The sequence below is a fragment of the Loxodonta africana genome, chromosome 22 (assembly GCF_030014295.1).
Source record: "Loxodonta africana isolate mLoxAfr1 chromosome 22, mLoxAfr1.hap2, whole genome shotgun sequence".
NCBI classification, from domain to species: domain Eukaryota; kingdom Metazoa; phylum Chordata; class Mammalia; order Proboscidea; family Elephantidae; genus Loxodonta; species Loxodonta africana.
Genome location: NC_087363.1, coordinates 29,135,522 through 29,377,354, shown reverse-complemented (window position 1 = coordinate 29,377,354; position 241,833 = coordinate 29,135,522). Strand labels below are relative to the sequence as shown.

The 241,833-nt window shown below is 40.9% G+C and overlaps 1 protein-coding gene across 8 annotated transcripts; it reads right to left on the bottom strand.

Moving 5' to 3' along the window:
- Positions 1–6,000: 6,000 nt before the first annotated feature.
- On the bottom strand, positions 6,001–235,651 carry ANO10 (anoctamin 10). 8 transcript variants are annotated; one of them, XR_002785704.2, is made up of 14 exons: positions 235,553–235,651; positions 214,437–214,589; positions 207,961–208,158; positions 206,272–206,406; positions 189,266–189,385; positions 186,448–187,017; positions 184,930–184,985; positions 174,487–174,561; positions 173,759–173,941; positions 165,668–165,859; positions 159,381–159,509; positions 137,540–137,634; positions 133,352–133,447; positions 124,000–132,403 (listed from the first exon to the last, which is right to left on the bottom strand). XR_002785704.2 is itself a non-coding variant. In XM_003409925.4 (13 exons), the coding sequence occupies exons 2-13, from the start codon at positions 214,573–214,575 to the stop codon at positions 6,909–6,911; spliced, it is 1,983 nt and encodes a 660-aa protein (XP_003409973.3). In that variant the 5' UTR covers positions 214,576–214,589; positions 235,553–235,651; the 3' UTR covers positions 6,001–6,908. The 8 variants fall into 8 exon arrangements, 6 of the variants coding, with proteins under 6 accessions (XP_003409973.3, XP_010588197.1, XP_064130786.1 ...); XM_003409925.4 differs by lacking the exons at positions 124,000–132,403; positions 133,352–133,447; positions 137,540–137,634 and adding exons at positions 6,001–6,977; positions 69,228–69,344; XM_010589895.3 differs by lacking the exons at positions 124,000–132,403; positions 133,352–133,447; positions 137,540–137,634 and adding exons at positions 6,001–6,977; positions 69,228–69,344 and having other exon boundaries at positions 186,448–186,843.
- Positions 235,652–241,833: the final 6,182 nt, after the last annotated feature.

Sequence of the window (241,833 nt, the reverse complement as noted above, 5' to 3'; positions counted from 1 at the left end):
TATGACTTTGCCCAGTCCACTGGTATTGAAAGGTGAAAAGCAAAGTCAAGATAGCATCACACACTGTCTTTTCTCCCCTCCAGGTGGGCACCCAAGGAGTGGGCTCTGGGATCAGATCAGGCGGTGTTCTTGAACAGACCCTTTACCCTCTGAGCCTCAGTTCCCCCTTGCCCTGCCCATCCCTTTCTGTATGGTTCTACCAAGATACCATCCATTTGCTTTGGGCTTTTTGATAATGTGAATTCTGCCTTCAAGAAGAGGTTTACTACACTCAGTGCCTCTTCTGCCCAGGGACTGTTCTGGTGGAAAGCAGGTCAATGGGGAGGTTGTGGGAATTTTGGTGATGTGCCTGTAAAGGCACTGAGGGCAGAATGGAGCATCCCTCAGAAAGGGGCAAATTTGCCCTGAAGGGTATGGTAAGGCAGCAGAGCTGGGAGGTGCCCTCAAAACCAGGGAGGGGGCAGGGCAACTTAGAGGAAGAGAATCATGTTTTCCAGGCCCCGTATTCCCTTCTCGAGCCTCGACTTGTGTTACCACATTTATTTCTCCTGACACTTCTCAGAGACGCCTGCACAGGACCTGCTTCTAAAGTTTACTCTCATCCCCTTTGATCTCAGGGCAGCATCTGGTGCCGTTGACCGCAGAGCCTTGGTAATGTCTCAGGCTCATCTGATGTTCTCCCATCATGGAGTTTACATTCTAATGCAGGGAAACTGATCAGCAATGACTGTGTGTGTCAGGCACCCATAGGGCTTCTCTCTGGGGTCACAGTCCTGTTTGTCTGTTGCTCTGTGTCTGAAACCTATAGTTTTATAGCAGGGCTTTGAACCGGTTCATCCTGGTTCAAACCCCTGCTGAGAATTTGCATTTCCACCCCAGATACACTGAATCAGAATCTACAGTTTAACAAGTTTGCCAGGTGATTCTTATGTATAATGAATTTTGAGAACCACTGTGCTACTGGTGGTTCTCACAACTGGCCCCTAAGCAGCAGCGTTAGCATTGCCTGGGAACTTGTTAGAAATGCAAATTCTCAGCAGGGGTTCAAACCAGAATGAACTGGTTTGGAGCCCTGTTTTCTATATTTTGTTTGGGTTCTTAGTCGTTTAAGGCTGGAGAGCCAATCCGGTTTCCATTACCCACCTGTGGCCAGAAGTCAAAATCATGTGTTACTCCTCAAAATCCTCCTACGGCTTCCTGGCATGGATTAAAAAGCAGGTGGGGTGGCTTATTACATCTCATTATGAGAGATCATCTTTACTCAGGGGCTAAGACTTGGTCTCACAACAATTCCCAAAGAATCCCTGTTTGCTTCCTTCCCTGGCCCTGGACTAGAAGTGTGCCTCCATCCCCCAGATGCCTGCGGTCTGTTAGGAAGGGACGTCTTCAACCTGTTTGTGTAGAATAACAGCAACAACTTGGGCCAGTGGACATGTTTTAGGAGGAAGCCTGCCACATCGTTGGGTTGATTCAGGGCATTAATGCAAATTCCGACCCGCATCCTTCCTTCAGCTGTGGCCCAAATGCCAGGTCTGCAGAGCCATTTATAGCTGGAGAGCAGCTGCTGCAGCCAACCGCTCATCAGGGCCACACAGATGGGCAGCCTGGGATGGTGGGCAGGATGGCAGGTGGAGCTCTTGGAGAGCTCGTTTGTGCTGATGCTGGTCAGTCTCCCTGCCTTTGCTGACTCCACCTTCGAGAGACCTCCCCTCTGGTGCCACTTTTGGGCCTTGTGTTCTGGGGCTGGGGTGGCTCATCAGTCTTCATTAGGGTGGAGAGTATTTGGTTTCTGCGTTTCCAGCCAGCCAGCTGTGTAAACGGAGGTATCTACCCATGTCTACACTATTGAGTTGCCCTCTGCTTAATTATTCAGCAATTGACAACGATTGTCCTGGTATTGGGTAGCACTTTCATCCTGGCACTGTGGTGACACAGCTGGGAAGGAGGGTCTGGAGGAGCTGTTAGCATCAGCCGCTTCTGGGCAGAAACCAGCAAGGCCCTTTGTCCCCTCCGCGGTCCTCAAACTTCAGTGTGCACAGCATCCATTGGCGATGTTGTCAAGGATGTAGACTCCTGGCCAAACCACCAAAATACAGTTCAGCAGGCCTGGGTGGCGAGACCAGGGCACCTGCACTTAACAAGATCCCAGGTGATCCTCTCCCAGAGCTCTGTGGCCCTCCTGGTTGGGCTGCACCTCCCTGACTTTGGCTGTGAGATAGCTGGGATGAGCAGCTCCCCACACCCTCTCTATGAGCCTACATCTGCACCGACGAGAAGACCAAGGAAGGCCCTGCAGAGGCCCAGGAAAAACATCTTCCTTCCACTGAAGAAGGCAGCCCCGGTGGTGCGACTAAATGAAAGGTTGGTAGTTTGAACCTAACCCAAGGTGCTTTGGAAGACAGGCCTGGTGATGTTTCTGAAAGGTCTCAGCCTTGAAAACCCTGTGGAGCAGTTCTACTCTGCAAATATTGGTGGGGGAGGGGGGGTCACCACGAGTGGGGATGGACTTGACAGCAACTGGTTTTTTTTTTTTTTTCTTCTGAAGATGCTGTGGCCCCTGGTGGCTGGGACCAAAGGTGAAGGCCCTCAGGACACAGCTTTCCCGGCAGACGGGCCAAGACTGTCCTCCAGGTTCTGTTGGGTCCTTGAAGATGATGTGACCCAGCTTCTGTCAGGCCCCCTTCTCTTCAAGCCACTCTAGGAAGGGAAGCCTAGACAACGGTGGCCTTTCCAGACCTGGCTGGCAGTGAGGGTTGCCCAGGGCCCCCGTGACTGTGAAGTTTGCAGAGATCCCACTCCAGGCACTGCGCCTGCAGGGATATGGGGCTCATTAAACGACTTAGTGATGAAGAGTCTGGACTCTTGGGCCTTTGCCCTGTAGACTATGGCCCTTCCTCCTCCTCTTTGTTGGTAGTTTCCTGCTGGAAGATGGCAGTTGCTGCATGGCTTAGGACTGAGAAGGCTCGTGGCAGAGGGGCTTGAAGGTGTGTGGGTGGCAAGCCCCATCCAGGCAGGGACAGCCAAGGACAGAGGTGGGTTTATGTGGGCTGTGGAGAACAGGTGGCTGGGGCCACGTAGCATGATGCTGGCTCTGAACCCACATTGCTGCCCCCTGCGTGCCGCAGTTTTCTCATCTACAAAATGGGGATAATGTAAGGAAACCAAGCCCCAGATGGTGTATCAAGGCCCTGAGAAGAAGACTGGGCTCCTGGCCCTCCAGCTTTGCCACAGGGCTGGGCGTCCTAACCATTTGCTTCTTGTTTCCTCCTGAAAGGTACTAGAACAATGATCTGCTATCAAGTCTAAGCTGCTGGTGGGAGTGTGACAGTGTGGCCATGGGAGGGAGAGTAGGGTGTGCTACCTGATCCCCTCACCCCACCCCTAGGCTCTGCCAGCGGAGGCCAGGCCAGGCCAGGCCCCGGGGCGCCCGTAGGGATTCTCTGGGGCCTCTGGGTGGGGACCTTGTGCTCCTAGAGAGGAGCCACCTGTGTGGGGTGTGACAGCCCTGCCCGAGGAGGTGCCCCACAAATGTTAGTGGACAGAACTAAATGTGGTAAGAGCTGGTTATGTGTGAGAGAGGAACGAAGTCAGGCTGTGAATGAATCGGGCCTGGGGTCAAACCCCAGCTGACTGGGCCACAGTTTGTAACTCATGGCTTGAAGGAGGCAGGTTAGGGGCCAGTGCAACAGTCAGAGGAGAAATGGGGGCCACCTTCCAAGTTGAGGCAGAGCAGGAGCTCGTGGGCCTCACAGTAGCTGACGAGGTGGGGGTGGTGGGCTCTACCTCTGCTGTTGACCTCACGAGCCCAGGAGCCTGAGTAGGGCCGGGCCCCCCGGCCCATGGATCTCCCCTGTCCTCAAGGTACACAGAGCCATCCCAGGCAATGTTGAGAAGCAGCCTTCCCCAAGCGAGTTTTCCCTCCCAGCTAGGGTTGCTTCTGCAGCCCGGCACGTCTCTCGCTGGGAACCTTCCCAACAGGGCTGCCAGGACGCGGCTGTCTGAGAGCCAGGCCCGGCACATACTTCCTTGGGCCTTTGGGGCCATCGCTTGGTGGCCAAGGTTCTTTTCCCATAACCTGCCTGAGGTAGGGTCTCTCTGTCTTCCTGGAAAGCTGCGTGACGATGGAGAGAGCACTGGGCTTAGAGTTCAAAGCCCAGGGCTTAAGCAGGCCACCGTTTACCACAGCATGGGCAAGCCTTCCTCTTTTCACACCCTCAGTGGAAACCCTGGTGGCGTAGTGGTTAAGTGCTACGGCTGCTAACCATAAGACCATAAGGGTCGGCAGTTCGAGTCTGCCAGGTGCTCCTTGGAAATTCTATGGGGCAGTTCTACTCTGTCCTACAGGGTCGCTGAGTTGGAATCGACTCGACGGCACTGGGTTTGGTTTTTTTTTTTTTTGAGACTTGGCTTTGCAGCCCTTCCCAGCTTCTGTCCCTGCCTGGTTATCAGGAGATTCTGCTCTTAGTCTCCTGCCTCTTTGTGCTATTTCCATACATACCAGCTGCCTGTTCTGGTTAAGAAAAGGTATTTCTGATGTCCATATCTGGTCATGGCAGGTGGATGCCTCCCAGCTCTTATCTGTTGGGGAAGGTGGGCTGGAGCAAGCTGAGGTGTGTTTATACCCAGTCGGAGTCCTCAGGGGGTGTTGGGAGAATTGGATGAGCAGAATGAGGAACGGCCTCTTGGGTGTGGCTCCCCTGGGCACCTAAGGCACCAGAGCCAGGGTGGATCTTTACAAGAGGATCGTCCACCACAGCTAGGAGGGCAGTGGTGTTGGATCTGAGGGCTGCAATGAGGCCAGAATGGGCTGAGTCAGTGGCCAGAGGAGTTGGGGGACAATGAAGTCTAAAGGGCATACTGGGGTGAGGGGTTCCAGAAGAAGATGAAGAACAAAGGGAATGGGCTGAGGGGACACCCTTTCATGTGTGTGAGGCTAGTGTTTGGGTGGGTAGGATGGGGCAGCGTCATCCTAAATGTCTCCCTTAATCCAATTCCTCAGTAGTAAGTGACTACAAAACTTGGAGCTGATGAAATGTGGTATATACATACAATGGAGTACTACTCGGCCATAAAGAAAAATGAAGTCCTGGTACATGCCATGACATGGATGAACCTTGAAAACATTATACTGAGTGGAGTCAGTCAGTCACAGAAGGACAAATACTATATGATCCCACTTATATGAAGTAGACAAATGTATAGAGACCAAAGTTTACTGGAGGTTCCAAGGGTGGGAGGGAGGGGGGAAGGTGGAGTCTTAGCCTGGGGGCAGTGAGTTTCCGTTAATGGTGGTAGAATATTTGGAAAAGCACACTAGTGATGACTGTATATGATGAACGTAACTGTACATGTAAATATTGTTCTTTGCCATCTTCTTCACAGGGTGGGGTGGCTGTAACTCTCCCAGCAGAGGGACCCATCAGCTGTAGTGCCCAGTTGTGAGGGACACTGGGCCAGGGGACGGGCCTTCTGAGCCTCCTGTTTTATGGGACTGAATGTGGAGCACACAGAGTTTCAGTGGTTGGCAGGATGGGGCTCCAGAGTCACAGCCTATGTGCCTGAAGGGCTGCACCCTACTGGGCCAGGTCACTCATGGCACAGCTACGAGGTGGATGGCACCCCTCAGGGGCGAGCCTCAGGCCAGGTGCCAGGAGTGGCAGCTGGCCTCTGCGTGCACACCCTGCACAGGGAACCTGCCTGGTGCCCTCACCGCAGCTCCTCTGGGGCAGGTTCTGGCAGCAGCAGAACCTCCTGGGAGCTGCCTGGGCTTGGGCTGCAAGCTTTGCAAGTGGTCCCTGTGTGTCCCACCTCAAGCCAAGCCCCCCACCCAAACTCCCCATCTCGCCACTCCACCTTTAGTTACCTGCAGTGGCGTCACTAGGGTTGGTGTCACCCAGTGAGGTAGCTCATGGTTACCCCCCCATGCTAATTACCACAGTATTGTAGCTAGGACACCAGAAAATTTGAGAAAATTAGCAACTATAAAAACACCGGCAGCAATGAAAACAACAGCGTGTACTTGTCATGTGCGCAGACAAAACCATGTGATTCGAAGTGTCATTGTAATTGGGTAATAATGGCAGCTCTGACTGGAGTGTGTTAGAAGGTTCAAAAAGTAAATTAGCATGGAGTTTTACCCTTGTAGGTACAGGTGAGCTTGCGAAAAATGTTTTTGTTGTTATAACTATAGGGATATTTTTATAATAAATTTCTGCTGAAACACTACAACATTTATAAACAGTTGTCTTGGTGTCACCCCCGCTGATAATGTCACCTGGTGCGGTCTGCACCCTCTGCACCCCTAATGATGCCACTGGTTACCTGACCCAGGGCTGGCTTCCTGTCGGAGGGAGGTGGAGTCAGAGAGGTACACCTTGCCTTTAATAGCTCGGTTACTTCTGTTTCAGCTGATAAAGGAGCTGTGAACATATTGCAAGATAAGACCAGGAAAGAGGTCTATACCACGGTCCCGGTGTGCCAGACACTGCCTGGCTGCACCATTTACTCAACTGGGGCTTGGCAGGCAGCCCCTTCAGAGTGGTTCCTGAGGGGCACAGTGGGCACCCCCAATCCGCCAGCCTGCCCATGTGTCCCAGGCCATGGTGGGGACCGGGAGTGGCCATCACTTGAGGGCTGACGTGGAGAGAGGTTCAAGGGGCAGCGGTGGCTCTAAGCAGTCGGGACAGAGTGAAGAGCAGCTGGGGTGGGAGCATGGAGGGGCGGGCAGGTGTGGGTGGGGGATGGAGCCAACACTTCAGTGGGGTGCCTGCTGTGTGGATGCTGCTTCATTTGGTGGAGCACTGGGTCTGGGTCACGGTGCCACAATGCTATCCCGGCCCCTCTCCACCAGAGCAGATGTGACACAGTCACAGGCCTTGCGGACAGGGCAGCCAGGACAGCCAGGGCGCTCAGGCCGCCTTCTCCTTCCCACAGACCCCGGCTTCCTCCTTCAGGTTCTCGACCGCGAGCTTCAGCTGCTGTTGAGAGAGCACAGGACACAGGTGAGCCACACAGGCCTATGAGCTGCCGCCGCTGTGAAGGGCACCATGCTCTGCATAAGACCATCTTAGTTCCACTTCAAGTTAGTGGTGACCCCACAGAAGCCCTCCCCTTGTTCCTGGACATCTGGACTTCATATTTCTGTAGATATGGGTGGAAACACCACGTCATGATTTATAAGCCCAGCTCAGGGGTATTTTAGAGATTGTTGTTATTGCAGTTGAGTCGATTCTGACTCATGATGGCTCCATGTGCGCAGAGTAGAACTGCTCCATAGGGGTTTCAAGGCCATGACCTTTCAGAAGCAGATTGCCAGGCCTTTCTTCTGAGGTGCCTCTGGGTGGGTTTGAACCACCAACCTTTTGGCTAGTAGTCAAGTGCTTAACTATTTGCACCATCTGGAATTTTCTCTTCCCAGAACCCTCTGGGACGAGGGGGAGAGGGCCTGGGAGATGACACAGCAGGGGGTCTGGAGCACTGACTTGGGGCCATAGCTTTGCTCTACCCCATGAGCTGTGTGACTCTGGCAATTTGACCTCTCTGAGCCTCAGTTTCCACATCTGCACAATGGGGTAATGGTGTACATCTTGCAGGGTAGCTGTGAGGATTACTGCCCACAAATTACTGGCCCAAAGGAGACACTCCAAAAAGCCCAGAGGTTTTTCTTTTTCTTTCTTCCTTTTCTTTTTTTTTACCAGCCCCTTATCCTTACAGCTACAGGACATTTCCCAACACCAATCCAACAAAAATTAAGCATATCCATGCCATGGGATTGGTTATCCCACAGAGTCTCCCTGAGGGCCCCGCAATCCAAGGTTTCCCAGCAGAAGATCTGAGGCCAGGATGGAGGCTGAGACTGCCAGGTTGGAGGTCAGGAGGGATGCACCCAAGGCTCAAGGCAGCAATGGAGCAGGAAGTCCTGTTGCTTCCAGCCCAGGAGGCCTGTATGGATTGAACTGTGTCTCCCCCAAAATATGTGGTGGGATTCTAACCTCTACAGCATTCAGTATGGATTACACCTCAACATAAAACAAAAATCCTCACCAAAAAAAAGCCCAGTGCTGTTGAGTCGATTCCGACTCATAGCGACCCTATAGGACAGAGTAGAACTGCCCCATTGAGTTTCCAAGGAGCGCCTGGGGGATTCGAACTGCCGACGCTTTGGTTAGCAGCCATAGCACTTAACCAGTATGCCACCAGGGTTTCCAAATATCCTCACAACTGGACCAATAAGCAACATCATCACAAAAGGAGAAAAGACTGAAGTTGTCGAGGATTTCATTTTACTTGGATCCACAATCAACACCCATGAAAGCAGCAGTCAAGAAATTAAACAATGCATTGCACTGGGCAAATCTGCTGCAAAAGGCCTCTTTAAAGTGTTGAAATGCAAAGATGTCACCTTGAAGACTAAGGTGTGCCTGAGCCAAGCCATGGTGTTTTCAACTGCCTCATATGCATGCTAAGCTGGACAATGAATAAGGAAGACCGAAGAAGAATCGACACCTTTGAATTGTGGTGTTGGCGAAGAATAATGAATATACCACAGACTGCCAAAAGAATGAACAAAATCTGTCTTGGAAGAAGTACAACCAGAAATGTTCCTTAGAAGCAAAACTATATCTCACTTACTTTGGACATGGTATCAGGAGGAATCAATCCCTGCAGAAGGACATTGTGCTTGGTAAAGTAGAGGGTCAGCAAAAAAGAGGAAGACCCTCAAGGAGATGGATTGACACAGTGGTTGCAAAAATGGGCTCAAGCATAACAAGGGTGTGAAGATGGTGCAGGACCGGGCAGTGTTTCGTTCTGTTGTGCATAGGATCGCTATGAGTCGGAACTGACTTGACGGCACCTAACAACAACAACACGCCTGTGCATCTAAGCTAATTTAAAGTAATTATGTTACATGTAATGTAATGACTTTCCATAATGCAGTCTAACGTAGTCAATCAGTTGAGGTGATGCCAATGAGAGTGGATCCTGAACCTCATCACTTCTGAATTATAAAAAGCAGAATGAACACAGACACACACACAGGGCAGACAGACACCGCGTGAGGATCATCTGCACGCCAAGGAACCAAGGAGTGCCTGGGACCACCAACAAGGAAGGAATTGACATGGCTAAGGCTTGGATTTGGACTTTTAGCCTCCGTAATTGTGAGAAAATAAATTTCTGTTCTTTAAAGCCACTCATTTGTGGTATTTCTGCTAGAGCAGCACTCAGAAACTGAGATAGGGCTGGACACTCCCAGTTCTGAGGCTCCACCCACAGGCCCCTGCACCCGTCCTGTGGGTGCTGGGAAACATGAATACAGCTCTGCTCCACTTGCTGAATGAGTAACTACTCAGGAATTTGACTTGAAACTTACACACAGACTTTAGATAACAGCTATTGGCTTATGGATAAACAAAACTCCTCAACACAAAAACTGCTGGTGCCCTGGGTACCTGGCCATCCCTCTTGGGAGCCTGAGTGCCACGTGAGCCTGGGGGCAATGCTATACTCCTCTGTTTTTCAGGGAGAAGACCCCCTTTCCCAGCCATGAATCAAAAGCCTCTAACCTCCTGCTTCAACTGATTTTTTGCTGTAAGGTTCCCTTGTGTCTACGGTATCTCAGAGACCTTACTTCGACAGTCTCATCTTTCCTGAGTTTGTACTTCACAGGGCGGCTCAGAGATGGGAGCCGAGGCTGGCTCCTCTCCACTGGGTCTGGGGAGGGGACTGCCTGGCCCGTGCTTCCCTGTGTCTAAGCAGGCTCAGGGATGGCTGTTGATGGAGGGTGGTGGGGAGGGCTGGGTGGAGTCATGGCGGCCAGTTTGCTGGTGGAGCGGGGGGATTACCTCTGCCGGGCTCAGCTCAGTTGCACCATGGAGCAATAGGCAGGCCCAGAGCAGGAAGACACAGGGTCAGCGCTGGTCCAGGGAGGTACCCTATGCACATGACCATGGCTGCAATGTTCCATGTAACCCTAAGCCTGACAGAGTGGGTGATGGAGATGGCTTTAGTCTACAAACCTGGAAAAGCAGAACTGCCATGCCATGTGAGTCTCCCCAGAAGTTATTTTTGCATCTGCCACCTCTTCCATTTGGTCACTTCCATTACTAACACTATCAGGAGCCCACTTGGCCTGGGAACTGCTGAAGTAAAATATCTCCGCAAAGGAAAACTATACTATTTCAGCTCAGATTCACTGCAGACTCTCCTAGCTGGTGTCATTTAATGCTTGTAAGACCTTTTCAATGCCTTTTTATGAAAGAATGAATCTATTTCCTGACAAGTAACCATAAGAAATTAAAGGCTAAATAAATTCAACTCAACTAGAGCCATACTCCATCACTCGTCTGTCGTCCTGTGGTAGCTTGCCTATTGCTGTGATGCTGGAAGCTATCCCAACAGAATGCGGAAATTATCAAGAATATCATTAATATCATATGCAAGTAAATTTTTACTGAAGATAACTCAAAAATGATTGCAGCAGTACATCGACAGGGGACAGTCAGAAATTCAAGCCAGATTCAGAAGAGGACGTGGAATGAGGGATATCATTGCTGATGTCAGATCAGCATGGATCCTGGCTCAAAGCAGAGAACACTGGAAAGATGTTTACCTGTGTTTTACTGACTATGCAAAGGCATTTGACTGTGTGGATCATAACAAGTTATAGATAACACTGCAAAGAATGGGAATTCCAGAACACTTAATTATGCTCATGAGGAACCTGTATATACACCAAGAGGTGGTAGTTCGAACAGAACAAGAGGATACTGCATGCTTTAAAATAAAAAAAAGACGTGCTCCAGGACTGTATCCTTTCACATTTATTCAATCTGTATGCTGAGCAAATAATCTGAGAAGCTGGACTGTATGAAGAAGAATGTGGCATCAGGATTACAGGAAGACTCATTAACAACCTGTCATACGCAGATGATACGCTCTTTGCTGAAAGCAGAGGACTTACTGATGAACATCAAAGACTACAGCTTTTAGTATGGATTACACCTCAACATAAAGAAAATAAAAATCCTCCCATCTGGACCAATAAGCAACATCATGTTAAATGGAGAAAAGATTGAAGTTGTCAGGGATTTCATTTTACTTGGATCCACAATCGATGCCAAGAGGGTTCCCCCAACTCATAACTTATTAAAATAAACATGCTCCGAATTACTCTTTATAAAGCACCAAAGACTGATTTTTTGCATTATTAGTAATGATTATAATAGGAACCCCATCACTAAGTGTGTTGGCCAAATGCACAGCTTAACCTAAGACATTTTTCCTGAGACTGCAATGCTTCCCACAGACCTTGACATCCATGGGGGCCCACAGACCTTGGACAACCCCTTCCCCTTGCCTCCCAGGCTTGTGGCAGAGACTGTCCCTGGCTGAGCCCACAATCAGCTTCAGGATCCTTCTAATCACCAAACCCCATTGCCATCGAGTCGGTCCCAACTCACAGTGACCCTGTAGGACAGAGTAGAACTGCCCCATAGGGTTTCCAAAGAGCGCCTGGTGGATTTGAACTGCTGACCTTTTGGTTACCAACCGTAGCTCTTAACCACTATGCCACCTGGGTTTCCCTTCTAATCACAGAGCTCAGGAAATCATCACCAACTGACTGCACATCCAACCCAAGCGGAACTCTGTTAGCGCCTGCTCCATTACTCCTCCACCCCCAAGCCAGTAATAATAACCTACAGAAGGAATCGATCTGGGTAGCTCATAGCTGAAGGACTGAGAGACTCCCATGCATTCACTCCTTCCTCTAAACCGGTGGCCTCTTTCTGCTTCACAGAAAACAGGAGCCAGGTTCTCAGGTCAGTTCAGTTTGGCAATGGCACCTGGCTCCATGGAGTCCTCCTAGCCTCGGGTGCACAAGCCTGGCAACAATGCACTGCAATCACTCAGGAGGACACCTAGCCCCCACCCCAGGGATGCTGAGTGAATTGGTCTGGGGTGCAGTCTGGGAGGCAGGCCTTTGAAGTCCCCAGGTGGTTCTAACATGCAGAGTAAGCTGGGAAACACTGCCTGAAAGGAAGGCACTAAGCACTCTGTCAGGAGCAGTGGAAGGGTGACAGGAAGGGAATAACCTCCACACAAGGCTGTGCACCCGTTCCTCATCCACTCTCTGCAACGACAAATAAAGTCTTCTCGGCCCGGATGGCTTCTCTGGAGAGTTCTACCAAACTTTCAGAGAAGAATTAACACCACTACTACTAAAGGTATTTCAGAGCACAGAAAAAGATGGAATACTTCCAAACTCATTCTATGAAGCCAGCATATCCCTGATACCAAAACCAGGTAATGACACCACAAAAAAAGAAAATTACAGACCTATATCCCTCACGAGCTTAGATGCAAAAATCCTCAACAAAATTCTAGCCAATAGACTTCAACGACATATCAAAAAAGTAACTGACCATGACCAAGTGGGATTCATACCAGGTATGCAGGGATGGTTCAACTTTAGAAAAACAATCAACATAATCCATTACGTAAATAAAAAGACAAGAACCACATGATCTTATCAACTGATGCAGAAAAGGCATTTGACAAAGTTCAACACCCATTCATGATAAAAACTCTCAGCAAAATAAGAATAGGAGGAAAATTCCTCAACATAATAAAGGGTATTTCTACAAAGCCAACAGCCAACATCATCCTAAATGGAGAGAGTCTGAAAGCATTCCCCTTGAGACCGGAACCAGACAAGGATGCCCTTTATCACCACTCTTATTCAACATTGTGCTGCAGGTCCTAGCTAGAGCAATTAGGCTAGATAAAGAAATAAAGGGTGTCCAGATTGGCAAGGAAGAAGTAAAAGTATCTCTATTTGCAGATACCATGATCTTATACAGAAAACCTGAAGGAATCCTCAAGAAAACTGCTGAAACTAATAGAAGAGTTCAGCAGAGTATCAGGATACAAGATAAACACACAAAAATCAGTTGGATTCCTCTACACCAACAAAAGGAACATTGAAGAGGAAATCACCAAATCAATGCCATTCACAAGAAGATAAAATACTTAGGAATAAATCTCACCAGAGACGTAAAAGACCTATACAAAGAAAACTACAAGACAGCACTGCAAGAAGCCAAAAGAGACATAAGTGGAAAAACATACCTTGCTCATGGATAGGAAGACTTAACATTGTAAAAATATCTATTTTATGAAAAGCGATCTATAGATACAATGCAATTCCGATCCAAATTCCAAGGACATTTTTTTAATGAGCTGGAGAAACAAATCACCAGCTTCATATGGAAGGGAAAGAGGCCCTGGATAAGCAAAGCATTATGAAAAAGAAGAACAAAGTGGGAGGCCTCACGCTACCTGATTTTAGAGCCTATTTATACTGCCACAGTAGTCAAAACAGCCTGGTACTGGGTACAACAACAGAAACATAGACCAATGGAATAGAATTGAGACTCCAGACGTAAATTCATCCACCTGTAAGCAGCTGATATTTGACAAAGGCCCAAAGTCAGTTAATTGGGGAAAAGACAATCTCTTTAACAAATGGTGCCGGCATAACTGGATATCCATCTGCAAAAAAATGAAACAAGACCCATACCTCGCCATGCACAAAAAGTAACTCAAAATGGATCAAAGACCTAAATATAAAATCTAAAACGATAAAGGTCATGAAAGAAAAAATAGGGACAATGCTAGGAGCCCTAATACAAAACATTACTAACAATGCACAAACACCAGAACAGAAACTAGATAACTGGAAGCTCCTAAAAATCAAACACCTATGCTCATCCAAAGATTTCACCAAAAGAGTAAAAAGATTACCTACAGACTGGGAAAAAGTTTTTAGCCATGACATTTCCGATCAGTGTCTAGTCTCTAAAGTCTACATGATACTGTAAAAACTCAACAAGAAAAAGACAAATAACCCAATTAAAAAATGGGCAAAGGATATGAACAAGCATTTCACTAAAGAAGACATTCAGGTAGCCAACAGATACATGAGGAAATGCTCACGATCATTAGCCATTAGAGAAATGCAAATCAAAACTACAATGAGATTCCATTTCACTCTAACAAGGCTGGCATTAATGCAAAAAAAAAAAAACACAAAATAATAAATGTTGGAGAGGTTGTGGAGAGACTGGAACACTTCTACACTGCTGGTGGGAATGTAAAATGGTACAACTACTTTGGAATTTGATTTGGCGCTTCCTTAAAAAGTTAGAAATAGAACTACCATATGATCCAGCAATCCCACTCCTTGGAATACATCCTAGAGAGATAAGAGCCTTTACATGAACAGATATATGTACACCCATGTTCACTGCAGCACTGTTTACAATAGCAAAAAGATAGAAGCAACCAAGGTGCCCATCAACAGATGAATGGATAAATAAATTATGGTATATTCACACAATGGAATACTACGCATTGATAAAGAACAATGATGAATCTGTGAAACATTTCATAACATGAAAGAATCTGGAAGGCATTATGCCGAGTGAAGTTAGTCAGTTGCAAAAGGACAAATACTGTAGGAGACCACTATTATAAGAACTCAAGAAATAGTTTAAACAAAGAAGAGAATATTCTTTGATGGTTATGAGGGGGGAGGGAGGGAGGGAGAGGGGTATTCACTAATTAGATAGTAGATAAGCACTACTTTAGGTGAAGGGAAAGAAAACACATAATACAGGAGAGGTCAGCACAACTGAACTAAACCAAAAGCAAAGAAGTTTCCTGAATAAACTGAATGCTTCAAAGGCCAGCGTAGCAGGGGCGGGGGTTTGGGGACCATGGTTTCAGGGGACATCTAGGTCATTTGGCATAATAAAATCTATTAAGAAAACATTCTGCATCCCACTTCGGACAGTGGCATCTGGGGGGTCTTAAACGCTAGCCAGTAGCCATCTAAGATGCATGAATTGGTCTCAACCCACCTAGAGCAAAGGAGAATGAAAAACACCAAAAATGCAAGGTAATTATGAGCCCAAGAGACAGAAAGGGCCACATAAACCAGAGACTACATCAATCCGAGACCAGAAGAACTAGATGGTGACTGGCTACAACCGATGACTGCCCTGACAGGGAACATGACAGAGAACCCCTGAGGGAGCAGGAGAGCAGCGGGATGCAGACGTCAAATTCTCGTAAAAAGACCAGACTTAACGGTCTGACTGAGACTGGAAGGACCCTGGAGGTCATGGTCCCCAGACCTTCTGTTGGCCCAAGACTGGAACCATTCCCAAAGCCAACTCTTCAGACAGGGATTGGACTGGACTATAGGATAGAAAAAGACGGTGGTGAGGAGTAAGCTTTTTAGATCAAGTAGACAGGAGACTATGAGGGCAGCTCCTGCCTGGAGGGGAGATGAGAAGGCAGAGAGTGTCAGAAGCTGGCTGAATGGACACAAAAATAGGGGGTGGAAAGAAGGATTGTGCTGTCTCATTAGGGGGAGAGCAACTAGGAGTATATATAGCAAGGTATATATAAATTTTTATATGAGAGACTGACCTGATCGGTAAACTTTCACTTAAAACACAATAAAAATTAAAAAAAAAAAAAAGTCTTCTCTATCAGCCTCATTGATGAGGCCATGAGACCCAGCAAGGCTAAGTACCTTGTTTGGGTCACGGAGCTAGAGTCAGGGCAAAATGAAGCAAAGGTCTGGGCAGTTCAGGTGAAAAAGAAAGGGCTGGGCCTTCTGAAGTACAATATTTTCATAAAGATTTTTATTTGTTATGTCTAAAGGGAAGTTTACCCCCAACAAGCAATATTCTGAACATATTCTAATATGATTACAGCATTCAAATCTGCCCCGGCCATGTCATCAGGCCTCTGACAACCGTGATGGAAGGTCCAGGAGGAGGAATGGTAGCAGTCAGTCAGGCGGTCCTGAGGGAACTGCGTCCATCTCTTCCTTGGCAAAGGAGTCTGGGTGGTGCAAGTGGTTTGCAATTGGCTTCTGAACCTAAAGGCTGCCTGTTACACCCACCCTGTGACTCCATGGAAGAAAGGCCTGGTGATCCGCTTCCGTAAAAATTACGGCCTAGAAAACCCAGTGGAGCATTTCTACTTCGGAACACGTGGGGTCACCATGAGTCAGAGCCCACTCTACAGGCACTGGGTTTCATCTCCCTCTGGAAAGGTTGATGACAATCAGGTATGCAGGGCTCTTGCGTGTCCTCCCCACGCCGCCGCCCCCACCAGCTTCCTCACAGTCCTCCAGCTCAGGAGCGTCCTGTCAGCAGGCTCCATCCACTCCACCTGCCAAGCACACCCTGCCCCACTTCTCCCGTCTCTTGCCTTAGGGCTCCCGTCCCTGCCTGCGCTGAAACTTCCTCCCAGACTCTTCCTTTCTTGCCACCTTGCCCAAAAGCAGCCAGGGGACCAGAACATACTGCCCCAAGGGTTTCCCATCACATTTTGGAATGAATTTCACCCTCCTCCTTTCCTCTCATACCCTCTACCCTCCCAGCCCCTGACACTCCAGCCTTGGGTCTCTCTTCCAACACAGCCGTCATTCAACCTTAAGGGTCTTTCACTATCTGCCTTGGCTGCCCCTGAGCTCTGCATGGGGGACTCCTTCCAGCCACTCAGTCCTCAGGGTAAATGTCATTCCCCACAGAGCCTTCCCTGATCACCGCCAGAGAAGCCATCCAGTCACCTCACCACTACATGGAAGCCTCGTCCTGCGGGTGAGGAGCGTATATGAGCCATACTCAAGGTTCCTGAAGTCAGTGCTCCTCTCCTGAGCATGAATTTGTGGCCCTGTGCCTAGATCGTAAGAACACACAGTGGTAGCAGGAGCTTATGTCAGAAGTCTCAGTATTTCAGGGTTCCCAATGGTACCTGGCCTGGCCACAATGCAGATTTGGGCCCAGCCCCTAAGACTCTGACTCAGTGGGAGCAAGAATCTTATTTCCACAAGCCCCTCAGGTGTGGCACAGGTGCAGGTGTCTGCAGTTATAGCTCGGTGGGAGGAGGAAGGGGGAAATTTGAGGGCCATCTGGAAGGTCACCAAATTTTCGGCTTGGTCTCAGACTGAAACCAAGGCTCCTCCAAGAAGACCAAAACCCAGCTCCAGGAAGGCTACAAAACCTGGTGGCCAGGCCCGGCTCACCCAAAAGGTGAGACCCAGGTGTCCATGCTAAGAGCTGACCACCCCAGGGAGGGTAAACATCAGTTCAACTAAGAAAAAAAAAAATGTTGTTGGATGTCTACTTCTTAAATTATCTTTTAAGCCCTGTTTTCTCGCATATTTTGGATTTCTGAGCAAAATTTGCAAAAGTGGAACTTAAAAGCACTTTGAAAGGAAACTTCCCAGATATTTTCAGACCACAAATTACTTCCAATGGAGAGTGAGGAGCCCATGGAAGTGGCAGGCCTGCTTTACAATCACCCCTCAGGCATCTGGTCATCCCGGGGCTTCTGCAACAGGGAACCGACTGTGTCTAACTAGAGCCAACCCTGAGAGCTGGGCCCTCAGAATCCCTGTGTGTCTGCCAATGTTATGGGCACTAAGTTACTCAGGTGGCTAAAAGGGGCTGGATGCTAACACAACATGACCAAGCTAAAGTGAGGAGCGAGTGGCCCACCTTCTGGGTTTGGGGAACATTATTAGGTGCGACAGGCCCTCATCAGAGGTGCTCACTGTCTCTGTCCCTCACATCCCATCAATGGGTGCTAATATTTCCTCCAAGTTATGGGCACCCTAAATGCGGTCCTCACATTTCTGCAAAATGCACATGAAATCACTACTGTAACAGACCCCTCCCCAGGAACCCCGGGCCTCAGCAGGACGTGGACGCACTGCATCTAGGTTGTTTCCCACAGGCTGTGGGGCTCAGGCAGGCCTGGCCCAGGCCCCAGCCTCAGCCTCGTAGCTATTGTTCTGTAGCCAGCTTCCTGCCAATCTTGGCTGGCTACCTCCGTGCCTCCCCCACTTCCTGCATTTCTAATTGCGCCCATATAGCCAAACCTCTTTTTACCTCCTATTTTGTTGGCATAACTTTTAATGTCTGTAATATTCTGTTACCTGGGTGCAACTTAAATTAATAATGGTGGCCACCACTTACATCACATTAAAAAACAAAACAAAACAAAACCCACTGCTGCCAAGTTGATTCCGACTCGTAGTGGCCCAATAGGACAGAGTAGAGCTGCCCTATAGGGGTTCAAAGGACACCTGGTGGATTCGAACTGCCGACCATTTGGTTAGCAGCCGTAATACTTAACCACTGCACCACCACAGTTTCCATTACATGCTCTAAACTCTCTCTGTATATTAACTCATTTATTCCTCTTAACTACCCAGTGAGAGATATACCATTATTCCCATTTTAAAGATGACACTGAGGCACCAAGAGGTTGAGAAAAGTGCCCAAGGTCACACAGCTCACAGGTGGTTGGAACCCAGGCAGTCTGGCTCCAGAGCCTGGGTTTGACCTGAACACTGCCCAGCCCTTCCCTGGTATTGGATCCCAACATGATTCCATTTTTGTACTCCTTAGATGTCACCCAGTTATCTTCTGGGGTCACCTGTCTTATGAGACTCAGATCCAACTAGATCACACTTCTATGAGGTTCTGCCCAGTACTTTCTGGGTTCTTGATGAAACTTAAATTTTGTCTTGTCACACCTGGCTTAGATTTTCTCCTTCTGCTTCATCTCTAAACCCAAGGCAGTCTGGCTGTAGAGTCCACCATGTTACCCTATCCTGATCTGTAAGGGCACATTTAAGCAAGGTTTAAAAAGCTGCTTAAAACTCTAGAAAGGAAACTTAAAAGTCAATTTAAAAAATCTGGAAATCCTTGTTGTTGTTGTTGTTGTTGTTTTTAAGACTCCTGAAGGGCATGTGGAAAGTATGGTGGGAAAGTTAGTTGGCAAAATCACAATGCTCGAGCAGCTGAAACATGGCAAAGAAGTAATGACGAGCGGACTGCTGAAGAGAACATCTCCAAGGAGGAAAAATAAAAAGAACAAGGAAACCTAAATCTGGCAACGAAGGGCAGTGTACTAAAAGGGGAACAGAAACATTCATAAATTATTGAGGAACAAGAAAGGTTAAAAGAGGCAATGTGTCCTTCATTAGATGAGGAGAGAAAGCTCGTAACAGATGTTCCTGAGAATTGAATGGATTCTTTTTTGAAAACCAAAAACTTCTGTGAAGTGTAAACAGGCACCGGTCATCCCCAGATGTCAGTGTGGAGAGCAGTGGGCTCTGGAGGGCCTCAGGGACCCACCTAAGGGGACACTGAGCCCGGGGCCTGGAGTGGAATGGCCACCGCCATGTAGGATCAGATCAGAATTCAGAAGGAAGTTGTAGAGGTGCAACTGGAAATAAAAGAATCAAAGTCTTTAGGTTCAAAAGTAAGACATGACTAATGGTAAGGGAATAATATACATAAAAATTATGATTAATTACTTCTAGAATGGCCACCAGCGATGTGTGTAAGGACCACATAAGTAAGAGGGTGGCAAAGACGATGGTAATGAAGACATGGAAGTAATGTCCTCAGATAGGAGGACAGAAAAGATCGATGAGGGGCCACCAATTCTGTGTGAGAAAAGGAAAAAAAAATTTCATACTTTGGCAAATGACAATGTTAGAATAGTATGGTGATCAGCTTGCCTCCAAATCAGAGGATAAGCAACCAAGTATCTTTTTATAACAGAACAACCATTAATGGCATCTTTCACTGCAGTAACCAGGTCCACAGGTATGAGGCTATTTTGCAAACTGAAATGTGGGGAGGGAACACCGCATCCAGGTTCTGCTACCATATGGTACTGGCTGTCTAGCAGAGAGCAAGCTCCACAGGGTTACCAGTTAGCATTAGCCCCATGATACCAGCACCTTCAGTAATGTTACTAAAGGACATTAACCCAGATGCTCAGATCACCCAGATGACCAATAGCAGCTGGTCTGGAGGAGGCATTTCCTGGACAAGATACACAGCGTCACTTTATTTATTCAGGAACCAACCCACTTCTGAGTTGAACATACCCAAAACAAAACTCACTGCTGACCCTGGTGGCACAGTGGTTAAGCACCTGGCTGCTAACTGAAAGGCCAGAGGTTTGAACCCACCAACCACTCTGTAGAAAAAGATGTGGTAGTCTGTTTCTGTAAAGATTACAGCTTTGGAAACCCTAAGGGGCAGTTCTACTCTGTCCTACAGAGTCACTGTGAGTTGGATCTGAACACAGGCAATTCAAAATTTTTTACGTGCTGTTCCTTCCTCCTGGATCCGGCTCCAGGGTGATGACTGGGAGGAAGGGTATACCTGGGGGGCCTTGAGAATGTAACCTCCTTCCTGTCTGGAAGCTCTGGGAGCCAAGGATTGAGGCAGCACATTTCTTGAGTTTGCCAAGGTCAGGAGGCCTTGCCTGTAGTCACACAGGTCACTGGATCCCATAAAAGACAAGACCCAGAGAGGTGTATGGCTGCCAAAAGCTGAGATGACCATCTGGTCAACCCTCTGTTTTAATCTGCAGATCCCAATCTGATAAACTAGTGACAGCCCAGGGTTCTAGCTGGGAAGGGAGGCATGGACAGGCCAGTGGATATGGAGGGGGTAATGGAGACCGAGCACGAGTGGCCTGCTCCAGAGAAAGCCCTCACAGGCGCCTTCACTGAAAGCTGTGGTGTATGGGTGGCATTTTCGGAGATGAGGACTGAAACAAACAAACTGTTTGGGTCAGAATAGAAATAAATACCACTAATAAACAATATGAATCAAAAAGTCTCTAAATAGACCCTGAGTTGGGGGTGGCTGCCTGCAGGAGGTATCTGTGGTGATCAGAGGCACCGTATTTTTACGTAAATAACACACGCGTTGTATGTTTTTGCCAACTGTGCAACCATGCTATTTTCATAAGCACGCTATGCTGCGTGTGTTATATGGGTGGGCGCGCTATTTGCATGGGTGTGTTATTTTTGAAAAAAAAAATGTAATCCAGTGCTGGCCCTCTATCACAGTCTTGAGTCCCTGAGTACGAGCGGACACAATTTCACTGAGGCATGAAAAAGAAACCCAGAGATTTTAGAAAATAAGCTGATGAAGTAAACAGCCTAGTAACTGAAATAGAGGAAAACAGTCCTGCCATCATGCCAAGGTTTTAACAAAAAAAAAAAAAAAAATTTTTTTTTAATTCAAAATAAAAGTATTTTTCTTAAAAAGTAAGGTGAAATCCCTTTATTCTGAGAAAACCCTAACAGTAGCCACGAAGTGGGACAGGATACCAAGCTGGTGAGCTGCGTTTGTACACGGATGAGCTCTGCATGCCTTCAGTGTTCCCAGGAGGGGAAGGGGCGCAGGATGCTGAGGGCCCCGCACATCACAGAAGGAGCTCCACCTAGCAGAACCATCAAGGCCATCACCAGAGTGAAAACAGAGCCTTATAAAATGCAGGTGCAACTTCAGGCCTCAGAAAAAGCATAACTGTTTCTCACCATCTTTAGAGTCTTCCCCAGGCCAGTGTTTCAGGACGTTTTCTCCCTTCGGAACACTGTTGGGACTTCGATAAACATAAAAAAAGTATATCTTCCATTAACGTCTAGTTTCCCAAAATCAGTATTCTAACAAAAACCATGTCAATTAATTGTGATACGGACTACGCTCTTTAAGACTATCACCTCCATTGCCCAAGAGATTGCTACGTACCCTTCACCTCCGGGAGCAGGATTTTGCCCCCAGCCAGGTAAGAATGGCTGCCAGTCTCTATGGCTGCCGGTCTCTATGGCTGCCAGTCATCAGAATTGCAACACTGGGCAACGCTTCTTCAAGCTTGAGCAAAGCCAGAGCCAGGAGTAGTTGGCTGGGTTGTGCTAGCTTTTTTCTCCAAGAAAGACACAGTAGGTGCTCTGGTGACCCAGTCCTGCAGGTGAAGAGGGTCCCTGGGAGATCCAAGGAGGTAGTTCACCCACACTCTGGGGACACATCTGTGGGTTTCCAACTCCCCTCTCCCTTTTTAAAGAATTTTTTTACTTACAGTCCTTAACAGGAGGCTAACCTTTCTTAGAGGAACAGGGCCTACACCCCCTGCTCCCCTACATACACACACCCAGAAAGGCCTGGATGAGGGGAGACAGTAGATTTGTCTGTGAGGAGGGAATGGCTTTTTCACAAACATGTGTACTCTAGGTCTTTGGAAGCAAAGAAATCCAAGACACTGGTGTGATCAGACACAGAGCCTGGATGAAGAAATTGGATCATTCGTGATGGACACTCCACTTACAGGCCAGCCTAACCACACGAAGTCTCTCCTGGGTATGTGTGTACTGCACGGGGGATGTTGCCTTTGGTATGTCAGTGCAGGCTGAGAGGGGCTTTTGGTTTTGCAATGACAACAGGTTTCACTGTAATTAACAGTGGGTCCAGCCATGGGTTAACCATCTAGTGCCAGACGTGCATGCCCCTCTTGGCCTTGAAGAGGAGAGGTCCCAGGATGCTGAGTTGGGAAGGGAGTTGAGCCAGAGTGAGGCTGGGAGAGTTGGCACATGCAAATACACAGGCTTATCCCTGCTTCAGAAACCCTGGTGGCGTAGTGGTTAAGTGCTACGGCTGCTAACCAAGAGGTCGGCAGTTCAAATGTGCCAGGCGCTCCTTGGAAACTCTATGGGGCAGTTCTACTGTGTCCTATAGGGTCGCTATGAGTCGGAATCGACTCGATGGTAGCAAGTTTGGGTTTTGGTTATCCCTGCTTCTGACCATATTCCAAAGGCCTTAAAAAGTGGCTCTTTTGGGTTCTTTCCAAAATAATGGAAATATGATAATTTATTATAGTGGTTAAGAGCTCAGCTGCTAACCAAAAGGTCGGCAGTTGGAATCCACCAGCCACTCCTTGGAAACTCTGTGGAGGCAGTTCTACTCTGCCCTGTAGGGTCACTATGAGTTGAAGTTGACTCAATAGTAATGGGTTTGTTGTTTTGGTTTTTATAGATATGACAGGGCCACCCTTTGTCCACTTAATAGAAATAGAAAAATTCTGATTTTTCTTCTCCTCAGTAGGAAGTCACACCAGTAAGTCTCTCCCCCTTTCTCTTCTTAGGCACCAGATGCATGGGTGAACTTAGAAGATGTTCTTGGCTCCTTATGTGAGCCCAGTATTGCCAAATTTGTGTGTTATTGGGCGGGGGGGGGAACATTACTGTTTGTGAACTCAGAAAGAGGAAGAAAGAAAGCTAGAGCTAAAATGTTGTGGTACTACCCACACACCCTGTTTGGAAGAGGATGCAAAATAGGAGGAGTAGTAAAATGCACTTCTAGAAGCTCCTAAAATCACCGCAGAAACAAGCTAGAGCTAAAATGTTGTGGTACTACCCACACGCCCGGTTTGGAAGAGGATGCAAAATAGGAGGAGTAGTAAAATGCACTTCTAGAAGCTCCTAAAATCACCGCAGAAACAAGCTAGTTCATTTGCTTCCATCACTGCATCTAAGTCTAAAAATGTCACTGTATTTTGTGCTGTGAGAGAAGCTCTGCCCTCATCACACACTTATCAGAGACTGGATAGTTCTAGAAAGATGGTGTCTATCCACGTGATCAGTGCTCTCTTTAGTCCAACTTTTGGAAAGAAGGTCACAGTCACAGTTCAAGGTGAGCTGTCAGCCAGTGCAATCCTGCTTAAGCTACAGGACTGCAGACACAAGCTTCTAACTGAAAGTCACGACGATATCTACAGCGTGTGTCACAGCACCACTACCTCCTTGCTTTGCTTTTAGAAACACGAGCTGATCCATCTAATAGGTGTTGAATTAAATATGCCTTCAAATATTCAGGTCTTCCTCTAATGTTACTGCTGTCTTCCAGTGTGAAGCCAAGAACAGCAGAAAGCAGAAGAGATAAGCTGTTTGCTAACAGGGAATCCCCTGGTCAAAGTCATAAAATATGGATTTTTTTTGCCTGTTACTCAGAACGACCCACAAGTCATTTTGTTAAGAGGACATGGAATAAATGTCGCAGGAGCACAGGACCAGACTTTGGTGGAGTGGCTCTATGTCACCTAAGAAAGCCCTAGCTGATTCATGGAGCATTCATGTGGCTCCAGAGAGGAAAGAAAACCAGTATTTCCATTAATTGTGTTGGGCAAGTCAACTAAACAAGCTTGTGCAGAATAAAAAAATATGCAACTGTACCAGGTTGTGGGTATCCTTCTTTTTCTTGCCCTTTGAAACAAGCATGCCAGATAAGTATTTGGCAAGGCACATGGATAAATGCTCTTATTTCTGTAGGCTTGATTAAAATGACATGGAAGAGTAAAATGTCCATACAGTTAATAAAATAAACTCAGGGACAAAATGCCAGCATTTTTACTTTCAAAGTGGAACTGGCATCAACGCCAAGACTTTCTCAGTGTCCTCAGAAAAGCTTGCCACTCCCCTGCAGGCACAGCTCAGTGGCCGAGTATCCTGGGCTGGGAGGAAGTGACAGCTGACCAGACAGGAAAACACGTATGAGATGGAGATAGAACAAAACAATGCAGTGAGTCGGAGCTGAAAGGTCTCAACCCAATGAGAGGACAACTATTTCCAAACAAAGCCTTCATCAGCTACAATGCTCACCACTAATGATGACAGGTATCAAGAAAGGAATTCTGTCAACAGTTCTCAGGTTCTTGCCCTCTAGGGATTGTTTTCCATCCTTAGGGAATGGTTTTTTTTCACTGGGTAGGGAAACCTCATTGCCCCCACATACTGTATTTAACTCCGGGCTAACCATGCTAAGTGCTGTGAAGAACTTGCAGTCCCTGGGAGAGTGTGGGAGATACCTGGACTTCTGGCCACCAGGTGGACACGCCTGGGCTGGACCTTGAGCCCACCTCTCTGGTCCCTCCCAGTCCTCTATGGCCCTCCGCTATCCCCTATGGCCCTTTTGCCTGGGCCCCTTAGTGCAGAGGCCCCTGTGCAGGCTGTGCAGAGCACTCTGGGGCACTCCCAGCATGTCACTCTTGGCTCTTGCTATCACCCTTCATGCCCACACACTGAACTAGTAGCAGGTCTCTGGTTTGAGGGTCCCATGGCTTTACATGCACTTGTAAATTCCTACTGCTCTTTGAAGACATAGTGTGTGTGTCACATCTTGCATGAAGCCTCCTCAGACCACCACTGGCAGGGCTGGCATGCTCCCCTGTGTGTATTCTTTTGCTCCCTAAACTACTCCACACTGGCTCCTGGCCCTATTAATTCACTGAAATAGTTCCATCTAAGGTCACCAAGCTGGATGATGAATAAGGAAGACTGGAGAAGAACTGATACCTTTGACTTATGGTGCTGGTGAAGAATACTGAAGAACGAACAAGTCTGTCTTGGAAGAAGTACAACCAGAATGTTCCTTGGAAGCAAAGATGGTGAGACTTTGTCTCACATACTTTGGACATGTTAACAGGTGGGACCAGTCCCCAGAGAAGAATATCATGCTTGGTAAAGTAAAGGGTCAGTGAAAAAGAGGAAGACCCTCAAGGAGATGAATTGATACAGTGGCAACAACGGGCTCAAGCATAATAATGATTTTGAGGGTGGTGCAGGATCAGGTAGTGTTTCATTCTGTGATCCTTCAGAAGCAGGATGCTCCATAGTGCTGCTGATCCCAGTAGTAGTAAGAGGCTGCATGCCTTCAGACCTCCTGGAAGAGATTTCCCTTGAGATACCAACTGACACAACCCTCAAATCACCTTCAGAGAGAAAACATTTAGAAATATTCATCAGGCCCCTATAATATGTTAGGCTCCCTGCAGCGTGAAGAGTTGAGATAGCGTGTAAAGCAAAAGGGAAGGTAGGGACCATAGAATCAGATGATGGATGGATAAGCTTTAACTAGAAGACAGGAGAGAGCACTCCCGGCAAAGGAAGCAGCATGTGCAAAGGCCTTGGCATGGAAGGATGAATGGTAACTGCAGGAGACAGGAAGAAGACCAGCGTGGCTGGAGGGAAAGAGGGAAGGGACGTGGAGAGTTAGCCAGGGGTTGGCAGGATTCAGCCTTGTACACCAGGCTATTGCCTCTACCCAGAAGCACAGGAGGCCATTGTCAGGGATTAAGTATGGGGTGGGACATCTGTAGATTTACAATTAGGCTACATCATGGAGGACAGATTGGGGGGTGTGGCCAGAGAGGATACAAGCTGATCAGTAAGGAAGTCATTCCAGCAGTTTTCATGAGGAATTAATGAGAGTAAACCCACTGCTGTCGAATGGATTCCAACTCATAGTGACCCTATAAGACAGAGTAGAACTGCCCCATAGGGTTTTCAAGGCTGTAAATCTTTACAGAAGCAGACTGCCACATCTTTCTCAGGCAGAGCGGCTGGTGGGTTCAAACTGCTGACCTTAGCAGCCAAGCACTTTAACCACTGCCCCAACAGGGCTCCTTGAATGTATAAGAAGGTAGTCAAAATGTAGAGAAGTAGACAAATTTGAGAAATGATTAGGAGATGAAGTCAACAAAACTTGGTTTTCTGATGCTCCCGAGCTGTGCATTTGGGTGGATGGCTGTGCAGTTCACTGGTCTCCTCTCTACATTGTTCAACAGGGCAGAAAACAAGATGGTAGGGATAGTGGGACAGGGAGAGGTTGGTGTTCTTTATTCCATACTCAAGGCTTACTCTGATCTATGAGTACTTTCATGGGAGGATTTTATCATTTCATTTTGATCCTTTCTCCAGTTTTCAGTATCACCTTCTGTAACCCTAACAAGCAGGCAAACAAAACCCCTCCTGTTAGCCACACTATGCAGATAACTAGAGAGCTGGCTACCAAGTGACAGATGCCATGGAAGAAATGCCCAGCTCATTTGCGCCTTCCCTTAAGGGAGGGACATACACCCATGTCCCTTCCATAAAAAAGCATCAGAAGGGACTGTGATCATCTGTCCTTCATCAGTTCTCTTGCCAGCTAGGCAGCAAAATCTGTTTAAACATTTCCAGTCAGAGGGAGGACACTCCTCACAAGGAATTCCTCCCTCCCCCCCGCCGCCCCCGCCATTTTGGTCAGCTTGAATGATCAGAAAGGTCTTCTTTTATTTTGCCAAATCTAACACACTCTTTCTTCCAGCCAGTTGTCCTAAGTCTGCTCTCTGGAGTCATAGCAAAAACAACAACTGTGAGAGCAGCTAACATTTACTTCGTGTTTATCACTCTGCCACGCACCAAGTGAACTAGTCCCATGGCAACCCCAGAGGTAGATACTCTTACTATCTCTATTTTGTAAGGCAAGAGCCTGGGCCTTGGAGGGGGAAAACGATCTGCCCTCAGCCACTAGGAGATGCCCAGTAGAGGTGGAAAAAGATGCCTGGGCCTCCGCATTTGAAGGAAAGTTATAATCCACCCTCCCCCATTCTCAAATCATCTTGTCTTTTCTGGGTGAAAAACTGTCACTTTCTCCAACTTTTCTTCACGATATGGTTTTCAGAGCATTCTGACCACTCCTGAATTCTTCAGTGACTTTACAGAAATGCAGGACCGTTTATCAGGATTACTTGGGAGCCTGTCATAATTATCAGGATTACTAGGGAGCCCGTCATAAACGCAGTCTCAGGCCCCACCCGAGACCCGCTGCATCAGAATCAGCATTTTAATGAGATCCCCAGGGGATTTGTGGTAAGAAACACTACTCTCCCAGTCTAACACTGAATACAGCTGGAACTTTCACTTATTAATTCATTAAACCAATGAGCAGTCATTAAAGACCTACTATTTGTACGAGGCACTCTGTACACACCAGGAATCCCCCAAAACCCTTCTAAGTAGAGCTTAGAGTCCAGCAGAGAGAGATGCATAGGACAGTGGAGCCTTCAAGTGCTAGGGGGGAGTTCAGGGAACAGCAGCTGACTCTACTTGGGGCTGAAGGGACCCAGGGTCAGGGGGTCAGGGAAGGCTGGTGAAGAAAGCACTTGAGTCAAGTGCTAATGGAGTGCCCTTTGAGCAGTCAGTGAGAGACGGTTTCTGAGCAGGAGAGTGTGATGCCAAAGAAAGGAAGGTGGCTGAGAAATTCAGAGAAAGACCTTGAGCAGGAGAGGTGGCCAGGGCCCAGGAGGCCATGGGTTGTACCCCTTTGTCCTGGACACTACTCTGTTACTGCAGGCTCTTCTTACATAAGCTTTTTTGGCAGCCTCCCTCTTCCCTCATGTGAACTTGCAGCCAAGCAGAAAGGCCTGCTTTTTTTCACATGAACTTGGTTTTTGGTCAGACTTTTCTGATCCTATACTTTTGTCATTTTTTTATTTGAATTTTTAAAAATTAATATTTTATTCTTGATGAAAATATACACAGCAAAACCTGCTCCCATTCATCATGGTTCCTAGACACAATGATCAATGACATTGGTTACATTCTTCACATTGTGTTAACATTCTTGTTATTTCTGTTCTACTTGTTTCACTCCCCTTTACTTAAACTTCCTACCCCAAACCTCCTCATCTATGTTTTAAAACAGCTGTCGACCATTTGGTCTTATATAATTTTTTTAAAAAAAGAATGCAATACTCAAGAGTGACAATATTTTTTTGAGCTAAACTGTTACTTAGTTTCAAGGTGACTTCAGGGGGTAGTTTCAATTCAGGGTTTGAAGATTAACTCAGGGCCATAGTCTCAGGGATTCCTCTAGCCTCAATAGGTCCAGTAAATCTAGATTCTTTAGAATTTGAAGTTCTATTCCACATTTTCCCCCTTTCTAGCAGGATCCATCTATCGTGTCCCTGATCAGAACGTTCAGTAGTGGCAGCCAGGCACCATCTAGTTCTTTGGGTCTCAAGGTACAGGAGGCAGTGGTTCATGGAGATAATTAGTTCTGTAGTCAGGTTCCATCTCTGATTTTTGGTTTTCCTTCTTTTCTTTTGCTCCAGGCACTTAGAGACCAATAGTTCTCTAAGTGCCTGGAGCAAAAGAAATAACTCTCTCAGATGGCTGCTCATAAGCTGTTAAGACCCCAGACACTACTTACCATACTGAGAGGTAGAACACAAACTTTAAGTATTGTGTTATGTTAGTTGACTGGATTGTCACATGAGACCATGGCACTAAGCCCTCAAACCGAGAGAACTAATCCCGTGAGGTGACTAAACCAAAAACCAACCTGTTGCCGCTGAGTTGATTTAACTCATAGCAACCCTATAGGACAGTAGGACAGGGTAGAACTGTGAGGTAACTGCTTATGTCTAATTAGCATCAGCACCTGCAGCACCCTCCCCCCCTTTTCAGTTGTCATTGTTGCAAAACCATATGTAACCTAGCATTTGCCAAGGGAGCCCAGATAGCACGATGGTTAAGCACTTGGCTGCTAACCTAAAGATTGGTGGTTTGAACCTACCGGCTGCTCCGTGGGAGGAAAGACCTGGTGATCTACTCTTGTAAAGATCAAAAACCTGTTGCTGTTGAGTCGATTCCGACTCATAGCAACCCTACAGGACAGAGTAGAACTGTCCCATAGGGTTTACAGGGCTGTCAATCTTTTTTTTTTTTTTAATAATCTTTATTGTGCTTTAAGTGAAAGTTTACAAATCATCAGTCTCTCACACAAAAACCCATACACACCTTGCTACGCACTCCCAATTACTCTCCCCCTAATGGCTGTAAATCTTTTACAGAAGCAGACTGCCACGTCTTTCTCCCGAGGAGCAGCTGGTGGGGCTTGAACCACCGGCCTTTCGATTAGCAGCCAAACAAATAACCACCACACCACCAGGGCTCCTCTCCTGTAAAGATTAGCACCTGGGAAACCCTGTGGGGGTGGTTCTACTGTGTCCTATAGGGTTGCTATGAGTTGGAATTGCCTCGAAGTCACACAACAATGACAGCAGTTGCCAATTCAGCCTTTTTTCTTGTGTATAGCCTATTGACATTATTTACATCAGTCAAGCTGTGCAAACTTCACCCACATTTGGTGAAATGTGATTGATTTAAAAAAAAAATGCAAGACCTTCAGTTTATCCTAGTTAAATTTTAACTTGTTCTCTTTGACCTTCATCACTAAAGCCTGTCAAGGCCTTTTTAGTTCCTTCATCTGGTTCATTAATTACTCTTCTGAGTGGGGCAGAGCCCAGAAGTGGGTCCTGGGCTTCTTGGATCTTTAGGTTGGCCCAAAGCTTTGCAGTATTACGGCCCTCGTGTTCACCTTTCACACAAATTCTTTTTGAGTTTGAAGTCACTGGAAAGGACTCTCTGTTAACTCCAGCAGTTCCTTGATTCACTTCCAACTTTGAAGCTTGCCCACCTGCCTGCTGCCTTTCTTCTGTTCCTCCATTCACTCTGGTTGCCGTGTGGAAGAAAGTAGAAGTGGAAAGTGGAAGCTGGGACAGCAGATGGGAGGCTGCCACTGTGGCTGGCAGTAGTCCATGTGTACGTAGGGGTGAGTGCTGGCCACAGGGAAAGTGGACAGTTCTGGAGACAGAGCCATTGTACTGGCTAAGGGACTAGAAGAGGGAGTGGTAAAGGGTTGGGGTAGAGCCGGTTACATGCTGGGAAGCTAGGGGAAGAGAAGCTTCAAGGCGTGGAAGTGAAGAATTAGGGCTTCCGTTCTTGTTTTTGAAAGCTCTCTTCACTGACAGTCTCTTGAACTCTCCTCCCTAAGGTTCTGGCTGGGGCTGCCTCTGTAGCACTTGTTATTTGCTTCTGCTGCTGGGGCAGCGGTGGGGCTGAAGTTTGGGGAGGACGCAACTGGGGCAATGGGCAAGCTCAGTCTTTCTATGTCAGGTGAATCAGGGTTTAGTGTTGCAGAATCAACCCAGGAGGGAGGAGTGCCTGTTCATGGTAGAATACTCTGCCAAGTGGACATCCTCCTGAATCTCCGTTATGTCTCTCATGTTATCTCCCTAAGGCATCACTTCTGTTTTCTGTTTTTCTCTCCTTTTAGTGTCATGCAAATGTTTTCCACCCCCACCATGTTCCCATCTTCAGGTTCCTATTGGGTATGCATTTTCCTGACACAGAGCTTCTTGCAAATTCTCATCTATCAGAACAAGGTACATTACCTGCTATTGCTGGCCAAGTGCATTCCCTCCCTCCCCCGCCCCGTGTCTACTTCTTCCTTGCTATACAAGCCCATCTTTCGCTACAGAAGTATGAAAGTGCCAGGTGTTTTCTTTGTCTCCCCAGAAGTTAGGGCATGGACTAGTCATCAACTCCTGGCCAGTGAGGCTTGAGGAGAACTCAGCTGGGAGACTTCTGGGCAAGGTTTTCCTCCCTCACATAAAGAGACTCTGAGGAGAAGCTGCTCCTTTTTCCCCCTTGCATTTGGACATGCGTGTGAGGATATGGTCCCTGGAGCTGTGACAACCATCTCTGACCAAGATGAAAGCCAAATGCTGACGATAACTGGGTGGGAAAATAGAAAAGGCATAGGTTCTGGCTGTTCTCCCAATCCTCGGGCAGGCCCACCTGTGAACTTACTGTTATATCACATTTCAAGTTCATTGGATGACCTTCACTCTTTATATGTGAACAACCCAGAGATATCTCAGGCTATGAAAGTTCCTAAATTTCAACATTCTATGTTCTTCTGTAACTTATGGATACCTCCTCAACTAAATATGTCACATTTGCTGCTTATAATTCTACCTAGTCTAAAGGTTTTGTATGGTTTTTTTTGTTTTCTCCCTTAAGTCCTAATTTAAATTTTTCTTTATTATATCGGCCAATTTCCTGTCAAGGCCATTCTTGTTAGTATTTGAGATAGGTTCTATTGGTTGGTATATTTTGATATTTTCAGCCTCAGTTTAGAAACCAAAATTGTGTTTTTTGACTCCATGCAGCCATTTCTTTTCCCTTCCTTTCTTGTTACAAAGTCTTGACCTCCAACATGAATCACCAGGTCTTCTCTCTCTTACCCAGCGCTTCAACATCACTGGAGAAGCAACTCAAGTTATCTCCTATAAGCTGAGCTGTGATATCATCCGTCCACCTCTCTAAACTCTCCCTCAATTGGGCCCTCCCAGGTTCTGGGCTTTCCTGTCCTTCCTCCTCCATTTCCAGATCTCTTCCTTTTTATCTTCGTTTCCCAGTGTAAGGCAATCAAACCTGCTGTAGCTTCTCTCAGTTCCTCTCCACCCTCAACTCACCCCTAATTATTCTGTTCTAACAAGCCTAGAAACCGGGCTGGTCTAGGAAGAATACTCCAGGGAGAGGGGGAAGGCTGTGAACACTCACAGGGTATTGTAACTATTTTTTTCTGTCACACCTCATTTTCACAAGAATCAGGAGAAGTCCAGGGTGGCTGACTGGCCTGATGAACGTTGGCAGATTTGCTTTCGCATCTTGGAAATACATGCCAAAGCGACAACATCCTTCCTGCTTGGCGGTACATCCTCTGGTTCCCACCCCCACACATCACAGCTCGTTGTGGTCAATAGCAGGTTTCCATTGACTTGTCTATGATTTTTCTTCTTGTTCTAAAGCCTAGTACGCAGTTCCCCCTGCTCTCACCCCCAAAAGTCCGGATTTCCTCTCTACGGAAAAATCTTTCTGTCATAAACACCAGTAGCTCTGCATTCTTCCTTTTCCCCATGTCAAATTCTTCCACCCTCACCTCTTGACTCTAAGCCTCTTCAGGATATTTGTTTTCCTGGCTTCCTTCTTGAAATTTTTCCATTCTGCACAGGAATTTTTAATCCCCTGTAAAAAGTTACATTCTAGACCTTCTCTTCTAGTAAAATCAGACAGAAAAGAAAAAAGAAAAAAAAAAAAACACCATACACATCCATTTAGTCTTCACATTCGCAGAATCTTTTCTTATACTGGTGAGGGTCTCAGGAAAATCAAGTGACATAACAACAGCTCAGCATAACTGAATAAAAGCAACACAGTTAACTGAAGGCCACTCTGTGCTGGCACATGTTGGGTGCTTTGCATTCATTATGTCTAATTCTCATAGTGCTTTCCATTTTACAGGTGCAGTAACTGACATGCACAAAGGTTGGGTCACATGATCAAGGCCCTACAACTAATAAGTCTTAGGATATAAGCCCAGGGCTCCTTGGATCCAAAGTCACTGTTCTTTCCAATTCCTTCAATTTCCATATTTCCTGGCATTCAAGGGACTTATAACTCTCTGTAGCTTTTCCTAAAAAACAGTGTTTTTGATTTCAGGATACTATGATTTTTCTGGACTTGTTTGCTCCTGCTCAGTGGAAAAAAGGGGTATGAGTTGGGGGTAAGGTGGGGGAAGCTAAATTCTGATGTGCGATCTCTCTATCCCAGAGGTCCCTGGGGCAGTTTTCTAGCAGAGTCTCCTGATTTTCTTTAGTTTTCTCATTATATGTTGTTGCTCTCGTTAGGTGCCACCGAGTCGGTTCTGACTCATAACGACCCCATGCACAACAGAACAAAACACTGCCCAGTCCTGCACCATCCTTACAATTGTTGTTACGCTTGAGCTCACTGTTGTAGCCACTGTGTCAATCCACCTCGTTGAGGGTTTTACTCTTTTCCGCTGACCCTGTACTTTGCCGAGCATGGTGTCCTTCTCCAGGGACTGATCCCTCCTGACAACATGTCCAAAGTATGTAAGATGCAGTCTTGCCATCCTTGCTTCTAAGGGGCATTCTGGTTGTACTTCTTCCAAGACAGATTTGATCATTCTTTTGGCAGTCCATGGTATATTCGATATTCTTCACCAACACCACAATTCAAAGGCGTCGATTCTTCTTCGGTCTTCCTTATTCATTGTCCAGCTTTCACATGTACATGATGTGACAGAAAATACCATGGCTTGGGTCAGGTGCACCTTAGTCTTCAGGGTGACATCTTTGCTTTTCAACACTTTAAAGCGATCCTTTGCAGTATATTTACCCAATGCAATGCATCGTTTGATTTCTCGATTGCTGCTTCCATGGCTGTTGATTGCAGATCCAAATAAAATGAAATCCTTGAAAACTTCAATCTTTTCCATTTATCATGATGTTGCTTATTGGTCCAGTTGTGAGGATTTTTGTTTTCTTTATGTTGAGGTACAATTCACACTGAAGGCTGTGTCTCTGATCTTCATTAGTAAGTGCTTCAAGTGCTCTTCACTTTCAGCAAGCAAGGTTCTGTCATCCGTATAATGCAGGTGGTTAATGAGTCTTCCTCCAATCCTGATGCCCCATTCTTCTTTATATAGTCCAGCTTCTTGGATTATTTGCTCAGCATATAGATTTAATAGGTATGATGAAAAGATACAACCCTGACGCACACCTTTCCTGACTTTAAACTAATCAGTATCCCCTTGTTCTGTTCGAACAACTGCCTCTTGATCTATGTAAAGGTTCCTCATGAGCACAATTAAGTGTTCTGGAATTCCCATTCTTCGCCGTGTTATCCATAATTTGTTACGATCCACATAGTTGAATGCCTTTGCATAGTCAATAAAACACGGGTAAACATTCTTCTGGTATTCTCTGCTTTCAACCAGGATCCATCTGACACCAGCAATGATATCCCTGGCTCCACATCCTCTTCTGAAATCACCCTGAATTTCTGGCAATTCCCTGTTGATATACGGCTGTAGCCGTTTTTGAATGATCTTCAGCAAAATTTTGCTTGCGTGTGATATTAATAATATTGCGTCTGTCAGTCTGTCATACTGTGGGGGCTTGCGTGTTGCTGTGATGCTGGAAGCTATGGCACCTGTATTCAGATATCAGTAGGGTCACCCATGGAGGACAGATTTCAGCTGAGCTTCCAGACTAAGAGACTAAGGAAAAAGACCCAGTAGTCTGCTTCTGAAAAGCATTAGCCAGTGAAACCCTTATGAATAGAGTGGAACATCGTCTGATATAGTTTTGGAAGATGTGCCCCCAGGTTGGAAGGCACTCAAAAGATGACTGGGGAAGAGCTGCCTCCTCAAAGTAGAGTCGATCTTAATGACATGGATGGAGTAAAGCTTTTGGGACCTTCATCTGCTGATGTGGCACATCTCAAAATGAGAAGGAACAGCTGCAAACATTCATTAATAATTGGAACCCGGAATGTATGAAGTATGAATCTAGGAAAATTGGAAATCATCAAAAATGAAATGGAACACATAAACATCGATATCCTGGGCATTAGTGAGCTGCAATGGACTGGTATTGGCCATTCTGAATCAGACAATCATATAGTCTACTATGCTGGGAATGACAACTTGAAGAGGAATGGTGTTGCATTCATCATCAAAAAGAACATTTCAAGGTCTATCCTAAAGTACAACGCTGTCAGTGATAGGATAATATCCATACGCCTACAAGGAAGACCAGTTAATACCACTATTATTCAAATTTATGCACCAACCCCTAAGGCCAAAGATGAAGAAATAGAAGATTTTTATCAGCTGCTACAGTCTGAAATTGATCGAACATGCAATCAAGATGCATTAATAACTACTGGCAATTGGAATGTGAAAGTTGGAAACAAAGAAGAAGGATTAGTAGTTGGAAAATATGGCCTTGGTGACAGAAACAATACTGGAGATCGAATGATAGAGTTTTGCAAGACCAACGACTTCTTCATTGCAAATACCTTCTTTCACCAACGTAAACGGTGACTATACACATGGGCCTTGCCAGATGGAACACACAGGAATCAAATTGACTACATCTGTGGAAAGAGATGATGGAAAAGCTCGATATCATCAGTCAGAACAAGGCCAGGGGCCAACGGTGGAACAGACCATCAATTGCTCATATGCAAGTTCAAGCTGAATGCGAAGAAAATCAAAGCAAGTCTACAAGAGCCAAAATATGACCTTGCGTATATCCCACCTGAATTCAGAGACCATCTCAAGAATAGATTTGACACATTAAACACTAGTAACCGAAGACCAGACAAAATGACATCAAGGACATCATCCATGAAGAAAGCAAGAGGTCACTGAAAAGACAGGAAAGAAAGAAAAGGCCAAGATGGATGTCAGAGGAGACTTTGAAACTTGCTCATGAACGTTGAGCAGTTAAAGAAAAAGGAAGGAATGATGAAGTAAAAGATCTGAACAGAAGATTTCACAGGGGAGCTTGAAAAGACAAAGTATTATAATGACATGTGCAAAGAGCTAGAGATAGAAAACCAAAAGGGAAGAACACGCTCAGAGTTTCTCATTATACAGATGACAAGATTTTAAAGAGCAAAAATTTTAAGTTCTGAAGTCCTACTTACCAATTTGTTCTTTTATGGTTCATGTTTTAGAAGTCGTGTCTAAGAAATCTTTGCCTAACCCAAGGTCACAAGGAATTTATCCTTTTTTTTTTTCCTAGAAGATTTATAGTTTCAGGTTTTATATTTAGGCCCATGATCCATTTAGAATCAATTTTTTTTTGTATATAGTGTGGGGTCTGGGTCTGTGTTCATTTTTTCAATATGAATATTCAATTGTTCCACACCATTTGTTGAAAGACTATCCTTTCTCTACTGTATTGTCTTTGCACCTTTGTCAAAAATCAGTGGTAAAACCAACTAGAACTAAGAGACATATATAGAACACTCCATCCAACAACAGCAGAAGAAGCATTTTTCTGAGTGCACAGGAATCATTCTCCAGGATAGATCATATGCTAGGTCACAAAACAAGTCTCAATAAATTTTAAAGGATTAAAAAAAAAATCATACTAAGTATCTTCTCTAACCACAGTGGAATGAAACCAGAAATCAATAAGAAAAGGAAAACTGGAAAATTCACAAATACGTTAAAATTAAACAGCACATTCTTAAACAACCAGTGGGTCCAAGAAGAAATCACAAGGGGAATTAGAAAATATTTAGAGATGAATGAAAATGAAGCACAACATATTAAAAGTTCTAGGATGCAAAAAAAGGGCAGTGCTCAGAAGGAAATTTATAACTGTAAACACCTACATTAAAAAGGAAAAATGATCTCAAATCAATAACCTAAGTTTAAGGAACTAGGGGGAAAAAAAAGCAAATTAATCCAAGGAAGGAAATAATGAAGATTAGAGCACAGATCAATGAAATAGAGAACAGAAAAACAATAATCAATGAAACCAAAAGTTGGTTCTTTGATAAGATCAATAAAATTGACAAACCTTTAGCTAGAATGACAAAAAAAAAAAAAGAGAGAAGACCCAAATGACTAAAATCAGAAATGAATGTGGAGACATTACTATCTGTCAGGGAAAAAAAAAAAAAAGATTATAAGAAAATACTATGAATAGTTGTATGGGCCAACAAATTTGAAAATTTAGGTGAAATGGACAAATTCCTAAAAACACACAAATTACTTAAATCGACTCAAGAAGAAACAGAAAATATCAACCGACTTATAACAAGTAAAAAGACTGAAGCAGTAATCAAAAATTTCTCAACAAAGAAAATTCTAGGACCAGATGACTTCACTGGTGAATTCTACCAAACAGATGAAGAAGAATTAACACTAATCTTTCTCAAACCTTCCAAAAAACATAAGTATTTTGTTTTTATTTATCAGCATTACCCTGATACTTAAGCCAGAAAAAGACACCACAAGAGGAAAAAAAAAAGACCAATATCCCTTGTGAATACAGGTGCAAAAATTCTCAAAAAAAGCTCACAAACCAAATTCAACAGCATACTAAAAGGACTACACACCATAACCAAGTGGGATTTATCCCAGGAATGCAAGGGTAGTTCAACATAAGAAAATCAATCACATAATACACCATAGTAGTAGAACGGAGTGAAAAAAAAATCACATACCCATTTCAACTGATATGGAAAAGGCATTAAAAAAAAATCTATTTGACACATCTTCATGATAAAAACACTCAACAAACTAAGGATAGGAGAACAATTTCACAACACGATAAAGTGCATTTACGAAAAACTCACAGCTAACATCATATTCAATGGTGAAAGACTGAAAGCTTTCTTCCTAAGATCAGGAACAGGACAAAGACGCCTGATTTCACCACTGCTATTTAACATTTTGGGTTTTTTTATTCAACATTGTACTGGAAATCCCAGCCAGAGTAATTAGGCATGAAAAACAAATAAAAGGCATCTAAATTATAAAAGGAGATGTAAACAAGTTGATCCCATATAGACAGTTCTTAAAAAAGCATAATGGTCAAAGCAGACATTTTTTACTAGTTAAGCTGAACTATTGTTTGGTTTTAAGATGACTTCAGGGGATATTTTTGGTTTAACATTTAAAGATTATCTAAGGGCAATAATTTCAGGGGTTCATCCAAACTTCATGGCTCCAGGAAATCTGAAATCCATGAGAATCTGAAATTCTGTTCTACATTTTCTCCCTTTAGGTCAGGATTCTTCTATAGAATCTTTGATTAAAATGTTCAGTAATGGTAGCCAGGCACCATCTAGCTCTTCTAGTCTCATGACAGAGGGAGTTGTTCATGGTGACAAATAGCCACACATTGCATATCCTCCTATTCCTGACTCTCCTTGTCCTCTGTTGCTCTAGGTGAATAGAGACCAATTGTGCCATGGATGTCTGCTTGCAAGTTTTTAAGAGCCAAGATACCACACAACAAACTAGTAGGTAGAACAGAAGCAGTAAACATGTTATTAGGCCAATTAACTGGGATGTCCCATGAAAACATGACTCTAAACCTCCAAAGCAAGGAACCAAACCCCATGAGGTTTTTGATTGTACAAAACAGCCTCAGCAGCTATTCTTTTTTAATGTTGTTGTAAACGCAGCTACCACTCAACTTTTGTCAATTGAGATTTTCCAGGTGTACAGCTTATTGGCAACAATTATAATACTTATTATTCCCTATTACCGGGGAAGACCTTCCTGAGACTTCTTCCCAAAGTCCTGTGAATTACGAGTTTTTCCAGTCTAGCTTGGCATCTGCACTGTTCCCAGCTCTATGTCATAATCAGGGGCTGTGTTTCCTCTAATCCTTTTAGATGGTTCTTTCCCTGACCTCAGGAAGCTTCTTCACATGCATGAATTGATCAGTATTCTGTTGATTACTAGAGGTGGCCCTCTGCAGCTCTTTGGGGTTTTCTCTCTGTTCAGCTCTCTCTTCTGCGAACTGTTAGTTGCCTTGGTCTCCCTGGGCTCCCAGTCTGAAGGTGGTAAGCTGGGGTGTTTGTAGAACTCAAATTGTTTGCTTCCCATCTCTCAGGGATCACTGTCCTTTGTTATCTGATGTCCTGTATTTAGAAAAACATTGTTTCATATATTGTGCTTTTGGTTTTTTGTGATGTTTCTGCCATGAGATATTTTTATCCAGATTTTACAAATTGAGAAACTGGGTGTTAATGGACGTCAATTACCTTGGTCAAGGTCAAATGGCGAAAAGGACAGGATCTTCTGACCACAAAGCTGTCTCCCATATATCATGGTGTAGAGGGGGTTGTTCAGAACAAATAAAAACAGATTCTATTAAATAAGGATATGATGACTTGGTATCAACGATTCTTAAGATTTGTTCAGTGGTTTTAACTTTTGAAAATTGCTTTCATGTCCATTTTACCTATTGTGGAATTCTATACCTGATAAATATATAAATACTGTAGACTAACACTGAACTTTTGATAAATTAATGGATAAGAGAAAAAGTTTGTCATTGAAATTTTCCCCTTGAAATTGCTAAAGTAATATATCTCTTTGTAGTAATTAAAAAAAAATAGGCATATAGAGATTAAAAAGTGAATTTCCCTTTCACACTCTAATCTTGGTCTCCTTCTCAGAGGTAACTTCTGTGAACAGTATGGTATTTATCCTTTATAGTCTTATTTTATTCATTCATTCAGCAAATATTGACTCAGCACATATGGGCCAGTAATGTGTTGCAGAACCTGATAAAAACGAGAGGGTTTTTTCCTAGAGAAGTTGTGTTCTAAATGGATTTTATTATTTATTTATTACAATACAATTTTGGTCTTCAACACACTGGAGTATGGACTTTGGAGCCAAACAATCTAGGTTAAATACCAGTTTTGCTATCTTGAAACTGTGTGTCCTTGAGAATTTCCCAAACTCTGTGCCTCAGTTTCCTTGTCTGTAAATGGTGATAACAGTACCTATCTCATAGGGTTCTTAACAGGATTAAACAAATTTATATGTAAAACAGTTAAAATAGTGTCTGAAAAGTTGAAAATGTTAGCAGTTACTATTACTATCCACCTTTCCCTATTGTATGATTCATCATTTTTAATTAAAATATTTTTATTATTTTAACAATCATTTTAATTGCTAATAACTCCTTTTTGTACTCTAATCATTTCTTTTTCCTATTAACGTTTCTTGTGTATGGCTGCAAAACCTTCTGAAATCTCTCTAAAGATTTTAATTAGAATGTTCTTCTGTTATCTTGTATTATCTGTTTATGGGTCAGTTTTTTATCTTGGCTTCTTTCTATTATACTATTGGTTTTCTTCAAATATCTGATGATCCTTGATGGTTTCTTCACATTTAGAAAGAAGGGCTAGGTAATCCTTGGTGGTCTACTCACATTTGGGAAAGAAGGACTAGGAGATAAGAATGGGTAGCAGCCAGGGGTTTCCTCTGCCCCTCTCCCATCTGTCTGTGCCTTGTCCTCGCTTCTGAATGGTGGGACTATATATGAGGACCGCATATACCAACAAACACATTTTCCTTTAGGGTGTGTGTGCTGGCAGCAGGCAGGCAATCTGCAGGCCCATGAGGGCCCACATCAGAAGAGCTCCAGATGGGCAGACTCAGCACCTTCTACCCCCAGGTACCATGGCCTTCCCTTGTATCCCCTTCCTGTGGGCTATGCAAGTTCAGAATTACTTGGAGATCCCTCACAGTTACAGACCTCTTTCTAAAAGCCCCCATCCCAACTACCCTCACATGAAAACCTGGCTGACTGAGAAACGTGGGAAAGCCCTCAGCCTCTCGGTGTCTTATTCCCCATCTGTAAGCACTATGTGTAAAAAGACCTCTTCTAACTATGGAATATGATGGCCTGTGTCAAGGAGATGACTGGATCTTGAACACGGCTAAAGGAAGATCAGAGATGCTGTAAACCACAAGTGTAAAGATTATTGACAGATTTTGTTTTGTCCTTAAGACCATCAATAATCTTGATCCCACAAGATCTATTTTTATAGCTCCCATAGTATTTTTTCCTGAGTAAGACAGGCTGGTCACAGCATTTATAAAGGACCCACTAGGGTCACGTGCCAGGAACCCAGGATCATCAAACATGCACTTTCCATCAAATAAACACTCATGAACCAAAGGAGAATACAGTTTCATTTAAAAAAAAATTTAAAAAACTAAAAAATCCCAGGTTCCCTTTTAGGCTGAAATTCTGTTATTCAATCACTTTGTGTATCTATCAATTATAGAGACACATTTAAAAAAAGGGAGAGAAAAAAGGAAAACACCAAAATATGCCATAAATAAAATTAAACACCATTTCTTTTGTTAATGGGCTTCTACTTGGACTCTTACGTTATTTTTAATCCGGTTGTTTACACACATTTTCAATTCGTTTAATCATTTCACAGGCCAGTAGTTTCATGGTTCAATTTGTTTCAGGCATAATGCAGCGTTACCAAATATCTCAGATGATTTTGGGGTTGGAAAAATTAAAGAATTAAAATTGAAACAATTCTACTTATTGCTTTTTTTTGTTCTAATTACAGAATGAAGCCATTTCCATAAATATAAATATGTTCTGTAATAGGATAAAAGAGCCCTGGTGGCATGGTGGTTAAAGTGTTTGACTGCTAACCAAAAGGTCGGCAGTTTGAAACTACCAGCGGCTCTGTGGCAGTCTGCTTCCATAAAGATTTACAGCGTTGGAAACCCTACAGGGTTACTATGAGTTGGAATTGACTCAACAGCAGTGTGGCTTTTTAACAGGATAATAGATATAATAAATAAGATTAATATCTTCCTATATTTCCTAACTTTCCCCTTGCATTCTTTGAAGTGCCCAAAAGCCATCACATTTTTAGAACCAGGCTGAACTGATGTTTACTCTGTGGTCAGTAAGTGCCAGGCTTGGGCACATGCTATCTTCTTTAATCTGTGCAGTTTTTCAGGGAAGCTGGCACCACCATCCCCCATTTTACTGATGAAGAAACATGGCTCTCAGAGGTCACTGCGCCTGGGGGAAGGCAGACACCACGGTACAGCCTGGTTTGGGCACAGAGTCTCCACCACCTGCCCAGTGGGCTTTCTTTTAGCTCAGCTGCCACCAAAACTCTGTAACGATAGACAGCCCTATAGCATATACCTGCTCACTTGCTAGTTTTCCTTAAAACAAACCAACAAGCACAAACATAAAACTTTATTTCTCATAAATTCATTAAATAATACTCTTCCCATCAAAAACTTAAAAATATTGAGGACACAAAGCTAGAAAGAACAACGTAATCAGCCACCTCATATCCACTACCCAGCTTCTTTAAGAAATAAACATTGCTAATATAATTGACTATTTTTTTTTTGTTGGGTTTTTAATATAATTGACTATAGCTTAGCTATAATAAACCAAAAAAAAAAAAAAAAGTTGGTTTTTAGTTTATTATAGCTTGGCACCCTCCACACTATCTTATCTGACTCTCCAGAGGACCACTCTGGATAGTATATTTATCATTCCTATGTTTAGTGGGTATGCACTGCTCTTCCCTCACGCGTACTATACTTAAATGGTGCATAATATTGTTTTAAAATTTTGTCTATGGCAGAGCTGCCCACACAGGACTCCAGGGCGAACTGGTTACCAATGTGTTGGGAGACTGAATCATCCTGTGCTCTCGGGTGAGTCACGTCCCCGAACAGCCCTCACCCTAGAGTGCTATAGAAACATCATCACCCTGGCTGGAAGCCGAGGCAGCCTCGGTCCTTTCCAAGGCCATTCCTTCCACCTAAGCTCTTGATCTCTCTACTGCACTGCACCCCGGCTCTGTTCAACATGGCGCCATGCCCTGCCAGCACCACGGGGGACTCTTAGACAGCTCAAGGGTAAGTGCTGAACTGGGATAATCTCTGACTACAATTACATGTCTTCTCTTCAAGCTCACTTTAAAAACACACCTTAGTGTGTCTAATGAAGATAATTAAACAACTAACCACTAAAGTAGGAAGCATATGCTCTACAATAAATCAACAGATTACCAAGGCCTCACTGATGGTCTATTAAGGATTTCAGCTCTGCTTCAAGCAAATTATAAGGACATTTTATCAGGAAGCATCATGCCATGGCTGATATTTGTTTTGTCTTAAGGCAAAATGCCACCTTCCCCATCAACCGGGGAATAAGCACGCCTTCCTCTGTCTTCCCACAGCATGTCTGCTTGGTGTTCAAGCCAGTTGTTGGCGTATTTCTTCCTCCACTTGCCTCCTTAGCCCTGAACACTGGACCTTACAAAGTGAATGCTCAATGCAGGTAAAACCCTGCACAGGGCAGAGCTACAGTTCCCAAACTCTGCAAAGAGACACCCTACAGGGTGAACTCACAGGGGTGCCACAAGATATTTTAGATTTTCAAGAGAAACACAGCAACACTCAACATCTCTCTGATATCAGAAAACAGCAAGAGCCCGTGAAAGTTAGTCTCCACACCTGATGCTTTCAGTCTAATTATCTAGTGAGTCCAGCCTTAGCTAGTGGGATAGTTTTGACGGGGGATGCACAGGAAAAAGGTTATCTGACACCCAGGGAGGTTGGAAACAAGGCTGAGCCTGTGTGGATGTGTCAGCAAGACGTCTAGGGCAGTGTGAGAGGGCTGGGCCCCTCTAGGTCTGTGGGAGTTAGAGATGTGGCCTATCACCAAAGGGCTGGGGGTGATGTGGGGCTGATGGATGAGAAAACCCTGTTCCAATGAGACGGGAAGAATCATTTTTCCTCAACTATTCACCCTCTGATCCCATTCTAAACCCAAGGAAAACTGCACAATAATGGCATTCTAGATACGTAACACTTTGTTTTAAATAGGCTTGAGCAGCTCACCTATAAACTTAACCCATTCACCGAGTGCCTGTGATGACACAGGGGGTGTCCTAGGATGGCACCCCCTACCCATGATTCCCATCTCCTGGTCTCCATGCCTTGCATAATCTCCTCCCTTCCCCCTCCACCCTGCCCAAGTGTGGGCAGGACCTGGGACTTGCTTCTAACCACAAGAATATGACAAAGGTGATGGATGTCATTCCCATGATTAGATTAGATTATACGGCAAATGTATAATCTCTACCAGTTGACTTCATCAATTAAAAGAAAGGTTAGTTGGGAGCCCTTTAAAAGAGGGCTTAGACTCTCCCTGAGGCCAGAGATTCCATACAGAAAGACTCCCTGTTGTGGCCTTGAAGAGTAAGCTGCCTGTTGTGAGAGGGTCTGTGGAGAGGGCTATGTGGCAAGGAATTGTGGGTGGCTTCTAGGTGCTGAAAGCAGCCCCAGGCCAACAGCCAGCAAGAAAACAGAAACACATAGTCTTATGGCTACAAGGAGATGAATCCTGCCCATAACCTGAGAGAGCTTGGAAGCAGATCTTTCCCCAGTTGAGCCTCTGATGAGACTGCAGCCCTGACAGACACCCCGACTACAGCCTAGTGAGACCTAGTGAGCAGAGGACCTAGCTAAGTTGTGCCCGAACTCCTGATCCACAGAAACTATGAGAAAAATTGTGTGTTGTTTTAAGATCCTAAGTTTGTGGCAATTTATTATACTGCAGTAGAAAACTAATATAGTGCCTAAGGTAGAAATTCTTTCTGCTATATTCTTGAAGTATTGCATATGTGAAGCAGTCAAGCAGAAATTGTCTCTAAAACTTTTTACAGTTTTAAGTAACTGAAGATTTGAAAAATGTTTCAGATCTGAGACATAATTTTCACCTCAAATTGATTTAACACAAAGCATTTGGCTGCTAACCAAAAGACTGTCAGTTTGAATCCACCAGCCACTTCTTGGAAACCCTATGGGGCAGTTTTACTCTGTCCTATAGGGTCGCTATAAGTTGGAATTAACTCAGTGGCAAGGGGTTTGGTTTTTTGGTTTTGTATCTTAAATAAATGAAAAATCCTGTGTATTACTTGGTTCTTCTAGAAAACTGCTCCTGGTCTTGCAGGATTACGATGGCTCTGACTTTTAAGAGCCTCTACCCTTTGCCTGCCCCCACGTGTCTGTCAGTTTGTCGTACTGTGGGGGCTTGTGTGTTGCCGTGATGCTGGAAGCTATGCCACTGGTATTCAGATACCAGCAGGGTCACCTATGGAGGACAGGTTTCAGCTGAGCTTCCAGACTAAGACAGACTAGGAAGAAGGACCCGGCAGTCTACTTCTGAAAAGCATTAGCCAGTGAAAACCTTATGAATAGCAGCGGAACACTGTCTGATACAGTGCTGGACCGGGCAGTGTTTCGTTCTGTTGTGCATAGGGTTGCTATGAGTCGGAACCGACTCGCTGGCACCTAACAACAACAACACCACCCTTTGCCCAAAGAGCCCTGGTGGCACAATGGTTAACTGCTTGGCTGCTAACCAAAAGGTTGGCAATTCGAATCTACCCAGAAGCTCCAGACGAGAAAGACCTGGTGATCTGCATCCCTAAAAATTACAGCCAAGTAAACACTACTACTCTGTCACATGGGGTCACTATGAGTCAGAATTGACTCAACGGCACCCAACAATAACAACACTTTGACAAACTCTAGACAGAGTCACAGCAATAACAGATCCCCAAGAAATCCCACCTGGGTGTGATTTCACCGGGTTGTTATTGTCGTTAGGTGCCATAGAGTTGGTTACTACTCATGGGGACCCTATGTACAACAGAGTGAAACACTACCCAGTCCTGCACCATCCTCACAATCGTTGCTATGTTTGAGCCCATCGTTGCAACCAGTGTGTCAAGCTACCTTGTTGAGGATCTTTCTCTTTTTCACTGACCCTCTACTTTACCAAGCATGATGTCCTTCTCCAAAGACTGGTCCTTCCTGATAACATGTCCAAAGCATGTGAGACAAAGTCTTGCCTTCCTCTCTTCTAAGGAGCATTCTGGCTGTACTTCTTCCAAGATCTGTTCGTTCTTCTGGCAGTCCATGGTATATTCAATATTCTTTGCAAACACGATAATTCAAAGGCATCAATTCTTCTTCGGTCTTCCTTATTCATTGTCCAGCTTTCACATGTATATGATGTGACAGAAAATACCATGGCTTGGGTCAGGTGCAGCTTAGTTCTCAAACTGACTTCTTTGCTTTTCAACACTTTAAAGAGGTCTTTTGCAACAGATTTGCCCAATGCAATATTTGATTTCTTGACTGCTGCTTCCATGGGCTTTGATTGTGGATTCAAGTAAAATGAAATCCTTGACAACGTCAATATTTTCTCCGATTATCATGATGTTGCTTATTGGTAAGGATTTTTGTTTTATGTTGAAGTGTAATCCAACCTGAAAGCTGTAGTCTTTGATCTTCATCATTAAGTGCTTCAAGTCCTCTTCACTTTCAGCAAGCAAGATTGTGTCATCTGCATATTGCAGGTTGTTAATGAGTCTTCCTCCAATACTGATGCTGCATTCTTCATATACTCTGGCTTCCTGGATTATTTGCTTACCATACAAAGTGAGTAAGTATGGTGAAAGGATACAACCTTGACACATACCCTTCCTGACTTTAAACCACACAGTATCTCCTTGTTCTGCTTGAATGACTGCCTCTTGGTATATATACAGGTTCCACATAAGCACAATTAAGTGTTCTGAAATGCACAGTCTTCCAATGTTATCCATAACTTGCTATAATCCACACAGTTGAATGTCTTTGTATAGTCAATAAAACACAGGTAAACATCTTTCTGGTAGTGTCTGCTTTCAGCCAAGATCCATCTGATTTCAGCAATGATATTCCTCATTTCACGTCTTCTTCTGAATCTGGCTTGAATTTCTGGCAGTTCCCTGTGGGCAACAGTTTTTCAGTCATCTTCAGCAAAGTTTTACTTGTGTGTGATATTAATGATATTGTTTCATAATTTCTGTTGGATTAATTTTCTTTGGAATGGGCACAAATACGGATCTCTTCCAGTTAGTTGGCCAGGCAGATGTCTTCCAAATTTCTTGGCTTAGAACTGGGAGTGCTTCCAGTGTTTCATGTGTTTGTTGAAACATCTCAATTGGTATTTCATCAACTTCTGGAAGCTTGTTTTTCACCAATGCCTTCAGTGCACCTTGGACTTCTTCCTTCAGTACCATTGGTTCTTGATCATATGCTACCTCCTGAAATGGTTGAATATCAACCAATTCTTTTTGGTATAGTGACTCTGTATTCCTTGTATCTTCTTTTGATGCTTCTGCATTGTTCAACATTTTGCCCACAGAATCCTTCAATATTTCAACTCAAAGCTTGAATTTTTTCTTCAGCTCTTTCAGCTAGAGAAATGCTGAGCATGTTCTTCCCTTTTGGTTTTCTAACTCCAGGTCTCTGCACATCTCATTATAATACTTTACTTTGTCTTCTCGAGCCGCCCTTTGAAAAATTTTCTTCAGCTCTTTTACCTCATCATTTCTTCCATTTGCTTTAGCTACTCCACATTCAAGAGCAGATTTCAGAGTCTCTTCTGATATCCATTTTGGTTTTTTCTTTCTGTTTTGTCTTTTTAATGACCTTTTGCTTTATATATGATGTCCTTGATGTCATCCTACAACTCGTCTGATCTTCAGTCATTAGTGTTCAATGCATCAAGTCTATTCTTGAGATGGTCTCTAAATTTAGGTGGGATATACTCAGTGTTGTACTTTGGCTCTCATGGACTTGTTTTAGTTATCTTCAGCTTCAACAGGGTGCTATATATTAATTAGATTGAAGGACCTAGGAATTCCTGAAACAGTCCACACAAGGAATTGGCCAGATGCAATGTGAGGATGGCCACCTCAACCCATGCAGTCCCCTTGACCTTCCAGAACCCTTTGTGTTGTGATGTTATAAAGATTTTAAAGCTTTCCAGTAATTTATGAGAAACTTCAAAATTATTCCTTAATGCTTTTTAACTAGTAGAGTTCTGCCAAAGAGCTGGAATCTCAACTTCAAATATATACTTGTGATTTCCTAATTATCGATCAACTTATCTGGTATTGCTAGATTTTCATCAGCTGCTTTGCCAAGGATAATTATCCGCTTCCTTGGGCCTGAAGAGAAAAACAATTTTCCTCTATTTACTTCAAGTGGCACACAGTATTTAAGGTGAAATAATTATTTTTACCATTCTTGAAAGTGCAACATGGTAAAGGAGGAAAAAACAGAAGGAATCATCACGCAGGAGCAGAACCCCATCAGTATAAAAGCAGGCTAACCACAGGCTGTCACTGTGATAAACACGAACATGTTCACAGTTTACAGAAACACAGCTCTCAGGTGAGCAGGAAGAATCTCATCTGCCATGGCAACCACTCAGTGCCATCTTCTGGCACCTCCTGAACGGGCCTCTAGAAAGAGATTGAGTCCACGCACAGGATGACGTTAGGGCTCCTGAGATCTGCGGCACCTCCTGTGGATGCTGCTCCTGTGCGCTGGATGGATGTCTTGAGCAGGCTGCACATTTTCCAAGTTGAATCACAGCCTTCGCAGCACAGTCACGGCAAACATCAAAAGCACGTGATGTGCAACTGTTTTCACTCACCACATGCAACTCATTTATAAAAACATCAGGCTGTTTTGTTAAAGCTGATCATGACCACATTTTTAGAGGCAAATCTTTAAATGTTGTGAGCCAATACTGAAATCTCGGAGGCAAAGAAGTAGCCATCATCATCCGTACAGTGATTATAATTTTGAAACAACAGTAACATTGGTATTCTGATAAATCATTAGCACAAAGGGGATGATCGCTTGTACATACGTGATGGCTGATAATGACACTGAGGGGCTAACATGATGAATTACCCACCACCCAATTCCTGACAGTCAAAGGATCCAGAATGTACTCTAAAGACAGGTGTGTTGGGAGGAGTCTCTCCCCCAAACCAACAACTTCTTCATATCCTTAGTTAGCCACAAAGCTGTGTCTTATCCTTTTAAAAAGGTAACAAAATTAGCTCACAACTCTACAGCAAAAAGATCAAGTGAACACTAAATTCCATTTACAACATTCCAAACTCCCTTCCCATCTTTGGGCACGTGGATATTTTTACACAACAGTGCCAGCTGATCACATGACTGTCATCTGAATACCACAGGGCACCCTGCCCCACAGTGTGTATACTGAGTCTCCGGGAGACGAGCTGCCCTGTAGCACTGGATGGACCTTAGAAGTGGCCTTTGTCTAGCTCCTCAGCTTAGAGATGGTAAGACTGCAGGTAATTTGTTTTCTTTATACTTTTTTTGTATTTTCCACCAGTATATATTACTTTTATAACCAGAAAATAATAATGTTAGAAATATCTGTTCTAGGATATTTAATTTATACAACATAGATAGAAAAAAATGAATTCCTGTCAAACGATTTTTTAATACTTAGAACTCTCTGAGTCATAGATTATTCAACCCTGGAGTGAGTTAACAAAAAAAGTTTTGAGTTTTTTTTTTTTTTTTTCTTTAGTACTTAGTCTTTAGAGGCTAGGAGTATCTACAGCTAGGATGGTTTAGAATCCAACTGTCATTTCTTCCAGTCCAAAATATTTTTATAGCCTGGTTTAGACTAAGTATAAAGCAGTGGTGTAACAAATCTACATGAAATGTATTAAAATGGTCACTAACAAGGTCATAGTGAAGCTTCATGTTGTAAGCATACATCATCCATTGGGCTACCCTGTTAGATTGGGCCCCCTACAAAAGCGTGATTATGTCCTTTGAGCAACCAAACCCCATTACGTGTGGCTCAAGATGAACACGTGGTCTGCCAAATTCCAAATGGGTCCTGTAAATGATGGGGTTCTGTGTGTTCTACCTGCTTCTTCGGAGTCTGTGATGGAATGCCTGGGTGTTAATTGGCTCTGTGCCTTAATACATTCTTTTTTTTTTTTTTTAATTAATTTTTATTAAGCTTCAAGTGAACATTTACCATTCCAATCAGTCTGTCACATGTAAGTTTACATACATCTTACTCCCTTCTCCCACTTGCTCTCCCCCATTGAGTCAGCCCTTTCAGTCTCTCGTTTTGTGCCAATTTTGCCATCTTCCCTCTCTCTCTATCTTCCCATCCCCCCTCCAGTCAAGAGTTGCCAACACACTCTACAGTGTCCACCTGCCTTAATACATTCTTAATTAACAAGAAAGTTTCACTCAGAAAATACTGGCAAAGTCCACATACCATTTAAAAGCACAAGTTAGGTACTTGAATTCTTAACCCTGGCAAAAGAAACCTAAAACCACAGCTTGTTACCACAATGAGCAGTTCTTCTTGGTTTCAGAGTTCTCAAAGGATATAAAGGGAGAATTTCAGTTCTCCTAAAAACCATTTTTTGAAGTAGTTTCTTTATTAACGATATCTTAGCGATTTTAGTTATATTATTATAATCCTTAGAAAGATAATTTCTGTACATTTTCAAAGTACCGAACAAAAACAGAGACAAAAGAGAAACCAGCAGTATTATATTGTGATTTTGGAAATGGGTTTGATTTTCAACTTAGTGCTCGCTCCTTTGAGGAATTCAAAGGTGTAACTTAAGAGTCTGGCTACCCAAGACTGGAACCATTCCCGAAGCCAATTCTTCAGACAGGGATTGGACTGGACTGTAAGACAGAAAATGATACTGGTGAAGAGTGAGCTTCTTGGCTCAAGTAGACACATGAGACTGTGGGCAGCTCCTGTCTGGAGGCAAGATGAGAAGGCAGAGGGGGACAGGAGTTGGTTGAATGGTCACGGGAATACAGGGTGGAGAGGAGGAGTGTGCTGTCTCATTACAGGGAGAGTAGCTAGGAGTACATAGCAAGGTGTGTTTAAGTTTTTCTATGAGAGACTGACTTGATTTGTAAACTTTCACTTAAAGCACAATTAAAAAAAAAAGTGAACTCTGAAGTGGAAACTTCCCTGTAGGAAGGTTATTAGAGTGTGCTCTCAGGATTGACAGCTACGTGGGGAATGAAGGATGCAGGATTGGACACAGAGAACATGGCTATGAAGCAGTTTGAACAAAGGCCTCAGGTAATTATACAAGGGGCTCTGGAGCTGGGATGGCCCTATAGCATTCTCCCAAATTGGGGCAAGGTGGTCAGGTCTTCCTAACATTTAAAAAAATTAGAAACATATTGCATGGACAAGAAATTTTGGAAAAAACAGAAAAGCACAACATTACCATTTTAGTATGTCTTTCTATTGTTTTCTAAGCATATTGACTTTCTCTGCATGAGATAATAATGAAAAAAAATTTTTTTAAAGTCTGGCTACTAAAGAATTATAATCAGCACTTACAATTTCATCACAAATATCTCACTTTAGGTCTGCTCCTTGCATCCTGCCCCATATTTTACTTATTGCCCAGTTTAAGACACACAAAAGGTGCATAAAGAATATCTGCTGAATGAATGCACCAAACCTGCAGCCCGAGGTGTCTGTGTTCTGGGCGCTCACTGAAGAGCCTCTAGTGAACTGCCAACCCTGAGCTCACGACTGGGTCACTCTCCTGCCAGCATTTTACATTTACTTTCTGGCTGATGATTCTAAATACAAGACCACAGTGTAAAGTTTTTGTAGCTTTGGATATTTTCTGACTAGTCACAATATCTGTCCACCATCAATCTTTTCTTGCTTTCAAGTTGCCTTAATCACGAACTATTCAGTAGGACCTGGTGAAGCTGATTTAAACACACACATCACCACCATCACCACCACTGCCAATCAAATATCCAGCACTCATAGAAGAGCGACATTAATGGAGGAGTGTGTAAAACCACGGCCGTTAGGAAAAGCCGGAAAGTTCTATCCTTAGAACTATTCCTATTCCTCTGTAGCCAAGGGTCTATATCTTTCAGAATCTTGTTTCTCCAGGTATAAGATGCAGTTCACATTCCTTACAATTAATTACTACAGGGAACTGGAATAAATTGTACTAGTTAATTCTCACATACGACAAAAGGACAGTTATAACCAATGATGAAATAAAATGATAATAAATATTCAAAACCATATGCATATTACATATATACTAAAACTGTGAGTCACTAAGATAAAAACCCACCAATCCATCTAATGGATATTACACTCTTGGGGTTAACCTTGTGTTAACAAAATGCTGGATTAATAAAAGCAGTATCAAAGATAAGTGTCTACTCCAGTGTTTTAGGGGTATTTGAAGAGATAGCAACTTTTTACGTTACATTTGAATAGTTCTTTCTATTTGCAATGTTAGTATTTCTGAAAATCTGTCCTTTAAGAGGAAAATTAGAAGCAGGAAAGAGCGACTTGGGAGTCCTTCAACTGCATTACATGAGAAGTCAGGACTGTTTCTTCCTACTGAAAAGGGCCACCATGCTAACTGCTTTGGAAAGTAAACAATAAAATGCATTACATTTTGTGAGATTATCTACTTTTTTCCTGCCTCACAAAATCTACCATATTTAACATAAAACACGGTGAGCAAGGATGTTGCACAGGTTTCATTTTTACTGAGAAGTTACTGAAAAAAGGTTTTTCCCCTAAGTAATTTTAGATATGTTTTATTATTACCATTTAATAATTTTAAAATATTAAGATTTTCTTGCTGGTACTCTATCTGATTCTTCAGAATAATACTTAGATTATAATGGAAACTTTTACGAATGTAATACCGTGGGTCCTTCTGCATTTATATTTTCTTTAAAAAAAAAAATATATATTCCAAGCCTGCAGCTTTAGTACCCTATTTTGATGTGCTCTTGGAAATTATAGGAAAACATGGAAGTGCCTTTTCAACCAGGATGTCATTTACATAATTACCAAGATGGTAACGTTATCAACGCCATTCCAATTTGCTCGACCTCAAACTTTCTAACTGAACACTCAGAAAATCTAGGCAAGTTCACTGCAGTTAGTTGCACAGGGTAAGCACGGGCTTACTTACTAATCTGTAGTGAAACTGTTCAACACACATGTGGTGAAACCCATGTGGAATTTTTCACTACGGATTAGTAAGTAAGCACAAGTAAGCCTGTGCTTAATTTGCTTACTGGGTCATCTGCCACTGTCAGGGATTGTAAATTTGAAAAGAGGCTTTGATTCTGTAGCAAGGTGCTGTGCGGTTGGGAGAGAGACAGACTTCAGTCATCCTAGAAGCAGAGTCTTTGATGCGGTGAAAAAAATGTGAAATTGTTCAGTACAGATGATCTGGTGAGCAAGGTAAGCACCATGCTCACCTTGCCTATTGGGTGATTTGCCCCTGGGTACAACAGACCTATATTTGTGAAATGATGTTTTCTGTGAATCTTTCCAGGTGGAGAATTGATTCCAAGAGTTCTGAGTTATAACTTTTCTCTGATAACTCTTGAATAAATGACAGAAGTTCTGATAACCTGGCAAACAGCAGCCAGCATTTTCCTCACTGGCTTCCCTGCAAGAACATTTCTGAAACAGCAGCATGGTGACATCTCTGAAGAAACTGTGGCATGTGTGCACATTGTTCGTATTCTTGAACTGAAAACCAAATGACCTCAACGATTACATCTATAGACTTTGGCAATAGATGTTCTGAACCACTAGTATACTCAAATGTAGCAATGCTGTGAGGAGTTGGTTATAGAAAATCAGACATGCACTAAATACAATATGGCTCAGGTGGTAATCCAGAATTTACTAGAAGCTACATTAAGAATCAAAGTGAAGCACAGCCCATTCTGGTGCCATAGTTAATGTCACTTTTATGTCCACCAATTTTCCTGTAAGAGAAATCTGCCTCCCTATTTTATTTATATCTCTTCAAAAGCAGATCATACTGATTTGAATAACTGTTTGCAGCTAAGGACTAATTTCTTTGAGTCGGAATGCAAACAGGTACTTGATGAAGGCAGGTTAAGTGAGATTTAATCCTCTGGAAGACCAAGAGAGTATTAGGGGAGGAGTGGAGCTCAATTCTGAATAGACACTGTATTTTTCTTTGGTTCTTTGTTCCCTAATCAAGTCAATGGACATGAACTTGAAGTGCCTTGTGGAGCACGCTGGCAGGGGCGCTGCTGCAGGACTCCCGTTTGTGTTGCTTCTCTCCCTGGAGTGGTGCCATCGTCACGGTGCTTAGAGCGGTGGAAATTTTATACGTTGGCTGCAAACAAGCAGATGGTTTCAAGCCTAATGGAGGGCCATTTAAAAATGCCTCACTCTGTATTTTAGGGCTCAGGAGCAACTGCATTGTGGAGTTACTGCTTCCCAGAAAAATTAGTTTCAAGGAGGTCAGCTATGTGCCAACCAACCATTTCTTCCTGAGATTGCCACTGTGCTAAGATGTAATTAACTCACAAGAACTTAATTTTTTTTTTCTTCTCTCTCTCTCTCTCTACAGCTAAATTGTTTGATTTGAGCACACTGGGTCTGTATATACAAAAAAAAAACAAACCCAGTGCCGTCGAGTCAATTCCGACTCATAGTGACCCTACAGCTGTAGACAGGACAGGGCTAAATACCAGCGAGAGGGGAGTCAGTCTGAACACCACAGAGTGCTTTTCTTAACTAACACATCCAAATAATAGGCAACTCCAAACTCTCACAAAATGATATTCGATGGCTTAAATAAGATCCCTGAAGCTAGGGGTGAAAAAATAACCAAGTCCTACAACCAAACATGAATGAAAATCACACCCACTCTGCCCTCCTATAAAGATACTGGCTCTTTACCATGTAACTATCCTCTAACCAAGTATACCTGGCTTGAAAGGGGATCTCGGGGTGATGGTGAGACAAAGCTTTAAAACTGGCAGCAGATCAGAAATGCTGACGCAGTTAGTTTTAAAAGAATGTGGAAAAGGATGCAGCTAGAGAGCACTGCCAAGAGTCGTGGTGGTTTTCCACTGTCCCAGGTAATGAGTGCTGCTGATGGCTTAGCACGGAGTCAACATGCCAGATGGTGGACTGGCTGTTTTTCTTTCTTTCTTTATTGTACTTTAGATGAAGGTTTACAGAACAAACTAGTTTCTCATTAAACAGTACATGTATTATTTTATGACATTGGTTAACAACCCCACGACATGTTCACATTCCCCCTTCTAGGCCTTGGGTTCCCTATTACCAGCTTTCCTGTCCCCTCCTGTCTTCTAGTCCTTGCCCCTGGGCTGGTGTGCCCCTTTAGTCTTGTTTTGTTTTATGGACCTGTCTAATCTTTGGCAGGAAGTTAGACTTGACTTCATTACTGAGCTAAATGGGTGTCTGGGGGCCATACTCTTGGGGTTTCTCCAGTCTCTGTCAAGCCTGGACTGGCTGTTTTTTGAGCATTAACCCACTTCTCTCCTCATCCTACCAAGCTGTTACTGTCCCCATTCTACAGTCAAGGAGACTGAGCCTTAGAGAAGGTGACTCACCCAGGGTCCCCAAGGGCCCACTGTTAATGGCTGCGCTCCAGCACTTCTGAAATGCCTGCTCATCTCTATCGCTGTATCTCTAAACCTCTTGGCATCACTTTTCATTCACAGTTAACAGTATGCTTTTTTGATCAAATGAGAGAAGCCATATTATTGGCACAGTCTTAGCTCTCTGTCTTGTTTAAACAATGAAAAAATATGTGTGCTGTGATCTCAAACAACTACTTTAGTTGAGCAAGAAGATATCTGTACTTGGGAATAAAGCAATCCAGATATGGCAGGAAGCCATTTCTGCCACTCAGAGCTCTCATACTCAACTGTTTCTGGTTTCTTCTAACCTACTTTTCTCTGCCACAGGAAAGAATGGAGAGAAAGCTCTCTCTCCCAGACTGTATTTATTTATTTTTGTTTCCAGTTCAACTTAATATCAGCTTCTTGTTTGCCATCTAGTATGGCAACATCTAAACAGCAGAGGCAGTCCATTTTCTCTGCCACAGAGAACACTGAATTAAATTGGCTGGAGGGCTGAATCCCTAATGGCAGGAACTGAGTTAGATCCATTTTCACCTCACCTACCGCTACCAGGAAAGTAGCCTGCCTATATCCCAGGTCCCCACTGGGATCCGCTGTACTGGGAAGATTCCACTAAGGACAGTGGCTGCAGTATGGGTTACTACACACAGCTGATGAGGACTCGGAGGCCTCCTGACCATGAGAGAGGGCGGCCTTCACGAGTCAAGTCCTCCCCAGCACGGAGCTCTCCAGGCAGGAAGTCTGGCTGAGAGCACAGACCACAGGCCTGTAGCCATTCCAGGGCAGGGTTTGAAACCAAGTGCTTTGAAAACTGGAAAATAGATTCAGCAGAAGAAAAAGGGATGTGCGAAGCTCTGCAAAGGTAAACAGAAGAAAAGCAGACTGATTTGTTAAAAGGAAACGAAGCCAAAAAAAAAAAAAAAGGGGGCTGCAAATAGGAATACAAGCATAGAGAAGGAAGGTTAAAAGGGAGAGGGGCCTTGAGTTAGGATAACATCAAGTTCAAAGAATGGCTACTCTGTGTACTTAGCCCTGATCCTCTTCTTTAAAAGGAGAAAGAAAAAATGGGAATGAGAGATGAAGATGTGGGGGGTGGGGGAGAGGAAAGGAAAACAGCAATTAACACACACACACACAAAGATTATATAGAATACCATACTTGAATCTCAATTCTACCATGTTAAACTAGCAATATTATTCTTATTAAAAGCTCTATGCTCTAATTCATTTCAAAACAACTACTCAGTGATTCTGCCCCCAAAAGAGCAAATACTTACCCTTTCAAGTATGAGCCCAAGAGGAGCTTCCAACAAGAACCCCACCGCATTTTTTGAAGGAAGAACACCACACAGTGATCTGACACCACTGTTCATTTCCAGAAATTCACTTGAAATCCAAATTAGTTTTGGTTGATTAACATTTCAAGACGACCTGCATTTCAAGTCTTTGCTGGATGGCAAATATTCTTAAGGAGTCATTGGGCTGGGAGGGATCTGAGAAGACTGTTCTTTGCCAGAAAGCAGGTAAATCTCTAAGGTAGGTAGTCTCTTCTCTGGAAGATCTCCAAGTATTAAAACATCCATCTCCAAAGATGGAACATTAAAAAGGAGTATTTTAACCTCGAATGGTCAAAAAGTTCTAAGTTATACTCAATTGACAGCTCTGTTATTTACACCCATTTGCTCTATTCAATCTGCATGCAGATGGTGATACGGTGGACAGGCCACAGGCCTAGAGTTGTCAACCTGCATTTGAGTCCACTTGCCTACCCTTTGCGGTTGTTCCTGTCATTAGACTCATTTTACAGAGGATGAAACTGAGGACCAGAGAGGTTTGGTAACTTGCCCAAGGTTACTCAGTTATAATAGTGGAGCGGAGATTCCAGAGAATGTTCTCCCAACTCCAAAAGCCTTCTCTTAACAACCAAGGCATACAAAGCACCCAGCCTGCTCCTGGCACATTTGGGGTGGTCAAAAAGGCCCTCTACTTGATTATGTCCTCAGAAGACCAAAACACTTCATTTAAAGCCAAAACTTTGGTACAAACTGTGAGTAAAAATGCTAATTTCTTAGTCAGTTTCTCTGATTATAATTGTTTAATCACACATAATTTTCATGGAAATGATTTATGGACAGCTAAGCTGGATAAGTTTAAATAACCCAGATCGATACTTTTGAAAATGGTTTTCCACAACATATATTTTAAAAAAAAAGGTAAACTTATTCATCTAATAAGTAAAAAAAAAAAAGCCTGGATTTATTGAGTCTGTATCCAAAGCAATATTTCTCACGTGGAAAAGTAGAACGGGTTGGCGTTGTGTTTTCCAGACATTCGGCAGTTCATTTTCTCTCATGCTTATGACTAAAACCAGACTTGCGAATTAAAAATATGCCTGTCATTTTCTTTTTTCAAGACAATTCAAACAAAAGAGTCTGTGAATCTACCCACACAAACACTGCTTTTAAGCAACTTGAACGAAGAGTTGGAGAGAATCGTGAGATCCATTTATTTTCCAAATAACAAATGGTAAAAAGATTCTTCCCACATTGCTTTGGGAAGAGACCAAGAATTTAAAGTTATAGCCCTGGTAAGACAGTTACCAGGCAGGTAACAATTGCCTGTTGATGCTCTAAAAGAACCACCACAAAAAAAAAAAAAAATTTATGAGGAAAAAGTCATTTGCTTCCCCATCACATTTTTGGAATAGGAAAATACACATTAAATAGATTTCTGAAGAACAGAAAGAAAGAAAAGACGGTGCACTTTTGAATTTCATAATCAATGACATTTTAGCAGGTCTTATGTTCTACTTTTTTCTCACTCACCACTTGTGAGGAGTTCTTAACATAATTTTATCTCATTTACAAATGACATCACCAAGGACATCTGGTTAAATGTACAGAAAACACAAGATAGTCAAAATCCAAAACAAAATCTTATTTCATGGTTACCCTGAGGAACCACTGGATTGAATAATCCAGACCCATCCTCTTAATCCAACCCAGGGTGAGAGATTTAAACAGAGTGATTCATCAACCACTCCAGTAAGGCAAGTACATATAGTTAATAAAACGGATCAAAAGACAAGTTATTTCAAATATCCATCTGGTGTATGTACAAATTAACACATTATTTCTAACAGCAATTAAAAACTCTTCCAGGGTCATTTCCAATTTGCAAAGTATATACCTCAAAAGGAAGGTAAACTCAGTTTTAGAATCTACTGTGTGCCAAGTGGAGCCCTCGTGGCGCAGTGGTTAAGAGTTTGGCTGCTAACCAAACGGTCAGCAGTTCGAATCTACCAGATGCTCCTTGAAAACTCTATGGGGGCAGTTCTACTCTGTCCCATAGGGTCACTATGAGTCAGAATGGACTCAATGGCAACGGGTTTGGTTTTCGGTTTGATGTGCCAAGTGCTATGCTAGGTACTTTTCACACAGTGGTTTTATTTAAAAAAAAAAAAAAAAAATTTATTTTATTTAAAGTAAATTCTACATTTCTCCTTAAGCATGAGGGAAGTAATACAGCAAGGAAGAAAGAACACTGGACTAGCACCCAGATCCTCGACTCAGCTGCACTTTATTTGTCTGACCATGTAAGCTTTCCAAGCCTCAGTTTCCTCATCTATCAAATGCTTTAGTGAGATCTCCCAGGCCTACGCTCATAGGACTGTGCAAGGATTAATTAAAACAACAAATTTGCTAGTGCTCTGCCAACAGTAAAGTTCAATAAAAAGGTAAATTGTAAGCATTTCCTATTTTAGCAAATTACTAGCAATTAAAAATACAAGTTAAAAAAAAACAAGCCTGTGGTTTCCTACACATGGTAAGTACTCAGTGATGGCTTCCTGGAGCCCATTTGCAAATATAACACACAGGATAATTTCAACATCAATGGACTTGAATTTAGTGGTAGAAAAAGGCACAAAAGCTTTGGCCCTAATCACGTTCGTTCGATTATTGATTCACTCATTCAACAGATATTTATTTCTTATTTCTATGTGTCTGAAGTTATCTTGCCTAGGATTCTAGTCTGGAGATCAAAGACAAATGTCTTTGACTTTGATGAAGGCAACAGTACACTTTTTAAAAAAATGTCCTAGCATATTTAGCTTAAAAAAATGCATACATAGAGCGTGGGTATTTGCCCATAAAAGGAAGGTCTATTCTCACACATGTTGGCTGCAAGGTAATTATTAATCTAGTTGAGAATCTAATTTATGGGGCATTTTTTTTTTACTTTATAAATACAGATACATTTTAATAACATATGTGAACATGTTCAAAAGCACATGACCAGCACTTCTACAGCAGAGTACATCTGTGGACTTTCTCCATGGAATAAACCTGTGTGTGCTTCTAGGCCCTTCTATACTGTTTCTGATCTACTGCTACTGTGACTTGGAAAATGCTAAATTGTATTCTCTTTCATGGCCTACTCAGTAGTTTCCACAAACAAAAATAAATCTGGTTCTGAATTGGCCACCATTCTTACATTTAGGGGAAACAATTAAGATATACAAATTTTAAATTTTTGCTTAGGAAACCAGGAGACTGAGGTAAGCTGCAATTCACATAGATCATTTACTAGGACAACAAAAATGATCAGAAGGTTCTCCAGAGCTTCAGTGGAGCATCTTATTTTAATGTCTGGATCCCTTCATGTACCCTAAGGCATTTTTTTTCCTAAGTCTCTTCTCCCAGCGAGAACAGGAAATACAAAGGTGGGGGAGGTGGGAGGAAGAGGCCTTGATCTGCTCCACACATCAGTAATAAGGAGATTACTCCAGAGTCGCAATTTGCTAGCTGTTTTCCTAGTTAGTAATTGCAAAATAGGAACTATTTCAGAATTCCAACTGCTTATTTTATGGTCTTTGGAAGCCAACCTTGTTATTAATGTCAACTACAGTCAGTCTTTCTAGAAAAAAAAAAACAAAGGATTTGAGCTTTATCAAGGCTAGGTATGCGGTCCTTGTTAAGTGCTTGCACATACCCCCTCAAAACGTGTTCTCTTCCCTAGTGATCCCAGAAAGCCATATGACCTGTTTCCATTTTTGCCAAAGTATCTATTTTAAGATTCCTCTTTTTTTGTCCAAGGACATCATTTGTCATTTACTAAATATATTAGGTTCTGAACTCTGTGCGAGTCAACAAACTCAGTTGATTAAGAGGATATTTATTCAGAGTCTACTGGGTGCCAGGCCCTTGCTGGGCGAGGGAACAGAGGAGCAAGTAAGGCATTGCCTGGCCCTCAGGGACCCCACAGCTCATAGGGCAGACCTAAACAGAACTAAGTCCAGCAGGGCAAATGCACAGAAATGGGCACCAGGAAAGGCTTTTTTGAAAAACTATAAACTTTGGCCTACCTGGAGGTAATCAGGCCTATGTGACATGTCATATGTACCACATTGATACCTCACATACCTTCCTCATTAGAGACCTAAATTTGTTCCCTTTTCTGAAACCTTCTCATCTTTTTTGGTGTACAACAAATTCAATTTCAAATACAAAACAGAATTAACTCCTTGTCTGGTGGGTTTTCTACTTTCACAGTCAGTTGTTTTGCCCTGGGCCACTCATCTGGGGGACCCTGGATTATGTAGGAAACCCTAGTGGTATAGTGGTTAAGTGCTATGGCTGCTAAGCAAAAGGGTGGCAGTTCAAAACCACCAGGCACTCTTTGGAAACCCTATGGGGCAGTTCTACTCTGTCCCATATGGTCGCTATGAGTCGGAATGGACTCAACAACAATGGGTTTTTTTGGATTAGGTAGGATTGGGGTTGGTCTCATGAATCAATGTCTGCATTGATGAAGGCTGCAGTAAGCAGTAAGCAGCAAATTATGGAGCAGACGATAAAGAGTTTATACTTCCACAGCTCCTGCCTTCGAGGTCCTTTTAAACTTAGTCAGACAGTCAGAGAGAAGAGAAGGGCTTGCACTCATTGATGGCGGATCCAAGGGCCCTGAGCATTTTAGAATTTTGCTTTACACAATTCTGGAAATAACAACGCTAACCTTACTTCCCTCTGAAAATTAAAACATATTGAGGGGTAAAAGAGAAATGAAAACATCTGTGTCACTCTCCACCATCATACTTGTATGACTCCTAAATAGAAGAAACCCAAATTTGTGACATCTTTAAAAAAAAAAAAAAGTTAAAATTAGTTTTATTGATTCACCTGCAAACTAAACTCATGAAAATGATGATTAAATGTGTGAGTTTGTTCTAACACTGCATATCCATCATGTCTCCTGACAGGAGCTAAAAAGCCCAAAGAGGGCCTGGAGGCACCCTAGGCTGTGCCTCCTCTGCCTTCCTTATTTCATCGCAGCAGATTTATACCCATCCTAGATGGAACTGGCAACTTAAACAATCAAAGAAGGTCTGAGAGGTGCTATGCTGGTTAAGGCGTGGCAGCTCAATGCTCATTTCATTTTCCAGGGGAAGTGTAATGCATGTGCGCAATGCAGTGAATTACTTAATACGGCCCTTCTTGCCAGTCTTTGTGACTCCCACACAATGACTGGGTAGGACTATGCACATAAGGTATGTGGAACTTGTGATGGTTAAGGTTATGTGTCAATTTCTCTAAGCCATGATTTTCAGTGGTTTGGCAATCATGTAATGATATAGTCATCCTCCATTTTGTGGTCTCATGTAATTGTCCTTCATTTTGTAATCTGATGTAATTATCTTCCATTTTGTGAAATGTTGTAAATCCTAGCTCCTATGCCTGTGGTTATGGTCCTATTTGAGAGCGTGCTGTTTGTTATGTTAACGAGGCAGGATTAGGGCAGGATGAATCTTGAGTCAACTCCTTACTAGAGAGTATGAATCAAGTCACCCTTACCCCAGTCACCACCCTTATTCAAGTCATGCATTTACTTGAGTCACACCTTTTAGCTTATAAGAGATGAAAGGGAAGCAAGTGGGGCAGGCGGGGGGGTACCCACTACCACCAAAAAGAAGAGTTAGGAGTGGAGGGCATCCTTTGGATCTGGGATCCATGTGCTGAGAATTTCCTAGACCCAGGAGACAGAGAGCTGTAACACCAGAGACAGCACAAGGTGGAGAGAAGAGGCAGCAGGTGTGACAGAGAACTACAGCAGCAGAACCAGGAGACCAGCACGAGACAGCACAGTGGGCTTCCCAGCCCATGGAGTGAAATGGCTACAAAGGGTGTGCCAACCCATGGAGCAAGAGAGCTGAGCACCTTTGGACAGGAGGCTTACTAGTGGAGCGAGGTGCCCCTGGGTACTTACTGGCAGAGCTAAAGAGATTTGTAATACTTGCCTGAGCAGGTCAGAGGCTGGGCCGAGGGCCAGAGAGGCCTGCCTGCAAGCACAGCTGAGAAGGGGCTATCCTGATTGAAGAACTGTATTCTGAGTAATTTCTGATCCTGAATTGTAACTGGTGGTGCAGTGGTTAAGAGCTATGGCTGCAAACCAAAAGGTCAGCAGTTCAAATCCACCAGCCGCTTGCTGGAAACCCTATGCGGCAATTCTACCCTGTCCTATAGGGTTGCTATGAGTTGGAACTGACTTGACAGCAATGCAGCTTTTTGTTGTTATTCACTTAAAGGAATCACTGTGTCCACAGAGGTCTGGCTGGGACTGTATAGAAAGCCACTGCAGCAGCTGCAGTCCAGGCCATCTCCTACCTGGCCATTCCCAATTCTCTGGTCCCCGATGCCCTTGATGTGCTGTCTTTGCTGAGCTCCCTTGCTGCGATACCTATGCTCTGCTCTGATTCAAACATGTCTCCAGGTCATGACCCCAGTCATTTGTCCTCTAGCTCCCACACTGAACTCCAGGAAAAAGGCAGGCCATCCCTGGACCCCATTTGGGGCCCAGGCAAATGGACCATCCCCTCTCCCATGGACTGTGGCTCTGCCACTAGCCACCATTGGCTTTCTTAGAGGCCAATTCTTTCTTTAGATTCAACATTTCATTATGAACTAGATGTTGGCGGATCAATACATGATCAAGTATTCAATAGTCAAATACTTTAGCATCCTCATTTTATGCTGTGAAACCTTTAACTTTCCATTAAAAATGCTTATATATCTACCATAACTTGAGAGCACAGATGTAGAGAAAGAAAATTTCGGAACCTCTCTGAAAATGGCTTAAAATATACATGTTGTTAGATGGTGTCCAGTAGGACCCTGACTCATGGTGACCCCATGCATAATGGGATGAAATGCTACCAAGTTCTGTGCCGTCCCCATGATCGAATATATACTTACCCCTAGAAAACAAAGAGGTCCCTAGGTGGTGCAAACGGTTTGTGCTCGACTGCTACCTAAAGGTTGGAGGTTCAAACCCACCAAGTGGCATTGTGGAAGGTAGGCCTGGTGGTCTAGGCCTGTTAAGATCACAGTTAAGAAAACCCTATGGCGCATAGTTCTACTCTGTAACACATGGGGTCGCCATGAGTCAGAATCGACCGGACAGCAGCTAACAACAACAACAGCAAAAAAACAAGTGTGGGACCCTGGCCACGGGTCCCACAGCTGATTTGAGGCCCTTTAGGGCTAGCGTTTGCCTTGTGGTATCTTCTTAAAGTCCTGGTTTTGTTCTTTCAACAGATTTCTGAAGCTGTTATCTTTCCCAAAGGCTCTAGGAATTCAGCCTTGGAGATCTTTGGACTCTGTGGGTGAGTGCTCCCTCTCTCTGTGTGCACTGGCTAACGATGTGGTGCCCTTGTGTTCCAGGCCATGCAGTGGTACGACTCCTTTCTGTTTTTAATTGGATCTTTACAATTACTGAGAGTTAAATGAATTAATTTGAAAAGAAACAAAAGGGCACCACCAGGATGATATTTGCTGTCTAGAATTCTTTCTAAAGGTCTCAACCAAATGAAGCCTATAGTAATCATTTGAAAATGCCCTTTGCAAAGCAAACAATTTTATTTTCTCCCGTTTGCCTCTGGCCTGTATATTTAGAAACACCATACTGTTTCCTCAATACTGAAAAAAGAATTGCTTCCAGTACACTCCCTTTCCATGTTCATTCTAGCATACAGTCTCACCCCCCACTTCACAAGCTCAGAGGAATAGCTGGGACCCACAGAGCGCTTCTCCAAATGGGCTTAGGGCTCCTCCATTAGAATCACCTGAAGTGCTAGAAGAAATGTAGATTTCTGGGCCTTGACAGGGGCAGGAATCCAGCCCTTTATTTTACAAAACAAAAAACTAAGGTGCGAAGAAGCTACTTGGCTCCTCCAGGTAACTCAGCTAGTTAGGTAATTCAGCTAGCTAGGTAACTCAGCTAGTTATTCGTGGAACTTGGCCCAGAACAGCTCTTATTGGCCCTCAGCTGACCAGGTTTGGGATCCATCATTGCTGAGGGCTGGGGAGGCAGACCGGTAGGAGAGCAGGAGTGGAGCAACAGCAGACGGCTTTTTAAAATGTAGGTATACAGGCCGTGCCTGAGATTTAAGGGATCTGAATCTTTAGGGAGTGAGGCCCAGGCACATGTATTTTTCAAAAGCTCTACACTTGATTCCGATGCATAGCTCTATTTAAGAACTGTCTGAAGACTTCAGTTTCTCAATCAGGTTTTCTTCATAAAATGGGAATTGCATTGAAAAAGTAACAATTATAAATTAATCATAACAATTATTAATAAGTAATCATTTGTATTGACGAGCCTACTGTCAACTTCTGATCACTTAACAGTTAGAGTCTGGGGATGAGTCAGGCATCAAGGAGATTTATTATTAAATATGTTTTCAATAACTCCATTATGATCTGGGCCCAGGAACTGACCAGGGGATACAGCAGAAGTTCCCTCTGCTTAGGTACAAAGGAATAGCTCAGTGAGTTGAGGCTGTACTTATTTACAAAGCAGATAGTTAAATGTCAGATTAAAGAAAAAAAAAAAATCTGTATCCTAGAAATGACACTAGTTCAGCAAGTAAACCAAGACATGGCCAGTTAATCTGAGTTTTGGAAAAGCACAAAGCCTGCAACCTTTCATGCCTAGGACCATCTGGACTTTCTAGGACTTTCTAGACAGTACGGCTAAACAGGAAGTGTGATGAACAGGCTTGTCTCTGACTGATGGCAACATAAGCTTGGGTAGCCACGGAGCACCATCAGCCACACAGCAAAGCCTTGGGCCACCGAGAGCAAGACAGCAAGAAAGGGGGAGCTGCTATAGGATCTTCTTCCCAACCCTTACCCAGGATCTTCTATTATCAGATTGAGAATTAAAATAATAATGATAATAGAAATAGGTAGAGGAAGGACTGTTTTCTTTGGGTTTGCAGCTAAGGCCCCAAGAAACTCTGGTCACAACACTCATCATTGCCTCCTGCTGTCTGGAGGGGCTACGCTCTTTCCTTTCTACTTCCCTGTTCTCACCCACAAGGCCTTAGCCTCTCCTTTAAATGAAGACAGATACTTTAGAATAGTGTTACAATACTGAATGGGCTGTCAGTTGTCAGCCTGTGGGGTTGTCCTCTAGCCTTGGTGTCACTCTGACATGACTTGAGCCTTACTGAGGGGTTTGCCAGCAAATCCCACTTTGCCTCATATTGCAACTTGATTCCACATTTGACTCTCGGCCTCAGATTTCACATATAAAACACATATTGTGCAAAAATAAATTTTCCTCTAAAAATTTCACCTGACGAATACATTTTTTATTCTTAAAAAAAAAAAAATGTAGAAAGAAGAATGAAGGAGGAAAGAGTGTGTGAAGGATGTGTCTATATGTGTCTGAAAAAGGCACCGGGGAATTTAAGGAAGTATTCAAACCACCTACTTAGACTATGAAGGAAGATGTCAGTCCTCCTTTACTGACATTAATATTAAATACAGAAGAGCATACAGGTGACAAATAGGGAATGGCCTTCCTGACAGAGAACTCCCGTTGGCCTTAAAACAGTAATGTATGTGCATGGTCAGAAAATTCAAACCGCATGTGAAACGGGAAACTGTAGTCCTTCTCAAAGGTAACTCCTGCTCAGGTTTCCTGTGTGCTCTTCCAGGAGAAAAAATGTACATATCAGCATCTATCCATCTCTTTCCCCTTCCTTCCTTCTTTTCTTTAAAATTTGACTCAAAAGGGATCATACTGTTCTATATCTTGCTTTTTCCACTTCATAAGATAGCCAGGGGACATACACACATACACAACACAGACAGATCTTTAAACGCCCCCAAAACAGATTCATAGTATTTTATCATCTAAACATACCATAATTTATTTAACTAGTCCCCTGCTGAGGAATTTAGTTGTCTCCAGATGTTTGCTAAAAAAATGTTTCAAAGAATAGGCTTGGTATACTTTTTTAGATAAAACCATTACCTAGCAACAGTTGCTTTGGGTTACAGGGTAATACAAACTTTGACTCATCTGCATTCTGGAAGCCTGAACCAATTACACTCAGCCAATGGAACACATATAAGAGGGTCCATTTCTCCACAACCAATGAGCACAGGTTATCACAACCAACAGTAGCCAAAGGAATAGGTGAAATGTGGTACTTCCCTGGTGCTTGAATTTACTTTTCTTAATTTTGAGTGAGGTCGAGTATCACTTCATATGTTTTCCCTTGATTAGTGGGCTGTCTTATTTTATGGATTTTTGCAAATATTTCCCCAGCTTGTTCAATTTATCTTTTGAGTTGCCTTTTTTTTTTGTCATATGGAAGTTTTAAGGTTTCACAAATTTTACTTTATATTTTCCTTCATGATTTTTGGGTTTTGTGTCCGACTAGGAAGGCATTTTCCACTGGGAGATCTAAAAAGGCCTTTTTATAGGTCTTTTACAGTATAATTTTTTATATTTAAATCTCTCAGTCTCTTTTGGGAGCAGGAGGTATAAGGAATGAGGTAGGATATACTGCAATAATTTTTCCAAACAGCTGGTTGTCATCAAACTATATAATAAACAACCCTTTTGTTCACTAACATAAAGTGTCACTTTGACCATAAACTAAATTCCCATTTTGATTTGTGTCCATTTATGGACCTGCTGCTTTGTTCCACTGATTTACCCATTTTGTTTCTAGTTCAAAATGTATTTAACTATTATATTATTTAGAACATATTTTAATATGTCAGGGCTAGAATGCCTTCATTTTTCTTCTTTTTCAAGTTTCCTCGCTATTCTCAACTGCTTATTTCTACCTATTCGAATTGGCATTGCATTTTCACAAACCTGAATCTGTTGATCCCAGCAGGGGTTTAAAAATATCGTTCATATAGATTATCCATATTGCTTTCATAAGCTGATAGCTGGGGGTTTTATATTTTTAGTTTCTCTGTAAATGGGAACATCTCTTCAATAATATTTCACAACTAGTGATTATTTTTTGTGAAAGGAAACAAATGATTTTAGATAAAATTTACAACCTGCCTCCTGACTGAATTTTCCTATTTTCTAATAACTTTGATCTTGTGTGTTTTTAGGTACATAATCTTATAATCTTCAAGTAATGATAAATTTGCCTCTCCCGGGTTATTTGCACTTCTTACTGTTTCTCTCGTGTAGTTGCACCGGTTAGTGTCTCCAGAGCAATGCTAAATATCAGTGGTGATAACAGGTTTCCTGACATTGCTCTGGATGCTTTGGGTGTTTCACTGTTAAGCATGATGCTGGGTTTTGGTTTAAGATATGAACACGTTGGCTAGGTCACATGCCAAAAGTGAACTTGCCCTACATCTAGGAACACAGGTGGATTTGGTCTTTTGACCAAGCGTATGACACACACGAGCACAGTTCTCAGACCTGCATTCTCCCTCTTTTCTATAATCTTATCATAAGTACTGTTTGGGGGTAACCCACCTACTCAGGAGCATGTACAGCTCCAATGTGGGGTCTTCCAGTTTGGTGCTGTACCCCTGGGGTCCTCACTTCTATCACAGGGTCGTCTTGGGTGGGTCCCCCTTGCAATTTTTTCTCTCAACTCCCCAAACATAAGAGGAACTATTCCTGTCAACGGTGGTCTGCAGGCCTAAGAGGCTGCATGGGACAGGGTGGTCCCAGACCCAGAGCTTGTCCCCTCAGATGATATCACCTTACTGATTTTCTCTTTGGTTAAGTTCTTATGTATCACTGGAGGGAACTAGCTCTGGGCATCCAGGAATCTACTGTCTTCCTACTCTCACTCTCCTTTAAGCAGAAAATCATCAAACTAGTGAAATTCAAACAAATAAATATAAAAAATCTAAACCAGTTGCTGCTGAGTCAATTCTGATTCATGGCGACCCCATGTGTTACAGAGTAGAGCTGCTCCATAGGGTTTTCAAGGCTGTGACCTTCTAGAAGCAGATCGCCAGACTTTTCTTTCAAGGTGCTTCTGGGTGGGATCAAACCACCAACCTTTTAGCTAGTAGCTGAGCACGTACCCATTTAAACCACCCAGGGACTCTTGGTGAAATCCAGCAGGGCTTTTTAAAATTTTCTCTCTCTCTTTGGTCTCTGGTAAAATGGGGAAGTCACAGGGAAAGGAGTTTCTGTTTTAATGGCCATTTCCACCACTCCTGCCCACACTTGCTTCTTCACTCTCCTCGAGATATTATTCAGAATTCTGTTTCTTCACTTCTGCTCTCATAATGTTTCTATGGAGGGCAGGATTAGGGACTGCGGGGAGCTTCCTCAGGGTGAACGGAGGGGATTCTTAGCGATCTCTGTCTTGTTCTTTTGCAGGATGCTAGCTGCATTCTTTATTTAACATTGCTTTTACATCTTTGTTTAGCTCTTTAAATCTATTTGTTGCTCACATTGGTAGTATTTGGGTTGTGTTCTGCCATCTTAAAAATTATACTTCTCTGTATTTATTGACACTGATAATCTCAAGGCTGAAAGAAATGCCGAGAGTGATTCCTCTGAATTATGATGTTTCCTATCATTTGCTAAGGAAATATATTTATTATTCAGGACAATTTCTCTTACCTGCTGCTTGAGTGCTTCCAAGGACTCAAATTCCAACCTGGCCAGTTTCATCTGGATATGCCGCGGTTTATCAGGTATGGCAAAGGCAAGTATAAACTTTAAAGCCAGAAGTGCATGCTGAAAACAAGAGCGAGTACATGTTGATGTGAGACATCAGACCATGTGTGCAAGGAAACAAATTAGCACCTAAGCAATCTGCAATCCTTCTCGTTAATCTTAGGTCATTTCCAATTATTGGCCTGTGAAGTACCAAAGAACAAACAGGTCCACTGGTTCTATTTAATCCGCCCTGCTGTGGTCCATTCAGTAATTACTGAATTACTTTGCTTTATTCTTTTAAAAAAAAAAAAAATTTTTTTTTTTTTATTCTTTAAAAATCAGTCATTGCCATAAACTGATACCATATACTACTCTTAAATGTTCTACAGAAAAATAAGGCTTATTTCCAAATGGCTGCCAGAAAATCTCTTTTTTAGGCTGCATCTTAATTCCCAGTGTATCTGAGTGCATAATATTTGCAGAGCCACTCCCTTCTCTGCCAGCATCCTCCTCCCTGAGTTGTACCAAATGTACATGTGTCTTAGACAGCAGGAGCATTTTGAATCCTCCGCGTCCCCAGCGGTACCTGGTGCCGTTTCTTTCAGGAAATGATAATCGATCAATACTGATTGGTTGATTGAGGTGCATCATCTTATGCTGCTGACTCTATACGATAGGGTGGGTACACAGAAATGTAGAGCATATCCTTTTCATTAGAGCATGAAAAACTTAAAACCTGGCTATTACATTTTCCTTCTACACCAGCATCATAAAGAAGTTCCGTCAATATGAGATTTCTAATTATGCTTCTTTCTCTTCAGAACTGAAATAAAACCCAAACCCAAACCCGTTGCCATCCTGAAATAAGGCAATGGTGTCGCTTCCGTTGGTCACCCTGCTCTTCAGATGCACAGCCCCAACCTACTGATGCATCATCTTGTGATTCAGGATCACACACACACACAGAAATCTTAACAATTAAAAGAATGAAGTTGCCTCTTTGATGGTGGCATGAATTACTAAGTATTAAAAGCTGTGAAATAATTTTTAAAAGGAACATATAATTGAAAGGCATTAAGAAAGTCAATGGAGGAGATGCAACACCCTCTAAAAAATGTTGCATGGAATTGCTGGCCAAAAAAGAAAACAGCTGAAAACATTTAAATGGAATCCTTACTGTAATATTTTCAAAAGGAGGATGAAGGATAAATAACAAATGAATTTCTCCCAGGAGAAGTATGAAATAGTGAAGGAAATCAGCATCATGGCAGGATAAGTACTAATTAAATCAGAGGACTTGAAAATAGGCAGAACCCCAGGGCAGGGCAGGCACTGTCTATTATTAACAAGAGATCTGGAGTGGACCAGGGACAGGCTGCCTTCACTTAAATGTGGCTGCTGTGACCAAAGAAGACACTTGAAAATACTGATTAGGGGCCTATAGTAAGAAAATGTGTAGATAACACAGCATGGATCAGATGACATCATATGCAAGCAATTCTGGCCTAACTGAGCTGAATTAACAAGGAACCTGGATAAAATCCAAATAATTCAGAAAAAGCTTATACTCTGCCATTATTTCACTCCATTAAAGTCCTGAAATATACATTTATCTAACACTTAACCTCTTCAGTGGAAATATTACGACAATAAATAAATAAGTAGAGAAAAAGAAATCTATCTTTTTCAGCATACGTGAGGCCTCAAGTTGCTGGAGCCCCGCCATGACCAAGTCACTGTTCCCTTCCCATCTCGCCTAACAAATCTGTACTATTTCATCTTTCGCAGAGCCTGGATGGGATTAGTGAGAAAAAAGACTCTGGTGAGGAAGGACATGCCTCCCTGGATGTAGTGCGCTTGGAAAATGTGTGAATTCCCCAGTCAGAACCGGATGTTGTGTGACTGAGTAAGGCTGCCACAGACCTTGGTGCTCGTGGTTTCCATATGGTGTGCATGTTCATAAAACCTTAAATAAACTGAAAAAATTGGTATTGACTAGGCAATATTAATCAAAATAGGAGGCCACTGACATCACCTCAGTATCCACTGAAGTGATATACACAAAACGAGGAGCAGCTGGTGGAAGAATTCATCTGTGTGGGGCTGTAGGCTTTCAGGTGTCTGCACAGCATCTATGCAGAGTCTCTCAGTAGGCAGTTAGAGAGGTCGTAAGCTCATGAGAGAGACGGGCTGGAGACAGAGATTTTTGAGTCACTGTTGTATGTATAAAAGTGGCAAATAAAGCCATGGGAATGGATGAGATGCCAGTAAGAGAAAAGAGGAGGTGAGGCAAGAAGAGGCCATAGGCTCGAAGGAGAGGAATAGAAACACACGCATGATGGCAGAAGGAGAGGGGCCTGCAAAGAAGCTTGAGAAGAAGCAGGGAGGGGTGGGCAGACTCCAGGAGAGTCTGGAGTTACAGAAGCGAAGGGAAAAGTGAGGAGTGTGTCATGGTGGGTGTTGCAAGGTCAAGTACATGAAGCCTGAAGAGAGCCATTTGGATTTAACCACCAGGAGGCTTCTGGTGACCTTAGTGGGAGTGGTTTCAGCTGAGTGGTGGTCACAGAAACTAGCCCACAGTGGGCTGAGAAGTGACTGAGAAGCAAGGCTGGAGAAAGCAGCTGCAGAGAGCAAGTCCAGAAAGTTGGCTGGTAGGAAAGGTCAGAGATGAAGTTGCAGCTGGAGGGACACTGGGTTAGCCTGGTGTTTGATTATTTTAAAGATGTAAGACTTGAATAGGCTGAAGTGCTTTGGGGAAAGAACCAGGAAAATGGGAAAAGGTGAAGAAGGTCTAAGGTACAGAGCCAGGCCACTGTGCAAGACAGGGGCTTGGTCATCAACCAGTGATATTGTCACTGTAAAGGGGGAGACAGCTGACCACAGGAAACAAAAGCATTTGGGGGCACCAATTTGAGGCTGAGGAGAAGAATTTTAAAAGAAAAGATATTTACTTTTCAGAATACGTGTGATGGCTTAATTACTTTTGTGTGGCCTTTCTGGCCAGGGTCTTGTAACTCCTACCCAGGTGATTGTGTAATAGGGTAACTGTGGCCTACCAAGAGGACTTGTCAGTTTTGCCTTAAAAGAGAGCCAATTCAGAGCAAAGGGGAGAGCCTACCACCACCAAAGAAGTAGAAACCCACAGGAGACGGTGCAGTGGGCTTTCAGGCTCATAAAGCGAGAAAGCTCAGTACTTTTGGGCAGAGACTGAGGGCCAGGGAGAAGTCTACACTTGACCCACAAATTTGGGACTTGCCAGCCTCTACAACCGCATGAACCATTTCCCCTATATGGCTCCTGAGTTCTGTGAGATGTCGCAGGGAATTAGGGAACCCAAAGTCAGGAGGGAGAGTACTGAGGCAAGAAGGAGTAGTTGATGTTAGAGATGATGGAGTGGTACAGCAGCTTGGAAGTTAGACATTTGGGGCATCTTTAATTTCCGCCTCATAGGAACCAGCTTTGTGCTGATCCTTATAAAAGAAATTATTCATTTAACATGCAATTTGATACTTAAAATAAGCAAGGACACAAGAGAACTACATATAAAGTTCTCATTTCTCTTTAGAGATTTACTCTCAACCATCATTAAGTACCTTTTCCTCAAAACTGATATTTAATAATCCTCAACAGGAAAAAACAAAACAAAACAAAAAGGCCAACTTTATTAATGGGAAGAAAATATAAAACACATCTTCACAGTGGTTTTCTTTGGATGGGGACATTCTAGGCAATTTCTTTATTTTTAATCTTTAATGGACATGTGTTACTTTTATATGGAAAAAAACTTACGTAAAACAGAAGAATACAGGGATCCTCACTTGACAAATGAATCGCACGCGCCTGGCTAGGCTAACCCTGCCTGGTCACTCCTGCCCATTTGCTCAGTAAACAGACCCAAACCAAACAACATGTAGCTCAGAGAATCTGGAGCCAGGAATGAAAGAAGCTGGGGAAAACAGCCACTCAGTACTCATTCATTCTACATATACCTAGAGAGTACCAATGCATGGTCCGACTGCTTAGATGGCAGTCTTCTCCCATCACTTCCTTATCTCTCAAAATCTTCTATCACACTGATCTGTGTTTCCCATTTTACTCTGCTACACTCCCAGAGGAAACGATGGTGGTGGAGTGGTTAGGAGCTATGGCTGCTAACCAAAAGGTTCAAATCCACCAGGCGCTCCTTGGAAACTGTATGGGGGCAGTACTACTCTGTCTTATAGGGTCGCTATAAGTCAGAATCAACTCAAAGGCAAAAGGGTTTTTTTTTTTACACTCCCAGAAGTTCCTCCATATAACTGGTTTGCTTGGTTTAACACACAGCATCTTTAGAAAGTGACAATACCCCTGACAGGGCTAAGCAGCAACGACCATTTACAGATACCTGCTAAAGAATGAAACCTGCCTGCTCTTTCCCTCCACAACCTGAATACTTGGGAGTGGGGTGGGGAAGACACCACCAAACAAAACAAACCCCACCGTCACTGAGTGGATTCCAACTCACAGCAACCCTATAGGACAGAGTAGAATTGCCCCATAGGGTTTCCAAGGCTGTAAATCTTTACTGGAGCAGACTGCCACATCTTTCTCCCGGGGACGGATAGTGGATTTGAACCACCGACCTTTCAGTTAGCAGCCAAGTGCTTTAACCACCATCGCACCAGGGCTCCTTGAGGATACCACAGGGAGAAATATAAGCAGCTTCAGTAGCAGGGCGCCTGCCAGGCTTTGAGAAAAGAGGGCTAACTAGAAGCAGAAGGGAACCAGCGTTGTACCACTGATGAGGAAAGGATAAATTAGACCCCACCCCCCCTTCCTACTTGTTTCTTTTACACAGGATCCAGAAGTCAAGTTGAATGCCTGGATGGATGAAATCAGATTTTGTGGTCTAGCCTGGAAACCTAAGAACATTATAGCACCAAGTCCAAAAGATCAGCTTTGTGAATCTTATTTATATTTTCCATACAGCCAATCTGTTACAAGGCTGAGAACTGTTTTTATACTAACTGATCTGAGGAGGGGGAGGGGGGACTGTAAAAAGCATTTTAGCTACTTTGACTTGTTTACATCAATAAAAGACAACCTAAGATAAAACAAGAATTTGCTCAAATTTGAAGAAAAGCACACTCAAAATGAATAGTTTGGTGGAAATAGCCTGTCTATAAACAAAGGAGACATTTTATGGGCCATGATTATGATTCTTCACCAACAATCTTTCTTTAAATAAAATTCACAAAATTCTATCCAAAAAAAAAAAAAAAAAGAAAGGAAAGGAGGAAACAAGCACTGGAGGACAGGTGGGGAGATGGGCAGAAGTTTAAAACTATTAAATACAAAGAAGTTGCCTCCCTACAGCAACATGCTTCAAGTAATGATTATAGGGTGTCTTGGCTGGGAAAGGAAAAAAGAACAGGACCCAAGAAAATGATCACTTGGAAGCTAACGTTTTCCAGAGCCAGAGGTAAAGTACTGCCTGCCCTGCCATCAGCGCGTTGCTCACCTTTGGTCACTGCGGGGCTGCCAAACCCTTGGGGGGGGGTCTCGTGCCAGGCGCACAAAGGGCACCAAACCATTTTATTTTGCAAAAACTAGAAAATGCATGATATGATCAGCAGTAGCAGCTGTGTTTTGTAGCAGTGTGTCCCTAACCTTGTCTCTTCTGAAATAGAAGATGAAAATTACAATTGAGTTCTTGGAATTCTGAAAAGCTAATTCGATTTCTACCATGGTGTGTCTGCTGTGTTACCTCTTTTCCTTCAGAGCCCAGGCACTACTGAACAAAAGAAGCTCCTTTAAAAAGCTTCCTCTGCTGATTACCAGACAACTTACATACCAAATGCCAGTTAATAAGAAATGATTAATGGAGCCGAGATTTAAAAAAAAAAAAAAAAAAAAATCATGGAAAACCTCAGGGGGTTTCTAGTTTAAGATGACAGACCAAGCATGTATATCTACTTCTTCCACTTCCCAAGGGTCCCCTGAAATGACAGAAATATATATCCTAAATGGAACGTGACTAGAGAATAAGAGAAGTTGCCACAAGCTCTACAGGTAGAACCGGCAGAGAGCAGCTCAAGTCCCCAGAGTGGAAGGCAGGTCCTCCCAGAGAGGCACCTCAAAGATGTGCCAGTCTCAGACTGATCCCCACAAAAGGGCAAGATTGGGCCAGGGAGTCATTACCAGAGTGAAGGCATTAAAGAACAGCCTTCGGAACACTCTTCCACATCACCTGGTAACAGAGTGGCTGCAGGTGATATTCTTGCACTAAAGCCAAAGATCTGCCCTTTAAAGGAAGTGTGTGATCTGCTGAGAGAACTGCTCATGTGGGGCTGCTAGGCTCTGGAGAGAAGCCAAGCCAAGACCAAGGTCATGCCAGACTCCCAACTAAAAAGTTGGAGGCCATCCCAACAAACCATCCACAAAAAGCCAAACAAGGAAGGGCACTGCTGCCTAGGGTGGCCGGCACTCAAGTTCTTCAGACTCAGAGTTAGGCTAGTCAAGTCTCTGGTGACCAGTCTGTTCCCTGCCCCTGAACCTTCAGGGACTCTCCAAACATAGAATCTCCCACCCAAGGATGAGACCTTCTGCGGAACAAACATGAACAGTGGCAAAGGAAAGTCAGGCAGTGCCTGTTTTCATCAACCCAGCTCTTCATCCACAAATAAGAACCAGTTATCAGAGTGCCACACAGTTGTGGACAACCAACACAGTGGCCAAGATGAACAGAGTAACTAGAGACAGCAAAAAACCAGATATTTTGGGAGCACGTAACAGCTCAAACTTTACTGCCTATATATGATATATGAAAAAGAAAATTACTTAAGGAGGTACTCCAGGAAAGTGAAAAAGGAATCTAAGAGGATATACGGGGAAAAAAAGAAACAGTAGCATCTGACCATGACCCAGGGGAAGCTAGAAAGAAAAAAAAAAAGATAACCCTTTGGACTTGAATGTTTAGAAGATTTTCTTTTAAAAGACAAAGTGCAAATCCCAAGATTGTTTTCGTCTCCTCAGGTTCAATAGCACTGTGTGGTTAAACAGTATATAATATTTATAATGTTATATATGTTCATTCTTATTTTTATAATCAACTGAGAGACAAATCATAGATAATTATAATATAATTTCCAATGTAGAAATAATAAAAGACCCAACAAAAATGGAAAGATGGAAAAGGAGTGGAAGGCAAAGGAAGATTAAGCACGTTAACAGTCTCACCCTGAAAGAGAGGATGCAATACTACACAAAGCTGACAAATCGAGAAACAGATGTTTTAAGTGAACTCTTAAAAGTCATAAAGGCAACCTCTAAAATAATTTATAAAATAATATTACAATAAAAATTGGGGAAGGTAAGGTGGGAGATAACGTAAGTGTGCTAAATAATTTCTTTCATAGCACTAAGACAACATATTGTCTAAGTTGATAAGTCAAAAAAAGGAAGTATATGACTTACGAAGATGACTACTGGGGGAACCCAAACCAGAAACTTTTAGCAGTGATTGCTTCTGGGGAATGGAAAGAGGGTTGCAGAGGGAGACTTCCACTGCTTACTTTACAAACCATTTTGATTTTGTAATACTTTCCCCATATGCATGCATTACTTCTCTAAAGAACACAAGACAAAAAGGTAGATTCTCTTAGTCTAAAGCAGAGGTCGGCAAACTTCTTCTTAAATGGCCAGACAGTAAATATTTTCGGCTTTGCAGTCTCTATCACAACTACTCAGGTCTGCCATTCACTGTAGCATGAAAGCAGCCAGATGACACCGACACAAACGAGTGAAGCTGCGTGCCAATACGACTTTATTAATCAAAATAGGTGACAGAAGGATTTGGTCCTTTGACCTTAGTTTGTCGTTCTTTGGTATAGAGTATGTTGTTGTTTTAGTTGCCGTCGATTCGATCCTGACTCCTGACCCGACGTGTGCATAGTAGAACTGCTCCATAGTGATCTGCTTCCAAAAGGTTACAGCCTTGAGTTTGTGACCTTTCGGAAGCAGATCGCTAGGCCTGTCTTCTGAGGTGCCTCTGGGTGGGTTTGAGCTGCCAAGCTTTCGGTTAGCAGTGGAGCACTTAACCGTTTATACCACCCAAGGACATAGAGAGTATACAGAAAGCCTGAAAACTCTCACTAATCATTTAATCAAGTAATTAATTCCCATGCATATTTGTTTGAAGATGGAAAAAGCATCACAAAATTTGTCTTTGTAACAGCAACGCAATGAATGGGATTTTTTCTGAAGCTGCAAAGGAGGCTTGTCACACAGTGTGGATACCACCCTGCCCCGAGAAGATGCAGGGAGGGCAGGGCAGCACCTGTGATACAAGCCCATCAGGCTCCCCACCAAGTCCCCTCCTGTGCACGGAGGGTGCACACGGAGAAAGAGAGGGCATCATCACCATCCCAAGGAGCCTGCCCTCTGACCCATCCACGTGGGCTATTTCCCAAGATCAGTCAAGTGAAGGAGTTGTCAGGTGTAAAGAATTAATGGAAAACTGAAATCTAAAAGAAGTGTACAAGGGAAAAAAGCAATGGGAAAATGATAGGAAAGTCAATTAAAACAATGAAAGAGGTAAAAGTTAACTCCTCGTTATTATTTAAAAATATGGAAAGCTTTTACCTCCCGGAGGCTCTGGTGGCGTAGTGCTCAAGTGCTACGGCTGCTAACCAAAAGGTTGGCAGTTTGAATCCACCAAGTGCTCCTTGGAAACTCTATGGGGCAGTTCTACTCTGTCCTATAGGGTCGCTGTGAGTCAGAATCGACTTGACGGCAGTGGGTTTGGTTTTTTTGGTCCCACCACTTAACACAACAGTGGTTTGGGAAAAATAAATGCCATTTAGACCAAATGAATAGAAGGAAAGAATTTAAAGGGGTACAAATAAGTTAAACTGAATGCCTCATGAGCTCTTCCCTTTTTAAATATAATCCCCATTGTGGTGACTTGCTAACAGAAGAGGCTCATTATTGGTGAAGGTCACCAAGTGAGGGGACTGCCATTTGTCACTGGGGTGAGAAAGATGCCTTTCAAAGCTTTGGCAGCCCCTGCTTCCTTGAAGAAACACACCTTACATGACTTTAAATAGCTTTACACATGTAAAGCTTGTGTTCTTCCATTCACAGCCACATTTCATGCACAAAGCTGTCTCTGGGCCTGATTTGATGGTAGTAAGAGAAAGTAAAATCTGTAGGAGGGCTGTGTTTTATTTCGAGCTTGTTTTGTGTTTTCCACAATTATTTTGATCACTTGACAAGTAAAAAACCAAGCAACGCTTAATAACTGTCTGCTCAGAAATGTTCTCTTACTTAGGCCTGGAAGCAAACCCTGATTCTGGTTTCATTTTACTATATACTTATTTTATTTACTTTAATTGGACCATCAAGTGAGAACTTAAATCATGCTGGAGAAACACACATTTGTAACCCCTAAATCATTAGTTACAGAGGCTGGACGTGGGGCATTTCAGAGGCACCTCAGAGTGCTAGGCTCTACAACCTTGTGAGGAGGACAGAGAATCAGCCGCGGGATGTCTGGTCTGTTAGTGACAGAGCAGATCCGAGACCCCTGACTCTGCCTGACACAACTGTGGAGAAGAGGGAGGGGTTCAGGAGACTCCAGATGGTACAGCATTGTAGGAAGTATAATCGCTGTTCCTTTGAGGTGCAATCCAGGGTGAACTGAACTGCCCCTTACCTCTTGGCCTCCCAAAACACTGTTTATATACATGGGCAGAGTTGAACATTGGAAGAATCTTTGAAGTTAAAAAAAAAAAAAAAGTTTTGAAAGTGCAATGGCAAAAGTAAATCCTAAGCCACGGATGCAGGAGGGGAAGAAGACAAAAAACAAACAAACAAACCAAACCCACTGCCATCAAGTCGGTTCCAACTCACGGCGACCCTACAGAACAGAGTAGAACTGCCCCACAGAGTTCCCAAGGAGAGCCTGGAGGATTTAAACTGCCGACCTCTTGGTTAGCAGCACAGCACTTAACCACTGTGTCACCAGGGTTTCCGAGCTCTTCCCATATTGCTATGGTAATGGCAGGATTCATTTACAGGCTTGTGGCACGTATGTGACCTGAGGCTATCTCCCCAGGATGGCTCTCTGCTCAGTGACTTTGCCTCCTTCCCTTTAAGTTTTTTGTTTTATCTCTAGTTTTTTGTTTTTGTTTTAATTTAGATACTGTGAACATGGGAATAATTTGTTTCACATAGAACTAAATGAGTTGATAACATTAGTAGTATTTAGTAACACTTCATAGAGTCCTAACTGTGAGGTAGAGATGCCTGGCATTTCTTTGATACTACTGGGCAAAAGCTTTGCTCTGTCTCCTTGGCTCTAAGAACCTACTTTGGGTGTGCCTGAATTTTTGAAGGCCCCATCTGAACTTGACCCCCTGAAATATGCTCCCATTCAGAGACTGCTGCCTCTGTCCCAGCTCTGCCAGGCTTCCCTGAGGTTCGTATTTCTGTTCCCTCCCCCAGGGAATCATCTTCCTTTATCCTACCATGCTGCACCATTACCATGTAGCTCAATCAACCATACAGAGAAGGAAGCAGAGGCTAGGATTTTCCATGTAAAGGCAACCTGATGAATAGGGATGTTCTGTTGCCATGTGAGAAAAGAAGATTTTAGAGCTGACAGATTCTTGGTGGACCTCTAAACCACACCAGTGGCATCAGCTGATTAACTGAGTGACAAGACAGAAAGATCCTAAATCTAATCTGCAGAGAAAAAAACGTCCGAGAGACAGGGGCAACAGACTTCTGCCTACTCCACTTTTCATTGGCACTATTGTTGACCATATAACTGATGTATGTTTAGTTACTGAAACATTCTGCTTCATATACTTCCTTCAAGTATGATTTAGCATATTTACAACTGAGCACATGCTTCAATTTACTATTTCTGTAACTGACAACAAATTTATTCAAAAGCAAACAAAATCTCCTCAAAAAAGACTTACAAGCACTTCCAGTTTCAGCTCTGACATGTGAAGAGATTAGAAGTTGTCACTCCTGTCAATACAACTAGAAAATCTACAACTTTTCTTGGACCTATCAGAGAGCTAAGAGCAAACTACCACCCCAAAATCTAAAGAAACAGGTACATCCAGAGGAATACAGCAACCAAGATCTGCTTAGCTGGAAGAGAAGCCACTGGAGCCATAAACTAGTAAGAAAACTTAAAATGATAATTCTGATGAACTGCTGCTAGCTGAGTACGGACTAGTGTGAGTGAGAAATTCCTAAAGGCTGCAGTTTTAGCAGAGAAGGTCATACACTTTCATAGGCTTTCCCTCCAGGAATTCCAGTAGGCAGTCATGATGAGAATCTAAGCAAGATCTCCTCATGGCTCTTGCAGATGAAGGGGAGGAGTGACCATTGAGAAATGCATCCAGAGTCTTCTCCACAACAAAGGCTTAGTCTCTAGGGGGAAGAACTTTGTCAGAGTACAATTCTGAAACTTGATTCTAGCTGAAGGAAGAAAATTTCTCACCACTTCAGCCCTCTCTAGCCTTCATGTTTCACCTAAACAAAAGAAAACATAATCAACAGAGGTCAGGGCTTCAAGGAAATAGACTGGGAACACTGCAGCCAGGAAAGGGAGTAGGGGATGAGGGGAAAGGCCATACCACTGCAAAAACACTTGTAGGGGTCATAGTCCTCAGTCACAAGCCCAATAAAAGACCAAGATTTAATCAGAAGATTATAGAATTCTTCCCTCCCTGACACCTTATCATCACACCAACAGGGATCCAATATAACAGTGACTTACACCTGAAAGAGCTGCAAAACATAGACTTTCTCTGAGAAGGAGAAAATAGGGAATCCCAAAGTAAAGAGGGAGACAAAAACAAGGGCACTAGAGAAATTTGAAGCATCCGGTATCTGCAGCTATAATAAATGTTAAACACAGCCCAACTCCTAGCCAGATTAACATAAATCCTCGCACTAAAGGCCTATTTAACTCACTTCCTATTACCTGATACAGCACGTCTGGCTTTCAACAAGAAATTACAAAAGCAAGGCAAAAAAACAAAACAAAAAAACACTCTGAAGAGATGAAGCAATCACCAGAACCAGGTACAGATATGACACAGGTTTCGAAGTTATCAAACAGAGAATTCATATGTTAAGGGCACTGAAGGTAAAAGTGGACAAAATACAAAAACAGGTAATGTATGCAACAGAGATGGAAACTTTAAAAGCAATCAAAAGAATGTGCTAGAAAAAACAAACAAAAAAACACTATAACAGAAGTGAAGAATGCCTTTGATAGATTCATCAGTAGACTAGACACAACAACCAAGGAAAGAATCTGTGATCTTAAAGATAGATTAAAAGAAACTTCCTAAACTGAAATGAAAAGAAAAAAAGAATAAAACTTCCCCCCTCAAAAAAACAAAAACAAAAGAGATAATCCAAGAATTGCAGAACAATATTAAAAGGTATAGTATATGTATAATTAGAATACCAGAAGGAGAATAAAGAGAGACAAGAAAAAATATTTGAGGTAATAATGGCTGACAACGTCCCAAAATTAATGACAAATACCAAACCACAGATCCAGGAAGTTCAGAGAGCATGCAGGATAAATACCAAAAAAACTACACCTAGGCATATCACATTTAAACTACAGAAAACCAAAGACAAAGAGAATATCTTCAAAGATGCTACAGTGGAAAACAAACAAAGAAATTACCTATAGAAGTAAAAGGATAAAAATTACAACTGACTTCTGGTCAGAGTCACACAAGCAAGAAGAGGATGAAATAAAATATTTAAAATGTTGAAAGAAAAAACACCAACCTAGAATTTATATCAAGTGACATTATTCATCAAAAGTAAAGGAAAATAAAGACTTTTTAGACTAAAAAAACAATAACAAAACAAAAACAAAATTTATTGCTACCAGGCTAGTGCTGCAAGAAATGTTAAATAACATTTTTTCAGGCAGAAGAAAAACGATGTAGGTTGGAAACTTGGATCTAAAGAGAGAAAAGAAGAGCACTGGAGAAGGAACAAATGAAGGTAAAATAACACAGTGCTGTGAGTTGCTTTTTATATGGCCTTTCCTAGCCATGACCTCTTAATTTCCACAAAATGATTGGCTGGGACTATGCAAATAAGGTGTGTAAAACTCTTGCAGGGACTGGACAGCAACTACGCAAATAAGGTCCCTATGGCCTACCAGGGGGATTAGTCAGTTCTGCCATCCTCCTAGGTTTAAAAAAGCCAATCCCACGGAAATTGTGGGAGACCTCACTACCATCAAGAAGAACAGTCAGGGGTGAAGCACGTCCTTTGGACTCGGGGTCCCTGCATGAGAACCTCCTAGACCCAGAAGAGTGACATGGAGAAAGAGAGAGAAGGAGCTATAACACTGAAGACAGAGAGAAGCAGCAGTAAGAAGCAGCAAAGCTGGGAAGAGGCCGGTTGCAGGGGCATTAGTGAAAGGCCTGCCTGTGGGCACAGCCAAGGAGAGATGAGAGCCAGCTTGGTAAGAGGCTGTCCTGATCGAAGAACTGCCTCTTGACTTGATCCAGTTAACTCCAAGTTGATTCTAATCTGTAACCAGTTACTTCCGTAATAAACCCCATAATTGTGAGTATGGTCTGTGAGTTCTGTGTGGCCACTGCAAAGAATTATTGAACCCAGCAGAGACGTAGAGTGCCGTGGGGAGGATGGACAGTGTCAGAAAGGGTGAAAAAAGTTGGAGCCATGTCTGACCTCAACCTCAGAGGAATCAGCTTTGGACTTTGGTCTGATCCTGGTTCTTATCCCTAAGGAATCTAGACAAGGTCTCACATACCACATTACAAACAGGATTATTTTACTTTGTTTATTCTTAATTTATCTAAAAGATAACTGTTAAAAGCAATATAGTAACAATGCATTAGGGGATCACAGCATATAAATAAGTGAAATGAATGACAGCAGTAAAAATCCTAAAAATGACTTACATCCTTCAAACCTCTGATCGTGCTTCTTTACATCAGAAACACAATTGCCTAGACAGAGGCAATGCATCACTTATGTGTTGTCAGTTTTCCAGGAGCTGTCTAAACACTGACAAACATAAAGACAATAAGCTGGCAGAGGAAGAAATACAGAGCTAACACTGGTGGGCAGGGTTCTTTGAATGAGTGGTGATCAACAAGGCCAGGACTTCCACTGTCGTTTGCTTCTGGGGTCCAGGGTTCATGTACACAAGTCACGTACATTTTATCACCCATTAGGGCTCAAAAAGCATATGTGGCTTTGCCAGGGAATGGTTCCTGCCTTCCATCTCCCAGGTCTCATCAGGTTATAACATTCATGTCCACTGGCTGTAGAAGTCACCAGCAACATGGTTTGTCAGGTTTTGCCTTAACAGAGTATTTTACATCTTTGCCAGAGCAATGGGAATGGGAAAAAGAATTGCATAGACACAGTGGGTCTAGAAAAGAGGTGTAAAAAGTAAACCATATTGACAAGTCTGCTCTAAAAGAGAGTAACTTCATATAATTAAATACATATCAAAGAAGATGGATAAAACTTTTTGTAAGTATACTTTTTTAAAAAAAAATCAAAGATAAAATTTTCTGTTCTCCACTGGCATATTTTCTTAAAGAAAATGCTAGTTTATTACTTTTTCTCTTCTTAAACAAATCGACTTAGATATGCTTAATGCATACTATGTCAGAAAAGTAAAGAGAATCTGAGCTATTTCTTTGGCAAAAGTCAGGTTTTCACTAGAGACAATAAACGACCTCAGGGTTACAAAATAACAACTACGATCATTTTTAACAACTCAGAACTCACCATACTGGAAACCAGGGCTTCGAACAGGTTCTTCCTGGTTCAATCATGGCTGACAAAGCAAAACTGGAACAGATCCAAATTTTTACAATTTGGGTGATCCAGAAAGATAACCAGGTCAGGAAAAATTATGGGTCAAAGCCCTGGAATGGGAGACTCAGAAGAGGCACAGTAAGCCCTTTCAGGAGCCTAATGCATGAGACTGGATTGGTGGTAGAACTGTGGAGAATGACACACATCCAAAGGGGCGTGGTTGGCCGCCATCTTTGAGCAGGGCACTGTAGTTTCTGACTCTGCTCAAAATCCGAGGGGCAAGAGATTTGGTTGCTACGCGATGTGTACACTGCCCTTGTTTTCTAAGAGGGAGATTAGGTTTCTAGCAGGGCTTTGATGTGTAATTTTTCAGGTTCCAGTTATCATTCCAGTTCACACAAATTTTGAAAATTCGGGTCCATTCCAGTTTCGCTTCCTTGGCCATGACTAAACTGGGAAGAACCGGTTTGAAGCCCTGCTGGAAACACCCAAGGGAGGGCGGATTTTCAAAGGCGATAAAAATAATTTCTAAGGTCTGACAACAACAAAAAGCGATTCTTCCTAGCTATTCTGAATTTATTAAAAATTTACATACTTATATCTCAGTTTTTAAAAATACATGTTTGAAGGTAATATAGTCACATAGTTAGGGGGAAAAAAGATACATAGCGGAAAATTTCCCTCTTGCCCCTGCCCTGTCCATTCAGTGCCTGCTGTGGCCCTTACACACATATGTAAGTAAACAGAAACATATTATTATTTTTCTCCATTTTTAGATAAAAGGAACATATAGTACATACTCTTTTGCAGTTTACTTTTTGTACTTACTAATCTTAGAGCATTGATGCCTTTGAATTATGATGCTGGAGAAGAATACTGACTATACCATGGACTGCCAGATGAACAAACAAATCTGCGTTGGAAGAAGTACAACCAGAACACTCCTTAGAAGCAAGGATGGCAAGGCTTTGTCTCATGTACTTTGGACATGTTATCAGGAGGGACCAGTCCCTGGAGAAGGACATCATGTTTGGTAAAGTAGAGGGTCAGTGAAAAAGAGGAAAACCCTCAATGAGATGGACTGACACAGTGGCTACAACAATGGCCTCAAACATAGCAACAATTGTGAGGATGGTTCAGGACAGGGCCGTGTTTCGTTCAGTCATACACAGGGTTACTATGAGTCAGAGCTGACTTGATGGGACCTAACAACAACAACACAATCTTAGAGTGCTTACTATACTGGTACATAGAAAGCATCCATAATTTATTTAACCAGTGGTGGATACTTACACCATTTCCAATCTTTTGCTATTGTTAAGGATGTGGTAATGAATACCCCTATCCGTTTAACGTTTTGTACATATTCAAGTATACCTGTGGAATCAATTCTCAGAAGTAGAACTGTTGGGTCAAAAGATATATGCAGTTATAATTTTGGTCAATTTTGTCAAACTGCTCCATGTATGCTCCCAGTAGCTTAGTATGAAGGTGCCTACCTCTCTGTAGCCTTATTGACCCAGGGTAATTCTCACCTTGTGGATTTCTGCTAATCTGATACGTAACAACTGGTATTTTGGTTTAGTTTCAATGTGCATTTCATACTATGAATGCTGTATTTACAGAGCCGTGAATAAAAGTTTGAGATTCCAAAGCATCTAAGTGGTACTTAAACGTGAGATGAGATTACCAGAGGGATGAGTGCAGATTAAAATGAGAAAGGTCCAATGACAGAGCCTGAGATGCTGACAGTCAAAGAAGGAGGGGGAGAGTGAAAGACAGAGAGGAGAAGAGGGTAAGAGGGGATCAGAAACACAGAACAACAAAACGAGAAGAGAGGGAGGGAGGATGGGAGAAAGGTGGGAGGAAGCGAGAAAGGGAAGGAGGGAGGAAGAAACACTAAGAAAAAGTAACCAGAAAGACAGGTGAATAAGCAAGTGATATGGGGTCCTGGAAGTCAAATGAAAAAAGTGTTTCCAGGAGAAGGGGTTAATCAATAGTGTCACATGATCCTGATGTAAGATGAGGCCTAAGAAATGACCATAGCATTGACAACATATTGGTCATTGATGATCTAGAAAAGTGGAGTTTTGGTGGAGTGATGGTTCAAAGGAAAATGGAAAAGAGTAATCAAACACAGCAGACAGCTTTGTAAAACAAGTTTTGTTTAAAGAGAAATGGGGCAATAGTCAGAGAGAAACACGGGGTCCAGGTGGAAGAAACTGCAACATGTTTGTGTGCTGATGGGAATGATCCCAGAGAGACGGGGAAATGACGGTGTGGGGAAGAGTGGGAGGACTGCTGGAGCATGTGCTTGAGACATGGGAGGGATGGGACCTAGCCCATAAGTGGAAAGTTGTCCTTAGCAGGGCACAGACATGGTTCACCCACAGTGACAAGAGAGAAGGTCAATTACATGGGCACAGATGCAGCTAGTACAGCTGACGGGCATTCTGGCCTGATGCTTTTGTTTTCTCAGTGAAGTAGGAAGCAGGTCATCAGCTGAGAGAGAGCGTGGGGAAGAAGATACTGGAGGACTGAGAAAGGAGAACAAAAAACCAAACCTTTGCAATCAAGTCAATTAGACTCAGAGCGACCCTACAGATCAGAGTAGAACTGCCCCATAGCGTTTCCAAGGAGCGCCTGGTGGATTCGAACTGCCCACCTTTTGGTAGCTATTAACCACTGCACCATCAGGGCTCCTGAAGGAGGAGACAGCATGCAATAGTCACTAGTAGACCAGGAAAGAGAATGGACCAGGGAAATATGCATGACTGCCAGGCCACTGAGATCAACGATTTGGAATTTAAACTGAGGTCAGTTACATGGCTATATGGCAGTGACAAGGTCAAGGGTGTGACTGTGGGGGTGAGGGGCTGAGGTCAGGGGAAGACAGGTTAGTAGCGGAGAGAAGATAATAAAGTAGGCGGCCATGGCAGTGAAAGGATCCTTGACAAGAGATGCGTGTTAGAGTGTGTTCTGCAGAGTGGGTGGTAAGCCAGGCTCTTAAGTCCTCAAGAAATGAGGATGAGTGATCCGGGGGTGTGGTCCTGACATGAGATTCAAAGATGGGTGGTTTTACAGAGGTGAGAGGGAGAAAACTTTGAGGGGCCTAACACCCATTTCAGTATATAACCTCCAGTGTGTTTGCTATAAAAAAAAAAAACAACTCACGCTCAGACTTTAAACATTAAGAGAATGTTTAATGCTCAACCAGACGACACTTAATTTGGAGAAACGGTGAGAAGAAAAGACCAGAGTGGTTAAAACCCTCCATGGAAAAGCTGGGATATTAGCTTGACTTAAGGGTGAAGTGACAGGGAGGGCCAGGATGAGAGGATGAGTGATGGCTGGCAGTGGACATCTTTGTGAAAAATACGGGGAGGTGCCACCTGGAGACAAAGTGTTGGCTGTGAGGAAGGAACTCAGGTGGGATGGCAGTGGGTTTGACATAAGATGCTATGTGGAGGTGAAGTGCTGAAGGGGCTCTAGAGTCCACGGGCCAGGTTCAAATCTGGATTGTGCTGTTTCCTGGCAAGTTACTTGGCCTTGCTATTCCTTGGTGTCCTCTAAAATTGAGATGCTAATTATAGCTACCTCAAAGTATTGTTGCAAGAATTAAATGAGCTAATATCTGTAAAGCACTTAGCACAGTGGCTGGCACCCGTATACCTCACATGTTTATCATTACACCAACCAACACCATTAGGAAAGACCTCAAAAGCCAGGCACAGAGGTCTGCATCTGGCAGACTCCTGACCTGGGGGTGGCATGGCAAAGCAGTAACAGGTAGGAGGGGCAGGAGTATCAGTGGCCAGCAGGAGGCTGACCTGCCAGGGTGACGAGGTCTGGAGTATGGAGGTGGCTGTGCCTACGCAGTGGGAAGTGGAGGGGACAAAGCCTAAGCGGTGTTTCAGTGGAGAGTGACAGGACCTTGAGACACACGCATACCAGAAATCAGCTAGCCAGCCGGATATGAGGGTGATCTCCCTGGGGCATCTTTCCCCGCACTGGTCTGACTGGCTAGTTCCTCCCTTCCCCCTTTACCACTTTGATGGCCTCTCCCTGAACTGCATGGGGGTGCTGCAATTGATCTTTCCCTCGGATTTCTGGAGTAAGCTGTACATACAAAATTTCCCAATATACACAAACACTGGTTCCAAATCTTTTTTTTGGTACCCGACTCTGACCCCCTAGGTCCTAGAGCTCAAAGATGTATAGAAGAACCAAGGATAATACTTTGTGGCAGGTGAGGCAGCATTTATCGCAGACTCTAGGGTAATGTACTACCGGCGCCGCTATTCTAGAACAAGTTCAAAGGGCAACAGAAACAGAGTGGACCTAACTTTAATTTCTTACCCATGGAGATAAAGGAAATCTTGAACCTTAACAACAACAATAACAAAAAACACCTCAAGTACCTGCTACATGATGAAATAATTAATTTCTTTATATAGGAATTGGTGTGCCAAGTTTGGCCACTCCTTAGATAACTAGGGCTGGCCCCCGCCGTGGGAACCTGGCACTCAGCAAGATGCGGCAAAGTCACCAACACCTGCAGAGTCATTAGTGGAAAAGGAAAAGGATGCTGCAAAAATAGAATCTTCAAGCAGTAACTTTTGTAATTAACGGCAATCTCAACTAAACACCTGAGTGTCATCTCTTATACAACGTGTATGTATTTTTAAACTCTAAAAGCTCTATATTACACTGGTGGCACTGATTTTTACCTTCATGATGCTAAAAATCTGCTAAACGTGGGCATTTTCTTCACTTTTGCTTCAATGTAAACTCCTGTACACATCCACAAGGAAGTAAAAAGAAGGCTGTTCATCCTTCTGTAGCACTGGCTGTAGGAGCAAAGAGTTGAAGGCAAAACAGGGGCCTATTACTCGTAGAACAAATGAGCAAATTTTGGTGTGTTCAAAAGATGGAAAACTATGTAGCAGTCAAAAGCAATGAATCAGATTTATATACAGCAACACTGACAGATATCGCAAACATGACGATGAATGAAAAAAATCGAAATTAGAATGAGATTTAGAGCCCCAAACCATGAATATAAGTTAAAACAACACAATTAAAAGAAATGAGTGGAGGGTAGAAGGGAAAGACATGCAGTAAATATACCAGATTGGGTGCCTATGCAAGAGGGACACAGAAGAAGGAAAAAATAAAAGATAAGCAAAGATGCCTGTGCCATGAATCAAGGAGTAGATTAGCTTGACTGTGAACTCGAGGTAGTGGTGGTTGTCACGAGGGGGAAGGGGATGGCAATGTTCTTACGAATGAAACACAGTTACTGGGTATGCATTTTTCATATTTGAAGCTTCCTGGTATTTGTTACTTATAAATCTTGCTCCAGAGCCATCTACAATGCACTGTGACAATGCACCCAACAGTATATTATCATTCAATAAACTTGGCATGTTTTGGCACAATCATTATCTCAATTTATGGATAGTATTTAATATGAACTAGGATAACAGATGCCAAAAGCTAAATTAGCTAATGCTGAATCTAATGAAGAGGAAAGCTTTGATCAGCTTTGAAATAAATTCAGAGAGAAAAGTAGATAACCAGGCTCCTACGGAATTGAACTTGACACTGTGATTAATAACTTGGCACAGGAAGTACCTCTTAGCAGATTGCTAACCTCACATATCAGAGCTTACCCTGACAAGGCATCCCAGACCCAGAACTTACTGCAAAATCGTGCTCATGTTTCACTTCAGAATAAATATGTTACCTATTGGGTCCTGGAGGAGCCCTGGTAGTGCAGTGGTTAAAGTGCTTGGTTGTGAACCGAAAGGTTGGCGGTTTGAACTCACTGGCCGCTCTGCAGGAAAAAGATGTAGTGGTCTGCTTCTGTAAAGATTTATAGCCTTGGAAATCCTATGGGGCAGTTCTTGTCTGTCCTATAGAGTAGCTATTGAGTTGGAATCAACTCAATGGCAGTGGGTTTGTTTTTTTGTTTTTATAGGCTCCAGGAGCCCTGGTGGCACAGAGGTTAAGTGTTCAGCTGCCAAATGAAAGGTTGGTGGTTCAAACCCACCAGCTGCTCCAAGGGAAAAAGCTGTGGCAGTCTGCTTCGGTAAAGATTTACAGCCTTGGAAACCCCAGGGGGCAGTTCTATTTTGTCCCATAGGGTCAGTATAACTGGGAATCAACTAGACAGCAATGGGTTAGGTTTGCTTATAAGCTCCGAGTTCATAACATGCATTTTGGTTTCCATCTCTAAACTACCATGTTTATTTTACATTCTAAAATAAAATCAACTACAAGGAGGTGATCAGCACTAGGTGCAAATCAACTAATAATACGCTCTGAGAAGCTGCCACCTGCAATGCTCAGTGCCAAGGGGAAGGCTACATAGTGCTACACCTGGGGCCTAAGGGGCTCATGATCTGATCAACCAATACTTAAGGTCCCTCATTCCTACTTGTATGGAAATTTTCATGGGATCTTGGGATAATCACATAAGTTTCTTTACCTCCCTTTCACTGAGTGACATTCTGAGTCCCTGACAACAAAGATAATGGATGGGTGAACACTGGAAGGGCCAGGAACCCTCATTGTATTTCCAGGTTGTAACCTACAAAAGAGGAGATTATCACTATATCCCCATTATGCTTCATATGATCTTTGTTACTTGTGAAATACAAACAGTAAAACCCTGGAGATCTGTTATAAATATTGACCCTGGAGTCCTTGTCAAGAGGCCCCTTTAAAATGGAGACCATTGTTCAACAAGATCCTTTTAGCACTCAGAAAACAACTCTCCTTAAAGGTCTAAGACAGGCCACTTTATAAAAACCTGTTCTAAGGAAAAGTTTAACCTTTTTCTCCTTCTTGGAAGGATATTCTTAGCACAAAACAATGCAAACCTTCCAAGTTTTTGAACTCGGGCTGAAATAATTTAATTTGTTCCACAAAAGTCCTCCATATCCTCCTTTTACTCACTATAACAATAAACTATTCCAAAAATATTTCTACGTAGAAAATATTTCTACATAAGTTCTCTCATGAATCACAAAGTCCCATTAACACCAAATGAAGACGTAGTCACCAGGAAACACAGAGAGTTTTAAATCTTCCGTTAGGCTTAAACTAATTTCTTGTATGCTATGAGCTTCTGAACCACTGTTTCCACAAGAGTGAGACAAAGTCTCTGAGCCCCTTGAATGCACAGAATTAGGCAGAAAATAAATACATGTGAGTACAGAAGCAGCACTGTTTAATGCAAGGTGGATAAACCCTGGCCCAAAGGCCACTGGGTAGCTCCAGGAGCAAGGGTTGGCTGTATCATGTCATGCCACACCTAGTGTGGCGCTTCTCTTTTTTTTTCCCCCTTGAGCTGCTTTCTGTCCAACACCACCACCAACCTACCTCCTGCCACCATGGTTTTCTTATCTTGCTTTTGTTCTACTCTCTTGGTAGGCCTAACCCTCTCCTCTCTGGAAGCCAATGTTGTTGACTGAAAAGGGACTGGGCATGAGCTCAGATCCCGGTTCTACCCAGTGCATTTCCCTAGCAAATAAAAAAAAAATGGAGGGTAAAAAATTGAGCCTCTTCCAATTCAGTGGGTAACAAGAGAGAAGGTATTTTTAGAGAGGCGGTTAAGGTTTCTACAGGGAGAGTGTCTTGTGTGGAGAGGCTGAGGGTGAGGGAGGGCTTTTTGGAAACAGAAAATGGTTCTAGAAGGCCCATGGAAATGTCTGCTTGTGGGCCACAGTGGAAGAATGACTTGTGGGGAGGAAACTCAGAGCAGGGAATGAAGTGGGTATGGCCAAGGAGGTGACATGGCTGAGCGGTATGGTGGAACTGTCAGGGGACCCTTCTGACGAAGGTGCTTCTGAGCTGGCACCAGAGTACTTCCTGCTGGTACCTGGTCAGAATCTTCTGGTTAGGTGAAAAATTGCTTTTTGTGTCTGTGGAAAGCTCAGCCTTGGATGGTGGGCATTCGCGAGGGGCCAGTCATGACAGGAAGGATTGAGCTCCAGGTCAGTAGATTAATTCTAACTTTTACCACCATAGTTGGCCTGGATAGCCAAGCTGCTCTTCAAGAACCCATCTTGCCACTGTCTGCCCCACTTCATGATCACACTCCCTGTGGATAAGGTGAGCCCTTGCTCCACACCTCAAGGTTTTAGGAATTCTAAATACAAATTGAATTGAACTGAATTTGCTTCACTTATGTAATTATTACTACAGCTCTGTCACTGAGGGCTTAAGTGCATTATCCACCTTCATTTTGCCCATCAGCTTGGAAAAAGATCAAAAACACTGATAATTCTTACTTCCACTGTTGGTGGGAGGATACAAATAATAAGAAGGTAATTTGGTATCTTTATGAAAATCGAGAACATGTGTGCTTTCCCCCAGCAATGCCTTCCTTTTATGGAGACTCTCACAACATGCCCAGAATGTGAGCACCAAGCTGGGATGCCCATCAAAGCACTGTTGTAACACATGAACACATAACTCAAAACCAACTGGTGGGGGCATGCACAAACATGAAGGCCACAACCTAACCATAATAATAATAGCAGAAAACATTTACGTAGGGCTTACTTATGCCATAAGTTATTCTAATTGCTTTATATATATTAATTCATTTACTTCTCACAATGATCCTATGAAGTAGATACTGCTATTATCCCTACTTAAAAAAAAAGCAACAAAAAACTGAGGTACAGAGAGGCTAAACAACTCCCACAAAGCCACACAGCCAATAAGTGGCAACAAAGGATTAAAAATTAAGCCTATTATAGACTACTACAGTCTGTCGGTTTGTGGTACTGTGATGACTTGTGTGTTGCTATGCCACTGGTATTTCAAATACTGGCAGGGTCACCCATAGTGAACAGGTTTCAGTAGAGCTTCCAGACTAAGACAGACTAGGAAGAAAGAGATGGAGATCTACTTCCAAAAATAGCCAATGAAAACCCTATGGATCACAACAGAATACTGTCTGACATAGTACCGGGAGATGAGCCCCCTAGGTGGGAAAGCATGCAAAATACACAACAATGGACTCAAACATACCAAAGATCACGGAGACGGTGCAGGACAAAGTAGCATCTCGTTCTCTTACACATAAGGTCACCACGGGTTGGAGCTGAACCAACGGTAACCAACAACGACACAGACTACTGTGTAAAGCAACTAAAAGCAACAAAGTGCATTTCAGGTTTAAAATGGGAGGCTAAGGATTCCTATTTATCTCTCATATGCATATAGAAAAACAATCAAAAAGGCAGTAAAGAAATTAAAAAAAGGTACATTTTCATAACAATGAAGGAAATGGGAAAGAAGCCATCGGCACATGAGAAATTTCAGGAAATCAGAAAATAGATGAAAGAGTATAGGATGATGAAGCTGAGTACAGAAAACTACAGCCTAGAATCCAGGAGGGGGCAGTTTCAGTTAAAAAAAAAAAAAGCCAATCAATTCAGTAGAACCCTGGAAAGGTTCCACACCTGGACACTGCCCTCACAACGATGGGCTCATTTGCTCTGTACAGCCCTGTATGCAAAATAGCTTAGCTCAGATGCACATACGCATGTGCCACATATACACAGACGTGGAAAGGGTATTTACAAAAGAAATTAAGGATGTTTCTTTGGGGAGGGCGGTGGCTAAGGAAATTCAGCAACACCTTCCACATCCTGGCACTGGGGGTGAGGGTGGAGGTGGTATTTCTGGTTCACACCAAGTCATCCATTATAAAACAAAGCCTCTGTCTCTGGGAAAACCTCCCCCCACCCCCGCCCCCATATCATGAATTCCTGAGCCATCCATGCTATTGGCTAATTCTTAAATATAACAGATAGCCAGGAAACACTAGATATTTGAGAAACGCCTTCGGAAAAGCGGTAGACAGACACACAGCTATACGTACATATCCCACGATGAAACAGGAGAAAATGAATCTCAGAGGACACAGATAATTCAGGGAACACAAGTGAAGGTTAGAGGGAGAAAAGAAAGAAGGAGGGAAGGAAGGAAGGTAGAAAAGGAGTAAGGAAAGAAAGAAGAACAAAAAATGGATGATAGTCTCATGGAGAACTAAGAAATCTTATAGTCATACCATGAGAACAGACACTTAGGAAAAAGGAACAATAAGAAAACTACAGAGTTCTTGGAAATTACCAACATGATTACAAAAATGAAAACTTCAGTAAAAGAGCTGGGGAGCCTAGTCAAACAAATCTTTCAGAAAATAGAACTGTGAGAAGCTAGAAAAAGAATAAACCAAAATAAACAGAATGAAGGAAATGATAAAAACAAGAGCAGTGATCAATAAAGCAGAAAGGCAACAATACAGAAAATCAATGAAACCAAAAGCTGATTCTCTGAAAAGATCAATAAAATCGATACACCCCTACCTACACTGATTAAAAATAAAAGAAACACAAATTAACAATATCGGAAATGAGAAAGGGGACATCACTAAGTTCCTACACAAATTAAAATGATAATGGCAAAATAATAGGAACAATTTTATGCCAATAAATTTAACAACTTAGATGAAATGAACAAATTCCTTGAAAGAACCAAATTACCAAGATTGACCAAGAACAATTCCATTTACAATAGCATCTAAGAGAATAAAATACCTAGGAATAAATTTACCCAGGGATGTGAAAGACTTTTGCAATGAAAATTATAAAACACTGCTGAAAGAGACTAAAGAAGAACTAAATAGATGGAAAGATGTTCCGTGCTCATGAATTGGAAGATTTAATATCGTCAAGACATCAATACTGCGGAAAGGATCTATAAATAACAATGCAATTCTGTCAAAAATTGCAATAGAATTCTTTACAGAAATGGAAAAACTGATCCTCAATTTCATATGGAAAGACAAGAGACCCTGAAGAGCCAAAGCAATTTTGAAGAACAAAGTAGGAGGTCTCACATTTTCCGACTTCAAAACATATTATTGTGTTTTTTGGAAATAATGTGTGTGTTATACAATTTTTTTTTTTTCTTGCCAACCAGGTTTACAGGTTGCTGTAAAAAAAATCAGCACAGCACCCTTACAAAAATACCTGGGGGGAGGGAAGGCATGGTTGGCAAGAAACATGAAAACACTCATGTTATTTGCATAAAAACATGTTATGCAGCTACAGTAATCAAAACAGCCTGGTATTGATTTAACGACAGCACACAGAGCAATGGAATAAAACTGAAAAACTAGAAATAAATCCAAACATCTACGGTCAGTTTATTTTCGACAAGCGAGCCAAATCCATTCAATGGCAAAGGAACAGTATCCTCAGTAAATGGTGTTGGCAAAGCTGGATGCAGAAAAGTGAAACAAGATTCATACCTCATGCCATACACAAAAACTAATCCAAAATGGATCAAGGACTTAAATATGAAATTTAAAACCAGAAAGTTCTTGGAAGAAAATATGGGAGCAAAGCTTTGGGATTTAATTTTCTTCAAACACAATAACAAATGCATGAGCAGCAGAAAACAAAACAGGTAACCGGGACCTCATAAAAGTTAAATACTTATGTTCATCAAAAGACTTTACCAAAAGAGTAAAGGACAACCTACAGACTGGGAAAAGATCTTCAGGAATAATATAACCGATAAGAGTCTAATAGAAAACTTCTAAAACTTAACAACACAGACAAACAATCAAAAACTACACAAAGGACATGAACTGACACTTGACCAAAGAGGATATTCAGATGGCCAACAAACATGAAAAGATGCTCAACATCATTAACCATCAGATAAATCAAAACCACAATGAGATACCACTTCACTCCCATTAGGACGGCTGAGAAAATAACAAGTGTTGGGGAGGATGTGGGGAAATTAGAACCCTTATTCATTGTTGGTAGGAATGCAAAGTGGTACAGCCATTGAGGAAAACAGTCTGGCAGCTCCTGAAAAAAACTAGAGGTAGTTGCTGCCACATGACCCAGCAATTCCACTCCTAGGTATATACCCTAAGGATCTAACAGAAGTGAGAACAGACATATGCACATGTATGTTCATTGCAACACTATTCACAATAGCAAAAAGACAGAAAAAACCTTCGTGCCCATCAGTGGATGAATGGGTAAACAAAACGCGGCACATACATACAATGGAATACTAATCAGTGATAAAGAAAAATGAGTTCCCAAAACATCTTACAGTGTGGATGAATCTGGAGGGCACGATGTTGAGTGAAATAAATCTATCGTGAAGACAAATATTCTATGTTCTCACTTTTATAAAATGACATGAATAGGTAAATATACAGAAATTAACTTTTATTTTTTTAATGTTCATTAGTGGTTACCAGGGGTGGGGGGAGAGGGGAAAGAAGGAGAAGTACTCCCCAGGTAGCAGTCGCTTTCTGTTTAAAGTAATGGCAGAGGTGGCACCGAATGTGGTGAAGTTTGCACAGCGTGACTGACGTAATTGATAGCAATTAGCTGTACACAGGGAAAAGAAATGAATGGACAAATACTAGTTTTTGTATGGTTTTGCAGCAGTAACAACAACCAAAAGAGGGGGCACAAATGCTGATACTAATTAGATATAACCAGTCACCTCACAGGATTAGTCCTCTTGGTTTGAGGGCATAGGGCAGTGGTCTCATGGAATAATCTAGTCGACTAGCATAATATAGTAATGAAAGTTTATGTTCTACCTCCCAATATGGTGAGTATTGTCTGGGGTCTTAACTTATGAGCAGCCATCTAAGATAAAACTATTGGTCTGTATTCATCTGAAACAAAGAGAAAGAAGGAAACCCAAGAATCATACAAGGAACTGGACTACAGGACTGTCTGCATGTGCCCCTGCTTCCTCCACCTTGAGACCTGAAGAACTAGATGGAACCTGGCTACCACTACTAAATGTTTTGATCAAGAACACAATAGACGAATCCTGTTAAAAAGGGAGAAAAATGTGGAACAGAACTTCAAATTCTTAAAGAATCCAGACTTAGTGAACCTACTGAGGCTGGAGAAGTCCCTGAGACTATGGCCCTGATTTGCTCTTCAAACCCTGAATTGAAACTACCCACTGAAGTCATCTTTAAACTACATAACATTTTATCTCAAGGAGTAAAGGTTGTCACCCTTGAGTATAGCATTTTCTTTGTTTTTTAAAATTATCTCTATAAGACCAAAGGATCAACAGGTATTTTAAAGCATAGATGACAAAGGGGGGTGGGGGCAGGAAATGTAAGTAAATGGAAAGAAAAAATTAGAACAGGAATAATGAGAATGCTGACACAATGTCAAAAATGTAACCAATCTCACTGATCATTATTTCTAGAAACTGTGGAACGGGAGAAAGTTTTGTTATCTACGTTTTCACCAAAAATAAAATTTAAAAAAGAGATCGATAGAGGAAGAAACAGAAAATCTGAATAGCTCCCTTTATTTATTAAAGAAATTAAATTAGTAATTAAAAGTCTTCCCACAGAGAAAACTCCAGGCCTAGATGGTTTTACTGGGAAATTAAATCAAACATTTAAGGAATAAATAATACTAATACTACACAATCTCTCTTAGAAAAAAAGAGGAGGGGGGAACACTATGAGGACAGTATTGCCCTGATACCAAAACGTGAAAAGACATTTCCAGAAAAGAAAATTACAGGTTAGTATACCTCATTAGCATAGATGTGAAAGTCTTCAACGAAATATTAGGATATCAAATCCAGCAATCTATAATAAAACATGACCAAGTGGGGTATATCTCAGGAATGTAAGGTTGGTCAAATAATGTAACCGATCATGTTAATAGACGAAAGGAGAAAAATGACCTAACCACCTCAAAATATGCAGAACTTTTTTTTTCCAAAATTCAATACCCATTTATGATAAAAGCTCTCAGTAAAATAGGAATAGAGGAAAATTTCCTTAATCTGACACAGGACATCTAGAAAAAGCTACAGCTAATGTCATATTAAATGGTGAAAACCTGACTTGTCTCTTAAAATCAGGAATGAAGCAAGGATATACACTTTTACTACTTCTATTTAACATCCTACGGGAGGTCCCAGGCAGTTTAATCAGGCAAGGAAAGTAATTAAAGACAGAAATTGAAAAGGACGAACGAAATTTGTTTTCATTTGCAGATGACACAGAAAATTCTAAAGGAATATACAGTCATGTGTCACTTGAACACCCATGATACATTCTGTGAAACAGGATGTTAGGTGATTTGGATGCTGTGTGAGCACATCACATACAGGTAGTCCCCAGGTTATGCGCCTAGCTCCACCTGCTACTCCGCCTGCCTGAGGAACAGGAACAGCCCGGCCGGCAGCCCCCGCCACCTCCTGTTGCCAGACAAAGCCCAAAGCTGTAGTCACTGGATGTAGGCCAGCCTTGCCAGGTGTGTGGCTGCAGGCTGGGCAGAAGCTGTGCCAGTAGCCGGATTGGGACTTTGGGCATGTCCAGGCACAGTGGGGTGGTGGGGGGGGGGGACGTGGAGGCTTAGAAAGGTGAGCACAGGGACTGGGCGGGGAGCAGGTGTGCGGGTGCTGGAAGCCTGGCTGGCAGTGGCAGCCCTGGCCATCACAGCCCTGTTGGTGCAGGCTGCTTCCTGATCATGTGCAGTCGCTGCCATCGCCCAGTGCTCAGCCGGTGCCCGCGGCAGGCTGATGAGCCACCGCACGTACTGCCCTGCCCTGGGAGTAAACTGCTGCCTGGCTGCTGGGCAGGTGAACGAAGCCAGGAGGAGGGGAAGGAAGAGAGGCAGGCAGAGGAGGCGGCCTTACGGTGACCGGGATGTGCCCTGGAGCCCCGCTGCTCCACTAGTTTAGGTCTTTAAAACCAGTAGGGAATAATAAACACGAGAGCTGCTTTCCCTTTAAAAACAAAAAACTTCAGGGACCATGAATGTGTACGTGATTGGACACTGCCAGAACGGATGCTATGTGGCGCATGACTGTAGATTTTATGTATATGTGTGTGTGTGTGTGTGTGTGTATGCAATGGCAATCATGTACTGCATAACGTCCATTCGGGCAGCGTCCGACCACATGTATGTCCGTGGTCACATAAGGTCATAACAGAGCTCATAAATCCCCATCAGAGAATGGGACCAAGGGGATTTAGGCATGCTGCACTTGACAATCACTACGATCCTCAAAAAAAGGAAAAACTTCTCTCTGTTAAAAGATCAGCTCCAATGAAAGCTTACAAGGCAAATGAAAATTTGAGAGGGATTTATATCAGATATGGAGAAACTGCTAATGACGTGTACTGAGGACCAAACAAAAAAGTGAATTCTTCTCAGCAAGTCGAAGATCACTGCTAAGGCGTGGAGCTTGTTTGAGATGTTCAGAGAAAAAGCAGGACCAGGCTGTGATACCGAGTTTAGTGCTACCTCTGGGTGGTCCAAGTGCTTCAGCACATGTTCTTTGCTGCATAATGTGAAGGTGAGTGGTGAGTGTGAGTGCTGACATGAAGGCAGCAGCAGAATTTGCTGAAACCTCCGATGATAGAGATCATCTGCCCCAACAAATTTTTAATTGGACGAAACATCTTATTCTGGAAGCAAATGCCTGAAAAGACCTCCATCTACAATACGGTGTTTGTACACGTCCAAATCACGTAATGTCCTATTTCACAGAACATACTGCGGACGCTAAGCGACACAGCTATATATGTGTGTGCCCGCTTATCTCTCTATCTACGTAGGATTTGAAGGCATGTGGCCAGACCTTTCCTACTCTCTGTTATAATATCCCAGGTCCTGTTAAGATCATTGCTTTATTACTTGTGTTGTTAGGACAGAAAACTCTATCTTTGAAAGTGAAACTAAATAAGATACACCCGAGGGTCACAGAGCAGATATCACAGCCAAAGGCTCCTTCTCCTGGACGGCTCCTAAGCAACCCCACGGCCTTTGGTCTCTGACTGCTCCTTAAGCAAACTTCTGTGTCAGTGTTTAATCTTCTCCTAATGACCTGACAGGGGTGGATTATCCAATAAACCAAGGTAAGCACAAGCTTATTTGTGTTTACTTACTAACCTGTACAGAATAATTTGTTTCAACTTTTTTGTATGTTTGAAAATCTCAAAATAAAAAGTTGGGGAAAATCATTCACAAATCTGATCCTGGCAAACCACTGTGTTTCCAGATCCTATTGACAGGATTTTTGTCCCCCAAAATGTCTTTTTCCCTCTAAACAGCATCCGGTCAAAATTCATGGGCTGCATTTGGCTGTTATGTCTCTTTGGTTTCTTTTACACTGGAATGGTACCGGGTGTCAGACCTTCATGACTGGACCCTGCCTGCCGAAACCGCATGGCCAGCCCTGTCTATGCTCTCCTGGAAGTGATACGCCAAGTCCTTTCTCATTCCTGTGCTATTGCTCATGGCAATCTATCCACTCGCCTGTGCCAGCCAGGATAAAGCTCGGTTTTGGAGGGCTCTGAGCCCCACAGGCAGTCAGGTGTCAGCACCTCTGTGCTCTCGTGGTGCCACACGTACCTCTACTATACTTTTCATGCTGCCACAGTTGTTTGTCAGCCTTCTGGATGTGCCAAATCCCCAGAATGACAGGAGAGAAATTCCATTCCTTTTCCTATCCCTTAGTGCCCAATATAATGCATGGCAGGTATTGAAGAAAATAGTTAATTTAACTCAGGGTTTCTTGACCTCAGCACTACCGATGTTTTGCATTGGAAAATTCTTTGTTGTAGGGGCTGCCCTGGGCATTGAAGGATGTTTAAGCAGCACTTAAATACTGGGTAAATAAATACATGACCCTGAGGTATTCCTATTCAAAAGGCAACCATTTCTACACCAAAAAAACAGCCACCTCTGATCACTGAGAGTCCCGACAAGGACTGTGAGAGCGAAACCCAAGTGACATGGATACTGACATAACACAAATAGGCCGAGGAAAGAAACCAAAACAGACAGATGAAAATCCTTCTTCCAGCCAGCTTGCTAATACAGTTTTGGAATGGCTGAAAGAGTGTATTTTTTTCTACTGTGTGAGACCAAAGGTGTATAAAGCAGATCTTTTGTGGTTTAAACAAAAAGCTATTTCAAACAAGGGTAAAATAATGATTATTGATTACCACTTAAAATATAAAAGACCATATGGGACTGACTGATAAGTGGTAGAACCTCTTGTTAAAATTTTGAGTTCTCTTTTTTCTAATTTTCTTCCTTTCTCATATTAGAAGATTGTTGAATGGCTCATAAGAGAAAAAGCTGAAGGAATCTATCAGATTAATTGTCAAAAACCAATATGTTATTTTTCCATGTCAATAAACCACTGGAAACAGGAGGGGCAACATCTCTCCAGAAAATGAAAGTTTTTCTCATTACCAGCTGAGAGCTTCTTGGTGGAGACTAAGCAAAAACAATCTCTCCTTAATTATATTTTATGACTTATAAACATTTTTAATTGGTCAAAAGAAAGATTACATTAAGATGCATATTCATTAACTCTGATTCTTCATAATAAATATATATTTTAAAAGAGCCTTTCGATGCTTAATTCAGAGAAACTAAACAAAACAAACACTAGATAAAAAAAGAGTAGACGTATAAAGTAAACGTCAACTACAGTAAATCCCCAGGTTAAGAACATCTGACTCATAGACAAATCGTACTTAAGAATGGACGGCCATAAAGCCTATTATATTAAAAATTTGAGTTACATACAAGGCTGGTAACAATGCACACACGCACTACTTTGTGACGCTCATGAAATTATTGTGTGGCTTCAGTGGATTGTTGGACCGAGGAAGCAGGGCACCATCCGTCATTTTAAGTCGGATCTGTTGCTGTCAACACTGTGTTGAATGTGTAACTTTGTATTTGGCTTCAATTTTTTCTTATCATAATCCCAAAAATTCCTCCTAAGAAATCTAAATAATCCAGTCAAGAGGACAGTTTAAAGCTCAGTGTTCTTTCCAGTTTTATTGTCACCAATCATTTTGTGTAATTGTTTTTGGCCTTTGAGTTTTAACTAAAAACTAAAAAAAAAAAAAAAACTAGACATGATTAATTAAATATACGATTACTATAAGAAACCCTGGTGGCGTAGTGGTTAAGTGCTACGGCTGCTAACCAAAAGGTCGGCAGTTCAAATCCGCCAGGCACTCTTTGGAAACTCTATGGGGCAGTTCTACTCTATCCCATAGGGTCACTACGAGTTGGAATCAACTCGATGGCAGTGGGTTTGGTTTTGGTGGGTTTATAGGAAAAACATACACACACACACAGAGAGAGAGAGAGAGAAACCAAAAAGAAAGGAACTACCCAACTCTGAATAGCCAGAGAAAACTACTGCTAACTACTAATGCTTGGAGCACATTCATCCAGGCCTTTTCCTACAGAAATATATACACGTAAATATATACATTTGTAAGTTTTTCATTTAACATTATGTCATGACCATCTTCCCAACAATAGAGATTTATATGTATATTTTTGGTTTTTGTTTTTTTTTATACTGGCAAGGTATACCATTACAAGCATATCCTGACATTTAATTAATTACCTCATGTGGACACATAGCTCCTTTTCAGTCTTGACCCTTACACACAACATTAGAATGAAGGAACTTTTACACTTATTCTAAGTCCACTTTCTTGACACAAATTGCTAAAAATAGAACCCAAAGGCATATACTTTATGGTTTTTTATTTAAATTCTCAAATTAACCTCCAGAAAGATTATATCAATTTACATGACAGATATATCAATAGCCTTTGTGCACCCCAAAAATGTTCTAACAGAAATGTTCCAACAGAACATTTTTCTGTTTCTATCAATCAGAACGGCCCAAAACACTATTCACTGTTTCAAATTTTATTTCCCTCATTACTTATAAGTATAAAATGTTTTCATAAATTTGAGATCACTCAAATTTTTTTCTGTTGTAAACTGCTTATCCCTTTTTATTGATGGGGATTGTTTTAATTTCATATTAGTTTTTTAGAGCTCTCTATGTTGTCGTTAGGTGCTGTTAAGTCAGTTCTGACTCATAGTGACCCTGTGTACCACAGAATGAAACATTGTCTGGTCGTGTGCTACGCCTACAATTGTTGTTATGCTTGAGTACATTGTTGCAGCCGCTGTGGCAATCCATCTCGTTGCGGGTCTTCCTCTTTTCCGCTGACCCTGTGCTTTACCAAGCATGATGTCCTTCTCCAACAACTGATCCCTCCTAACAACATGTCAAAAGTATGTAAGACCCAGTCTCGCCGTCCTTGCTTCTAAGGAGCATTCTGGTTGTACTTCTTCCAAGACAGATTTGTTCGTTCTTTTGGCAGTCCATGATACATTTAATATTCTTCACTAACACCACAATTCAAAGGTGTCAATTCTTCTTTGGCCTTCCATATTCATTGTCCAGCTTTTGCATGCATATGATGCGATTGAAAATACTATAGTTTGGGTCAGGCTCACCTTAGTCCTGACTTTAAACCACGCAGTATCCTCTTGTTCCGTCCAAACAACTGTCTCTGGGTCTACATACAGGCTCAGAATGAGCAGAATTAAGTGTTCTGGAATTCCCATTCTTTGCAATGGTATTCATAATTTGTTATGATACACACAATCGAATGCCTCTGCATAGTCAATAAAACACAGGTAAACATCTTTCTGGTAGTCTCTGCTTTCAGCCAAGATCCATCTGACATCAGCAATGATATCCCTTGTTCCACATCCTCTTCTGAATCTGACTTGAATTTCTGGCAATTCCCTGTCAATGTACTGCTACAACTGCTTTTGAACAATCTTCAGCAAAATTTACTTGCATGTGATATTAATGATATTGTTTGATAATTTCCACATCCTGTTGGATTACCTTTCTTTGGAATGGGCACAAATATGGATCTCTTCCAGTCAGTTGGCCAGGTAGCAGTCTTTCAAATTTCTTAGCACAGACAAGTGAGCAACTCTGGCACTGCATCCATTTATTGAAACATCACAATTGGTATTCTGCCAATTCCTGGAGTCTTGTTTTTTGCCAATGCCTTCAGTGCAGTTTGGACTTCCCTTCAATACTATCAACTTTTGATCATATGCTACCTCTTAAAATGGCTGAACGTCAACCAATTCTTTTGGTACACTGACTCTGTGTATTCCTTCCATATTCTTTTGATGCTTCCTGTGTTGTTCAATGTTTTGCCCCTAGAATCCTTCAATGTTGCAACTTGAGGCTTGAATTTTTTTCTTCAGTTCTTTCAGTTTGAGAAATCCCAACCATGTTATTCCCTTTTGGTTTTCTAACTCCAGGTCTTTGCACATTTTATTATAATACTTCACTTGGTCTTCTCGAGCCGCCCTTTGAGATCTTCTGTTCGGCTCTTTTACTTCATCATTTCTTCCATTCACTTTAACTACTCTGTGTTCAAGAGCAAGTTTCAGAGTCTCTTCTAACATCCATTTTGGCCTTTTCTTTCTTTCCTGGCCTTTTAATGACTTTTTGCTTTCTTCACATATAATATCCTTGATGTCATTCCACGACTCGTCTGGTCTTCGGTCCTTAGTTTTCAATGTGTCAAATCTATTTTTGAGATGGTCTCTAAATTCATGTAGGATATACTCAAGGTCATATTTTGGCTCTTGTGGACTTGCTCTAATTTTCTTTAGCTTCAACTTGAACTTGCATATGAACAACTGATGGTCTGTTCCACAATTGGCCCCTGGCCTTGTTCTGACTGATGATATTGAGCTTCTTCATTGTCCCTTCCCATAGACATAGTCGATTAGATTCCTGTGTATTTCATCTGGCAAGGTCCACGTGCATAGTCACCGTTTATGTTGTTGAAAAAAGGTATTCGCAGTGAAGACGTTGTTGGTCTTGCAAAATTCTATCATGCGATCTTTGGTGTCATTTCCATCACCAAGGCCATATTCTCCAACTACTGATCCTTCTTTGTTTCCACTTTTGAATTCCAATCACCAGTAATTATCGATGCATCTTGATTGGGTGTTTGGTCAATTTCAGACTGCAGAGTGTGTTGTGCCAAACAGCTGGTAAAAAATCTTCAACTTATTCATCTTTGTAATTCGTGGTTGGTGCTTAAATTTGGATAATAGTCGTATTAACGGGTCTTCCTTGTAACTATATGGACATTATCCTATCACTGACATAGAGTTATACTTCAGGACAGATCTCAAAGTGTTCTTTTTGATGATGAATGTGAATCCCATTCTTCTTTAGTCTGTCATTCCCGGCATAGGAGACCATATGATTATCTGATTCAACGTGGCCAGTAACCAGTCCATTTCAGCTCACTAATGCCTAGGATATCAATCTCTATGTGGTCCATTTCATTCTTGACGACTTCCACTTTTCCTAGATTCATACTTCCATGTTCCTATTATTACTGGATGTTTATAGCTGTTTCTTCTCATTTTGAGTCTTGCTACCTCAGCTAATGAAGGTCCCGAAAGCTTTACTTCATCCATGTCATTAGGGTTGACTCTACTTTGAGGAGGCAGCTCTTCCCCAGACATATTTTGAGTACCTTTCAACTTGAGGGGCTCATATTCTGGCACTATGTCAGACAGTGTTTCACTGCTATTCATACGGTCTTCACTGGTCAATTTTTTCAGAAGTAGACTATTAGATCCTTCTTCCTAGTCTGTCTTAGTCTGAAAGCTCCGCTGAAACCTGTCTACCAGGGCTGACCCTGCTAATATTTGAAATACTCATGGCATAGCTTTCAGCATCACAGCAACAGGAAAGCCACCACAGTATGACAAACTGACAAAAGCAGGGGGTCGTTTTGCATATATGCCCTTAATTATGTTGAGGAATTTTCCTTCTATTCTTATTTTGCTGAGCATTTTTATCAGGAAAGGGTGTTGGATTTTATCAAATGGCTTTTCTGCCTCAATTGAGATGATCACGTGACTCTTTTCCTTTGTTTTATTTATGTGGTGAATTCCATTGATTTTTTAATGTCAAACCATCCTTGCATCCCTGGTATGAATCCCATTTAATCATGATTTATTATTTTTTGATATGCTGTTGAATTCTGCTGGCTAGAATTTTGTTGAAAATTTTTCCATCTATATTCATGAGGGATTGTTGTTGTTGTTAGGTGCCATTGAGTCAGTTCTGACTCATAGCACCCCTATGCACAACAGAATGAAACGCTGCCCCGTCCTGCGCCATCCTCACAATTGCTGTCATGCTTAAGCCCACTGTTGCAGTCACTGTGTCAATCCATCTCATTGAGGGTCTTCCTCTTTTTCACTGACCCTCTGCTTTACCAAGCATGATGTTCTTCTTCACAGGGACTGATCCCTCCTGACAACACACCCAAAGTATATGAGACATTGTCTTGCCATTCTCACTTCTAAGAAGTACTCTGGCTGTAGGTCTTCCAAGACAGATTTGTTCATTCTTTTGGCAGTCCATGGTATATTTGATATTCTTTGCCAACATCACAATTCAAAGGTGTCAATTCTTCTTCGGTCTTCCTTATTCATTCTCCAGCTTTCATATGCATAGGAAGCAGCTGAAAACACCACGGCTTGGGTCAGACACACCTTAGCCTTCAAGGTAACATCTTTGCTTTTCAACACTTTAAAGAGGTCTTTTGCAGCAGATTGCAATGCATCTTTTGAATTCTTGACTGCTGCTTCTATGGATTTTGATTGTGGATCTGGGTAAAATAAAATCCTTGACAACTTCAATCTTTTTCCCATTTATCATGATGTTGCTTATTGGTCCAGTTGTGAGGATTTTTGTTTTCTTTATGTTGAGGTGTAATCCATTCTGAAGTCTATGGTCTTTGATCTTCACCAGTAAGTACTTCAAGTCCTGTTCACTTTCAGCAAGCAAGGTTGTGTCATCTGCATCACACAAGTTGTTAATGAGTCTTCTTCCAATTCTGCTGCCATATAGTCCAGCTTCTTGGATTATTTGCTCAGCATACAGACTGAATAGGTATGATGAAAGGATACAACCCTGACGCACACCTTTCCTGACTTTAAACCATGCGTTATCCCCTTATTCTGTTCAAATGACTCCCTCTTGATCTAATCACAGGTTCCTCATGAGCATAATTAAGTGTTCTGGAATTCCCGTTCTTCACAATGTTACGCATAATTTGTTATGATCCAAACAGTCGAATGCCTTACCATAGTCAATAAAACACAGGTAAACATCCTTCTGGTATTCTCTGCTTTTAGCCAGGATCCATCTGACATCAGCAATGATATCCCTGGCTCTGAGTCCTCTTCTGAATCTGGCTTGAATTTCTGGCAGTTCCCTGTCGGTAGTAGTGTCTTTTCCTGGCTATGATATCAGGGTTATGCTGACTTCACAGAACGCATCAGAGAGTATTCCTTCCTTTTCAATGTTCTAGAATAGTTTGAGTAGAATTGGTATCACCTTTTCTCTGAATGTTTGGTAGAATTCTCCAGTGAAACCGCCTGTGCTGGGGCTTGTTTTGTGGGGAGTTTTATTATGACAGCTTTAATTTCTTCTTTTGCTATGGGTCTGTTCAAATTTTCTATTTGTTTTAGTTTCCATAGGTAGTGCGTTTCTAGAAATTTTTCCATTTCTTCTAGGTTTTCAAATTTGTTGGAGTACAATTTTTCATAATATTCTATTATGATCATTTTTATTTCAGCTGGTTTTGTGTAATGTCACTCATCTTATTTTGGTTATTTGCATTTTCTTATTTTTTTCCTTCGACAATTTTATTGATCCTCTCAAAGAACCAACTTCTAGTCTTGTTGATTCTTTTGTTTTTCTGTTTTATTTCATTTATTTCTGCTCTGATCTTTATTATTTTCTTTCTCATGGTGACCATGGACGACTTCTGCTGCTCCTTTTCTGTTTGTTCGAGTTGTAGGGTTAAGCTATTAATTTTGGCCCTTTTTTCTTTTTTGATGTGTGTATTTATTGCTATAAGCTCTCCTCTGAGTGCTGCTTTTGCTGTGTCCCAAAGGTTTTGGCATGTTCTGTTTTCATTTTCATCTGATTCTAAGAATTTTTAAATTTCATTTTTAATTTCTTCTATTACCCAATAGTTTTTAAATAAGGTGTTATTCAGTTTCCATATATTTTTTCCTTGTTCTTTCTGTTGATTTCTAGTTTTATAGTGCTATGATCAGAGAAGATGCTCTGTATTATTTCGATGTTTTTGAATTTATTGAGGCTTGCTTTGTGGCCTAAAACATAGTCTATCCTGGGGAATGATTTTACTTTGTAATATTCAATTGACTGAACAATCTACAAAGTCTCCTTAAAAAGATTTCCTGCCACTAGAGCTATTGGATATGCCCTGGAAGGTTCATATAACTGTTGACCAGCTATTTACCTAATTAGTACCATGAATTTATTCCCCTCAGGATGGACACAAATAATAGTTACTTTTTTTTTTTCTTTTAGCATGGTGAGTTTTTTTTTTTTTTTTTCATTTGAAAGTAATGTGTGCACATGGTAAAATAAAAAATTACAAAGAGTATGCTATAAAGTATGTCTCCTATTCATTGCTGGTCTGCCCTCATCCTATAGTGTTCTCCCTAGAGAGAAGCTCTGTTACTTATCCACTAGTCTGCAAAGAGAGAGATCCTTCACTATCCCCAAAGTCAAAACTCATCAGCATGTTACGTGATATTGAGAAGATACAGTATTACAAACCATTAAGAAAGCTAGCATGATATCAAAAGTATTGCAATGGATAAGATTTTATTCAGTTTTCAAGATGATTATTCACTCAACAAACATTCATTGAGCATCCATCATATGCTAGGCACTGCTATGGGTTACAAAATGAAACAAGACATGACCCACACACTATCACCGTCCGTTTCATCTTATTAAGAAAATAGTTAAGAAGAGCGACAGTTATTATTTAAGTGTTAAATCAACATGGCATTATATAAAAGCTATTTATAAACCAAATGGAATAACCCCAACACAGATCCCAGACTCTAAATATATCCTTGGATCCTGGACCATAATACTGTACTTATAGTAAGTTCAGATGGGGAAAGAATGGTCTGATGACAAATTATCCCACCCCTTAAATATCCTCACATCTCCTTGTACTGTTAGACAACTTGGGATGTGATCATGCAGAATAGCACCAGGAAGATGCAGGGTTGACATCACCTTCCTGTTTGGGCAAAACATAATTGTAAAACGAAGGTGGTGCTTGTTGCTGGTTATGAACAAAAAAAGGAGCATGTATCAATTATTAGTGGACAAAACCCTTTAACTTTGGCCAGTTACAGCCATCCTTCTATGATCTGCACACCAAAGGCATGCGTGGCAGGTAGGGGTAGAAATGTACTGAAGCATTTCACTATGGCCGGCCTCTGGGGAAGCAGTGCCTGCTTTTTAAGTTAATGCTTGAATACAGCACTTATGTGCTAGGCCCTCCTCTAAGTGCTCGTCATATATTTACCCATTTAATCCTCACAACAACCCTATGAATAGGAACTATATTTATTCCCACTTGACAGGTAAGGAAACCGAGGACTAGAGAAGTTATATACCCTGTCCAAGAACACAGAGCTAGTGAGCTGTCTGCAGGAGCCACACTGAGGTTCTAGAGATAGGAGTGGGGGTTGACTGAGAACAGAGGCCTTGAAACGTGTCCTCATTAAGCTGCCTCTTCTGTACAATATGATAATACTGAAATCAACAACCTAAATTACAGCAGCAGACCCTATTGAGCTTTCACCATTGTACTACAAGTGAAAATCCCAATACTCACAATATCCCTTAAATTAGGTGCTTTATCCTCTATTTTATAGGTTAGGAAACTAAGTTCCAAAAAGGTAACTTTCCCCAGCTAGTCATTTCTGAGGCCAGGATCTTGCCTGTCTGATTCCAGACCCCTTGTTCTTTTCAACCCACCACAGTGCCTTTCTATATAGGAGTGAGTGAGAAATTCCAAGGCCTTCACTATAAGGAAAATAGTGGCTCCCTCTACTCTGATGTTGTATACATGTGCTAACAGACTGGCCTTCTATTTGGATAGAAGTTTTCAGACACAATTAATTTAATAAATGCTTAACTTTCACCCCTATGCAGTGTTCATATCTGATATAATTTTTCTTATTTTAAACACTATAGAATACTTGCACCACACATATGTAGCAGATAATTCAGTAATAAATTGACTGCAATTTAACATTTGGCAAATGCTTGAAAAATTCAATACTTAAAAGAAAGTCTACTAGATCAGTAGACTTTCAAATTCTATCTCAAAGCCAAAGCGCCTGGGTGTTAATTTCATAGCCCCTTGCAGAAATGCTTCTATTAAGTTAAGGTACTTTAGAACTGTATTGAACTATCCATCTGAATGGCATATTGTATACATTTTTTAAAACTGTCCTTGAGGTCACTGGCCATTATATAAACCAAGGTTCCCTATTCAAGGAATAATTCATCTTTGAGTTTACTTCAAAAAAATTGTCTCTAAAGAAGAATTTTTATACTTTCTTTAGTTTGAGAACAAAAAGAGATGTACTATCTTTCTCTTTTTACTTGAGCTGACACGAAAAGTTAAGACAAGATTTAAGGCCTAAATATATTAAATATCTCATTTCGTGTGGATGAGTACATACCATCCACTACCCCAAATGTTCTCTAAAAGTTTCTGTACCTCATTTCCCTATCTATATTTCCAATTTTATTGTTACTTCCTTCTTCAAGTAGGTAGAACCAGAAATCAAAAATAAATATTAAACTTTCATATATTAATTCAGATATTGGCAAACCTAAAATTTTGGCAAAAATCAGCATATTCTAAAGACTCAGGGATAAAAATGAACCAGAGAAATAATGAACTTTAGTGAAATGTGCTTAATAGCTTTGCCCTAAGGAAAGCTTTTTTTTTTTCAAAAAAAAAAAAAAGGGAAAATTTAGGGCTACAGACATTTCTTAGTAGTAAGTACTGGATAGGCTAAGTAGTGAAAAAGTTAATTACCACAAATGATTAAAATTAAAATGTAATGCTAGGATTTGAGAGATGTCTGGAATAAACAGATGAACTTATTTCTACTCTCCCCTCCCTCCAAATCTTGCTAAAATGACAGACCACAGTGCCCTGACCCAAGCAAAGCTCAGGAGAAAAGGCTCCAAAACCTCTGAAGGGTTGATTGAAGGTCTGCAGGAGGCTCAAGAGACTCTCCCCACCCTTTCAGAGCCAGGGTCCACCTCCCCCAGTCCAGTGAAAGACTAAAGACTTCCTCTCCATTGAGACTGAACCACAGGGAGCAGAAGGACAGCAATAAAAATGCTGTTATCTAAAAAAAAAAAAAAAAAAATGCTATTATACTAAAACAGATATTAAGAGGAAGCAGAGACATGGCAGGGAACAGAAGAAAACTTCAGAAAGATGACAATGCATCCATGAAACAAAGGACAGATGGTAATTTTAAAAGGTGGGTGAGCACTCAGAGAACAAAAAAGAACTCTTAAATACTAAACATAGCAGAAATAAATTCAATACAAGAATTGGAAAATACAGGTGAGGAAATCTTTCTAAAATACAACAAAAAGACAGAAAATAGGGAGGGAAAAAAAAGCCACAACAAATGATAAGTGCAGATAATACAAGAGAGATCCAGAAACAGGGAAGACAGAAGATGGAGAAAAGATACTTCTCAAAGAAATAGTTAAAGACTTTCACAGAACTGAAGAACTGCCAAGCCCAACTGATGAAGAAAAACAAAAGCATATCATCATGAAACATCAGAACATCAAGGATAAACAGAAGACTGTGAAAGCTTCTGAGAGAATGAACAGGTCACATGAGAAAGACTGGGGATCAGACTGACATCATCTTCTCAATAGCAACACTGGAGGCAACTGAGCAATGACTTCCAAATACGGAAGGAAATGGCATAAAAATGTTTTCAGGCACACAAGATTCCAAAATTTATTTCTCATGCACCTGCCAAAGCAAGACAGGTGATTACTAAAAAAAAAAAAAAAAAAGCTGTAGGAGAGTAAAGCAAAGTAAATTCTCAAAAAGTTGGAAAGAAAGACGAGAATCGTGGAGTTTGGGACAGATTAACAAGGATTCCAGAAAGGACCTCTCCAAGGAAAACAAAATAAAACACTGACACGTTACCTGATGTTAACTGTTAAGTACACTAAATTTAGGAATGAACCAGTGAATGAATCAAAAGCACGTAGAAAACCAAGCAAGTTAAAAAATGAGGCAATTATCAACTTAAGGTGGGAGGAATTATACAAAAAAGAAAACATAATCACGTCACACTACATGCTTAACTGTGAATAATATTTGCGTAGTATGTTTGCATAATAATATAATCACTAAATACTGATTTAACTAAAAGTTGTGACATAACTACATTGGAAGGATAGTGGGACAGAAGTATGTGGGGGTTGGTGGAAAAACAGTCACATTATATAGGAGTGGTCAATAAAACTGAAAAACACATTATTAAGAAATGTAGAGGTAAATGACAGAAGAAATGGCTAAAAACTGAGTCAACTCTAGGAAATTGGAAAAGGTCAGAGAATGGTTCTTTTATTATTACTCTTACAAGAATGTTTGACCTTTAAAGTTATGTGTTACTTTCATAAAAATAAAATATGATTATGAAAGAAAATTAAATAAGCTTGGTCAAATATAAGCAAAAAATTTATGAAATCTAGTTTTTAAATTATGGTAAGTACTAATACTCAGTTTGTGACTTTAGAGAATGATGGGAATCTCAGGGCGGGAAACATCTTTTTTAAAAAAATTTTTTATTTATTTCATTGTTGATAGTAGACACAGCAAAATATACACAAATTCAGTAGTTTCTACATGTGCCATTTAGTGACACTGGTCATATTCTTTGAGTTGTATAACCATTCTCATCCTCCTTTTCTGAGTTGTTCCTCCCCCATTAACATAAATTCACTGCCCCTAAGGTTCCTATATAATCTTTCAAATTGCTATTGACACGTTGATCCCATATAGATAGTTCTTAAAAGAGCATAATGCTCAGATATTTTTACTAGTTAAGCTAAACTTTTGTTTGATTTTAAGAAAACTTTAGGTAGTAATTTTGTTTTAAGGTTTAAAGATTATCTCAGGGCAAAAGTTTTAGACTTCAGAAGTATAGAGTCCATGAGAATTTGAAATTCTGTTGTACTTTTTCCCCCTTTTGATCAGGATTCTCTTATAGAATCTGATCGAAATGTTCGATAATGGTAGCCAGGTATCACCCAGTTTTCCGGTCTCATGTTAAAGTAAGCAGTTGTTCATGGAGGCAGTTAGCCACACATTTCATATCTTCCTTTTACTCCTGACTCTCCTTCTTCCTCTGTTGCTCTAGGCGAATAGAGACCAACTGTTGTACCTTGGATATCCGCTTGCAAGCTTTTAAGACACCAGGCACTATGCAATGAACTGGGAGCCTGAACAGAAGCACTAAACATGTTACTACGCCAATTAACTGGAATGTCCCATGAAACCATGACCCCAAATCTCCAAACCAAGAAACCAAATTCCACGAGGTTTTTGACTGTACACAAGTGGTCTCAGCAGCTACTCTTTTTATTTATTTATTTTTTTCCTGTCATTGGCAGCTACTTTTTTTTTTTTTTTCAGTCTTTTTAAAAATATACCTAGGAGCCCTGGTGGTGCAGTAATCAAGTGGTCAGCTGCTAACCAAAAGCTTGGCAGTTTGAGCCCACCATTTGCTCTGTGAAAGAAAGATGTGGCAGTCTGTTTCCATCGGAATTTACAGCCTTTACTCCAACAAATTTGAAAACCTAGAGGAAATGGACAAATTTCTAGAGACACTACCTACCCAACCTAACACACACAAAAAAACACAAGATGCTGAAAATCTGAACAGACCCATAACAAGAGAAGAGATTGAAAAAGTAATTGAAAAAAAAAACTCCCAACCAAAAAAAGCCCTGGCCTAGATGGCTTCACTGGAGAATTCTACCTAACATTCAGAGAAGAGCATACACCAGTACTACTCAAACTATTTCAGAACATAGAAAAGGAAGTGATACTTCCGAATTCATTCTATGAAGCCAGCATAACCCTGATACCAAAACCAGGTGAAGACACCACAAAAAAAAAAAGAAAATTACAGACCAATATCTCTCACGAATATAGATCCAAAAATTCTCAACAAAATTCTAGCCAACAGAATTCAGCATCATATCAAAAAAATAAAACACCATGACCCAGTAGGATTCATACCAGATATGCAAGGGTGGTTCAACATTAGCATATCAATGAACATAATCTACCACATAAATAAAAGGAAAGAAAAGAATCACATGATCATCTCAACTGACATAGAAAAAGCATTCAACAAAGTCCAACACCCATTCCTGATAAAAACTCTCAATAAAATAAGTACAGAAGGGAAATTTCTCAGCATAATGAAGGGCATTCTTAATGGAGAGAGGCTGAAAATGCTTCTCTTGAGAACAGGAACAAGACAAAAAAAAAAAAAAATTTTTTTTTTTTTTTTAAGACAAGGATACCCTTAATTACAACTCCTATTTAACATTGTGTTGGAAGTCCTAGCTAAAGCAATAAGGGAAGAAACAGAAATAAAGGGCATCCAAATTGGTAATGAAGAAGTTAGACTGTCCCTATTTGTGGATGATATGATACTATACATAGAAAACACAAAAGACTCCACGAGAAAACTACTGGAACTTGTAGAAAGATTCAGCAGAGTAGCTAGATACAAGATAAATATATAAAAATCAGTTAGATTTCTACACACCAATAAAGAGAACAATGAAAAGAAAATCAGGAAAACAATACCATTTATAACAGCCCCTAAAAAAATAAAATACTTAGGAATAAATCTAACCAGGGATGTAAAAGACCTATACAAAAGAAAACTACAAAACACTACTGCAAGAAACCAAAAGAGATCTACATAAATGGAAAAACATACCATACTCATGGATAGGTAGACTCAACATTGTGAAAACGACAATTCCACCCAAAATGACAATTCCACACAAAGTGATTTACAAATACGATGCAATACCAATCCAAATACCAACAACGTTCTTTAAAGAGATGGAAAAACTTATCATTAACTTTACATGGGAAGGGAAGAGGCCCTGGATAAGTAAAGCGCTACTGAAGAAGAAGAATAAAGTAGGAGGACTCACACTACCTGACCTCAGAACCTACTATACAGCTATGGGAATCAAAACAGCCTGGTACTAGTAAAACAACAGATACATTGACCAATGGAACAGGATTGAGAACCCAGATGTAAATCCATCTACCTATGGTCACCTGATCTTTGACAAAGGCCCAAAGTCCATCAAAGGGGAAAAAATCTTTTTAAGAAATGGTGCTGGCCAAACTGGATGTCCATGTGCAAAAAAAAAAAAAAAAAGAAACAGGACCCATACCTCACACCATATACAAAAACTAGCTCAAAATGGATCAAAGACCTAAATATAAAGCCAAAAACTATTAAGTTCATAGAAGAAAAAATAGGATCAACGCTAGAGGCCCTAATACACGGCATTAATAGGATACAAACCACAACCAATAACACACAAGCTCCAGAGGATAAGCTAGATAACTGGGATCTTCTAAAAATTAAACACTTATGCTAATGAAAAGGTTTCACCAAAAGAGTAAAAAGAGAACCTACAGACTGGCAAAAAATTTTTGGCCATTACGAATCAGACAAAGGTCTAATCTCTAAAATCTATAAGAAAATCCAACACCTCTACAACAAAAAGACAAATAATCCAATTAAAAAATGAGCAAAGGAATTGAACAGACACTTCACCAAAGAAGACATTCAAGTGGCCAACAGACGCAAGAGGAAATGATCTCCAGCCGTCAGACAAATGCAAATCAAAACCACAATGAGATACCATCTCACCCCAGCATTTCTGGCACGAATCAATAAAACAGGAAATAGCAAACGTTGGAGAGGCTGCAGGGAGATCAGAGCTCTTATGCGCTTCTGGTGGGAATGCAAAATGATACAACCATTTTGGAAAACAGTATGGGCTTCCTTAGAAAGCTAGAAATAGAAATACCATATGATCCAGCAATCCCACTCCTAGGGATATATCCTAGCGAAATAAGAGTCGTCACACAAATATACATGTGCACATCCATGTTCGTTGCAGCATTGTTCACAATAGCAAAAAGATGGAAACAGATGAAATGCCCATCAATAGATGAATGGATAAACTGGTACATACACACAATGGAGTATTACACAAAGATAAAGAACAACGATGAATCTGTGAAGCATCTCTTAACATGGATGAATCTGGAAGGTATTATGCTAAGTGAAATAAGTCAATCACAAAAGGACAAACATTGTTATGAGACCACTACTGTAAAAACCCATGCAAATGTTTACATACAAAAAGAAACAATCTTTGATGGTTACACAGGAAGGGAGGGTGAGGATGGAAAAACATCTAATAGAGAATAGATAAGTGGTAAGTTTGGTGAAGGGTAAGACAGTACACAATATTGGGGAAACCTGTACAACCTGTATAAGGCAAGGTGGTGGTAGCTCCATAGACACATCCAAGCTCCCTGAGGGACCAAACTGCTGAGCTAAGGGCTGTGGGGACCATGGTCTCTGGGAACAACTAACTAGCTCAATCAGCATAACACAGTTTATAAGGAAAATGTTCTACATTCTACCTTAATGAGTAGCGCCTGGGGTCTTAAAAGCCTGTGAGCAGCCATCTAGGATATTCCACTGGTCTTGCCCCTTCGGGAGCAAGGGAGAATGAAGAAAACTAAAGACACAAGGGAAAGATTAGTCCAAAGGACTAATCGACCACATCTACCACGGCTTCCAGCAGTCCAGTACAACTAGATGGTGCCCAGCTACCACCACTGACTGCTCTGATGGGGATCAAAATAGGGGTCCTGGATGGAGCTGGAGAAAAATGTAGAACAAAATTCTAACTCAAAAAGAAAGACCGGACTTGCTGGCATGACAGAGACTAGAGAAACCCTGAGAGTATGGCCCCCGGACATCCTTTCAGCTCAGTAATAAGGTCACTCCTGAGGTTCACACTTCAGCCAATGATTGAACAGGCCCATGGAACGAAACAAGACTAAAGGGATACAACAGCCCTAGGGCAGGAACTAGAAGACAGGAGGGAACAGGAAAGCTGGTAATAGGGAACCAGGTGCTGAGAAGGGAGAGTGTTGGCATGTCACCGAGTTGTTAACCAATGTTATACAACAATGTGTGTACTAACTGTTTGGTGAGAAGCTAGTTTGTTCTGTAAACCTTCATCTGAAGTTCAATTAAAAAAAAAATTTGCAGCCTTAGGACAGTTCTACTCTGTCTTATAGGGTTGCTATGAGTTGGAATCAACTCAATGGCAACAGGTTTGGTTTTATTTGGTAAATATACAACTTTGGATAATTCGACATTTTACAAGTATACAATTTATTGATAGCCAATTACAATAATCAGCTGTGCAACCTACCCATAATCAATGCGATATTTCTATCACTGTCAAGTACCCCCTTTCCCTCTCCCTCCTGCCCCTGGTAACCTCTAATAAACTTTGTTCTCTAGGGTTGGAAGTATCTCAACAATCATTTAATTTATGCCATCCGCTCACCAACGTGAGCCCAGCTACTTTAATTTCTTAACAGCTCTGCTCCCAGGAACTGCTCCCAAGATCACTATGCTCTCCAGAACAACACATCCAGATGGACATGATCATCCCCACTACTCAGAGGTAGCCAGGATGGGCTCTGAAGCCTCATCTTTTCTGAGTTCCTCTTTTCAATCTATCTCTAGCTTCTGTGGGGCTCTGTCTGCTTCCCAGACTGAGTGACCAAAATGGCCATGACCAACAGCTCTGAGTCACATCTCCCCTATCCAGGAGAGCAGTCAGACCAAGATGGGACCCTCCTGTGGCAATCCCAAGTAAAGGCCCACATAGATGGCCTTAGGCCGGGTGCTCACATGCTCACTGCTGGGCCTGGAACAGGAGGGGGGACCCCAGTCCCCTCAAGGAGCTGCACCCACTGCAGTCAACAGAGGAGAGAAGAGGGCTGGTTTCCAGAAGAAACAAGTAATGGACAGGCAATCCAATCAATAGGACATTGATGTTAAAGGGGGAGACTGCTTATTAAATTTGTCTCTTCAGAGATTCAATTTTGGGTCTTGTTTAAGAATTATTTAATTATATCTTCTCTTAAGAACAAACGATTTTATGCTATAAGCTTCACGTGCTCTGAGGCGTTGGTGAGTTATCAGCACTGGATACCATAAAGCAGAAATCCAACAGGGTGGCTATTCCTTTTTAAAAATTTTCTTTCCTCTTTTTCTTTGTTCATTTGTTATAGAAAGAATGACCTCGTATGTGACTCTGCCCAGAGTAAAAACAATCTGCTTTCAGGCCTTAGGCTTTTTTTCTCAATGAGTTTAGTAAAGGTGTATTTTCATAGTGTTCGGGGGATCTTACAGAGCCCTGGTGGCATAGTGGTGAAGAGCTTGGCTGCTAACCAAAAGGATGGCAGTTTGAATCCATCAGCCACTCCTTGGAAACCCTATGGGGCAGTTCTATTATGTCCTATAGGGTCGCTATAAGTTGGAATTGACTCAGTGACAATGGGTTTGGTTTTTTTTCTTTCTGGGGGGCGGAAGCTTACAATTTTTGTTGTTTTTATTCTTTCATTTGCATTCTAAAATGGTATTTCATCAGAGGAGCCACACTTCCGGAACTTCTAACAATTCATTCTTACATACCCTGGGGCAACACGCAACACTTGGCCTGGCTCCTAAGGATGCAATAGACACAAGTGATTAAAATCAATCGCCCACCACTCCTCAGAGCTAAACAGATTCAGAACCCAGGCTATCCATATGGTTGATCAGCAGGTGGGAGCCGGACCCTCTCCCCATGGGCATAGCCATCACTAAGTATTTGCAGTTTATAGGTGTATAAATAATTTCTAATAGAAGAATGAGGTGGACATCAAATGTATCTCAGATTTCCACATTCTCTAAGCTGCTGTACCATTCCATCTCTGACACCAGCCACTCTCCCTCCCTTCAGCACTCTTCCCTCCCCCTTTTGGGTTCAGCAGTTCTCAGCAATGGCTCATAGAACTCAAGAACTGTACTTACAGTCAAGTGGTTTATTAAGGAACAGGTACAACTCGGGATCAAGATCAACGGGCTACAACCGAGGATCTAGATCAGGAAGCATGTAGGCAAAGTATCCCTTCTTCAGTGCAGGACAGCTCTCTCAGCTCCTCCTGGTCATGAAGACCTCTTCTCTGCTCCCTGAGGACAGGCTCCTCTTGGCCTTGCTGTCTGTCACCATCAGCTCTGCTGCTGGGCCCCTTCTGGGCCTCTTGTTATCTTCAATATTACTGCCCTTGACCTGTGTTACAGCTCTTTTTAAGAGGTTCCTTGCCTCCTCTCTCTACCTCTCTCTTCTTTCTATCATATACTTCTTCCTGCTGCTTCTCTTCCTGCTTCTTTCTGTCTCAAAAACCTCTGTGGGGCTGGCTGCCCAGAACTGACTCAATAGCAACAGGTTTGGTTTGGTTTACTAATATGGGGCTCTCATTTATAGCTGGTGAGGATACTTTTGGTAAACTGATCTGGCTATATCTATTAAAAATAAAAATCATGTCCACTCTAATCCAGCAAATTCCATTTTTAAGAATGTAAATTATTGAAAAAGGACATGTGTATATTGGTGGTACCTCAAAAAACTCTAAACACAACCTGAATGCCTAACAACAGGAAAAAAATTGGATTCTATGGAATACTTCATAACTATTACAAAGAACAAGATATATAAGTATACTGACATATGCAACCCTATTTTGACTATGACAAACATGTTTCCCTAAAATCACTATCTAGATAGTAGACAAGTGATAACTTTGGTGAAGGGAAAGACAACACACAGTATAAGGGAAGTCAGCACAACATGACCAAGGCAAAGTCATAGAAGCTTCCTAGACACATCCAAACACCTCAAGGACCACGTTACTGGGCTGAGGGCTGGGGATCACAATCTCAGGGGACATTGAGGTCAACTGGCATAACATAGTTCATAAAGAAAATCTTCTACATCCTACTTTAGTGAGTAGCATCTAGGATCTTAAAAGCTTGTAAGCAGTCATCTAAGATATATCTATTGGTCCCATCCTTTCTGGAGCAAAGGAAAACAAACCAAAGACGCAAGGAAAATATTAGTCCAAAGGAATAATGGACCACATGAACCACAGCCTTTACCAGGCTGAGCCCAGGAGAACTAGAGAGTGTCTGGCTACAACACCAACAGCTCTGACAGGGATCACAATACAGAGTCCTGAACAGCACAGAACAATATAGAACAAAATTCAAAGTCACAAAAAAAGACCAGACTTACTGGACTGACAGAGACTGGAGCAACCCCCGAGACTATAGCTCCCAGACACCCTGCTAACTCAGAAATGAAGCCACTCCCAAAGTCTAGCTTTGAGCCAAAGATTAAACAGGCCTATAAAACAAACAATAACACACGTGAGAAATGTGCCCCTTAGTTCAGTCAAGTATATGAGATCAAATGGGCAACACGTACCCAAAAGCAAAGACAAGAAAGTAGGAAGGGGCAGGACAAACGGACACGGGGAACCTGGGGTGCAAGGGGGAAGCGTGGTGACACATTGCAGTGATTGCAACCGATATTACAAAACATACAAATTATATTTATGTATAATTTTTTGAATGAGAAACTGATTTGCACTGTAAATTTTCACCTAAAGCACAATAAAATTAAACTAAAAATAAATAAAATGCTTTGCAAGGTGGAAAAGACCAAAAAAAGAAAAAAAAGGATCCCTGATGGTGTGTCCCTGAGGGGTATCAAATTTCAGAAGCAAAGATCAGGAACCAAAGGGTAATTTAAGAGCAATTCTATTCTTTATTCACATTTTTCTGCATAGTACTTACCACACCCTCTTTTCTTTCTGTCCCAGTTTTCCTCATTTTACTTCTCCTTTGCCTCCTACCAGTCCCCAACCAAGCCCTACCCTGAGTGCAAATCATGCTGTTTTTTGTTCTCTTCCCATTTTCCTCTCCCTGCTCCTGAAGATGCACACTGATTTAGCCTCTCCTGCTCAGGCCCCTGGAAACCCTGGTGATGTACCGGTTAAGTGCTACAACTGCCAACCAAAAGGTCAGTAGTTCAAATTCACCAGGCGCTCCTTGGAAACTCTATGGGCCAGTTCTACTCTGTCCTACAGGGTCACTATGAATCGGAATCAACTCTACCGCAATGGGTTTGGGGTTGCTCAGGCCCCTGGTGGCGCAGTGGTTAAGCCTTAAGGCTGCTAACCAAAAGGTTAGCAGTTTGAATCCACCAGCCACTCTTTGGAAACCCTATGGGACAGTTCTATTCTGTCCATATGGTCACTATAAGTCAGAATTGACTCGACAGTAACGGTTTTCTTTTTGGGGGGGCGGGGTGGGGGGGTTCAGGCCCCTGTCCTCCACCAGCTCAGGAATCCTGTGTGCTCCGGCTTAAAGTCTAAGGACCCTGCTTCAAATGAGGGAGGTAGGAGATGGGGCTGGGCTAGCAGATGCAGAATTCTCTCTGGCAGATGGGGTGTGGGGTACATATATGAATACTTTTTTTTTAAGGTAATCACATTTCACAAGATGTTCATGATTTTGAATTAAGTGTGAAAAATAAACTGCTTCATGGTAAATATGCGAGTAGAATCCTGCTCCCTCATTCGCCGAAGAGGAAAATACAAACTCTTACCTCTGTGCACATGTGACAGAAGGAAGCCTCCATATTCTTTCCCTTCGTGTAGTAAGCACATACTACGTTTGTAATTAAAAAAGTAAAGGCAGAAAACTTTAATAGTTTTCAAAGTAAAGAAAAGCAGCCCCTACTCACATTACCCTTCCTCCTAGCATGCTTATCTTTCACCTCTGCTTTCTTTGGGGGAGTTGCATCCTTTGGCATGGATAATGAGACCAGCATCCTCTCCTGCTGTTCTGTTGTTCCAGGTCACAGAAAAACCCAGTCCAAGAAAAGGAGAGGAAGGGTCTCCCTTTTGGGACTGCACTCCCTGAGCAGAGTGGTGTCTGGGGCTAGTAAAGATTCCACCTTACTGGACTCTCCCCAAAGTTGTTCCCAGGACAGCCATTACCAGATGGACCCATGTCGCCCAAGTGAGGAAGGAAAGGAGCCCCCACCACCTTCCAGATCCCCTCTGCGGTCCCACAGAACCTTCATATACCTGTTGAATTATTTAGTGGGGGGGTGAGGGGGGCTTTCTGCAGCAAGTTCATTGGTAGAATTATAGAATTTACTCCAACTACAATGTTTTTTGATACTGTTTTTGTTATGACATAGTCAAAAAAAAAAAAAATACAAATTAAACTAACCTAAACATGAATTTTAAACATGAATTTAGAAGGAGCCCTGGTAGCACAGTAGTTAAGCACTCAGCTGCTAACCAAAAGGTCAGCAGTTTGAACCCACCAGCCGCTCTATGGGAGAAAAAGACCTGGCAATCTGCTCTCTTAAAGATTACAGCCTAGGAAACCCTATGGGTCAATTCTACTCTGTCCTATAGGGTCGCTATGAGTTGGAATTGACTCGATGGCACACGACAACAACAAAACGTGAATTTAAAGAACTCTAAAGTGACTCATGGTACATATCTTAATGCTGATCCCCAATTTTTAATTTGGTTGCATAATCTCCGTACTGCACATATGGGATAACTCACATGTCATGTCCCTATCAGAATGAATTCTCAGTTGTGGATAAAGTCATTAACGATCTGGTAACTGCTTTAAAAGGCTTTAAGTAGCATAACATTCTCTACTCATGTATTTTTAAAAAGGCTTGAAGCCCTGAAGCCTTGTTCTGCACTGTGAAGTAAGCCTGTGCAGCAGGATAAGGCACGGAGGATGGATCGGGCTGTTTGCTGTCTGGCCACTGGCAGGAGGAACACGGGGACAGTGGGAGCTGTTTTCCCTTCTGGGTCTCAGGAACCATCGGGTGCTGTCTCTAGGCTCTCTGGCCTCAGGGGATTTCTAATGCCTGTACAGCAGATATGTCCCCCAACCACCCCACCCCCCTTCAGCAAATCAAGCTGATTGAGAGGAACTGTGCAAAGAGGCAGATGTGACCCAGTCTAGGAGGCTCAGGGCGAGGACGGGAGCAGATGGGAGTGTCGCCAATCAATCGCATTAGTGGGAGGGACCTGCCCTCTTCATATCCTAGGACCTTTGATGAGGTAGCATCTGGAGGTCAAGGGGGATGAACACCAAAAAGGTGTTCCTATCACTTTAAGTTCTTCTTTGAAAGGGCTCTTTTCAACTTCTTCAAAATATAGTGGTTCACACATTCCTAAGGTTTTTTTTTTTTTTTTTTGCAGAGTCCATCACTTCTGAATCAAGTTTTACCTCGGAGTTGACAATGCCCAAGTTTTTCAATACAGAATCCTCTTTTATGACATCAGCAGTGTAGGTGATGTACAAAAATCAAATCCACTGCCATCAAGTCAATTCTGACTCATTGCAACCCTACTGGACAGAGCAGAACTTGGAAACATAGGGTTTCCAAGGCTGTCCGTCTTTACAGAAGTAGACTCCACATTTTTCTCCTGAGGAGCAGCTGTGGGTTCGGATTACCAACCTTTTGGTTGGCAGCTGAGCACTTAACCACTGCACCACCAGGGAGTGCTTCACCATTGTCTCCAGGGTTTCCTTCCAAGCAGCTGACACCCATTTGCAAGTTTCAATGCCGACACTTTCCTGATCTAATCAGAAGAGATCAATGAAAGGTTCTCAGTACCACCCGGGACTCATAGTCCTTTCTCAGAGGGTCCTTTATAGCTTGTGGACTGAATGAAACAAGAGAAGCTGCAGTTGCCCAATCATGCCACCAGGAAAAGCATCCATGGATCAAAAAAAAAAAAAAAAAAAAAACCCCATTGCTGTCAAGTTGATTCCAACTCATAGAGACCCTATAGGACACAGTAAAACCACTGCCCCATAGGGTTTCCAAGGGGGGTTTGGTGGATTCGAACTGCCAACCTTTTGGTTAGCAGCTGAACTCTTAGACAATGACAGCCCTGAATGACAGCCATGGCAAAATGCAGCCCATTTCAGAAGCATTGAAATGTGAAAAAATGTGCCTTTAGAATCAATAAAATGCTGGGGTATAATCACCTCTTAAGCTTCTGGCCTAAACTATAACTCTCCAGATACTGATACTAAAACCATCCTTGAATAAATTAACCTGAAGGTAGGACTTGCTTTTTAAACCGTGAATTGGTGAGTTCATTAAAGTGTGTCTGTTGTGCATACACACACGCAACAAAAAAAGTAACTATATGCATTACAAAACTTAGCCCAATAACTATCTTAGCTTTACACACAGCAGCGTATGTATTCTAAACTGGGTTGGCATAACCTGCAAAGGTTTAGAAAGACTGGATAAGCTTCCAGATCTATATGGCTTTGTATAGATCCAGGGATCAGAGAAACAAAGGTGAAGCATACAAATGAGTTGCCCTCTGGGGTAGATGTAAAGTTTTATAAATTCCAGACATTTTTAAAAGGGGTAAGAAGAGTCTTACTACTGTAAGGCCATTCCTATAAACTGGGCTCAGATCAAAAAAGTGGCTTTGGTGGAAATACCGGAAGCATTGCCAGCCCTGTGCCCTGGTCCAGCCTCACCAAGCCTGTAACCTCAGGGGCTATATGGGTCTGAAGCAGTAATTCTGCTCTCTTTGGGTGGGTGAGGAGCCCTGGGATGAAGAAATGAATATAAATAACTTTGGGTAAATCCTATCATAAATGTGGAACAACTCTTTTTTTTTTGTCAAGGTTTTGATGTTTGAGTCAGACATATGAAGTTTGCAAATAAAGCTTAAATGTTAATTTAATGAACTAACCGTGTTGGGGGTTAATAGTTTAGGGAATCCGCATGTGTTTACTCTTAAGTTTACTGAACGTTGATCAGAATCTAAACGATAAAAGTGTGTGATTTTTATGTGAAACTTACTAGACTGACAAAGTAATAAACTTTTGAGTCAAGCATATGAAAAATTCTGCTTTTGTTTACAGCTTTCATAATTTGAATATTGAAACACAAGTGACTGTGAGTAATCCTTTCTACGCACAAAGCCGTCCTCAGATAATAACAAACTCCACTCCACTGACAGAAAGATAGGAAACCTAGGGAATCCATTTTATTTTAAAGTAATTAATGAATGAGCCTTTTTGTCCCATCAGCTAACCACAATCTACTAAATAAACCCAATATGTAGAAAAACACTGTGGCACCCACTTACTGGCATCGGGGTGAATACTTACATGTGTCATGGGCACGACATCAGGAGTGTTCTCAGCAGTGGCAGAAGGGCAGCTGTGCAAGGAGAGGCCACCCCAGTAGTGAAGGGGTGAAGGGGATCTGAGAAATCAAGGCAGAGGAGGGAGGAGAGCAAACGCAGGGAAGGATGAGAAAGGCCACGATGCTCCCCGCGAGCAGCAACAACTAACACTCTTACCCTGACGAGAAAGACAGTTGTATTATTCACTCTCCTGTCTGCCACAGGGCCCAACATAATGTCTATACATGACTGACAGATTCTGATTTACTTCCAAATCTGTCCAGGGGCTGAAAGAGGGCAGAGAAGGGAAGGAAAAGGCCACGGACATCAGCTAAGGAGCCATTGCAAGGTCCTTGCTCAGGAATTTGACTTGCATCATGTTCTATGACTTGGCATAGAAAAACCCTAGTACAGACAATGGTCTTGATCTGGTGATCTTCCATTTTCAACCTAAAAGCAAACTTCAAGGAAATCACTACAATTATGCATGTGTAAATCCTTGATTCTATAGCCAATAAAATCAAATTGTAAACATTACATGATTAAGAAAGTAGAAAAATATGAGCTCCCTCTAGTGGTTTACAACACCTTTAAATACCCTCAGATATTTAAAGGAAGTTTCTACTTTATTTTAATTTCTTTTTTTTATTACTTGCTTCTTTTTTCTTGGGAAATCCAAATCTTACAAACAGAACCCTACAAATATTCGTCCCAGTAGATGAGAGGAAGGGAGTGGGCCCGAGGCCAAATGCAATGATTCCAAAGTCACACAGCAAGTTTATCTCCTCTCCTCAAGGTCAATCCCAAGCTTAAGCACAATGAACAGAGACTGGGACAAAGAAAGACAACGGTATTAGCCGAAGAGAGTGAGCTGTAACTATGACATAAAAAGACTGAATTTTTCTCATTTCTAATTTCATTGCTGAAGACATTAAAAAGGATTCGTTCCTAAAGGGTTTTTGGTCTAACTTGAAAGGCCTCTGTGGCTATTCTGACAGTTAAGATTTGTCATGTTAAGATTTTCAACACTGTCATGTAAAGAAAGGTCTCATCACTTCATGATCACGCATCCTATTAAAAACTTGAGGTTATTTAAGGTAAAGATCAGGACTCACGGCTGAGATAGAAGGATTTTTTACTCAGTGTGGTAAACTTCAGCAAGGCCACCATTTACACTGAAGCTTCTAGCTGTGCTGTATAATGATGCAATACAGTACAGGGAGTTTACGGGTGAAAGACTCAGTACAAACAGGCGAAAGAGCCAAGGGCAGAGGAACCGAAGAGAAAGTGTGAAATATCTCCACTAAGAAATGTTATTAACAAATATGAAACAGATGGGCAATGTAATTGGTACATAACAGATTACAGTGTGGCTGTGATACCATAGATTTTCTGACATTGCTAAGGGAGGTATTGTTTTTATCAGGTTAGCTCAGACAGTTCAGAAGGAAAAAAATCTTGTGGACTAACTATCAGGATAAGAAAGGACAAAAAATTATTCTTGAAACAGTGTCTCAAAAGATGGTCAACTAATCCAAAGTCTTTCAAAGATGATGGTAAAAATCTGAATTAAGTTTTGAACTCCTTAAGTTCAATGGCATTTTCTCTGATTTGCTTTAGTAAAAACAGGGTAGAAGCCTGAGACCAGAAGAACTAGACGGTGCCCGGCTACAACGGATGACTGCCCTGACAGGAAACATAACAGCAAACCCCTGAGGGAGCAGGAGAGCAGTGGGATACAGACCTCAAATTCTCATAAAAAGACCAGACTTAATGGTCTGACTGAGACTAGAAGGACCCTGGAGGTCATGGTCCCCAGACCTTCTGTTAGCCCAAAACTGGAACCATTCCCAAAGCCAACTCTTCAGGCAGGGATTGGACTGGACTATAGGATAGAAAATGATACTGGTGAGGAAACAGCTTCCTGGATCAAGTAGACACATGAGACTATGTGGGCAGCTCCTGTCTGGACGGGAGATGAGAAGGCAGAGGGGGACAGAAGCTGGCTGAATGGACACAGAAATAGAGGGTGGAGAGAAGGAGTGTGCTGTCTCATTAGGGGGAGAGCAACTAGGAGTATATAGCAAGGTGTATGTAAATTTTTATACAAGAGACTGACTTGATTTGAAAACTTTCATTTAAAGCACAATAAAAATTTAAAAAAAAGAAAAAAATTGGGTAGAAAATATGAGCACAAAAGCAGCTCTCGTATGGGATAGTGTCAACGTAAATAAAATCTATGGCTGGTTATTGGGTTTTTTAAATGCTGTATAAGTTTTACACTACAGAGGCATGCTATTGACAGTTTAAAATACATACAGTTAAATTCAGTATTTATAGTAATTTCTATAAAATGTTAAGCATCGGGTCTCTGGGCAGAATCAAAATTCTCTCCCACATCATTTTTTCTGTGGGAAAATCAGACTCAAATGAAACCTTTGATTTGTTAGAGGATTTCTCCTGCTCGGCACAAGGACGGCCTACTGGCTGGGTGCCCTTGACACTACTTCACCGGTAAACTGACTGAGGAGCACGTGCTTTTCACAAGATGCCATCCTATTCGGTGGTTTACTCAGGGGCCAGTGACATCCCAAATTATACCCATCAAAGCCCTTTAAGGGGCGCTTCAAAACCTCTAGGGAGCCCTGGTGGTGCAGTGATTGAAATGCTCGTCTGCCAACCAAAAGGTCAGTGTTTCAAACCCACCAGCCACTCTGTGGAAAAAAGACGTGACAGTCTACTTCCATAAAGATTTACAGCCTTGGAAGTCCTGTGGGGGAGTTCTACTCTGTCCTATAGGGTCGCTATGAGTCAGAATTTACTCAACAGCCGTGGGTTTTTTGGGTCAAAACCTCAGTTGACTTTCTCACTCATGGGGAATGAAGTAACACGTTTTCTTCACATTCTCTTTTCAGTAAGTCACCCTTCAGATCACAGAGCCAAAACACTACCATTTTATGACAGATATTCCAGAAGAGGGGGTGATATAAACAATAACAAAGTCAAGGAATCAGAAACCGTCAGCCAGCTGGTTTGTTGCACCTGGTTATTACTCTGATCATCATTCATGTTAAACTATACAATATGGCCCCTGAGGGCAGAGGCTATACCTTTTTTTCATTCCTCCCATACGGCCAGGATATTATGAATACGCATAATAGGGACTGGAAACCCTGGTGGCTTACTGGTTAAGAGCTACAGCTACTAACCAAGAGGTCAGCAGCTGGAATCTACCAGGCGTTCCTTGGAAACTGTATGGGGAAGTTCTACCCTGTCCTATAGGGTCGCTATGAGTCAGAATCAACTCAGTGGCAACGGGTTTGGTTTTTTGGTTCAATAGGGATAAAAGATACTTGTGGAATAAATGAATTTTATATTTCAATTGGAAGAGGACTGGTGGTGCAGTGGTTAAAGTACTCAGCATAAATCTGCCTTGCTTCTCAGAGAGGATTTATGATGTACACAATTAAAGAGGAAAAATGGAGTAACATTTTTCAAAAACATTTTTTTGATAATGAATAAAATATATTTACAATATAATATTCCTGCAAAGCTGTCATTTAAAATGAGTACAATTTAATGCACTCTACTGTATGCCTGTTAATTTTAATTGAAAAAAAAAATATATATATATAATGGTTTTTTGCTATTAAAAAATTTTTACCACAAATCATTTATGATGTTATCCTTATCTCAGAAATGGCAATTCTATTCTCTAAGTTGCTCAGGCCACACTCGGAAGTCATCCTTGATAACCTCTCTTTTGCTACATTCCGCCTTCCAATCTATTATCAAATCCTTCTAATTTTGCCTTGAAAATATATGCATAACCTGACCATTCTGCTAGCTCCACAGTTACTACCCTGGTCCAGGACACCACCAGTCTCTATCCTAGAGTACTGCCATGGCCTCCTAACTGGTCTCTCGGCCTCTGCCCTTATTCCCTTAGTCTATTCTCGATACAGCAGCCAGAGTGCCCCATTCACACACCAGCCACCCTCTCCTCAGAACCCTCCAGCAGCTCCCATGTCACCCAGAGTTAAGCCAGTCTTGCCCATGACCTTTAAGCCCTACATCATCTGCCTACCCACTCCCTCTGCTATATTTCTGGACTCATTTCCTTCTACTCATTCCCTTGCACACTCTAATCTGGCCACACAGGTCTCTCTGCTGTTCTTGAATCACCAGGCCCAGGCCCACCTCAGAGTCTTCACTGTGCTGCTCCTCAGCCCACACTGCTCTTCCTCTGGGGGCCTGGAGGGGAGTCCCTATCAGTTACTTCAGGTCTTGATGTCAACCTTTCTGAGAAATCTTCGCAAGCCACAGCCTGTAAAACTGTAGCCCTACACCCACGATGACACTTTCCAACTCCCTCCCTCACTTTACTTTTCCCCTTAGCATAGAGAACTGACTAACGTACTGTGTATTTTAATTGTGAATCTATTATCTATCTTCCCCCTTAAAATGTATACCGCACAGTGCAGAGGTTTTTCTTCTTTGCTCACTGCTGTGTTATCACTGCCAGGAAAAGTGTCTGGCACTGAGGAGGTACTCATAAACCCTGTTTGAATGGACTGAATGAATTACAATTCTCATTTACTGGAAGACTCTTCAGTTTCAGATGAAAAAAAAAAAAAAAGCTGCACTGGTGTTTTTGTCAGCAGACTTGGTATCTTTTTACCCAAAAGTTGATGGATACATTTCTCTCTGCATTCCCTAGCAGCAGGGCAAGTCTCCGGGTACCTTCTTCTCTCACTAGAGTACAGATAAGATGGGAAAAAAGAGGTGAGAACTTTTCTGATGTGCTCTGTGAGGGAGGCAGGGTAAGGATTACATTCCCCCCACCCTCACGTACAGAAGGAAAGAACAGGTGCTCGGTGATGCTCAAGCACCAACTACAGACCCAGGGCTCATGAACAGCTGGGGCAGAGTTCTCATCCAGGGCTACTTCATGCAGACAGGTCAAGTGTGTGAAGTACCTTCCCTTGACCCCGCCACTGCTGGCCAATGGAAGTTCAGCCCTCTACCAGCCAGCACTGCGTATATGTTCTCGTGGCTACAGCCAACCCCTTCACAAAGGAACAAAATCTAGGAAACATCACAAACCTCTGATGGTGACCAGGAGTGCAGAAGAGTCACCAGGGGGCCCAGGGACACTCAGGAAAGGCATGTCTCTAGACCCCAAAGGGTGGGGACAACCTTTGTATAACTGGAGAAAATAAATATACAAACTTAAGGATTCCTCTTGATGGGCCCCAGGGGGCCACTCTGTCACTATTACCAAGATAGAAATGAAAAACAATTCTAAAAAATGAAATGCAATCTGCAGATGGGTTTGGTTTCAATGAGAAAGGGAAGATTCCACAGTTAGCAAGTAAATGTTGAAGAGATGGGTATGGTTATAAAAAGGCAACAAGAGGAATCCTTGTGGTGATGGAACTGTTCTGCATCTTGACTGTGGTGGTAGGTACACAAACCTACACATGGAATAAAACTGTACAGAATAAATACACACACATGAATACAAGTAAAATTGGGAAAATCTGAATGAGACTGACGGACTGTACAAATGTCAATATCCTGGTTGTGATATTGTACTATAGTTCTGCAAAATACTACCACTGGAGGAAACGGAGTTAAGGGTACATGAGAGCACTGTGTATTATTTCTTACAACTGCATGTGCATCTAAAATTACCAATAAAAATTCATGAAGACCACACCTTGCCATGGTCTGACTAGGCACATTCTCTCAAATCCCAGGGACCTAGCTGAATATGCCACTGCATACAACGGAGTGAGATATTTGAGACAGAAAATGTATTCAGCTGACACTTAATTAAAATCTGACAGATTTACATAAAGACTCCCCAACAGTCCTCCTACCAAGTCTACCAGAGTTTATATTCTGTATGCTATTCCCATCTCCAGCTAGAGTGGGAAAAGATTATCTTTATAAATAATAGAACCCAATCATATCTACTTTTAGTATAATCATATCACTCTCAAGGTGGCAAAAATTAGCTACCTGATGCTTATCCCATTTCATGGTTTAATTAGAACTGTTAATAAGCAAGAATGGTATCATTTGATTAATGTCCCCAATTAGAGAATTGTTATAAGCAACATTCAGAATTTCATGATCACTTTAATGATTTCATTTTTTAAAGATTATATAGCTTTAAGTGATGCAAGAGACACTTAATGCTAAAAAAATCTAAAGCCAATAAAATAATGAAGTACAATATGCACAAAATGAAAAGTAACACTGTACTATTGCCAGCATAATTTATTTATACCTTATGGCTGTTTAGCTTCCTTTCTGTTGCTCTAGGAACACAAATTAGATTTTTAAAAATTGACAAAATACAGTCCATATATCTATTTATTCACTGATTTGACAGTGTCTGCAAAGTCACAGAAAAATGTCTTACCAGTGCCCTAGCTCTAGACTGACATTGCCAATTTTATTTAGCCCAAGAGTGGAGTCTGCACAGACTCTTCCATATTAAATTAATGTCCGTCTAACATCCAATCCCTATTTCTGCCTGCAAATAATCTTTTACAAAATAAACTTTAAAAAATCTTCCTTCACATGTAAGTCATGATTGTGGATAATCAAGAGTCGAGCAGAGGGTGTTGGCTTGTTTTTTTTTGTTTTTTTTGCTGTGTCTGTTAATGTCATCGTCTTTCACTTTGTATGGTTCCACCTTAGACCCCCACTTTCAGTTTTAGGATGCACAGCCTTAACTAGCCGGAACACCAGAGATGATCAGAGAGGCTCATGGCTGTGAATCTGATAAGAACTCGGCCTGTAAGCTTCTCTTGAAGGAGAAAATGCTTTCTTGAACTCAGTGTGGGGAGTCCTCACTGTGAAGTCAAGTCCACGCCTGTGGGGTAGGGGCCATCCAGTGCAGTTCTGCTCCCAGGTGTGTTCCTGGGCAAGGCAAGTACACAGCCACGAGGTCCATGGGACAGGTGCCACACTGCTAAAGAAGCACAGTTTCCTTCCAGGCCAAGGGAACATCACATAAACCCAGTGGGTCACAAGCTCTCGATTGTGCTTTCCTTAAGTAGTGGCCTACACTGCAAGCTAGCATGGAAGTGTGGAGAAGAAGCATCAGAGCCCCTGCCAAGGAGGCCTCCCCCACCCCTGACACATTTACCACCCCAGAAAGAGTGGGTTGCAGCCCATAATCACTCGCTTATGTCAGTACACGATTCTATCACATTTACTTTTGGCTTCAAGTATCTAGGTCCTGTCATCCAACTAATCAACAAGTGTTATCTGGAAAGGGATGCAAACTCTCATTGTGTTGTGTTTTCCAGCACTGTGCACAGCTCTAGGCACAAGGAAAACAGACGTTAAGATGGGAGAGCAGCGTCTCAGGAGCCAGCAAGCCACAAGACGGGATCCCAGCTCTGCCCTTTCACTTAATAAACACTCATACAATGCTTAACATGTGCCAGGCACTCTTCTCAGCACTCTGCAAATACTGACTTATTTACTTTTCATAACAATGTTATGAGGGAGGTATTCTTACCCTGCCTTATTTCACAGAGAGGCTCAGTAATTTGCCCAAAGTCACAAAGGGCTCTGACTGGACCATAATGCTAGTAGTAGTGCTGGTGAGAAGTAGTCATAATTTGGATATATTCTGAGATAAAGAAAATTTTTGGGTTGTGGGGGGAGACAGATGACTCCAAGGTTTTTGGCATTAGCAACTGGAAAGATGGAGTTGCCGTTTACGGAAATAGGAAGTATTTTATTTTCATTCTCCTTATACATTTATTAAAACTATTTGCATTCTTCTTTACTAAAAATATCCCAGCGGGCAACTTCCACCTCCACTGACACGGAGTAACCCTTTTCAATCTGATTTTCCCACAGCCTTCTTCCACATACAGGTCTCAGCTTTATGTTAGGAACAACCTACCTGAGCACTGACCATGCACTTGCCACTGGGACTTGAGACTGAGGGTAATGCAAATATTGGATACGACACGGCTCCTACTCCCAAAGCACTCTTCAGCTGGGGAGAGAGAATTCATGGTAGAATACATTCTGACATTGTAACATGATAGGGGCGCACAGAGGAGGGAAGACGTTAATCCCAATGGAGGAGACGAACAAAAACTTTGTGGGAAAGGTGATGTCTGAATGGTGCCTTGAGGATAAGGGGTCCTCTGACAAGCAGGAATTGGATGGGAGGAAATTCCAGGCCAAGGGAACATCCAAGACAAAGACATAGAAGCAGCAAATGCAAAACACAGCTGTGCCTGCAGTGTCCTGTGCTTGGTGAAGGGATTGGGTGAGGGGAGATCAGGGAGGGAAGACAGATAAGAGGCAGTTTAGACCTTAAACCCTTGCGAAGGAGGCTGGCCATTATAAGAAAAAGAGACCAGCAAAGGCTTTTCAGCAGTTTAGTGAGAGCATCAGAGCTGTGCTTTACAAATATTAAACTGGAGGCAGAGAAACTTAAGACAAGAAGAGCTGTGAGAGCTCAATGAAATGTTCCAAATAAGACATGACAACAGCAGACTCGTCCCAGGTGAATACAGCACCTCAGGAAGGAGGAGATTGATGGAAGAGGCCATCTGGAGGCAGAATCAGCGAGGAGAAGACTAAAGAGATACTCAAAGGAAAAGAGAAAAACTAAAAAGCGCTTCATGGTTTCAAAGTGAGTAACCAAGAAGATAATGATCCTATTTGGGGAGATGTAAACTACAGAAAGAGAAGGAAGCACAGGGTGGGGTCCCAGGGAGAATGGGGTGCTCTCCTCAGAATGACTGAGACAGTGGTGCCTGTGGAATGGCCATGGCGAGATGTCTGTCAGGCAGCCAGAAGGACACACCCAGCAAGCAAAGGCACGGATTTATGAGTCAACTGCACAGGCAGGACAGCTACACAGCAAGAACCACTACCATGCTGTAATTACATCAAGGTTAAGCCCAGGCCTCTCCAAGAACTGAACTACTCAATACATCTTTTCCAGTGTCCTATCCAGCTTTTAATGTAATCTCTTCTAAAGATTTGACATTTGGCACAAAAGCAATGTTAGTGAATGTAAAAAAGAAAAAAAAACAAAACCAAACCCATTGCTGCTGAGTCGACTCCGAATCATAGTGACCCTAAAGGACAGAGTAGAACTGCCCTATAGGGTTTCCAAGGAGCGACTGGTGGATTCGAACTGCCCAATGTTTAACCACTGAGCCATAAATACTGCACTATCTTAACCTAGAGCAAATTGTTTCCTGCTTCTATATTAGTAATATTTAGCTGTGTTTATTTTAATTAGCCTTCTTTATGTCTGTAGTAGTGCTTCTCAAACTCTCTATGGTGAAGGGCCAATTTTTTAAATTCCCAGTCTATTGTGGACCTATCCATGGCCCTACTGCACGTGAATGGAGTGCAACGTGCACCACATGCAACTCACCGTGCATGTCGAACACCACCCGAACTGGTCCATACCTTGTTCAACAAGGTGAACCCACTGATCATGTGCACGCCTGAGCATCCTGGCAATGTCAAACCGCCTTCCAAATTTCTGAAGCTTACCCCCGACTGTTGTCCTGACCTCATCGTGGACCAGTGACAAACACTGTGGACTGACACCAGTCTGCAGGTGATCACAATTCGACCGGCACTGGTTTATAGTCATTACGCAATTGTTTCTAAAAATGCAATGTTTAGTTTAAACAGAACTCAAGTTGAGGCATGAATTTTAAATACAGTAGAAAGCAGGTGTATGCTGCAGGGGGAAGGGAATGACAGAGAGGCTCAGGATACTATCATATCATATCTGGGCAAGATCCCCCAGGACACTGCAGAATGCAGCTTCTTAAAAAGGGCCAGTAGTCTGCCTTGTTTACAACATCCCTGGTATTCTGTTTCTCTTTAGTTTTCCATCAGTCTCTGTAATCATATCCAGAGAGCACATTATAATTAGATTACAAACTCACAGCTGGAGTATTATTTATTTTTCAGTAGAGAATACACATCAAATCCACAAAACAGATGCCTTCCAAAGACTCTAACTTAGACAAATGAGCAAATTTACTCGCAGGATCTTGCCACTGATGTGAGGATCCTTTGGTCCTGATTGGGGAGGGGGGAAGGGGACTGTCCAAGATTCTGATGATTATTCCCTGAGGATCTTTGATGGGCTATAATTCATGTGTTCAGTTTTCATTGTGAGCCATTAATGGTAGTGTTCCTTCATCTTCAAAGGCTTCATCTAACTTACTTCCATACCACAAATGATAACCATGCCTATCCTTTCAACCTACATGAAGACAGTCCAGAGATAATCATGGTCTCAAACCAGCATCCTGTGCTGACAAACAGGTAGGCTCACAAGATCACAGAATATATTTTTTGCAAGCAGGGTTGCTATGAAGCAAACTTTGCTGGCTGAAATTTATCCGTTTTTATGTTCAAGGAAAATGCTGTTGGCTGCTGTTGTGTGCTATGGAATTGATTCCAACACATAGCAGCCAGTAAAACTACCCCACAGGGTTTCCTAGGCTATGATCTTTACAGGAACAGATCGCCAGGTCTTTTCTCCTGCGGAGCCACTGGTGGGTTTCGAACCACTGACCTTTCAGTTAGCAGCTGAGCACTTAACCATTGTGCCACCAGGGCTCCTTTAAGGAAAATGTAATTGAATGTTATTGTTCTTACTCCTTTTTAGTTCTTGTAACTGTAGGAATCAATGAGGAAGAGCTAATACAGAACAGAATTTCAGAATCATAAAGGCCCACAGGAATAGCCAACGGCTACTTTCTTGTTGCAGAGATGGCTAGCTGTTCATCAAAACCATGTTCTCTTCCTTCTGGGCACACAGCTGGACCACATTTCCAAGCCTCCCACTGCCTATGTGGCCTCCTAATGGCCATGCAGTTGATTTCCTGCCAATGGAACATGAGTAAAAGTGATATGTGCCCCTACCAGGCCTAGACCATAAAACCTTCCCTCTCGCCACCCTCCATGTCTTCTTCCCTTCTGCCAGGTTAATGCAGATAAGCAAGCAAACCTTGGAAGGTGGAAGGAGCATGGAACACTGCTTAGGGGACCACCTGTTTTAGTCTTTATGTGAATAAGAAATTAAATTCTCTTGTGTTTGGGTTATTAGATATTTTGAGACTTATTACAGCACATGGAGCCCCGGTGGCACAGTGGTTAAGACCTCGGCTGCTAACCAAAAGGCAACAGTTCAAATACACCAGCCACTCCTTGGACATCCTACGGGGCAGTTCTACTCTGTCCTATAGGGTCGCTATGAGTCAGAATTGACTCGACAGCAACGGGTTTGGTTTTTTGTTTTGTTTTTGTTACAGCACCTAGTTTTAACTAATCTACTCTCCCACTTTGCACAAAGGAAAATGGAGACCAAAGTGTCTAGTTTACAGTAAAGAAAACCTGCCTTACTAAAGTACCACTTACACTGAGACTTAACATGATGCTCTTTTTGGTGACAAGACGCGAAGACTTTGCAAATCTAAGACAAATTCTTTCTGGAGACAGTAAGTATTCTCTTAAACATAGCAATGACCATGTGAATAACAGAAAGCAGGAAATACCCACTTTCAAGTGCTCCTTTGGAGCATGCTTACAAGTTTGTCAAGGCACCTACTTAATGGAATTCCTGTGCTCATAGGTTTTCATTCTGCCTGAAACAAAATAAAACCAAACAACCCAAAAAGCAAAAAAAAGCTTGAATGTTACTTGATCATCTCAAACTCTGCAATCCATGAGGTCCATAGTATACGTGCTTCACTCAAGTGAACGCAACCCAGGGAGCAGATACACAGGTGGACGCTCAATAGGAAATATTGGGAGTACAGCCCAAGCCAAGGAATGAACAAACTCAGCCAGGGGCTATGATGGGAGCCATGATATACAGGAGCTCACCTAGGGGTACAGCTGAGGCCAAGGAGTAGATAAGCTTACCTAGGGAAGGATTGAGGGAGAAAAGAAGCATGGGAATGAATCCTGAGAAAAAGAAGCCCAGGTAGCAGCTCAGTAAGAAGGTCAAGAAGGAGTAGGCAAAGGGATAGGAAAAAAACTAGGAGACAAAGCTCTCATAGCAGCCAAAGAATGAATTTCAAGGAGAGTCATTTACCTCAAACAAGCTCTGTCCACAGATCATGTTTATTCATCCTCCCATGCTTTTGTTCAAGCAGTTCTCCACATGGATAGTGATAACAGTTCAAGTTTCTGTAATGGTTGTGTGAACACATTTCTAATTAAGAGCACATTTTCTACCCAGTTTTGAAGACCTGGATTCTCAGGGAAAAAATCCACAGAAAATTTCAAACAGCAGTTTTGTTAAATTTCCAAGTCAATATTCTTTAACTCCCTCAATTCCACCCTTTTCCATGTAAATTCTGAGACATTACTACAAAGTGGTAATGAAATCATGGCTGCAACGGTTACTGCATTTGTAGTCCACCCTATAACACTCATACTGGCCCTGTCTCCCCGGGGCCCTAGAAGCCAGAAGAGTTTCCGCAGGACACCCCCTCCCTTCTCCAGGTGCCTGTGCACTGATTATATACAGCATAGTTGGCCCAGTCATTAAAGGGGGAGGAAGTTGGGAACACGGGTTCCTTCATGCCGAAGATTCACAGACATGCATTTCCAGCTCATCCAACTGCCGGTCGGGCTCCTCCTGCCTCTCACAGGTACCTTAGACTCAACACAACCAGAAGCAAATTCAAGATCTTTTGCCAGGACACAATCTTCTTTCAATGTACCTATCTCAGTGACTGGCCCTTCATCCAAGATAGAAACCTACAGTCGCTCATGACATCGCCTCTCCCTTAACCTCCTCCACATCCAGTGCATCACTGAAACCTCTGAGTACTGCTTCCAACATGTGTCTCTCTAGAAGAGCCACTTCCTTCCTGGGTCCAAGCTACTATCTTCACTGCCTGCCCTGATCCAAGCAACCAGGATCCCTCTCCTGGGCCAGTGCAGTTACCACTTAATGCATTTCCAATCTTGACTGCTCCAAAACATCCTCCATGCTGAGCAAGAGTGAGAAACATCTTCCACACTGAGCAAGAAAAGGGTTGTTTGGGTTTTTCAAACTGAAAATGTGATAGGCACTACCTCTAGCCGTACTCTCACCTCTTGTCCCATCCTGATCAATGGCTTCTCATGGCTCTTCAATGAAGAAAGTGTCCTGGATATGGCCTGTACAGCCAGGTCATCTGGCCTCTGTGTCCTCTCCAGCCTACACCACATCCCTCCCTACATCTGTGATTGTCCTAGAGACTTCATGCTCCCTTGGCAGGTCTATTTTCCTCTCTGTCCAAAGCATCTCCTCCATAGTCTCTCTTCCTCATCCTCATTTCAGACCCCATGTTAGTGTTTATCGCTCTTCAAAAATGCCTTCTCTCTGACCCCCAATAAGTTAAGTTCCCCTACTCTACCCTCAAGTCATTTTATATCTATGTGACTATTCAGTGCTTTGTGTCCCCTCTAGATGAAGTTCCAAGAGATCAGGGACCAATCCTGCTTCTGCTCAGGGCCCAGTACAAAGTGTGGTAAGGGCCCAAATATCAGCTGGGTGAACATCCCTCAGGAGGCACAGTCAACCCCACTTCAATGAATATACCTGTAATTTGGGGAAGGGAGCAGAGTACAAAGGGACTGGAACTATTAAGTAGGGGAAAGATAGTTTACCTCCCTTCTTTCCTGTTTCCACATTCCTAAAATAAATTTGCAAGTGATCGTGGCTCAGGAGGGAAGTGGATGTATTTAGGCACAGCAGAGGCCCAGTTTTCAAATGTGCGCCTCTCCATTGCAAGGTTTTCTTTTTCTGTTTTCATCTCAAAATGCCAGCAACTTTTAAGAAATCTAATAGAGGTTGGTCACTTCAAACCCGGACTTTCTGGAAATCACTCCTCCCCAAATCCAAGTCCAAGGATCTGCTGCCAATGTGATATGCCAATATCACCTCTTCACTTTGGATTCATTTTGTTTGTTTTGCAACACTTCCATCGTCAAATGACAACATTCAACATATTCTAGCATATTCACATAATATACTTAGAAAATATTAAGTAAAAAAAAGTCATTAAAATCAGCACACTTAGATGAAAACCCAGTGATAAAAATCTTGAAGCTTTAAAAAGACTGCCAACTTACCTCTTTAGTCAGGGATATGGCTAACACATGGACTGTAAAATCATCTTTCCCATTTTAGATTCACTTTCAGAATTAGCAACATACTAATTGTACTGTTCTGCTACCAAATCTTTAAATATCTTCATATTTTATTAATCTATCTAATTAACCATGAATTTGACAATTTATTCACTGGACTTAGAGATGTAATATTTATGATTATTTTTATAATGCTAGAAACAGCACATCTGTGGAGTATTGCAGCTCGGTGCCAGCCATGGTAGAGTCATCAGCATGCACACTGACATGGTAATACGAAATGATTAATTAACAAGTTAAAGAAAAAAAATAAAACTGTTAAAAAGCACCAGAGTTGGGAAACAATTTCAACAGACTGGAATGATTGAAAAACTACATTGAGAATACATACTATATGTCACAATTTAAACAAAGTTTAAAAGAGGCAAAACTAAATGGCAATAAAAGTTAGGAACATGATTACTTTTGGATGGTAGTGACTGGGAGGGGTAGAAAGGGCTTCTGGTAAAGCGTTCTATGTCTTGTGAACGTGTTCACGTCAGGAAACTTCATTGAGTTTGACACTCTTAACCAGTGTCTCTAAGTACATTACATTCAGTAAAAGTTTCCTTAAGATACTTTAAATATTTACTTTAAATATCCTATAAATATCACAGAATATGCCATCTATATTCTTATTTCAGTCCTATTTGAAGTGATAAGTATTAGTAGAGGTCTCTTAAATTCTCTTAGAGTCTAAAATAATTTCTAATTTACTATTTGACTTTAATGATAATGGGAAAACAGTATATGTTTAAAAGGATATAATACAGACATATTTATACAGGCATATACATATGGCACATACAATGGCTATAATACACACACACATACACTCCATGCTACGCTTTAGTGGGTTGGAATAAAGTTATATAGGATTTACATTGCAGATTTATGGATTCATCTATGCAATTGATTTCTGAGGAAGATTGTCAAGATTTCTTCAATGGCTTCAATTTCAAAATGTCCCTTATCAAACTAAACTATGACAATATGTCCAGCATGCTTCTCATAGATCCTATATTAGGTTTAGCATTATGTTAACAAAATAGATTTTGTCGTGAACTACAAATAAATTAGAATACATATAATGATAATGCAAACATAAAATAAAATATGCTGTAAACTAAACAGAAGATGAAGCACTCTTCTTCAATTTATAAGTGAATATAATATATTGAGAGTATACAAAATGACCTAAATTCAATTTTTTTTTCCAGACACAAAAATATCATTACAGGAGAGTAACGTCAACAAAATGGTGGTGTAGCCAACTCCAAACTCTCATTCCTCACAAAAACATCAAAACAACAAGCAGAAACTCTCAAAATCAACTTTGTCAAGCCTCTGGAAAACAGTCAAAGGTTTCAGCAACCATGTGAAGGCTGAATTAAGAAAAAGGCAACTTAAAAATCGTAGGAAAGCTTTGTGGTGTTTTTCTTGTCCTTCCCCCACCCCTTCCCTAACTTGGTGGCAGTTTTAAAGATGGCAGCCCTTGTTCCCAGTGTAGGACTCTGGTGCCTGGTTCCAGAGGGAGCTGAACAGATCTTATTTGCAAATTACTGTATTTGGATGTTTTAATCTATCTGAAGGACTCACGCAAGGTGCTTACCTCTGTTTCATCTAACTCAGAAACCACTCAGGGCACAAAAGCCATGGGTGCTGCTTGAAAACACTGTAAAGCCAACAAAAACCTGCATCCACTTGAGGCAAAAGATTATTACTGAGACATACAACAGACTGCCTAAAGCCTAGGAGGAAGAGCCAGGGAGAGAGTTTCATTAGGAAATTAGGGCATTTAAAACTTCCTACATATTGTGGGAAATTTAGAAAGCTATGTGCATGCCCAGTACAGGATATAGGCTAGAAAGCATCTGAAAAGACTCTAAGCTTTCACAACTGGCTGATCTCTAGGCTCAGTGCAAGAAGGGAGTGAAGACCAAGGCAGAGTTGTCTATTCAAGTCCTTTACCCATTTTATGATTGGGTTATTTGTCTTTTTGTTGTTAAATTGTCTAAGTTTTATTTATATTTTGGTTATTAAATTCTTATCAGGTATATGGTTTCTGAAGACATGGCAGAGTTGTAAATGATCTGGCTAAGTGTTAAAGGACTAACCCAGCACAGGCCAATCCACAATGACTGGGAGAAATGTTTTGTTTTGTTTTGAGCTCCTGGAGTTCAAGGAAAGCTCTGTCAAAACACTACATGAACACAAGCTAAGCCTTTAATTATCAAGAATAGCAACACCTTTTGAAAGAGAAAAATGTGATTTCCAGAGTTATCACATTATAATATTTAAATGCCCAGTTTTTAACAACAACAAAAAAAAAAACCACTAAGCATACAGAGAAACAGAAAAACATTGCCCAGTTAAAGGGGAAAAAACAAACTGACAGAAACCATTCCTGAGGAAGCCCAGACATTGGACTCACTAGACAAAGACTTTAAAAAATAATTGTCTTAAATATGGTCAAAGAGCTAAAGAAAAACACGAATAAAGAGCTAAAGTAAGCCAGAAAAATGATGTATGACCAAAATGAGATTACCAATAAAGGAATAGAGACTATAAAAAAGAAACCAAACAGAACTTCTGGACCTGAAAAATACAGTAACTGAAATGAAAATATTTATTGAAGAGAGTTGACATCAGATTTGAACAGACAGAAAAAAGAATCCATGAACTGGAAAACAGAACAAATGAATTATCCAGACTGAGGAGTAAAAAGAAAAAAGAACGTGGAAAAATCAATAGAGCCTAAGGGACCTGTTGGACTCCATCAAGCAGACTAACAAATGCATTCTGGGAATCCCAGAAGGAGAAGAGTGAAACCTAAATAAATAGAAAGACATCCTGTGTTCATGGATTGGGAGACTTAATATAAAAGCAATATAAGAGTCAATACAATCCCTACCAAAATCTCAAAGGTGTTTTTTGCAGAATTGGAAAAATCTATCTTAAATTTCATATCAAATTTCCAAAGACCCAGAATAACCAAAACAATCTTGAAAAAGAAGAATTAAGTTGGAGGACTCACACTTCTGATTTCAAAACTTACTACAAAGCTACATTAATCAAAACACTGAGGTACTCACAAAGGACAGACACATAGACCAGTGGAACAGAACTAAGAGCCCCAAAATAAATCCTCACACCTGTGGTCACCTGATTTTCCACAAAGGTGTCAAGACCATTCAATAAGGGAAAGTACAGTCTCTTCAACAAATGGTGCTGGGAAAACTGGATATCCACATGCAAAAGAATGAAATTGGACTCTCATCTCACACCATATACAAAATTTAACTCAAAATGGATCAAAAAACCTAAATTTAAGAGCTAAAGATTTAAAGCTTTTACAAAAAAACATAGGGCCAAATCTTCACAACCTTGGATTTGGCAATGGTTTCTTAAATAGGACACCAAAAGCAGAGGCATCAAAAGAAAAAGTTGAATAAATTAGACTTCATTAAAATTAAAAAACTTTTATGCACCAAAGGACACTATCACGATAGTAAAAAGACAACACAGAAAATGGGAGAAAATGTTTGCAAACCATATATTCGATAAGAATTTTTATATCCAGAATATATAAAGAACTCCTACAACTCAACAACAAAGTGACAAATAACTCAATGAAAAAGTGGGAAAAGGCTACAATAGTCATTTCCCCAAAGAAGATAAACAAATGGTTGATAAGCACATGAAAAGATGTCCAGCATCATTAGTCATTACAGAAATGCAAATCAAAACCACAATCAGATACCACTTCACACCCACTCTAGTAGATATCATCAAAATGACAGCTAACAAGTGCTGGTGAGGATGTGGAGAACTTGGAATTCTCACACATTACTGTGGGGAACATCAAATGGTAGCCACTATGGAAAATGGTTGACAGTTCCTCAAGAAGCTAAATATAGAATTATCATATGATCCATTATTTCCACTCCTAGGTATATACTTAAACAGATATTTGTATGTGAATGTTAACAGCAGCATTACTGACAACAGCCAAATGTGGGAACAACCCAAGTGTCTATCAATAAATAAGTGGATAAACGAAATTGGCTCTAAACATACAATGGAGTATTATTCAGCCATAAAAAATAATAATAATAAAGTTCTGATACATGAAGATACTACACTAAGTGAAACAAGCCAGACACAAAACAACAAATATACTGTTCCACTTAAAATAAAATATCTAGAGTAGGCAAACGAATAGACACTAAGTAGATGAGAGTTTACCAGGGGCTGAGGAGAGGGGAAATTGGAGAGTTATTGCTCAATGGGTATAGAATTTTTGTTTGGAGTGATGAAAAATTGGAAATAGTGGTGATGGTTGCACAACATTTTTAATGGAATTAATGCCATTGAACTGTACACTTAAAATGGTTAAAATGACAAAATTTATATGTGTGTGTGTGTGTATATACATATATAATCTCCACAATAATAAAAAAATTTAAATAGTATTAGAGAGTTCTGGGTTTCCACAGGATAAGAGAGTCACCAAATTCCAAATCTCTCCACATATCTTTTAAAAAACCAGATCAATAAGGGGAACACATGAAGCTATCCATCACTCATGCTTACTATATAACTAGGAGACAGGGAATACCATGAATTTCATGTTGCATGAAAATAGGAAATAAACACTCAAATCCAGCAAGACCGGCTCCAGAGCCCACATCTTAGTGGTAAGTCAGAGCAGATACTGAGAAAAAAAGCGGAGAGGGGAATGGAAGTCTAGGGATGTTGGAACACAGACAAAATCACACCCAGAAAGAGAAATTTCCATCTTGACTGAGAACGCACTGAGAACAGGTTTAAGACCTGGGGTATCAGAATCTCCTGGAGAATCAAAAGGATAGGGCTTGAAAGTGCACAGAATCAGAGGTGGTAATCTTAGGAAACACTATTTCTGGAGGGATTACCTTGAAGGTGGAGGCAAGCCCTGAAGACTGGCAATTATGGAAAAAAGAAAACAAGAGTAAGAAATTTAGATTGCTACAGAAATAAACACAATCCCTACACCTTTCACCACAAAGAAGGTACTCACTAAAGAAATGACACTGTATTATACCAGCAGAAGGGAGCATTCTTCAACAAAGAAACTGAGTAAGTCATCCAAATCTCTTATCATGCAACTAGAACTACTATTACTGCTCCAGGAAAATTATGCATTTCAAAATGAACAAAAACAACAGACCACATCCATACAAAGTTACTGTAAGACTAAAAGAGATATTCCGGATCAAGGTATTTCAGTTTGGGGTTTTGTTCCTCCAACAAAATAAAAATACATACATATATACATCAAAGAAACAAACAATAACCAACCAAACAAACAAGACATGAACCGGATAAAAATTACAAGTCAATATCCAGCCTGGAATTAAATAACCTTAAATAAGCATTCATAAATTTGAAAACAAAAACAGAAAACCTTCAAATTAGAACTAGAAAAACGCAGAACAGAAATGTCAAACAAACAGAAAGATGTCAAATGACAGTGACTGAACTTAGCAAAGAAACTGAAGAGAAAGACAAATTTATCTTAGAAATGAAGATTAATTTACAAAGTGGCCAAGAGGGAATGGCTACAAATGAAAATATAATAAATGACATTAAGGAAAGGCTTGAAAAGCAAAGAGGAAAAAAATACAATAAATAAAGATATAAAAATGAAAGAAAATGACTGATGGGAAGACAAGCAGGAAAGATCCCACATACATATAACTGGAGACCTTGGAGACAGACAAAACAATGGAACAGCACTAATATTAAAACCTATAATTTTGGGGTTTTTTTTTGTCATAATTAAAGAAAACTTCCCAGAAATATACCGAGGACCTGAAGCTTCATTTGAAAGGTCCCACTGTGTATTTGGGAAAGTTGATCTGAAATAGTCAACTCTGAGATATATGCCAGTAAAACTATTCAATTTTAAAGATAAAAAAAAAGGTAATACAAACCTCTAGGCCTCCAAGCAAAACAATCGAGACACTTATTTACAAGAGAAGGAAAATAAAACTGGTACCAAACTCTGACAGCAACAAATCAGGACAACAGTGGAATAGCACTTTCAAGAAACTTTAAGAAATCTGAACCAAATTTTGTATCCAGTCAAGCTGTCTTCCAATCATCAATGTTACAGAAAAAAAAAAAAAAAAACCTTCTAAACATTCAAGAACTTAAGGACTCTTCCTGAAGAATGTTCTGCTACTCGAACTGCACAGTTTTCTAATCCTTATCCCTTGCACAATTCTTTTCTGGAAACTACTCCATTCTGAATGTAAACTGATCTCTTTCAGAAGTGGGAGACTTGCCTTTTCCTAAACTTTCTGGGACAGAAAGCAGGTTAGGTTAACCCCTGTAAGACCTTAAACTAATGCAAAATAATACGAGAAAAATGGTTGTTGACAAAGTCATATTTAAATAATTATGTACTAATTTTTTAATCATTAATTCTGAGGCACAGTGTTATTTGACAGGGTCCTGGTGGTACAGTGGTTAAGCGTTTGGCTCCTAGTCAAAAGGTCAGCAATTCGAATTCCTCAGATGCTCCTTGCAAGCCCTATGGGGCAGTTCTACTCTGTTGTATACAGTTGCTATGAGTCGGAATCAACTCAATGGCAACAGGTTTGGTTTTGGTTTTGGGTCATTCAACAAAACATATATTTCCCATTAATTGACAAGCTTTAAAGCCAACTCCCTAATTCAGTACTCCCCAAGGACAAAAGCAGTCCATTTAGGTGGCACTGTTGGGACCAGTGGAGCCTTGGTTGCTCAGTGGTTAAGAACTCGGCTGCTAACCAAAAAGTCGGCTGTTCAAATCCACCAGCTGCTCCTTCGAAACCCTATGGGGCAGCTCTACGCCATCCTATAGGGTCACTAGGAGTCGGAATCGACTCAACAGCAAAGGGTTTGGTGGTGGTGTTTTTTTTTAAATTGGGACCAGTAATTTCTCAGTTAATAAAAAAAAAATTAGCTAAAATGGGAAATCATAAAAAAGTCTCTCTTTAGTATTTTATCTCAGCAAATATTTAAAAGTACATTTACTTGTAAATTCTTTTATATAGGGCCAAGGCCTTCCCTGTGATTAGCATCTGGTGTTGGAGTCACCCACTGCCTTCCATGCATAAATAATACCCATAAGACAATGTCTAAGCTTCTCAGGTTTGTTTTCTTTAAAGAAGAGTGAAAACTTAAAAGACACTTGTGAAGCAATGTGAAAACAGAATCTGGAAGCTGTCCATATTTTATGATCTCTCCCCAGTCTTTCATAATTGCCTTGTCTTTATCCAATCTGAGAGCAATTTGTCTTTATGGAGTCTTTCCAAAGGTTTTCACAGAAATGTAGGCTCTATCTGTTTTAACACACACATTTCATCACTTTTCATTCCATTTAATTAAATTATGCCAATTACAGTAACAAAAATACCACATATAAACAGACTTGGGAACAAAATGCCTCTTGGTGAGCACTTAACTCAGTGAGTGGATGTCTTAGGCTGGGTTCTCTACAGAAGCAAAACCGGTGATGCATATACATATAAATATGTATATAAAAACCAAAAAACCAAACCCATTGCCAGTGAGTCAATTCTGACTCATAGCGACCCTATAGGACAGAGTAGAACTGCCCCATAGGGTTTCCAAGGAACGACTGACTTGTGGATTTGAACTGCCAACCTTTTGGTTAGCAGCCTAGCTCTTAACTGCTGCACCAGCACGGCTCCAAATATATATAGAGATTTATTTCAAGGAAACTACTCACACAGTTGTGGAGGTGGCAAGTCCCAAATCTGTGGGGTCAGGTGTCAGGTTTCTCCTGGCTTACATGGTTATGGGGGCTGATGAACCCAAAACTGGCAGGTCAGGAGGCAGGCTGCTGGCTCACATTCCAAGAACCACAGGTCAGAGGATGGTGGGTCAGATGCAGGATCAAGATAAACAGCAAGCTTTGCCAGAACATGCATACATACTGTATGCAGGCCACACCCTTTCAATAATTGGTTGTTCACATCAGATCACAAAATGGAGGATGATTACGTAACATCTGCCAAACCACTGAGAATCATGCCTAGCCAAGTTGATACATAACCTTAACCATCACAGTGGACTTCTGCCTCGTTGCCTCCACCCTCACCCCACCCAGTGAGGGCCTCTGCCAGTTAGGGCATTGCAAGAAGGGAAAGGAAAGGCCTGGGTCATCTGGTGAAGGAGGTCAGAAAACAAGGCTCTACTGCACTGTAATTTATCTCGAGGACAGTTCTGTGCTCTCTATCTGACAGCATATCCAGAGCCAGGAATGTATTTTAGTCAAGCCTGGCGTATTTTAAGCATGCAACACATATATATTCAACAAAAGAATTTCCCTTGACTGACACCATTAGGAAGACACACAAAAAAAACATTTTACTTGGATGAAAACTGAAGAAGCAGACAGTTGTAGAAAGACCAAGAGATTACCAAAATTATCAGAGGATGAAAAGGAAAAAAAAAAAAAACCCAGTTGAATAATTCTATTCAGAAGTATCCTATTCCAAAAGATGAAAAACTTATTTACTCTTCCAGGAACCCAACACATGCCCAACACTGGGAAGTAGTGACCAGATGAATAAATTGGTTGGTTGTGGTTCTTTCCTAGAGTTTTTAAACTGAATTCTCTGAATTTAATCAAACCTTTCAATTAGGTGAAGAGGCCTCTATAGAAGCAGATTTTTTTTTTTCTTTTCTGAAACAACAATGACAAGAATAAGTAACAAAGCTTGAATACTTACTCTTGCCAGGCACTGGTGTAAGCATACTGCGTGCATTTAATCCTCATAACAACTGTAGGAAGTAGGTACTGAACTCATTCAAAGGCAGTCAATGGTATAACCAGGATTTGAACCCAGAGCCCATGTTCTTAACCACTATACATACTGCCTAACATAGTTCACCTTTTCTTATATGTAATTTTAATATTTTGCCTAAGGGTTTCATCAGTATATTATGTCCCAAAGGTACGACATCAAAGTCTTCTCTATCAGTCTGAGACTAGCTTAAAATAATCCAGTGAGCAAGTAGGTAGAGTATGGATGAAACGAGATTAGCCAGGAGCTGGTAACTGTTGCAGATGGGTATGAGATCACAAAGGTTCATTATACTGGTCTCTACTTTTGTGTATGTTTAAAAGTTTCCATAATAAACATTTACAAATGGGTGAATTAAAAAAAAAAAAAGTCTTCTCAAAAGACAGGGAACAGAGAGAGAGAACATAAATGTGGTGTTAAAAATTGGTGAATTCTGATAAGGGGTATATGGGAATTCTCTGTATTATTCTTGAAACTTTTTTGTACCTGTGAAACTATTTTTTAAAAATAGGAAAAATAAACCTTGTGAGTCACAGCCCCAAAGAACCCGAGAGGCTCGGTGAGTCAGAGAAACCTTCAGTCATTAAAAATAGCTGAGAATCAATTGTTTCTAAGCAGATCTGGGGGGGAGGTGTTGGGGGCAACAAAACATGATAACGTAAAATCTTTTTAAGAAACTGCAATTAAATGATATTTTCAAAACTATCAGTTTAGCAAGCATGGTGCAGACAGGCTTGCTGGTCATAAGAACCAAAGGTTTAGAAACTCAGGGTGATTTCTGGGGTAAGTCGTTCATTCATTTTCACCTTAGGAGTAAAGAACAACTTCAGTAGGTTAATTGTTAGCATTCAATATGTCTAATGTGGGCATTTTGCCAGGTTCAGAATTATTGGAAAACTGTGTATGCATTTAATGTTAAAATGAAATATCTAACATTTGGAGGATTTTAGACCACTTCTCTTTTTTTGGAATTGGAAATTTTTGTGTAATTCTTCATTTAAAGTAGTGATCCTTTGCTTGAAATTATACCAAGGAAGTGAAATAAATTCGTTTCAAAAGTGAGGGTAGATTACCTAAGGAAAAGTATTTGGATATTGATTTAATCCTGCAGGCTGAACTTTGTGATATTTTAGCATTTTTAACCTACAAAAATGTCATTTTCCTACTGTTGCGCTAATAGATTGGTAGGCTATTCTCTTGGTCAGCCTCTAAGAAATTTCTGTAACTCTCTTACAAATAAAAGTTGTGTTCAGGTGTCATCAGCTTTTAAAAAAAAAAATTTTTTTTTTTTTTAGCTTTTAAAGGCAACGCTAAAACAAAACAAAGTCAAACAAGCCCGTTGCCCTTGAGTGGATTCCGACGCCTAGTAGCCCTACACGACAGAGGAGAACTGCCCCATAGGGTTTCCAAGGCTGTAAATCTTTACGGAGGCAGACTGCCACATCTTTCTCCCACGGAGCAGCTGGTGGGTTGGAGTCACTGACCTTTCAATTAGCAGCCTAGCGCTTGGCCACTGTGCCACCATGCAACATGCAACACTAGGTGGCAGTAAAAACACAAAAGTTGTGACATAGGATGCTGAGTTCTCAGCATATACTAATGAACATTTTTGCCATTACTCAATTTTATGCTACACTAAATGAAGCTTTCAAAAAATCTCCGAAGAATCAAAAACCTAAATAAAAATTAAAGTTTTCTGGCTGTAGGAATGTGACCCAGAAAGGCTATTTAAACAATATACTCACAATTTGTGAGGTTATATTAAATGGAAGTGGTTTTAACTTGAGCAGGGTAGAAAATTGAGTTAAACTATGAAAAATTGTGAAAGAAAATGGTCTTAAAATATTTACACACGCCCAGTGTCCCAACAAAATATATTCCCAATTTATTTAAATATATTTTAACAAGTCAATGGATAGATGTTAGCCAATACACATTTTGGATACTTCAAGGTCAACATACAAGGGTCAACGAATGGTTAATATATATATATGTTGATATATCATCTAAAAAATGTATATACTTTATCCGATATCCTTGATATATATTTATTGTACCTTGCCAGAGAATATACTGTAGGTTGAAGAAGATAAGAGAACTTAAATTTAAAAGTGTTATTTCACAGTTGAGGTTGTTTGAGATGTATTTTTAATTTGAACAATTGTCTAAACATTAGATCTTTCTTAATATGTAAATTATGCGAACACTAATACCCAACATCAATTTTCTAAAACTTACATTTTTAAAGTCGTACTTTGTTAACAAATTCTAATTGCCTAAATGTATTTTAGATGTCACTTAATTTAGAGAAAGAGACTTCAAAATAAACATCTCAGTTGTCTTTTTTCATCAAGAAGTTCATATATATATTCATGGCTTCTATTTCATGGCTTTTTTTAATCACGGATATTTCTACACTTCTACAGATCATGAACAAACATCTAAAAGCGCAGCGTGCTATTTTCTAATATCCTAGTAGGTAAAACTTTTTTTTTTTTTAACACAATAAATGCTAACACTTTTCTTGACTATAGGAAAAAAATAGAGGGTAAAATAGAATTTTATTTTAAAATTAATTTTAAGGTTCTGTTTCCTTATCTGAAAATACACTTGCAGACCAAACAGACCCACTCACAGACAGAAACATGTTGATGTGAGCCTCTGGTGACTTTGATAAATCTTCTCTAACATTCTGGAATCGAGTGGCAGCACGACTTTGCAAACTTCTATGGAACTAAACCAAAAAACTCCTGTTTTCGAATTTATTTGTAAACTTTTCTACATTTTGGATTCATTACAAGACCAGATGGCATTCAGCTAAGGTCTCAGGAACACTAGAATAAAATTAGTTAACTTAGTAATTTTGGGTTACTTCTAACACTTTTTCTGAGCTTGATTTTGTTCTGACACAGAAAATTCTCTATTTTGAAACCAAAGCGAAGGTCCTCACAAATGTACTGAAGACAAAAAACTAAAAACAAAGAAATCTTCAAATTTATTGCCACAGTAGAAAAAAGGGACTTATTTTGATACCAATCTGTGCCAATATATCCCAGCTTTTGAGCAATAGTTAACCTAACAATGTATCATAAAATAAACCATAGGTACTGTAAGCACGTTAAAACAAATACACACCAAAAACAATCACTCTTAACAAGAATTTATCCTTGGAAATTAAGGGAAGGAGCCCTGGTCCTGCAGTGCTTAAGAGCTACGGCTGCTAACCAAAAGGTCAGCAGTTCAAATCCACCAGGCGCTCCTTGGAAACCCTATGGGGCAGTTCCACCCTGTCCTATAGGGTCGCTATGAGTCGGAATCAACTCAACAGCAATGGTTTTTTTTTTTTTTTCAACCAAAGGAAATGCTTCTTTGTTTAGAGGTATAAACCTGGCAGGGATTCAGATAGCCTAAAACTTTGCTTCTGTCAAAATTACAGCCATCCTTAAACCAAAAATATCCCCTGAAGGCTTCTCATAACTCGACAATAGTTTCGCTTAACTAGTGAAAAATGTCTGCCTTGAGCATTATGTTCTTTTAAGAACTATCTATATGGGATCAAATTGACCAAAAGCAACTCATAAGATCAGATGGGAACCTTAGGGGGCAGTGAGTTTATGTTAATGGGGGAGGAAAAACTCAAAAAAGGCAGGTGAAAATGGTTGCACAACCTGAAGAATGTGATCAGTCACTGAACTGTACATGTAGAAACTATTGACTCAGTGTATGCTTTGCTGTGTATATTTTCAGCAACAACAAAATGAATAAAATAAAAAGTTACAGCCAAGAAAACCCTATGAAGCAGTTCTACTCTATCACATGAGGTCACTGTAAGTCGAAATTGACTTCACGGCACCCAACAACAAAACCTTATTGGCATTTTGGCCTTGTGGATTAATTTTAGCCTGAAAAATACCTCTCACCTATGTCACAATTGACTGCTGTGATTTTGTCGGTCACCCCTTAGGTTGCCAGGTACCTCTAACTTATGTCCTAGGAGTAGATTATAGTGGGGGCAGAAGTCAGCGGGAAGTCTCCAACAGCATGGATGAAACTGCCCTTTGCTACAGCTCTGGGAAATCAGAACAAAGCCACATCCAAGCTTTTCCAAAATATGTTATGGGGGGGTCACCGAAGGAAGAAGGTGAAGACAGCAGGGTCTGCTACTTTCAGATGAAATTCATGATTACATATTCATGACCATTTCCTCCTCCAACCTTGGCATAAAGTGTGTATATGAATAAATATCTAATTACATATGTACGTGGGTGCATGCATGCGTGTGTGTATGTAAAATATGCACATCTCAACTATATTAAGAAGTAAAGTCCTTGAGGACAAAAATAAAAAGGTGGCTTTGTCTTTCCATAGCATCAGATTCAGTTACCATGCACATAGCTGTTCTCAATATGGAATGTAATTTAATTAAAGAATACAAAGGGTGAGCACTTGCCACTTTATAAGAAGAACTTTAAAATGTCATAGACCAACAAATATAATCATATAATTACTACTGAATATAAATGTAACAAAAGATGAATAATATCTACTTTTCCTTTTAAATAAAAATACTGAAATTCCCATTTTCTTTTTTAATGAGCCTAATTTGCTAATTCAACATTCATCCAAACACTGAACTACAGACCTACTATGTGCTAGTCACTATTCCAGAGGGTGGTTTTATGTACTGAGATAGAAAAGTAGACATGACCCTACCCTCAGGAAGCTAACAGTCCAGAAGTTAAATACACAAACCTACAAGTAAGTGCCTGGCTTGTGAATGGGATAAATGCCATGAAGGGAAAGAACACAAGGCTTAGTGAGAGACTAACAGAAGAGACTTAATTGAGGTGGAGGAGTCAGAAAGGCCTGAGAGTCACAGCGAAATCTAATAAAAGAATAAAAGTGAGCTAATCAGGTCCAAAGAGAGGGCTTCCCACGTACAAATGTCCCAAGTCAAAAATTAAAAAAAAAAAGATTAGTAAACAAGATAGTGAGGACTTCTGCTTCCAGGAAGATAAAGAAATACTTTTCACCATTCCTCCTGCTAAGTACAACTAAAAACACTACATGCAACATTGACATTGCTGTCGAGTCAATTCCAATTCATAGCGACCCTATAGGACAGAGAAGAACTGCCCCATAGGACTTCTAAGGAGCGGCTGGTGCATTCAAAGTGCTGGCCTTTTGATTAGCATCCAAACACTTAAACATTGCTCTACCAGGGCCCCAATATGTAATATGTTGTTGTTGTTATGTGCCGTCGAGTTGGTTCCGACTCATAGCAACCCTGTGCACAACAGAATGAAACACTGCCCGGTCCTAAGCCATCCTTACAGTCAGTGTTATGCTTGAGCTCATTGTTGCAGCCACTGTGTCAATCCACCTCGTTGAGGGTCTTCCTCTTTTCCACTGACCCTGTACTCTGCCAAGCATGATGTCCTTCTCCAGGGACTCATCCCTCCTGACAACATGTCCAAAACATATAAGATGCAGTCTCGCCATCCTTGCTTCTAAGGAGCATTCTGGTTGTACTTCTTCCAAGACAGATTTGTTCGTTCTTTTGGCAGTCCATGGTACTTTCAATATTCTTTGCCAACACCACAATTCAAAGGCATCAATTCCTTTTTGGTCTTCCTTATCTATTGTCCAGCTTTCACATGCATATGATGCAATTGAAAATACCATGGCTTCGGTCAGGCGCACCTTAGTCTTCAAGGGGACATCTTTGCTCTTCAACACTTTAAAGAGGTCCTTTGCAGCAAGTTTACCCAATGCAATGTGTCTTTTGATTTCTTAACTGCTGTTTCCATGGCTGTTGATTGTGGATCCAAGTAAAATGAAATCCTTGACAATTTCAATCTTTTCTCCATTTATCATGATGTTGCTCATTGCTCCAGTTGTGAGGATTTTTGTTTTATGTTGAGGTGCAGTCCATACTGAAGGCTGTGGTCTTTGATCTTCATCAGTAAGTGCTTCAAGTCCTTTTCACTTTCAGCAAGCAAGGTGTGTCATCTCCATAACGCAGGTTGTTAATGAGTCTTCCTCCAATCCTGATGCCCTGTTCCTCTTCATATACTCCAGCTTCTCATATTATTTGCTCAGCATACAGATTGAATACAACCCTGACACACACCTTTCCTGACTTTAAACCAATCAGTATCCCATTGTTCTGTCTCAACAACTGCCTCTTGATCTATGTAAAGGCTCCTCATGAGCACAGTTAAGTGTTCTGGAATCCCCATTCTATATGTAATATATATACATATATATTAGACACACATATACAAATTATATATATAATAGATATATACATATGCATACATATGGATAATACAAAATTTATAATATATAAATGGACATTATATGTAAAATAAGCATAAGAAGACTCTGAAGGTAGAGAAAAGAAAGCAAGCCAGGTAGGACCCTTGAGACTCAGAGAACAACATGACACTGAGTTTCTTGGGTTTTGTTTTTTACCTCATATATCCGAGACCGGGTGCTGGAGAAGCGAGCAGCCCAGAAACGCCAGTGAGCACATACCACAGTACAAAAAAGCCCCAAGAAAAGCCTTCCCTCTCTAGCCAAAGGACCAGGACAGGAGCAGTCTAGAAAGCCAGAAACAAGCATTTTAGACAATAACCGCTCTACTCCAGCCAAATACCACAGAAAAAACTGTAGCCCTATACCCACCTATGCCAGCAAATGCCTAGAGGAGAGCCTAGACTTACACCCTTGCCAGGCTGTAACAAGGTACTTCAACACACCCACCAAAGCGTGTCAGAGAAGGCTGATTAGGGACACTGAAATTCTATCCCTCTTGGGTGATAAGAAGGTCCCCTGCAATCTTATCAGTGGCAATCATGTGGGGACCCTGGATTTTTATCCCTACCCAGCATTAATGAAGCCTCCCTCCCTCTTCCTGCTGGGTGGGTATCAGAGGAGCCCTAGTAGAGAGTCAGGACTTTCACCACCATTTAGCAGTACAGAGGCCAGGCCCCTGACACAATGACAGTGAAGGTCACATTGGGAGCAGAAACAAAGCACTCCTGCACTCCCCTCCCCACTGCCCCAAGCTAGTGTGGTATCACTGGAAGCCTAGTGGGAATCTGGAACTTCCACCACACCCGGCAGTAACAAACAGCCTCTCCTTCCCCATGTCAATGGAGGCTGAGTAGGGAACCTGGACTTGCACTGCCAACTGGGAGCAACAAAGCAACCTTTTCCCTTCACCCCTCCAACACACACACACACACACACACACACACACAGTGTCAGGGTGGTGTTAAAGGAGACTGGCTAAAAAAACAGAAGACTTAAACAAAATTCAGGGTCTCATAACATGATACCCAACATGCTCAAGTTGAAGTTGAAAACCACGCATCATGTGGAGAACCAGGAAAACCTCGTCCTGAATGAGAAAAGACCATCAAGACACCAGTACTGAGGTGAATCAGATGTTGGCGTTATCTGTCAAGGATTTTAAAGCAGCAATCACAAAGATGCTTCACCAGTTAATTACGAATTTTTTTGGAATAAATGGAAAAATGCAAAATCCCAGCAAAGAAATAGAAATTATAAAAAGGAACCAAATAGGAATTATAGAACTAAAAAATGTAACAACAAATAAAAACTTAAGTGAATGGGTTAGGCAGAGTGGAGATGACATTGGGAAAAATCAGTGAACTTGAAGATACATCAATAGAATTGTCCCAATGTGAAAAACAGAGAAAAAACAAGCTGAAAAAATTATACAGATTCTCAGGGATGTGTGGGACAATAATAAAATATCCAGCATTCATCTCATCAGAATCCCAGAGGAGAGGGGAAGGAAAACAGGGCTGAAAAAGTATTTGAAGAAATAATGGCTGAAAATCCCCAAATTTGGTGAAATACACCACATTTGATCTGAGAAGATCTAAGAAGCTGAGCACTTCTCAAACAAGATAAACCCAAAGATACCCACATGAAGACCCATCATAACAAAACTTCTGAAAACTAAAAACAAATTTCGAAAGCAGCTGAAGAAATGTGACATTACCCATAAAGGAATACTAGTTCAAATGACAGCAGATTTTTCATCTGAAACCATGGAGGCCAAATGGAAGTGGCACAGTATTTTTCAAGTGCTGAAAGAAAAGAATTGTCAACCACAAATTCTATATCCAGTGAAACTACCCTTCAGGAATGGAGGGAAAAAAAAATATTTGGGATGAAGAAAAACTAAGAGAATTTGTCACTATCAGGCCTACCCTTAATAATCACTATCAGGCCTACCCTTAAAGACTAGCTAAACTAAGTTCTTCAAACAGAAAGGAAATTATAAAAGAAAAGGTCATGTACCATTTATATAATATTCTCAAAATGACAAAATTATACAGAGGGAGACTAGACTTGTGGTTTCCAGGAATTTTAGGGCTGTTGGGGGAGGGGTAAGGTGGTGATTATAAAGTGGTAGCTTAGGAAGATTTTTGTGATGATGGAGATTTATCATGACTGCAATGGTAGTTACATGAATTTATATGTGCTATATTTTGTGCCATGTACCAATGTCAGTATCTTGGTTTTTTTTTTTTATATATTTTATAAAGATCTACAAAAATCTATATGTGCCATGTACCAATGTCAGTATCTTGGTTTTGATACTGCACTACAGTTATATAATGTAACTATCAGGGGAAACTGGATGGAAGGTACATGAAACCTCAGTACTATCTTTGCAACTTCCTGTGAATTATAATTATTTCAAAATAAAGAATGAAAAGAATAAAATTAAGTGAAGATTAAAAGTCACAATCATAGGCTAGCAATTTAAATTTTCTGTAGATAGCCAAAGATTTTTCTCATACTTTTTTTAATATTGACTTACTTCTGTTGTATACTAAGGGACCAGTTTAGATAATGACAGTAATCCAGCTGCTTTAATACTATGTAAAGAGACAAAAAAAAAAAACTTAAGAAGCATAATAGTTAGAACCTAAAGAGCAACACAAAGTGCCCCCAGAACCTGCAGATTAAGCAAATTTACGAGAACTAGATTAGCAAAATCAGTATGCAACACGAGATTAGCCATCAGCAGACTAGTCCTGTGGGTCACTAAATCTAAATCAAACAAGATCAGGCCCTGGAAGTCTGGTTAAGATATCACCAAATACAAAAGAAAGCAGTAGACTAATCGATGGTAATAGTATACAAGAAGATAGACTGAGCCAGCCAAAAATCTAGAGAAAGTGATGGCAAAATCAGAAAGTGCACAGTACTGACCTTATCCAACACTGCTGAGAAACTAACTATACCACAATGTGGCTCATGACAGAGCTCTGTTCTGTTAGGGAGTGGCGATGGTTTTCAGGATTTCCACATCTTTGAAGACTATTACACTCCCTTGCTCTGGTTCTAAATTTACCAAGAAATCTTCTGGTTACCGATTCAACTTTTACACAGACTGCGATGGTCACTGGAAAAGTATATCCTTATTGTAAATTGGAGTCCTGGTGGCACAGTGGTTAACAGCTTGGCTGCCAACCAAAAGGTCAGCAGTTTGAATCCACCAGCTGCTACTTGGAAACCCTATGGAGCAGTTCTGCTCTGTCCTACAGGGTCACTATGAGTCAGAGTTGACTCAAAGGCAACAGGTTTGGGTTTTTTGTTTTTTTTTTGTATTGTATTGTAAATTAATTAACTGGCATTCTAGTTGCTCCCTTGTGAGTTTCATTAGTTTTAAGTTCAAATCAGTCCCAAAAGCCTATATTAACTCTGAATGTACTGGCAAAGACAAGTTCCTAGATCTGCAAAGTTAAGGGTCAGATCCTAAATTAAGAAGGTACACAGTGAGCCTGGCCAGCTGGCCTCCCTTCTACCCAGGGCACCTCTGTCTTGTTTTCTCACTTCCATAGGTATTAAGTTAGCCTTGCAAATAGCTCTCCAAAATCCTGTTCAACTCACAAAATTCAGAACAGATCTGCTTTTATCTTCCAGTCCATTCTCTATCCCCTCCTATTCACCGCCTTCTAAAATCATTCTCAAAAACACGTATTCTACATGTATCATTTACCGTGATACAATTTCTATCGAATATGCTAATGGTGCAAGAAGAGCACGCAGAACATATTACTTTAGCCAACACTGGAATTGCTCAAGTCATGATTTCATTTTTTCTGAAGAGCCCTGTGTCCTGGGTATATCAATCACCACTTTATTTAAATGATCCTGCTAAATTCTACTTTAATAAATTTCCACTTTCACTGTTGTATTTTTAAAATATCTAAAATTGAAAGGTCACAATATGCCTGACAATTAAAACCATTAGCAACAAAATATTCCTGCAAATTCTTCCAATGGTCAGTGCTTAATTTTCCAGAGGTTACGGTAATCCATATTCAGAAACATGACAAACAAAATGAAAACATCGAAAGTACACAGACAGACTACTTATGCCTTGTATGTGACATTACGTTTTCCTAGACGTTACATTTTGGAACGCTAAGTATTTCACAATAAATTTCACACCTGTTGCAAATGAGACTTAATCAGACTATTACCAAAAGGTATTTCTTAAGTAGAAGTGACATTTCCCTAAAACAGACGAAAAAAATATACTAAATCTAGAGAATTCTATTTCAAATAGGATTTTTCTATTTAACACTGGACAGGACTGCTCACTGGCTGAATAATCATCTCCTTGTTTACATCTTGGTGACTGTTTTTCATCCCTGGGCAATAACCAGGGATATACTACTTTGGTCCTCTTGTCTGAACTGCTTTGATTTTTTACCAGTAAGTGCAAGTTGCTAAATTACCAGTCACCAGGTGCCAAAGACATCGCTGCTTTAGGATAACAGAGGTATCTGATGCGGAAACTATTTAAAATGAGTTTAAATTTACACTTACCTCTACTGCCACGACAATCAGAATTAGGTCCACTTTCGAGTCTGGAAAGATTGCATTCACTTGTGGTGACATTCCAATCAGAGCACAGTTAGTGACCACAGATATAACACTCATTGTTTCAAAAGCCAACTAAGAGAAAAGAGAGGGGAAAAAAATGTGAAAATAACAAACTGCAATGACTGCTTCCATTTTTCCTCTTGTTTCTTATAATCTAAAATCAAACAGGAAACCCTGGTGGCTTAGTGGTTAAGAGTTCGGCTGCTAACCAAAAGGACAGCAGTTCAAATCCACCAGGTGCTCCCTGGAAACCCTATGAGGCAGTTCTACTCTGTCCTATAGGGTCGCTATGAGTAGGAATTGAACAAGGATGGCAAGGAAAGTCTTTCCCTAGTTTTAAATATTTCAAGTACATTTTAAACTTTTTCTCTGTCATGCCATGATTTTCTTTAGCTTAAAAAGTCACACAGTTAGAATGTATCTTAGATACCTTTGGATTGAGTATCCCAAAGCAGTGCATTACACCTTCCCATTGGAGATGGCTTAAGCACTTTCTTATTTTTAGTAAGAACTTTCTTATCCCACATAGTTTCCTATTCTCCAACACAGTAGCCTGGGCTTGTACAGATGGCATTTGAGTAGGGTTCCAAGAGAGTCAAAGCCCACAAGGTCCTCTGAGACCTAGGCGAGGAACTGGCACAATGTCACTTTCACCACGCTGCATTGTCCAAGGCAAGTCATAAAGGCAGCCTAGATTAAAAGGGTTTAAGATTCCATCTCTAGATGGGAAGAGTTGCAAAGGTGTATTGTAAAGAGTGCGAATACAGGAAGTAGTGAATAATTGCGGCCATTTTCTTTCTTTTTTTTTTTTTTTTTACCACAACTACTATACAAGAACTTGCCACGTCTTCCCATTTGTTCAAGTCTTTTGTATTTTAATGTAGTCTTCATATAATTCTTGCACATTTTTGATACTTCTATTCTTAGGTATTTTTCATTTTTGTTGCAATTATAAATAGGGTTTTTACTTCCATATATCTTTAAATGGTTATTTGCATATAAGAAAACTACTTATTTCTGTATATTAATTATATAGCTTTCTATATCCTCTTATTATTTGTGGCAAATTTCCAGTTGATTCTCTGGGTTTTCCCAATCATAGAAACCAAAATCATATCATCTCCAAACACAGTTTTATCTCTTTCCTTCCAACTTTCATAGTTCTTTCTCTCATCTAATTAGGTTGATCAATAACTCCAGTACTGAACACTATAGGTGATCATGAGTATCCTTATCTTTTAATATGCTAATTGGCTCAATTCGCCATTGTCTCGTTTAATATTTTTTAAATACTTTTAAGTAAAGATGATCTACAGTTTTACCTTTTTAACCAAAATTTTTATTGAGCTAAGTTGTAAGAAATAATATAGAGAAATCCCTTTACCAGTGGGGACCTGGTAATACTTTGCAAAACCAGAGTGCAATGAGAGTCCCTGGGTGGTGCAAATGGTTAATATGTTCAGCTGCTAACTGAATGGCTGGAAGTTCAAGGTCACTGGAGGCACTACAGAAGAAAGGCCTGGTGATCTACTTCAAAAAATCAGCCATTGAAAACCCTATGAAGCACAGTTCTACTCTGACACACATGGGGTCGTCATGACAACAGCCAGTTTATAATACAATACCTCAAAAGGATATTGACAGTGATACAATCTACTAAAACTTACTTAGATTTCTCTAGTTTACTTGTACTCATTTGTATGTGTATATTTAAGTTCCACACAATTTTATCACATATGTAGGTTTCAGTAACCACCACTATAGTTGACACTGAACAATTCCATCACAAGGGTCCTTCCTGTTTTCCTTGCATAACATAACCTCACCTCCCCTGGGCTCCCTACTCCTTGGCAACCACTAATATGATCTATATTTCTAAATTTTTTTTAAATGTCATGAAAAAAAAAAAACAAAAAACCAATGCTGTTGAGTCAATTTCGACGCATAGTGACTCTATAGGACAGAGTAGAACTGCCTCGTAGAGTTTCCAAGGAGCGCCTGGTGGATTCAAACTGCCGACCCTTTGGTTAACAGCCTTTGCACTTAACCACTACACCACCAGGGTTTCCAAATGTCATATAAATAGAATCATACAGTAGGTAATATTTTAAGATTGGGCTTTTTACACTCAACATAATTCCCAAGAGATTCACCCAAATCGGTGGTGTATCAATAGTTTATTCCTTTTTATGAGCAGTATTTGTGTCTCTTTTTGCTAAGTAGTACTTCATGGTATGTACATGTCACAGGTTTTGTAACCATTCACCTATTGAAGGACATCTGGGGGCTGGTTCCGGTTTTTAGCTGTTACAAATAAAGTTGCTATAAACATTAATGTACATTATATGAATCTAACTTTTCATTTCAATGCAATGACTGTCCAAGAGTACAGTTGTGGGATCATACATTACTTGCACGTTCAGTTTTATAAGCAACTGTCAAACTGTTTTCTAGAGTGACTGACTCATTTCACATTCCCACCAGCAGTATGACTGATCCAATTTCTCTGCCTTCCTACCAGCTTCAGTGCTGTCACTTTTTTAGTCATTCTGATGGGTGTGTAGTGCTATCTCACTGTAGTTTTAATCTGTATTTACCTGATGGCTAATGATGTAGAACATCGTTTCATGTGTTTACTGGCCATCTGTATATTCTCTTCGGCGAAATGTCTGCTCATTTCTTTTACCCATTTTCTAATTGGACTGTGTTTTACTGTTGAGTTTTGAGAGATCTTTGTATATTCTACACTTAAGTCCTTCGTCAGATAGATGGTTTGCAAATGTTTTCTGCCAGTATGTAGCTTGCTTTTTAATCATCTTAACGTGAGCTTTCACAGAACAAAAGTTTTTACTTTTGATGAGGTCCAACTTATTTTTTCTCTTAGGGATTCTGTTTTTGGCATCAAGTCTAAGAACTCTTTGTCCTACCCAACATCTGGAAGATTTTCTCTCCTCCCCCTTTATAGTTTAACTTTTTACACTTAAGTTCATAATTCATTTTGAGGGAATTTTTGTACACGATATGAGGCTTGCTTTCCACTTACTTTGTTTAATGTTTCGATTCAAATGCCTAATTCATTTGCATTCTTTTGTGTGTGTATTAGTATTTTAAGCCTACAAATTTTCCTTTGAGTACTGCATTAGCTATATCCCACAACTTCTGATATATATTATTTTAAAAATCATTGTGTTCTAGAAATTCTCAACTTTCAAATTTTATTATCTCTTGGACCAAGCGTTCTTTAACATAGTTGTTTATTTTTATTTCCACGTGATAGGAGATTTTTGTTTCTGTGTTATTAACTCTTAGTTTCATGGCATTTGATCAGAAAATATAGATTTTGTGAGGGTTTTCTTATAGGTTAACATCTGGTCACTTTTAGTGAATATTTCATGGGCACTTGAAAAGGTGTATTCTCTTTACCAGGTATAGAATATAAAATTAGGATTCTTTCAAAATTGTTTTATTTAAAAAAAAACAAATAAGTTGCTGTCGAGCTGATTCTGACTCACGGCAACCCCATGTGCTACAGAGTAGAACTGCGTTCCACAGGGTTTTCAAGGTTTGTGGTCTTTTGGAAGGAGATCTCCAGGTCTCCTTTCTGGGGCACCTGTAGGTGGGTTCAAACCACCAACCTTTTGGTTCGTAGTTAAGCACTTAACTGTTTGAGCCACCCAGGACTCCTGTGTTTTATTAATAAATATCAATTATATATGCCTTCTCTTTAAATGGGGATTTCCAAGTTCTTACATACTTATTTCCTTTTACTTTACATAACAATTTTGGGAGCTGATTTGGTTAAGACCAACAGATGGCTTTTCCAACATAGGGTCTTGTATCGTGGTTCATAAGAATTGAGTAAGAAATGGTATAAAACTTCCTATACTTATCTTAGAAAATCTCTTTGCCCAATTTCTCTTTTTAACTTGGAGAAAATGAAGTGTGACTGAATGATGAGGAAGGACTTCAAAGTATTTTCCATTAATCATAGGTAGGGTACCTTTGCTAACCAGACAACTCACCTTTGTATATATACTGGTACTCATTCAAACATGTGAAGGACAGTAAGATAAAACAGGGCTGGAGAAAGAATAGTTCCTTAATAAAAGGAGTCAGTTTGGTTAAAGATGGAGACATAGGTCATATGTTTTAATTATGGGTTTTTTCTCCAATGTACATTTTTATATGCATATACAAGTTAAAAACAACAACACAGGGCTCCTTGAAAAACAATGGCTGATTCCAGGGCTAGAGAAAGATGGGTAAAAAATGAGCCTGGAACATCTTGTTATGCCAGAGAATACAGAAGTACTAAACAAACAAAAAATGATGACGGTGTGTCAAGAGGCACGAGCTGACTTGAAGGGTCTCCCACTGGCCAAATCTGGGATAATTTCAGCACTAAAATAATTAAGCACAGTAATGAATTGTAAACCATTGAAAAAATAGTAATTCATGAGTCCATACCAAGGACGAACAGATGGATGGATAGATAATGGATGGGGGAGAAGCAAGGGCTTTTGCTTACAGTAGAATGTCAAGTGCCAACTGGTAAATGTCAAGTGCCAACTGGTAGAGGTGGAAAATCATCACTTCACAGCAATCATAGTAAAGTCTGGATCACTTAAACATCATCAGTGGATGCTACATCTCAGAAAAAGTTTTGATGAGGAGCAGGATAACTGTATGATTTTTGAGCGTATCCCTCTACTGCAAACCCTGGTGGTGTAGTGGTTAAGTGCTACAGCTGCTAACCAAAGGGTAGGCAGTTTGAATCCACCAGGCACTCCTTGGAAACTATATGGGGCAGTTCTACTCTGTTCTATAGGGTCGCTATGAATCGGAATCAACTCAATAGCACTGGGTTTGGTTTTAGGTTTATCCTTCTACTGCTTAGCTGCAAGGGGTATAAGTGGTAATTAGATAATGGAGAAACTGGACAACACCTTGACCAGATGACCAAAAATAAACAATTAAAAAAAAAAAAAAAGACCAACGAGGGACAGGTAGACATCTTGTGTCTCTAGATATGATACCCTGAGAAAGGCACAAAATCACTTGCCAAAAATGCATAACCTGAATCTATTCAAGAAGAAACATTAGAAAACCCAAATGAGAAACATTCTGTTACAATAAGGGGGGAGGGGAACTGTATTCTTCAAAAATGTCAATGTCATAAAACATAAACAAAGGCTATAGAAATATTACAGATTAAAGGAGGCTAAAGAGTCATGACAACTAAATACAATTTCTGACCCTAGACATAGTATCTTACACTGGAAGAGAAAAAAAAAAAAAAAACACTAAAAAGGACATTATTGCATCAATTGACAAAATTGAAATACAGATGATAGATTATTCTATTGCACTGACTATTCATTATTAATTGATCAAATTATTGAAGTCAAAAACTGTACTGTAGTTGTGTAAAAGAATAACCCTGTTCTTAGGAAATACACACCGAAGAATTTAAGGATAAAGAGCCATGATGAATGTAACTTAGCCTAAAATGGTTTAGTAAAGAAAGTGCATGTGTGTGGACAGAAAGAGAAAGAAAGAGAGAAGACAAAGATGGAGACAGAGCTAACAAATAACAATAAGGGTAAAGTGTTAACAACAGATAAATCTGGGTAAAGGGTACTATTTTTATATTTCAAACTTTTCTGTAAGTTCAAAATTATTTCCAAATAAAAAGTTAACAATTTTCTTTAAATGATCATTTGTAGGGCCCACTACTTCCTTTTACCTTTCCAGTTTTACACCACCACCTTTTTCTGATCTCCAGATCTAGGGTCCTACAGTTTTCATTAAAAAATTCTGCATTCTAGATTTAGACCACGAACTTGCATTCAGAGATATTCATTTAATCCATTAAGTAGGTGAACCTCAGTAGCAAGTCATGCACATGATTAATGCACGCGGCTTTGCCTTCTGATGACTTAAGCTCAGAGCTGGAGTTACACATTTGAAAATGGTCTTAGAGGTTATAGTTTAACCTTCCTGCCAAATTTTAAAAATGAAAAAGGCAAAATCCCCAAAATTACCAAGGCCCAGGAAAAGTTAGCTGAGGTCACACATCTGGTTTGTGACAGAGTAAGGACTAAAACACTGTTTTCCCAAATATCTCTTCAAGGCTTCCCTTCCTCCACTCCTTTGGTAATTAAATCACAATGCCTCGTTTTGTTATTATTATTATTTTTTTAAGAATAATTCTCTTCTCACATAATTACCTGCCATATACCAATACTGGCTGAAGGTTCTGAGAATGGACGTTTGAAGACCCTGCACATTTTTAAGGCGTCTGAATTTATTTCGGTGAAGTTATTTAACACAGCGAAGGCAGCTGCTAATGGGTAGACACAGGAGAAAAGGCTCACATAACCAAATTGCAGGAATAACTCCAAATAATCATCAAAGGTGCCCTGAAAAATGAACCACAAGAAGAAAAAAGGCATTGTTTAAATGTCACATAATAAGAACCTTTTGAAATACTATGCAAAGCACTTGCCTCTAACCGTTCAACAAATATCAGAGTTTCTCCCAATTCTTTTTTCTTAAAACTACAAAGAATTTACTTAACTTCAAAGGTAAATTTATAATTAAGTACCTGAAATCAAGAATGAAAAATGATTTAGCTGCTTATTTCACTGTACCAAATCTATGAATTATTGTACTTTTAAGGTAAACTACAGCAAAGCTAAAGATGTTTGTTATGGAAGTAAACAGAAGTGATACAGCATCATTCTATGATACTCCCCATTCATGAGCACCCCAGAATCTCAATACTGTCCCTTCATTAAAAAGCTGATGGTGGTGACATCAGTGAAAATGGTCGAGTAAGAACCTCCAACAATTCACCCCTCCATAACAGCAATGAAAACAAATGACAAAAGCTGTCCTAATCAACTTTTTCAGTCTTCTGGAAATTAAACAAAACTTGAAGCAACCCAGGAAGCATTCAGTCAAGAAAAACAACTAAATCTTAGTAAGAACGGTGAGTTTTGCTTCCATCCTTACAGCAGTCTTAAAAATAACAACACATATTCCCAGTACCAGAGAGAGTAGAGTAGTACTAACGATCTTTCAATGCCTCATCCCAAATAGGAATCATTATCTGACCTGTTTGGTGGCTTTCTGGAAGACCCCACTGGAAAGGCTTGCCTTTATTCAACCTCACTGGAACTCTCCAAGTACTAAAGGCTTCCACAAGGGAAGGCGTCTGAATTTATTCCGGTGAATAGGGGCTTTGAAATATAGGGGCTTTGAAAAGCTCTGATATATTCCTGGGAAACTAGAAAACCAGGTATATGGGTAGGGCTGTGCACCAGCTCAGGAAAGACCTGAGAAGGCACTAAAACCTCACTTCTGACTGACCTTGAGGTTTTGTGCAAGCAGGAAATCAAGGTTAAGGCAGAGCTGAAAAGTGCCTGGTAGAGTTTTAAAGGTGTGCCCCAAAATGCACATAGAGCCCCTCTACAAAGAAAGAAAGACTTATTGGCTCCAGGCATTTAAGGAAATCCATGTCCAATCATTTGATGACCACTAAGCTAACTGAGTAAAGACTCTAGTGGCCATACACAACAAAGATATAAATTTTGGGGAATTAGTTCAGAAAAGTCACTAAACAAACAGCAACTATAACAAGTAGTAACAACGAGAAATCCTGTGGAGGAAGAAATGTGATTTCCAGAATTGACACACTATATTACTGAATATACACAGTTTTCAACAAAAAATTATGAGACAGGCAAACAAAAAAAAAGTAGACCCATATACAGGAAGAAAAAAAGTCAATAGAAATTGTCCCCAAAGGAGCCCAGACATTTAACTTACTAGAAAAAGACTTTAAAAGCTGTTATTTTAAATGAGTTCAAACATCTAAAGAAGACCATGACTAAAGAACCAAAGGAAAGCATGAGAAGGAAGTCCCGCCAAATTAAGAATATAAAGAGATATAAACTATGAGATGAAAGATTCACTAAAGAGGATCACCATCAGATTTGAGCAGGCAGAAGAAAGACACAGACAACTTGAAGATAGGTCATTTAAAATTATCCAGTCTGAGGAACAAAAAGAAAAAAGAATGGGTAAAAATGTACTGAACCTCAGAGACTCATGTGACATCATCAAGCACACCAACATATGCATAATGGGAGTTCCAGGAAGAGAGAAGACAAAAAAAGGGGTAGAAACAATACCTGAAGAAAGAATGGCTCAAAAAATCACAAATTTGATAAAAAACATGAGTTCACACATCTAAAAAGTTTAATGAACTTAGGATAAGCTCAAAGATGCCCACTCCTAGATACACTGTAGTCAAGCTGCTGAAAGACAAAGACAATGAGAATTTTGAAAGCAGCAAGACAGAAGCAAGCAACTCATTACATACAGTAGATCCTCAATAAGATTAAAAGGGGGTTGCTCATCAGAAACCATGGAGGTCAGAGACAGTGGGATGACATATTCAAATTGCTAAATGAAAAAAAAAAAAAAAACACTATCAACCAAGAATTCTATATCCAGCAGAAATATTCTTCCAAAATGAAGGAGAAATTAATATATTCACACACACGCAAAAAGGACTCTGTCGCTAGTAGACTTGCCCTACAGGAAACAGTAAAGGCAATCCTTCAGGCTGAAATAACAGGATACTACACAGTAACTGAAATCCACACGAAGAACTACAGAGTACTGGTAAAATTAAGGAAACCCTGGTGCATAGTGGTTAAGTGCTACAGCTGCTAACCAAAAAGGTGGGCAGTTCGAATTCACCAGGTGCTCTTTGGAAACTCTATGAGGCAGTTCTATCCAGTCTTATAGGGTCACTATAAGTCAGAATCAACTCAACACTAAAGGGTTTGGTTTTTTGGTAAAGTTAACTACATAGGTAAATATAAAAGAAGAATGTATAATGAAATAATTATAAATATAAGTTGATGGGCACACAATATACAAAAATGTAATTTGTGAAAATAACAGCCTAAGCAGGGGTGGGGCTATATAGGAGCCAAAATTTTATACACTACTGAAATTAAGTTGGTATTAATCTAAATTAGAGTGTTACAAATTAAAATGTTAAAGGTAATTCCAAGGACACTACTAAGAAAATTAAAAACACATAGCAAAAGACACAACAACAGAAATTAAAATAACAGAATTTAAATAAAACAACAAATTAAAATAGTACGCTAAAAACATACAAACTCATTGCTGCCAAGTTGATGCCAACTCATGCTGGCATCATGAGTTACACAGTAGAACTGATCCATAGGGTTTTCTTGGCTGTAATCTTTATGAAAGCAAATCACCAGGTCTTTCTTCCACAGTGCCTCTGGGTAGGTTTGAACCACAAACCTTTAGGTTAGTAGTCAAGCATAAATTATTTTTACCACCCAGGGACCTTATATAGTACACTAGAGTATATCCATGTATTTAATACAAAAGAAGGCAGTATTGGAGGAACTGAGGGGAAAAAAGAATAAGACATATGGAAAACAAATGGCAAAATGTTATACATAAAGCCTACCTTCTCAGTAACAACATTAAATGTCAAATTCTCCAATTAAAACGAAGAGATTGGCAGAGTGGGTAAAATAACAACAACAACAAATTCATCCAGCTACATGCAGTCTACAAGAGACACACTTTAGATTCAAAGATACAAACATGTTGAACGCAAAGAATGGAAAAAGACATACCATAAAAACAATAACCAAAAGAGAGCTGAAGTGGCTACACTGTTATTAGACAAAACAGATTTTAATGCAAAAATTGTTACTGAAGACAAAGGACATTTTATAGTGATAAAAGGATCAATTCACCAAGAAGACATAACAACTATAAATGTATATACACCTAACAGAGCCCCAAAATACATGAAGGAAAATGCTAAATGCCAGGATCTCTGTCAGAAACAGAGATTTTGTGAGAAATAACAAGAGAACTCCGCCCCCAGTGACTAAGAAAAAAAAAAAATTATTAGCTAATAGCACAAAAACCCTAAATATTAGCCCACTTGACACAGCAATGTATATGAAAAATATTGATAGGTAGAGCTAATCATTTAAATGCAAGAATGGTGTTTCACTAGGAAACTTAATGATGTAAATGAAACACTAAATAATTAATGAGATAGACAATATAATATCAACAGAGGCAAAAAAGAAAATTTAACATTCCTTCACAATAAAAACTGTCAGCAAACAAGGAAAACAGCATTTTTAAACTGATAAAAGGCCATCTACCAGAAACCTAGAACAAACATAACACCTAACAGGGAGAAGACAAAAATCAGGAAGAAGACAAAGATTGCTGTTATAATCACTTCCATTCAAACTGTACTGAACATATTAGGGAGCGCAACAGACAATAAGGAGTGTAAAAACTAAAGGGAGAAAGAAGACCACCATTTATCAGAATGGTGCTGATAATCTAAGATATGAGAGAGAAATTAGCACATTTGTTCCTTTACTTCACATCAGAGAGATGGTGCTGTATAACAGAACGAATTGGAAAAGCGAAGTCTTGAATCTTGCTCCTAATTTATTCACGAAATGATTAAAAATATTGAGCTTTAGTCACCTATTTTTAACATGAAAGCACAGTGCCTGCCTTACCTTCCTTTGTAAATACATCACCAGATGTAAGGAGGTGACAGAAGAGGTGACATCTAAGATTTGGGGAGTGCCACCTTATTAGCATACAGCTCTTGAATGAAGTAAAGTTGCTTGGAGGAAGGCCACATTGTTTGGATTATTGTATACCATTTGCTGAGGTAGGAGAAATGGAGGGGCAACAGGTCTAGAAGAGCCTGTAAATTTGGTTTGGGGGCTCTTTAGGGGATGATGTTATCTGCCTTAACAATTTCCGAGAAAAAGACGAGATTTTGAGCAGATTCTAGTTGACCGTAAGAAGAGAAGTGGGAAAGTAAAGACAACAATCTAAAAAAAAAAATCAAACCCACTGCCGTCGAGTCAATTCCAACTCATAGCGACCCTACAGGACAGGGTAGAACTGCCCCATAGAGTTTCAAAGGAGCGCCTGGAGGATTCAAACTGCTGATCTCTTGGTTAACAGCCGCAGCACTTAACCACTACGCCACCAGGGTTTCCAAAGACAACGATATGGAGAATTATTTCAAGAAACTGTGAGGGACAGGAAGCAAACAGGACACAAACAGCATAGGATGTGTGGGGTTTGCTTAGTTTAAAATGCGAGAGGTGCTGATGGTTGCTGCTGGTAGAAGGGGGAAGCGGGAGGTATAAGAGCACCAGGTGATGGATGGCTGATGAAGTAAGGCCTCCAAAAATAAGGCAAGGAATGGAATAAAGAACATGGGGCACATGGCGGCATCCTGCCCAACATCCAGGAACCACCACCACAGTCAAATGCAGGTAATGCTCACAAGGGATGAAGTCTAAGTGAGGGTAACCTAAAAATCTGGAAAAAGCCATTGAAAACCGAAGACTCTTTTCAAAGTCATCTGAAGTTTTTCAGCAGACGTTGTGGACAACTACCAATGAGCCTCTTTGGTTTAGTTCTTAAAGGCTACCTCCTCCTATCTCTGTGACTTATTGTTCTTTCTTTACAATGGGGAAAACAAGATGTAGAAATAAATTCATTGGCATGGAAATATAATAATTATAGGTTGTGCATAAAAAAATTAAAAACAAAACTCAAAAGTATTTTCGTGAAATGTAAAAATATGTATGTCAAAATGGAAAGAGTCTGGAAAGCTCTAAAACAAAATATTAGCAATTTGGGTGGCATGATTGAGGGTGATTTTCATTTTCTTTATGCATATTTATCTAACTTTTTTGTTTATGCTTTCATAAGTTCTCTATAAAACTCATTGCTCTTGAGTTGATTTCAACTCATAGCGACCCTATAGGGCAGAGTAGAAGTGCCCCATAGGGTTTCCAAGGAGCAGCTGGAGGATTACAACAACCAACCTTTTGGTTAGCAGCTGAGCTCTTAACCTTCACACCACCAGGGCTCCTAAGTTTTCTACAGTAAGTATACATTAATGAAATAATTTTTTAAATGTCTAAAAACACAAGTTGGAAACCCTAAGGAACTGAAAGACTGGGCTGGAAGAAAAAGAATATGTGCATGTCACAAGCAACAGGGAGAAGACCAGGGTATGCAGCTCTGGCAGAAGCTGCTTTTATTTCTTGTTTTACCCTAGTGCAACATAACCACACGTGACAAAGAGAAAACCAGAAGCTAGGGTTGCCACACAGGAGGGAGAAGACAACAGGATTCCCACTCATCCCATTTTAGGGTCATGTTTTAACAAGGTACAAAAATGAGAAGACTTAAGGAACTTGGAACAGCTGTTCTGCTGGGAAGCATTCCCGCCTTTGGTTCTCATGCCTGTATCTGTGGTAGGTAGACTTCAAAGATGGGCCCCACAAGTCTCACCCTGGTGTCCCTGCTCTGCCCATGTAAATAAGTGGGGGCAACAACCTGTGGGCTCGGAAGAGGATCCCAAGCTCAGAGGAGATTGAAGCAACGGTAGACACCGTGATTTCACTCTGGTGAGACCCTGAGTAGAGGCTCCTGGTAGCCTGAACCCAGACTCATGACCCACTAAAACTGTGATGTAATACATTTTTGTTTTAAGTGGAAAAAAAAAACATGGGAGAAAGACTGGTGGTTCAGTTTCTGTAAGAGAATGAAGAAAAATAAATATGGTCAAAAATATCATTCCCCGGCACAAGCAAGGAAAGGATTCGGACATAATGTGAATTAGACTGAGTTTTTAACCCACAGTAAGCTACCACTCAACTAATTCAGGCAAAGCGGCGCCACAGTGTGCTCATGTGCTCTGTTTCTTATTCTTTGTGTTCATGTGTATATGCGTGTGTGTTTTCTCTGATGCTTTTTGTATAAACATAATAACGTTCCTGGCCATGATGTTCTGTAAGTTAATACTCTGAATCATCTTTTCCCCCAAACACTGACAGAAAATGTTAGTGCATGTATGTACATTTTAATCAAAAGACATATCACCACTCAAAAACAAGAAAAATAAATGGAACAAAACGCAAGATGGTAAGCAGGCGCACAGCCAGGCTCCAAGTCCACGGGCTGGCAGATGTAGCTAGTATCTGTATCATGTGGGCAGGGGAAGCAAATGCGCCCCAGTCTCCCAAAGTGTAAACAGAACCAGGATTACTGAGCAAAACCAGAGGCTGGAACGGTAGTCCCCACCCTTGAAAGGCGGCTGTAAAGAAGCCACATCTGCTTCCCAGGAACTCCTGCTTTGTCAACAGCATTCTACCTACTGGTGCTGTGACTGGATGTACAAATCCTCCAACGTAACCACAGGAAGGGAACTCTAGGCTACAAAGACCTGGTCCTGGACTAGGGACTTGGAGGCCCAGTGGGGGCAATTGCAAAAAACAAGGCAGGGAGAAATGAACAGAGAGAGAGAACGAACTCCTACTTCAGATGAACATGTGACTTGAAGGTAAGCATATGAGAAAAAGTAACTATTAAAGTCAGCCAGGAAACTCAATAAGCAGGAGACAAATTCATCCAAGATGCAAAACAAGACTACGAGGGTTTAACAATCGTGTACCCTCACTGAATGAACCACTGAAGGATGTATTCTATTAAAAAGAATAACATACCAAGAAGGAAGGATGTAAGATGCAATGCTCTGAAGAAGATGTGACCCTACAGCACCTTCCAAAATACAGAAATAGTGAACATAGCTGGAGCTCAATAAAAGTGTGTTGAATACATGATTAGATTTTTATAAGCTAGATGTTTCAAATATTGTAAGTGACCAAGCCCCTAATGGTCTGTTTGCAGTTCCTAAAAATAACGCTAAAATTATTTGTCTTAAAGGAACTGTTTCATATTTACAATAGCATTAAGTCATATAAGCCAGAAATTAATCTTCAGATTGGCATTCCATTTTTTAGTGATGGCCCTCAATCCACTGCTTGAGCAACCTGTTTTATACAACTCTGAATTGTGGTGAGTGAGCAATGCTGCTGCTTCTCCATGGGCCATCTCTCCCTTGCTTTGTCATCTCTTGAGCAACTATTCTCACTACCCTCTCCGCAGAGCGATCACATAATTCACCACACGTGCCATGTGGGGTTGTTAGGTGTAACTGCAGATTCCAGACAGCAGTATTTCAATGCACGAGTTTATCTTTTTAAGTTTAAAATGACTTATGATAAGAAAATTGGCTGGAAAGCACCGATAAGATAGTCAGGTCTCGGACAATGAGTATACATGCACTCATTAGTCATAACTATTACTGAATTTCAGTAAATGTTTAATCCACCAATAATCAAACTTACCAAATAGGTCCCCATTTCTTTTTCCAGGATGACTTGCTCACATAATGTCACATCGATGTCTGCCTTTAAAGCCTGCACCTTCCTCTTCACCTGTACGCCATGCTTCTTTTGAAGCCAGTAAGGAAGAAGAGATTCTACAATTTGGTTAAGGATCTGTGAGGTAATCAGAAGAGTCGCCAAGCTCTAAAGAAAAGTATATAAGTAATATTTAGAAATGTAGCTTAATAAAATCATAGCATGCATACAATTATTGCAATAAATAGAATGAAATCTTAAATAGCGTACTATAATATTATTAACACTAATAGCTGAAACACTAGGTATTAGAATGGTGTTTAAGGTTACACCAAAAATTCTCTCTCACACACACACACACACACACACACACATAAATGGTTCAATTAATGAATATATTTTTGCTATTAGACTTGCTTTTACAAGGCTTGAGATAAACTATATAATTGACTTTATTGCCCTATATGATTAATGTTGCGAGTTGACTAGCTTCAATGAACTTCTTTGCATTTGTCTGAGAAGCACAGTGTAATTGCTAATGTTTTTATGTTTTGTTTTAGAATTTTTCCTAGAAGTAGACAAGATATAAAATATTTTATTTGGAAAAATAATGATATGAAGACAATTTTAAAAAAACCCAGTGCCATTACCTGAATATAGGAAACCACCTCCCAAACCTAAAAAATCGATACTTTTCTGTTATTCACACTCACCTGACGCAAAAGCTTCATATCCCTCAGGACAAAGGCAATGTAGAAGAGTGAGGCAAAACAATTTAGAAAGTCGAACTGCCAAAAAAAGATAACAACATTTAATATTGCTTTGTAGTATTTTATTATAAATATAGCATTTAAACATGTAATGGGGGATTTCTAGATGGTGTGGGCTAATTTCTCCCTGCTCTCCCCACAAAGTACAACTATAAACTCTGAAAATAATGCAAGAGAAGACTAAAAGGTGGTAAGAGGAAAAGCAAACTGGTTTGCAACCCCAGGAATGAAGAAACAACACAACATCAGGGCATCTTACTGTCTCCCCCATGCAACAGAAGAAGGAGACCAAGGCTCAGCATTTTCCAACCTTCAACCTAGCAATGCAAGTAGGCTCATTCCTCCCCCAGATCAAACACGAGTCCCACTAACACCACCAGGCAAGCCCAGAAGAACCAGCAAGATGGACAGATTGGGAGCCCCACCAACAATAAGCAACTGGGAAAAGTGCTCTCCTTCTCTGCCGGGCCTTCTAATCCCCTGTCCCATCAAGAGATACTGAAATGGCCAGGCAGGACTGGCAAGAAGGACCCTGCCAAAATAAGTGGCTGAGCCCAGCAAGCCTCTTTGTGCCCATGGACCTGTGGCTCCCCTCCCCCACCAGGAGTCAGTGGGGCAGGTAGGTGGCACTCGCAAGGGGAGGCCCGCAACAAAGGGCTCAATCCAAGAAGCTTCTTTGCACTCATGGGTCTAAGACTCACTCCCTTAATGAGATACACCAGGGTAGCTGGGTGGCACTAGCAAGAAAAGACCCACCTATACCAATTAGCTCAGCCTGAGAGCATCTTTGTTACCATGGGCCTGAGACTCCCTCATCCACCCCAGATACACAGTGGGTGCCAGGAAGCACCAGTAGGGGGAATCCAGCCACAAGTGCATGGTCATGGAACCCTCTTTGTCACTGTGTGCTAGAGACTTCCCTCTTCTGCCAAGAGACATTTAGAAGCCCAGCCCTGGGAAATTCCTTCTTCCCTAAGGCAGCTCCAGCAGGGACCACTGGAGACACCAGCAGCACCAGTAAACCAAGCAGACAACAACAACAACAAAAAAAAACATAAAGGCTCTGAAAATTAAACTGTCATCACAACCGCAGCTTACAAAATATGTCAGAATGTGCATGCTAAACCCAAACAGGCTGAGTGTCTGCTAAATTAAAGATTTAAATAAGACCCAGTCTCCTAGCATAACAGACAAAATGTCCAGTGTACAGTCTAAAGAACCAAGAAAATCACAATTTGAATGAGAAAAGACAATCAACTGATGCCAAAACTGAGATCAAACAGAGGTTGGAATTATCTGACAAGAATTTTAAAGCAGTCATCATAAGCTGCAATAATCAATTGTAAATTCTCTTGAAACAAGTGGAGAAATAGAAAATCTCAGCAAAGAACTAAAAGACATAAAGAAGAACCAAATGGAAATTAAAGAACTCAAAAATACAGTAACAACTTGTTGAATAGGCTCAATAGTAAAGTGGCAATAAAAGAGGGCAGAATCAATGAACGTGAGGATAGATGAATTGAATGTACCCAACTTGAACAAAGGAAAGAAAATAGATTTTAAAAATTGAACAGGACCTCAGGGACCAGTTGGACAATAACAAAAGATCCAACATTCATACCATCAGATTCCCAAAAGAAGATAAGAAAAAGTAGGGCTTAAAGAGTATTGGAAGAAATGGCTGAAAAATTCCCCAAATTAATGAAAGACACAAATCTAGAGATTCAAGAAGCTGAGCAAATGCTAAACAGGGTAAACTCAAAGAACTCCATGCCAAGACACATCATAATTAAACTTCTGAAAACTAAAGACAATCTTGAAAGTGGCAGAAGAAAAAATGACATATTACCAATAGGGGAAGTCCCTGGGTGGTGCAAACGGTTAATGTCCTTGGCTGCCAACTGAAAGGCTAGTGGCTCACCCAGCGGCGCCTTTGAAGGAAGGCCTGGTGATCGACTCTGAAAAATCCAGTATTGAAAACCCCAGGGAGGGCAGTTACACTCTGTCACGCATGGCGTTGCCATGAGTCAAAATTAATTCCACGGCCACTGGTTACCAACAGAAGAACACTATAGCCATGTGCCACTTAACGTCCAGGATACATTATGTGAAATAGGACATTATGTGATTTGGACGTTGTGTGAACACCACATTATATACAGGCAATCTCTGGGTTATGAATGTCTGACTTATGCATAACCCATAGTTACAAACCAACCCCCATAAATCCTATTATAATAAAACCTTATGGGAGCCCACTGCTGATTGTCCTCATCGCCGCTGCTGCTACTTGAGCTGCTGGTAGAGGCCAGAGGAACCGGCAGCGGTGATGGCTGAGAGGGTGGTGGCTGAGAGGGCAGTGGCAGGAGCAAAGCAAGAGGAAGCAAATGAGGACGGAGAGAAGAGCACCCAGCTCCGCCTGCTGTTCCATCCACCTAAGGAGCAGAAGCAGCCCAGGCCCCATAGCCCCTGCCGCCTGCCTGACCACCAGACAAAGCCCAAGAGCCCAAGCCCAGAGCCATGTCCTTGTCCACTGGTAGTGGCCCCCAGCCCAGCTAAAGCCCCAGCCCATCTTCACCCACACTGTGCCCACCAGTGCTGCAAGAGTCTTGGTTTGGGGTCTTTAAAACCATTAGGAAGAAATAATAAACAAAAGAAGAGCTCCTTTCCCTTAAATAAACAAAAGAATCTTATGGGACCACAGACATTTATGTGGTTAGATGTTGCCCAAATGGACACTATGCAGCACATGACTGTAATTTGAATGACAGCATATTTCTCATATGAAACCATGGAAGCCAGAAGGAAGTGGCACTTATTTTTAAGTGCTGAAATGAAAGTACTTACAACCACAGCTCTGTAATTTTATCTGGTGAAAATATCCTTAAGGAATAAAGAAGATACATAAACATGCTCCGATGAAGGCAAACTAGCAGATTACCCTTAAATATTGACTAAAGGAAGTTCTTCAAACAAAAAGGAAATATGAAAGGAAGAACTTTGGTGCATCACGAAAGAAGAGAGAACACTCAAAAAACTAGAAATATGGATACATAAAATAGACTATTCTTTTCCTCATGAGTTTTTTTCAAAAAACTCAAATCTTATTTGATGATTGGAATAAAAATTATAACACCATCTGATACTCATGACAATGATATTTAAAAGTGGGGGAAATAGAGGGACGGTGCAGAAAAGAGTAAACCGAGGAGGCCAGAGACTGCTATCCTCAGAAAGGCCTGCTTGCAAAGTTGGCCCTTGGCTGGCATCTGGGAACTTGATTTCAGGATTGTTCCCACCATTCTCTAACTGATGATAGTGGCTCACAATGTGGTTTATGCTGAATGCCTGCTTTCCTCCTGGGAGTCTGAATTCTTGGGATGTGCCAGGCAGAGAGTGCCTGTGTGACCAGCCTACAATAAAAACCTTGGGCACTGAGTCTCTAATGAGCTTCCCTGATAGACAATATTTTACACTTGTCACAATTCAATGCTGGAAAAGTTAAGCTCATCCTGTGTGACTCCACTGGGAGAGGACTCTTGAAAGCTGGACTCCTCCCTATGGCCTTTGTTGATTTTGTTTTGTAACCTTTCACTGCAACAAATGATAGTCATGTGACTATATGCTTAGTCCTGTGAACTTAATGTTTAGCCTTGAACGTTTGGTTAATGTAGCCTAGTGGTCTGATGAGATGGACAGTATACTATATTAGCAACTGACTGGATTCATTTTGTTTTGGCAGATTTGAAGGGGCTATAGAAAGTAAATGTCATTCAAAGGGAACAGAGGTAAGGAAGGAAGGAGACAGCAAGCTTGATATTTAGGGATCTGAGTTTTCAAATTTAAGTGAATTTTTTTAAACATTCTTAGATGCATTACATTCTTTTTAATTGAAAATTTTATGGGATAATTGTAGATTCACATGCAGTTTTAAGAATCACCAAACCAGAGGGTGATTTTAGGGAACCCCCAAATTCAGAGATTTATACAGAAGTAAAGTTTCCCCAGTTCACTCAAAGTGGTAAAATGCTGATACCAGTAGACTATAACAAGTGACGTATGTATATAGTAATACCCACAGCCACCGATATGAAAACTCTACAAGGAAATACACTCAAAAACACTACACATAAATCAAGATGGAATCCTTAAAAATGGTCAAAAAAGGCAAGATGAGAACAACAAATGAACAAGAACCAGAGGAAGCAAACAGAAAACAAAAAACAAAATGACAAATTTAAGCAATGACATATTAATGATCTAAATGCAACGATCAAAGACATTTCAGAGTGGATTAAAAAAAACATGGCACAACCATATGCTATTTACTCATTCCAAATTCAAAAAGATAGGTAGTTTGAAAGTAAAATAATATAAAAAGATATACCAAGAAAACATTAACTGAAGAAAAAAACAAAATGGCTGTATATTATTATCTGATTAAGTCAAGCTCAGGGCAGGGCAAATTACTAGAGACAAAAAGGGCATTACATAGTATTAAAAGGATCAATCCATCAAGAAGACAGAATGATCCTAAATTTGTATGCAACAAGCTACAGATCCTCAAAATACATGAGACAAAAAAAAAATGACAGAGTTGAAATGAGAAAGAGACAAATCCATAAATATATTTGAGGACTTTTACAACCCCTTCTCAGCAACTGACAGGCTATGAGACAGAATTTTTTACAACTGCATGTGAATCTACAATTATCTCATTAAATTTTCAATTAAAAAGAATGTAATGCATTTAAGAATGTTAAAAAAAAAAATTGACTTAAATTTGAAAACTCAACCCTAAGTATCAAGCTTGCTGTCTCCTTCCTTCCTCACCTCTGTTCCCTCTAAATGACATTTACTTTCCATACAGTCCATTCAAATCTGACAAAATGATCCAGTCAGTTGCTAATATACCAACCACCTCATCAGACCACTAGACTACACTAACCAAATGTTCAACGCTTGAGGGGCAGAAGGGAAATTTCCCAAACGGACTTTCACGCACACAGAAAAAGTACAATGACATCTCCCAAAGCAGGACAGGCACACTCCTGGCATCACAATTTGAAACACTTCCAATTTTAAATGATTTTTTTAATCATTTAAATGACATTTTAAAAGATTTTTAATAGTCTAAGCATATTAACCATTTAGGCATTTTACTTATAATGCAGTCGAAGACATTATATATAGTTATTCCAAAAGTACAATTGAAAAACATTGCCAAAAAGCTTTCACTGTTACAATTCATAATCGCAAAGTATCAATACCTAAGATGTGCAGCCATAATTAAATGATGTCACTAACTCTGCAGGGGTCTAAATTAAGTACCTATTTATCATCCCCATAATTCATGGTTCGCACTCTAAGCACTAATACAGCAGCTTGTTTTTCTTTAGAGATTACACGTACTAAATAAGATGCATCACAAGAGAAGAGTTATATTGATGAACAATACATAAATGAGCAAGTGATTTAACAAAAACTACGTATCGGAGCAAATGTGAGGTGACGCCTTTCCAAAAATTACCAGATATTTTAGATTTAACCCAATTATAAGTTCTTTCACTAAGATTCTCTGAGGAAACTTGAAAAGTCACAGCAACTTAAAGTGAGAAACTTTTCTTGTTTAAGGTTTCTGAGTAAATCTGAGTATTAATCTCACTTCCTGATAAACAGATTTTTAATCTCCTTTTTCAGAAAATCTAGGGCCCCTAAAGCTTCCAACTTGATAATCGAGTCAGTAGAATAAACTAATCCCAAACCCAGAGGTGAGGAATTAATTTAGAAGGTAGTACAACACCCTACCCAAACAGAGGCTTAAACAAAACTTTCCAATGGTGTTTTACTAAAACTATACCAAAACAAGAGTTGCAAAGAAATAAGAAATAACCTAATCAGAGACACTGGTTGTAGTGGGTTGAATGGCGGGCAAAAAGATATGTCAGCATCCTAATCCTTGGAACCTGTGAATGTTGCCTTACTTGGAAAAGGGCCTTGAGATGAGAAGATCATCCTGGATTATCGGGTTGGCCCTAAATCCAATGACAATTGTCCTTATAAGAGAAAGTCTGGGGGAAGTGTGAACCAGACAGAAGGGGAGAAGACACAGAGATGAGAAGGAGGTAATATGACCACAAAGGCAGCAACTAGAGGTTTGTGCCCACAAATCAAATGATGTCAGTAGCCACCAGAAGCCAGAAGAGGCAAAGAAAGGAATCTCCCCTAAAGCCTCCAGAGAGAGTACGGTGCTGATGACACCTTGATTTTGAACTTCTGGATTCCAGAAACATGAGAGAATTAATTTCTGTTTTTTTAAGCCACCAAGTTTGTGGTAACCTCTATGGCAGCCACAAGAAACTACATACACCAGTTCTTAAATATAAATTGTCTACCTCTCCTAGCTTCTCATTTCTTACATGGCATTCTCTCAGTCCCCCAAGCTTCGAAGCCCTAGAACCATGTGTGCCTCCCGCAACCACCTCCTCACATCAGATCAGTACCCAAGTTCTGGTGATTCCCTTCCATCTGTGTTTTCCTCCCCAGGTTATAGATTACTTCACACTGAATTATGGATACAGTGTCCTGACTGACGTTCTTGCTTCTCAGCTCATCCTTTCTTCCAAAATTAGATTAATATTTCTTACTAAATATTTCTTATTTCTTCAAGTAGTTCCCCTGCTCAAGAACCTGTGCTACCCTCTGTACTGATGGGTTCCCTGTCTGCCTCCAGCCCCCATGCTAGGTACTTCCTGCTTGGCAGCATCACTTTCTGAGTCAGAAGACTGCTCCATGTACATGTGTGAGCACTTAATTAATGAAGAAATGGGAAGCTTGAGAGCAGTAGGATCAATACAGGCAGATGGTGGGAATGCTGGGCGGGGGAGGGGGTGTGTGCAAAGTTAGAGTATGAGGTTGAGAATGAAAAGCCTGGGAAGGCTAAGAAACGCTATCCCCATAAGATTAAAAAGGAAGGCAGAGACCTAAAAAACACGATGCAGGAAGAACAGATTTTAACTTATCTATCGTTTTACATGGCTGTCATCTGATACTGCATCTGGCATTGTCAGAGAATAAAGTCTGACAAGTAATTAAATTCTCCAAGACAAATGGGAAGAACACGTTCGGAGTTTCTCAAGCTGAAAGAACTAAAGAAAAATTCAAGCCTTGAGTTGCAATAGTGAAGGACTCCACGGGGAAAATATTAAACAATGCAGGAGGCATCAAAAGAAGATGGAAGGAATACACAGAGTCATTATACCAAAAAGAATTAGTCGATGTTCAACCATTTCAAGAGGTGGCATATGATCAGGAACCGATGGTAGGGAAGGAAGAAGTCGAAGCTGCTCTGAAGGCACTGGCGAAAAACAAGGCTTCAGGAAATGATGGAATAACAATTGAGATGTTTCAACAAACAGATACAGCGCTGGAGGTGCTCACTCATCTATGCCAAGAAATATGGAAGACAGCTTCCTGGCCAACTGACTGGAAGAGATCCATATTTATGCCTATTCCCAAGAAAGGTGATCCAACCGAATGTGGAAATTACAGAACAATATCATTAATATCACACGCAAACAAAGTTTTGCTGAAGATCATTCAAAAATGGCTGCAGTAGTATATCGACAGGGAACTGCCAGAAATTCAGGCCAGTTTCAGAAGAGGACGTGGAGCCAGGGATATCATTGCTGATGTCAGATGGATCCTGGCTGAAAGCAGAGAATACCAGAAGGATGTTTACCTGTGTTTTATTGACTATGCAAAGGCATTCGACTGTGTGGATCATAACAAACTATGGATAACACTGCAAAGAATGGGAATTCCAGAACACTTAATTGTGCTCATGAGGAACCTTTACATAGATCAAGAGGCAGTTGTTCGGACAGAACAAGGGGATACTGATTGGTTTAAAGTCTGGAAAGGTGTGCATCAGGGTTGTATTCTTTCACCATACCTATTTAATCTGTATGCTGAACAAATAATATGAGAAGCTGGACTACATGAAGAAGAACGGGGCATCAAGATTGGAGGAAGACTCGTTAAGAACCTGCACTATGCAGATGACACAACCTTGCTTGCTGAAAGTGAAGAGGACTTGAAGCACTTACTAATGAAGATCAAAGACCACAGCCTTCAGTATGGACTGCATCTCAACATAAAGAAAACAAAAATCCTCACAACTGGACCAATGAGCAACATCATGATAAATGGAGAAAAGATCAAAGTTGTCAAGGATTTCATTTTACTTGGCTCCACAATCAACAGCCATGGAAGCAGCAGTCAAGAAATCAAAAGATGCATTACATTGGGTAAATCTGCTGCAGAGGACCTTTTGAAAGTGTTGAAGAGCAAAGATGTCACCCTGAAGACTAAGGTGCACCTGCCCCAAGCCATGGTATTTTCAATCACATCATATGCACGTGATAAGCTGGTCAATGAATAAGGAAGACCGAAGAAGAGTTGATGGGTTTGAATTGTGGTGTTGGTGAAAAATATTGAATATAGCATGGACTGCAAAGAGAACGAACAAGCCTGTCTTGGAAGAAAAGCGGCTAGAACGCTCCTTAGAGGCAAGGATGGTGAGGCTGGGTCTTACATACTTTGGACATATTGTCAGGAGGGATCAGTTCCTGGAGAAGGACATCATGCTTGGCAGAGTACAGGGTCAGCAGAAAAGAAGAAGACCCTCAATGAGGTGGATTGACACAGTGGCTGCAACAATGAGCTCAAGCATAATAATGATTGTAAGGATGGCTCAGGACTGGGCAGTGTTTCATCCTCTTGTACATAGGGTCGCTATGAGTCGGAACTGACTCAACGGCACCTAACAACAACAAGAACAACAACATGCACAAAAGCTCCACATTACAATCATTTTGAATGAACTTTTTAATGTATCGTATGCTCCCCTGCCTCCCTACACAGAGAACGTAGACGATACCTTCCTTGCTGATGTAGCACTAATATTTTGAACATTAATGATTTCACAGTGCTAGGATGAGGCCCAGAGCCTTTTTAAGTATGTACGGCTATTTACCCCTTTTCTAAATTGTCTCAATTGCTAAAAGCATTGAATTCTGATTGCCTGTTTATAAAGGTTTTCTATTCCTCACCTATGACCTGCCTCTATAAGTTGACCTACTTCCAATAAAAATTTTTTTAAAAAAAGATGTCACTTCAACGACTAAGGTGCACCTGACCCAAGCCACAGCGTTTGCAATCACCTCATACGCATGTAAAAAGCTGGGCAATGAATAAGGAAGACTGAAGAAGAATTGATGCCTTTGAATTATAGTGTTGGCAAAGAATACTGAATATACCACGGACTGCCAAAAGAACAAACAAATCTGTCTTGGAAGAAGTACAACCAGAGTGTTCCTTAGAAGTGAGGATGGAGAGGCTTCATCTCACATATCTTGGACATGTTATCAGGAGGGATCAGTCTCTGGAGAAAGACATCGTGTTTGTAATGTAGAAGGCCAACAAAAAAGAGGAAGACCCTCAAAGAGATGGACTGACACAGTGGCCGCAACAGCAACGCTCAAGCATAACAATTGTGAGGATGGTGCAGGACCAAGCACTGTTTCGTTCTGTTGTGCATACGGTTGCTATGAGTTGGAACCAACTCGACAGCACCTGACAACAACAATATTCAATAACTTAAACACCCTCCTATTGGGTGGTTTCTGACCTTTTAAGGAGTGAAAAACCAGACAAATAAGTTTCTTAGAATAATTTGTAAGCTAGAATAAAGATTCCTCCTAAGTGAGGGCCTGGAGTCCTCTCTCGGAGTAAGGTACATGGATTATGTTAAATCAATTTCAGCTGAGAGTTCATCTCTTGCTTCTCAGTTATGTTCCAGATGGCCAAGGTAACCTCCTGATAAATGAAGTGCTTTTGGCTACTTAGTAGCCGTGTTATTATTTGTAATAACGGTGGAAAGCGAAATACTGTGTGAGCTTCTACCCAAACAGCAGACAAGTAACACGATGCCTTTTCTCCATCTCTCCCTTACCCATCACGACATGCTGAGGACCTCTTGGGCCTCAGAAACGTATTTGACAAAAAAAAAATTTTTTTTTTTTTTTAATTTTTCCATCACTAAACCAATTATTGGTAATTAGAAGGGTTGTTAAATAGTGAAAGATTCAAAACAGTCTAATAGTAATTTTTATATATGGACTTCTTACATTACATGTACATCTGTAACCTTTAAATATATGTATACACACACGTATTTATTAATCATTCCTTGCCTACTCTCACAAAATATATTAAAACTATCTGCAATCTTAAATTAGAAGCAAGTCTATATCCCTAAGTATTAAATAGTATGCTCTAGTTTCATAATTAAAAATTGATTTGTATATAAAAAATTCTACTCACCACTAAAACTTTCAGAATTAGATGATTCTGGTAGGCAGATTCCAATCGGTGATTCTCTAAAATATTAAGGAGGAGAGGTAATTTCTCTCAGATGAAAAAGCAATATGCAATATGTGAACACCGTCACCTGGTAAAGTGGGACACTGTGCTGAGACCAGAGTCTCAGTCAGTGAGTGCGTTACCATCAAGAACATCAAACAAAAAAGGAAGGAAGGAAGTTCAGGGCACATTTTTTTAAGGTACTGCAATAGCACTGTGGTCTGAAATTGTTTTTCAAATATTACTGCTACAGAAGAAAGCCGGGGATATTTGGCAAATGATCCCATAATCCTATGCACAGCCACCCAAAAAAAGACCCTGTATAAGTGGTAATGGTGAAAACTGACCAGCAATCTCTAATGAGAAGGGGAGTAAATGGTTTTCTGTACATGTGTCTTACCACCAGGATTAACTTAAAGGGAAACTCAAATTTCCATCCTTATCTAGGAAAGGGAGACACTGTGCAGACCTCAAGACAGCAAGGCAAAGGGCAGAAAGAAGATAGTAAAGAGAAGTGTGACCTGGCACAGAGGGGCAGTGAATTTAAATCCCAACTCAGTTACTCTGCCACTGTCTGACGCTGGGCAAGTTACTTCTTGATACTTTGCTTTCTCACCTACAAAACAAGACTGACAGGACCCTCCTCCCAGGGTTGTCATAAGGATTAGAAATAACGTAAAACTTTAGCCCACTATCAGCAGAAGGAAAGCACTCAAAAAATGGTAGCTGTTGTTGTTACATGACTAATAAAAATAATTTTAAACACTTTTATGGCCCATGAAGTTAAGGCCTAGACTTCATTCTAAGGAAGAATATGGCATATTTGTTCGAATGAATACATAAAAAGTGAATGGCCTATCAAAACTATTTTGAAACTATAGCCAAGTTCATTTTTCACCATAGATACATGCCACCTTCACGGAGCACGATGGTAGTCCACAGTGGCCCCAGACCAGCTACATAATCAGTTATAAAATACTAGCTACAGCTCATTCAGTCAGAGTATCAGGAAGATGACTTCAATCTATTCTACTCTCAGCATGAAACACAGTATCACAGTGTAAGGAGAACAGGTTTTGGATACAGATAAGTCTGGATTAGCCTGGCTCCACCATTTGCTGATTAGATGAGAGATGACATGAGAGAAAAAAATTCTGAACCTTGGTAAGCCTCAGTATATTTATCTGTAAAATGGTGAAATAAGTTCTATTTCATGGCATCCTGAGGAGACAAAAATGAGATACTGTAGATAAAGTGCTTAGCAGGGCACTTAGAATATAATAACTAGTACTCAATACATGAGAACTGTGATAACCATGATGTGGAGACCATGAGTGTTCACATAGCCCGTGAACTTGGCTTATGTCTCTGTAACGGCCCAGAGCAACTTCTTTGCAAGGTAACAGGTATGTGAACCTATAATCTAAGCTATGTTTCTCACAGGCAGGTAAGACATGAATGCAAAGCTTTAAGTCTTACCCCATGAAGTCAAAAACTCGGCAGCGTATCGATAGAGGCGGTTCATGATCTCAATCACGATGGCATAGATGATGCTGGGCACATACAACAAGACACTGGTCCACTCAGACTCGCTGTTCTCATGCAGCTGCAAGGCCCAGTCCTCCATGTCAAAGTAAATCATCATGACATACAGACAGAAATAGAGACAGAGGCACACAAAGGGCAGAGAGACGAGGTAAATGCGCATCTGTCTCTTGTAGCTGGGGTACAGAGGCTCCTCCCTGCCGGTGACAGGATTGATACCCAGAACCCCATGATATCCCGGCCGCGGCTCCTCAAACTGCCTCTTCATGACCAGCGTCCCCCATCTGTAGGCCATGGTGGCACAGCCACGCTTCCACACCTCCAGGATCACTGTGGACCAGATCAAGTTGAATGAAGCGAAGATCACATACTTGTCATAGTCTTCCCACACAAACATGTAGTAAGGCAACCCAATGATGGCCATGGGGATTAAGGCGAAAGTGAAATATTCCAAAAATCCAAAGTAAAGAGCAATTGTCTCCCCAAAGTAGCCACGGATATTGTCTATAGTGAAAAGAAAAAAGATCTTAAGTACAGACATACAAAACTACAAAAAAAAAATTTTTTTAATCATTTCAAGTAAGCTTATTCAATTTTTTAGTCAAAAGGGAATCTTTTAATACCCTCATTTCCCAGCTAGCGTACAGTGTTAAGTCCATCCATGCTGTATATCCCGCTTGTCTGTATAGCGAGCCAAACTTTACCCTCAACTTAGGCCCCAGCCCACAGCTGCTGGGCTGCTCTGCCAGGTACCCTGGCTCAGCTTCCCCTTTCCTCCTTACTTGGTGGAGACCTTCTTCCCAAAGAAAAACTCACACTGAGGCTTACCTGAAAGGTCCTAGTTTAAGCTCAGTCATGGCCTTTGAACCATTTTAATTTCAGGGTTTTATTTATGCTCTCATCTTAATATTACAGTTACAAATGTTCTATTATAAAAAAGACTCCTTTGCATCTCTAGGACCGTGCTTCCTCTACCCACAGATAGAAGTTTTCATCAATGGGTCATGGCAAAATTGTCAATGCTCTGAAGAACACAAATTATTCAAAAGCACACACTAAGATTCTATGGAACACATTGACCTACAGCTTCATGTAAACACTGGGCAGAAGAAAACCAAAGCAACACCACTGTTAATGTTTTCTGAACTCAACACAAGCTAACTAACCCCAAAGCGGTCACTAACACCACACGCTCTGCCAGCCACATCCACACGGGTGAGTACCTGGATGGAGACAGCACCCTGCCCTGGAACCAGGATGGGATGCAGGGAGGAGGTTAATTAGATGCCGTAAAAACATCATCTTTTTAAAGATGATGTGATCAGGTCAGTCTATGGAGGTGGGTTACAACAAACTGATTTAAAGTATTTTCTCCTATTGTACTTTCCCTAGCTAACCCCAAACCAAACCCGCTGCCACTAAGTCAATTCCGACTCATAACAAACCTATAGGGCAGAGTAGAACTGCCCTGTAGGGTTTCCAAAGAGCAGCTGGTAGATTCGAGCTGCCCAGCTCTTAACCACTGAACTACCGGAGCTCAACGATGGGTATGATGCAGCCTCCTCAAATCTGAATCAGTTTAAATGATACGAAGCAAAAAAATAAATAAATAAACAAGAAGAAGATGGTCCCTAGGGTGTTGGGTTCCAAATCAGACGATCCGAGGGGTGGTTCAAGATTTGCGTGTGCCCAGCTACTATGACCAGTCCCAGCACTCCCCAGACACCTCGAGCTCACTACCACAACCATGTCCAGGCTTCACTATCAACTCACTTTCTCCCTCACCATCTAAAAAGTAACTCGTCACCTTAAAAGTCTTACAGACAGTATTCAAATTTACTGCCACTTCAATGCCAAAATAAAGTGAAAGAATATAAATCTAGCACAAAATGGCTACTGTAATACCTGAAACTATCAGAAAATAAAACTTTTCCCTTCAGAGAATATAAGAAAAAAAAAATCAAAATGCAGGTTCAAAATTCAATCCTAAAAACAATCTTTGTTTGTTGTTGCAACATCATAATAGTTGTTTTCAGAAATGGAAATCAGAAAGCATATTTTGGAAATATTCCTTTTAACAAAATCAAACGAGAAATGCCCTTTAAAGAAAAGCTGATAGTAATGCTTATGGTGAAACCTACCAGCTTAAATGTACTTCTTATGTTTAAAAAATAAGACTGAATCAACAATTTTGAATATTTCTGAAACTCTACACTGACATAGATTTACATAAAGTAATGCTCAATGCATACGAAATAAAATAATACCTATTCTCATACTGTATTCAGAGAAAATAGGTTGATGTAGTAACACACACCAAGATGTTTATAAACTATCTCAAAAGATGTTTACACCTCTTAGTACCTAGTATGAGCACAGCTTGGCCCTACAGAAATACAAATTTTCAAATGCAAAATATTCAAACTATATTCTTATAAAATTTGTTCTACTCCAACCCTGATGTGCACTCATGAAGGTCATTCTAAATTTCCTGGTTTGTTGGTAAATTTAATGAAAGCCAGTGGTAACAGTCCATCTAAAATGACATAAGAAGTAAAAAAGGACGAACAGGAAAATTTAACCCATCTTGTTCCCCCAAAGAAATGTTTTCCTACATGCAGCCGGTGAACTCTGCCCAGCTGAGGGTTAAATAGCTGCCCAAGGACATGACTCCACTGCCGGATCATGGCTTTTCATTCAGAGCTCCTCCTGACGCCCCTCTTTCTCTAAGAGAGTAGGCATTGGCACATACCTATGGGCTGATACTTCAAGGTAAGCCGAGTATACCAGGTGTCCTCCAGCTTCTTCAGGGCTTCGTTATCATGCAGTGGGAACATCTGAATCACAATGCCAGAGGTGATCAATCTTCTCACTGCAGAGCGAAAATGTGCCCAAGTACATAAAACAGATTCAAGATTGCCCGGGATGCTTCATTAAACAGTATAAAAACACTCTGGTAAGTGGAGGGAAGGAGTATGCTGTTTCATTAGGTGGAGAGCAATTAGGAGTATATAGCAAGGTGTATATAAATTTTTGTATGAGAGACTGACTTGATTTGTAAACTTTCACTCAAAGCACAATAAAAATTTAAAAAAAAAAAAAAAACACTCCGGTAGGAGACAGCGTACTACACAAAAGTCAAGTTATATTTCCTACTCAAAAGAAGTATATTCTTTTGTTCTTCAGAATATATATATATCTTTATTACTTTCTCTGACTGTAAAAACAAGACAAGTCAGTGTGAAATTTAAGCCATACAGAAGTGTACAAATTAGAATGTGAAGGGTCCCTGTTCTTCTCCCCTCCCTTGGAAAACAACCACTGTTAATAGCAATTTATTGTATATCCAGACTTCAAAAAAATACATCCAGAAATGTGTGCTTGAAAACAAAAATGCAGTCAGTCTGTACACAATGCTCTATAATCTCTTCTCACGTCATAGTACATACGAATATCTTCCTTGTCAATATAAATACAACAGGTCCTTTTTAACAGGGTCATAATATTCCCTTGTATGAAATGCTATAATTTAACTAACACTCTATTAATGAGTATTTATCTTTTTTTTTTTTTTTGCTATTATAAATGTTGCTAAAATTTGTATACATATATCTTTCCCCACCTGTCCACAGGGCAAATGGAAGGGACAGATGACTTTGACCAAAGATAATGTTGCCCCGCAATATTAAATGAAAATGGGGAATTCCCTCAGCCATAATACCTAGAGACTCATGGAGGGGGATCTTCAGGTCTTCAGAAGGAAGTGTGTTCAACGCTGTGGAAAACTCAAACGCAATGCCTGTGTGTTTGGGGAGACGAAGCACATTCCTTACGAGTTCCCAGTATAGTCTCTTACTAAAGAATACGGGTGCTTCTAAGGTGCGCCCCTCTCTCCTATCTACTTTGTCACCAAAGACAGGTGATGAGAATATCAGGCACCAGGCCTCTCCAAGAGGACCGGCAAATAAATGTCAGCACCATGGTAGGGACATGCGGTTTAAGTTTTCTGTGTAGAAATACTACATATGACAAAGTGACAGTGTATTCTCAGGCCAAGTACCTATATAAAATCTCCAGGGTAAATTAAAAGCAAGCCTAAAAAAAGCCTAGCTTCTTAGAAATTAAAAAAAAAAAAAAAAATGGTAATAAAGAAGACATACCAGACAGTAACGATAGGAAAAAATCTGGGTCTGAATAAAAGATTGATGGTTCTGAGAATTATCTCCCATGTGTAAGTTACACAAAGGAAAAAAGCTCGAAAGCTAGACTTGTTATAAAAATATCTCCTTTATGATTGAAGAAAGGCATATACTCCAAATATCAGTAACTAGGATAAAAAGGCATATGTCTAAGTTACATCAGCCTAGGGTGCTGTCAAATCCTTTTTTTTTTTTTTCCTTCATATTTTTATGCTAAAGTGTTTCAGCAGTTTCTCCTTCAGCTGACATGAGTGAACACTGGTCATCCACAAGTGTTCTGGTTCTTACCCTTTATTAAGGAACACACAGGCTGTAGCTGGTTTAAATTACTATATCCAATTTTTTAACTTTGAACTGACTTAGGGCATCTAAATTATTATTTCACTATTTCAAAGTTGTTTCTCTTTCTTTCTTTCTTTTTTTAAAATGACTCAATTCTACTATAGAAGACTTTCCAGACAGGCAGAAAACCCAGTTTTCTTGTATACTTCTAAAAATAGAATTCTGAACTGAGGGACTCAGAGAGAATATAAAGCTGCAGGTCCTAAATTACCGGGCTTCTCTTCACCACCAACACAAAAAGCATGGTTCTGGTTTCAGCCTCTAAAAATATTTGTTTCGTTTTGTGGGGTGTGTGTGTGTGTGTTTCATCCTTCGACCTTCTCAAGTCAGCTAAGAATGTAATTACCAGGAGCCTTACCTTCAAAGGAAAATATGATGCTGTGTGGGCCTATTTAAAAAAAGGAATAGCTTAAACCAAGATTCTTTCCTTGAAGAATGCTAAGTGACCTCTTGTCAAGTACTGTAAGTTATTAATACCACAGCGATTGAACAAATAAAAACAAACAAAAATGTAATTTAAGAGCGACTGTAAGTAACGTGGTAGTCTGGTTTATCACAGGACCCAGTACATTACTTATACAGTATTGCTTCTGTCTTTGGTTTATGTGACGTGTTTACTTCAAAAGTAAAAACAAACATCTCTCTCACGACTCCTTACAACGTCTCTTCACAACAGGGAGGAAGCAGGCTATGCCGCCTCCATTCCAGCAATGGAGTAATGAGCATACGGAGCACCAAGAAACAGCTTAGGCCTGCAGCCTTTGCAGGATGATGACAGCCTCCACCACCCCCACAGCTGCTGCTGGGCCCTGGCACCCCCCACAATCCCTGCATGACTCTAGACTAAGGTGTGAATGGACCACATTTTCTTTGTAATGAAAAAACTGTTTCTCAGGGATACCACCTGTACTGTTTTCATCACTGCTTAATATAAACACAGCAAATACGTACGTGGCAAAACACAGCATATATATGTATATGTATGTTGTTGTCTTGTGCTGTCAAGTTGACTCCAACTCATGGTGACCCCATGTGTTACACAGTGGAACTGCTCCACAGGGTTTTCCTGGGGTGTAATCTTTACAGAAGGAGCCTTGGTGGTTCAGTGGTTAAGTGCTCAGGTGCTAACCAGAAGGTCAGCAGTTCAAACACACCAGCTACTTGGTGAGAGAAAGATGTGACAGTCTGCTTTATGTAACAATGACAGCCTTGGAAATCTTTTGGGGCAGTTCTACTCTGTCCTATAAGGTCCCAGTGAGTTGGAATCAACTTGACAGCAACGGGTTTAGGTTTTTTTTTGTTTGTTTAATCTTTACAGAAGCAGATTGCCAGGCCTTTCTTTCATGGTGCCACTGGGTGAGTTTGAACAGCCAACCTTTCAGTTACTAGCCAAGCGCAAACTGTTTGCGCCACCCAGGAACCTATGTGTATATGTATACACATATATACGTGTATGTGTGTATAAATGGCTTAACCTTTGTATGCACATGTCTCCTACATGATACATAATTGGCATTTATTCCATCATTCTTATAAGGCCAATTAAAGAATTTAGAAAACAGACTGTATCTGACTACCCTAATCTATCCCTTATATACAGAAGATATTCAACCACCATGTTCAAAAGAATAACTACCACCATCAGTTGCCATTAATTTCGACTCATGGCGATCTCATGTGTGTCACAATAAAACTGTGCTCCGTAAGGCTTCCTTTTCTTTTTTTTTCATTTCTATGTAGCTAGTTTTTTTGTTGTTGTTGTTACTATTGTTGAGAATATACAGAGCAGAACATAAACTAATTCAACAATTTCTACATGTACAATTCAGGGACACTGATTACATTCCTCAAGTTGCATAACCATTTTCACCCTTCTTTTCCAAATTGTTCCTCCCCTATTAATATAAACTCATTGCCCCCTAAGTTTCCTATTGAATCTTTCAAATTGCTGTTGTTGAATTTGATCCCATATAGATAGTTCTCCATGCGGTTTCAATGGCTGATTTTTTGGAAGTAGACTGCCAGGGCTTTCCTCTAAAGTGCATCTGGATGGACTCAAATCTCCAACCTTTGGTTAGCAACCAAGCGTGTTAACCCTTTGCACCACCGATGGACTTCAAAAGAATAAGTATATAATACTAAAGACATAATCATGAGATGTTTCACTTCTCCATCAATCAAAACATGTTAATCATTTGATAGACATTATGAGACAGAGATTTAATCTAAAGTAAATAATAACACTCTTTAGAGTACAGTTGATAAATAATTTCTGGATCCCTTAATTACTCTCTTTAAAGAAAATATTTCATTAGGTTATTTGCATGTTGTTTTTGTTAGGTGCCATCGAGTCAGTTCCAACTCATAGCGACCCTGTGCACAACAGACGAAACACTGCCTGGTCCTGCGCCATCCTTACAATTGTTGTTATGCTTGAGCTCATTGCTGAAGCCACTGTGTCAATCCACTTCGTTGAGGATCTTCCTCTTTTCTACTGACCATGTACTTTACCAAGCATGATGTTCTTCTCCAGGGACTGATCCCTCCTGACAACATGTCCAAAGTATGTAAGACGCAGTCTCGCCATTCTTGCTTCTGAGGAACATTCTGGTTGTACTTCTTCTAAGACAGATTTGTTCGTTGTTTTGGCAGTGCATGGTATACTCAATTTTATTTGCCAACACCACAATTCAAAGGCATCAATTCTTCTTCGGTCTTCCTTATTCTTTGTCCAACTTCCACATGCATATGATGCAATTGAAAATACCATGGCTTGGGTCAGGTGCACTTTAGTCTTCAAGGTGACATCTTTGTTTTTCAACACTTTAAAGAGGTCATCTGCAGCAGATTTACTGAATGCAATGCGTCTTTTGATGTCTTGACTGCTGCTTCCATGTTGATTGTGGATTCAAGTAAAATGAAATCTTTGACAACTTCAATCCTTTCTCCGTTTATCATGATGTTGCTTATTGGCCCAGTTGTGAGGATTTTTGTTTTCTTTATGTTGAGGTGTAATCCATACTGGAGGCTGTGGTCTTTGATCTTCATTACTAAGTGCTTCAAGTCCTCTTCACTTTCAGCAAGCAAGGTTGTGTCATCTGCATAACGCAAGTTGTTAACAAGTCTTCCTCCAATCCTAACGCCCTGTTCTTTTTCATATAATCCAGCTTCTTGGATTATTTGCTCAACATACAGATTAAATAGGTATGCTGAAAGGATACAACCCTGACGCACACCTTTCCAGACTTTAAACCAATCAGTATCCCCTTGTTCTGTCCGAACAACTGCCTCTTGATCTATGTACAGGTTCCTCGTGAGCACAATTGAGTGTTCTGGAATTCCCATTCTTCACAATGTTGTCCATAGTTTGTTATGATCCACACAGTTGAATGCCTTTGCATAGTCAATAAGGTTATTTGCATAACTATTAACTATTAGGAACCAATAGGAGAAAGTAGGGTCTGAGGGTGTAACGAGATCTTAGCTCACAGGGAAAACCTGAAATGGTATGGCCATCAAGATGAATGCTGGACAACTAAAACACACATATAACAATTTCTAGTTCTCTACTGTGCTTGCCACTCGATGGAAGGAGGAAGAGCCTAAACCGCACAGCCCACAGCACCACCTAACTATCTCAAAATCATGTTGACAATGAAACAATTTGCTAGCTACTTAATGAAATCTATCAAAACACGACTCTGCTGGTATCTGAATACCAGAGGCATAGCTTCCAGCATCACAGCAACACATAAGCCCCCACAGTACAACAAACTGACAGACACGTTGGAGGGGGGTGAGGACAGGTTTCAGCTGAGCTTCCAGACTAAGACAGACTAGGAAGAAAGACCTGGCAGTCTACTTCTGAAAAGCATTAGCCAGTGAAAACCTTATGAATAGCAGCGGAACATTGCCTGATATAGTGCTGGAAGATGAGCCCCCCAGGTTGGAAGGCACTCAAAAGATGACTGGGGAAGAGCTGCCTCCTCAAAGTAGAGTCGACCTTAATGACGTGGATGGAGTAATGCTTTCAGGACCTTCATTTGCTGATGTAGCATGACTCAAAATGAGAAGAAACAGCTGCAAACATCCATGAATAACTTGAACCTGGAATGTATGAAGTATGAATCTAGGAAAATTGGAAATCATCAAAAATGAAATGGAACACATAAACATCAATATCCTAGGCATTAGTGAGCTGAAATGGACTGGTATTGGCCATTTTGAATCGAACAATCATATAGTCTACTATGCTGGGAATGACAACTCGAAGAGGAATGGTGTTGCCTTCATTGTCAAAAAGAACGTTTCAAGATCTATCCTGAAGTACGATGCTGTCAGTGATAGGATGATATCCATATGCCCACAAGGAAGACCAGTTAACACAACTATTATTCAAATTTACACACCAACCACTAGGGCCAAAGATGAAGAAATAGAAGATTTTTATCAACTGCTACAGTCTGAAATTGATCGAACATGCAATCAAGATGCATTGATAATTACTGGCAACTGGAACGCGAAAGTTGGAAACAAAGAAGAAGGATCAGTAGTTGGAAAATATGGCCTTGGTGATAGAAACAATGCCGGAGATCAGATGATAGAATTTTGCAAGACCAATGACTTCTTCATTGCAAATACCTTCTTTCACCAACATAAACGGCGGCTACACACATGGACCTTGCCAGATGAAATGCACAAAAATCAAATTGACTACATCTGTGGAAAGAGCCGATGGAAAAACTCAATATCATCAGTCAGAACAAGGCCAGGGGCCGACTGTGGAACAGACCATCAATTGCTCATATGCAAGTTCAAGCTGAAACTGAAGAAAATCAGAGCAAGTCCACGAGAGCCAAAATATGACCTTAAGCATATCCCACCTGAATTTAGAGACCATCTGAAGAATAGATTTGATGCATCGAACACTAGTGATCGAAGACCAGACGAGCAGTGGAATGACATCAAGGACATCATCCATGAAGAAAGCAAGAGGTCACTGAAAAGACAGGAAAGAAAGAAAAGACCAAGATGGATGTCAGAGGAGACTCTGAAACTTGCTCTTGAGCATCAAGCAGCTAAAGCAAAAGGAAGAATTCATGAAGTAAAAGAACTGTACAGAAGATTTCAAAGGGCCTCTCGAGAAGACAAAATAAAGTATTATGATGACATGTGCAAAGAGCTGGAGATGGAAAACCAAAAGGGAAGAACATGCTCAGCGTTTCTCAAGCTGAAAGAGCTGAAGAAAACATTCAAACCTCGAGTTGCAATACTGAAGGATTCCATGGGGAAAATATTAAATGATGCAGGAAGCAGCAAAAGAAGATGGAAGGAATACACGGAGTCATTATACCAAAAAGAATTAGTCAATATTCAAGCATTTCAAGAGGTGGCATATGATCAGGAACCGATGGTACTGACGGAAGAAGTCCAAGCTGCTCTGAAGGCATTGGCAAAAAATAAGGCTCCAGGAATTGATGGAATATCAATTGAGATGTTTCAACAAACAGATGCAGTGCTGGAGGTGCTCACTCACCTATGCCAAGAAATATGGAAGACAGCTTCCTGGCCAGCTCACTGGAAGAGATCCATATTTATGCCTATTCCCAAGAAAGATGATCCAACCAAATGTGGAAATTATAGAGCAATATCATTAATATCACACGCAAGCAAAATTCTGCTGAAGATCATTAAAAAACGGGTGCAGCAGTATATCGACGGGGAACTGCCAGAAATTCAGGCTGGTTTCAGAAGAGGACGTGGAACCAGGAATATCATTGCTGATATCAGATGGATCCTAACTGAAAGCAGAGAATACCAAAAGAATGTTTACCTGTGTTTATATTGATTATGCAAAGGCATTTGACTGTATGGATCATAACAAACTATGGATAATACTGCGAAGAATGGGAATTCCAAAACACTTAGTTGTGCTCATGAGGAACCTTTACATAGATCAAGAGGCAGTTGTTCGGACAGAACAAGGGGATACTGATTGGTTTAAAGTCAGGAAAGGTGTGCATCAGGGTTGTATCCTTTCACCATACCTATTTAATCTGTACGCTGAACAAATAATACGAGAAGCTGGACTATATGAAGAAGAACGGGGCATCAGGATTGGAGGAAAACTCGTTAACAACCTGCGTTATGCAGATGACACAACCTTGCTTGCTGAAAGTGAAGAGGACTTGAAGCACTTAGTAACAAAGATCAAAGACCACAGCCTTCAGTATGGGTTACACCTCAACATAAAGAAAACAAAAATCCTCACAACTGGACCAATGAGTAACATTATGATAAATGGAGAAAAGATTGAAGTTGTCAAGGATTTCATTTTACTTGGATCCACAATCAACAGCCATGGTAGCAGCAGTCAAGAAATCAAAAGACGCATTGTATTGGGCAAATCTGCTGCAAAGGACCTCTTCAAAGTGTTGAAGAGCAAAGATGTCACCTTGAAGACTCAGGTGCGCCTGGCCCAAGCCATGGTATTTTCAATTGCATCATATGCATGTGAAAGTTGGACAATGAATAAGGAAGACCAAAGAAGAGTTGAATTGTGGTGTTGGCGAAGAATATTGAATATACCATGGACTGCCGAAAGAACAAACTAATCTGTCTTGGAAGAAGTACAACCAGAATGCTCCTTAGAAGCAAGGATGGTGAGACTGCGTCTTACATACTTTGGGCATGTTGTCAGGAGGCATCAGTCCCTGGAGAAGAACACCATGCTTGGTAAAGTACATGGTCAGTGGAAAAGAGGAAGACCCTCAACGAAGTGGACTGACACAGTGGCTGCAACAATGAGCTCAAGCATAACAACGATTGTGAGGATGGTGCAGGACCGGGCAGTGTTTCGTTCTGTTGTGCGTAGGGTCGCTATGAGTCGGAACTGACTCGACGGCACCCAACAACAACAACAACTACAGTCAAAACACGACATTGCGGCAGATCAATTTATAACCATTGTATATAAAACTAAAGTCAAATTAGACCTAAGATAATGGAGAGTGTTTCTCATAAAAGCCCTTGCCAGCTCCCATGGTGCAGACGGGATCACACGGAGCCAGTGAAAGTCTCTTCTGATCAGCTTCAGAGAAGAAGCTGCTTAAGAGGGCGGTTCCCACAACAGCAACACAAAATTTAAAGGCTAAAATAAGCCTTCCTGTTTACTTCTGTGGATTAACTTAACTACAATCTAGCATTTTAAGTGACTCTAAATTTTAGTGGTTCTGAATTTTGCACTTTGAAAGTAGCTAGCAGTTTATAATTATATATACACCATTTCTTCAGCAGAACATTTATATAAAATTAAAACAATATTAAAATATAACAGCATTTTGAGGATCACATTTTCAAAATCATCAAGAAACAGAATAACACATAATTTAAAATCTAGCTTTGACAACTTAAATACAATTCTTATCTCAGTTTTCAAATGAGCATGATTGAGATGATTTTATTGTTTAGTACAAAATATTTAGTATTACAAACTATTTGTAATGATAAAATGTACGAATACATACAACTTAAAATTATAGTAAATATTTAGTATTTTAAATAAAAGAATCCTTGTTTATAAAAACCTTGTTCTGTCAGCGAGGAAGTTATTTTTAGTATAGCTTCAGGGCACCAAACTGGATACCTACACACCCAAGAGAAATACATTTACATATTTCTTTCAAGTTTTCTTTTACATGAAAATTTCTCTCTTTGAAGCTGCCAGGAGCATTAGAAAACTGCTGCTTCAGAGTCCCGTCAGATGAAAAAGCATAACCACTCTTTTCTCTATCCCAGTCATAACCCAGATGTCGTACCCACACAGAAACACACAGATGGAAGCAGTGATTTCCACAAGCTAGTCTGATTAATGCAGGTGGAAAGGGAGAAATACGGATGTTTACATTACTAACCAAGACAGTACCTTAGACAACTTTGTATTTTATCTGATTCAGTACCCAACTGTGTCTGAAAACATTCTTTGCACTCTGCCCCCACCCTAACCTACACACATGCTTCCAAAAACAGCCAGTCTGGGAAAACTGGGGGTTCATTAGAAAATAAGTAATAATCACAAAGAAACTAGCACAAAACTATGGTACTATTAATAATAATACAAGGAAAAAAAGGATAATTATAAACAAAAGGCAGGAAAGAAACAACAGACTATTGCAGCATCAAGCAATGAAAAACTGTGAAACTCTTCATGAAATTAAAGGAATTAAAGCACATACTGCACCTTTGAAATTAAAACTCAAAGAAGAACTAAGAAAGCCTAGCGAGGCAAAACTCAGAAAACAATGTAAGCAAAAAAGAAAACAGAGATACAAAGTTATAATAAAAGCTACAAAAAGGCTGAAAACAAAGTCAGGGAAAATGGTAACCAAGCTTAAGAAGATTAAGCAAGAACAAAGACTTAAAAAAAAAAAGTACAGAGAAAATGTAAGACACCAGAGAGTCCACATATATATAATTGGCATCCCTGAAGACTAGAACAGATTAAATACAACCAAAGCTTCAAAGGCAATTGAAGAAAAACTTTCCTGAAATAATGGTAATCTTTAATCTATGCACTGAAAGAACACATGTCCAATCAAAAAAAAAAAAACTGATACAAAATAATCAGCATCAAGACATATGCAGATTGAGTGGAAATGAGGACAAACAACAATGACAACCACCTATATTCAAATTTCCTGCTATTTCTTAAAAGCCATGCAGATCAACAAGGAAAGCAAGTAAATACATCTATAACGTATGTTTACAGACTAACTCAGAGACAGAGAAGACTACAAAAGCCAAGTTACATGTAATCCAGGCAATAAAGACCCAAGAACCCAAAAAGCTCTAGACTACAGCCTAGAATGGTGGAGGAACCCCAACAGGAGCTGTGCAAAAAAACAAGAAGGGCAGAGGGGTCCTAAAAAAAAGCCCCGTCACCAGAAATGCAAATCAAAACTACAGTGAGATTTCATCTCACTCCAACAAGGCTGGCATTAATCCAAAAAACACAAAATAACAAATGTTGGGAGAGGTTGTGAAGATACTGGAACACTTATACACTGCTGGTGGGAATGTAAAATGGTACAACCACTTTGGAAATCGATTTGGCACTTCCTTAAAAAACTAGAAATAGAAGTACCATACAATCCAGCAATCCCACTCCTTGGAATATATCCTAGAGGAATAAGAGCCTTTACATGAACAGATATATGCACACCCATGTTCACTGCAGCACTGTTTACAATAGCAAAAAGATGTAGGCAACCAAGGTGCCCATCAATGATGGATGAATGGATAAAGAAATTATGGTATATTCACACAATGGAATGCTATGAATAGATAAAGAACAATGATGAATCTGTGAAACATTTCATAACATGGAGGAACCTGGAAGGCATTATGCTGAGTGAAATCAGTCAGTTGCAAAAGGACAAATATTGTATGAAACCACTATTATAAGAACTCGAAAAATAGTTTCAACAAAGAAGAAAATATTGTTTGATGGTTATGAGAGTGGGGAGGGAGGGAGGGAGAGAGGTTTTCACTATTAGACAGTAGATAAGAACTACTTTAGGTGAAGGGAAAGACAATACACAATACAGGAGAGGTCAGCACAACTGAACTAAACCAAAAGCAAAGAAGTTTCCTGAATAAACTGAATGCTTCGAAGGCCAGCGTAGCAGGGGCAGGGATTTGGGGACCATGGTTTCAGGGGACATCTAAGTCAATTAGCATAATAAAATCTATTAAGAAAACATGCCACATCCCACTTTGGAGAGTGGCATCTGGGGTCTTAAAAGCTAGCAAGTAGCTATCTAAGATACATCAATTGGTCTCAACCCACCTGCTGTAAAGGTGATCGAAGAATACCAAAGACACAAGGTAATTATGAGCCCAAGAGACAGAAAGGGCCACATAAACCAGAGACTACATCAACCTGAGACCAGAAGAACTAGATGGTGCCCAGCTACAACCAATGACTGCCCCAACAGGGAACACAACAAAGAACCCCTGAGTGAGCAGCAGAGCAATGGGATGCAGACCTCAAATTCTCATAAGAAGACCAGACATAATGGTCTGATTGAGACTAGAAGTACCCCAGAGGTCATGGTCCCAGACCTTCTGTTAGCCCAAGACCGGAGCCATTCCCAAGGCCAACTCTTCAGACAAGGATCGGACTGGACTATGGGATAGAAAATGATACTGGTGAAGAGTGAGCTTCTTGGATCAAGTAGACACATGAGACTATGTGGGCAGCTCCTGTCTGGAGGGGAGATGGGAGGGCAGAGGGGGCAGAAGCTGGCCAAATGGACACGAAAATAGAGAGTGGAGGGAAGGAGCGTGCTGTCTCATTAGGGGAAGAGCAACTAGGAGTATGTAGCAAGGTGTATATAAATCTTTGTATGAGAGCCTGACTTGATTTGTAAACTTTCACTTAAAGCACAACGAAAATTTTAAAAAAGAATCCCCTCGCCAAAATAAAAACAATTGCTGTCAAGTCAATTATGACTCATAGTGCCTGCATGTGTTGCAGGGTAGAATTGCATTCCACAAGGTTTTCAAGGCTATGACCTTTTGAAAAAACATGGCCAGGCCTTTCTTCCAGGGTAGCTCTGGGTGGGTTTGAACCACCAATATTTCAGCTAGCAGTCCAGTGCTTAACTGTCTGTGCCACCCAGGACTCCTGGAGGGGTCCTAGTGGTACAGAAAATCCAGATAACATGAACTAGGATTTATCACCATTCCCCTGGTGGGAACCTGTGAGAACAGGTTTGTGACATGATGGGTCAGAGCACTGTCAACATGAGGAGTTGAAAGGAAGAGCTTGGAACATGCACAAAAGAAGAAATGGCTGACATATGAAAGTACTGCTTCTGGGGAACATATAGGGAAACACCTTGGAAAGTAATGAGGTCCTTGGAGATAGTACCCCATGGTGAAGAAAAAGAAGGGAAAAAGTGATAAGATGATAGCATTAAAAAAAATTTTTTTAAAGACAAACAAAAACTCCCATGGGGGTGAGGAGGTGGCAGGGAGAGACGCTACTTGGTTTTAAAAATGCCTTTAGTATGGTAATGGGAGAGGAAGCCTGTCATTGACCCAGAAAGCCATCTAAACTCCTCTCCTTTATATTCCAAAGGCTCTCATGATAATGGATGATACTGGAATATCCTAAACATCGAAACAGTGATAAGAAAATTAAAAGTCTACATGCATATGAAGATACTTAAAAGAAAAGAAGAAACAGAAAACGTGAATAAAAACTTCCAGCAGATGAAAGTCCATCAGAAAAATCTAGCCACAAAGGAGGGGAAAACTGCAACATGACACTCCAATGTTAATTTAAAATGATTTCAAATATCAAAGAACCTCAAGAGAAAGAAGAGAAGAGGGCAAACAAACAGAAGACATAAAATGGGAACTGATAGAACTCAGGAAAAGTTCTCACAGAAAAATACAAAATCTCAGAAACAAAGGCTAAATTAAAACAAAGGCAGGCCAACTGTGATGAAAAACAGAGAAAGACAGAGAGGTTAGAAATGAGAAGAGCCAAGAAAATTAGACAAAAATAAAGAGGTAAAAAGGATCAACGGAAAGCAATGGATACAGAAAATGAGCAATGAAGATCCAACACATGTAAATTGAGTCCCTGAAGAAGAAAAAGCAATGAAACAACTAAAGTTTAGAACTATGTTGTCGTTGTTTGTTGCCATGGAGTCAATTCTGACTCTGGGCAACCCCAGGTGTGCACAGTAGGACTGCCCTCACGGAGTTTTCAAGGCTGTGATCCTTCAGAAGTAGATCACCAGGCCTGCCTGCCGAGACGCCTATGGGAGGGTTTAAACTGCCAACCTTTTGGCTAGTAGACAAGTGCTTAATTGTTTGCACCACCCAGGGACTTCATTTACAACTATAATGTCCCCCAAAATATTACAAAATAAAATAAGACTTGAATGTGCATGCTGAAGGTATAACATGTACTTAAAAATTTTACCAAGAAAAACAATCTTTAAGACATACCCTAGTAAAATTATTAGACTTCAAACACACACAAAAAAAAAATTCCATGGGCTTTGAGGCTAAAAGGCCAAGACATTTAAAAAACAAAGAAAACAATGCTGCCAGCAGACTTCAACAGCAACATTTAATGCAAGAAAGAAAAGAGCAACATCTGCAAGACTCCAGAGGAAAAAATATGTGAGCCAAAGACTTTTATCCAGTCACTGCCCTTCAAATATCAAAGCACAGGGGAAAAAATACTTTGAACATGAAAGAACCAAGGGGCTACTGCATCCATGAGTCCTTTCTAAGAAATCTACTAAAGGATAAGCTTCATCCAAATAAGGGATGATTAGAAACACCTTACCAATATTGGATGTATTCAACAGGAGATCTAAGATTAAAAAAACAATAATAATAAAGTAGAAGAGTATGTCATGTCAAATGTTCTGACAATGTAGAAAATACATACACACAAAAGAATGAGAGAAAGAGCATGAAGAGTGAAAGAAAGATAAAAGTAGAATAAGCTAACTGAAACCAATATATACTTAAGAATCCAAAGATAAACACTAAGAGTAATAAAACTGACTAAAATTAGGTTGGAAAAGGGAGAAGTAGAAAGATTATTAGCAAATATTGTTGCTCATAGTAGAGAACTAACAGTGAGTATACAAAGTTATTACTATAAGAGTAGTATTAGAGCAAAAGTAAAAACCTTCCTAAATATTAAAAATTTTTAAGAGAAAAAAAAAATCTGGACCACGTAGAGAAAGACTGTATATCTATACAATAAAAAGATCGTTAAATAAAATGGGAAAACTGAGACCAAATAGATTGATTGTAGGAATAAATGCAAATGCGCTGTACTTACCTATTAAAAGATTTTTAGACAACTCATAAAACAAAACCTACTTCTGTGGTGTGTTCTATACACCTAAAACAATATGATTAAGAAAGTCAAAATATTAATGGATGGGCAAAGGTATATTAGGAAAATGCAAACAAAAATAAGGCCAGGATCACAAGGTGCCAATCATGCCAAAACGCAATGAGACAAAGGAGGACATTTCATAATGCCAAAAGACTACAATACACATTGGCAAAATAACAGTTGTGAGTATCTATGCACAAAAACCCCACAGCAGAAATTTTCATTAAGCAGAAACTACAAGAGAAGCAAAGAGAAACAGAAACACACTAAGAGTAAGCAGCTTTCCCTCTTTCAGCATGAATAAGACTCATGGATTAAAACATAATAAGGGATATAGAAGGCCTACACAATATGATCAATGAGGTAGGTCTTAAATATATCAAACTTCATTTCCTAAAACTAAAGAATACGCCTTCTTTTTAAATACATACAGAACATTACACACAAAAAAAAACCTCAATAAATTTTAAAAAGCAACTATACAAACATCATTCCTTGAAACAATGCAACAAAACTAGAAATTAATAATTTTTTAAAGGGGCCCTTCTACCTGGAAATTTTAAAACTATTGAATAACTCTTAGATAAAAAAGGAAATACAAAATAAAGTACAGAATTTCTATACATCGGACTTATGAGGTATAGCTAAAGCAATGGTCAAAGAAAAACAAAGTCTTAAATAAGTACTTAACAATAAAAATAAAAGAATGAACACAAGGTGAATGGGTGTTTAACCCATTTCAGAAAGAAAAATTACAACAAAGTACAAAAAGATGAAAGCAGGAATTAATGAGCTAGGAAACAGACACACAGTAGAACTAATAAGTAAATTAAACAGGGAGGGAAAAAAAGTAAACAGAATTGACAAATCACTAGTTATCTATGTAAGAAAAAAGAGAGAGCATAAATAAAATAATGACAAGAGGGAAATAATCATTAAAGTGAATGAATGAAAAAGATCCTGAGAGAAATTTGCACAAATCAATTCACATACATTTGAAAACCTAGATAAAATGGATACTTCTCTATAAAAATAAAATTTACCCAAACTGACCTCAGTAGAGATAGAAAGCCTAAACAAACCAATTTCCATAAATGATTTAGAAAAAACTATCCAAAGACTTAAACCACAAATATTAGAGCCAGATGATTTCATACAGGGATTCTACCAAATCTTTAAAAAACAGTAAGACATTAGTCATATATACAAGAAAAAAAAAAGTAGAAAGAAATCTTACACTTCAGAAGTTATATCATTGATATTAAAATTAGCATAGTTTTTCAAGCCGTTTTATGTATATTGTAAGAAAAGGCAAATTAGTAACTATGTTAATGTTATCAAAAAATAAATAAATAAACCCGTTGCTGTCGAGTCGATTCCGACTCATAGCAACCCTGTAGGACAGAGTAGAACTGCCCCATAAGGTTTCCAAGGAGCCCCTGGTAGATTCGAACTGCCGACCTTTTGGTTAGCAACCAAACTCTTAACCACTACTCCACCAGAGTTTCTGTTAATGTTCTTAAGAATCAAAGTTTTAAATGTAAGTGAAAACAGATATAATATAAGACCAAAGAAATTAAGTAAAATCTTATGATTTAAACTGAAATTCAAAATTTCAATATAAACTGCTAATTTTTGACAATGTATTTCCTAGCTAACAGAATACTTTAAAATCTTCAGAAATTTGAAATAGAGAACATATTGACTTAAAGCTGCAATATGATAAAGCTCAAAAACCAAAAGATACGTTTGTGAAAAAACAGGTTATTATAAAGATGGTTAACGTTTTCAGTAGGAAAAAAAAAATTAAGCCTCTATAATTTGTTATTTGGAAACCCTGGTTGCATAGTGGTTAAGTGCTACAGCTGCTAACCAAAAGGTCGACAGTTCGATCCACCAGGCACTCCTTGAAACATCTATGGGGCAGTTCTGCTCTGTTTTATAGGGTCACTATGAGTCAGAATCGACTCGACAGCAACAGGTTTCAGGTTTAATTTGTTATTTATTTCTGTTGTTATTATTGTTAGATGCCATCAAGTCGAATTCGATTCATGGGGGATCCCATGCGACAGAGTAGAATGGCCCCATAAGGTTTTGTAGACTTCAAGCTTTATGGGAGCAGACTGCCAGGTCTTTCTCTCGCAGAGCCGCTAGGTGGGTTCAAACCACCAACTTTTCTGTTAGCAGCCAAGCGCTTAACCTTTGCACCACCAGGGCTTCTAAGAAAAAATAATTGCATTAGAAGAGGTATTCATAAAACTGGTTGATATGATGACTTACATAACGATTTTCCTGGATACAACTTTGCCTGGGGGTAACCAGGGATCATCTTTTCATCTCTGGCTCTAAGATTTTCAAGTTCATGCTTGATAATGAATTGACATTCTGCCATTGTGAGGAAATCATCATTGTCATCTAAAATTAAGCCAAAAAATTTGAATTATTTTCTCTGCAATAATGTCAAAGTAAAAACTAAGTAATAATACTCAAATTGCCTGGGATTATGGAAATAATAATGTAAACAATTAGCATAAGTAAGCAAAGTATAAAATTGATGAATCAAATACAACATAAAGCTCCTTAAATATTTGATGAGAATAGAAAATTCAGTCATACTTTCACATAATACAATCCTTCCATTACAGCAATAGTTATTACAGGCAGACACCAAATTACAAACTAGTTCCTTTCCTAAATCTGTCTTTAAGTAGAATTTGTAGTAGTAGAAACAGTTAGGTACGTTCGTATCTAATGTCAGTTAGTCAAACGTTGTCTTAGTGTATAGCATTATAGTTACTTTTCTATGCATAAAAAACATTAAAGAAATACTTCCAGATACACTAAAACATCTTTAACATAAAAATATAGTAGTAATAATAATGTTTTGATCCGTGTCACAAAGTAGCAAGTGTTTGTTATTATAAACCATTGTATGTACCTCGAATTTTTAATATAATAGGCTTGACGGGGGTTGGTTCATAAATACGGGTTGTATGTAAGTCGGACATTCATAACTGGGGGCTGCCTATACATAACATGGTACAAACATCCAAACAGCAGACACTTGCTTGATCTCATTAAGTACCAATGAACAAAATGCAATATATTCTTTAATTCTAACAGTATCTCTAATCAGGGATGTAATTGGAGAAGTTTGTGTATATGACAAATTCTCCTCCTTTGAACGCTCAAACCCAGACCATTCCCTTTTGAAGTCAAACATAACTTCCATAAATGAGGGAGAATATGAAGTCTGATAAGAAAATACTATAGCTCTTCGACAGGTGAATCCTCGCACATGAGGTGAATTTCATCTTGATCATTTATTCACTAAGGTATAAAAAATCCAGGGTGAGCCCGAAGAAGTCTAATCATGTCTTATAACTCTGAAGGCCTTTGAAGGGACCAGTTGGATTCTGAAATTAAACTCGTACCCTGATATCACAGCCACCTTGGTGTTCACAGTAGTGTTCAGAATCTGATCTTTTCCAGAACCCCCCATTTGGGCTGGAACTGAGTCAGTTATTCCACCGTACTCAGTAGGAGCCAGAAAATTCAGGAAATGAGGATTCTAGGACACTGAATAGAATATGTTTCTTCCATTTTAAGATTTATAAGATTTTTCTATAAAAAGTTGATGAATATTCACCATTCTAAGAATTAGAATAATAAGTTACCTTGTCCTAGTTTACGTTCATCTATTCCAGGGTGGCAAAGTAAGGCCCATGGACCAAATGTGGTTAACTACCTGATTTTGTAAATAAAGTTTTACTGGTACACAGTCACCCTCGTTTGTCTACTTATTGCTTAAGGCTGCTTTTGTTCTACAATGGCAATGTTGAATAGTTGCCAGAGAAACCATATAGCCAGCAGTGCCTAAAATATTTAATACATGGCTCTTTACTAAAAAAAAGTTTGCTGACCCCTGATAAATTGATTCAGCCAGAAACAAAGAATTGAGGGACTTACCACCAAAACCTTTGAAGTTCTGTCGGGTTCCATATGTGAAGGCTCTCATGGTGTTATCATTGCACTCTTTTACCAAGCCCAGTGCTTCTGCCCCCAGTAGCAATCTAATATTGGAAGCGCCAACAAGATATAAGTTTTGATTTTCTAACGTTTCTTTCTCGTATTTATTTAACAAGGGTCTAAACAACAGCTGGGCGCCTTTAAAGAAAAGATAAGCACAATTTTAGAAAAACATAAAAGCTTAAAAAAAGGAAAACTATATTATTATGTTACTACTTCAGTAGAAAGAAAAGAAATTATATTAACAATTTAAATCTTCCAAATAAATAAGAATCAAAGTAAGTTGGGGAATGGCAGTTCATTATAGCTTTATTTTTTTTAATTTTATGGTGGCAAAATATATGAAGAAAACATTTAGCATTTTTAAGTGTACAATTCAGTGACATGAATTACATTCACTACCCTGTGTAACCATCACCGCTATTTCCAAAAGTTTTTCTTCACTCCAAATAGCCCCTCAGTACCCCTTAAGCAATAATGCTCCATTTCCCCTATCCCCAAGCCCTTGGGAACCAATAAGCTTTGGTTTCCATGCATTTGTCTGTTCAAGGTATTCCATGTAAGTGAGATCATACAGTATTTGTTCTTTTGTATCTGACTTATTTCACTCAGCATAATGCTTTCAAGGTTAAACTATGCATAAGAACTTCATTTCTCCTTATGGTTGAATAACAGTCCATTGTAATATACACCACATTTTGTTTACCCATTCTTCCATTGAGGGACACTTGAGCTGTTTCCACATTTTGGCTATTGGGAATAACACTGCAATGAACATTGGTGAACATGTGCCTGTTTGAGCCTCTGCTTTCAATTCTTTGGGTATATACCTAGGAATGGAATGGCTGGGTCATCTGGTAGCTCTAACTTTTTGAGGAAAAAACTGATTTCCACTGCAGCTGCACCATTTACCTCCTCACCAGCAATGCGTGAGGTTCTCATTTCTCCACATTCTTGTCAACACTTGTTATTTTCCATTTTTCTGATAATAGACATCCTAATTGGAAACCCTGGTGGCATAGTGGTTAAGTGCTACAGCTGCTAACCAAGAGGTAGGCAGTTTAAATCTGCCAGGCGCTCCTTGGAAACTCTATGGGGCAGTTCTACTCTGTCCTATAGGGTCGCTATGAGTCAGAATCTCAACGGCACTGGGTTTGGAATGGGGGTGAAGTGGTTTCTCACGGTGGTTTTGATGTGTGTTTTTCTAATGACACTGCACATCTTTTCATGTGCTTATTGACATTTGCATATCCTCTTTGGAGAAATGTCTATTCAAGTCCTTCGCCAGTTTTTTAATTGGGATGGTCACCTTTTTATCATTGACCTTTACAGCTTTTTTTAATAAATGAAAAACTGGAAAATGCAGTAATACATGGCTTGCAAGTCACTCAAATCAAAAGTGGACCTGAGACAATAATCTAACATTTATTAGCCCCAGGTATAAAATTATACTGAATAAAAATATGGAACAAGAGGATACAGTTTCTTAATATAAAAATAAGAATCTAAGATTTAAGAAAATTAATTTGAAATGAAATTTCCAGGGGAGAAAAAAACACAAACGTAATACACATTAGACTATAACAATCTTTGTAAACATTACTAAAAAAATAATAAAAAGCAATGCAATTTTTCAATGATTTTTTTCCCTGTAAATTTCTACATTCAATTAGGTTTAATGATATTTTTCTTAAATAGGTTTCCAAAAACATTAATCAAAGATGTTATGATTTGATATTGTATGTGTAATTATTATTTAAAAGATTATGGAGAAAAAAGGATTTTTTTCCCCAAACTTTTTATATCTACCCACATCAAGCTTTTAAAGGTACATTTCTTTACTATTTACCCTGTAGAAAGGGCAGACAGGAATTATGAATATATTAATTAGATGGTGGCAGGATAATGAGCAGAACTTATATCGTACTTACCAAGTAGACTAAAATATTAATATTAACATATTATGCCACTAATATTTAGGTAGTTTATAGTATAGTGTAAAAAACTAATAAAAAGTAAAATATGTTCAATTCTCAGAAAATACAAATGGCTCTTAAATGTAAGAACCTTAACGTCACTCAGATTAGGATAAATGCAAATTAAAATTATACCAATATACTGTTTTTTACTTCTCACACTGCATAGGTCAGAAGGTTGATAACAAACTAGGTTGATGAGTATGGCAGCCACAGAGGTGCCCCACTCCACTCAACTCTCCCTTCAAGAGAATCGGCTGCAAGGAGCAGAGCTGCCTGACAGTCTCCTGATGCTGCACATTTTATCTGATGTACACTCATGCCACCTGATGTACACTCATGCCACACTTCTCCCAGCTGCTCCCAGCCACTGGCTGAGAAGGGAGGCGATACTGGACCAAGGCTACTTCTGCTCAACATGGGTTTCTCTATGGCAACATTTGGGCCTGGCCAAGACTTTCTCAGAACTCTGCTGTGGTCTGAGGCTGTTCCTATTCAACCCTTCTTCCTTCCCTCTCTCCTTTCACAGGTGTCAGACCAGCAGCACAGTGACGGCTCTCCCTGCCTACTCCTGCTCTCTTCCCCTTTAACTTTCCACCAGTGTTTCCCTCAATAAATCTCTTATGCATCAAATCCCATCCTGGCATCTCTTGCTTGGAAAACCCAAATGGATGCAGTGAGAATGTGGGAATGGTACTCTCGGGTATTTCTAGGGGAATATAAATTGGTATAAACTTTATGAAACACCATTTGTCAATATCTTGTTTTGTAAAAGAGCAGTCCCCATCTTCTCCCTCCCCACAATTCACCTTGCCCAGAGGAAACCACTTTCGAACTGTTCAGGTTATTCCTGTTACTTGCATTCATGTCACCAAATAAGATGCTTAGAAAGCTATTTCTAGATTTCTCAGTCCTAGGTCTTAAATAGGTGAGAATTAAGCTCTCTTTTCTCCCCATCCTCAGCATTTCTATGCACCATTTCCATCATTCCATTCTCACTAGATAGTTATCATTGTTTTGGTTTCATCGTTTTTGTTAGTTGCCGTGTCCTAAATCATGGTGACCCATGTAAAACAGAATGAAATGTTCTCCAGCCCTGGACCATTCTCATGATCTTCGATATGTGTGAGCTCATTGTTTTGGCTATTGTGCCAATTCATTTCATTGAAAGTTTCCTTTGTTTTTGCTGACCCTCTACTTTATCAAATATGATGCCATATTTTGAGTGCCTCCCAACCTCCCCTTCAGCACTATATTGGACAATGTCCTACTGCTATCCATAAGGTTTTCATAGAAATTTTTGGAAGTAGATCACCAGGCCTTTTTCCTAGTCTTAGCTTCATTATTAGTCAGTATTTATGTTATTAAGACTATATACATTATTTATAGCTGATCCTTACAGCATACTATGATTTTCCTTTTCTGTGCTTTCCTTGACTGTCTTATCACTTGCTTAGTTTATTATGTAGTTATTGATAATTCAAGCCCCCCAAGTTCTCGGCCAATTGTCTAAACCTCCCTTTGATGCACTGAGATGAAAGCTATTCTATCAACATCATCTTAGAGAAATCTCTCTTCACTCTACCCTCACGTGAACCTTGCCAACAGTCTGGCAGGGTTCAAAATTCTAGATTGAAAACTACTGTCCTTCAGAATTTTGAAGATATTATGCCACTGCTTCCTAGCTTCACTGTTTCTGTTAAGAAGTGTGATCTTTTATATCTGACTTGTTTTCTTTTTTCTGGAAGTACGTAGCATCTCTTGTCCCCAGGGTTCTGAAACTTTCTAACGATACATCATTTTCATCCACAATGCTGGGCACTGGGTGGACACTTTAAATCTGGAAATACATGGCATGAGTTTTCCTTCGATGATTTCTTCCTATCATTTTTCTTTGTTATCTTTCCAGAACTCCTTTCACTCAGATACGTACCTCCTAGACTAGTCCTTTAATTTCCTTCCTTTTTTCTCTCATATTTTCCAATTCTGTATCTTTTTAGTCACCTTTCTGGGAGACTTTGTCAACATTATCTTCTAACCCTCAAACTGAGTTTTGCTTTCACGTTTCCACTTTATAAGAGCTGCTTTTTTTCCTAAATGATTATTTTTATAATATTCTATTCTTAATTCATAGATGTTATATCGTCTCTTAACTCTGAAAATTGAGATTTCTAATTTTCTTTTGGTTTTCTTCTTCTAAATAGTTGGCTGCTCTTATCTGCTTGCTTGCTGGTATAGTATGAGCTTTCTCATTCATGTTAGATTTTCCTTAGATGTTTGGCGATCTTTCATTGTTTACTCATGTTTAAGACAGGGCTCTAAGAGGCTAAATAGAAGTTCTAAGGGCTCAGATGCAGTTGGTCAAAGGTAGCCTTTAACGGACAACCCCCTGACTTCTGCCCCCATATTTTGTCTTCAGTCAGATTCCTCCGAGAAAGATTGTTCAATCACCTTCCTAGATGGTTTGAGTTTGGCTGTTAGCATTACAAAGCTGAATTAGGGATAGAATGGCGGGATGGGGATTGGGGAGAGGTAATGATATTCTGTGCATTGAGCCTCCATGTCATAAAATCATGCAACGGATCATCTCCAAAGAATAAACTCTGAGTCTTCTGTTAGGATGGTGGAATACAGAAGGGATTCAGCGATCTAACTACTTCTTAAATAAATCTCAGCCAATCCTCCATTTTTCTTGATATTGCTTTCTTCCCACTTTCATAAGCTCGCATTGTCACTAATTCCCAAGTCTTCGGGAGAATTCTGCAGTGGAAACCAAAGTGCGTCTCAACTCCCCCACGCCTCGCCAACTCAAGATGTGACTTCCCCAGGTCTGAGAAGTCAATGTCTGAGCAGTCAATTACTACTCATCCATTTTCTAGATTCCAAAATTTTGTTGCTATTGTATCTTCTTTCTTCTTTGTCAATGTGGGCTTATGTCCCACCTCCTCTTTTTTTTTTTTTTTTTTAATCCTTTTATTGTCATTTTAATAGGGGTTTAGAAAAGAGTAAAAGCAAACATGAGTGTTAAATCCACTATCTTTACCTGGAAGTCCTAGAACACTTTTTTGGAAAATTCTTTTATGATCTTCTAAGCAGTGTAATAGCTGTGCCTTCCTTCCCTGTTCTGTGTGTCCCAGCTAAAGGCACACAATCAGCAGAAAAGCTGACTGAGAACAGACTGAAGTCTCTCACTCTAACACGCTAAAACATCCTTACATTATGGGAATTCTAAAGAAGGTACCCGAGTCTGGTGACATGCCTCAGGTTCCAACAAGCAGACACTATTGTTTTTAAGCTTCCTTTCAGTCCAATTGTTTGAAAAATGTACAGATTCCACTTTGATTCAAAATTTTAGTTTTAAGAAACCACTTCAGTTTTCAGTCAAAACATTTTCTAAAAAGAGTCTATTTCAGTTTGGTCCAGTGTTCAGTTGCTTAGTAAAGTTTAAGGTGGTGTTTGTTTCTACACAAGCATTTGCTTAATGTCCTCCACCTTCTAACCAGATTTTGTCAACCTTCAAAAGAGCTAAACTTTGGCTTCTTTTATAAAGTCATCCCTTATCAACCCAAAAAGCATCACCAAAGTGTCATCTGACTTCCCCCTCTACTTTTACAGAAAGTTGCATATGATTCATTTGTAAGTATCATACACTGCTTTGTGATAGCTCTTCTATTAACTTTTTTTAATAATTACTTAAATTTCCAGGAACTGGCATTAGTCTCCCCACCCGACAGTGAGGGCATTGGTGGTTTCCATGTCGGAGACGCAGGTTTGACTTCCAACTAGTGTACCTCGTGCACAGCCACCAGCCATCTGTCAGTGGAGGCCTTCATGTTGCTATGATATGCTGAATAGGTTTCAGCAGAGCTTCCAGACTAAAACAGATCATGAAAAAAGGCCTGGTGATCTACTTCAGAAAACCAGCCAATGAAAGCCCTATAGATCACAATGGTTCAATCCACAACTGATCACAGGGATGGTGCAGGACTGGGCAGCATTTCTTCCCATTGTGTGTGGGGTCACCGTGAGTCTCGAGCAAACTCGACAGCAGCTAACAGCATCACTTGCAGACAAAGACTGTATTTATGAGTCAGACTCGACAGCAACGGGTTGGGTTTGGTGGCACTACACAAAGAACACTCAATAGATACTTGTTCATTCACTTGACAAATATTTATTAAGCACCTACTATGCAAGTACTCTACTAGGCACAAAGTTCAGTTTTATGAACAAAGCTATGCATGTTGCTTACAGCCTAATGGGGACTTGGAGTCTAATGTTGATTTAATACCTTGTTTCAAGTCCTAGATGAATAACAAAGAACAAAGAAATGGGCATTAATAAATAAAATACATCAATGAGAAAACTGTGAAACACATTTCTAAATACATATTTAGTCGCTAAGCATGATTAAGTCTGAGTAATATTTATTTTACTCACCTCCATCTTTCTTTTTAGCAATAATTCTGTTTTTCAGCCATTCTTTGGTTTCTTCTTTCACATCCTGAGCAAGTTCTATGACTACTAAAGGCGTGAAAGAAGTCTCACAAGTATCCAAAGCTGATAAGGTAACTTTCATCTTTGACAAGCTTGCTGAAAATTAAAATAAAATAAAAGGCAAAAATGGGTTATTATGGAAAAGAGAGATGTGCTATAGACCGTGCTTACACTTTCTCTACATTACACATAATTCTGACCTCCAAGATGAAGGAAATTCCCCATGATCTGGATGCCTAATACGATCTTAAAAAGGCTCAACCAATGGTTCAAAGCACACATACGAGCCAGGCCCTTACAAAGATGAAGAGAATGCCATTCTTTTCCATAAGAAGCTCAGAATACAGCAGGGGAGACATTTGGTAAATGAAGGATAACAAGGTAAAATGGTCTCACACAAGGGGAGTAGGAAAGTATTTACAAAGGTTCAGGGAAATGTAAGTGGTTAGGTACGGCTGGAGCATTAACTATGTGTGAGAGCAAGGGAGGATGGGGATGAGCTGGTATCTAACTAGAGTCCCTGATTACAAAGGAATTGGGCTTTGTCCGATATACAATGGGAGTCACCAATTATCAGCAGGGAATTGACACAGATTTCATTTTTGAGTATGGAGCTATTATAGATCACAAAGGGTCAGAATGGAGTGCAGGGGACCATAGGAGGCGAATAGAGTAGTCTAGAAAGAGCTAATAATGGTCTGAACCGTGGCAGTGGAGGGATGTGGATAGACTGGAGGTAAAATCAATAAAAGCTAACAACTAGACTGAATGATGACTAAGAAAAATAGAAAATCGTTAATGGTAATGAGTGGTCAAGTTGTAACTATATAGGACGCTCTAGAGTACCAGTAGCCAGGCAGAACAACTACTGTACATCTCTCCTAAAACTAAATATTCTAACAGTGCCACATTAAGAACACAAGTTAAGACTTTTATTTCCAGGGGACAGATTAAGGAGTTCACACAAACCCTCCTGCTGAAGGCAACTAGACTATATATTTATATGTATTTATATATACACATATATATCATTTCTAAATCTGTCTGTGGGTATCAGAAAGCCAACAATGCAGTGGGGAATCATGGGGCCCATCTCCAGAAGAAACTCAGAGAAGAAGGTCAGCACTTGCAACCAGTTTCCCCAAGGGCTGCCTCTGCCAATATGGGAAGAGCTAAGAGGGCGAGGAGCTAGGCAGTGCCTCTGTTGGTCACCAGGGAATAGAGGACAAAAAATAAGGAAAAGGCTCAGGTAAAATTCCCAAACTTTGATATGAGACCCTAAAAGGCTACATCCTAAAGATAAGAGTGAACCAAAAGAAGACTAGCCATGATAGGAACTAAACTCTAGGTTCATGGCATCTTAATCCTTGAAACTGGATTTTGATAATCCCAGATTGCTAGTCCTCCTAGCTGCCTGACAGAGCAAACATAGATCTTCTCTAGAGGAAGATGCCATCTTTCTGTGCCTCAAAATTTTATAAGTTTTTTATACACAAAGAATAAAAATTCAAAGAAAAATAACCAAGCACAGAAAACCAAACCAAAGCCATTGCCTTTGAGTCAATTCCACCTCATAACAACCCTATAGGCCAGAGTAGAACAGCCCCATAGGGTTTCCATGGCTGTAATCTTTACAGAAGCAGACTGCCACATCTTTCTCTCACAGAGCAGCTGGTGGGTTTGAACCACCAGTCTTTTGCTTAACCGCTGAACCACCACAGCTCCTACACCAAGCACACAGGGAGACAAATTAATATAAATGAAAATGAAGAGAAACACCAAACAATATAAAGAAATACACAATAGATTCAAATAATGGAGTTACTTGAACAGACTTTAAAATACCTGTATGTTCAAGGAACTAAAAGACAGGGTTAAGAATTTTGGCAGAGAACTGAAAATTATTTTTTAAAAATGGCAAGTCTAGAATTTAAAGATATGATTAAATTAACAACCCAAGTGAGGCTTTAACAGAAAATTAGACAAAGCTAAAGAGAAAATCAATGAACTATAAAGCAGGTCTAAAGAAAATATCAAGAATGAAGCCCTGAGAGCAAAAAGGGAAAAAATACAGAAAAGAAGGTAAGAGACAAGGAGACACAAGGATTCTCAGAAGCAGGGAAAGGAGAGATTGGGGCAAAAACAATATCTGAGGCAAGACTGACTAAGAATTTCCCAAAACTGATAAAATGTATCAAGACACAAGATTTAAGTAGCTCAATGTGCCTCAAGCAGGATAAATAAAAGGAAAACACTATAGTAAAACAGCAGAAGACCCAAGAGAGAAAATCTTAAAATCGATCAGAAAAATAAAAGCAAAATACTTTTGAAGGGAAATATTAGACTGACATCTGTAAAAACAGTGGAAGCCACTGTATCTTCAAAGTATTGAGAGAAAATTACAAGCAATCCAAGATTGATAAAAAACTCGCTGACATCAAGTCAATTCCGACTCATAGCGACCCTATAGGACAGAGTAGAACTGTCCCATAGGGTTTCCAAGGAACAGCTGATAGATTTGAACTGTCAACCTTTTGGTTATCAGCTGAGCTCTTAACCACCAGGTATCCCAAGATTGTATACTCAGTCAAAATATGCTTCAAGAATAAAAGGGAAATAAGAACATTTTCAAATGAATAATGAGAGGATTCATCGCCAGCATACTTGCACTAAATAAAATGATAACAAAGGATTTTTTTTCCTTTTTTTTATTTTTATTGTGCTTTAAGTGAAAGTTTACAGCTCAAGTTATACAGGTATTATGTGACCCTAGTTGCTCTCCATGTAATGTGACTGCACACTCCTCCTTCCCACCCCAGATTTCCTGCTTCCATTCAACCGCTCCTGTCCTTTTCTGCCTTCTCACCTTGCCTCTGGACAGGAGCTGCCCATTTAGTTTCATGTATCTACTTGAACACTCTTCACGAGTATCATTTTATGTCTTACAGTCCAGTCTAATATTTTTCTGAAGAGCTGGCTTCAGGAATGTTTTTAGTTGTAGGTTAAAAGAGTTTGGGGGCCGTGTTTTCTGGGGTTCCTCCAGTCTCAGTCAGGTCATTAAGTCTGATCTTTTTAATAGAATATGCGTTCTGCACCCCCACTTTTTTCCTGCTCCGTCAGGGACTCTCTGTTGTGTTCCCTGTCAGGGCAGTCATTGGTGGTAGCTGGGCACCATCTAGTTCTTCTGGTCTCAGGCTGATGGAGTCTCTGGTTTATGTGGCCCTTTCTGTCTCTAGGGCTAATATTTTTATTCTGTCTTTGGTGTTCTTCATTCTCTGATAAAGGATGTTCTTAACATAGAAGGATCACAGATAGAAACTTGGAGATGCAGGAAGGAAAGAAGAGCAACAACTCAGGTAAATATGTACGTAAACCTAGATAAGGAATCATTGTTAAAACAATAGATGAAAGTATAACGACTTATGGGAATTAGATGTACATAGAATTAAAACACATGATAGTAAAAGCTTCTGTTCATACAAAGACACCATTTAGACAGTGCAAAGGCAACCCACAGAGATAGTCACCATACATGTATCTAACGAAGAACTCATATACAGAACACATGAAGAACTTCTATACTTTAAGGAGAAAGAGACAACCCAAAAATGGGCAAAATACTTGGACACTTCACAAAATAGCATATTCAAATGTCAATCAACACGAAAGTCATCAGGGAAGTACAAATTAAAGCTACTAGAGCAGTAAAAAGTAACAACTGACAATGCTAAATAGCAAGAATACCTTGTTGGTATAAACACTTTGGAAAGCTGTTGGTGGTTTCTACTAAAGCTGAATGTATGCAGACCCTACGACTAGCAATTCTACTCTAGGTATATAACCAACAGAAATGCAAACAGGTGTCCTCCACAATATAGGTGCCCTTGCTCTAGTTGTAACAGCCCAAAATTGGGAATCACCCACATGCCCATGACAAGATGGATAAATTGTGGTATAGTCACACAATGTTACACCATACAGCAACGATAATGAACTACAGATATATGCAACCATGTGGATGAAATTCCATAACTATCTTATTAAGAGGGTCCAGGCACAAAAGAATACAGACTGTATGGTTTCCATTTATCGTATTTTTACACAAATAACGCATGTGTTACACGTTTTTGTGCCAACATGTTGCTGTAAAAAAAAGCTAACATAGCCCACTTAAAAAATACCTTGCAGGGGGTAGCTGCCTTTGGGAGGGGGGGGACTTGTAGCACGTATTTGCATAAAATACAGTATACAATTCAAAAACAGGCAAAACTAGACCAGTCTTAGAAGCCAGGCCAGTGCTTGCTTCCATGTGGGTAGCAGGGGAGAAGTGGTCATTGCGAGGGGCCATAAGGAAACTTTTAGGGTGCTGACAATGTTTCATTTTTTGGTCTAGACATTGGTTATAAGGAAATTCACTTTTGTAATAACTGAGCCATTTGTTACCTTTATCTTCTGTACATTTCTCAATATGTGTATTATACAATTCTGTTTTTAAAAAAAGGTTTGTTTTGTTTTTTAAAGAAAAGAATACAAGCCAGCCTTTTTGATTTTTACGACAGAATACGATCTGGTATCTGGAATTTACCAATCTTCTTCTCAATGAGCAGAGAATATTTGCAATATAGGAACGCTTCCACCCCCTTTTAACTTTAATTCTCTTTTATTGAATGCCCACTGTGTCTGAGACACTGTGTTAGGTACCTGCATAAATGACACTATTTAATCCTCATAACATGATTTACATGAAAAAATAGAGGAAAATAAAAAAAAAGAAGTTTAAGTTACTTTGCTAAACTCACAATAAACCAAGAAAAAATAATTTTCCATAAGGAGCTTGAAACTAGAGGAAGCACAAACAGTTATTCCACATGCTTTTTCCTACTAAATAAAATCTTAATTTTGAATTGTCTACCATAGAACGCTTATCGAAGGTAAGCTAAAACAGAGAACAAGATTAAACGACAAAGTAAAGCCAGATTACAGAATCTCCTGGCTTAAAGCAAAATTAATGCATCAAAAATAAGTAAAACTCAGCTAAAAACAAATATGTTTTTGTTTTATATATGTAACAAAAGATACTGAGCAGCTAAAAAGAAAACCTCGAGTCACAATGTAAAAATTCACAACCAGGGAAAGGAGTAGAAAGTCCCAGAACCAATGCCACAAGCTCCCTCTCCTCCTCAGTCACCCAGTCCAGGCTAAAAAAGTAAGCAATTTACCAAAAAGGGGGAATAAATCAGGTTAGCCTCAGGGTTCTCCATAGAAATAGGTAATACAGAAGCAATGCCTATGAAGTCCTGAGGGAAGGAAGACAGGTAATACAGAAGCAATGCCTATGAAGTCCTGAGGGAAGGAAGACAGGTAATACAGAAGCAATGCCTATGAAGTCCTGAGGGAAGGAAGACAGGTAATACAGAAGCAATGCCTATGAAGTCCTGAGGGAAGGAAAATTATTCACATCAAGTTGCCATTCAAGTCCAGATGGAAGAGAGAGGAATTCTGAAGGCTGAAGAAACACAGGGAATGTCCTTGTTGGGCAAACTAGTTGACAACCCCACCCAGAGGGAAATGAAGATGTCATCACAAAAGGACAAGAAGTGAGCACTGAATTCAAGTACACACAGAATGGTAGGCAGTACGGTTAGAAAGCAAATGTTGTAAAACTTAACAAAATAAAGCTAATATAAAAAGTCAGAGGAAGCGTAAAGTATACAAGTACAATTTTCTCATCTTTCACAGAACTTATTCAATCACCTAAATTTGGGAAGTCAACAAATACAAGATTAAGGATACTGGAGAGTTATAAATGTCACTATAAGAACTAAAAAGTGAAATAAACTTTCCAAATTTCCAGAAGGAAAATACGCACAAAATAAATCAACTGACATAACAAAAGACAGAAAATAAACCATTCGAAACAGAAAATGAACATAAAATAATGGAATTAAGAGTAACCATACCTGGTAAATACAAATGGAGTAATCTAACTTATTGAGATAAATAGACTCAAAGAGAGAGCCCAAGTACTCAGCTAACAAATCCTTTTAAGAAGGGGAGGGCGCAAGGATAATTTGCTTCTGTCTATAAAGTGGCACATTTTCTATTGTTTTTGGGTACCATCAAGTCAATTCTGAATCATAGCAACTCCATGTGACAGAGTAGAACTGCCACATTGAGTTTTTTAGGCTCTAATTTTTTAATCTTTACAGAAGCAGATCGGCAGGTCTTTCTACACAGAGATGCTGGGGGCGCTCAAACTCCCAACCTTTCAGTTAACAGCCAAGAGCTTCACCTTTACACCACCGAGGCTCCTTTTTCTATTATTAGATAACTTTTGATTCAAGGGATTATTTTAGCCTTGACTAGCAGGATTCTCACAACTAAATTTTATGCTTAAATGCAGTAACTTTGTGTCTTCAATATACAGCATTGGTACTAATTTGTGGTGGGCACTGCTGATCTTATTGATTTTTAACAGCTATCCACCTGTCCCCTTCCTTCCTCCCTTCCTTCCTTCCTCCTTCCCTTTATATTTTTTTTTATCACGCCTTAGGTGAAAGTTTACAAAGCAAATTAGTTTCTCATTAAACAGTTAATAAACAAATTGTATTGTGACATTGGTTACCAATCCCACAATGTGGCAGCACTCTCCCCTTCTCCACCCTGGGTTCCCTGGTTCCATTTGTCCAGTTTTCCTGTCTCTTCCTACCTTCTCATCTTCACTTTTGGGCTAGATGCCCAACGGTCTCCTACACATGAAGTGAACTACGAAGCACGTTCCTCACGTGTGTTATTGTTCTCTATAGACCTGTCTAATCTTTGGCCAAAGGGTGAACCTCAAGAATGCCTTACATAAGAAGAAGACAAAGGGAAAAAATTATTCAAAATTGTTATAATGCAGAAATTAGTCCAAAATGATCAAAAGTAAAAATTTAAGTAAGTCTAGAAATATCTGCTCTAACACAGGAATAATGGATGTTGTTGTTTCTGTTAGGTGCCCTTCAGTTGGTTCCAACTCATAACGGCCCTATGTACAACAGAATGAAACACTACCCAGTCCTGCGCCACCCTCACAATCATCATTATGCTTGAACCCACTGTTGCAGCCGCCGTGTCAATTCACCTCATTGAGAGTCTTCCTCTATTTCCCTGACCCTCTTCTTTACCAGGCATGATGTCCTTCCCCAGGGACTGGTCCCTCCTGATAACATGCCCAAAGTACATGAGATGAAGTCTTGCCACCCTTGCTTCTAAGGAGCTTTCTGGCTGTACTTCTTCCAAGACAGGTTTGTTTGCTCTTCTGGTAGTCCATGGTATATTCAGTATTCTTCACCAATATCATAATTCAAATGCACCAATTCTTCTTTGGTCTTCCTTCCTTATTCACTTTTCAGTTTTCACACATATATGAGGCAAGTGAAAATATCATGGCTTATGTCAGGCACACCTTAGTCTTCAAAGTGACACCTTCGCTTTTTTAACACTTTAAAGAAGTCTTTTGCAGCAGATTTGCCCAATGCAGCACGTCGTTTGTTTTCTTGACTGCTGCTTCCATGGGCGTTGACTGTGGATCCACATAAAATGAAATTCTTGTCAGCTTCAATCTTTTCTCCATGATGTTGCTTACTGGCCCAGTTGTAAGGATTTTACTTTCTTTATGTTGAGGTGTAATCCATACTAAAGGCTGTAATCTTTGATCTTTATCAGTGTTTTAAGTCCTCTTCACTTTCAGCAAGCAACGTTGTGTCATCTGCATATCACAGGTTGTTAAGAGTCTTCCTCCAATCCTGAGGTCACTTGCTTCTTCCCATAGTCCAGTTTCTTGAGATTATTTGCTCAGCATATGGATTAAATAAGTATGGTGAAAGGATATAATCTGGATGCACACCTTTCCTGATTTTAAACCACACAGTATCCCCATGTTGTGTTCAAACCACTGCCTCTCAGTCTATGTACTGGTCCTGAGTCAGCACAACATATGGAAGACGACCGGCATGGAGCTTGTGAGGGTGCCTCGTAGGGGGAGGGCACAGCCAACAAACAAACGCAGAAGATGTGCATTATTTGCATAAAAGTACAGTATTAGTAATTCATTTAAGGCATAATTAATAAGTAGTCCTTGCCCATAGACACATTGCATTGGGCAAATCTGCTGCAAAGGACCTTTTCAAAGTGTTGAAGAGCAAAGATGTCACCTTGAAGACTAAGGTGCACCTGACCCAAGCCATGATATTTTCAATCGCATCATATGCATGTGAAAGCTGGACACTGAATAAGGAAGACCGAAGAAGAACTGACACCTTTGAATTGTGGTGTTGGCGAAAAATATTGAATATACCAAAAAAAATGAACAAATCTGTCTTGGAAGAAGTGGGGCCAGAATGCTCCTTAGAGGCAAAGATGGCGAGACTGCGTCTTACATACTTCGGACGTGATGTCAGGAGGGATCAGTCCCTGGAGAAGGACTTCATGCTTAGCAGAGTACAGGGTCAGCGGAAAAAAGGAAGACCTTCAACGAGGTGGATTGACACAGTGGCTGCAACAATGAGCTCAAGCATAACAACTGTAAGGATGGCGCAGGACTGGGCAGTGTTTCGTTCTGTTGTGCATAGGGTCGCTATGAGTCAGAACCGACTCGACGGCACCTAACAACCACAACGTTGCCCATTTATAAAAATTAAAGCCTGTGAAATCGTATTCTTGCTCAAATGAATCCAAAATCAGCCTGCATTTTAGGATCAGTTCTCAGACTATCAGGAGGATCTTCAAGGCCTTGTCTAGGGTTTCTAATTCTCGTTCTCTACTCAATTCTTTTTTCTTGGTTGCTGTAGAAAAGGCTGTCTCTGAGATTCGTTGTCCCCTGCTTTGCCTGAGCACATGCCTAAACTATAATTTTCCAGCTGCTAGAGCTCGGTATGGACATGTGACTAAGTTCTACCCAATGGCATATGAGCTGAAGTAGTAAGTACATGCCAAGTCCAAGCCAAGGCTTTTAAGGGGAGTGGTTATGCCTCCTCCATGTTTTCTCTCCCCTTCCACAGGTCCCTGGGGATAATGGAACACAAGATGGAAAAGCACAGGTCCCTGAACCAGAGTGGCGTCGAGCTGTTCACCCATCAGCAACGCCTGCCTTGGAAGAAAGGGGAAATACCTTACAGTTGAGACTATTATACATGTGGGGGTCTAAGTGATATACAGCTTAACTTACTCTGATTAATACAATCCCTTTGTCTTGGTTTGTTTCAGTGTTTGGGCTTATGTATAAGTATGCATTTTATTACAAGCTGTCTGAAATCCTATTAGAGTGTAACGATTAAGAAGGGCTTGACCTGTACATATGATGGACCTAAATTCAAATTCAACTCCTGGCCTTTTTAGTTGTGTGGCCTCAGGCAATTTGTAGGGTAAAAACAATGAAAGATACCACACTGGATTGGTTTGAGATTGAAATAACACATATACTGCACTCAGCACAACAGCTTGCCACTGCATACAAAAAAAAAAAATGGTAACATTTCTATTATTGGCTAGTATAAATCAGGAGATACCAACATTTCAGTCTCAATAGACCCTAAACTAAGCCCATTAACTTCTTCCCAATATCAGCTTCCCTTTCCAGGTTCTTTAATTTTTTCAAGGATATCATCTTAATCCCTTTACCAAGCTTGAAAAATATTGCAGTCAACTTGGAGACCTAAAAATGGAGTCAGTCGCTAAGACAGAATGCTCTCACTCTAAAACGTTTCTCATGTGACTCTCTAACCCAGTGGTTCTCAACCAGGTGCAAGTTTCAGACTTTGGATTTATATTTTCTAACTTTGTACATATAGGGTCGCTATGAGTCGGCAGTGGTTTTGGGTAACTTTGTACATGATACAAGTTTTAATGACTCCAAAGGACAAGTAGAAATCAATTCATGGAAACAATCACAAACAAGGTGATTAACACTGTATAGCATCTTTCCTTTAGGGGAAATCACGATCTTGCAGCAATCTAATCAAGCAGATCCAGGTTGTCTGGCTTGCACGAAGCAGCACTGCTTTTCTTGAACAGAGCGTATGTTTTGTTTGGGGTCAATACAGGCAGTATAAATCAATGCTGGATTCAGAGTATACTACAAAGGCATCTGGAATGCTATTTAAAGACACTGGCCAACAAGAGTCATCATGGTAGGCTCTATGAACGAAACAAGATCAAGATAGGATTGGTACTTACCTCCAAATAGCTAATAGCATGGTCAGGAATTTTACAGAACTTAGAGGATGATAACACATAGCAATTAGAGCCATGCTAACTCAGAACACTGAAAGTTTTGCATCAAGCAAAGGGAGAATCGTGTTCCACACAGGGGAACAACATATGTAAAATCAAGGAAGCAAGAACAAAGGCAACATAGGAGAAGAACAATAAAAAGACTGGCTGACTAAAGCTGAGGGGCTATGTTTTGTAAGCTGTGGCTATTTAAAGATAACAAATGCTGTAGTTTACATCTGACCTGATGGCCAATAAGTAGGTTTCTGAGCAGAGGATTATCAATGTGCCAGGGGGATATGAACCCCAATAGGTAAATCTAGGGGGTGAGAAGATGGGTGTTGCCCACGGTATTCTTTCAACTTTCCTGAAGGTCTGAAATTTTTCATAATAAAAAGTTGGGAAAATATTGCTCTACCAGTGGGATATGGAGGTTTAGCATCAAAATGACAACACTAGCTAACATTTGCTGAGGACTTAGGCATGCAAGACACTGTGCTACACACTCTTACCTGAAATAACTCATTTAATCCTCAAACCAACCCCAACAAGAAGAAACTTTAATGCTTCCATTGTACAGTAGAGAGAAGTGAAGTGAAGGATGTCAAACAGCTCATCCAATATCCCACAGTAACAAGCTGGGGAGCTGGGATTCCAAACCAGGCAGTCTGATGCCAGAGCTCACACCCTTAACCGTGTGTGTGTGTGTGTGTGTGTGTACACAGATATCAGTCTACGGGATGTGTGTGTGTGTACACACAGATATCGGTCTATGAGGTATGTGCATATGTGTGTGCATCTTAATAAAAATTGCATCAGTGATTAGTCAAACAGTCTTGAACTATTTGATAACCAAATCACTATCTCTCCAAAGTGCTATTTCTAGGTAGGATTTAAGATGATTTTTATATTCTTCTTTACTTAAATTTCAATGAACAGGTACTTTTTACAATCAGAAAAAAAAAAGTGGTTTCTGTATTTTTTTAAATAGTAGAGTCCCACATCTACAGCAGTAAATATAAAATAAACACTTTAATAAAGATCAAATTATACTTTTATACAAGATAATATTTTGCTTTATTCCCCAGTTAAAAACACGCCAACTTTGTATAAAAGCAGCTGTCTAGCTTTAAAGATTGTTTTGTTTTGAGGAAAGGTTAACTAACAGTAAAACGCCTTCTGTCCAAGACTTGAGCACATTGACTCCTTTCAGCTCCTGTGCAGAAGGAGACTGCCAAAGGCATCATAGGGACCGGATGATGAATTTTTAGAGCAGAAGGAGCCGTAGGCGTCAGCTAGTCCCATGACCTCACTGTATTATGTTAATAGGTCCCAAAGTCACACAATCAGTGTGGTGGAGATAGGTCTGGAAGGCAGCACGCTTTCAAGGACATTGACACCACGCCATCTGAAGACATCTTTTTTCATTTTGTGAACTTACCAGCCAAAGATGTTAAAGTTGGTTTTATAGTCTCATCATAAGAAATCACAGTGGTCTTGCCACAGCTATGTAGCTGCAGGCTCTAGCTCAGAAACAATCTAATAGACTACCACCATGAGTGCCAGTGTTACTTGGATTCCACTTTGAGCAATGCCAACCATGTAGGATTGTTACCAGGTGGAAACCCTAGGTTCTCACTCAGCATGACTCATACCAGCCAATAAGCGAGAGGCCAAGATGAGAGAACAAGAAAGGCACTGTTATTTCATTGAACAAGGAAATGGAGCAGCCGGAGCTGTTGCTGCCAAGACTGTTCACCAAGGGTGGGCAGGCAGGTTACTTTTAAATGGGTTTGCAAGTAGGGAGTTCATACAAGCTATGTCAGCAACATTCTTAATCATGCTACATAGGCGCAATGGGGTTTATATGTAACCTCCAAGAAAAAGCAGGATTCAAATGCAAAGCTCATGGTGGGGGTCTCAGAATGGGGCATGGGAAGCCCAGCAGAGGAACAGATTTTCCAATGTAGGGGAGAAAGCCAGGTAAAGAATACAGCACTGTGGGGGTTGTGTCTCTGGATGGGGGAAGACTGCCTGCAAAACTTTCTTAGTGGATGTTGACAAGTCTTGGCCCCTTTAAGGCTCTAGTACATAACAACTTCTTGTTGGTTTCAACACAGCCAGGTGATAGCCTTGCAAGGACTAAGTGCTCCACATGTGCTTGTTTTCAGCTGTTGTGCCCGTGTGTCATCCATTGCACCTCAGTGTATTTACAGGCTATGTGCCTAAAAGGCAGGACCCACTCTTCTTCCTGTTCCTGAATGCTAACCCCACCCAGGGGTGCCTTCTTCCTTGGGGAATTTCTGTCCCCATATGGTACTCCCACCTGAGTGTGTCCTCTCCTTAGGGGATTCCCATCTCTGCAGAGTATCACCTCTGGGGATCCTCTCTCCTTGGGGGATTCCTGCCTGTGGAACAAAGAACTTGGTTTGGCCCTTTGACTCTGGTTTCTGCAATAACCAGAGCATTCAAGATGTCTGCCTTTGTTTTCCAAAGTAGTCCTGGCAAGTAGGGGCTACACAGACCCCACACCTGGCAACCAATTTTAGGAAGGGAGGGGGATCTAATGCAGTCATGCATATTCACTGAGTGGATCGATCATAACTATGTATTAAGACCCAAGCCATGCATACTCATTAAGATCCCAATGACTAGGGGATGAGGACCTTGGAGTGCTCTCTTTGGGGCCTCTTGGAATGGTGAGAACATCCATGCACGGGAGAGGGAGTAGCAAGTCCCTGGGGTTAACAGTGGTCCTGTACTGGGAACTCTCCCAGACCTTGCCTGAGGCATCTCTTCACTCATCTCCTCTCTGGTTATAATAAATGAGTAAAGGAAGTATAAAAACCAAACCTGCTGCCACTGAGATTTTGACTCATAGCCATCCTATAGGACAGAGCAGAACTGCCCCATAGGGTTTCCAAAGAGTGACTGCTGGATTCAAACTGCTGACCTTTTGGTTAGTGGGCAAGCTCCCAATCATTTTTCATGAGTTCTGTGAGTCATTCCAGTGAATTACTGGCCCACGGGGAGCAGTAAGAACCAGCAGAGAGTCTGGTGTGGGCTGGAACCAGCAGCGAGTTTGGCATTGGCTGGAAGGAGAGTCCTAACTTCTAGAGACCGAACTCTGGGTTGTTATGGTCAGAGAAAGTGCCACATGGGTGGCTGGTGTCAGAATGATGAGGTGGGGATATGAGTTATTTTCACATTTTGGAAATCAGCCTTATGTCGGCTATGACTCATATACTGCTCCTCTTTGCTCTGCACGCATCAGGGCGTGGGAAAGGCGGACTTTCAATCCTTGCAGTTCATTGGCCAGTGGAATCCAGGCCTGCTGTAGTCTCACTTCTCCCATAGGCTGGCCTGATGGCCTGAATATCAAGTGTAGGGTATAAGGTGAGGCAAATAAGAAGCCTCGTGGCAGCCTTGGCCTAAACTAAGGTCTCTAATTCACTTTTACTGTTGTTTTTGTTGGTAGGTGCCATCTAGTCGGTTCCAACTTATAGCGACCCTACGTACAACAGAACGAAACACTGACCAGGCCTATGCCATCTTCACAATCATTGTTATGCTTAGGTCCATTGTTGCAGCCACTATATCAATCCATCTTATTGAGGATCTTCCTCTTTTTCACTGACCCTCTACTTTATCAAGCATGATGTCCTTCTCCAGGGACTGACCCTCCCTGACAATATGTCCAAAATATGTGAGACATAGTCTTGCCATTCTTGCTTCTAAGAAGCATTCTGGTTGTACTTCTTCCAAGACAAGATTTGTTCATTCTTTTGGCAATCCATGGTATATTCATTTTTATCAGACAGTCTTAACGGGAGCTTGCTCCATCATTATCATACACAGGAAACTAGTATGTGGGACCAAAATACCAGATACGAAGGAACATGAAGGCTTTGGGTGTGGCTGCAGACGGAGGTCTTGTTTCAGCTGAAGCATCTAAAAACAAGCAATGGTTCAACTTACAGGATTCTTGGGCACTGGAGGGTGGAATGATTCTGCTACTACAGACAATTTCCCCCTTCTATTAGGAATGTCAGCCAGGACAGCAGCCTGGGGATGACTACAAGGCATGGAGCAGCCAGGTTCCAACCAGGCCCCAGGGCACAAGATCAGCAGATAGTACCAGTATTATTTGCCACTGAGTTGATGCCAACTCATGGCTACCCTATGTGTGTTAGAGTAGAGCTGTGCTCCATCAGGCTTTCAAGGCTGATTTTTCAGAAGCAGATCACCAGACTTTTCTTCTATGACACCTCTGAGTGGACTCAAACCTCCAACCTTTTGGTTAGCAGCTGACTGCATTAACTGCACTATACAGGGACTCCAATAAGTAGATAAAATCAAAAACCCGTGCCATAGAGTTAATTCTGACTCACAGCAACCCTATAGGCAGGGTAGAATTGCCCCAAAGGGTTCCCAAGGAGCAGCTGCTAGATTCAAACCACTGACCTTTTGGTTAGCAGCCAAGCTCTTAACCACTGTGCCACTAGGGCTCCATTCTAGGCGTTACCAGGCTGAAATGGACTGGAATTGGCCATTTTTAATTGGGCATATGGTATACCACACTGGAAATGACAAACTGAAGAGGAACGGTGTCACATTCATTGTCAAAAAGAAGATTTCAAGATCTATGCTGAAATACAACACTGTCAGTGATAGGATATATCCATACATCTACAAGAAAGGCCAGTTAACATGACATTATTCAAACTTACGCACCAACCACTAATGCCAAAGATGAAAAAATTGAAGATTTTTACAAACTTTCTGCAATTTGAAATTGATCAAACATGCAATCAAGATGTGTTGATAATTACTGGTCATTGGAATGTGAAAGCTGGAAACAAAGAAGAATAATCACTAGTTGGAAAATATGGCTTTAGTGACAGAAATGATGCCAAAGATCACATGACAGAATTTTGCAACACCAATGACTTCTTCACTGCAAATACCTTTTTTTCAACAACGTAATCAGTGACTATAAAAGCGGGCCTAGCTGGATGGAATATACAGGAAAACAAGTCAACTACACATATGAAAACACAGGATGGAAAGGCTTGATATCATCAGTCAGAACAAAGCCAGGGGCCGACTGCAGAACAGACCAGCAATTGCACATATGCAAGTTCAAGTTGAAGCTGAAGAAAATTAAAACCAGTCCACAAAAGCCAAAGTACAACCTTGAGTATATCCCACCTGAATGGAGAGACCATCTCGAGAATAGATTTGATGCACTGAACACTAAGGACCAAAGACCAGATGAGTTGTGGAATTACACCAAGGATATCATACATGAACAAAGCAAAAGGTCACTAAAAAGATAGGAAACAAAGAAAAGACCAAAACGGATGTCAGAAGAGACTCTGAAACTTACTCTTGAATGTAGAGTGGCGAAAGCTAACGGAAGAAATAATAACATCAAAGAGCTGAACAGAAGATTTCAAACAGTGCCTTGAGAAGATGAAGTAAAGAATTAGAATGAAATGTGTAAAAACCTATAGTTAGAAAATCGAAAGGGAAAAATACGCTTGGCATTTCTCAAGCTGAAAGAGCTAAAGAAACACTGAAGCCCTGGGTTGCAATACTGAAGGATTCTATGGGGAAAAACAATAATAACAAATTATGGATAACATTGCAAAGAATGGGACTTCCAGAACACCTAATTGTGCTCATACGGAACCTACACATAGATCAAGAGTCAGTCATTCGAACAAAACAAGGGGATACTGCATGGTTTAAAGTCAGGAAAGGTGTGCATCGGGTTGTATTCTTTCACCATACCTATTCAATCTGTATGCTGAGCATATGATCTGAGAAGCTGGACCATATGAAGAAGAACGGGGCATCAGGATTGGAGGAAAACTCATTAACAACCTGCGTTATGCAGAGGACACAACCTTGTTTGCTGAAAGTGAAGAGGACCTGAAGCACTTACTGATAAAGATCAAAGACCACAACCTTCAGTATGGATTACACCACAACATAAAACAAAAATCATCACAACTGGACCAATAAGCAACATCATGATAAACAGAGAAAAGACTGAAGTTGTCAAGGATTTTGTTTTACTTGAATCCACAATCAACACTCACAGAAGGAGCAGTCAAGAAATCAAAAGACGCGTTGCATTGGGCAAATCTGCTGCAAAAGACCTCTTTAAAGGGTTGAAAAGCAACGATGTCACCTTGAAGACTAAGGTGCACCTGACCCAAGCGTGGTATTTTCAATCGCTTTACACGCATGTGAAAGCTGGACAATGAATAACAAAGACCAAAGAAGAATTGATGCCTTTGAATTGTGGTGTTGGAGAAGAGTACTGAATATAGCACGGAAGGCCAAAAGGACGAACAAACCTGTCTTGGAAAAAGTACCACCAGGGTGCTCCTTTGAAGCAAGGATGGCGAGACTATGTCTCAAATACTTCGGACATGTTATCAGAAGGGATCAGTCCCTGGAAAAGGACGTCATGCTTGGTAAAGGAGAAGGTCAGCGAAAAAGAGGAAGACCCTCAATGAGATGGATTGACACAGTGGCTGCAACAATGGGCTCAAGCATAACAACGACTGTGAGGATAGTGCAAGACCAAGCAGTGTTTCCTTTTTGTTGCATATAGGGTTGCTATGAAACGGCACCTAGCAACAACAGGGGCAAAAAAACGAATGATGCAGGAAGCATCAAAAGAAGATGGAAGGAATACACAAAGTCCCTGTAACAAAAAGGGTTGGTCGATGTTCAACCATTACAGGAGGTAGCCTATGATCAAGAATCAGTGGTACTGAAGGAAGAAGTGCACTGAAGGCACTGGCAACAAGGCTCCAGGAACTGATGGAATATCAATTGAGATATCTCAACAGATGGATGTAACACTGGAAGTGCTCACCCATTTATGCCAAGAAATTTGGAAGACAGCTACCTGGCCAACCACCTGGAAGAGATCCACATTCATACCCATGCCAAAGAAAGGTGATATAACAGAATGGGGACATTATCGAACAATACCATTAATATCATATCAATATTATGCTAAAGATAATTCGAAAACGGTTGCAGCAGTACATCAACAGGGAACTGCCAGAAATTCAAGCTGGATTTAGAAGAGGATGTGGAATGAGGGATATCATTGCTGATGTCAGATGGGTCTTAGTGAAAGCAGAGAATACCAGAAAGATGTTTACCTGTGTTTTATTGACTATGCAAAGGCATTCAACTGTATGGACCATAACAATTTATGGATAACATTGCAAAGAATGGGAATTCCAGGACACTTGTGTTCATGAGGAACCTGTACATAGACCAAGAGGCAGTGGTCTGAACATGATAAGGGGATACTATGTGGTTTAAAATCAGGAAAGGTGTGCATCAGCACTGTATTCTTTCACCATACTTATCAATTTGTATGCTAAGAAAATAATCCAAGAAGCTGGACTATATGAAGAACGTGGCATCAGGATTGGAGTAAGACTCATTAACAACCTGCAATATGCAGATGACACTACCTTGCTTGCTGAAAGTGAAGAGGACTTGAAGCACTTATTGATGAAGAGCAAAGACTACAACCTTCAGTATGGATTGCACCTGAACATAAAGAAAACGAAAATTCTCACAACTGGACCAATAAGCAACATCATGGTAAACAGAGGGAATACTGAAGTTATCAATGATTTCATTTTACTTTGATCCACAATCAGCTCCCATGAAAGCAGCAATCAAGAAATCAAAAGACGTATAGCATTGGACAAATCTGCTGTAAAAGATCTCTTCAAAGTATTAAAAAGCAAAGATATCACTTTGAGGACTAAGGTGCACCTGACCCAAAGTCATGGTATTTTCAATTGCCTCATGTTCAGGCAAAAGCTGGACAATAAATAAAGAAGACCAAAGAAATGATGCATTTGAATTATGGTGTTGATGAAGAATACTGAATATACCATTGACTGCCAGAAAAAAGAACAAATCTCCTTAGAAGCGAGACATCGTCTCGCAAACTTTGGACACGTTATCAGGAATGACCAGTCTCTGGAGACATCACGCTTGGTCAAGTAGAGGGTCAATGAAAAAGAGGAAGACCCTCAACAAGATAGACTGACACAGTTGCTGCAGCAACAGGCTCAAACACGGCAACAACTGTAAGGATGGCACAGGATCAGGCAGCATTTTGTTCTGTTGTACACGAGGTTGCTATGAGTCGGAACCCACTCGACAGCACCTAACAACAACAAAAGCACAATGAAAAACAGGATATTTTGTAATTTCTAAGGCTCTCTCCAGTAAACACTTATTAAAGGCAAAGGGGAAAACGGTAACTTTACGGTGGAGAAACTCGGCAAACGCCACCTTAACCAAGTGATCAAAGTTACATCACCAATGAAAGATATCAACATCACAAACCTCCTGATAAAACATGTAGGGAAGGGCACAATATCATTTGCGTGGTATTCTTGCCAAAAATTCATAACCTCCATCTAATCATGAGAAAACAACAGGCAACCCAAATTGAGGGACATTCTATAAGCTAATTTGCCAGTACTTTTCAAAAGTCTCAAGATCATGGAAGTCTGTGAAAGACTGAGAAACTGTCCTAGATTAAAGGATGTTAGGAACATATCACAACTAAACGCAAGGTAGGATCCTAGACTGGACCCTGGATGTTAGCGGAACAATTGGTAAAATCTGAACAAGGCCTGTAGATTAGTTAACAGAATTGAAGCAATATAGTTCCCTGGTTTCAATAACTGCACCACAGTTATGTAAGATGTTAAGATCTGAGGCAAACTCTGAAGGAACTCTGTGTACTATTTTTGCAACTGTTTTACAAATCTAAGTTTTTTTTAATTAAAAAAAAAAAAAAGATTCCCTTCCAAGGGGGGAAAAATCCCTAGTTTCCTCTTATTAACACATACACACAATATACACTAAAATAAATTGCTTTTGATTCACATGTGACAGTAGATTTACTGTTATTCTGAGCTGGCGGGCCTCAAAAACAAAGGATTTATTGTTTATGAAAGCAAAAAACTGGAGACGATTTAGATATCCGACAACAGTTGAGGAATCAGCTAATCAAAGTACATAGTACAGCTATCATTTAAGCCCGTGACAACTATATCCACCTCAAGCAACACCAAATCTTCGCCTCCTAGTAGCTGGCACACAGCTGAAACACAAATATTTGGTAAAAGTATGAATCCATATGATGAGCTATTACACAGTTATTTAAAAAAGGTGTTTAAAAATTTGTACTGGCCCATGAAAATGCTAAGAACGAACATCTTAAGTGGGGGGAGAAAGTGAAATACTAAATAGTATAATAAAAAGATTCCAATTATGTAATATGTACATTTATATATACAAAAAATACAAAATGAATTAGGAAGAAATGTATCAGAAGGTGCATTTGGGTGGTGAAATAACAAGTGATTTTTATTTTCATCCTTACAGTTTTCTTTATCTTCCAGATTTTTCTACCACAAGAGAAAAGAAGAAAGTTCACTTTTTTTTTAAGTGTGTGCACACGCACACATACACACATCCCTAATCTAATTTACTAGGTCTTTTCTATCCCTTTCCAGAATCTTTTCATATTTTTACATTTCATTCTTCTTCATCTGCAGTTCTACGATTCTTTCAGCAATAGCTTCTCAAAACAGATGAGCTACTTTGCACAGCTGATCTTAAACTGTTTATCACCCTCACAGAATGGGCCCTGTGGAAACTCCTTGTCCTCTAGGTGGGTGTGACTTTATATAGGAGGAAGTCAGATAATAAAGATATAAAAAAATGTTAAACCCCCACAAGATTAGATGTTTTAAAAATTAAAACTCCGCAGGAATTAAGGGAATTTGATGCAACTGTGTTTTGAGTCTGGAATAAACTTCAACTATACTGTTTTTCAGTCCACACATTGCCTTGGCTCTTGGAACAGGGTGTTTACACAAGACAGCCCACCCTGATGCTGCTGGTGTGAATAAAACTAAAACGCGTTGACATTGAGTCCATTCCGACTCATAGTGACCCTATAGGACTGGGCAGGACTGGCCCATAGGGTTTCCAAGGAGCACCTGGTGGATTCAAACTGCCAACCTTTTGGTTAGCAGCCGTAGCTCTTAACCACTATGCCACCAGGGGAAATTAGACGCAGCCCGCAGGAGGAGAACCCCATCCCACCCACATTTCTCAGGTGTCCCAGGCACTGCCCCTGACTTGATCTATAATTTAAACTGTACAATATGTCCCAGTCAAAAGGATGGAAACTAAACCCGATGTGAGCATTATCCTGCAAACTCGTTCGAGCCAAACCCGTTCTGAAACACCCTAACCCTCCCTGCTCCCGGGCTGCCTGGGGCAGCCTGAATCTTGGGCTGCGGTGAGCTGGTCCTTCCCAAAGACGCCCTGCACTCTGCTCTGCTGGCTCTTCCGCCCCCACTCACCACCTCCTTCCCCAAAGCTCTGAAGACCCCCACGACCCCAATCCTGACTCCACCAGTCCCAGGTTTCGGCCTCACTATCCTCACACCTACGATCGCCAGTACCCACACCTTCACCTCTCCCTCGCCTACTGAACTCACCCTTACCCCACCTCAGGTCCCATCCCGCTCCCACTTCCCCATTCCCGGCACTGCCGGCACCAACAGGAGCCGGAGAAGGAAGGGCGGCCGCCGGGAGGCGCCCCGCCGCAGCCCGCCGGCCAGGGCTCAGCGAACCGCACTGACCCGAGCTCCGCGCCGCGGAGAGACACACGGGTCCCGGCCCCTCACCCCGTCGCCCCCGGCCCTCCCCCCGCCCCCCCACCTCACCGGCCTCCGCGGCGCTCCACGTCCGCCGGGGCGGGCCTGGGAGCCGGCGAGATCAGTAGGCCGGGCCGGCAAAAGCTCAGGGCGAGGGGCGGGGCGGGGCCTGTCGGCGGGGCGCGGCCTGGAGCTGGGCGTGGCGGGCGTGGCGGAGCCTACACGCGGTGACGCTCAGAAGGGGCGGGACTGTGGCCGGGGAGGCGGGGCCTGGATGGGGGGGTCACTCAGAATGGGGGCGGGACTTCGCTGGGGTGCCGCGCCGGGCGGGGACGGGTCTGGAGACGTGGGCCTAGCTGGGCTGTCGCACGGAGTGGGAGCGGCCCGTGGAAGGGAAAGACCGGCTGACTGGGCCGTGACACCGAGCGGGGGTGGGACCGCGGTGAGGGAGGCGGGGCCTCGCTGAGCTGTCACTCCGAGTGGGGGCGGGACCTAGCTGGGCTGTGTCTTCGACGGGGGCGGGGCTGGGGAAGCAATGTGCCTCTTCTCCCACTTTTCCATCCCGAAAGGGTCAGGACCCCATTTTCTGGTCATCTTCAAATATAAAAATAAATCTCGTTTTAATTATGAACTCATTTTCAGGTAATAAAAGCCGAGATCCAATTTATGACTAAAACCTCAGGTCCAACCAAAGCCGAAGTATGTACTTACAGTGGCCTGTAGGTGTCCCAGCTCCACCCCCCCAAAATCTCTCTGAAAACCTCTTGTACCCGCCCCGGCTACGCTGGTCTCCTTGCTATTCCTAGGACTCGCCAGACACCCTGCACCTCCCAGCGCAGGGTCTTCGCCCTGGCTGCTTCTTCTACCTGGAACGCTCTTCCCCAGGTATCTGCTGGGTGTGCTTCCTCACCCCCGAGTCTTTGCTAAAATCTCACCTTAGTGATGCCCTTTCTGACTGTCCTGTTTAATACCTACTCTCTCCCATCCAAGGAGCCTTGGTGGTGCAATGGTTAAAACGCCTGGCTGCTAACCAAAGGTTGGCAGTTCAAACCCAACAGCCGCTTCAGGAAGAAAGATGTGGCAGTCGACTTCCTCAGAAACCCTTCCAGGTAGTTCCACTCTGTCCTATAAGGGAATGGCTGAGTGGCAGTGGGCTTTCTCCCCCATTCCATTCCACCCCTTCCCCATCTCCCTTTCGCTATTCCACTATTTCTACTATTTCTTTTTTCCACATCACTTAAGTGCAGTTATCTTTGTGGTTTTGTGCACAGATATATCCCTAGTACCCAGAACAGCATTAGGTCCGCAGTAGGTAAGCAATAACTCTTTGTGGAAGGAAAGAAAAAACAAATTAACGTTTTCTCCCTCCCTTCATCCAGCTCAGACCAGTCTGAAGACTCAGAGTCAGCCGTGGGGAAGAAGCTCCCCCTCCCCCTAGGGAGGAAAAAGACCAGGGGAGAGAGAAGCAAGCACCTAATTACTTGGTAGAGCCTATTTGTCCTTCTTTCTAGACCCTTGATGCTCTGTCATGGTAGGTATCCAAATGCTAGCATTTTCATGCGGCACATTTTGGACATTTTCTGCCCCTGCCCTCATCTCTACCCACCACACTTCCTTGCCATCCCCTCTCACTCCTGCCATCCACACTTTGGCCTCTTATTGCCTTGAAGGCTATCTCTAGTGTTGTGCCCCATCTAGGCTACAGACTGACTAAGTTTCACAATATCCGCTTACCCATTAAAAGCTACAAATCCTTGTCAGACCAAACCAATATAAGGGCCCTCACCCTTCTGCTGCACTTTCTCCTTGTTGATGGGGACTACACCAGCTTCCACGTTCTCCAGGCAGGAAGTAGGCACCAGTCTGTGTTCATGTTTGCTCCCAAATCTCAAGGTGGCACATCACACTTTCCCAATACTCCCTCACCAAGCACACTTCTGGTGCTCTGAATCGGCTTCAGCATGGGGACTTAGCCACACACCTGGCCTGGGAGTGAGCTGCCAGCTACCCTCCTCGAAGGCCCAGGTAGGCACAGTGAATGGTCCCCTCTGAGCCTTGCTACCTCTGCTACAGCACCCTGTGAGGACCACAGCTCAAAACGGTATTGGCCAGTTCTAGTATGAGTACCTTTTAGTAAATCCTTCATGGGTATGTCCAGAGACTCTGTCTTTTGAAAACTGAGACAAATTGTTCATGAGCTTCAGTAGATTTAGGCATTAATTACTCGTTAGAATTTGCTTTTTTAATTACAATCATCCCATCTTCTCATCTCTTGAACTTATGACCATCCCTCCATATTAGTTCATCTTCTGGCATTTATATGCCTGGAAGAATTGGAAAATGTAAAATTTGAATGGGAATATAAAAATTTCCTTTCACACAGACAACTCTATTTGATCTTCACAATGAACAAATTAAAAATCTTTAAGTAAGACAAAAGTAATTACTGGGCAATACAAATAGCAGACCTGAGCTATTTGACGTGGATCCTTATAGCATTTATCTATTGCTGCATAAAAAACCACTACACATAATTGGGGGTTCCCTTCTCCTGTTGGCTCCTGCAATCTCTCCTTTGTGGAGGGATTTCCTCCACACTTACTGGCTCCCAGGAGTCCCTTTTCCAGTTCTGCTGGTCAGAAAGATGAAGATTCTCTCAGTTTTATCTTCCTATGCCATCATGCAGTTCTGTGCAACAGGAGCTGACTTCAGGGCCAGGTGTCCAGGGAAAAGAGAGAATAAAAAGAACAGGAAATTCCTCCGTACTCTTTATAAAACCTTTTTCCCCACTTTCTCTGTCCAGAGGGACAGGTTTTCTCCCTGGATCTCAGGTGCTTACATCACTGTGACACAGCAATGCAGCTCTGTGACTGGGTCAGCCTCAGGGCAGGATGGGGAGAGAAAAGAGAAAAAACAATCAGGGATTTCCTTCACTCACTCCAGCTTGCAGCAGCCAATTTTCCTGACTCTATGACCGGTAAGTCTGGTTCCTCTCTGTCACGGATTGAAATGAGTTCCCCAAAAATATATGTCAAGTTGAACAGGCCATGACTCCCAGTATTGTGTGATTGTCCACCATTTTGTCATCTCATGTTGTAAATCTATGTGTTGTAAATCCTACCTCCATGATGTTATGAGGTGGAATTATCGGCAGTTATGTTAATGAGGCAGGGTTCAATCTACAAGATGAGGTTGTGTCTTAAACCAATCTCTTTTGAGATATAAAAGAGAGAAGCAAGTAGAGAGACATAGAGACCTCATACTACCAAGAAACAAGAGCCAGGAAAATAGCAAGTCCTTTGTACCCGGGGTGCCTGCGTTGAGAAGCTCCTCGACCAGGGAAGATTGATAACAAGAACCTTCCCCTAGAGCTGACAGAAGGAAAAGGCCTTCTCCTGGAGCTGGCACCCGGAATTCAGACTTCTAGGCTTCTAGACTGTGAGAGAGTAAATTTATCTTGGTTAAAGACATCCACTTGTGCTATTTCTGTTATAGCAGCCCTAGATAACCAAGACACTCTCAGACTTTTTACTCATAGTGTCTAATGCAGTTCTCAATTCAGACTTCCCTGAGGTCAAAGCCAGAAGGTAAAGGAGGGAGAAAAACAGAACAAAACTTGGAATTCTCATCACCCCCATATTTATCTTTCCTCAAATTTTGACTCCTTTCCCCAAATCACCTGCTATTATTTACTTTTCAGAGTCCTCACTTAGTTCTTTTTTCATATTTTGTGCAGTTTTTAGTTGTAATCAGTGGGAGAAAGGGGCTACAGTGGACTCTCTCCATTTTGGCCAGAACTGGAATTTATCACCCTGAAAGATGAAAACATGTTCTAATTTGCATTTATCTTATTACTCATGAAATTGACAGCATCTTATGATGTTTAAGAGACATCTTTGTTTAATTTTCTGTGAATTTTTTAATATGTAAATTTTATATATAAATATATATTTGTGTATTTTGTCCAATTTTCTATTGGATATACAAACTATATAAGAGCAAAAGTAGTCCTTTCTCTTAGATATGAATGTTAAGACTTTTTCACCATTTATATTTGTCTCTTGACTTTTCTTATGCTGTTTTGTTTGTTTTGCCATGTAGAACTTTTTCATTTCTAACTGGTCAATTTTATCTTTGACTACTTACTACTTCTAGGTCGTATCATACTTAGAAACCTTTATCTCAGATTATTTTGAAAATCCTTCTGTGGTTTCTTCTTTACATTTTATATGGTTTTAGTTTTTTTCTTTTTAAAATTTAACCCATTAGAAAGCTATTTTCTGCATCCCACTTTGGTGAGTGGCATCTGGGGTCTCAAAAGCTAGCGAGTGGCCATCTAAGATGCATCAATTGGTTCCAACCCACCTGGAGCAAAGGAGGATGAAGAACACCAAAGACACAAGGAAAATATTAGCCCAGGAGACACGAAGGGCCACATAAACCAGAGCCTCCCTCAGTCTGAGACCAGAAGAACTAGATGGTACCTGGCTACCACCAATAACCACCCTGACAGGGAACACAACAGACAGTCCCTGACGGAGCAGGAAAAAAGTGGGGTACGAACTCAAATTCTAGTAAAAAGACCAGACTTAATGGTCTGACTGAGACTGGAGGGACCACAGAAGTCATGGTCCCCAGACTCTCTGTTAGCCCAAAACTAAAACCATTCCCGAAGCCAACTCTTCAGACAAAGGTTAGACTAGACTATAAGACATAAAATGATACTCATGAAGAGTGTGCAACTTAGCTCAGATAGATACATGAGACTTAATGGGCAGCTCCTGTCCAGAGGTGAGATGAGAAGGCAGAAAGAGACAGGAGCTGGTTGAATGAACACAGGAAATCCGAGATAGAAAGGAGGAGTGTGGTGTCACATTATAGGGAGAGCAACTAGGGTCACATAACAATGTGTGTATAAATTTTTTATAAGGAACTAACTTGGACTGTAAACTTCCACTTAAAGTACAATAAAAAAATAAATGAAATATATCATTGAAACTAAAAAAAAAAAAGTTATTTTGGCTTGAGGAAAGTGGAATGGATCCAGTTTTACTTTATACCTTAATAACTACACAGCAGTTAACGCTCTCGGCTGCTAAGTGAGAGGTTAGAGTCTACTCAGAGGCACCTCAGAAAAAAGACCTGGCAATCTACTTCCAAAAAAATCAGCTATTGAAAATCCTATGGAGCACAGTTCTACTGTGACCCACATGGGGTCGCCATGAGTCAGAATAAACTTTAGGGCAACTGGTACCGGTATGGATTTGCCCAGCCCCATTTAATTAATAGTCCATCTTTCCCCTACTGGTTTAAAATGCCACCATTATCTTATACTGAATTTCCTTCTGTACTTTTGGTCTTGCTCTTCTAGTCCATTAATCTGTTGATTTACCCAGATTCATTCAACAGATTCATATTGTTTTAACTTCTGAAGCCTTGTGATACATCATTTTCTTTCTTTAAACTCTTCAGTGCAGTCAGAAAAGTTCTTGTTTCCCTCGTTCCTATCGTAACTGTCAATTGTAGCAGCCACTGAAGCTCTGTGTTCAGTAAACTGTTTACTTCGGGTGATCATTAATTGAACTGTTTTCCACTGCACGCCCTAGATTTGTAGTATTCCATTTTCCGATGGTGGCAAGGTCATCGTTGTCTTCAAACCGGCCAGAATAGATCCAGTCCCAGAGCCCCATCTTGAGGGTCTGATTCCTGCAACCACTTCCAATACCAAATATGTCAATCAAGTTTCAGTGCAGAAAACAGAAATCACATTATGTATTTTAAGTAGGAAGACATTTAACAAATAGAATTTAGTCCTTACAAAATCACTGGAATGTCTGGAGAAGCAATTCTAGGCTGAACGTATTGGAATGCACAACGTCACACTGCTCAACTGGCCTGCTGCTACCTCTGTGGCTACTGGAGCTTTGCCAGGTCTGGGGCCACTACCACTGCCTGAGGAGGATCCGTTGTTTTTGTTGTGTGCCGTCAAGACAATTCCAACTCATAGCGACTCCATATGACAAAGTAGAACTGCCTCAAAGGATTTCCAAGGCTGAAATATTTATGCGAGCAGATCAACAGGTCTTCTCTCCCGTGAGTGGCTGGTGGGTTTGAACCACCAACATTTCAGTTAGCTGCCAAGGGCTTTACCATTGCACCACCAGGAATGTGAAGGATGGACACCTTAAACTGTGATCCAGGGATTTCAGAGTTGAAGCTTCCACAATCATTTTTACTGCTTCTTGACATCCAGGAAGCTTGAGAACAAAGACTGGAACTTCAAAGAAACCACAATCTTCTTATCCAGTGGGAGGGCAGGGAGCCACAAAAGGTGGTTTTCTAACCTCCAC

Excerpts from the sequence above, each read along its gene's own strand:
- ANO10 (XM_003409925.4), bottom strand. The coding sequence starts at position 214,575 with ATGAAAGTTACCTTATCAGCTTTGGATACTTGTGAGACTTCTTTCACG. Across the intron at positions 206,407-207,960 it reads GAACTTCAAAGGTTTTGGTG|ATGACAATGATGATTTCCTC; the intron begins GTAAGTCCCTCA and ends GCTTAATTTTAG. Across the intron at positions 165,860-173,758 it reads AAGAAATGGGGACCTATTTG|GGCACCTTTGATGATTATTT; the intron begins GTAAGTTTGATT and ends TTCATTTTTCAG.